The following is a 288358-nucleotide window of genomic DNA, read 5'->3' on the forward strand; positions in this document are numbered from 1 at the left end:
TGTCCATGCCCTATATGTGGGAATACGAAGTCTTACTCTGACCGGAAAATCCTTCACACCCACCTGCTTTACAAGGGTTTCATGACACACTATAATGTTTGGACGAGGCACGGAGAAATAGGGGTTATGATGGAAGACGGCGAAGAAGAAGAGGACGATGACAACTATGTGCCCCCTGAATACGGTGATGCTGCAACGGGGGAAGCTGCTGAAGATCAAGAGGAACCAGACGATGTGCCCAATGATGCTGCAAGGGGGGAAGCTGCTAAAGATCAAGAGGAACCAGTGCCCGATGATGATGATCTCCGCCGGGTCATTGTCGATGCAAGGACGCAATGCGAAAGTCAAAAGGAGAAGCTGAAGTTCGATCGCATGTTAGAGGATCACAAAAAAGGGTTGTACCCCAATTGCGAAGATGGCAACACAAAGCTCGGTACCGTACTGGAATTGCTGCAGTGGAAGGCAGAGAATGCTGTGCCTGACAAAGGATTTGAGAAGCTATTGAAAATATTGAAGAAGAAGCTTCCAAAGGATAACGAATTGCCCGACAGTACATACGCAGCAAAGAAGGTCGTATGCCCTCTAGGATTGGAGGTGCAGAAGATACATGCATGCCCTAATGACTGCATCCTCTACCGCGGTGCGTACAAGGATTTGAACGCATGCCCGGTATGCGGTGCATTGCGGTATAAGATCAGACGAGATGACCCTGGTGATATTGACGACCAGCCCCCAGGAAGAGGGTTCCTGCGAAGGTGATGTGGTATGCTCCTATAATACCATGGTTGAAACGTCTGTTCAGAAACGAAGAGCATGCCAAGTTGATGCTGGCACAGTGAGGACCGTAAGAAGACGGGAAGTTGAGAGCACCCGCTGACGGGTCGCAGTGGAGAAAAATCGAGAGAAAGTACTGGGCTGAGTTTGCAGCTGAGTGAGGACCGTAAGAAAGACGGGAAGTTGAGAGCACCCGCTGACGGGTCGCAGTGGAGAAAAATCGAGAGAAAGTACTGGGCTGAGTTTGCAGCTGACCCAAGAAACGTATGGTTTGGTTTAAGCGCGGATGGCATTAATCCTTTCGGGGAGCAGAGCAGCAATCACAGCACCTGGCCCGTGACTCTATGTATGTATAACCTTCCTCCTTGGATGTGCATGAAGCGGAAGTTCATTATGATGCCAGTTCTCATCCAAGGCCCTAAGCAACCCGGCAACGACATTGATGTGTACCTAAGGCCATTAGTTGAAGAACTTTTACAGCTGTGGAATGGAAACGGTGTACGTACGTGGGATGAGCACAAACAGGAGGAATTTAACCTGTACGCGTTGCTGTTTGTAACCATCAACGATTGGCCCGCTCTCAGTAACCTTTCAGGACAGACAAACAAGGGATACCACGCATGCACGCACTGTTTAGATGACACTGAAAGTATATACCTGGACAAATGCAGGAAGAATGTGTACCTGGGCCATCGTCGATTTCTTCCGACCAACCATCAATGTCGAAAGAAAGGCAAGCATTTCAAAGGCGAGGCAGATCATCGGAAGAAGCCCGCCATGCTTACCGGTGATCACGTACTTGCTATGGTCAATGATTTATACGTAATCTTTGGAAAGGGTCCCGGCGGACTAGCTGTTCCAAATGACGCTGAGGGACACGCACCCATGTGTAAGAAGAAATCTATATTTTAGGACCTACCCTACTGGAAAGAGCTAGAGGTCCGCTCTTCAATCGACGTGATGCACGTGACGAAGAACCTTTGCGTGAACCTGCTAGGCTTCTTGGGCGTGTATGGGAAGACAAAAGATACACCTGAGGCACGGGAGGACCTGCAATGTTTGCACGAAAAAGACGGCATGCCTCCGAAGCAGTATGAAGGTCCTGCCAGCTACGCTCTTACGAAAGAAGAGAAAGAAATCTTCTTTGAATGCCTGCTCAGTATGAAGGTCCCGACTGGCTTCTCGTCGAATATAAAGGGAATAATAAATATGCCAGAGAAAAAGTTCCAGAACTTAAAGTCTCATGACTGCCACGTGATTATGACGCAACTGCTTCCGGTTGCATTGAGGGGGCTTCTACCGGAAAACGTCCGATTAGCCATTGTGAAGCTATGTGCATTCCTCAATGCAATCTCTCAAAAGGTGATCGATCCAGAAATCATACCAAGGCTAAGGAGTGATGTGGCGCAATGTCGTGTCAGTTTCGAGCTGGTGTTCCCACCATCCTTCTTCAATATCATGACGCACGTCCTAGTTCATCTAGTCGACGAGATTGTCATTCTGGGGCCCGTATTTCTACACAATATGTTCCCCTTTGAGAGGTTCATGGGAGTCCTAAAGAAATATGTCTGTAACCGCGCTAGGCCAGAAGGAAGCATCTCCATGGGCCATCAAACAGAGGATGTCATTGGGTTTTGTGTTGACTTCATTCCTGGCCTTAAGAAGATAGGTCTCCCTAAATCGCGGTATGAGGGGAGACTGACTGGAAAAGGCACGCTTGAAGGGGACTCAATAATATGCAGGGACGGATATTCTTGGCCTCAAGCACACTACACAGTTCTACAGAACTCTACCTTGGTGACCCCGTATGTCGATGAACACAACAACAGTCTGCGCTCCAAAAACCCGGAGCGGTGTGACGACTGGATTACATGTCAACACATCAAGACTTTCAGCAGTTGTTTGGAAACACGTCTCAGAGGTGACACCACTGTTTGTGATGAGTTGTACTCGTTGTCCAGGGGACCATCTTCGACTGTATTGACTTACAAAGGATACGAGATAAATGGGAATACATTTTACACGATCGCCCAAGATCAAAAGAGCACCAACCAAAACAGCGGTGTCCGCTTTGATGCAGCAACCGAGAGGGGAAAGGACACATATTATGGTTACATAATGGACATATGGGAACTTGACTACGGACATGATTTTAAGGTCCCTTTGTTTAAGTGCAAATGGGTCAATCTGTCAGGAGACGGGGTACAGGTAGACCCACAGTACGAAATGACAACAGTGGATCTGAACAATCTTGGGTACACTGACGAACCATTTGTCCTAGCCAATGATGTGGCACAGGTTATCTATGTGAAGGACATGTCTACCAGACCGAGAAAAAGAAAAGATAAGGAAGCGAATACATCATACGATGAGCCAAAGCGCCACATAGTTCTTTCAGGAAAAAGGGACATTGTGGGAGTGGAGGGCAAGACAGACATGTCTGAAGATTATGAAAAGTTTCATGAAATTCCTTCCTTCAAAGTCAAGGCTGACCCAAGCATCCTGATAAACGATGAAGATTATCCATGGTTACGGCGCAATAAGCAAATGACACAAGCGAAGAAAAAGTGAAGACTTTCTCCCGCAACTATTATGATGATACCATGCCAACTTTGTAACAGATGAGTATGATACCATTGTCCGTTTTATACACGAAGTGCATCTAGTTTTTGCCGTAACCCTATCAACTTTCTTGCACATGCTATGTGGATAAAATGATGATACCATGCCAACTTTCAACCTTTTCAGAGTTCATTTAAAATGCTTTTCAATTTTAGGGTCTTATAGCTCAAAATAATTAGTAAATGCATGAAAAATAACAGGCCAAAAATTAAAAATTATGCTACCTACTGGGCCACCACGGCCTGAATACGATTAGAACCCATCCATGGGCCAGGATTCAGGCCCGCAGAAGGCCCAGTAGGCCCACAGGCATGTACAGAGAGGTTAGGCCCGTAAGCCTGCTTTAGAGAGGAGCTCGACAGCTCAGGCGCATCTCACCTTATAAACAGGTGCGGCTCTCTCTCAGCTAGCGAGGTGGGACTAAACTCCCACCACCACGCCGCTGTGCAAGGCCATTGGTCCCGGTTGGTGGCACGAACCGGGACCAATTCCACCCTTTGGTCCCGGTTGGTGCCACGAACCGGTACTAATGAGGCTGTGGCCCCACGAGCACCTTTAGTACCGGTTCGTGGCACGAACCAGTACTAGAGTTTCTTACTAAGCAGTTTTTTAGTCCCACCTCGCTAGCTGAGAGGCACTAGGAGCGGTTTATAAGCCCTGAGTGCAGAGACGATGAAGAAGAGGCGCAATGCTCACGTTGCTTAGCTTCAAGCCTTGAGGAATAAGGTAGACTGCATGGAGCTATGTGCAGTGCAGTCTACACTATTCCGAAAGGCTTGAAGCAAATCAACGAGCATTGCGCATCTTTTTTATTTTTAATAACTTATTACAACTCCGGACTTCTTGTGTTACGACAAAATAAAATAAACTTTAATAAAATTTATGAAACTAAAATTAACAAAGTATTTTCTGTTCAAAGCATTATAAGAAACCTCTAGTATTATTGAAACTAAAATCATATAAAATTGATGCAACTAAAATTATCGAAGTATTTTCTGTTCAAAATCATTAAAAGCAAAAAGAATTTTCATAAAGAACTTTTTTTGACAGAAACTTTAATAGCAAAAAGAATTATCATAAAGTAAAATAAATAAGTAATTAGAAACAAAATAAAATAAAATAAAAAAGTTTTTTGTTGTAAGTAGAAACAAAACAAAATAAATAAAGCAAAAAAGAAAACAAAAAAACTAAATACAGCAAAAAGAATTTTCATAAAGAACTTTTTTTGATAGAAACTTTAAAAGCAAAAAGAATTATCATAAAGTAAAATAAATAAGTAATTAGAAACAAAATAAAATAAAATAAATAAGTTTTTTGTTGTAAGTAGAAACAAAACAAAATAAATAAAGAAAAAAAGAAAACAAAAAAACTAAATACAGCAAAAAAATTGTTGGGGCGCTGCCCGCTGGGCCTTCCAACCCTCGGGTTTACAAATATAGGCCCAGAAGGGCTAGAAGGCTCAACGGGCAGCGAGCCAAAGTTAGGCCCAGAAGCCTGCTATAGAGAGGAGTTCGAGACAGCAGCCGCGCCGGGGCTTTTAAACTGGTGCGGGCGCCCCTCGGCTAGCGAGGTGGGACTAAACTTTTGGCCGCGACGCGGGCAGCAAGAGGCCTTTGGTCCCGGTTGGTGCCACCAACCGGGACTAAAGGAGTGCGTTGGTACCGGTTCGTGGCACCAACCGGGACCAATGCCCCCCCTTTAGTCCCGGTTGGTGCCACCAACCAGGACCAAAGGCCGCCGCTTCCCGCCCTTTGGGCTGCTGAAAAGAGGGCTTTGGTCCCGGTTGGTGGCACCAACCGGGACTAATGCCTACCTTTAGTCCCGGTTGGTGCCACGAACCGGGACTAAAGGCTTTGTTATATAAGCAAACACTTAGGAAATTTTTCAGAGTTCATCTCCAGTTTGCCCCGACGACGCTGACGCCGCCAGGCTGCCCCGACGCCGCCCCGACGCCGCCCGCCGCCCCCGCCGTCGCCGTCGCCGTCGCCCGTGCCCGTCGTCGCCGTTGCTCGCGCCCTCGCCGTCAGCCGCGCCCCTGCCCCGACACGCGCCGCCCCGGCCCGTCCCCGTCGTCGCCGTCGCCCCTACCCCGAGCGCGCGCCCACTGCCCCGTCGCCATCCTCGCCGCCGACCCCGCGGTCCTCCTCACCTTGGTCCGGCCGGCGCCCTTTTTTCATATATATGCTTGTTTTTTTCATATATATGCTTGTTTTTTTATATATATGATGATATGTTCATGTATGAGTATATGTATGTATATATGTTCTCTGTGTATATATATGTTCATGTATATATGCAAAAGATAGATTTTTAGAAAAGTTAGGATTTTTTTCTGTTCATAGATTTTTTTGGTGATATTAATTATTGTAGAATATGCAAATGTTTGTATATTCATATGAACAATGCATTAGGCAAAACTTTTACTTTTTTCGAAATTTTCTATTTGAACATTTTTTTATGAATGAGAGGAAAAAGGAAAATAAGAAGAGGAAGAAAGGAGAAGAAGAGGAGAGGAAGAAGAGGAGAAATAAATAAGAAGAGGAAAAAAGAAGAAAAAGAAGAGGAGAAGAAGAAAGCAATAGAAGAGAAGAAGAAAAAATAGAATTTTCTATTTTTTCTTCTTCTCTCCTCTATTCCTTTCTTCTTCTCCTTTTTTTTCTTCGATCTTCTCCTCTATTTCTTTTCTTCTTCTCCTCTTTTTATTTCTTCTTCGTTTTCTTATGTTTTATCGGGTCTGTCGTCGTCGATATACCCCTCTCCCGATAACTTCAACACGAGGGGGGGTCGATATACCCCCTCCCCGATAATATTATTTTCCCATGTACGTATGTCGTCGTTGTCGATACAACCCCCTCCCGATAACTTCAACACGTGGGGGGTCGATATACCCCTCCCCGATAACATTATTTTCCCATGTATGTATGTCGTCGTTGTCGATATATATAACTCCCTCCCAGATAACTTCGACATGATGGACGGTCGATATTTATACCCCTCTCGACCGTGATAACTTATACCACGGGAGCACCCCCGGCCCTCTCGCTCGACCAAAACTCTCGAGGACACCCAAACCCTAGAAAAAACGATGTCGGTCTCCTACCCCCTCTCGTCGCGCCCCTACCCTTGAAGCGTTGCCGAGGCCACCCCAAACCCGGAATAAGCTAGGTCTACGTTTGCACTAACCACCTGCTGTCATGTTTGTAATAGTTGCCATGTTGTAATATTTGCAGAAACAATGGAGCACGGACGAGACGAGCAAGCAGAAGAGGTGTTGGGGGACATAATCTTAGTCGGAGGTGATATCTTGTCGTATCTTAACGACAATGATGGTCTGAAAGAACAGGGTGAAGAAGCAGGCTACGATGATCGAAGAGTGGAGGAGGAAAGACATGATTATGATGGCTCCGGTGACCCAATGCTGGTGCAAGAAGGAGCCCGTGGTGACGGCTCCGGTGACCGAACAGAGTCTGGCCAGGTAAATATATTAGTTAAGCCTGTGCTGACTAGCTAATTGATGCATTCATTATTTTGGTATGTACACATATTAATTAACACTCGTCTTTCTTCTTTTTTCTAACCCTCCGGATCGAGCACAACTGCTGTAAAGAGACGAGGCCCGAAGAGAAAGTTGCGCTCGGATGAAAGGTTTGAGATCACAGCAATCGCGCGCGACGGCCAACCGATTGAACCCATCCGGACAAAGGATGCATTTGTTGCTCAATGCGGGGTTCTAGTTAGGGACAAGATCCCGATCAGCATCCAGCAATGGTATAAGCCTAAGAAGGAAGACCCTGAGGTGTCTTATGTCAATGATATGCAGAAAGATGATCTTTGGACTGAGCCGAAGGCAAATTTCACCCTACCGCCAGAGGAGGATCCGGAGAAGCCAGTTAAAGAGCAATTAATCAAGTCTCATGCTCTTAAGAAGATGGCAGACCTATTCAGGAGGTGGAAGAATGAGCTGAAAACATTTGTCGACAAAGAAGAGACACCAGAATTCATCGGCCGGTATTAGAAGATCAGAGATCACTGGCCCGCATTTGTGGCCCACAAGACATCGGAAAAGAGTAAGAAGATGTCAGCGACAAACAAGAAGAATGCTGCGAAGAAGAAGCTTCACCATCGCACGGGGTCAGGTGGCTACCTCAAAGCCCGGCCTAAGTGGGCCAAGGCTGAGAATGATCTGCTTGAAAAAGGGATCGAACCACAGACAATGAACTGGACAGACCGTTGCCGGACTTGGTTCTTCGGGGCTGGCGGAACCTTGGACCCTGTATCAGGGAGGTGCGTTTGGACGAATGAGCTTTTGAGAATACCAGTCAAGAAGATTCAGCAATATATCGATGCAGCGCAGAAAGGGACGTTCGTTCCAGACAGAGAGAACGACGAGCTCACAATGGCCCTCGGGAATCCTGAGCACCCTGGACGGACACGAGGCACGCCAGGCTCCGTTCCGTGGAAGGCTGGTTTTCCGGACGCAGGCGGTTACAAAAGCCAGGAGAGGAGGAAAAAAATGGAGCAGACCCAAATTCAGAAGCTGCACGAAAGGGTTCAAGCGCTAGAGGAACGAGACAGCAATCGACATGCCAAAACTACCCCCGAAGCTACCCCGCCATCTCAGCGGAGAAGCAGCGTGGCTTCCACCGAGCTGCTTCAGCTGGAGCATGTCTTAACGGCTCCTGCTAGCTACCCCGTGGATGCTATCACGGAGTCTCAACATTGCCACCTTATGGCGCAATGGCAGAACATCAAAGTCAACGCGGCTGTTGGCTCTGTTTTACCTCCTGAACCCGGCGCAACCTACCACTGCCGGTCGATTCCAGAAGGATATGCTAGGGTGATGGTGGATGAAATAACGGAGGGATTTGAGGACCTCCAGCTTGACCACCCTACCGGTGAAGGGGAGACTCGACTGGGTTTAGCTCTGAAGGCTCCGTGCCTATGGCGGAAGGAGCTCATCAACCTTCCGAACTGGACGGCTCCGGCGAGTAAGGGCACTCCGCCTCCTCCTCCGGCGAGTGATCAGGGCACTCAGTCTCTTTCTCCGGCGCGTGGCGGCACTCCGCCTCCTCCTCCGCCTCCTCCTCCGGCGAGTGATCAGGGCACTCAGCCTCCTTCTCCGGCGCGTGGCGGCACTCCGCCTCCTTCTCCGCCTGCGCGCCAGAGCAGCCAACCTCCTCCTTCTCCGCCTCGTCAGCAAGGGCGGAAGAGACCCGCCGCCGCTCCGGCTGCTCCGGCGCGTCGTAGTCCTTCTCCTCCGCCTCGTAAGCAAGAAAAGAAGACAGCCGCAGCCGCTCCGTCTGCTCTGCCGGCGTCTAGCAGTACAGCTGCCAGAGGCGGGAGGCAATACAGATTCGGTCCTTCTCTCAAGACTCCAGAGAAGTTACCATATGAGAGGACCGAGGAGGAAACCAGGAAGATCGTGCGAGCTGAAGTGACAAACTTCTTTGAAGGGGTGAAAGCAAAGAAACATCCACCTCTGGAGGAGAAGGTAGATCCGGTGAAAGCAAAGCGCACTCTGGCTGCCCTGACAAAACCACCAAAGTCTCCGCCGAGAGGCAACTATGAGCGCATTCTTGCAAAGACATATGCCGAAGCGGAGCGGTCGGGAAGTACTGTCAGTGATCAAAGGTTAAAAGAACGACGAGCTGGGAAAAAAATTGCCCAGCTCGGCGAACAAGCGAACCAATCATGCCTCCCGCTCAAGGTGTCAAAAGACATCGTCGCTAATGATCCGAGGATGGTGGCCGGTTATAGCAATCTTGGAGATTACCTGCCCGACGATGTACATTATGAAATCATGGAGGTGAACGAACACAAATACCATTACGGGAAGCCTCTCGTCAAAGATGAAAGATCTCTAACAACGATGATGCGAAGATTACATGATTGGTACATGAAAACCTGCAGAGAGTCTGATGGGATGAGTACTTTGACGCTGAGAGTTAAACCGGAGCATGACCTCGTTGGAATTGAACTGCTGAATGTTACATTTGAGGATTTCTTCCAGTTTTACAATCAAAAGGCCCTCGATAAAACAACGATCACTTGCTACTGTCTGTAAGTAGTACTACTTCTGTCATTAAGTCTCTCTATATAGGTCAGCTCTTTCATTGCATGTATTTATAATTATCCTCACTATATTATGCAGATTGAAGATCGCCGAATTGAAGAAAAGACAAATCGATGATATTGGGTTCATTAACACAAATCTCATAGATGCATATACGGTTGAAAAACATGCCAAAGAAGCCGAGGCCAACTTGCTACGATCGTTGGTATTAAATCAAAACAAAGATATAATACTCTTTCCTTACAACTTCAAGTAAAAGTGTTACTGTCTTGTGCATATTCGGTTTCCCTTATTAGTCTAGGTTATGGTAATGTAATTGATGACTTATGCATGCATGCGCAGCTTCCACTATATTCTCCTAGAGATTAAGCTTGAGCAGGGAGTAGTAACGGTCTTAGACTCGAGACGAAAAGATCCCCAGGACTATGCGAACATGACTCAAATGCTCGAGAAGTAAGTTAAATCGATCATTATCCACCATATCAGCAACTTTGTTCATTTCCTGATATCAAGTAATTGTTTTCTTTGTCTGGCAGGGTTTGGAGAAAATTCACCACAAAAGCTCCGGGACTGCCGAAGAAGCTGCAATTTAAGCACCCGAAAGTAAGTACTATAGTAGCATGTTCCGCGCATCTCCTAGTGATTCAAGCGCTAGTTTCATCAATACCATTTAGCATGCTTGCTTATCAGTTTGATTGACCTCTATTTCTTGTAAAGTGGTTGTGGCAGGAACCCGGGAATAATTACTGTGGATACTACGTTTGCGAGTCCATCCGCTACACGACCTGTGAGCGGGGCTACTCTGACGAACAATATGAAGTGCGTAAGCAATAATATTCATAATTTTATTTTATTACCATCATTTGTGTTGAGTTTCATTTATTCATATATATATATATATATATATATATATATATATATATATATATATATATATATATATATATATATATATATATATATATATGTATTGACCCCCTTCTTCAAATTAGATGTTTCATGATCAAATTAGATGTTGCACGCCCGTGGTGGTTAGTCAGGAGAGGGATGGGCATGAAGAGGTGGTGCGCATGTGTGAGAGTATGTGCAAGTCCTTGGCACCCATTTTGACGAGGCCAGAGTCACGTACTTTGGAGGTGCATGCTCGGAAGCCTCGGAAGAAGAGGAAGCTAGATATCACTCCTAGGAGGAGCGCAAGGATTGCAAGGCATGGAGCATCTAAGCCGCAGCAGGTGCTCATTCGGAGGCTCTGCTTGGCCAATGAGGGGAAAGCAATTTCAGATGATGCACTCAGCATGTACGTGGAGCTGTTTTCTCGCCCACTATCGGATGTGCATATTGCGGCCGTGCTGGCTCTATTTGGATGGGAGTCGCCGGCGGCGCCTGCTCTGGATGTGTCTCATGTGGAGGCCATGGCGGCCTAAGTGGTGGGCTCGGGTGGTTGTGTAGGATGTCGCAATGTGTTCGCTGCCCATGAAAGTGCTCGTGTGGAATGTGAGAGGACTGAATGCCCCCGCACGTAGGAATGTTGTGCATCAAGTAGTTCTTGCGGCGAATCCTGGCATCATATGCCTGCAGGAGACCAAGCTGCAGGAGATGATTATTCCAGTTGTACAACAATGTCTTGGGAATAAATTTTGCAACTTCTACTACGTACCGGCGGTGGGAACGCGGGGTGGAATCCTACTGGCCTGGGATGAGGCGGTAACAAGGGTATCCAATCCACACTACCAAAGTAACTCGCTCACGGCATTAGTGAAGTCGTCGGGTGCTGCGGAGTGGTGGATGACGTGTGTGTATGGTCCTCAAGATAACGGGGCCAAAGTGGAATTTTTACAAGAACTCGCGGACATCAGGGAATTACATGCAGGGCCATGGCTGATAGCGGGTGACTTTAACTTAATTGCGAGGCAGGAGGATAAGAGCAATGACCTCATTAATAGAAGGATGTTGGCAAGATTTCGGTCAAGGCTAAATAGGCTGGAAATGAAGGAGTTGTACCTGAATGGGCGACGGTACACATGGTCAAATGAGAGGCAGAATGCAACCATGGAGAAGATTGATCACGTCTTTGTTTCTAATGAGTGGGATGTCGCGTTTCCGGCTTGTTTCTTATCTGCTCTTGGGACGGCGATCTCGGATCATTGCCCACTGATGTTAGATATGAATGTGGAGATTGGGTTGCATAAACGCTTCAAGTTTGAAGCATTTTGGGTCAAGGCGCCAGGCTTTATGGAGACTGTGCAGAGGGCTTGGGTCTCAACACCGGCGGCGTCTAATGATTATGCCACGCTACACAACAAGCTGAGGGCCACGGCAAAAGCTTTGCAGAGTTGGAGTGACCGTTGGATTGGCAATGTCAAGTTGCAGATCGCCATTGCCATGGAGGTGATCTTGAGGCTGGATGTGGCTATGGATTCTAGGGCTCTCTCGGCCATGGAAAGGGAGCTGAGAAGGACGTTGAAACAGAAACTCTTGGGCCTATGTGCGTTGGAACGGTCAATTGCAAGACAGCGGTCGAGATTGTTGCATCTAAAGGAAGGGGATGGAAACACAAGATTGTTTCATCAGCAGGCCAGTCATAGGCAAAGGAAGAATGTGATGCGCTCGGTTAGTTACAATGGCAGGTTGTATACGGGCCAGGAGGAGGTTGCCTCGGCAGTGGATGCTTTCTATGGGCAGGCTTTTGGAAGTTGTGAACAGCGGGTGCACACGCTTATGCTGGATGAGTTGGATCTTCCTCGCCGGGACTTGTTACACTTAGAGGTGCCTTTCACGACGGAAGAGGTGGAGTGCGTGGTCAAGGCCATGCCCATGGATAAGGCACCAGGTCCAGATGGCTTTACTGGGAGGTTTTATGTCGTGTGCTGGCACATTATCAAGGCGGATTTCATGAAAGCCATGGACTGCATGTATCGTGAAGATGTGAGGGGAATGGCGGCTATCAATAAATCTCTCGTGTCTCTTCTGCCGAAGAAGGAAGGTGCGTTGGAGGTGGGAGATTTCAGGCCGATAAATCTGGTGCATGGAGTTATCAAGATCTTTGAGAAGGTTCTTTCAACTAGGCTTGCGGTGGAGCTCCCAAACCTGGTGGGGATTCATCAAAGCGCGTTCGTGAAGGGGAGGTCTTTGCATGCTCGTGCAATGTATGGCACGGCGGCTGCATGCCTTGCGGAGTTCTGCGGTTTTGCTCAAGTTGGATATCTCTAGGCTTTTGACTCTGTGCAATGGCCTTTTTTGCTAGAAGTAATGCAACATCTAGGTTTTGGCCCGAAGTGGAGAGCGTGGATTTGCGGAATATTAGCCACATCATCTACCAAAGTGATGGTAAATGGAGAACCCGGGGAAATTATTTACAACTGCAAGGGGATGAGACAAGGCGACTCCCTCTCACCTATGTTGTTCATTCTCACCATGGAGCCGCTACAGAGGATGTTTGAGGTAGCTGTGGACCGAGGAGTGATGGAACCTTTGGCGGCGAGAGGTATGAAGCACAGACTGTCGATCTATGCAGATGATGTGGTCTTGTTCGTCAAGCCTAGGCTGGTGGATTTGGAAGCTTGTAGGGCTATTCTTGCCTTGTTCGGGGAGGCCTCCGGGTTACGCATTAACATGACGAAATCTGCGGCCGTGCCGATTAGATGCACGGAGGAGGAGATTGCTTTGGCCACGGATGAGCTGGGATGCCCGATTGGGTCCTTCCCGATCAAGTACCTTGGTTTGCCTCTTGCTCTAAGGAAACAGTCTGCTGCGCAGTTATAGTACCTGGTGGATAGCATGGCGAGCCGCTTGCCTAAGTGGAAGGCCGCACTTATGCCAAAGAGTGGAAGGCTGACACTTGTCTTGTCTGTGTTGTGTGCCATGCCGATACATGCGATGATGGCTCTGGAGCTCCCAATGAAAACGATCGCGGCAATGAACAAAGTGTGCAGAGGATTCTTATGGTGCAACAAGGAGAAGGCCAATGGTGGCAATTGTGCCGTAGCGTGGGAGACAGTGTGTGCGCCCAAGTGGGCGGGTGGGCTTGGCATACCCAACTTGCGTTGGATGAATCTGGCGATGCAGGCGCGTTGGCCTTGGCTAGCTCGTGCAGATGAGAGCAGGCCGTGGAGTGAGTTCAAAATACAGGTGTCGGCCGAGTCCATGCAAGTATGTCAGGCTGCGTTGAGGGTCAGTGCACGGAATGGAGCATCCACCCTGTTCTGGGAGGATAGGTGGCTAGATGGATTGAAGATAAAGGATGTGGTGCCAGACTTGTACAGCAGGATTCCGAAGAGAGTTCGTCAGGATCGCAGAGTGGGACAGGTAGCAGTCAATGGGCAGTGGGCGCTGGACATCGGCCCAGAGTTAGATGCCACAGCGTTGCAACAGTTCCTCCAGCTTTGGCCGAGAGTCGCTGCGTGGGAACCAATGCCTGGAGAGCAAGATGAGTTCACATGGTCCTGGGATGAGAGTGGGAAGTTCTCGGTGCGCTCAGCGTATGCAGCCAGGTTTTGGGGTCGGGAAGTGGTTCCCACGGCGAAGCTGACTTGGAAATGTCGGGCACCATCGCAATGTCGTTTCTTTGCCTGGTTGGCCCTGAAGAACAGGTGTTGGACCTCAGATAGACTGGCGAGGAGAGGGCTGCCGCACCAATCTGCCTGCCCGTTGTGTGATCAGGAGCCAGAAACGTTAAACCACGTGCTGCTCACATGCGTCTTCGCTAGATCAGTATGGGCAGTGGTTGGAGAGGCTCTGGGTCAGCGTGGATGGGGGCCAAATCAAGGGGATGAGTTAGGGGAGTGGCTATGTGCTAAGAGAGGAGACACCGACCTCCGTGCCAAGGACATACACACTCTCCTGTTGCTGGTCCTGTGGGAGCTTTGGAAGCATCGGAATGCAATTGTTTTCGATGGTGCGTACCGTCGGTGGAGAGGCTCATGGACAGGGTAAAATCTGAGTGCGAGGTATGGACATCTGCGGGTCTGTTCAAAGGTAAGCTAGAGGGGTTCCTGGGTGGGTTACACCGATGGATGTGTAGGGAGGAGTAGGCTTGTGGGCGTTTGAGTGGAGTGGGTACGGGTTGTAAGGCCGTACTTGTGTGTGATGTAATCGTGGAGGCATGCTTTGCCCTTCTTTAATATATGATATGCACACTCATGCATATTCGAGAAAAAAAATTAGATGTTTCGGAAGCGAGATGAACTCCTAGCACCAGATCGTATGCGAGCAATTCAAGAGGAATTGGCGGCATTCTTCCTTGACCACGTGATCGCTGAAAACGGAGAATACTATGTGGACCCTGTGTTCTTATAATTTAATTAGGAGATTGTATTGTAAGAGATAATTATTGTATATATGTAGCCGGTAGTGTCGGATAGATATACGAGAACTTGTTGTTCGACCAATCTCTCAGAGAAGGAGAGGTGGTCGATATCACTTCTCTCTGTATGCATATGTTCATGACGATCTTCTGTTTCCTTCATTTGATTACTAGCTAGCGTGTCTAGTCCTCTCCATACGTATATAATACGTAGCGTCGACCAAGCACGGAGATAAGAGAGGACACTTCTCTCTATTAATTAGCTAGCTAACACAATAATATGAAACACCTAAATTAACCCCCCAACCCCCCTTCAAAAAAACAAAAACCACAGTCCCTGAAATGCTGATGCGTGGATGCCTATTGGTCCCAGTTGATGACACCAACCGGGACAAAAGGCCCTGCCTATTGGTCCCGGTTGGTGGCACCAACCGGGACCAAAGGCCCCCCTGCCTGGGCTGGCAGCAGCGGCCACGTGGAGGACCTTCTGTCCCGGTTCGTGTAAGAACCGGGACTAAAGGGTTAGGGCTTTAGTAACGACCCTTTAGTCCCGGTTCGAAAACCGGGACAAAAGGCCCTTACAAACCGGGGTAAAAACCCCTTTTCCTACTAGTGCCTAACTCTGATCTTGGGCTAGCGGTACAACCACTCAAACTATATGCTGGTTCTTGCCATGCCATGTAGAACTAGTGAGCATTCAATAAGTAAAGTCACATTGTTTTAAAGGTGGGAAACAAATCTTATTTAGACCCTAATTAACTACGGTGCATGGTCTAAAAAGCCTCCAATTGCAATTATAGTACAAAAAATAAGCGACTAAATCAACGAGTTCTAAGAAAGAAAGGGAAAAAACACAAGCAACTGCAACATTCTACTCCCTCCGTCCCAAAATAAGTGTCTCAACTTTGTACTAACTCTAGTATAAAATTGTACTAAGCTTCAGACAGTTATTTTGGGACGGAGGAAGTACGTAGCAGGGGTGTTAGCGTGAACTCTATCAAGCTTGATGGAAAATATGCTAGAAGAAAACAGTATATAAGCGGACAATGCATAACAAAGAGAACTAAACAGTACAGAAGTACTCCCTCCGTTCCTAAATATAAGTCTTTTTAGACATTCAAATGGACAACAACATACGGATATATGTAGACATATTTTAGAGTATAGATTCACTTATTTTGCTCCGTATGTAGTCAGTTGTTGACATCTCTAGAAAGACTTATATTTGGGAACGGAGGAAGTACATGAGATAAAGGAGTGGTGTGTCTCCTTGTTTGGGCTCACCAAAGCAGAGAGAATGATTGCAACGAGGAGGAAGCAACCAAGGCATGGGCTCGAATCAGATTCAGGGATTTGAGACCCAAACCTGAAACATCAACTTTTGCCTTCCAAAAAAACAAATAGCGAGAATGCTAACTCAACACTACAGATAATGTATCAATACCACTTAATGAAGCTAGATTCTAATCTGATATAACAAAAAAGAAGCATAATTACCTTCTCAAAGTGCATATACTACGATAAAAGCATGGTCTCCAAGCTGAAGGGCGCACGACAATTTTGGGATAGTAGCACAGGACTGGGATAACACAGGAACAAGTAGATGCACAACATAAATGGGTATGGGCTGAACCTTCGGCTCATTGTGTTATATATGCAGATAAAGCTACGGGATAACCTGCATAACAAAGACTCTTTCAGGTGTAAGCACTAGAAAAGCAAAGAACCCTCTCTAGTTGATCGGTGCAGATTCTGTTTACACTTACATATGCTCCAGTCCGCAGTTCACTCCTCTGCTCAGCCTTGTTTGAAACACAAGATGTCCCCACTGTTCCAGAAAAGGCGGTGGCAGCAGGTTGTGACGTGGAGGACAAGGCTGTACGGCCTAGGCATGGGGCTATCGACGAAGTTTCCGTCAAACACCTGCAACCAGGTACTGTTGCCCAGGTCGTATAGCGGTAGAGTTCCCCTGCCCATAACACCACCACCTATTTCATTGACAATGGCGATGGAATTCCCCTGGACGGATGGCAGGAACTTGGAGTTAACAGCCATGTTGCAGGCGCCGATGAAGAGGGCTTGGTCACCGATGCTTGTCAGCTGGATGGTGGTGACTCCATTTAGAAGATCAGCAACTCGGAAAAGCACAATCTTTGAGTGTTCACTGTCATAGCCAACCAAAAGCAGCTCGGAGTTGCACTCTACCAGCTCAGGACTCCTCAACAGTTCCACTGGACACTGGGTGACCATTTGCGGTGGTATCACTGACCATGAGGAGGGATTGGAATCTTCTGGAGGATCAATGCGCAGGACGCGCGATGGCTCGAGACCCCACCCTCCATCCACCACATAGAGGCTGCCACCTAACGGCAATGCTGAGTACAAGTGCTTCATTTTCCAGCTCGTAGGAGTCCACTGCCGGTCACCTGTGGATGCATAGGCCACACGATCAAGGCGACCCAACCCGAGCATCATGGTGACAGTGCCAGCCAGATTGACGGACACGGATCCGCGGACAAACCGGGTGTACTGAATATTGTCAGAGTCACTGATGAAGCACCCTAACTTGGCCAGCTGAGGGAAGATGGAGGAAAGAGGCGGGAACAAGACAACGTCGCCTGTAAAGGGATGGAGGAGGCGGATGGCAGTGCTCTTGTTGTCCCGCAGGAGAAGGAGGCCGTCAGGGCAGTCAAGCACAGAGTGGTTTCTGAAGCAAGGGAGTCGGACGCGAACGAAGGTGCCGGTAGAGAGGTTGAAGAAGCGTACGTAGCCAAGTAGTGCAGGGTGGCCTGGGTACAGACCGTCACCTTCTGGGAACATCATCCACTGACGTGGGTGGAAGCACGGGTCGACCACACCTCGACCGCGTGGGCAAGGAGTCATGACACGCCATCCTAAGCACACTGCACGGAACCGGACGTAGTCCAGAAGGTCGCTGGCGAGTACCCGACTGGCAATCAGGTCGAGCAGATCTGTGTGCAGTGATGCCCATGTGGATTGGGCAGGATCAGTGAGGCGTCTGGATAGGCGACGGCTGGTGCCGCCTTGCTGCAGAGAAATGTCTTGCTCCATTTCGTGCGTGGCCATTTTAGCTTTCACATTCCTCATTTCCTGCAAAGAAAAGAAGCCTGTGAGTTGAGTGTGTTAGCTAGCATTTTTGATAAAGCAGTGTAGTTTGATACCCAAATAGAAGACTGCAAAATGTTTAGGCAAGCAACAGTATCACCCTGACGGCATATCATGCCGCCTATGCGATTGATTGCATTGTACTTCCTCCGTTTCAAAACAATTGAAGTTCTAGGATTATCCAAGTCAAATTTCATTAAGTTTGATCAAGTATATATAAAGATATATCAACATCTACAAAACCAATTTTACTTTATTAGAGCATCTCCAGCCACGCCCCCAACAGGCCCCCAGGGCGACTTTTTTCACGCCGGCGTCGAAAAAACCCCCAGTCGCGCCCCCAAGACGTCGAAATCCGCCAGCTCGGCCCGTTTTTGGGCCCGGCGATCCCAAGCCGAACCCAGCGCACTGGGGGGCACTTGGGGGCTCCGGCGGAAGGGAAAAGAGCGTCTGTGCCACCATTGTCAGGCGAAAACGCATCTTTACGTCCAGATTCCCCCCCCCCCCCCCCCCCGCACGCCCGCCCTCCCGCCGCCTTGCCGATCCCGGCGCCGACCCCCCCCCACCGCTGCACGTCCAGATTCCCCCCCCCCCCCCCCCGCACGCACGCCCTCCCGCCGCCTTGCCGATCCCGGCGCCGACCCCCCCCCCCCCACCGCTGCACGTCCAGATCCCCCCCCCCACACGCACGCCCTCCCACCGCCTTGCCGATCCCGGCGCCGACCCCCCCCCCCCAACCGCTAGATAGGCCATTCCCCCGCCGGAAAAGAGAGAGGGTTCCGCCGCGGCATCCTCACCTCGTTCCTGGGCGAGTTTTCCGGCGCTCCGGCCGCGCAGGGCGGGATATCGGCGGCTGCCCCCCTACCACGCCCGCCAGGTGTTCGGCGATCTATCTGCTCGGCCATGGACTCAGACGACGAGGAGGCGCTCGCGGCGCTGCTGGAGGAGGAAGCCGATGCCGACGCCCAGGACAAAGAGCATCTCATGGCCGGCGCTGCCCTGGCCAGCCTGCTCGCGAGCAATGCAAAGCCGCGGCGAGGTGGCTCGGCACCGGGCCGGCTGAAGGCGAAGCAGAGGCATCGACTGGAAGGCTATTGCTTGCTCTACTCCGACTACTTCGCCGACGCTCCACTGCACGGCGACAAAGTATTTCGGTGCCATTATCGGATGAGCCGAAAGCTCTTCCTCAGGATTGTGAATTCCATCCGGGAGTTCGACAGCTACTTCAAGTGCAAGAAGGATTGCACCGGCACACTTGGATTCACCTCACTCCAGAAGTGCACGACAGCTATGAGGATGCTTGCATACAGAGCTCCCGGTGATTCATTCGAAGACTATGGGCGCATGGCCGAGTCCACGACCATTGAGTGTTTCTACAAGTTCTGCAGGGCAGTGTTGGCAGTGTTTGGACTGCAATACTTGCGATCACCCAATGCTGAAGACACTACTCGGATCCTAGCACAGAATGTAGCAAGAGTATTTCCTGGGATGCTTGAAAGCATCGACTGCATGCATTGAAAATGGAAAAACTTTCCATTTGCTTGGCAGGGGATGTACAAAGGCGCCAAAGGCGGTTGCAGTGTCGTACTTGAGGCAGTAGCCACACACGACCTCTGGATTTGGCACTCCTTCTTTGGTATGCCAGGAACTCACAATGACATCAACGTATTGCAGTGCTCCCCTGTCTTTGCCAAGCTTGTTGAAGGTCATTCTCCTCCGGTGAACTTCGAGGTCAATGGGCGACACTACAACAAGGGATACTACCTAGCAGATGGCATCTATCCGAGATGGTCCACATTTGTGAAGACTATCTCAAACCCTGTGCCAGGAGGCAAGTACTCCCACTTTGCGAAGGTTCAGGAGGCTTGCAGGAAGGATGTCGAGCGGGCATTTGGTGTGCTCCAATCTCGATTTGTTGTTGTCCAATACCCCGCTCAGACCTGGTCAAAAGATCAAATGTGGGAGATCATGACTTGCTGTGTCATCTTACACAACATGATCATTGAGAGCGAGCAGGAAGAGCCAGTGTTTGACACTGAACCATATTACAGGCAGGTCCTCTTGCCCAAGTTGATCACCACCTACCGGCAACCTAGACGGCCTTCCTCAATATGCGTCAAGAGATCCGAGACCCACTGGTGCATCAACAACTGCAGCAGGATCTGGTGGAGCACCTATGGAGGCTCAAGGGCAACGCCTAGCTCGACGTGTGATGAAATATGAGTTTTTATTTGTTGAACTATATAATTTGTATTGAACTATTTGTTGTTGAACTATTTGATTTCTATTGATTTTCTATGATGAACTATGTGATAAAAAATAGTTTCTGTTGAATTTGCGCCGAAGCACGGCGAATATGGGCCAATAGTGGGCCAAATTTGGGCCTAAAGTGGGCAAATTTGCGCCAAAATTGGGCCGAAATCGGCGCCCGGGGGCGACGGCTGGGAACCCAAACGCCCCGACGCCGATTTTAGGCCGGTTCGCCCCCAGCCGGCGATATTTCAAGCCCCCTGGCAGGGGGAGGGGGGGGGGGCGGCGAACGGCTGGAGATGCTCTTAGTCTCATTATGAAATGTATTTGAGATCCTAGATTTTTATATAGACTCAGTCAAACTTATTTGGAAAATCCTAGAACTTAATTATTTTGGAACTGAGGGACTACTGACTTAGTTAGTACTGTACAACAGAACTTGTAGGGATGCATTTTGGCTTATGTGTTGACCGGCCACACAAATGTCACTTTTTTTTTTTGGGAAACTATCCCTCACAAGATTCACCGCGCCAATACTGACGAAAAAGGATTTCCCACGCCTTAGATTATAAAGCAACCACACCAACATCCGACAACACAACGAGTTCGAGGTTCAAACATAGCCAGATGCCAAAGCAAAGAAAAGAAAAGAGTGCAAATAGGTTCTGCTGGGAGCACAGCACAACAAACCACGCCAATACTAGCTCTCCGTTAACACAGGTTGAACGAAGTTGGACCATTCTGGTTTTTCCTTTACTAATCCCTCAATCCTCTAGATTGGTTGGACAGCAACCAGATTCTGATTTCATGTTGCAGATTCGCTCCCCATTTCCTAAACTGCCGGATGCCTAAATTAGGAGAAAAGAACGCAGCAGAAGATTTCACTCACCAGATCGTTAGTTGCCGGTAGATCTGCGGGGAATAGCCGGCACGCCGCCGGTTGGACAGCAACCCCAGGGCCTATGCGCGGCCTGAGCGCGGGTCGTGGTTGCCGCCGCCGCCGCCTTGGGGCGCCCTCGTTGCGCCCGTGCCTGAAATATGGGCGAGTGAGCTTTTTTTTCGACAGAGGAGAGAGTTGTTTTTCCGTTCCAGGGCCGAGAGAGAGTCAGGTAGCTCGGTCGAGGGCATGAGAATTGGGCTGGGCTTGCCGTTGAGTAGTAAACGTGAAAACACAAAACACCTTTAATTTTTGCCTAAAATAGTTCTTTTTTTACAGGAAATCTTCCAACCTATTCATCCTCAATCGTGACAGTACAACGAACACCAAAAATTAGAAAATATATATCTAGATCGTTAGACCATCTAGTGACGACTACAAACACTGAAGCGAGTCGAAGACGCGCCGCCGTCATCACCACTCCCTCTCCGAAGTCGGGCAAAACTTATTATGGTAGATAGTCGGAAAGTTATCGTGCTAAGGCCCCATAAGACCAGCGCATCAGAACAGCAACCGCCACCGATAAAGAAAAGTATAGATCGGAAGGATGCAAACTGAAGACACACGAATGTAGACAGACGAAGACTGGATCCACGTGGATCCATTGTAGACAAATATCGACCGAATCCCACAAAATCCACCGAAGGCAAACATCCACACACCTTCTGACGATCCTACAAGCACTGCCAGGACGTAGTCCCACGTTTCTGTCGTCAAAATAAATAAATTAGTTCCATGTTTCTTTCTATTTGTTTGGAAAAAAGTTCCACTAAAAAATAGACTATAATATTTCTCTTAAAATTTATAAAATATGGGGTATGGTCTTATTTTTTCACGTATTTTTCTGTTCTTAAATGTCACTAGAAAGAAAGAAAATTATAAAAGCACAAGTATACATTTATTCAAACATATACTCCCTCCGTTGCTAAATATAGGTCTTTTCAGACATTTCAAATGAACTACAACATAGGGATGTATGTAGACGTATTTGAATGTGTAGATTCACTCATTTTGCTCTGTATATAGTCACTTGTTAGAACCTTTAAAAAGAGATATATTTGGGAAGAGGGAGTAGTAGACACGAAGAAACTGTAAGCATGCGTATATATGGAAGATCATTCCTCTCAACCGGCTGATAAGGGCATGTACAATGCATAGCCTCAGGGTGATGCCTCGCATGTCATGTAGGATCGGATATCAGATAAAGTAGGTTCGGATAAGGAAGCGGGATCCTCTTCAGGAGGCGGGTGCTTGGAGAGAAAAAGTGTGGTCCGGTGACAAAAGTTGAAAAGGTTTAAATGAAAAGTAAAGATGCATGTGTACTAGAGTCTTTATTTTTTATTTCTTAATGAGGCCCACTAGTGGTAGCTTGCATTGGGGAGAACATATATATGTAGATGCCTGAAACTACTTTTTATCACGAAGCATCTGTATCTATACTAGTAAGATGATGTGCGTTGCACGGAACAACAAGATGCATGTTAAGATTGAACTATGCACGAATAGGTCTCATGTCTAACCATATTTTAACCATATTGATATCTTTATCTTCTGTGAGATGTGCAATCCTGCTCCCCAACAAAATTACATTTTTTTGGTTGTGTGCAAAATTTGATGAAGAAAAAAAATACTTGTGATGCTTTGTACAAAATTAAACAAAATGAATGCTCCAAGAAGCTTTAAAAATAGTCAATTTTCGTTTGTCCAGACCACCATTTATGTTATTCCTTCACGAAATCTGACGCAAAACCATCACACTCCAGCATATTTGTCGCCAAAAGAAGTAAGATTTTTGAATTTTATTACTATTTTTCTAACTATACTATTCAACGATGAGTATGTAATCTTAGGAAGTCCATGTCACATCTTTCTTCTTCTACTTCTAATTAGAAATGCACACGTCCAACTCAAAAATAAATAAATAAGAAATGCACACCAAAATTGGTTGTGCATCTAAACATACTTTTCTTGGCACACATGACATTTTCATGTATCGACACAAATTCAGACTCAAGCTGTAGTATGAATATAATCTGTAGCCTGAACATAATCTTTGTTTGGCTCCATGGGGCTCCTAACTATTCACCTCTTCACAGACTAATTCATAAAGGTGGAAGGAACACCACAACTACTTCTCCACATATAATTACAAGATTATAAGGCGTATATTATCTCTCTGCTGTTATCGATGTCGACATCGTGTTACCAAAAAACATCCCTGAGATAAGGTCTCGGCACTCTAGAGATATGAACATAGCCTAAAATCCAGTACTGAACACCCAATACTTTATGCAATTTGAGCTCAGTATTTAGTTTTTTGGCTAGAACTTACAACTTTTGAGTCGATAAACTTAGCAACTGGCAACATACCTGAATTTCCTTTTTTTTGGATCTTGTGGATCCTCGAGAGGGTAAGCACCAACCAACATCACAGAAAGGGTTATCCCACATCCACGCATAGGCCGTTCAAAGACATAATATTAGTGCTTGAGCAAAAAACATATAGTATCTAAATGATTACTCCTCAAGACCATTCACCACTCATGGCAACGGAAGGTGAATGGAAGATCCAGAAATCAAGTAAGGCTTTTATGGCCGAGCAAACAGAATTAAGTATGCAGTAGATGGCAGAGTATGCAGCAGACCGTTTAAATCACAAATAGGATGGATCATAGCTTGCGTCATATTCTTTCTTCAGCATAACTTTAGGACCAATATATGCCAGAGTTCCAACAATTGATTTTGGTTCAGAGTGATGAACCAATGATAATAGAATAGAAAACAACATGAGTTCAAATCATTTAAAAATTTAGTATCCATGAATTTATGTGTTGTGTTGTGTGCAATATACAAAAAGTTCGAGGAAGCCCATACATCGAGGAAAAAATATTGAATCCAAGATTCATGTCTCATGCATACATTCTACTACGAACAATCACAATCTCCGTCGAGGCAGCCGCCGCCGCCAGATCCAGCAGCCCACGTGGGGAACTACGCTCAATCCAGCGGCCAACGCCGCGCTCACCGGCGCCGCGCACAAGCCCGAAAAGCGCCCCGCCGCCGCCATCCCGGGAGCCAGCCAAGCTTCGTCGGTCGGCCCCTCCGGTGACGGCAAGACGGGGCAGGGAAACTGGCGGCGCTAGGTTTCACAGGTCGGGTGCTTTTCCTCTAGAATTGTTTATTGTTCCCTATATTAGAAATGAATGGAGGGGCATTAGTGGACCAGAAATTCTGATGTGCCATATATTGACCGGAGAATTAGACCACGAAAACGTTTTCCCACAGCCTTACACCTACAACACTTGAAAATATCCTAATCAAGCATATACGACCATTTCACAGCAGATATAAGTTTTAATGCCCTTAACAGTAGTCTGTGTATTAACATGAACCCCGTCTATCATCACGGCAAAGATTTTTTTTCTTTTGATCATGAGGAGGAAAATCAATTGAATCCCCCTTCTCCCTTATTCTACAATTGAAAATTAATTGAACCCCCCTTTGCAGATCAACAAACAATTCGTTCCTAAACGTTTCACAAATCACATGTTTAGGAGACCACAATTTAAATCATGAACGGATCTGATACACAACTATACTCCAAAAGTTGACGTTTTTTTGATCTGGTAGGAGAAACACATGACTTACGGGGGGTGGTCATAGTGGCTCGAGGTAGTTGACACCAGCGCGGCCGGGAACAAGCAGATAGCCTCGGGAAAACTCCTCCGCATCTGCAATGCCCCGGAAAAATTCAGCAGCAGCAAACACACCAGTGCAGCCCAAGCTTGTCCTGTTCCAGATCGAGCCTCTCAACACTAACTCCTCTTCCCAGCACACCCCTTCTTCAACCACCAGACACAGCAGCAGCACAGTATCTCATCCTGCGGCAGCCTCTGGTCCCGCAGCTACTTCTCCAGCTGCCTCGCCATGCGAGGAGGGGCGGCTACCTCACCTCATGGGCCTCGGGCCCATGTCGGCGAGGGGGCTGCGGGGCAGGCCGGCAGGCTGGCGCATCCCACCATGCATAGGGGGACAGATGCGGCGGTGCTTGCTGTCGGCACATAGGACGCAGGCGGCGGCAATGGACTTGGCAGCGAGGCTGGGCTCTTGGTGGACTGGATCCAGAGCAAGGGAAGTCCGAGAGGCAGCAGAGGAGAGCGGTGACGCGAGATCCAGACGGCGGAGCCCTGTTTACGGGCAGCCATGGCTGCGGGAGCTCCGAGCTCTGTCTACCGGCGGCTATGTTGCGGGAGCTCTGAGCTCGGGTGGGGATGGATCCTCGCCCAATTCAAATCCGACTGTCATTGGGAAAGAGAGGGGAGGGTCGGTGGCGAGGAATTTGGGAGCGGTCTAGAAGACTCGTTATCCTTTTCGAGAGGAGGAGAATGGACTCCAGCCTGTTTTTTTTACCTGAGAAACATCCAGACTGTATGGGTTGTCCCTGCTCTAAAATTTTGTCCAAGCAGAGGGTGTTTTTGTAAAAGTGCAAGTGGCACATGGCTTGTCTCGATCTCAGCCATACATTGCCGATCGGACGGCATAGATGACGTGAAGGCAGACACGCCATCATCACCAACTCGCATTTTTATAGGAGTAGAGATGCCACCATTGTACATGCCCTAACACGACTCGCGTCAACTGCCTGCTGCGCATGCCACTGTTGGGAATCGTAGCATAATTTTAAAATTTTCCTACGCTCACCAAGATGCATCTATGGAGTGTACTAGCAACGAGGGGAAGGGAGTGCATCTACATACCCTTGTAGATCGCGAGCGGAAGCGTTCCAATGAACGTGGATGACGGAGTCGTACTCGCCGTGATCCAAATCACCGATGACCGAGTGCCGAACGGATGGCACCTCCGCGTTCAACACACGTATGGTGCAGCGACGTCTCCTCCTTCTTGATCCAGCAAGGGGGAAGGAGAGGTTGATGGAGATCCAACAGCACGACGGCGTGGTGGTGGATGTAGCGGGTCTCCGGCAGGGCTTCGCCGAGCTTCTGCGAGAGAGAGAGAGAGGTGTTGCAGGGGAGGAGGGAGGCGCCCAAGGCTGTAGGTTGCTGCCCTCCCTCCCCCCCCTTTATATAGGCCCCCTGGGGGGGCGCCGGCCCTAGAGATCCCATCTAGGGTGGGGGGCGGAGGCCAAAGGGGGGGAAGGGGTTGCCTTGCCCCCCAAGGCAAGGGGGAAGCCTCCCCTCCCTAGGGTTTGCAACCCTAGGCGCATGGGGGGAGGCCCATGGGGGGCGCCCAGCCCACTAGGGGCTGGTTCCCTTCCACTTTCAGCCCACGGGGCCCTCCTGGATAGGTGGCCCCACCCGGTGGACCCCCGGGACCCTTCCGGTGGTCCCGGTACAATACCGGTAACCCCTGAAACTTTCCCGGTGGCCGAAACTGGACTTCCTATATATAATTCTTCACCTCCGGACCATTCCGGAACCTCTCGTGACGTCCGGGATCTCATCCGGGACTCCGAACAACTTTCGGGTTTCCGCATACACATATCTCTACAACCCTAGCGTCACCGAACCTTAAGTGTGTAGACCCTACGGGTTCGGGAGACATGCAGACATGACCGAGACGCCTCTCCGGTCAATAACCAACAGCCGGATCTGGATACCCATGTTGGCTCCCACATGTTCCACGATGATCTCATCGGATGAACCACGGTGTCGAGGATTCAATCAATCCCGTATGCAATTCCCTTTGTCAATCGGTATGTTACTTGCCCGAGATTCGATCGTCGGTATCCCAATACCTTGTTCAATCTCGTTACCGGCAAGTCTCTTTACTCGTACCGCAATGCATGATCCCGTGACTAACGCCTTAGTCACATAGAGCTCATTATGATGATGCATTACCGAGTGGGCCCAGAGATACCTCTCCGTCACACGGAGTGACAAATCCCAGTCTCGATCCGTGCCAACCCAACATACACTTTCGGAGATACCCGTAGTGCACCTTTATAGTCACCCAGTTACGTTGTGACGTTTGGCACACCCAAAGCACTCCTACGGTATCCGGGAGTTGCACGATCTCATGGTCTAAGGAAAAGATACTTGACATTGGAAAAGCTCTAGCAAACGAAACTACACGATCTTTTATGCTATGCTTAGGATTGGGTCTTGTCCATCACATCATTCTCCTAATGATGTGATCCCGTTATCAATGACATCCAATGTCCATAGTCAGGAAACCATGACTATCTGTTGATCAACGAGCTAGTCAACTAGAGGCTTACTAGGGACACGTTGTGGTCTATGTATTCACACATGTATTACGATTTCCGGACAATACAATTATAGCATGAATAATAGACGATTATCATGAACAAAGAAATATAATAATAACCATTTATTATTGCCTCTAGGGCATATTTCCAACAGCCACGCGTCATGGTGGGGCCCGCCCACCTGCCTGGCCTTATCTCCTCGTCTCATGTGGTCGCGAGAACCACTCGGTTTTTCAATGAGCTCAATCTCTTTTTTGGTCCGCACCTCGCTCCAGCTCTCTTCGTCATGGCCTTGCCCAAGCTTTGCTCTCCAAGTCAACACGCGGTGCTGCGATGCGGGCTCGCCGGCAGCTGCAAGGCATCCCTCGTTGCTGCACCACTCTATTTTCCATCGAGGTCGATCCCCTTTTCATCCGTCACCTCTCGCTGTGGCTGTTCCCCAAGCTCTCTCCACCATGGTTATTGCCCAAGCTCCCGACATGGCCTGCTTCCCAAGTTCCACAAGATGTTGTTGCGATGCGGCTCGTCAGCGGTTGCCGGCGCCGCAACACAGCCTCATTTTTGGTGACTCGTGTCGCCGCAACACTCATCGGCGGATGTCGGTGCTGAATGCAGCGCTCGACATTGTTTGGCGGCCCTGTGACACGGCGACCGTCGGGGGCTGCCGGTGCTGCAACGCAACGCTGTCAGTGACTCAGTGCTGCGACGCAGTGCTTGTGGGCGCCGGTGCTGCGACACGGAGCTCGTCGGCGTTGTCAGCACTGCTATACATCACTCGTGACGTTGTGCTGCTTTGTGGCCCGTCGATGGCAGCCGGTGTTGCGTATGATGTGATGCAGCACTTACTGGCGATGTAGGTCGGATGAGGCACGACGGTGCTGCAACGGAGTATTCGTTGGCGACTATCGGTGCTGCAATGCAGCGTTGGCGCCGGTGTTGCTGCAATACAAGGTCCGCTTCGACGGAGCAACAAGGGCACCACGGCTTCTTGGGTGTGATGTTGCATTTGCTGGATCTGGAAGAGAAGGAAGCAACATGCATGACCCTCATCTGACGGCTACGCGACGTAGATCGAACAGCTAAACACCCGACTGATTTCTCGTGGAAACCAGTCGGATGACCCCTAGCAGCCGCCTTAATTCCAACATATAGTAGACCCGGAGAAACTATAAGCATGCATATGTGGCTCATTGTAGAATGTCATGTTAGATTAAAGTAACTATTAAGAAAACATCATGCATTTCTAGAGAACAAAAATAATATGAAAGACTCGGCTATTAAAAATATCATGTAAAACTTTTATGCAAGCACAAAAGTAACATTGCTCCGGTTTTTAGAAATAAATATATGTCAAAATTAAAAGTCTCATTGAAGAGTAAGATTTTTTATGTGGTTCTAGGGCAATCTTGATCAAATATAAGTTGGCCAAACATAGGTGGCAGGGATGTACCTTTTGTGGCCGGAAGAAAAATCCTTTGTTTTGATCTAACTCATTTGTGATGCTGCTATGCCGCACAGTACATGTTGTTTTAGTTTACCTCCTCCAAGCATGGTGAATATGTAGGGTAGCTGGTTGGAAATAGTCCACTCCAAACTTAAGGCGCATATGCGTAAATGTTTGTGTGCTTTAGTGTGTGCAATATGGAATTGCTGTAATGACCTTGTCTTTAACATGTCCAACTTTTCAACATTTTGCAGGTCATCTATGGAGCTACTAGTTCAAGGACGTGGATTTTTGGCTCTGGGGAGCATATGCTCCCTAATGAAGAGTAAAGTCAAAATAAATAGTAAATAAATTTTAAAAATTCTGTTTTTTTGTAGATGTTCATATTAATGTGGCAAGTGTGATTGATAATTTACATGCCATATGCGATAGCAGTGCTTCGTCGGTGAAAAAAAACAAAATTAAGGGTAACATTTGGCGTTCGACTTACTTTTTTGCATAGGTCAAAATACTTAAGTTTTTCCACTAAAAATTTGCATGTACCATTTGGATGTGACAATGAACACATCTATTTTTATCCAAAAAAATTACATTTGTAAAATCCATTTTTGGCACATTGGAAACGAAGATGTCGAGCTAGTTCAAAAAAAATATGAACTATGGTCTATGCGGATTGAGCTCAACCTGTTTTTGAAGAATCCTACGTGCAAAAGTATATATTAGCCTCTCTTAAAAGATAACACAATTAAACCTCACCTCGGTTTAAAATTCGATCCATGTCCATATTGTAGGGGAACGCAGCAGAAAACAAAAAAATTCCGACCTACGCACCAGCCCAGGACCACTATGGAGACTGCATACATGATTTGATCTTTTTCGTTACCGACTCGTAGCGCAGTGGGAAGTAGAGTCGATGACGATCGGCGGTGCAGATCCCCGCAGCTAGGATTTACAACCTCCCAACCGCGAGGATGTATACCCTCATCTGCTGCTCAGACAGCCCTCCAGGAGGCGGTCGAACAGCCCCCCGGACGGTGTCGCGGACAGCCCTTCGGGAGGACCTTCGAAACTCGAACGGTCACTCGGACAGCCCTTTAGGAGGACCTTCGAAACTCGGACGGTCACACGGACAGCCCTTCGGGAGGCACTCACGAACTAAGACCGAAACTACGATCTCTCTACAGAGTTGCACACATACGGTGTCATCTATCCGGCAGGGCTTCGCCGTCCAGAACTAGTTCCTGCCGGAACCCAGACAGCCTTACGGCTCTACGAAACTCTTTTCGTGGGAGGGAGAGAAGAAGCCAGATAATGCATGGCATGCGTATGAGAGCAAGGGATGAGTGTGGAGGGCTGCCCCTCCACCTCTATTTATAGGAAATCCCAAGGGGTAGGGTAGTTTCACAAAAAACCCAAAATGCACATGAATGAAGTCCTTCCACAAGGACCTAGGAGTGAAACCAAGGAACAAGAGGGTCCCCAAGGGGGGATACCCCATGTGGCCGGCCACACCCCCATGAGGGGCCCAAAAAATGGCTCCTATCCATCCATGTCATCCCCAAGATCTTTTGGAGCAAAGCCCCAAAAGGTGGCTTTCCATAAAGTAACCATAAAGCTGATTTTCACTATTCACGACGACATTTTTCAGCGTCTGATCGAACTGAAAATATTTATGTGGGCTAAGAACATTTCCAGTACCCACTAAAATGATTTTCAACACGTTCCGAAACAATTCCGGTTTTAGTGATTTTCATCTGCGAAACGCATCTGAAGTGGCTCCGGCAGCTCCGGAACATTTCCGGTTTTTATCTCAGAAAATTCCAAAAAGCTTCCAGAATGATTCTGGCATCCTCCAAGAATTATCAGGCATGTGCCGAAACCAATTTGACTTAATGGTGTATCCCGAAACAACTTTTCGGTATCATCGAAACTTATCCGATGACCTCTCTCTGCGGTACGATTCCGCTGTCCGAAACTTTTCGGTGTCCGAAACTTTTTCGGTGATTTTCTCTCAGACTCCATGTCTAGTATTCAGCAGATAGATGACCCTTAAGCGTGTGACCCTATAGGTTCGGTGAAGTATAGACATGACCCGGAACCCCTTCCGATCAATGATCAACATCGGAGCCGTGGACACCCATATTGACCCCTATACCCACACGAATAAATATTCGAGTGAACCTCCAGTTGCCGTGTGCTATTCCTGTTGCTTCGCGATATGTTACAAATACCCGAGGTGAGACATGTTGGCATTCCCGTGGATCAACAACTTGTCCACTATGCTAGTTACCTCGTTACCGGTATTGTTCTCTTTTCTCGTTATCGTGTTCCGGCATCCCCGTGATCAAATCACAAAGTGTCTGGCCAGACGATGATGGATACCGTAACACCGAGAGGGCCCAGAGATATCTCTCCATCGTCGGAGGAGCAAATCCCAATCTTGAGCTATCAAGTTACTTGACACACTTTTCCATGAACCCGTAAGCCGCCGTAATAGCCACCCATTTACGGATGACGTTTTAACAAACCCCAAAGTTCATGAAGCAAGCATGAAGAAACTCGATACTCTCATGGTCTAAGGAATCATGCAAACGTTAACCATCTCTGTGTTATGTACCAATAAACTTGTGACGAATGAATCTCATAGCATAACATCAATCCGGGTCGATTCAACACAAATGTTCTCTTAACATTGTGCCCTCAAAGTTGCTGGCATAGACATGCCCATGACCAGGAAAACAGAATCATCATGCAACACTTGAGCTAGTCTTAGAGGCCAGACTAGGAATACTTCTTACCGTTTATTATTCCACACGTGCATATGAGTCTTCCTCCGAGCCTCGTGGATATTGCAGACTCGAGAATCATTGCAGTTATAGCATGGAACATAAACATAATTATGAACTCGGAGATAAATAATATCATTTATTATTGCCTCTAGGGCATATCTCCTACAGACTCCCACTTGCACTAGAGTCAATAATCTAGCTTATGCTAATGCACTTCACACCTGTGGCACACCGGTGTAAATATGCTTCGCTTGTGGTATAGCCTGATGTCCAACGGATCTGACGACTTCAGTTCCGTGTGTATCTTTGCATGTCCTCGCGTTTTCACGTTTTCACAAAATTCATATTTTGTGTGGACTTGGCTTTGTATGTATGTGAATCACAGGTCGAACCTGGATTCCTCAGACTGAGTTATGGAGCAACTACCTGCAGTAGTGTCCCATTGTCAAAAGCCATCTTGGAACTATACTAAGTTCATGAATGAACTATATGATTCAACATCTTCTTTGTCGCTTCTAAAGCGTCAACATACTTAGCCCTTGTTATAGAATTCGCCACAGTAACTAGTTCGAACAAATTCCAACTAACTGTGCCACCACATTGTGTGTTACACAAAACCCTTAATTTAAATCGAAAATCGCATGGAGAAAAGATGAAGACTCTATCGATGTAACATTTTACAACGAACTCTTCATGATCTCTGCTTGCGAGAAAACCATGTCATCAGTACTTACTCTAGTACTCTGTGACATCTTTCACTGTTGTCCCATGATCAGTAATTTGATCACTTTGGTATCCATACTCGCAACACCTTGGGAGTATCGGACATATCTGGTTGTTTTACATACCATGGAATACATGATTAATCCAAACACAAAAGTGTGTGGAATCTGCATCATGTATTTTACTCATCAGTGTTTTGGGACACCGAGTCTTGCAAAAACTCTTTCCATGTGACTTTGGCAAGAATCACTCCTTGGCGTTTTAAATGCTAAAAGGTTTTAGCATCTTGTCAATATGTATTCATTTCTTAGCCCCATTAGGTAAATCTATCTCCATAGATCATCATGCCTAATATTGTGGCTATTTAGCCTAAGCACTTCATCGAAAAACTATTTTCAAATGAAGTCCTAATTTGTGTCAAGAAATTTATTTCCAATTACCAATGTGCCAAGCACATAAGGTTTTTAGAAATATTATTACGCTCCCACTTACTTTCTTGAATTACAAGCATCTTCGTTACCCATTGATGAAGTCAAAACCCCTTTGACCATTTCATCAAAACACGAAGATTCCAACTCCATTTTGCTCTCTTCTGTCCATTGCTGGAACTCTGAAGTTTGCATACCTACTAGCATCCTCTGGATCGACAAATTACTTTGGACTGTATCATATACAAGTCCTAGCTTTCATTTCCATCAGATGGAAATCCTTTTATCATCCATGTTTCATATCTCATGATTGAAATATGTATTAATTGCTAGTTCAACCCGAACCGACTTTAAGCATCGCTACGATGAAAACAACCTCATCGTATTATTTCAACAAGTCGAGCTTTATGGATAAAACATTTTATCCATATCAGTTTTAAGTTCCATAAATATTCGTTAGACTCTAAGTCTTCCGAAAGGTGTATCAAGGTTTTAATCTTGAATCACTTATATGGAAACTAACTCGGGTTGTATTGGCATTTAGCCAATTCCGGAGTCAGGGCCCATCAACGCTTCCTTGTGTATCGTAGGTATAATGTTGTCTAACAACAATATCTCATTTGCGCACCTGAGAGGTTTGCACGAGCCTTGCCTACGTGGTTCAGCTGCAAGTTCGACCGAAGTTCATACATTTTATTGTAGAGACTTCTGTATCAGTCGCAGTAGGAAACTCTGGAATTTCTTCCAAGGTCTCTTTCCTTTGATCTGATGAAGATACTGTTTATCTCGTCGAGTTGCACTATTCTCCCACTCACCTTTTAGAAAGAACCATTCTCTTTAAAAGCACACCGTTTCGCGGCAAAACTATTTGCCTCGGTATAGTGAGGGAGGAATACCCAACATTTTGGTATAACCTACAAAGTAGCACTTGTCTGATTTGGAATAGGTTTGTAACCTTTTACACAAGCCCCATATTCCAAATGTTAAGAAAAGATATAACATGGTTGGGCGTACCATACCATGGCTTCATTTCAACAGACCCGATGTAGCTCTTTTCAGTGTAAAAGCCGCAGTCTCTAAAGCATCACTTTAAAAGGGATAATGGCAAATTTATTTATGTCATCTTTGACCTTACCATGTCATAAATGGTTTGATTACATCTCCACGGACTTTCCACTTGCAGTGGTGTTCCGGGAGGTGCAAATTTATGAAACCCCTTTCACAACTCATCAGACATTCGCTAAACATGTAACTCAAATATTCCTTTGTGCAATCAAATTGCAGAAACATAATTTTCTTGTTACAATAACTTCTACTTCATTTTTGAGAACCTTTCGAATGATTTCAAAAGATCCAGACTTACGTCTCATCAATTAAATATCCATATATCTACTTGAGTCATTTCTGAAGATAAATAAATCCACCACTAACAACACTTATCGGACTACACACATCAAATGTATGATCACTAATAAGTTTGTTGTTCGTTCCTTATGGCCTGTGAATGGTATTTTAGTCACTTCACTTTTCGGAGGAAAGTTGCAAGTGTCAGATGATTCAAAATCAAAAAGACTTCAAAATCCATCATAATGGAATTTTCCATGCGGGTTTCTCCAATGTGACCAAATGTAGTGCCACACTTGTGTGGTATTCTTTTAGTCTTGCGACATTTAGCGTCAGTGTTATGGATGTATCATATTACCCTCAATATTCATAACATACGTCCCATCGATGATGGAAGTATGGCCCTTATGTTATTCATAATACTTAACAACAATTGTTGTTTTTATGAACAACTCTTTTGCAACAAACATTGTGCAATGGGCTAGAGTGTATGAAACTCTAAAATGAATTATGAAAGTAAACCCAGAGGTATTGTATTATTATCAATATTCATAACATACATCTCATTCATAATGAAAGTATGGCCCTTGTGTTATTCATAACATCGAACATAAAAAGTTCTCTTATGAACAACCTTCTTGCAAGAGGATAGAGTTTGTAAAACTCTAAATGAATTATGAAAATAAATACAGACGGCAATACACCGATGGAAGGTATAGTAACATTTACTATGTTCCCTGTGTATACCTTAACCTCATTTCTAGCTAGTCTTTCAGGCCATAGTAGTTCTTACGTCGAGTTGCAACAGAATGCAATCGAGCGGGAATTTTTGTGATGAACTCACAATACCCAAGAATTAGTGATTAACATGTTTAACCATAATTCGCAAGAACTATATCTTTGACCAGCCTTCTATACATCAAAAACTTGTATGACATTCTTACATGAGCTGGATATTCCAGTCTTCTTTCCTTTTGCCTTTATACTTCTAACAGTTTAACTTTTAGTATTTCTCCTACTCTCAGAAGAAGCACCCAACTTAAGAGTGGCATTAGCCCCGGACTTCCTAGGCGTGTAAGTCATACTAACACCCTTTGGACACTTCCTTTCTCTTTAAGTTGTTGTTTTATTCACCTTTCATTATATGACAGGCGTTCTTCTGGATCCCTTTCCCAATAGTCAAATGAATAGTAAACACTTTTACTAATACTTGCAAACAAACATTGCTTTGTTTGTATCTGAAAATAATCTTCAGTTCCATGAATATCATATAACTATCCCAACTTTCGAAGTTTGGGTTTCATGGAAGCAAACATATTCCACTTGACCATAACAGAATTCTAGCTTTTGGATCGAAGGATGAGAATCACATGATCCATAGCATTAGCGGGAGGATACGAAAAGCATGCGATAGGACAAAGTCCTTCTCGGCACTTTTGAGGACAATCCTCATATTACGTTACCAATCGTAAAGTTTTAACTAGATATTTAACAGCTATTCAATTTTAATAGGGAAGGTGGAAATGCGAGCCATTATTCTACAACTATTATGCAAGAAACACTTAGACAGTGTTCATAATTAATTGCACTGAGAATTAAACATGTTAATTCAACAGTGCGCTCCCACTCAAATCAATATCTCTCACAATTAATTTTGAGTGATACAAGATCCAGACTTCAATTCATCGCCATAGAATCATCATCTCATAACGGGAATTTTAATCGGTAGGCCAACTTGCCGATCACATCTCTATGTGACTCTTGCTCATCTTTCGATGCGTGTGTTCCGAGCTCAGGACGATCCTGCCATGAACGTCAAGACAACCAAGTGATCTTGCTGCGAGGTCTGACCTCACCCGCCTCACACTTCTCTAATCGTTCGTACCCATGCATCCATGGCGCACCCCGAAAAGATAGGTGCCGTGACGGTGCTACACTTGGGAGAACACTAACTACTTGATATTTTAAGTGAGAGATCACCCTAATAAAAGCGACTACCGCGCAATCAAGAAGGGTGCATCATAAGGGATAAACATCTCAGGCAATTCATAATAGCATGATATGGTATAGCCCTTTCTGACGGAGAAGTATTTCATTTCTTCGTCTTCGGCATTCGCGTCGGTGTTCACCTTCGCGAAGATTGCCCCCACCTTGTCGATGCACCAGATAATATTGCTATCTCTATAGCTAACAAAATAATGCATTACAACAAGGTTGACACGCAGGTCATTAAAGTGCAATCATATGGCTCCAGCCATCATGCCGAATCATGACACGCAGGTCATGTTAATCAAATTACATCATATAGTCATCTCATACATAATCGAATTAGTATGAGCACTGCTATACCACATCACATGCACATCCTGCAAAACCAAGTTAGACGCCTCTAATCGGTTTATGCAAAATTTATTTTATGTGGCTTCTAAGGTTTTGACTTAAACCGCAGCTACCAACATATTATCATCAAGTATGATTATTCAGGTTGCTAGATTAACATCTCGGGGTGTATGAAACACGGGATAATTAAATCTCGAGCCCCATACTAAACTTCGTCATACGCATGACCCCCGTGCAGATAATATCTGCAATGCCCTTTCATCCGCGAATTTCATCTTTCTTTTGACTACGGCAGAACCCAAAGAACTGATAGCACTTCCATGATCAATCAGGATCACAGATTGCCAGAACTTTGTCAAATTCCACCATGCTGTCTCGAGATTGAGCAAACGCAAATTCTAGGGAAGCAACAAGAATGTCGGGTAACAGATTTCATCTGTCACCCGCATAAATAATTTTCAGCAATAGATCTCATCTACTACCTAATTATATTATGCAATACCCATACATCTCCATGTATTCTAGATCGAAACCTGCATCTACGCATAGCACGGCTCTTGATGCCACTGTAGGGGAACGCAGCAGAAAACAAAAAATTTCCGATCTACGCACCAGCCCAGGACCACTATGGAGACTGCATACATGATTTGATCTTTTTCGTTACCGCTCGTAGCGCAGCGGGAAGTAGAGTCGATGACGATCGGCGGTGCAGATCCCCGCAGCTAGGATTTACAACCTCCCAACCGCGAGGATGTATACCCTCATCTGCTGCTCAGACAGCCCTCCAGGAGGCGGTCGAACAGCCCCCCGGACGGTGTCGCGGACAGCCCTTCGGGAGGACCTTCGAAACTCGAACGGTCACTCGGACAGCCCTTTAGGAGGACCTTCGAAACTCGGACGGTCACACGGACAGCCCTTCGGGAGGCACTCACGAACTAAGACCGAAACTACGATCTCTCTACAGAGTTGCACACATACGGTGTCATCTATCCGGCAGGGCTTCGCCGTCCAGAACTAGTTCCTGCCGGAACCCAGACAGCCTTACGGCTCTACGAAACTCTTTTCGTGGGAGGGAGAGAAGAAGCCAGATAATGCATGGCATGCGTATGAGAGCAAGGGATGAGTGTGGAGGGCTGCCCCTCCACCTCTATTTATAGGAAATCCCAAGGGGTAGGGTAGTTTCACAAAAAACCCAAAATGCACATGAATGAAGTCCTTCCACAAGGACCTAGGAGTGAAACCAAGGAACAAGAGGGTCCCCAAGGGGGGATACCCCATGTGGCCGGCCACACCCCCATGAGGGGCCCAAAAAATGGCTCCTATCCATCCATGTCATCCCCAAGATCTTTTGGAGCAAAGCCCCAAAAGGTGGCTTTCCATAAAGTAACCATAAAGCTGATTTTCACTATTCACGACGACATTTTTCAGCGTCTGATCGAACTGAAAATATTTATGTGGGCTAAGAACATTTCCAGTACCCACTAAAATGATTTTCAACACGTTCCGAAACAATTCCGGTTTTAGTGATTTTCATCTGCGAAACGCATCTGAAGTGGCTCCGGCAGCTCCGGAACATTTCCGGTTTTTATCTCAGAAAATTCCAAAAAGCTTCCAGAATGATTCTGGCATCCTCCAAGAATTATCAGGCATGTGCCGAAACCAATTTGACTTAATGGTGTATCCCGAAACAACTTTTCGGTATCATCGAAACTTATCCGATGACCTCTCTCTGCGGTACGATTCCGCTGTCCGAAACTTTTCGGTGTCCGAAACTTTTTCGGTGATTTTCTCTCAGACTCCATGTCTAGTATTCAGCAGATAGATGACCCTTAAGCGTGTGACCCTATAGGTTCGGTGAAGTATAGACATGACCCGGAACCCCTTCCGATCAATGATCAACATCGGAGCCGTGGACACCCATATTGACCCCTATACCCACACGAATAAATATTCGAGTGAACCTCCAGTTGCCGTGTGCTATTCCTGTTGCTTCGCGATATGTTACAAATACCCGAGGTGAGACATGTTGGCATTCCCGTGGATCAACAACTTGTCCACTATGCTAGTTACCTCGTTACCGGTATTGTTCTCTTTTCTCGTTATCGTGTTCCGGCATCCCCGTGATCAAATCACAAAGTGTCTGGCCAGACGATGATGGATACCGTAACACCGAGAGGGCCCAGAGATATCTCTCCATCGTCGGAGGAGCAAATCCCAATCTTGAGCTATCAAGTTACTTGACACACTTTTCCATGAACCCGTAAGCCGCCGTAATAGCCACCCATTTACGGATGACGTTTTAACAAACCCCAAAGTTCATGAAGCAAGCATGAAGAAACTCGATACTCTCATGGTCTAAGGAATCATGCAAACGTTAACCATCTCTGTGTTATGTACCAATAAACTTGTGACGAATGAATCTCATAGCATAACATCAATCCGGGTCGATTCAACACAAATGTTCTCTTAACATTGTGCCCTCAAAGTTGCTGGCATAGACATGCCCATGACCAGGAAAACAGAATCATCATGCAACACTTGAGCTAGTCTTAGAGGCCAGACTAGGAATACTTCTTACCGTTTATTATTCCACACGTGCATATGAGTCTTCCTCCGAGCCTCGTGGATATTGCAGACTCGAGAATCATTGCAGTTATAGCATGGAACATAAACATAATTATGAACTCGGAGATAAATAATATCATTTATTATTGCCTCTAGGGCATATCTCCTACACATATGGCATGTAAAGTGTGAGCTTTGCTAAGTTTTTTTGAAAAAAGGAGTCTAAATTTCCTACATCATCTAGAGCATGTTGTTCGTCCCACACCCTTAAAAATAATATCATCAATTCTTTTTTCCAGGTTATATTTTCTATGTCGGTTGTTTTGGAGCTCGAGCCTATGTGCTCCTGCATGGATGGTAGAAAAATAAAAGTATTCACATTATTCTAAATATTCTTCACAATGAACACGGGCATGTATCCTAACTGTATGCAATTTTCTGTCGAGAAAATACATGTCTGGCGGCCTTTGCCAAAGAACATAAACAAAAATGATTACTCTAAAAAGCTTTTTAGCATTGAATTTTGGTTTTAAAAAAATCAGACCACCACTTGTGTCTTTTCTTCAGGAAAATTTGCAAGTTTTAAAAATGAATACTATTGTTTGATTTCACTGATAGGAGGGAGCATATAAGCCTGATCTCACTATCGAATTTATCTCTCTTTCTTTTACTTTCCATTGCTGAACTCTCTTTCTCGATCATCTACCTTTTTTATTCCTCTAGACTCAGTTCTTCAACTAGAATTTGTTTAAGAAAAATATCCCCTTACCTCTTGGCTTGCATTGTTTGGAATCGATTCTAAAATTGCAAAGTGTCACTTAGCATAGCACCGACTTTACATTGACACTGCACATGCTAAAAGTTGCTTTTAAACAAAGCATCTACATAGTAAGTTGGGGATCCAACCAAGGGGTTTGCCTAAAAATAAGCTCTGTAGAATACATTCAACAAAGGGGTTCACCTCAAAATCGATCGAAGAATGCACATATAGAGCCAGGATTTTATGAAGACTATGGTGAAATATGTGCTACATGAGCCACGAGGAGAGATATAACCCAGGATGGACCAACATTCACTAAAATTCATATAGAAAACCTTTCTCGCCCCAGGCAGGAGCATAAGATATGTCTCTACCGTTGCATACATCGAAGTTGCTAGAGGAACCAATGAAATATATACTACATTTTTTCACACCTAAATAAACACCACATGATTCTTGCTTCCTAGTGGATTAAATTGACACCTGCCAAACTGTTGTTATGTCATATCCACCTACCAACGCATGCATGCCTAAGGAACACACCCATGATTAACGCGTTCATTGGGTGGAGATTTGCATAATTGGTGCATTGCTCTAGCCAACTCCTTAGTAAGCAGCAAAAATCAGGGCTTGGCCTATAAAAACAATATTCTCATGCATCATGGGAAGGCCAAGACCTCTAGCATTGCAGGTAGAGGATAAACTTGACAAAAGTAGATGAGTAAACTGATTTATCACCCTCTCTTCCATGGATCATCACCACACCACCATCCAAAACAGTCGGTCTAAAAACTCCAAGCACATCAAGCCTCTTCATTTAAGACCAAGACAATTTCACACGAATACATCCAACCACCTTCTACACGATCATTCGTAACAAAGTATATCGTGCAAAACGTCGAAGCTCCATGCCAAAGTGCACCACCGCCATTATTGGTGTGTCATTCCACACAAATTCTTTCAAATTAAATTTGGGAAATGGAGGCTCAATGTATTAAAGAAACACAACATATTGGTCAACATTCACGGATGGATGAGGAGTTGAGGAGCCCAACAATCACTTGGGTATGCCTTACACTAGAGACTCTCATGGCATTTATGAAAATTTTCCTTAAACCTACGACAAGTATGATATTCATGAACACCGAGCCTAGTGTGGTTGGTAGATGGGTGTTGAGACCAACAGCCCACTCACCTTCAAGGCTTTGAACCTGCAAGGACTCTAAATAGAAAACTATATGGTGTGCAATTACCGGTAGGGCTAGTACTATCTAGAGCAGATGAAGTTATGAACCACATTCGAAGGGAAACGAGAAAGGAATTGTCATTGATTTTTGTCCAGATCGACAATGTAGTGGTTTTGGCCAGCAGCAGTCATTGCAGATCCACAAATGATCTAGAGAAGCCCAGGGACAGGCAGGGTAAATTCATGTCTGTGATACAGTATGTAAATAAAGTTCACGTGTTTTCTCAATGTTGATCTTGGATATATTATTCTTATGCGTTTAGTTACCATAAGATTATGTATGTCGACACATTTGATTCATGTTTATTTATTGTGTTCCTAAATTCTGAGTTCCATGAAGTCCCACATCTTAATATGCACATTTATAGTACAAAAATGTATGGAGTTGTTTACATTTGCACTGCATTTCAGTCCAAGATGTGATCATAATCGAATATGGTAAAATAAATACTAACCAAGTCAACTCTTAACAAATGTGTACATGAAAAATCCTAATAACAAGATCATCGCGGCTGGATAGCAGTTATCGAGGCATAGTTGATCGACTTCTGAGAAACCAACGGTTTACTCCTTAACATGGCTGATGGCGCTAACAATGGGACGTTTCTCACCGGCCTAGATGGTGCGGGCATGCTTATTTGTTCACTGACGAGCATTAGCAGGACATTTGACATGGTTGGTCGAATGTCGGGGTCGTCTTGCACGCAGAGGAGGCCGACTTGGAAGCAACGCCATGCCTCGTCCCTTGAGTAAGATTGCCCAAGTGCACGGTCAATGAATTCATTTGCCCGATCTTCAATCCAGAACTTCCATGCCTACCAAAAGGAAGTTCAGTTGACGAGATGAAGCATTTTAGCAGATTATTCTACGGACCTAGAATAGAGTTTTAAATGTCCATACATCTTGGATGAGGGATTGTTGGTGCTCCTCAAGGTATGATATGCCATTCCGTTGTCCACTCAAGATCTCTAGTAGGAGGACTCCAAAGCCAAAAACGTCTGATTTCACTGAGAAGACACTATCCATCACAAATTCCGGTGCCATGTACCCACTGCATTAATAATTCAACTTGGGGTAAGTAGCATATACATATCGCATTTCATGGTTGTAACCTACCAATAGTAGCTTGTGATTGCTAATTACTAGGTTCCGACGACGCGTCCCGTGTTGACACCATTGCATTCGTCCTTAAAGATCCTAGCCAAGCCGAAGTCGGAGATCTTGGGGTTCATCTTGTTGTCGAGGAGAACATTACTTGGCTTGAGGTCTCGGTGGATGACCTTGAGCAGTGAGTCCTCATGGAGGTAGAGCAACCCACGGGCAATGCCAATGATGATGTTGTGCCTGCTATTCCAGTCTAGCTCGACGCCTTTGCTGGTGTCTAACAATTTCAATACCACATGGATATCACAAGTGATGAATTAGCTCATCAAGGATACAATTAAAAAAATTAAATTGATACGATTGTAGATTAATATTATTTTAGTGGGAATTTCATATATCCTCTTTTTATGTGTGCATGATTGACAATGAATGTCTAATTTATAATTTGACACGACTATACTTTAGTTAAAGATCGTCAACAAAAGTGTATCCTACTTAGACATCTTCTTCATGCAGGAAGACTGAAAGAGATAGCTCATTCATTATGATAGGCATGCCTCTATCTCTTCTACTTCCTCATTCCATACATCTGCATTCTTCCTTCTAAATCACCTTCCCAAGCCAGCACATCTCTCTCTCTCTCTAGTCTTCACCTACCCATCCTCTCAACAACTTCTTTGGCCCATCCCACTAACCTTTGAGACAAAGGTGATCCTTATCTCCAGTTCTCAAAATGACCTCCTGCAATGTATGTTTTCTACCTAGAAGAATGGCCATCTTTCCTACATCTAGTCGCCACTCACCACTCGATCTTCATACACTATAGGTTGTGCGCATCACAATAATGCAGAAGCTGGGGTTTTTATCCTCCTTTAAAAAAACCCACTATGGACAAGGCACTCCACCCAATTTTGGTGCTTAGGCATGTAGTCGTGTAGTTTGCCCACCCAGGTTCAATTCCTAGAATTGTTCCATTATGCATAGGCCCCCATACCGCCATTATTTTTTCATGAGGACCAGACTTGATGTGTGGTGATGGAACGCGTGCACTATTGCACCCACCAAAATAAAAATCGGGGCACTCATATTTAAAACGTCATGTGCATCTCTGATTGGTGCACACACCAAGAGAAGTGAAATTCTAAAAAATTTAAGGAACTGGCTAGGGTTAATGCAAAATTTAAGGTGCATTTTCAACTGGGAGTGTGTGTGTGTGTGTCATACTATGGGTTATTTGCAATTTCCATGATGATTGGGTTTTTACATAACAACACTTCTAATTTTTTTACAACTTATCTTTCAAGCTATAAGATGAATCCGTACATGGTGCTATGCAACGTGCGGAGGCGCCTATGACTCTGGTTGCAGTTTTTGAAAAAGGTATCATGAAAAACATTCAGCTAGTTTGGACGAGGATCATGTAATAGGTTATCGCCCAGCTGTGGTTGGACCTTCATCTTCTTTGTGTTTTTTATCGGATGACTGCTACTAGTATATTTTAATAAAGAATTATTGTGTGCATCACAAGATGAGGTTATCCCTCTGTTGCAATAAGTAAATAAATAAACAAGACACTCCACAACCCTTGCCCCTCTCCGTGTCCTCTACGTCCTATCGGCTGCAACCCTAGCTTGCTTTGCAGCTTCCACGCAGCAAATGATGTATACTCCCCCTGTTCTATAATATAATAGCATTTCTTATACTAGTGCATTTGTGTAAATCCAAGAAGGAGGCTTGATGGGAAAGCAAGGAATGAGATGAAAGTGCGAGAGATGGATCAGCGTGGAGACGTGGGAAGAGTGAAACATATGCATGGCCACACGCCGGAGATGACGTGGCATCTAGGTGGCCAGTGACGCAACCACATCGCTCCTGACACATGCGTCACGGCTATCAAATTTTTTTCTTTGCAGGATACGGCTATCAAAATATTGACAGCGCCTAAATTGAATTGAAGGTCCGGTGAGATGGAGGTGGAACGCACCAAAGAGGAAGGCGTCGAGGCTGCCGTTGGGCAAGTACTCGTAGACAAGCAGCTTCTCGCCGTGCTCGGCGCACCAGCCCAGCAGCCGCACCAGGTTGCGGTGCTGCAGCTTGGCGATCAGCTCCACCTCGTTCCGGAACTCCGCCGCGCCCTGCAGCGAACGCACCGACAGCCGCTTCACGGCGATCTCCGCGCCGCACGCCATGACGCCCTTCGATCCCGCAGAGGTTCGGATCAGCAGAGGAACGCCGACGAGGAAGGCAAGATGTTCTACATAATATATTGATCAGTAGGAGAGTGCTTGATCTTACTCTGTATACCGGGCCGAAGCCGCCCTCGCCGAGCTTGTTGGCCCTGGCGAAGTTGCCGGTCGCGGCGTCGATGGAGGCCAGGTCCATGAGCGGCAGCTCCGAGATCGACCTTGACAGCGGCCTCATGTTCTCGTTCTGCGTTCTCCTGACGGCTGAAGCGAATTCCTCGGTCGGATCAGCACAAGCTTAGCTTCGCTCTAACTAACAATGGACACGCCCGTTCAGGGAAGTGCTGGGTCGATGACGTACCGTTGCGCTTCCGCCAGCGCCAGCAGTAGACGCAGTAGAGGAGCGTGCAGAAGATGACCACCACCAGAACGGACACCATGATCTTCACCGAGTTCGGGCTTGAGCCATGCGCCGCAGCTGCAACAACCAACAACACGACATCAACACAGCAACAGTTCAGTCTTGGGCTCTTCGCCGTTCGTCAGCTAGTGTTTGTCAACTCACCCATATTCAGCAACAGTTCAGCACGTACCCATATTCAGGTGAAACACGAGCAGAGTGTTTGTCAACTCACCTGCCTCGTCGCCCGCCGGCGGCGCGGACGTTGACGTGCCCAGCAGCCGGCGGTGGCCCACGAGTCGGTGCGGTGGTATCACCATGTGCAACTACTCCGGCGGAATGTCCGAGCTAGCTATAGCTAGCTAGCTTTCCGAATGGATGGAGCAAGTGTCAGCTTGTGATTACTGATGGGCGCAAATGGAAGGGTGGAGGAGGTCAACGACGTTAGTGCGTTATATGGGGAGCGGGGTGGAAGTGATTGGTGGTTCGCCCGCCGGCGCCGGATGTATGCCATTTTTTTGTCCTTTCAGCACGGGCAGCTGATCGATACATTTGACAGCTGAGTTCCTATGCTGATGCTGCTAGATAAGTGCCCCTGCTTTGCGAGCTCTATATCATGCATGCCAGTCCTTTCGTGCCTCGCGTCAAACTCATTTGATTAAGATAATCTTATGAGGTCCTTAAATTGGTTTGTTGTTGAGCTTGATTCTGTTTTAGTATTTCGAACAAAACATAACAGTATGCTGTTTCATATTGAAACCCGTGTTGAGATGAACCTGACGTTCAACACAAAATGCTAATCGGAATGATTGTTTGCAAGATAAATCATTTTGCAAATTTGAACTTATCATTTAATAATACAGATGATGTTAGCCTGAGTTTACAGTTTTTTGTGCGTACGCATGCAAGTATGGATGGGAGAATGCCCACTGGCAGAACGTAGCACAACAAGACAATGGTGCATTGTGTGGCACCATGTACAAATGATTCTTTCAATCCCCCTGCCGCAATATGATATGCAAGACTTCATTGCCTGAAATTATACGAAAAATGATATATTCTTAGTTAGGTCCGCCTACTCTATGAAGTGGGATCATCAGTTTGATAGCAAACTAAAACACTCTAATGGGATGGGGCGAATCACAGTTAACCCTATTTGCAGTAAAATATGGAAACTAGACTGTCCGGCAAAAGTAAAAAAATTCTTATGGCGTACGCTATATGGTACAATCCCGTGCAGGGTTACGCTAGCTAATAGATATATGAAGGTTTCACCCATATGCCCAACTTGTTCTGAGGGCTTAGAAGATACAAAACATCTGTTTTTCCAGTGTAGTAAAGCAAAGGAGGTCTGGAGAAGGCTGGGTCTGGATGATATTATTGAAAAAGCTTGCGAGATTGACCGTGCAGGAGAGACGGTGCTGAAGTACTTACTACTCCTACCGGACCAAGATTTGTGGATTTTGGGTACCACAATATGCGTGAGATGATTGCTATTTCATCTTGGTATCTATGGTGGGAAAAGCGGAAGCTGGTACACAATGAGAAAACTCAAAATGTATCTCAAACTTCAATGGAGATTCTTGCCCTTACCACAAATTTTGTTAACGCAGCATCCCCCAAAGCGTCTGTGAAAAAGGAGAGTTGGTCCTGTCCTCCAAGAGAGTTTGTTAAACTTAACATGGATGCTTCTTTTGATCACGATCTTCTTAGGGGTACTATGGGAGCGTTCCTTAAAGATGACAGAGGCAGGTTTATTGCTGGAGGGAATGAGAAAATTGACTTTCGTGCGGATGTGTTAATGGTGGAGGCTTTAGCACTCAAATTTGGCCTAACACTGGCGCAAAGGGCTGGATGCAATCGTCTTACCATAAACTCGGACAATATAGAGGTGATTGATTCGATGAATGATAGAGGGCAGTCGGCGGGTGGGCGGTAGCAATATTCGAGGATTGTTTTCATTATGCATGTGATTTCGTTACTGCTAGAGCACTGTAATAGGGAAGCAAATAAAGTAGCTCACGAGCTTGCTAGATTAGCTAGGTTTTCTTTGACCTCTAGTTGGTTTGAGGAGCCTTCAAATGAAATTGTAATGATCCTCACAAACGATGTACTACTTGTCACAAATGAATAAAGTGGTTCTTTAAAAAAATAGATTTTCGTTTTATTTTCTCTGAGTAGGAAAATTCGAGGCAACATCTAGTCTGAAAATACATTTGGCTATTTCTGTATTTGGTCATGGTCAGATTTCTAGATGGCGCGCACGACTGGCATACTGCTTCCTCCTCCAATCTCTCAAACGGCCACCATCATCTCTCCAATTTGTCTATTATGCTCCTTCAGCTCTTCCTGCGCTCTACTCCCTCCGTCTCATAAGCTAAGACGTTTTACATTACGGGGCGCTGGGAGTAAGGCCCTGTTTGGTTACAGGGACTAGACTAGAAAAAAATCCTTTTTAGTCTTTATGTAACCAAACAGGAGGGACTTTTTTTCTATAGGGACTAGAAAAAGACTTTACGGGAGAGTATTTTTTTTCTTTAGTCCCTGGGACTAAAAAAAGTCTAGGCCCTTGCAACCAAACACCCCTAAGTTCTAACCACTTCTTTTGCCGCTATCCCTTCCTTTGACTTCAACCTACTTGCCATCTCCGCCAAACCGATTGATCAACTAGGTAGGGCCATCCCACCACCATCATTGCTTTTGAGGGAGGGTGGACTCATCGTTGGCACAAAGATAGTAAAAGAATTGTCGAATACTATCAAGCAAAATATTAATTGTAGGCCTCAAAATTGTACATATTGACATGCCAATTGGCCATTATATTAGGCTTCTAGAGTAATATTGCCTTTCTCCTCCGCCTCTATTTTCTCATACTCTTGCGTACTATTCACGTAAATCGTTGTCTAGTTCAGTCAGATGTGAGTCTTGATCTCGTAATACAAGTTTGGCTTGTTGACATCATTGCCCCACCCCACCCTTACAAGTCAAGTCCAGAGGTGACTATTACTACCTACAAGATAGTTACCTTTTTCTCTATTTTTGCGAAACCTACAAGATAGGTTACTTGAAAAGGGGGCGAGGACTTTTGGAACATGGTTCTAGACCCACGTCCTAAAGTATTTTAAGTCTAAAAAATATAAAAAAAAATTGAACAATTTTGAAACTTTTTTGTGACGAACATGATCGAGTGCTCTATTCACGTATGAAGTTTCGGGAAGAAATGACTCCCATGTTCTTCTTGGCAAAAAAACAACAACTTAAAAAACTCGAATAGTAACTTTTATATAGAACCAATTTTGATTTTTTTTTCGCACAGAAGACCCAGAACTGTTTTCTTCGTAAAACTTTACCCGTGAGTATAACACTAGCCCGTTCATTACAAAAATGTTCCAGAAATGTTTTACTTTCTACATATTTTCTTCAATGTTTATGTGCCTAGACCCAGGTTTCATTGGGTATTTTCACTCCAAAAGTCAATATTCCACAAGACAGTTGAGCTACGACACAATTACTCATGCAATTAATTACCCGAAAACCTTATACTTTTCAACGTTTGTCGGTCCTAGAGACCTCTACCACACGCTAATTCCTTCACTAAGAGCATCTTCAACAGATGATGTAAAACAGTCATGGTGCCCAAAAATCTGTCGTTTGGGGCATTTGGAGGAAAAAAATAACTCTAGCACATCCACATCATGTAATTCAAACCGCAATAGCGAAGTGTCCTTTTTAATTTATAAAGTGATAGCTAAATGTCTGATCTTGTCCGCATGTAGGAGGGATGACTTGAGGTTTCGGGAGACATTGGCAAGGTGCCAGGTGATACCTAGATATTAGTACGACGCGTAATCAGGTGCCTGCATTATTCTAGGCTGCTTTCCGTCCAGGTCGGGATCGTATTTTCTTTGTTTTGGAAAAGTCCAGGTCGTATTTGTATTGCTGGTTTAGCACACCAATAGACATGTCCCCTAAAAAGAAGGGCATCGACAAGTCATTGACCTGAGTGCCAATGCAAGTACGAAACATTTCCATCGTGATAGAGATCATCAGTTATGTCTGCCCCCCTTGATTTGAGGTTGCTTTAATTTACTTGGCCTTTCACTAGTAAATGGGTATGTCATCTCTTTTTTGAGGAATAACGCCCCTTCATTAATTAAGGATAATCAAGAGAGAGTGCCTCTCGAATATAATCCGGGATTACATGAAAGATTGAGTCACTAGAGGACTCAGAAGATCTAGCTAGATACCGTGACATTCGACAAACGATTTACATAACTAAAGCAAATGAACGAGAAGAACGATGTCAACTCCTTGATTCGGCAGTAATGAGCACCACCAGCGAGCGATCCACCGTTGAAGCATTGGTTCTCTGGATAACGGACAAACAATCTGATTGGAAAACAGCCCTGGAAAGCCTTCCTAAAGGGTGAGAGCCACCGCACGCCGTAGCGCCGGTGCTTCAGCTGGTTTTCGAGCGGTAACCTCGGCAACAATTTATGAACAAATTTGAAAGATAAGAACATTTTTTGGAATTCATGAACAAAATTTAAAAATGTTAACATTTTTCGAAATTTTGAACACAATTTGAAATGCTTGGCATTTTTTTATTTTTGATCATTTTTAAAAAAAATAAGCAAACAATTTTTGAATTTAAAAAGTTTTTGAATTGTTAACCAAAATTTTAAAAACCAAACAAATTGTGAAATTTTAAAAATTGAAAATTGTGAACTTTTTTGACAAATAAAAAATAAATTTTAATACAAAGAAAGGAAAAAGGGAAGGTACAAAAATAAAAGTAAAAATAAAATAAAAATGTGTCGTGTAGGGGGTGCCCTTGTGCAAAGTCCCAATGATGTGTGGCAATGAGCGGCCGCGAGACCTATATCTCGCTTCATGCGTCCCGTGAAGCGGCTACAGTAATGAACCGTTGGTTTTCGGGCGGCAACCTCGGCAACAATTTATGAACAAATTGGGAAGATAAGAACAATTTTTGGAATTCATGATTTTTTTAAAAATGCTAACATTTTTTGAAATTTTGAACACAATTTGAAATGCTTGACAATTTTTGATTTTTGATCATTTTTTAAAAAGAAGCAAACAATTTTCGAAATTTTAAAAGTTTTTTAATTGTTGAGCAAAATTTTAAAAATAAAAAAATGTGAAGTTTTAAAAGTTGAAAATCATGAACTTTTTTTGACAAAGAAAAAATAAAGTTTAATACAAAGAAAGGAAAAAAGGAAAGCTACAAAAATTAAAAATAAAAACAAACTATAAAATGAAATAAAAATGGGTCGGCCTTGTAGGGGGTCCCCTTGTGCAAAGTCCCAATGATGTGTGGCAATGAGCGGCCGCGAGACCTATATCTCGCTTCACGCGTCGCGTGAAGCGGCTACAATAATGAACCGTCCCAATAGCGGGCACTTAAAAGAATTAATGAAGAGAAAAGAGAGCACGTGGGGGATTCGAACCCTGGTCTCTTGGTTGATTGCAAGGACTTCTAGCCACTAGGTGGGACTAATTAAGTTGAAATGAGCAGGGTTTTCACAATTTCTTCTTCATTTTTTCAGGTTTTTTTGTTTGTTTTTCTTTTGTTTTTCAGTATTTTTCTCTGTTTTCATTGTTTTTTCCCTTTATTTCATTTTCCACAGTTTTTCTTTGTTTTCATTTCTTTCTCGGTCTTTACTGAGTTTTTTTCTTCAGTTTTGTTTCTTTCTTTCGTGTTTCTCATCACTTTTTTCTCTCCTTTCGTTTCTTTTTATTTGTTTCTTACTTCTACTCTTTTTTTGTTTTTATTTTCATTATTCTTTTTTTGCATGATAATACATGTCTCATTAATAAAATAAAGATCTAGTTATAAGCCACGTACACATCGACATTACAGGACTGAAAGATAGAATAATCCTATTCAAAAAGACCGGCGCATGTCCCTCTCCACCAAGGGAAAGGAGATAGATCACCTCTTCACCCGAGCTCGACGCGGCTCCATCGCTGACCAGCAGCTTTACGGACCTTCAAAGTAGTTTGCTTGAAGCAAAACCATTGCCGTTGAAAGAATCAGACCCGGGCAACATGTCCCCGGACACGCCATCAAACTTCAGAACTGACAACCCCCCACGACTATTACGCCGGAGGAGGAAACCAGAATTGTTAGCCTCCAACCACAAACCCAGCACAAGATGCACCATCTTCCAGTTGTCACTTGCGTAGACAGCCATCTGCACATACTCCTGGACGACAAAACCTCCCTACTCCACCATGATGTCGGAGACAACACCGCAGCTACCGGGATAGAGCAGAAGGAGAGACACACCTGATGGAGTCATCGTCGTCGCCTCGCCGACACTATCCATGAACCCTAACGCCGCCGATCTGAAGGATCGGCAAACACACTATGCTATCAACTCTGAGATGCCGCCATGATGAGCACCGCCAGTGTGGGAGTGGAGTTGAGGCAGATTTATTCGCCCGGGCGCCGCTCCCACCACCCCAACGGCGCACCACGACCTACAAATTCAAACCCTAACTACAGAGTGAAGGAACGGGGTCCCCTCCCTCCTACCATCGGAGTAGTAGCCGGAGGGAGAGGGGGCCAGCGCCCTGGTCGGTGGAGATTGGTGGAAGAAGATCTGCCTCCCTAGTCGCCTGGTTCGTGGCGGCGGCTAGGGTAGGGGAAAACTTTTTTTTCGTTATTCCTTTGTTTCTCTTATGCTTCTTTTGGGTTTCACTCTACATTTTTCGTATACGTCTAGAACATTTTCCTAATACATTTTAAACATTTTTTAGATTTTTTAAATATTTTTTAATACACAGTCAACATTTTTTTCATTCACATTTTCAACATTTTAAATGCTTGAATAACATTTCTCAAATAAAAAATTAATATTTTTTGGAATACATGGTCAACAATTGTTCTATACACACTTTTCTTTAACATCTTTCATTTACAAGATTAAGTTTTTTTAACACATGTTAAACTTTTTTATATACACGTTTAATATTTTTCAAATGCTTGATTAATATTTTTTTAAATACTTCTTCAACACTCTTTCAATAACTTGACTAACACTTTTATATACATGATCAAACAATTTCATCATTTTTTTAGTACATGGTCAACATTTTTTCTATACACAATAATTTTTTAAATGCTTCATTAACAATTTTCAAATACTTTGTCAATATTTTTTAAATGATTTATTAACATTTTTTATAAATGATAAGAAAAATTAGTAATTTTTCAATACATGGTGAATATTTTTTCTATACATATTTAACATTTTTAAATGCTTGACTAACACTTTTCTAGTACTTGTTCAACATTTTTCAAATGCTTGATTAACATTTTTAAATACATGATCTAAATCTTTTATTCTTATGTTATATTTTTATATACATTTTTTGTATACGTGATAAACATTTTAACTATGCACATTTAGCATTTTTCAAATGCTTGGTCAGTATCTTTCAAATGTTTTATGTAGAGCGATTTTTATAATATACTTATTTAAAATATTTGGACTTACAAAAAATAAAGCAAAAAAAGAAACGAAAAATGTGAAGAAAAAAACAAAACAGAAAACGAAGCAGTGGCTCCCGCGCGCCTGGGCCGGCCCAAATCGCGCCTCCATTCAGCGAAGGTTCCCTCTTTCTGGTGTCAAGCGAGACATAGGGGCGCAAATGGGCAGCACATAGCATTTTCCCGTACAGACACCGCTGCACACACCTCGGCCTAGCACTGGAGTGACCAATCCAATTTGCCGCCCGCAGGTGACAAATAGTCGAGCTAATACAAGTCAAATTGTAGGACAACTGGTAGACATATATTTTAACACTTGGTGACAATGAACTAAGTGGATTCATTTAGTTACTAGCTTGTTGTGTCTCAAAAAAAAGTTACTAGGTTGATGTAAATCAATCTAACCAAATACGTTTCAATGGAGGTTGACTATCAATGGTGTCTTCACCGTTAATTTTATGTATGCGAGTCTTACGATTGGGCTTATTTTTCGAAGGAAGCATATATGAAAACAAATGTCCCTTCTAAAATTAATTTTTTTGGGGGTTCTTTTAGATGGAGGTAGTTCTTATCAAAGACAATTCTACAAAACGTAATTGGCAGCGTAGCAGAAGTTTTTTTATAAGAAGGAACAGTTCACCATTTAGTCCTATCATGCCCGTTCGCTACCTTGATTTGTTGCACAATTTACATTACGTATAATTTACCACCACCAACAAGTATATCAAAATTGTTTCGTAACTGGTTGGTTTATATTCTGAAAATACAAAGGTGAACATTGTTTCACACGTACACACACGTGAATAGTAAATTTGAAATAATATACTAATGTTTTTGAAAAATTATGATTTTTTGCTATATCAAACTTAGTTGACCAATCTACTCACACCAGTTTCCTGAAGTACTGACAACCTTGGTATTCTTAGCGAAGAAAATACAATTTTGACCTTACTATTACTCAAACAGTGTATTTTAATGTAGATCTAGTCTTGGCATTTTTTACCAGAATACCATAGATATCATTTCTTCATGAAGTTTCATACAAGAGTACACCAGTCGACTATGTATGTTATATTTTTTCTGATTATTTTATTTTTCTTGTATTTATTTTAAATTTACTATTAGTAAGGGTGGGCGTGGAACCATGTTCTCCATATCTGTGTATTTTTTTTTGAGTCCCGCTTCGGTACAACCCCCCTCCCAAAACGTATAAAGGGCATTATGAACTTTTGACAATTTGTATGTACTTTCATTTGTAAGTATACGCCGGAAAGCTCACTTGGGCCGGCCCATTTGCGGTGGCAAATATCGAAAAAGGATAACACTAGCTGGGAATCGAACCGGCGACCACCTAAAACATGAACGGCTGTCCACAACCACTGAGACAACCAGCCTTTAGTGAACGATTTGTAGCTAGACACATTAAGTTAGGGATGGGCTGTGAATTTTAAAAAGATTTTAGGAATACTTTGTGAACCGTTCCTTTTTTTTTTCCATAGTTTCTTTTTCCTGTTACGTTTCTTCTTTCTTTTTAAAAAAATCGTAGTCCTTTCAAAATGCTGTTCAAAATTTCAAAACGTTTTTTATTTCCAAATTTTGCTCATAAATTAAAAAATATTTGCATTTTCGAAAATGCCAGGTAACTTCAAAAAATATTTGTGTCTTCAAAAAATTGTTCCGAATGTCAAAACGCGAATATTTTTAACAAAATTGTGAAAACAAACATTTTCGGAGAACACAAAAAAATATTTAAATTTCAAAATATTTTTCAGAAGTGCGAACAAAAAATGATAAGAAAAAGGGTGTTCGAAACTTTCCCAAACATTTTTCCAATTTGTGAACAATGTTTTTCGAAAATGGGATCATTTTTAAAATTCCGGTCCAATAGGTGCCCGACAGGAGTGATGGCGTCGCTTAGATGGGCAAGGCCTAAGATTTTATTTTATTTTCTATTTTTAGGTAATTCACTTTGTTCTCCTTTTTAAACTTTATTATTATTTTGAAACTTGTTCAAAAAATTGAAATACCAAATAACAGTTTTCAATAACTATTTAAAACTCTTTTTCTATAAATATTTTTTTAATTATTTTAGAAAAGTATTTGTTGTTTTCAATTCTATCATTTTGTATTATTAGTTATGAAAACTTAAAATGACAGTTTTAAATACCTATATAAATTATGATTTAAAATACCCTTTTCCTTCAAACCTGGCATGGATGTCTACTCGAGCACGCTATGTAGAACTTGATGTTTTTTGAATATTCTTGAAATGACCCTAACTTTTTGCCAGCAGGTGGCATGCCCATGGTAGGCATCGACGCCCCCAATAATTTTTCCATGGCCTTGTATAACCAATTCAAGGCACCAACCCAAGTTGCTTGAGTTTTTGACAAGTTTTGCATTTTCTAAAGTTTTCTCGGTCGATAAATGGATAGACATGTTGCAACTTACATACAGTGTCGAAAGTCGTTCAAACCTGCCATGGATGCCTACCATTAGCATATCCATCTAGTAGCAAAAGTTGGGGTAATTTCAAGGATATCCGCAAAAACATCATGTTCAATGGAGTGTGTTCAGGTTGCCCAGAAGGGTCCGTCTGAGAGCACGTTGTTTTTCGACATCCTTGAAATGGCCCTAATTTTTTTTCATGGCCTCATATGAACAATCCAAGGCACCATGACAAGTTGTTTTGGTTTTCGACAAGTTTTGTATTTTCCTCGAAATAGCCCCATTTCTTCATGGTCTTGTATGACCAATTCAAAGCACCATGTCAAATTGTTTGGGTTTTCGCCCAATTTTGCATTTTCAAAAAATGTTTATAGTTTCAGTAAAATCTTTACAATTTTGGAAAAAATGTTCTTCAAATTTTAAAAATATTCAAAAAATTAATGTATTTTCATAAAAAATGGTTCACAATTTTGAAAATAAATCATGTCCCAAAGAAGTTCAAATTTTGGAAAACATTTCATTTAAAAAAATATTCCAAAAGAGGAGAAAACACATTAGTTCTTTTTAGCTATAAAAAACTCTTTAGCTACAATATCAGTGTCCGGCCAGCTTGTACAGTACCAATTTTGTTATGTTACAGTATTTCCAAAATAAAACTCCTACAGTACGTCCATTCTAGGTCATAGTAAACTCTGCATATGCATCACCAAATCGTCTTTGTTCTGGCGGTATTAGCAAGTTCACCTCTGCTCGGGATCTTGGGTTTGATTCCTAGCAGGCCCATGATTATTTTTGGGACGGTCCAAGGCAGACTCAGAAAGGTATGGACAGATCTGGTTGTACCGAAGTAGAAGTGTTTTTTTCTTAACATAGTACACACGCATACGCTCATACATATGCACACACACTCACCCCTATGAACGCGCACCCCCCAGTACCCCGAAAGACTTGAGCCGCAACATCCTTTTGAGATTGACAAAGTCGTCATAGATGCATTCATAGTCAACGGGAACATACCCTTACATCGAACGCACATCGCCAAAAGGCCCGAAATAAATCCAGAAAAATGCGAGCACCGGTGTCAAGACTAGGACTTGAACCCTCGTGGGATGGGGATATCACTCTCCTCCTAACCTTCGGACCACATGTTTGATGTTATTCACCATAATCTAAGGGTCAATTCTGCATGGGAGTTTGTGCCATTCTTTGGGCAGTTTGAGATTGTCAAAATGAGTGTGTTTTTAACAAATCATCTATTTTAATTTTTTGCGGATTATCTTTAGAGCTACAAAATTATTTCGTATGTGGTCATCGCAACGTGTGGACACTTATGACCTTTGGATGCAGCCATCTGAAAATGATTGCATGGGACTTGTTCAACCAGTTTGGCTAGCATGACAGTAGTAGATTATGTGGAAGTTTCTAATTGTTGTGGCCTTGTTTTGTTTTGTTTTGTTTCTTTTGGTATTTAGAGACTTGGATTTGGTTCACGTTTAATAAAATGGCTGTGTCCATCTTATGATGCAGAGGCGGGATTTTCTCCTTTTTTTAAAAGAAACTAGTGACGATGAAGTGCTGAGCACAATGTTTATATTACATCGTTGATCGAGTGCACGCCATCATTAACCAATTAGTAGAGTTTACTGTGGCTACTACGGTGAGTACATAGCAAAGATGAGAAGATTAGGGAATGGGACAGCAACATAGAAAGAGGATAGAGCAGAGAGTAACTCTGTGAATTCTGGGAGGATGTATATGTGTAGTGCTGATGTATCGGTTCGCTGTTAGCTCCACTGACGAGGCTGCTGCGACGACGAGAGGATGATGGCGTCGAGTGCCGCCTTCACCTGGGAGATCTCCGGCGCCTCGCCGCCCTGCGCAGGCCAGAATGCGTCCGTCTCGAGCACCTGACATCATTTGCTTGTTAGCTACTAGGATCAGACAAGTGCCGGCTAAGAAACGAGGCCGAAGACGCCGGATTCACATTGCTAAACCGATTAATGTATGTACCGTAAGCTGGAGCTGCATGAACTTGACGTAAGTGATGGCCTTGTCGAGCATGGTGACCATGTCCACCTTGTTGCCGTTGGGCACCAGCTCCTGCAGAACTCTCAGACGCTCCCCGATCCGCTCACGACGAGTCTGTAGTCCACAGTAATTCAGTAAACCTTGTCAGTTCACTGAGAATTGAGGTTGAGCTCCCTTAATTGCGATGGTTCGGGACGAAACTCCATGAGCGTACCTTGGCAGCATCGCTTTGAGGGTCTTTGGCTGAAGTGGTGGCCGCGGACGTTTTGATAGGCTTGACTGCTGATTTCCTGTCGCCGCCGCACTGCTTCTTGGGAAGAGTAGTGCTTTCTTGCTCCGTTCCCTGCTGTGCCTGCGCGCGCGCACGAGGCCGCTTGTGCGAAGGGGAGGCCGCCGGGGGACCGTTGCCGCCGCAGCCCTCGAAGCTGAAGCTTCCCGCCGGCGCGGTTGCCGTTGACGGGCTGTAGCTCAGCTGGTCCGCGGCGTCCATCCACGCGGCAGCGGCGCACTTGTCCTCGCCCGGGCTGTCGAAGGTGAGCACCGAAGAGGAGGAGGACATGCGGCCGGCTGGGCTGGTCCAGCCGAGGTCGTGGCTCCCGAACGCGTTGACACTGCCCGGCGCCTCGGCGCCAAGATTGCCGGTCGGCAGCTCCCATGCGTGGGCGTGGCCACCGAGCAAGCATTCCTCCTCGAGGAGATGGGAGTGGTGATCGTACCCGTAGCCGAACCCGAGGACGCCGCCGGCGTCCATGAACGCCGGCACACCGTCACCGACGAAGCCGTCGTAGCAAAACGTGGCTGGCTGACCCACTAGAGCCATGGCGGCGGCAATGAGCAAAGTAAGCGAGCTACTCTACGTAAGTGTTGGTGTATCAAACAGCGACACGTGTGTATGTAATGCCTCTGTATGCTAGCACACGAGAACAGGGGAGGAACTAGGCTTCTGTGATTTGGTAAGGTACTCTTGGGCACAGCCTTATATAGCGCTGCTCTGCGACGACGCCCACATGGCCACTGGGGAAGACGGCGATTAAACAAGCGCATGCCATGGAGGCATTAGCATGGCCGGATTATAGAAATGCAATTGCATTTAATGCCCTCAATTGCTTAGGGTCGCTAGGGAGATACTGGCACTCCCCTCCGTATGATCGATCCAGATTCACGTATAATTGCGCATCCTTGCTCAAGTCTACTCCATCTGCAAAGAACAACAAATGGACGCGCGAGCTGGTTCAGGACTTCGGAGCAAAGATCGGCGGGATGGTGACACACCAAATGGTTTTTGGAAAGAATTGGCTTGCGAATCCTTGTTTTCTTCTTCTTTTTTTAGGCCCTGTTTGAAACAAAGGAATTGCCATCCTATATTCCATTGAAATTCCTATGAAGGTATCTCATAAGAATTTTGGAGGAAATCAAACATGAGGTTTAACCTTATGTTTTCTTCTCATTGTGTCCATGTTTTCAGTGTTTTTTAGCGTGATTTCCAAACGACAGTTATGCAGTTTTTTGTGGCTAGTTCAAATCGGAATTCAGGATACATGACATCTCAATTCATTTGTTTTTCTATCCCAACATTTTGAATTCCTGCACTCCAAACAGGGCCTTATTGAAAAGAAACTGGAAGACTTGAGATCCAAACGATGAAGTTTGGTTTGACGAATTTTCCAGTGCAAGTGATGCGAATTTTCTATACTTATAATTAATTTTGCATACACAGAAAACATCTTCTTCATTTGGGCCGGAGCTTCACGCTAGCTCGGATGCTTAGAGCATCTCCAGCCGTTGGCCCCTCCCCAGGAGGCATAAAAATCGCCGCCTGGGGGCGAGCCGGCGGTATAATCGGCTCTGGGGCAGTTGGGCACCCAACCGTCGCCCCCAGGCGCTGATGTCGGCTCAGTTTTCGGCCCACTTTCGGCAAAAGTGGCCTCATATCGGCGAGAATCGGCTCATATTCAGCGTGGTTCCGCGTGAATTCTCAACATAACTTTTTTTTATCACATAGTTCATCACAGAAATCAATAGAAATCAAATAGTTCAACAAAATAGTGCAACAACAAATAGTTCAATACAAATTATATAGTTCAACAAATAAAAACTCATATTTCATCACACGTCGAGCTAGGCGTCGCCCTTGATCCTCCATAGATGTTGCCTCGGCGAAACCTCTTCTCTTTTTCCGGCTGGGAATGACCTATCTAGCGGTGGTGGGCGGCGGGCGGCGGCGGGATCAGCCGGGTGTCGGCCGAGCGCGCGGGGGGTGGGAGGCGAATCTGGACGATAGGCTTGACTTTTCGTCGGATGGTGTGGGCCAGGCGTGGTTTTCCCTTGCGCCGGAGCCCCCGAGCGCTCTCCAGTGCTCTGGGTTCGGCCTGCGATCGCCGGACCAAAAAACGGACCAAGCCGGTGGATTTCAGCGTCCTGGAGGCGCGACTGGGGCGTTTTTTCGGCGCGGCATGGAAAAAGTCGCCTGATGGGGCCTATTGAGGACGCGGCTGGAGACACTCTTAGGTTTTCTATGATGAAACCAGCCCACTAAGGTTCAAGTCTTAGACTTGGCATCATAGGGATAGGATGTGTGTGCTTGTGTTCATACAGATGCATGTATGTGCATATATGTAATGTAAGCATCTGTGACCGTACTATGTTTAGAAAAAAAAAACTTGACGAAAGGTTCTCGCTCGGGATGCAAATTCTCTGCAGTAACGGTGGCTTTTATGTAGACCCAACCCTACATGCCATCTGCAAAGCTGCACCGTGCAGTTATCCCACCATACGTGAGTCATGGCTCAGTGTAGTTTACCCCTCCATCTTCTGCACTTTGTATAGCTGTAGTGTTTGGTTCTTCACAGCCAAGCCACGAATGTCCAGGGCGGATTAGCACCCTAATGACGTACAAAATTACAGGGATAAGATCATGATGCTCACAGATCCCTTCGACCGGCGTAATTTACAGGTGTTGATCACCTGGCTTTGATACGGGCTAAGATATGTAGGCAGTTGCTTGCACCTTGGCATCTGCGTGTGCATTTTCTGTCTATTCCTCTATCTTTTTTTCTCTCTAGGATGCCCACGCAGATAATTAATGCACATGTCTAGCGGCCATGGCAATCAATGCGGTTCATATTCTAACAAGATTGTCCGCCTGTCAATTTATTCCAACATTCTTTTATATCAGTAAAAAATAAAGTCCAAAGTAACATTCGACTACTTCCAATGGCCATGGAAGTAGTAGAGCGTGCACCGTTCGTCCGTGTTGCCCTCAAACACCCCTTATACGTTTGGACGGTGCTCTCGGTCACTGACTGGTCTTAAAAATTGATTGTGCCTTAAACATCTGGAACGACCAGCATCACTTATATTCAGCCCAAATATAAGACGATTATGGAGTGGCTCCAGCATGATCGGGCACGTCCGTCACGTCGGATCCGGCCCACGCTGGCCCACCTGACCACACATACATTTGTTTCCATCCGCTCCCCGGATCAAACCCTAATCACTTCACTCCACTCCGCCACCCAATATCCCATTCGGTGATCTCCGTCCTCTCCAACATGGCGGACAACGGATCCGAGTCCTACACCTCAAGACCCGTCGATCCCGAACTCATCCCACGCGGCCCCGAGAAGGAGATGACCGTCCGGCTTGCGCTCCGCCGCTCCGGGAAGGCAGTGCTTGGACTCCTTCCGTCGTGAATCCATAGCGTCCGGCTAAATGGCACATGGATCAGTCGTAAGGTGTGTTTCCGCTGCCTCACCGGAGGTGGTGCGGTCCGTCTGGCGACCGAAGGCGGTGGCGGACGCGCAACCCCTCCGTTGGTGCACCGAGGCAGAAATGAACGCATGGGCGTCGTCCGACGCAAACATGGTGCGGCGTGCCTGCCGTGCCAGGTAGCGGGCGTGTGAGACGGCAGCAGCCCTCACGGCTGTGGACGTTGGCGAGGCGGAGTCGCATTCTCCGGCGTCTCGTATAGTGCACCAGTCCGGGCGCCGCAACCGCATCGTGGTGGATGTCGCCGGCTCCTCCAAGGACGGATCCATCATCGATCCACGTCCACCAGCATCGTCAGGGTTCCGGGCTCCGACATGGAAGAGTAGGGCATGGGAGACGACAGTGCCTTGAGTCCCGTGAGCCGGTCCGTGTCCATGTCCTACTCTACCTTGCCGGTGACCAAAAAAGTACTCGGAGGGGCGCAGTCGGCCGCCGGGCACGGGCACGACAAAGTCGGATGAGCTCCGCTTAGATTAGGTTTTACGGTGCATGAAATAGTATGGATTTGAGATTTCTAAATTCAGGTATCTGGTTGTGGAAAAGATTATTTAGGACTGACCGGCCACTGGCCGCGGGCCCGCCCGGACGTGTTCCCAGGAGTTTGAGGGGTCGGATTTGCTGTATCCGGTTGTAGATGCTCTAAGCCACCCTTTATCACACTGAAATCTTCAATATGAAGCTTCAAAGAAATTTTAACAGAGTAGTCATATGGGCCTGGTCATCATAATAATCGCTATTGTGGTGATTTTAGCTAAAAACATACAAGCAGAGATTGTGATTTTAGCCCCCAAAAAAGCAGGTAGAGTTCGGTTGACCCGCAACTCATGCATGATGGTAGGGACTAGGAAGATTAAGAAAAAAAAGATGTTCCATTGATGGGTGGGGCCTATGATATGGTGACAACAAATACGAAGACTCTAAATTCGCGCATTGCCTCTCGAGCCTTTTTTATTTTTTGGAGTGCACTTCATAACAACTATCGATGCTGCCTTTTTCACAACTCTAAGTTGCTCTAATCATTTTCCTCCGCTGTCACCGTTGGCCATCTTCGTTGCAGGAGCAACTTGTCTTTTGGGAAGAAGCTTCCATTAAAATGTACTCCTTCTGTTTCAAACTAACTAAGGTTGTAAATAACTTATAAGTAATATTTATTTAAGTGTGACCAATTTATAGGGATTGGGCAAGAGGATACCCTCCCCCTCTCATCTTTGTGATTGTTGTTGATTTGCTCCGGTCCATTCTTAATGAAGTTATGCACAATCATTTAATCAAAGATCTCTTGGCAATTAACTCATCCACTTATTTTTCACTTGAGGATAATATCATAGGTATCCCTGTTACAGAGAGACTACTACTGCGAAAACAGTTATTAGTAAGTGTGTCTGACGCACTTCACTGTTATCTCACCATTGTTATCTACATTACCAACGTCGCTATTCTGAGTAAATGGGTTTACACATTACTCACTAGGAATGGATGATGTCTACTACACAACTTTATTCTTGTAGACTTGTGTTGGGCCTCCAAGCGCAGAGTTTTGTAGGACAGTATCGATTTTCCCTCAAGTAGATGACCTAAGGTTTATCAATCCGTGGGAGGAATGGATGATGTCTACTACGCAACTTTATTCTTGTAGACTTGTGTTGGGCCTCCAAGCGCAGAGTTTTGTAGGACAGTACCGATTTTCCCTCAAGTAGATGACCTAAGGTTTATCAATCCGTGGGAGGCATAGGATGAAGATGGTCTCTCTCAAACAACCCTGCAACCAAATACAAGAGTCTCTTGTGTCCCCAACACACCAAATACAATGGTAAATTGTATAGGTGCACTAGTTCGGCGAAGGGATTGTGATACAAGTGTAGTAATGATAGTATATATTGATTTTTGTAATAGGAACAGTAAAAAACAGCAAGGTAGCAAGTAACAAAAGTGAGCACAAATGGTATTGCAATATTTGGAAATAAGGCCTAGAGTTCATACTTTCACTAGTGCAATCTCTCAACAGTGCTAACATAATTAGATCATATGGCAATCCCTGAACGTGCAATAAAGAATCGCTCCAAAGTTCTTATCTAGCGGAGAACATGAGATGAAATTGTTTGTAGGGTACGAAACCACCTCAAAGTTATTCTTTCCGATTAATCTATGGAGCTATTCCTATAAGTGTCACAAATAGCCCAAGAGTTCGTACTAAAATAATACCATATGATACACATCAACCAACTCTAATGTCACCTAGATACTCCAATGTCACCACAAGTATCCGTGAGTTGATTATGTGATATGCATCAAACAACTTCAGATTCATAATATTCAATCCAACACAAAGAACCTCAAAGAGTGCCCCAAGATTTCTATCGGAGAAACAAGGACGAAAGTGCGCATCAACCCCTATGCATAGATTACCCCAATGTCACCTCGGGAATCCGTGAACTGAGTGCCAGAACATACATCAAGTGAATCAATATGACACCCCATTGTCACCACGGGTATTCATACGCAAGACATACATCAAGTGTTCTCAAATCCATAACAGTATTCAATCCGATAATAATGAAACCTCAAAGGTAAAAACTCAATTCATCGCAAGAATATAGAGAGGGGAAAACACCATATGATCCAACTATATTAACAAAGCTCATGATACATCAAGATCGTGCCAAATTAAGAACACGAGAGAGAGAGAGAGAGAGAGAGAGAGAGAGAGAGAGAGAGAGAGAGAGAGAGAGATCAAACACATAGCTTCTAATACGAGCCCTCAGCCCCGAGGGTGGACTACTCCCTCCTCATCATGGAGACTGCCGGGATGATGAAGATGGCCTCTGGTGATGATTTCCCCCTCCGGTAGAGTGCCGAAAAAGGGCTCTAGATTGTATCGTGGAGGTACAGTGGCTTGCGGTGGCGAAGTCAAAGTTCTAGGGTTATTTCTGGGGGTTTCTATATTTATAAGAATTTCTGGCGTTGGAATCACGCGAAGATGGGCCACGAGGTGCCCACTACCCACCAGCCCACCACTTTGGCCCCTGGCGCGCCCTGATAGGTAGTGGCCACCTCGTGGCTCTTCTGGCCCTCCCACGAAGCTTCGGAAGTTTCTTTTGTTCAAAAAAAAACGTCAGAAAGTTTTGCTGCATTTGGACTTCATTTGATATGGATTTTCTAGAAAACCAAAAAACAAGCAGAAAACAACTGGCACCGGGCACTAGGTCAATATGTTAGTCCATAAAAATCATATAAAATCCATATAAAAGCGCACTAAAATCATACAAAACTACAATAAACATAGCATGTATACTTCATAAATTATAGATACGTTGGAGACGTATCAATGGAGTGTGGCAGGAAATCATTTGTAACAAATACGTGGGGTCTAAATCCTTTTCTCAAGTTTCATTGGTAACCCGGTGATTCACATTTTAGATATGGTGTCATGAAGGACAAGGAATTATTTTTTTAATTTGGTACTTTCTCAGTTAGGGATGGTTCTCAGGTTCGATTTTGGGAAGATATCTGGCTAGGTGCCACCCCACTTATGGTGCAGTACCCTAGCTTGCACAAGATTGTGAGACATAAATTTGTCACGATCAAACAAGTTTTGGGGCAAGAAAACCCCGATATTCCTTTCCGTAGGGACCTCTTTGGCCCGCGCCTGGTAGCATGGAATGAGTTACTCTCTTGTCTGGAGGACATTCAACTGTCAAGCAAACCAGACAAGTTTCGATGGAAGCTGCATTAGAACGGCAGTTTCTTAGTCAAGTCCTTGTACGATGCAATGGCTCATAGTGATGTTCCTGTTGATAACAAAAGATTGTGGAAGCTAAAAACACCTCTAGAGTGAAGATATTCCTCTGGTATTTAAGTAGCGGAGTCATCTTAACTAGAGATAATCTTGCACGACGTAACTGTCAAGGTAGTAAGGCATGTGTCTTTTGCCAACATAATGAGTCTATTAAACACTTATTTTTCAGTGTAAGTTTGCTTGTGTAGTATGAGTAATAGTTCAAGTAGCTTCAAATCAATATCCCCACGTAGTGCACGTAACATGTTCGACAATTGGTTGCGGGGCACTGATAAACAATTTTTTGCACATATTCTTGTGGAGGTGGTTGCCTTATGCTGGGCATTGTGGCTTAGCAGGAATGATGTGGTTTTTAATAATAAATGCGTTTCTTCTCCCGTGTAGATTATTCATGCATGTACGCGAGGGCTCCATACTTGGTCTATCCTACAGAGGCCGGAGGACATAGAAATTTTTATGATGGCGTCTACACGGCTGGAACGTACAGCCAGGGAGGTTTTCTCCCTTCATGGATGGTGGTGTAATCACCAGATAGGATTTGCCCCACCCTAGGTTGGATTGATTTATTTTTGCTGTAAAACAATGTTTATTTTTGGGTTGTTTGGAGTTGCTGGCTATGTGCATCATGTTATGCAGAGGCCGGACATTCTTTCTATGTGGTTGTATCATCTTGATAAATCAATTCAATGAAATATCCTGTATCACAATGAGACAAGAAGGTGCAAAGAGCAAGAGAATGGATTGTTAATTTAATACTTTTAGCCGAAGTGGCCCACTTATTTTTGTTTGGAGGAGTTGGTTGGGGATGTGCCCCTACATCTGGGTGACATGAGGTGTTCATATGCTCATATAGATAAGTGGTCAACCAATATGTGAATGCGTTATGTATGTGATGTTAGTCTAATTGATTATCAAATCAAATCAAATGTTAAAATGCGTGAGTGTATTTTCATAAATGATTGGATGTAATATTTCTACACTATTGTGATGAAACATGTGGGTTTGTTATATACATTTTTATGAATACTTGTTCACACTTCATATATTCTTTGGTCACTAGTTCGGTCCACTCTTTCATGAATGTATCAATCAAACCTCTCTTTGAGAGACCCAAAAGAATAACTTGCATGTGTTTAAAATTAAATATTTTGGAATCTTTAGGATCTATTTTTGTCATGTTTTTAAGATGAACAAAAGAACCAGTTTCGCAAATGTGTGTGTGTGTGTGTGTGTGTGTGTGTGTGTGTGTCTACCACCTCCACCGCCTCACCATGCATGCCACTTTCGAACCCTTGGAGGAGGGTTCTACCCTGCCACATCCCGCCTCCGACCCCGATGAGGAGGATCCCACTGTGGCTTCCCCTACCATAGGGAGGCATTTGTTATATAATTTCAGTTGTATATACCATTTTTTATTGAGTACTCCCTCTGTAAACTGATATAAGAGCGTTTAGATCACTACTTTAGTGATCTAAATGCTCTTAGAATAGTTTATAGAGGCAGTACTTAATTGGTTTTATCATTTGCGCAAAGAAGAGTAAGCTTGGTGGAGCCACAGAACCGTTCACAAGAGGTTGTTGCGAGATGCAAGGATGCCATAGCCCTATTTTTAGTAGTACAAGTCTTGTCTTAGTGGATTAGTAGAACTATAGTTGTAGTATTAGTGTTATGAAACCTCAAGGGGATGGTGCAAGAGCTGTTGAAGTATGTCTTTGCTCCGCTCTGCTTATCTTCAAAGTTTCACACCTAAGCACATGCACCTATAGGCCACTCGCATTTTTACTCATTTCTTCAATCCTTAATAATGTCCTATGAAATCATAGTAACAATAGAATGGTTTTTTTATTGTAAAATGGAACAGAATGAAATTCTATTACGATGGAATAAGATTTATGATATGATTCTAGAAGGTTTTTCCCAAGACTTAAGTATTGGTTTTGCATGAGATACAACCTAGAATACTTGAGTATCCCACACGATTTGAGCACTAAAACAGAATTAGATTAGAGTTATCCCAGCCAAGGCCGCAACTACCTCTAACATTATGGGTACTAACACCAGTTGGCTAAATACAGAATGTGAATTGGGTAAGGAATATGTTTGGAAACCGCCTCCAAGTCATGTTTCTTTATTAATGATATAGCTTCCTCACAAAGTACAACTCTTCACTGAAAGGTTCATTTTATTCGCCCCCTCTTCTTTCCTTATCCACATGTACATAGCATGATGAAGGGCAGCCAATGTCATGAATTTGCAAATGCCTTAAGAAATGCACATGCACTTATAACGATGGAAAAATAGTGCAAGAGGATAAGCCATTAATACATATGGCCATATAAGAATGTTTGGTAATTTCGTTAAAAAAGATGGTTATGTGCATCGACTGATGCAAATGCGCGTGGGGTGGGTGGGGGTGGTGGTATTCTCTTTTTCAGGAAGAAAAGCATACTGATTAATTAACATACATAACATGGCGTGTGAGGTTCATTAATGAAGTTGATGCACCTATTCTACTAGTTCTCATCTTAACAAACCCATTTGATTGGCACCATGGAACAAGCAATATAATACTAGTACAAGCATTCAATGAGTATTATTCTGGCACAAGATTCATCCACATTTTATAGATATCAGATCTTTCCACTTTCAGCTCTTTAATCCACATTACTTGGATGGCTAGAAAATTAATCGTGAAGAATATGAAGAAAGCTTGATTGCAATCTCACGTCGTGAACTGACATGAGAGTTTCTAATTAGGTAATACAACAGTCCGTGTAAGTACGTGCGTGTCTGACATGTCAAGTTAAACCTTACATGCACTAGTGTCAAGTTGTCGAGTTTTCTGCAAGGGGCTGTACTATGATGTAATTTTGGTTAATAACTTTGAGTCGTTTTAGATCACTACTTTATGTAAAACATCTTATATTAGTTTATTGAGTAGTATTAGTTAGATGAAACGTATTTGGAATATAAACCCAAGAATTATTCCTCAGCTCCCACAAAAAAAAATATTGCTCAGCAAGTGGCTTGTGTTGTGAGCAGGAGATCAGATAAGCATTGGGTGCTGGGTGGCGAGAAAAGGCTCTTCGTTTCAGATTTTTTTTGTGAGCAGGAGTACCATCGGCTTCTGTGATCATTAATTGATGCACGCAACAATTTCTTACTATTTTCCCTAGTTGTTCTTGTCTACACGGTTTTCCTTGTGAACACTGCCCCGCTCCTCGTCGTCTCATCCTATTAGAAAAACACCTGGCTTGATTTTATATATGAACCCCCAACAAACAAGCATCAAAGTCATAGAACATCATCGAACGTACACAATATAAGGTCATTTGTTTGAATTATAGACTCAAAAGCATCTGCACCGGCCCAGGCCATGGAACAAATCTCAGTATAGCTGGATGGCCAGGATAATGGGTTGTGTGTAAGCCCGGGAGCAACCACACCTTTCCGACTATAGAACCACAAGTTGGTTCTCAAATGCCTCTGGTCCAGGAACAATCTCTAACCTTGTTAGAAGGGATAGAGAGAGATGGATAGAATTGATTGTTTATTGGTTGAGCCTCGTAGGCATATATAGAGGAGTACAATGACCAACTTGGAATATAAGACAAGGCAGGAACAAATCCTACTCTATCTCATCTTTCCTAATAATAAATATACTCAACATCCCCCCGCAACCACAAAGGTAGCGACGCAGACGGTGAGACTGGACAAGAATCCGAAGTCAAGCCGACGAACACCCCCCCTCCCCATAGTCGTAATGGTCGATGCATCACGGAAGGTGTGGCTGGAGTGAAAACCGACGAGGTTGCTCAAGCAAGGTGGTAGCCCTTTGTGCCGATGTCGATGTAGCCGAGAGTGCAGGGTGGTGTAGTTGTGGTCGAGGTAGCCCTGCGAAGAATGTCGTGGTCGATGTCGAGTCGGGGTAGCCGGTGTCGAGGAAATCGCCGTGAAGCCCCGGGCGCAAGGAGGTGCCGAGGTAGTCATGGGCGCAGTGGTGTCGAAGTAGTGGTCCGCCGGGAAGAAGACGTTGTTGACGACGCGTCACACCGGGTTTGCCAAACCCAGGGAGACGTTGTAGACGAAGGCACGCGTCGGTGTCGCCAGCACCGTGCATGCGTAGACGGGCGAAGACGAAGTTGATGAAGCACCGCACCAGGCTTGCCAGGCCCGGGGATACGTCATGGACGAAGGCATGCATCGGTGTTGTCAGCATCGGGCATGCGTAGATGAGGGACCTACACTAGCTGTAGCCATGTCGAGGAGTCGAAGGGGCCAACATAGAAGGAGACTCGACGATGGTTGTGGCGCCAATCGGTGTGGGGCCGATGTCACCAACGGTTGTCGGAGTAGACGAAGTGGTCGGGGTAGATGATAGCAACGCTATCAACGGGCTGGTGCTGGACGAAAACGAAGGGGATGGACCGGCGGCAGCGGCTACGGAGGTAGCGGCGGCGGCCTGACGGTGGCGGCGGTAGCTAGGTTAGTAGCGCGGCGACGGTGCTCGAAGTAGGTGTTGGGTTCTACGGTACGGTGCGTCGACTGCAAATTAAAAATTTTCTACGCGCAGAACAACCAAGAACATGCTACGCGGGATGGATCACATATCGTTACCACTAGACGCGCAGTGCCGTGCAGCGGAAGAAGAGTTGGGGCAGTGCGTCCGCGTGGATCGTCTCCTCCTCGTCCGATCTCCCTCGAACAGCCGGTCGTCGGTTCCCACGTACAGGTTCGCTGGAGCGGCGCAAGTGCACCGCCTCTAACGGTATCTGCGCGTGCAGGAGGAACACCGTGCGACGGACTGCTAGGTCCGATCAGACAGTCGACGGCGAGTGGAGGTGGCTATTCGCAGCACATGCAAACCCTAGTGACAGCGTCGAAGCGATCAATCGAATGAGTGTGCCGCATCTCCACTTTATATTGAAGGAAATATGCCCTAGAGGCAATAATAAAGTTGTTATTTTATATTTCCTTATATCATGATAAATGTTTATTATTCATGCTAGAATTGTATTAACCGGAAACTTGATACATGTGTGGATACATAGACAAAACACCGTGTCCCTAGTAAGCTTCTACTAGACTAGCTCGTAAATCAAACATGGTCAAGTTTCCTAACCATAGACATGTGTTGTCATTTGATGAACGGGATCACATCAATAGAGAATGATGTGATGGACAAGACCCATCCGTTAGCTTAGCATAATGATCGTTAAGTTTTATTGCTATTGCTTTCTTCATGACTTATACATATTCCTCTGACTATGAGATTATGCAACTCCCGAATACCGGAGGAACACCTTGTGTGCTATCAAACGTCACAACGTAACTGGGTGATTATAAAGATGCTCTACAGGTGTCTCCGAAGGTGTTTGTTGGGTTGGCATAGATCAAGATTAGGATTTGTCACTCCGAGTATCGGAGAGGTATCTCTGGGCCCTCTCGGTAATACACATCACTATAAGCCTGGCAAGCAATGTGACTAATGAGTTAGTTACAGAATGATGCATTACGGAACGAGTAAAGAGACTTGCCAGTAACGAGATTGAACTAGGTATGATGATATCGAGGATCGAATCTCGGGCAAGTAACATACCGATGACAAAGGGAATAACGTATGTTGTTATTGCGGTTTGACCAATAAAGATCTTCATAGAATATGCAGGAACTAACATGAGCATCCAGGTTCCGCTGTTGGTTATTGACTGGAGATGTGTCTCGGCCATGTCTACATAGTTCTCGAACCCGTAGGGTCTGCACGCTTAACGTTCAATGACGATTTATATTATGAGTTATGTGTTTTGGTGACCGAAGTTTATTCAGAATCCCGGATGAGATCACGGACATGACGAGGAGTCTTGAAATGGTCGAGAGGTAAAGATTGATATATTGGAAGGTAGTATTCGGACACCAGAAGGGTTCTGGAGTGTATCGGGTACATACCGGAGTACTGGAGGGGTTAACGGAACCCCCGGGGAAAGATATGGGCCATATGGGCCATAGGAGGGAGGCTAACCAGCCCACAAGGGGCTGGTGCACCCCCCACAAGGGAGGAGGCCGAATTGGTTTATGGAAGGGGGCGCCACCCCCTTTTCTTCTCCTACTCCCTCTCCTTCCCCCTTTCCACCTCCATGAGAAGGAAAAGAAGGGGGGCCGAATCCTACTAGGACTAGGAGTCCTAGTAGGACTCCCCCTTATGGCGTGCCCCCTTAGCCGTGTCCTACTAGTTCTCTTAGCCGTGTGCGGTGCCCCCTCCACATTTTACTCGTCCGGTCATAGCGTCGTAGTGCTTAGGTGAGGCCCTGCGCAGATCACATCACCATCACTGTCACCACGCTGTCGTGCTGACGGAACTCTCCCTCGACCCTCTTCTAGATCAAAAGTTCGAGGGACGTCATCGAGCTGAACATGTGCTGAACTCGGAGGTGCCGTACATTCGGTACTAGATCAGTTGGATCGTGAAGACGTTCGACTACATCAACCGCGTTAACCTAACGCTTCCGCTTTCGGTCTACGAGGGTACGTGGACACACTCTCCCCCTCTTATTGCTATGCATCTCCTAGATAGATCTTGCGTGAGCGTACACTACTGCAGGATGCTGATAACGCGACACTACGATCAGAGACCCTTTCAAGAAACTGTGTGTGATGCATCAATCACAAATGGGGATGTAAAAAAACCGTCAAAAAAGATGCAAAATGTTTGCAATGGAGGATGCATCAAACACGGTTCAGATTTTAGTTGCGTGTGCGATCCAGGGCGTACGGTTCAGTCCAATGAACTGTTTGTGATGAGGCAGAACAAAAGAAACAGGCAGCCTGATGAAGGCATGTGGGATATAGAGCATACGGTTCACTCGAATGAACTGTTTGTGATTAGGCAACACAAAAGAAACGGGCAGCCAGATGAAGGTGTGTGCGATATACAGCATATGGTTCACTCGGATGAACTGTTTGTGATTAGGCAACACAAAAGAAACAGTCAACCAGATCAAGGTGTGTGTGATTGAGGGCATACGCTTCAGACGGATTAACTGTTTGCGATTAGGCAATAGAACAGAAATGGGTAAGCCAGATCAAAGTGTCTGCGATTGATGGCATACACTTCACATGGATGGACTGTTTGAGATTAGCCACAACAAACTGAAACAGTTAGATAGATCAACGTGTGTGCGCTAGATGGGCACACCCATTCTAATTAAAAGGCGTGTGCTGATATTGCCTATTGCGGTGCACACTATGGTGTAAACGCCACGTACGCGGCCGAGAAGGCATACGTGCCCACGTTACGCATTCCGGGAATAGTGCCACACTTATAACCGTCAGTAAATTTTGAGCATGTGTCCCGTCACATTCCAAATTGCAAACCTGTTCACACAGATCAAAACCTATACGATTTCCCACTTAGGAGCGTATTACTACGCGGTTATAAATACTACTACTCCAAGATGACTGCACATTCCTCCTCAACTCCTCATCCACAAAAAGTCAAAAATAAACAAGTCATTCATACTCGTTCCCTTGCGTCCGCCATGGCTAGCGTGAGTTCTGGGTCGATAGATTGCCACCAGGGAGAGGCGAGCCCGGAAGCGGGAGCACGACAGATGTCCCGCCTCGCCGCGATAGCAGCCAACATGTCTTGCCGCACGGCCGTAGCAGCAGAGAGGTCCCGCCGCGCCGCGAATGCAGCAGAGATGTCCTCCCTTGCTGCGGCGGCCTGGGAAAATGCCTCGCGGGCAGGCGAGGACTCTTACAAGCGCATGCGTGCCCTCGTCCTTAGGCAGATGGATCAGATCTCCAGGTGGGTGAGGTTGCAGGATGACCTGCAAGCCTCGTTTGAACAGTCTACCGACGTCATCCGACAACTAAATGAGAGCAATGCGAAGCTCCGGGCCGAGCGCAACCTGCTGAGGGCGAAGATCGTCGGAAATGCGGAGCGGCAGGAGCAGACCACTGCCTTCTTGAAGAGGACCGGCGTCATCGTCGAGAAACATATGGACGAGAATGTCATGCTGCGCAACGAGCGCAGAAGGTTGGTGGAGGAATCTGTGGATGCTCTCAACCAGCATCTTGAGGACAAGAAAGAGCTCGTCGCCGCTCGCCGCGGAGACTAGTTCCCGCGGCCTGCAGCAACACATCAAGAAAGTAGAGATCAGCGAGCTAGATTGTTGTCTTCCTTCTTCTTTTGCCCTTGTGTATTTTAGGCGTTGCCGCATGTGGCTTTTTTTTAATTATGTTTCTAAATATGTAAGACAATTATTATCCACTGTCATCGTTCTTATATTCATCATGCTTGCTATAAGTCGCAGTCGATGCTATATAGGTCCGTCGGATCTTACATCAAGATCCGTGCAAAACTTTCTTTTTAGATTTTCATTTTCTCTCTTAAATCTCAGTCCAGTGAGACATATAGCCACGCCGTAGAACAGGTGCTCAGGCGCCATTAAGGGAGACGTTGGGAGGGAGGTGCACAGCGGGTAGCGGTCAAAGGGCTCTCCTCCTGATGAGCATGCGTAGGGTCTGATCGCACGCCTCCCGTACTCAAATAGCTACCCCGCACGGCACCTCCTAGCCAATAAAAAAAGGGGACGCGTGGCCGCACGTAATTGTTAAGTCGAACGCCCACGGTATCAATAATACTTGTGTTTCCAATTTGTAACGTGACAACACTTGTTCGAAAATGACTTTGTTGATTGTTAATGTGTGGGCCTTCGCAAATCGGACAGAAAAATTACCACAACATGTTGGTGCCATGTCATGAGACCATGCCAAGTTTCATGATTTTGAGGCATGTTTTGGAATTACAAGAATTAAAAAACCAAGTTTCTCAATCTTTCCGGCCGAGCCACGACGCCCAGATGTTTGAATTTCACTCCCATCTCTTGCATGGGACCTAGAAATTCACCCAAGGACACACATGTGATTTTTCGATCAACTTTGGTGCACTGAAGCATGTGCTTGTAGTTCAAATTTGAATTATGCACATTACATGCCCAGAAACTCAATTAATGTATAAAAAAGGCGAAACGAGCCCGGAATAATTTCAAAATTTAGCACGGTACTTCTATTTGGTCTAATCTGGCTGTGTAAAAAAATTAAGGTGGGAGAAGGCAGTGTACGTATGTCATTTCGCACACGGAGGTGACACATTCCCTCTCGGAACCACGAGCCTTCTTGAGGGAAGCTCCAGTTTGCAAGAAGACTACACCAAAGCTTGTCCCAATTCAGCCAAAACAATTGCCGCAGCATGTTCGTGCCATGTCATGAGACCATGCCAAGTTTCATGATTTTCACGCGTGTTTTGGAATTACATGAATTAAAAAACCAAGTTTCTCAATCTTTCCGGCCGAGCCACGACGCCCAGATGTTTGAATTTCACTCCCATCTCTTGCATGAGACCTAGAAATTCACCCAAGGACACACATGTGATTTTTCAAACAACTTTGGTGCACTGGAGCATGTGCTTGTAGTTCAAATTTGAATTATGCACATTAAATGCCCAGAAACTCAATTAATGTATATAAAAGGCAAAACGATCCCGGAATAAGTCCAAAATTTAGCACGGTACTTCTATTTGGTCTAATCTGGCTGTGTAAAAAAATTAAGGCGGGAGAAGGGAGTGTACGTATGTCGTTTCGCACACGGAGGTGACATGCGTTTCCTCTCGGAACCAGGAGCCTTCTTGAGGGAAGCTCCGGTTTGCAAGAAGCCTACACCAAAGCTTGTCCCAATTCGGCCAAAAAAAATTACCGCAGCATGTTCGTGCCATGTCATGACACCATGCCGAGTTTCATGATTTTCAGGCGTGTTTTGGAATTACAAGAATTAAAAAACCAAGTTTCTCAATCTTTTCGGCGGAGCCACGACGCCTAGATGTTTGAGTTTCACTCCCATCTCTTGCATGGGACCTAGAAATTCACCCAAGGACACACATGTGATTTTCAAACAACTTTGGTGCACTGGAGCACGTGCTTGCAGTTCAAATTTGAATTATGCACATTAAATGCCCAGAAACTCAATTAATGTATAAAAAAAGCCAAAAAAACATGGAATAATTCCAAAATTTAGCACGGTATTTCTATTTCGTCTAATCTGCCTGTGTAAAAAAATTAAGGTGGGAGAAGGGAGTGTACGTATGTCGTTTCGCACACGGAGGTGACACGCGTTCCCTCTCGGAACCAGGAGCCTTCTTGAGGGAAGCTCCAGTTTGCAAGAAGGCTACACCAAAGCTTGTCCCAATTCGGCCAAAAAAATTACCGCAGCATGTTCGTGCCATGTCATGACACCATGCCAAGTTTCATGATTTTCACGCGTGTTTTGGAATTACATGAATTAAAAAACCAAGTTTCTCAATCTTTCCGGCCGAGCCACGGTGCCCAGATGTTTGAATTTCACTCCCATCTCTTGCATGGGACCTAGAAATTCACCCAAGGACACACATGTGATTTTTCAAACAACTTGGTGCACTGGAGCACGTGCTTGCAGTTCAAATTTGAATTATGCACACTAAATGCCCAGAAACTCAATTAATGTATAAAAAAGGTCAAACGAGCACGGAATAATTCCAAAATTTAGCATGAACTTCTATTTGGTGTAATCTGCCTGTGTAAAAAAATTAAGGCGGGAGAACACAGTGTACGTATGTCGTTTCGCACACGGAGGTGACAAGTTCCCTCTCGGAACCAGGAGCCTTCTATTGGGGAACGTAGTAATTTCAAAAAATTTCCTACGCACATGCAAGATCATGGTGATGCATAGCAACGAGAGGGGAGAGTGTTGTCCACGTACCCTCGTAGACCGAAAGCGGAAGCGTTAGCACAACGCGGTTGATGTAGTCGTACGTCTTCACGATCCGACCGATCAAGTACCGAACGTACGACACCTCCGAGTTCAGCACACGTTCAGCCCGATGGTGCCCCTCGAACTCCGATCCAGCCGAGTGTTGAGGGAGAGTTTCGTCAGCACGACGGCGTGGTGACGATGATGATGTTCTACCGACGCAGGGCTTCGCCTAAGCACCGCTACGATATTATCGAGGTGGACTATGGTGGAGGGGGGCACCGCACACGGCTAAAAGATCAATGCTCAATTGTTGTGTCTCTATGGTGCCCCTGCCCCCGTATATAAAGGAGCAAGGGGGGAGAGGCGGTCGGCCAGGAGGGGCGCGCCAGGAGGAGTCCTACTCCCACTGGGAGTAGGACTCCCTCCCTTTTCCTTGTTGGATTAGGAGAGGAGAGGGAAGGACAGAGAGGGGGAAAGGAAAGGGGGGGGGGGCGCCGCCCCCCTCCTTGTCCAATTCGGACATGGGAGGGGGAGAGGTGCGCGGCTGCCCCTTGGCCACCTCTCCTCTTCCACCAATTGGTCCCATGAGGCCCAATAACCTCCGGGAGGGGGGGGGAGGGTTCCGGTAACCCCTGGTACTCCGGTATATATCCGATAACCCCCGGAACCATTCCGGTGTCCGAATATAGTCATCCAATATATCAATCTTCATGTCTCGACCATTTCGAGACCCCTCGTCATGTCCGTGATCACATCCGGGACTCCGAACTACCTTCGGTACATCAAAACATATAAACTCATAATATAACTGTCATCGAAACTTTAGTGTGCGGACCCTATGGGTTCGAGAACTATGTAGACATGACCGAGACACGTCTCCGGCCAATAACCAATAGAGGAACCTGGATGCTCATATTGGCTCCCACATATTCTACGAAGATCTTTATCGGTCAAACCGCATAACAACATACGTTGTTCCCTTTGTCATCGGTATATGTTACTTGCCCGAGATTCGATCGTCGATATCTCAATACCTAGTTCAATCTCGTTACCGGCAAGTCTCTTTACTCGTTCCGTAATACATCATCTCGCAACTAACTCATTAGTTGCAATGCTTGCAAGGCTTAAGTGATGTGCATTACCGAGTGGGCCCAGAGATACCTCTCCGACAATCGGAGTGACAAATCCTAATCTCGAAATACGCCAACCCAACATGTACCTTTGGAGACACCTGTAGAGCACCTTTTATAATCACCCAGTTATGTTGTGACGTTTGGTAGCACACAAAGTGTTCCTCCGGTAAACGGGAGTTGCATAATCTCGTAGTCATAGGAACATGTATAAGTCATGAAGAAAGCAATAGCAGAATACTAAATGATCGTGTGCTAAGCTAACTGAATGGGTCAAGTCAATCACACCATTCTCCTAATGATGTGATCCCGTTAATCAAATGACAACTCATGTCTATGGCTAGGAAACATAACCATCTTTGATCAACGAGCTAGTCAAGTAGAGGCATACTAGTGACACTCTGTTTGTTTATGTATTCACACAAGTATTATGTTTCCGGTTAATACAATTCTAGCATGAATAATAAACATTTATCATGATATAAGGAAATAAATAATAACTTTATTATTGCCTCTAGGGCATATTTCCTTCAGTCCCCCACTTGCACTAGAGTCAATAATCTAGGTTACATAGTAATGATTCTAACACCCATGGAGCCTTGGTGTTGATCATGTTTTACTCGTGGAAGAGGCTTAGTTAACGGGTCTGCAACATTCAGATCCGTATGTATCTTGCAAATTTCTATGTCTCCCACCTGGACTAGGTCCCAGATGGAATTGAAGAGTCTCTTGATGTGCTTGGTTCTCTTGTGAAATCTGGATTCCTTCGCCAAGGCAATTGTACCAGTATTGTCACAAAAGATTTTCATTGGACCCGATGCACTAGGTATGACACCTAGATCGGATATGAACTCCTTCATTTGCTGCTTCCGAAGCAGCTATGTACTCCGCTTCACACGTAGATCCCGCCACAACGCTTTGTTTAGAACTGCACCAACTGACAGCTCCACCGTTCAATGTAAACATGTATCCGGTTTGCGATTTAGAATCGTCCGGATCAGTGTCAATGCTTGCATCGACGTAACCATTTACGACTAGCTCTTTGTCACCTCCATAAACGAGAAACATATCCTTAGTCCTTTTCAGGTATTTCAGGATGTTCTTGACCGCTGTCCAGTGATCCACTCCTGGATTACTTTGGTACCTCCCTGCTAAACTTATAGCAAGGCACACATCAGGTTTGGTACACAACATTGCATACATGATAGAGCCTATGGCTTAAGCATAGGGAACATATTTCATCTTCTCTCTATCTTCTGAAGTGGTCGGGCATTGAGTCTTACTCAACTTCACACCTTGTAACACAGGCAAGAACCCTTTCTTTGCTTGATCCATTTTGAACTTCTTCAAAACTTTGTCAAGGTATGTGCTTTGTGAAAGTCCAATTAAGCGTCTTGATCTATCTCTATAGATCTTGATGCCCAATATATAAGCAGCTTCACCGAGGTCCTTCATTGAAAAACTTTTATTCAAGTATCCCTTTATGCTATCCAGAAATTCTATATCATTTCCAATCAGCAATATGTCATCCACATATAATATCAGAAATGCTACAGAGCTCCCACTCACTTTCTTGTAAATACAGGCTTCTCCGAAAGTCTGTATAAATCCAAATGCTTTGATCACACTATCAAAGCGTTTATTCCAACTCCGAGAGGCTTGCACCAGTCCATAAATGGATCGCTGGAGCTTGCACACTTTGTTAGCTCCTTTTGGATCGACAAAACCTTCTAGTTGCATCATATACAACTCTTCTTCCAGAAATCCATTCAGGAATGCAGTTTTGACATCCATTTGCCAAATTTCATAATCATAAAATGCGGCAATTGCTAACATGATTCGGACAGACTTAAGCATCGCTACGGGTGAGAAAGTCTCATCGTAGTCAATCCCTTGAACTTGTCGAAAACCTTTCGCAACAAGTGGAGCTTTATAGATAGTAACATTACCGTCAGCGTTAGTCTTCTTCTTGAAGATCCATTTCCTCAATGGCTTGCCGATCATCGGGCAAGTCAACCAAAGTCCACACTTTGTTCTCATACATGGATCCCATCTCAGATTTCATGGCCTCAAGCCATTTTGCGGAATCTGGGCTCACCATCGCTTCTTCATAGTTCGTAGGTTCATCATGGTCTAGTAACATGACTTCCAGAACAGGATTACCGTACCACTCTGGTGTGGATCTTACTCTAGTTGATCTACGAGGTTCAGTAACAACTTGATCTGAAGTTTCATGATCATCATCATTAACTTCCTCACTAATTGGTGTAGGTGTCACAGAAACTGGTTTCTGTGATGAACTACTTTCCAATAAGGGAGCAGGTACAGTTACCTCATCAAGTTCTACTTTCCTCCCACTCACTTCTTTCAAGAGAAACTCCTTCTCTAGAAAGATTCCAAATTTAGCAACAAAAGTCTTGCCTTCGGATCTGTGATAGAAGGTGTACCCAACAGTCTCTTTTGGGTATCCTATGAAGACACATTTTTCCGACTTGGGTTCGAGCTTATCAGGTTGAAGCTTTTTCACATAAGCATCGCAGCCCCAAACTTTAAGAAATGACAACTTTGGTTTCTTGCCAAACCACAGTTCATAAGGCATCATCTCACCGGATTTCGATGGTGTCCTATTTAACGTGAATGCAGTCGTCTCTAAAGCATATCCCCAAAACGATAGCGGTAAATCAGTAAGAGACATCATAGATCGCACCATATCTAGTAAAGTACGATTACGACGTTCGGACACACCATTTCACTGTGGTGTTCTGGGTGGCGTGAGTTGCGAAACTATTCCGCATTGTTTCAAATGAAGACCAAACTTGTAACTCAAATATTCTCCTCCACGATCAGATCATAGAAACTTTACTTTCTTGTTACGATGATTTTCAACTTCACTTTGAAATTCTTTGAACTTTTCAAATGTTTCAGACTTATGTTTCATTAAGTAGATATACCCATATCTGCTCAAATCATCTGTGAAGGTGAGAAAATAACGATATCCGCCGCGAGCCTCAATATTCATCGGACCACATACATCTGTATGTATGATTTCCAACAAATCTGTTGCTCGCTCCATAGTTCCGGAGAATGGCGTTTTAGTCATCTTGCCCATGAGGCACGGTTCGCAAGTACCAAGTGATTCATAATCAAGTGGTTACAAAAGTCTATCAGTATGGAGTTTCTTCATGTGCTTTACACCGATATGACCTAAACGGCAGTGCCACAAATAAGTTGCACTATCATTATCAACTCTGCATCTTTTGGCTTCAATATTATGAATATGTGTATCACTACTATCGAGATTCAACAAAAATATACCACTCTTCAAGGGTGCATGACCATAAAAGATATTACTCATATAAATAGAACAACCATTATTCTCTGATTTAAATGAATAACCGCCTCGCATCAAACAAGATCCAGATATAATGTTCATGCTCAACACTGGCACCAAATAACAATTATTTAGGTCTAAAACTAATCCCGAAGGTAGATGTAGAGGTAGCGTGCCGACCGCGATCACATCGACTTTGGAACCATTTCCCACGCGCATCGTCACCTCGTCCTTAGACAATCTTTGCTTAATCCGTAGTCCCTGTTTCGAGTTGCAAATATTAGCAACAGAACCAGTATCAAATACCCAGGTGCTACTGCGAGCATTAGTAAGGTACACATCAATAACATGTATATCACATATACCTTTGTTCACCTTGCCATCCTTCTTATCCGCCAAATACTTGGGGCAGTTCCGCTTCCAGTGACCAGTCTGTTTGCAGTAGAAGCACTCAGTCTTAGGCTTAGGTCCAGATTTGGGTTTCTTCTACTGAGCAACAACTTGTTTGCTGTTCTTCTTGGAGTTCCCTTTCTTCTTCCCTTTGCCCTTTTTCTTGAAACTGGTGGTCTTGTTGACCATCAACACTTGATGCTCCTTCTTGATTTCTACCTCGGCAGCCTTTAGCATTGCGAAGAGCTCGGGAATTGTCTTATCCACCCCTTGCATGTTATAGTTCATCATGAAGCTCTTGTAGCTTGGTGGCAGTGATTGGAGAATTCTGTCAATGACGCTATCATCCGGAAGATTAACTCCCAGTTGAATCAAGTGATTGTTATACCCAGACATTTTGAGTATATGCTCACTGACAGAACTATTCTCCTCCATCTTACAGCTGTAGAACTTATTGGATACTTCATATCTCTCAATCCGGGCATTTGCTTGAAATATTAACTTCAACCCCTGGAACATCTCATATGCTCCATGACGTTCAAAACGTCGTTGAAGACCCGGTTCTAAGTCATAAAGCATGGCACACTGAACTATCGAGTAGTCATCAGCTTTGCTCTGCCAGACGTTCATAACATCTGGTGTTGCTCCTGCAGCAGGTCTGGCACCTAGCGGTGCTTCCAGGACGTAATTCTTTTGTGCAGCAATGAGAATATTCCTCAAATTACGGACCCAGTCCGTGTAATTGCTACCATCATCTTTCAACTTTCTTTCTCAAGGAACGCATTAAAATTCAACGGAACAATAGCACGGGCCATCTATCTACAATCAACATAGACAAGCAAAATACTATCAGGTACTAAGTTCATGATAAATTTAAGTTCAATTAATCATATTACTTAAGAACTCCCACTTAGACAGACATCCCTCTAATCCTCTAAGTGATCACGTGATCCAAATCAACTAAACCATGCCCGATCATCACGTGAGATGGAGTAGTTTCAATGGTGAACACCACTATGTTGATCATATCTACTATATGATTCACGCTCGACCTTTCGGTCTCCGTGTTCCGAGGCCATATCTGTTATATGCTAGGCTCGTCAAGTTTAACCTGAGTATTCCGCGTGTGCAACTGTTTTGCACCCGTTGTATTTGAACGTAGAGCCTATCACACCCGATCATCATGTGGTGTCTCAGCACGAAGAACTGTCACAACGGTGCATACTCAGGGAGAACACTTATACTTTGATAATTTAGTGAGAGATCATCTTAAAATGCTACCGTCAATCAAAGCAAGATAAGATGCATAAAAGATAAACATCACATGCAATCAATATAAGTGATATGATATGGCCATCATCATCTTGTGCTTGTGATCTCCATCTCCGAAGCACCGTCATGATCACCATCGTCACCGGTGCGACACCTTGATCTCCATCGTAGCATCGTTGTCGTCTCGCCAATCTTATGCTTCTACGACTATCGCTACCGCTTAGTGATAAAGTAAAGCATTACAGGGCGATTGCATTGCATACAATAAAGCGACAACCATATGGCTCCTGCCAGTTGCCGATAACTCAGTTACAAAACATGACCATCTCATACAATAAAATTTAGCATCATGCCTTGACCATATCACATCACAACATGCCCTGCAAAAACAAGTTAGACGTCCTCTACTTTGTTGTTGCAAGTTTTACGTGGCTGCTACGGGCTGAGCAAGAACCGTTCTTACCTAAGCATCAAAACCACAACGATAGTTTGTCAAGTTGGTGCTGTTTTAACCTTCGCAAGGACCGGGCGTAGCCACACTCGGTTCAACTAAATTTGGAGAAACTGACACCCGCCAGCCACCTGTGTGCAAAGCACGTTGGTAGAACCAGTCTCGCGTAAGCGTACGCGTAATGTCGGTCCGGGCCGCTTCATCCAACAATACCGCCGAACCAAAGTATGACATGCTGGTAAGCAGTATGACTTATATCGCCCACAACTCACTTGTGTTCTACTCGTGCATATGACATCTACGCATAAAACCAGGCTCGGATGCCACTGTTGGGGAACGTAGTAATTTCAAAAAATTTCCTACGCACACGCAAGATCATGGTGATGCATAGCAACGAGAGGGGAGAGTGTTGTCCACGTACCCTCGTAGACTGAAAGCGAAAGTGTTAGCACAACGCGGTTGATGTAGTCATACGTCTTCATGATCCGACCGATCAAGTACCGAACGTACGGCACCTCCAAGTTCAGCACACGTTCAGCCCGATGACATCCCTCGAACTCCGATCCAGCCGAGTGTTGAGGGAGAGTTTCGTCAGCACGACGGCGTGGTGACGATGATGATGTTCTACCGACGCAGGGCTTCACCTAAGCACCGCTACGATATTATCGAGGTGAACTATGGTGGAGGGGGGCACCGCACACGGCTAAAAGAGCAATGATCAATTGTTGTGTCTCTAGGGTGCCCCTTGCCCCCGTATATAAAGGAGCAAGGGGGGAGAGGCGGCCGGCCAGGAGGGGCGCGCCAGGAGGAGTCCTACTCCCACTAGGAGTAGGACTCCCTCCCTTTTCCTTGTTGGATTAGGAGAGGAGAGGGAAGGAGAGAGAGGGGGAAAGGAAAGGGGGGGGGGGCGCCGCCCCCCTCCTTGTCCAATTCGGACTTGGGGGGGGGAGGGGCGCGCGGCTGCCACTTGGCCGCCTCTCCTCTTCCACCAATTGGGCCCATGAGGCCCAATAACCTCCGGGGGGGGGTTCCGGTAACCCCCCGGTACTCCGGTATATATCCGATTACCCCCGGAACCATTCCGGTGTCCGAATATAGTCGTCCAATATATCAATCTTCATGTCTCGACCATTTCGAGACTCCTTATCATGCCCATGATCACATCCGGGACTCCGAACTACCTTTGGTACATCAAAACATATAAACTCATAATATAACTGTCATCGAAACTTTAAGCGTGCGGACCCTACGGGTTCGATAACTATGTAGACATGACCGAGACACGTCTCCGGCCAATAACCAATAGCGGAACCTAGATGCTCATATTGTCTCCCACATATTCTACGAAGATCTTTATCGGTCAAACCGCATAACAACATATGTTGTTCCCTTTGTCATCGGTATGTTACTTGCCCGAGATTCGATCGTCAGTATCTCATTACCTAGTTCAATCTCGTTACCGGCAAGTCTCTTTACTCGTTCCGTAATACATCATCCCGCAACTAACTCATTAGTTGCAATGCTTGCAAGGCTTAAGTGATGTGCATTAGCGAGTGGGCCCAGAGATACCTCTCCGACAATCGGAGTGACAAATCCTAATCTCGAAATACGCCAACCCAACATGTACCTTTGGAGACACCTGTAGAGCACCTTTTATAATCACCCAGTTATGTTGTGACGTTTGGTAGCACACAAAGTGTTCCTCCGGTAAACGGGAGTTGCATAATCTCATAGTCATAGGAACATGTATAAGTCATGAAGAAAGCAATAGCAGAATACTAAACGATCGTGTGCTAAGCTAGCTGAATGGGTCAAGTCAATCACATCATTCTCCTAATGATGTGATCCCGTTAATCAAATGAGAACTCATGTCTATGGCTAGGAAACATAACCATCTTTGATCAACGAGCTAGTAAAGTAGAGGCATACTAGTGACACTCTGTTTGTTTATGTATTCACACAAGTATTATGTTTCCGGTTAATAAAATTCTAGCATGAATAATAAACATTTATCATGATATAAGGAAATAAATAATAACTTTATTATTGCCTCTAGGGCATATTTCCTTCACCTTCTTGAGGAAAGCTCCGGTTTGCAAGAAGCTTACACCAAAGCTTGTCCCAATTCGGCCAAAAAATTACTGCAGCATGTTGGTGCCATGTCATGACACCATGCCAAGTTTCATGATTTTCAGCCGTGTTTTGGATTTACAGGAATTGAAAAACCAAGTTTCTCAATCATTCCGGCCGAGCCACGACACCCAGATGTTTGAATTTTATTCCCATTTCTTACATGGGACCTATAAATTCACCCAAAGACACACATGCAATTTTTCAGGAAACTTTGGTGCATTGGAGCATGTGCTTGTAGTTCAAATTTGAATTATGCACATTAAATGACCAGAAACTCAATTAATGCATAAAAATGCCAAACGAACCCGGAATAATTCCAAATTTAAACACGACACTCATGTACTAGTTGCATGTTCACTGTACGTAAATGTTCTAGCAATTCAAACACCATCCTTTCCCTTCGTAACACCATTTTGCCTTTCAAAACATAATGAAAAAATCAGGTATACCACAAATAGTTTACTAGAAAGAATCGTGTGGGATGCGATATAAAATATCTTGGCGCACCGTCTTGTCTGACTTATGCAGGAAGCTTCATCGTCTACAGTCCACCGCCCCCGCTTGAACCACTCTTGCGCGCCAGTTTCTCGCGACACCGAGCGAAATTTTTTGGCCACCGTGGAAATATCTATCTCCCCGCCCCTCCCTCCTACCAAAAGCCACATTTCCACTATTCCTCCTTGCTTTCCAAGTTCAAACCTTCACTGCTGCTTACTGGCAGCTCAGCCTCCTCGCCGGTGACCCTTCTTCTTGCAGCGCCGCCTCCTCGCCGGCTACCCTTCTTCTTGCAGTGCCGCCTCCTCACCGGCGACCCTTCTTCTTGCAGCGCCGCCTCCTCGCCGACGACCCTTCTCTTTGCTGCGCGGCCTCCTCGCCGCCGACCCTTCTTCTTGCTGCGCGGCCTCGTCGATATGGTCAGGTAATCCACACCCACCCACACCATCCTCCTCCTTTCCCGTCCCACATGCCCCGACTGACGGAGCGACACCTTCCACCGAAATCACTGCCCCCTCCTCCAATTAAGCGCCGCCCACAGCCATTTTACACGCAGCATAACGTGGAGCTGAGTAGCATGTGGCCGCATGGGCGAACGAGGTCGCTATGGCTGACATGCGTGTCGACCGCCAGATCTTGGAGGAGCACCTCGTCTTCAGGCCACCATCGACACCGCCGCGCGGTTGTCTACTTTAAAATACAGTTCGTGATGTTTTCTCAAGGCCACCGCCAGTGCCTTCTAGTGATTTGTCATCTGTAATGTTAATATGCAATCTGATGTTTAGTTAACAGTTTGGTCCTCTGAAATGTAATGTTCAGTTAACACTTTGGTCCAACAATTGCTACATTTCATAGTACTGTTCTCAAGCATTCTTTGTTTTGTTAACTGTCTTATCTTCTAGTACATGTTTCTGTTCTGCAATGTTGTGCTCAGTTAACTATTTTGGTTCATTTGGTCTGCTGTTCATTTAACTGTTTGGTTCAGTTCTGCAATTTGATTTTCATTTGCTGTGGGTACAATTTTGTATTGTTATGCATGTGACACCAATCGAATTTGGCTGTACTCAATACATATTGTACTGATAGTATGACAACTATCAGTTAACCTGATCAAGATCTTCCTTATGTGTGTTGCAGGGAAACAATGGGAGACACTGCGGTTTACCATCGAGGTTTGTTCAAGCAGGGTCATTTGGCTAATAGCACATTATTGTGCAGTTGCAGAAATCATTCTAATATTTAGGTTTCTTACAATTTGGTCTTGCACATGTAGGTCCTGCTGTTAGAGGCTTAGACTCACCGTTCGATCCATTTTGCATATGGGGAAATGAGATGTCCATGAATATCAGTCAAGTCAAGAAACCCAGAAAGATTGTTAGGATGAAGAAACTTGCGACGAATAATAGCAAGATCTTTGTTTGCACAATGAAGAAGACATCAGTCAACTATAGGATGGTACCAACTCTTTTACCTTGTTTTTACCCCTTGCGCCATTTCAAAATTTTCAACAGCGATTTATGCATAGCTTTGTTTTCAGTACTTTTCAAAGCATTTCACCGATGATTACCTCTCAAACCACCTGCATGGTCAAGAGGCGAGGAAGGTATTCATTCAACACCCATGGTACAATATTGAAGTCTTGCTGAAGAGGACGAAGGTTGGGCGGGCAATTACCCATAGCCACTGGCCTAAAGTTGCAAGGACATTCAACATCACTGAAGGCTCAATATTTGCCTTCCGCTTCTGCAGTTTCCCAAATGAGATTCATCTGTCTATTTACCGTGTATGATGCTACTTTCCAAAGGTTTTTTATGCTGCATATGAAACTTGGTGCTGTTGTATAATGGCGTAACTGAGTGCCGAAGCTATCTGATGTAATTCGATTAAGAAATCCTAGTTGCTTTTATACGGATATGAAATATCTGGCGTGTTTTATAAGAAATATCAGTTTGATTAGTACATGGATTATCAATAATAGGCTAATTACCCTGCTTATTGGGGGTTTCTGTTGCAAACGGTTACTCAGACAACACCATGGGCGATGAACTCAAACAACTCGCACGGTTTCTAGAAAGTAGGCGTGTTCGATCAACTAACAATCACACACGGCTTCCGGCAGCGAACTGTTTGCGTTAGGCCACCTTGCACAAACGTTTCCACACAAAGAACTGTGTGGGATGTACATACCTACGGAAATGATTTTCTGGGATTCACCGTGTGGGATGTACATACCTACGGAAATGATTTCTGGGATTCACCGTGTGGGATGTACATACCTACGGAAATGATTTCTGGGATTCACCGTGTGGGATGTACATACCTACGGAAATGATTTCTGGGATTCACCGTGTGGGATGTACATACCTACGGAAATGATTTCTGGGATTCACCGTGTGGGATGTACATACCTACGGAAATGATTTCTGGGATTCACCGTGTGGGATGTACATACCTACGGAAATGATTTCTGGGATTCACCGTGTGGGATGTACATACCTACGGAAATGATTTCTGGGATTCACCGTGTGGGATGTACATACCTACGGAAATGATTTCTGGGATTCACCGTGTGGGATGTACATACCTACGGAAATGACTGGGTTTCGATGCCTCGCCCGATCGCACACGGCCCCAGCCTGGGTCCCAAGAGGGCCTATCCACGACGATTTCTGGGTCATGTGGGAAGGTCACCCTATCGCACACACTCACTTGGCGACGGTTCCAAATGCCGTCGCGGAAAGGGGTTTTAAACCGTTTGTTTAGGACGTCGCTGTACCCGTGGTAGGATTTTTTTTTGAAATTGCATGCTACGTTCCCCAACAGTGGCATCCAAGCCAGGTCTATGCGTAGATGATATGCACGTGTAGAACACAAAGAGTTGTGGGCGATAATAGTCATACTGCTTACCACCAACGTCTTATTTTGACTCGGCGGCATTGTTGGATGAAGCGGCCCGGACCAACCTTACATGACCACGTTCATGAGACCGGTTCCACCGATGGACATGCAACTTGTTTTGCATAAAGGTGGCTAGTGGGTGTCTGTTTCTCCAACTTTAGTTGAATCGAATTTGACTATGGCCGGTCCTTGTTGAAGGTTAAAACAACATACTTGATGAAAAATCATTGTGGTTTTGATGCGTAGGTAAGAACGGTTCTTGCTAGAAGCCCGTAGCAGCCACGTAAAACTTGCAACAACAAAGTAGAGGACGTCTAACTTGTTTTTGCAGGGCATGTTGTGATGTGATATGGTCAAGACATGATGTGATATAAGTTATTGTATGAGATGATCATGTTTTGTAAAAGTTATCGGCAACTGGCAGGAGCCTTATGGTTGTCGCTTTATTGTATGAAATGCAAACGCCATGTAATTGCTTTACTTTATCACTATGCGGTAGCGATAGTTGTAGAAGCAATAGTTGGCGATACGACAAACACGCTACAATGGAGATCAAGGTGTCAAGGCGGTGACGATGGAGATCATGATGGTGCTTTGGAGATGGAGATCAAAGGCACAAGATGATGATGGCCATATCATGTCACATATTTTGATTGAATGTGATGTTTATCTTTTATGCATCTTATTTTGCTTAGTACGGCGGTAGCATTATAAGATGATCCCTCACTAAATTTCAAGGTATAAGTGTTCTCCCTGAGTATGCACTATTGCGACAGTTCATCGTGCCGAGACACCACATGATGATCGGGTGTGATAAGCTCTACGTTCACATACAATGGGTGCAAGAAAGTTTTGCACGTGCGGAATACTCGGGTTAAACTTAACGAGCCTAGCATGTACAGACATGGCCTCGGAACACTGGAGACCGAAAGGTCGAATGTGAATCATAGAGTAGATATGATCAACATAGAGATGTTCACCATTGAAAACTACTCCATCTCACGTGATGATCAAACATGGTTTAGTTGATATGGATCACATGATCATTTAGATGACTCGAGGGATGTCTATCTAAGTGGGAGTTCTTAAGTAATATGATTAATTGAACTTAATTTATCATGAACTTAGTCCTGATAATATTTGCATATCTATGTTGTAGATCAATAGCTCGCGTATAGCTCCTCTGTTTTATTTTTGATATGTTTCTAGAGAAAACTAAGTTGAAATATGATAGTAGCAATGATGCAGACTGGGTCCGTGATCTGAGGATTATCCTCATTGCTGCACAAAAGAATTATGTCCTTGATGCATCGCTAGGTGACAAACATATTGCAGGAGCAGATGCAGACATTATGAATGTTTGACAAGCTCGGTATGATGACTACTTGATAGTTTAGTGCACCATGCTTTACGGCTTAGAACCAGGACTTCAAAAATGTTTTGAACGCCATGGAGCATATGAGATGTTCCAAGAGCTGAAAATGATATTTCAGACTCATGCCCGTGTTAAGAGGTATGAGACCTCTGACAAGTACTTTGCCTACAAGATGGAGGAGAATAGCTCAGCTAGTGAGCATGTGCTCAGAATGTCTGGGTACTACAATCGCTTGAATCAAGTGGGAGTTAATCTTCTAGATAAGATAGTGATTGACAGAGTTCTCTAGTCACTATCACCAAGTTACTAGAACTTCGTGATGAACTATAATATGCAAGGGATGATGAAAACGATTCCCAAGCTCTTCGTGATGCTGAAATCAGCGAAGGTAGAAATAAGGAAATGGCATCAGGTGTTGATGGTTAACAAGACAACTAGTTTCGAGAAAAAGGGCAAGGGAAAGAAAGGGAACTTCAAGAATGACAAGCAAGTTGTCACTCCCGTGAAGAAGCCCAAACCTAGACCCAAGCCTGAAACTGAGTGCTTCTACTACAAAGGAAATGGTCACTGGAAGCGGAACAACCCCAAATACTTGGTGGATAAGAAGGATGGCAAAGTGAACAAAGGTATATTTGATATACATGTTATTGATGTGTACTTTACTAGTGTTCACAGTAGCCCCTCGCTATTTGATATCGGTTCAGTTGTAAAGATTTGTAACTCGAAAGAGCAGTTGCAAAATGAACAGATACTAGTTGAGGGCGAGGTGACGATGTGTGTTGGAAGTGATTCCAAGGTTGATAAGATCACCATCGCACACTCCCTTTACCTTCGGTATAAGTATTGAACCTAAAATAAATGTTATTTGGTGTTTGCGTTGACCATGAATATGATTGGATCATGTTTATTGCAATACGGTTATTCATTTAAGTCAGAGAATAATTGTTATTCTGTTTACATGAATAAAACCTTCTGTGGTCATACACCCAAGGTGAATGGTTTATTGAATCTCGATCGTAGTGATACACATATTCATAATATTGATGCCAAAAGATGCAAAGTTGATAATGATAGTGCAACATACTAGTGGCACTGCCATTTAGGTCATATTGGTGTAAAGCGCATAAAGAAAATCCTTGCGGATGGACTTTTGGAATCACGTGATTATGAATCATTTGATGCTTGCGAACCATGCCTGATGGGCAAGATGACTAAGACTCCGTTCTCCGGAACAATGGAACGAGCCACTGACTTATTGGAAATAATACATACCGATGTATGTGGTCCGATGAGTGTTGAGGCTCGCGAAGGGTATCGTTATTTTCTGACCTTCACAGATGATTTGAGCAGATATGGGTATATCTACTTAATGAAACACAAGTCTGAAACATTTGAAAAGTTCAAAGAATTTCAGAGTGAAGTTGAGAATCATCGTAACAAGAAAATAAAGTTTCTATGATCAGATCATGGAGGCGAATATTTGAGTTACGAGTTTGGCCTTCATTTAAAACAATGTGGAATAGTTTCACAACTCACGCCACCTGGAACACCACAGCGTAATGGTGTGTCCGAACATCGTAACCGTACTTTATTAGATATGGTGCGATCTATGATGTCTCTTACCGATTTACCACTATCGTTTTGGGGTTATGCATTAGAGACATCTGCATTCACATTAAATAGGGAACCATCTAAATCCGTTGAGACGACACCGTATGAACTGTGGTTTGTCAAGAAACCTAAGGTGTCGTTTCTTAAAGTTTGGGGTTGCGATGCTTATGTGAAAAAGATTCAGCCCGATAAGCTCGAACCCAAATCTGAGAAGTGCATCTTCATAGGATACCCAAAAGAAACTGTTGGGTACACCTTCTATCACAGATCCGAAGGCAAGATCTTTGTTGCTAATTAAGAATGGATCCTATCTAGAGAAGGAGTTTCTCTCGAAAGAAGTGAGTGGGAGTAAAGTAGAACCTGATGAGGTAATTGTGCCTTCTCTCGAATTGGAAAGTAGCTCATCACAAAAAACTGTTCCTGTGGTGCCTACACCAACTCGAGAGGAAGCTAATGATAATGATCATGAAACTTCAGACCAAGTTGCTACCGAACATCGTAGGTCAACTAGAGCACGTTCCGCACCTGAGTGGTACGGTAATGCTGTTCTAGAAGTCATGTTACTTGACCATGATGAACCTACGAACTATGAGGAAGCGACGATGAGCCCAGATTCCACAAAATTGCTTGGGGCCATGAAATCTGAGATAGGATCCATGTATGAGAACAAAGTGTGGACTTTGGTGGACTTGCCCGATGATCGGCAAGCCATTGATAATAAATGGATCTTCAAGAGGAAGGCGGACGCTGATGGTAGTGTTACTATCTACAAAGCTCGACTTGTCGCAAAAGGTTTTCGACAAGTTCAAGTGTTGACTACGATGAGATTTTCTCACTCGTAGCGATGCTTAAGTCTGTCCGAATCATGTTAGCAATTGCCACATTTTATGAAATCTGGCAAATGGATGTCCAAATTGCATTCCTTAATGGATTTCTTGTATATGATACAACCAGAAGGTTTTGTCAATCCTAAAGGTACTAACAAAAATATGCAAGCTCCAGCGATTCATCTATGGAATGGTGCAAGTATCTCATAGTTGGAATATATGCTTTGATGAGTTGATCAAAGCATATAGTTTTATACAGACTTGCGTCGAAGCCTGTATTTACAAAAAGTGAGTGGGAGCACTACAACCTTTCTGATAAGTATATGTGAATGACATATTGTTGATCGAAAATGATGTAGAATTTTCTGGAAAGCATAAAGGAGTGTTTGAAAGGAGTTTTTTCAAAGAAAGACCTTGGTGAAGCTGCTTACATATTGAGCATCAAGATCTATAGAGATAGATCAAGACGCTTGATAAGATTTTTCAATGAGTATATAACTTGACAAGATTTTGAAGTAGTTCAAAATGGAACAATCAAAGAAGGAGTTCTTGCCTGTGTTGCAAGGTGTGAAGTTGAGTAAGACTCAAAACCCGATCACGGCAGAAAATAGAAAGGGAATGAAAGTCATTCCCTATGCCTCAGTCATAGGTTCTATGAAGTATGCTATACTGTGTACCAGACCTATTGTGTACCTTGCCATGAGTTTGGCAAGGGGGTACGATAGTAATCCAGGAGTGGATCACTGGACAGCGGTCAAAGTTATCCTTAGTTACCTACGAGGACTAAGGAAATATTTCTTGGTTATGGAGGTGATAAAGAGTTCATTGTAAAGAGTTACGTTGATGCAAGATTTTACATCAATCCAGGTGACTCTAAGTCTCAATCTAGATACATATTGAAAGTGGGAGCAATTAGCTAGAGTAGCTCCATGCAGAGCATTGTAGACATAGAAAATTTAGAAAATACATACGGATCTGAATGTGGCAGACCCGTTGACTAAACCTCTCTCACAAGCAAAACATGATCACACCTTAGTACTCTTTGGGTGTTAATCACATGGCAATGAGAAATAGATTACTGACTCTAGTAAACCCTTTGAGTGTTGGTCACATGGCGATGTGAACTATGGGTGTTAATCACATGGTGATGTGAACTATTGGTGTTAAATCACATGGCGATATGAACTAGATTATTGACTCTAGTACAATTGGAGACTGAAGGAAATATGCTCTAGAGGCAATAAAAAAGTTGTTATTTTATATTTCCTTATATCATGATAAATGTTTATTATTCATGCTAGAATTGTATTAACCGGAAACTTGATACATGTGTGGATACATAGACAAAACACCGTGTCCCTAGTAAGCCTCTACTAGACTAGCTCATTAATCAAAGATGGTTAAGTTTCCTAACCCATAGACATGTGTTGTTATTTGATGAACGCGGTCACATAATTAGAGAATGATGTGATGGACAAGACCCATCCGTTAGCTTAGCATAACGATCGTGAAGTTTTATTGCTATTGCTTTCTTCATGACTTATACATATTCCTGTGACTATGAGATTATGCAACTCCCGAATACCGGAGGAACAACTTGTGTGCTATCAAACATCACAACGTAACTGGGTGATTATAAATATGCTCTACAGGTGTCTCTGAAGGTGTTTGTTGGGTTGGCATAGATAAAGATTATGATTTGTCACTCTGAGTATCGGAGAGGTATCTCTGGGCCCTCTCGGTAATGCACATCACTATAAGCCTTGCAAGCAATGTGACTAATGAGTTAGTTACAGGATGATGCATTACGGAACGAGTAAAGACACTTGCCGGTAACGAGATTGAACTAGGTATGATGTTACCGATGATCAAATCTCGAGCAAGTAACATACCGATGACAAAGGGAATAACATATGTTGTTATTGCGGTTTGACCGATAAAGATCTTCATAGAATATGTAGGAACCCATATGAGCATCCATGTTCCGTTGTTAGTTATTGACCGGAGATGTGTCTCGGTCATGTCTACATAGTTCTCGAACCCGTAGGGTCCGCACGCTTAACGTTCGATGACGATTTGTATTATGAGTTATGTGTTTTGGTGACCGAAGTTTGTTCGAGTCCCGGATGAGATCACGGACATGACGAGGAGTCTCGAAATGGTCGAGAGGTAAAGATTGATATATTGGAAGGTAGCATTCGGACACCGGAAGGGTTCCGGAGTGTATCGGGTACATACCGGAGTACCGGAGGGGTTACCGGAACCCCCCAGGGAAAGATATGGGCCATATGGGCCATAGGAGGGAGGCTAACCAGCCCACAAGGGGCTGGTGCACCCCCCACAAGGGAGAATGTCGAATTGGTTTAGGGAAGGGGGCACCACCCCCTTTCCTTCTCCTACTCCCTCTCCTTCCCCCTTTCCACCTCCATGAGAAGGAAAAGAAGGGGGGCCGAATCCTACTAGGACTAGGAGTCCTAGTAGGACTCCCCCTTATGGCGTGCCCCCTTGGGCGACCTCCTCCCTCTCCCTCCTTTATATACGGGGGCAGGGGGCACCCCATAGCACATCAATTGTTATCTTAGCCGTGTGCAGTGCCCCCTCCACAGTTTACTCCTCCGGTCATAGCGTCGTAGTGCTTAGGCGAAACCCTGCGCGGATCACATCACCATCACCGTCACCACACCGTCGTGCTGACGGAACTCTCCCTCGACCCTCTGTTGGATCAAGAGTTCGAGGGACGTCATCGACCTGAACGTGTGCTGAACTCGGAGGTGCCGTACGTTCGGTACTAGATCGGTTGGATCATGAAGACGTTCGACTACATCAACCACGTTAACCTAACGCTTCCGCTTTCGGTCTATGAGGGTACGTGGAACACTCTCCCCTCTCATTGCTATGCATCTCCTAGATAGATCTTGCATGAGCGTAGGAATGTTTTTTGAAATTGCATGCTACGTTCCCCAACATATATAGGCATCTGTCGCGGGCTCAACACTTGAGCCTTGCACGGACCCTAAAGCCCAAAATCTGTGCGGCCGGGATCCGAGTCCGAGCAGGATCACATCTGACTCGTGGAGTCTGATCCGGCCTCACAGGCTCCTTCCCTTAAGCGCGCGACCCCTTAGGTTCAAGTTGGCTTGGTCGCAGGTCGGATCACCTCCGACCTGCTCGGCTGGTAGCAGCCTCTAGCAAGGCGTGCCGACCACCAAGCAGACAATGAAGCCGGTTGGCGAACCTGTACATCACACTTCCATTCCTTTTGCCACACGATATATGTTGTCGGCCTCAAGGCGAGTCTGTCATCCTTGTGCTAGCCCGACCTCTTTCTCGTTCCAGTGATGCCGACCACAAACTGGATTATCTCATAATCCTTGTCACATGGCTATGCTTATCCTGGTCGGATCACACGAGGGGCCCAGAGTATATCTCTCCTGATCGGAGGGGCAAATCACATCTTGCCCGACCATGTCTCGCAGCATGGGTCTGGACAAGTCTGAAACCTACCTTTGTAACTACCCAGTCACGGAATAGCGTTTGGTCGGCCCAAAGCAGGTCTGTCACCATCCCGAGTACATGTGCTAGCTCAGGTCTTAGGACATAGAACGTATGTTGTACTAGAGACTCACATATGACATATCGCTGCGTCTCATAGTTGGGTCTGTCCGACTCAGACCTTATCTCGACTCGGATCCGACTACGTCGAATCCAACCAGATCCTTCCGAGTCCATATTATCCGGTTGGCATCCAATGCTTCATGGCTAGTGAGACCAAGCCATCGACCGTGTTATATGCTAGTCTAGTCGGCTGCGCGTCCACACAACCCTTTCGACTAGGGACCTTTTAGGACAGTCATCATACGACACATAGTCCCACAAACAAGTCACATACTTGCTGATACACATCATTGATAATGTCCAAGGACTATCTTTATTCATAAACACATAGACAATATCATCATACATGATTGCCTCTAGGGCATATCTCCAACAGTAGGCGAGGAACCCGACAGCATGACGAAGACCGGCGGGGACGATGGCGTTCCCGCGCCAAGGGAGGCGGCGCAACGCATACCACAGAAGGGCAACGCACGAGGACGGCGGAGTGGACCCCAGGACGCGTCGCTATGACCAGAAGGGGCCCAGCGACATCGGGCGTGTCGGGGCGACGACGGTAAGACCTCGGGACGGCGGCGGTGACTGCGGCCTGCGGCGCTATGGCCTGAAGGGGTGGCGCAGCGGTGGAGCGCGGGTTGGTGCTGTCGCGGGGACGGCCTCAGGCGGCGGCGGGGATCACGTGCCACGCTCGCTACGGCCCAAATGGCTGCAACGGCAACAGGTGGGTCGATGCAGCCGCGGGGAGAACCACGGGGCGGCGGCGCTGCGGCCCGACAGGGCAACACAACGGCATGCGTTGTACTCGGGACAATCTTCATGGGACCTACGGAGGAGCGCGCAACTGACGACCCCGATCGGTCGCACGGCGTGGGTGGGGCGGATCGTGGTGCGGATAGGTGATCAATTCGATCGCGCACGGGATCATGGACGCCGCTCGGTGGAGGCGGGGTGGTGGTGGACACTACTAGAAAAATAGCTATAGCCAATATGGACACTAATGGCGCACTATACATGTGGTGCGTCATTACTAAATAGTAATGGCGCACCATGTGTAGGTGCGCCATTAATAACCAAAACAGTAATGGCGCACCAGGTGAAAAGTGCGCCATTACTAAGTTTGACCTAGGTTTGACCCAGTCATACACATACTAATGGCACACTTTGTATAGGTGCACCATTACTAAGTTGACATAGTAATGGCGCACCTTTACAAAGTGCGCCATAACTATGTGTATGACTGGGTCAAACCTTGGTCAAACTTTGTAATGGCGCACTTTGCATAGGTGCGCCATTACTAATGGCGCACCTATACAAAGTGCGCCATTACTAACTTTGACCAAGATTTGACCAAGTCATACACATAGTAATGACGCACTTTGTGAAGGTGCGCCATTACTAACTTTCTAGGTGGCCGAAAATTTCATCAAATGCACCCCCGTGGACCGCATTTTTAGTTTTAAAAAAAATAAAAGAAAATGATGGAAATGTCAAAAAAATAAAAGAAAATAAGTTTCCCATGTGATATGTGGTCTAGTTGTTGGGAACCCCGTTGAAGATTTTTAGAATCCCCAAAAACCTAACAGAATAAAAGATACGGGGCTTTTAAGATCTGGAGGGGGAAAATGGAAAAAATTTCAAACTTAGTAATGGCTCACCATTTGCTAGGTGCGCCACTAGTAACAGAAAAAAATATTTTTGAATTTTTTTTGTGGAAAAAATGTTCAAAATATGATACGTAATATGACCGGGAAGTTTGAAATATTTTTTCAAAATTTCATCATACTCATGAACATGAACAAAGTCCTAGACATCAACAAGGTTTAATAGGATTGATATGATAGATGTATCAATAAGTGCCTGTTAAGTGAGCTGGTGCTGGGGTTGGATAGAACTGAGAAGTTAAGCGTGCTGGGGCTGGAGTAGTGTGAGGATGGGTGACCTTCCGGGAAGTTTGACCACGAAGTGTGATTTGACTTGAGATTAAGCATATTGACCCGAGATTAAGAAAAAAACGAAAATAAAATTGAATTTTTTTTTCTGAAAAAAAATTTGAAAAAAAATTTGTTAGTAATGGTGCACTTCTATGTGGTGCGCCATTACTAAGTCAGATAGTAATGACGCACTTCTAGGCATAGTAATGGCGCACTGCGCCATTACTATCTGTGAATTTGGTGCGCCATTACTAACAGTTACTAATGGCGTGCTAGTAATGGCGCACCTATAGTGGGAGGCCGAGCTGAAACCGGCAAGGACGGCCGGCGTGTGATGACGGACGGATGAGCGCGTCGGTGCCTGAGCGGCCAGCACCGGGCGGCGAACGCAACGCGGTGTGGAGACGGCCGTACATACGTAGCGGAGGCGGAGGCGGGATGGTGATGCAGGAGTCCCGGTCGGAGTAGGGCGGTGACGACTGACGCATGACGATGGACGTGCAGAGGCGCAGACGACGGCCGTGACAGGCCTCCTGTCGCGCGAAGGCTCCGGGTCGGAGAACTGGCCAGCCGGTGTCGGAGTAGAGGCGCGGGGTCGATGGCGGCGGCGGCCAACGCAAACCGATCGTAGATCGGAAAACCAAAAAGAAAACACCGATCAAAACGACCGCGAGAGACAAAAATCCGGATCAAAGAATCGGGGAAAAGACTCTCTAAGGCAGCCGGTCAACATGACCGGCGGATGAACCCTAGGTACGGGCGGCACAGACCCCGTCGGCGGTCATGAAGGCCGATCGCCCGGGGGCGATGCGCGAGGCGGATGCGGCGAGCGATGGTTAGGGTTGAATCGGTTAGACTGATACCATGTTAGAAGAGATAGAAAGAGATTGGTGAAATTGATTGTTTATTGCTTGAGTCTTGTGAGCGACCAACTTAAAATACAAAACAGGGCAGGATCAGACTCTAGTCCATCTCATATTTCCTAATAATCAATATATTTAACAAATCTGTATATGGGCGGCTCTTGCTCATTATTTATCCCGATAGACATTTTAGTTGGGAAACTATCTGCTAGAAATTTTATGTGATGTATATGAAGTTGTCAGCTGTGTATCGACACACATGTATATAGTTGCCTTTTCCCTTGCATAGCATGCCAACTTGCAACCAAATTCAGCGCCATTTGGTTATTGATTTGGTGTACCTGATGCTCCCGTGGGGTCAACTGATATTATACATTTTTATGCAGCAAAGTCAAATGCATAGTCCCCACAAAAAGAAAAGAAAGGTCAAACGCACGCATAGAGTTGAGAGAGTGTGTGTGAGATGGGAATTGTACTCGGTAACGGTGACTGTTCATTAGGCTAGTCATCGTCGGAGTAATTTAGACTAGTGTCATGCATGTGATAGTTTATATTACTATCTTTATAGTGCAAAATAGTATTGTAGATGGTTGCATTTATTAGCTTGCAGGTCTATTTTTTTTCTTAAAAAGTGCTACGTGATGGTAACATATTATGTTACTATAAACACCTCTCTCATTATTAACTATATGTCATATAAGCAACTTTGCCTTGGGGTGCGTTATGTTAGAGCACCTCTAACATTGACCCGCAAATTGGCTCCCGCATCCGTCCATGGAGAGAGGGGGTTAGTCCGCGGACACAGATGCGGGAGCCGGCCATCTAACGCTACCCGCATACATTTCAACCCGCATTTCAACTAACGGGACGAAACATCACAGTTTCGATAGAAAATAGCACAAATCATCCAAACATAGCATGCAAATAAGTCTAGTACAACAATAGTTTAAATTCAATGAGAAATAGTTCAAATTCAACGAGATTAATCGGATTTCAACAAGTTTTTCATGAACGAATCGTGTCATCCCACACATACTGCCCCTTCAGTTTCATCCAACAATGCATTTGTGTAAATGACTGCCCGTCTATCCTGTCGTACGGGCTACACAATGTGTAGAGTAACATTGAGTGAATGAATGATTCAATCAACAAGTTGAACAAGAAGAAGCAATACTTATGATCTCCACGGCTGCCTCCAGCCGATCAACCATGCCACAGAACTTGGTGATGGTGGTCTGGATGGTATACCATCGATACGATAACGACTTCATATTGCATTCATGGATGATGTGCATGTCATAGGGCGCAATGTGCTTTGGAGCATGAAACGAATCAATCACACGCTACCGGAAGAGCCCCCCTCTGCTCCTGCCTACTAAATCCGTGGATATAGCCAAGCACGCATCTCACACTGACTCATCCTCCATGCTCGAGTACCCTGCCATCCTTTGTACTGTAAAAAAAGGCATGAACTTCAAAAATAATCTCAATGGCATTTGGTCGAACATCTACCGGGCGTGGTGACCCCATGGACGTCGTCGTGAAGGGGGCGAAGGTACCTGTCTATGGACAGATCCTGGGTGGACGGCGCCGTAGTGCAAGGTTAGCGGGCACGTGGGTGGTGGTTGCGGACGTCTGGCAATGCCTGGGTGGCGGCCGGAGAGGGATAACGGTGGAGTCGGAGGAGGAGGGCGCGGATGCAAAGCAAGGGGGGTAGTGGCGGAGTGGAAGAGAATGAGACCGGGAGAGGGATTTGGGTGGGCCCGGGGTGTCGAAGTCTTACGTGGCTGTTGTTTGGACTCCTGCAACCCCCCTCCCCCCAACTTTGCTTCCAATTTACGGGGAAAAGTGCGTCCGGACCACTCTGTGTGCGGATACATGCACATATTGGATGGCAAAACACGTCCAAAGCGCGCGGTCCAGACGAATGCGAGCGGTTTAAAGGCCCGCTTTGAAGATGCCCTTACTAGGTACCCCACTATAACCAGCCTTATGTTTAGCTGTATTGTTTGGGCTTTCACTGCCTTGCCAGGGATTATGCACAGCAGATTAGCAACCTCTCGACGATGGTCCATTATGTTTAGCTGTAGTGTCTGGGTTTTCACTGCCTCTTGCCAGGGAATGCTTTGGATCCATCTTACTTATGCTCTGCTTGTCGCCGAGATAAGAAACCATCTCCATTCTTTAATCTCTTTGTACGTGTTTGATACACGCCCTGCTCATTAATGCAACCATCTCCATTCTTTAATCTCTTTGTACGTGTTTGATACACGCCCTGCTCATTAATGCACTTAATCTGGTGGCCGATTGTGATGACCAGGCATGTGAAGTCCATTAAATGGAGTTGATACGGGGAGTAGCATATTTAGATCCTCTGACTTGGCAATCATATATAGCGTGACAGAGTGAATCACAGCCGTTGGCTCGAGAAAGCGTGCGTGCATCTGATGCTACAGTCGTTGCACTGCTCAGGCTTATTTGCTGTAGAAATCCACTCTCATTATAAATACATGAACATTATTAGCTCTTTACATTATAGCAAGTGTCTAGAGAAGCCGTCACCAAGATATCTGCCTAATAATTGCACTTCGGTGCCATGTTTAGTATGGAATATTCTGTTTGTGTAGATGGGTTTCTAGCTGTCAGAGGCATTGAGAGAATTTTCTTAATATAACGTATTTTACGTGCTTGTTCAGTTCACGATGGCTCATATTCATTTCTGTATAGTTTCCATGCATCTGTGATGTGAGACAGCTGGACCTTTTTTTTTTTTGAGGGAAGGCCTAGCATTATTAACTAACAAAAAGTTTACATCATCAGCTAGTTTACCAAGGAGGGAACTAGGAGGATCACCATCTTAAGTACAAGAGTTTTTATTATGAAAACTGAATTGAGCTAGCTCATGAGCCAGACTATTAGCCTCTCTAAAACAATGCTTAAAATTGACCTTCCCAATAGCTGTAGCCAAGTCCAAGCACTCTGCCTAAATTGTGTAGCGACATCCCACCATCTATTATGACCCGTGCAAAAGTTAATTACTTCCAAAGAATCGATTGCATGAAATTCCAGGGAGCTAGCAAATGCTAGTCCATCCCTCATGGCAAGAACCTCAGTAGTAACAACATCAACAACATAAGGATAATATGCACATGCACAAGCAGTTTTGAAGGCTCCGACTAGGCAACAGAGACTTATAGCAGTTTTGGTGGCTCTGATAGGAATTGGGTTGGTGGCTCTAAATGAAAGTTAGGCATAACGGATATTTCTCCATAATGGAGTCAGAGGCTGCGAATGGATGTGAGTTTGTGGCTTCGGACACTGTAAAATGTGAGAGATGGTATGGAAACGTTTGAGGTGTTTGAGTGATTTTGGAGTTTGATCTTAAGCACTTTGCAAGAAAACTATCACCTCACAAATTTGACCACCCTTCGATCACCAAAATATAAAACCTATGAAATGGTCCTTAGTCTTGCCACAACTTGTACGTGAAGAATTGGGGGGAGGGGTCTTTTCGAACTTGGACTAAAAATCACTTAGTGTGAACATTAGTCCCTTTAATCAAGATTTCATATATCATCAAAACTCAATAGGGCACAATGGATACATTTTCATGGCTTCAAAGGAACCTCACTTGTTCATGAAGATGGTGTAAGGGTCTGCGGATTTACGCAAGCATAGATCGGATGGTGGTGGATCAACACCTCAGCCAAAAAGGACGAAGAAGAAACTGACAAAAGAGAGCCTCATGGGTTGATTCCTTCGTCATGGTGCTTCAAGGGACTGATGTCAACATCATCGAATGGTGGTAAGGCTTGAGGTAGCCGTAGACCACAACAGTGTTTGGGACACCCGTGGGATGTCGTCAATGTTCACGACACACATAGGGTTCCATGTTGGACCCGCCAAGCCCATCCACATATGTGGTGGTGCCTCCTTCCGCTCACCCCATCTCCCCTACTGTCGGCGGCGCCTCCCTCCTCTCATCCCACCTCTGCTTAGCCTCCAAGCGCCAACGCCTCCCATGGTTAATATTTCTTGCAAAAACCAAAGCTCATGCACTTTCGTCGCCCATAGTTTCGAAGTCATCCTCCTTGCCCTCTACGTGACAACTTGATGTGGGTTGTAGTTGATGGCAGTGGTCAAACGGGAGGGCCTACAACGCGGTGGCGGTGGCAGTGGCAGGCTCGGTTGAGAGGTGGCACATCATGTTGCGAGGTTGATGTGGAGGGAATGCAGATCCAATTACGATTGTAGGAGATGTGCGGCCAATGGTTAGGTCAGCATGACCGTAGGGGCATGGCATGGTGGCAGTGACACTATCTCCTGTTTGTTCCTCTCAAGACTCATAGCACACGAGAGCGCGGAGTGAAGGCCAACAGAATGAGTGGTGCTTGGCTACGCTTGATGGACGGGGCCAAAATAACAAATCGACTCATTTCTTTTTCATGAATCAACCAGACATGGTTACTTCCAGCCTCATTCTCTCCACCTCTCCCCTTCCCGTCTCCCTCGAGCATCATCTCCTCCTCAGACCTCTCTCTCCACCAGATTCGGCGGCCTCGCCGGCCTGTGAGGTGCGAGGGGGAAGTCCCCTCTCCCATTGTGCAGTAGTAATAGATATTTTTGCGACCTTAATGGCTAGGTTGGGGTGTTCCTCAATGGTATGGAGCCACCGTCGAGCTCCTCTTGGGGCTGTCCTTGGCATGGTCTTCCTCGTCGATGGATTCTTCTAGATTCGTCCCGATGGTGCCCTCATAAATAACCTCCCTTTTTATCCAGTTCTCTTAGATATTTTCTCCCCTTCGGATTCTTAGCACGGAGGTGGTGCGAAGCTATCGAGGAAGGGTTGCATCTGGGATTCCACTTGATTGAATCCCCTTTCCTATCCTTTGATCTCTTGATAGATTATCCCCACTGGATCTATGGGGATTCAAAAAAAATCACTTAATCCATAGATATTGTTATGTTGTGATCCAAATTCATATATAAGTACAAAAGGCTAACTTCTGACGAGCGGAGTGGAGGCCCGTTGACGGGAGGCTTGGGCCGGAGCGGATCAGTATTGACCTAGGTAACCGTTGTTATATATACCTCTTATAAGCCGCCACATGAGATAAGTTGATCAGTTGTAAATCCCTTGCATTTGTAACCTTTCCCAACATAGTGAAGATTTGTTGGGTGGCGCCCTTGGTTCTTTCCTCTTCATGTTGGAGGGGTTTTACACATTAAACTCTTCTGTCCCCTCTATGTTGATTTTGGTCTTCGTCGTTTCAATTGCGTGTTGTATCTCTAACAGATCTTGTGCTTCACTTAAGGTTTTCTGAAAGCCGAAGCACCCTTTGGAAACAGTGCATGTTACATCTCCCATGGATTGGTGCTCGTTTCATTCACTCAAGTTGGGGATTTTAGCCAAAGTCATGTGTTCTTTGAGGCAGCCATCCATCTCAACCTCCTTCACTGGAGGCCCGCATTGTGATCTTTGGATGCAGTTTCTCGGCATTCTGGTCTTTGGCACTCCTTCATCTTCCACAGTGAGGCCACCACTTATTGAAGGGGCTTCGGGTCCTCTGGAGAGCTCTTCCTCTGTGTTTAGAGGTTGCTATACGAAGTTGTCTTGGTCCTCTCTCAGGTCACCGGCCATCAACCTGTCACCGGCGTTTCGCCATAGATCCTCCTCGATGGTGATCATCGGCCACAACTCCGAGTGTTCGCTAGATGTGTGGACATCCATGTGCCCTTTCCCTGCATGTTTGAGAGCGGCACATATAATCTGGGGCATTATTGCCCCCTCCTGGGGTTTGTATTAACTTCTTTTAATCAACGGCATGCTTATTATTTCACCCAAAAAACAGACATCGTCCAAAGTGCAAAACTGCATTACTACAATTTAAAAGCAGTAAAATGAAAATAACACGGAAGCAAATCGGGATTTTAAGTGAACTATCACGGTGTGACCTCAAAACTTACAATTCCAGATTGTATAATAAACATGTTCATATCCAGAAGGTGATCATGCAAATTCTTAAATTAGCACCACAAGCTACAAGATGAGGCAAGTTAAATAGCACGCGATAAAATCGGAGCACCCGGTTTCTAAGTTTGACAACTGTACAAGGCACTTGTAAACTCCATAGCAATTCTGCTGATATAACTAGTCCCACCGCCACAATAGGACTGCGCTCAATCACCCACTGGAGAAGTCTGGTTCATACCTCCATATGGCGAAAAATGGGCATCAAGACCATCAGGAAAGTGGACAAATTTCTATAACCACGGTGACCCCATCTGCGGCCAACCCAATGATTCTTAATTTACCAAATCAGCTGCAAGATAATTGAGTGCTTTGTCAGTCAGTCTGGAAGATAATGACCACCATGTTTGCCGCCTCCAATAGCCAAAACACCGTTTACAATATTGATACAGCCTCCCCCATCATCACTTGTATTACAAGTGTTGTAAGCAAATCCTCCTTTTGTTGTATCAAGACTGATGGTTTGGGTAAGAGTAGCCACATCCTCTCCCTGTATATCCATACCCTCTTCCATAGTAGCCACCACGACCACGAGGACCTCCACCACGGGGGGCGCCCCTTCCTCCATCCCGCATGCCCATAGGTCGATGCCTTGCGGAGTCACCAAATGTCTAGAGACACTTTCTTATCATTAGTGTTGAATGTCAAGCAATGTGGTAAGATTATTGATGCAATGACAATACCTCTGTGTCTATTTTTCCCTGCTTAGAGAATTTGATTCTTCCATTTCTAGCTCCATTATCAATTGTGTTGTTTGAGAGTGAATCAAAAAAGTCATCTTTGACATACACATGCTTCACAAAAGAGGCTAATTAGCATCAGCAAGACATTGATGATTCAAAAATAGCAACCCATGAAAAATGCATACCGTAATCTCCGGTTTTCCAGGAGACACCACATCGTCTTCTACAATGTTGTCATCATATTCATTTGGATTGTCAGCAAACTATCCATTGCTTTTACCGAGATGGTCCCATACTTCATCTTTGTTGAATTTCTCATTCATAGCCATGGAAACAAAGTCCTCTGCAAACTTGGCTACGTGACGTGGTTGCTGGAGAGGGAAATCAAGACTGTATGAGACATGATTGCTGAGGGTGGGAAATTAGTAAGACTACATTCCACTATTTTAAAGAAGACTAAATCGATCATAATAATATATAATAATGATTTAATTCAAGCTATTAGATGCATGTGTAGTTGACAGTTAAGTTAGCTGATCATAAGACATACCCCACTTGGTCAATATTGTGGACTAGTAAAACCTAATTTGTATTCACTCTTTTAAAGAATCTAAAATATGTTGCGGCAATGACACCCAGGTAGTTGCATTATTCTGCAGAACACTGAAAAAAATATGCTTCGACTAACCAAAGTCATCCCCATTACATAGCTTTGGCACTACTCGAATACTAAAGAGAACAGAGCAGATACATCTCTCTAGTATCTACTCTGTTGTGCTACATTATTTAGCAGGCATTCCATGTCAAAATTGCCATAGTTCTAGCAAACAGCAATATTTATTTGCTTGTTGCTACAATCCACCAAGTAATGAACACTGAGGCTGTTGTCTATTGGTTATTCCACGGGCATGTTGGTGAAATTAACAGATGTATAAGCATTTAATACCAATAATGTATATCATTTTTCCGGAATTAACTGTCACTGAAATGAGTGTATCTAGATGCGTTTCACTATGTAGATACTACATAAACTCATTTCGGCGACAGTTAATTCCAGACAGAGGGAGTAGTAACAAAAGATGTACTATTGCACAAATACTATCTCGGAAATATTGAATACCACCAGGTCATCCTTGATGTTTACAAAGTTCAACAAAAGGAAAGAATGATAGTTAAATGTTCCAAATGTTGTTCCAGAAAAAATGTTACAAACCCGGTTAGTACTATATATAAAGCAATAACTTAAAAAGAATTAATGATTCCACATTTGAAAAGCTTCAAGACAGCAAAAGCTTGTATTATGAAAAACGTATACTAGATTTGCTCTTCGCCGACCTCTACCATGGCCCCGGCCTCTATTATTGTACTGAACATATGAGGAAGCTTCAATAGGCTGAAATAAAAGTTTTAAATACAAAGGGACTGATCACAATGTACAAGAAACAGATTACTTGCTTAGTGAAATAACTAGTAGCCTTCAGTTCAACTATCAGTAATCAAACATTCAATATTACCTTCTGGAGAATGGGCTTTGGTGCTGGCAATAGAGGCTCCTTATTTTTAGATGGAGACCCCACATGTTTAGCCTTTAGTTTAGTCTGCATGTCTTTCTTTTCATTATTAGGCTCTAGCCGGTGCGATGATATAACAGTAGAAGAAGCAACATGCGAGCATGAACCTGCAGAAGAATTGGCATGTGAGGATGGAGCTGTAGAGGCAGTCTGAGAGGATGAAACCACAGAGGAGACTTATAAGATGGAGCAGATGGAGCCGTAGAGGCAGCCTGAGAGGATGAAAGCACAGATGGAGACTTATAAGATGGAGCCACAACAGTAGTTTGCATGGTCTGTGATGAAGTCAAGGAATTAGTTGGCAGAAGCTGTCTAGGAGTGACCACGCAATTGATTCTGCAACAGCGATTGCACTAGATGCAATGTTAGCAGTTGGTGGCTGAGAAGGTTGATAAGTCGACATAGAATAAGGTATGTTGTTAGGCTTGTCATTGCTAAGAGAAGCCACACTAGTGTCAGGTAGAATAATTGGCTTATTCTTCACTATAGAAGGCATGCCTTGGGATATGGGGTGCTAGTTTCAATTGTGTATGTGGAAAGGTTGATAGGTGGGGGTGTTAAACCCACAGAGAATGCAGAAGCAGAAACAACTGACAGCTTATTTGGCAGCTGGCTCACTTGGGTTTCAGCTACAGATGCACTTGATGTAGCACTTGATGAGGCGAGAACTGACAACAATGTAGATGCAGATGCACCTAAAGTTTGGCTTTGATTGTTACTAGGTTGCAGTAAAGAAGGAAAGTTGGGCATGCTTGGAAAGCCAGCTGGCAAAGATGCATTGAGTCCAGGATATTGTACAGACTGCTGAAGGGCCTGTCGAACTGTCAAACCGTGTGGGGGCGAAGAAAGGGTGGTTGCTGCAAATAAGCAAACCCAGTTGGAGCTGTAGAGGCAGTCTGAGAGGATGAAACCACAGAGGAGACTTATAAGATGGAGCAGATGTAGGTAAGATGGGTAGAGGTTGAAATGGATTCCCTTGAAATGGTGGTGGCATCTGAATTCCGGACTGAACAATTTGTGAGGTAGGAGGCAAATTGCCTTGCAATGGAGGTGGCAACTGAATCCCTGATTGAACATTTTGGGAGGTAGGGGCGAATTCCCTTGATATGGTGGTGGCATCTGAATTCCTAATTGCACATTTTGTGGGTAGGAGGCAAATTCCCTTGAAATGGTGGTGGCATCTGAATGCCTGGCTGCACATTTTGTGAGGTAGGAGGCAAATTCCCTTGAAATGGGGGTGGCATCTGAATTCCTGACTGGACATTTTGTGGGGTAGGATGCAAATTCCCTTGACATGGTTGAGGGACTCCTGGATAATAGGGTCCTCGGGTGTCTGGGCTGTGTAGCATGGGCCGAACTGATGGGTCATGAAGATACAAGATAGAAGGCCTTCCCCCGTGTCAAGATGGGACTCTCCTTTGTGTGGATGGCAAGCTTGATGTCCAGATGTGTAGTTTCCTTTCTTTGTAAACCGACTCTGTAGAACCCTAGGCCCTTCCGGTGTCTATATAAACCAGAGGGTTTAGTCTGTAGAGGCTATCAGATTTCATATAGGCTAGACATATAGGGTTTAGCCATTACGATATCGAGGTAGATCAACTCTTGTAACCCCTATACTCATCAAAGTCAATCAAGTAGGAAGTAGGGTATTACCTCCATTAAGAGGGCCCGAACCTGGGTAAACATCGTGTCCCCTTGTCTCCTGTTACCTTCGATCTTCATACACATAGTTTGGACCCCCTACCCAAGATCGGTCGGTTTTGACACCGACATTGATGCTTTCATTGAGAGTTCCACTGTGTCGTCGACGGCGGGATCGATGGCTCGCCTTGTCATTAAGGACAACATTACCTCTGAAGGGGCCCTAGCTCTGGGACCGGTCCTCCAGCTCGGTGGTTTTGCCATGGGCGCCCTCGCGGCCGTTAAGCCAAAGGCAGCCCTCGATATCGCTAAACATCATCTTCACATCGGCCTTGAACACCCTGAAAAGATGGATCCAGTAGATGTCTCATCCTTAAACGAGCTACTAGATCGCATCGCCGCCCTGGAAGTTGCAACAGACTACGATCGGATTGGCTTAAACCCGATCAGAGGGAAATCAGGTCCCCGCTGATCACCCATCTGGTAGCGGTCGTGGAGGAACAAGCCGAGAATACTTCTCCCGCTAAGTTAAGAACAAGCTATGTTTGGATTTCCGAGTCCTGCAAGCCGGATACCCATCTTCGGGAAGAGACCTCATGTCCTCCGAACATAGAACCGGGCGTTGAGCCCAAAGGCTGCCAGGACACTCCGGATCCTGGGTCGGTGACCTCGCAAATTCCTCAAACTCTGGATGCAATAGTGGGTCAGGGTTCGGATTTTAACCCGCTCACCCACCACAAGCAATATTCTCCAAGCAATTCAGGTCCTCCAGATGTATGCGACCTAATGTATGTACGGCAGCAACCTGAGGAAACGGTCCATCACTTTTGGGCCATGTTCCTCCTTGTTAAAAACAATATCAAAGATTGCTGCGACGACGACGCGGTTTCAGTATTTTTTCGCAACTGTATGGACGAGGGAATCCTTAACGCCCTCAAACGCCACCGCATACTACATTTTGCAGATTTGGCACACATCGTATATAAGTACTGCGCAATGGAAAGCTCCTGGAAGGCCCAGACAGCTCGGTGGGAACCTCCTGCCTTCAAGCAGCCCACCGGACGGACAAAAAGGATGCACCCTTACGGGGCACCTGATCATCATCTCATGGACAAAAAAGTCAAGCCCTTCATGGGCACAAAACTGTCCTTGACGACCTGCTCGACAAACCCTGTCACATACATACGACGCCGAATACCGAGCCAACACATAGCGTTCGGGCATGTTGGGTACTCCGGCAGGTGGCTAAGAGCGGGGAGGCCATCCTCACCAACATTACTCCAGAGAGGCACTCTTCGAAGGACACCGATCTCAATGTCTTTACGGTCTTCGAGACCTTTTCTTCAAACAATCGGCGCAAAAGGGCATTATGCGACCTTGGCGAAGTCAACCAGGTAGCCACAATAAATCCTTGGAACGACATGACGATAACTTTCACCGCCGATGACGAGCCAAGGGCTAGATCAGTCCGAGCACTAGCCACCTTGGTCTGAATCCCAATAGTGGATGGCTTTCGGCTCACCAAAGTGCTCATGGACGGCGACAGCAGACTGAACCTCATCTACGAAGATACACTCCAAAAAATGCAGATGGACAGAAGTCGCATTGAGCAAAGTGGCACCACTTTCCGAGGCATCATCCCCAGTCGAGAAGCATGAAGCTCGGGGAAGATCAAACTCGACGTCGTATTCGGCACACCGGAGAATTACAGGTCCGAAGAGTTGCTCTTCCACGTGGCACCTTTCAACAGCGGATATCACACCCTGTTAGGGCGAGACGCATTCACATGCTTTCAAGCCATACCCCATTACGGTTACATGAAGCTCGAAATGCCAGGGCCCAACGGAGTTATCACTATCACTAGTGATCCAGATATAGCACTCCGCGCCGAAAACAAAACTGTATCCCTGGCTCTCGAGGTGCTATCCGAGGCCCCCGCGGCCGAGGAACTAACCACTCTGCACTCTATAGTGGACAAGGACGATGTAATCCTCGACAAGAAGCCCAAATCCACTTCCTTCAAGCCAGCAGACGAAATAGTAAAATTTCAAGTACACCCAACGGATCCTAATAAAACAGCAGGCATTGGAGCATAGCTGGATCCAACGATCGACGCCGCTCTAAGAGCGTTCCTGCGTGAGAATTGGGACATCTTTGCCTGGCATCCTTCGGATATGCCAGGAATCCCACGTAGACTAGTCGAACATAGCCTCAATATAATAAAGGGGTTCAAACCAGTCAAGCAAATGCTGCGGCAATTTTCCAAACCCAAGCGACAAGCTATGGGGGAGGAGCGAGCTAAACTACTCGAAGCCGGGTTCATCAGAGAGATCAAACAACCGGACTGGCTAGGAAACCTGGTCATGGTGCCAAAGAAGGACAAATCTTGGTGCCTTTGTGTCGATTTCAAAGACCTCAACAAGGCCTGCCCTAAGGACCCCTTCCCGCTGCCCCGCATTGTCCAAATCATTGACACAACTGCAGGACACGATTCATTGTGCTTCCTTGATGCATACTCCGGATACCATCAAATTAAGATGAAGGAATCCGATCAGGCTGCAACGGCATTCATTACTCCGTACGGGCCCTTCTGCTTCAACACTATGCCTTTCGGACTCAATAACGCCGGCGCCACTTACCAACGCATGATTCAAACATGCCTGGAAAAACAAATTTGCAAGACGGTGGAGGCATATGTAGATGATGTAGTCATCAAAACTAAACATGTCGAATCATTGGTGGACGACTTGCGCCTTACATTCGACAACCTCCGAACATATGACATACGGCTCAATCCGGAAAAATGCGTTTTTGTCATTCCGGCCGGAAAGCTTCTCGGGTTCATTGTTTCCAATAGAAGAATCGAAGCAAATCGAGCCAAAATCCGGGCCCTGTCACAATTGGCAATGCCAACAGACCTAAAGCAGGTCCGAAAACTAGCTGGGTGCGTGGCAGCCTTGAGCCGCTTTATCTCCAGATATGGAGAAAAGGCACTGCCGCTTTATCGCCTGCTCTGACGTACCGACCACTCTGAATGGACGGAGGCGGCAACAGCCGGGTTGGAAGAAATAAAAACTTTTTTAGCAAACAACCCAATCCTTGACACGCCAAACATCGGTGAACCTATGCTGTTGTATATATCTTCAACTCACCAGGTGGTGAGCGTTGTGTTCGTCGTCGAACGAGAGGAAGAGGGACACAAATTCCCACTCCAAAAACTAGTATACTATGTATCGGCGGTCCTTACACCATGCAAATCCCGATACCCGCACTATCAAAAGATAGCGTACGCGGTCTTCATGGCATCTCGAAAGCTGCGACACTACTTTCAAGATTGCTCGATCACGGTGGCTTCCGAAGTACCACTCAACGACATCATAAACAATCGAGGCGCCACCGGCCGCATTGCCAAATGGGCTATCGAGCTCTTACCATTTTAAATACCTTACAAGCCACGCCGAGCTATTAAATTTCAGGTGTTGGCCGACTTTGTCGCCGAATGAACAGAAGCCGAACTCCCTAAAGAGTACAGCACATACTCCAACTGGGTGATGTACTTCGACGACTCCAAAATTTTAGTCAGATTGGGGGCTGGTGTGATCCTAACATCCCCTACAGGGGACACAGTCCGTTATGTATTACAAATCATGTATATAGACTCCAATAACGCGGCCGAATATGAGGCAGTACTGCATGGTCTCCGGATGTCCGTTTCTATGGGCATACAATGCCTCGAGGTGCACGGGGATTCGAACCTCGCGATATCACAAATATATGGAGAATTCGATGCAAAAGATCCAAAGATGACGGCCTACCGCAACGCCGTACTCAAAATATCAGCTCGGTTTGAGGGGCTCGAGTTTCATCATGTGGCTCGAGACAGTAATCAAGCAGCGGACATCCTTGCTCGAATGGGCACTAAACGTGACCCCGTCCCGCCTAACACCTTTGTGGAAAGGCTTTTCAAGCCATCCGTGGTATGGCAGGACAAGAGCGGAAATACCAGTCCGGCATCGATCACACCCCCGGTGCCCAACACGATTCGGATATCATCGGGGGCTCGGGCACCGAACCAACGCCTTCCGCCCTTGTAATCATGGCGGTAATCACTCCACCAAACCCTTCTTAGCCTACATTAACAGGCAGGAGCTCCCTGATGACTAGAACGAGGCCCGTCGCATAGTTTGACATTCTGAAGCCTACAAAGTTCACGAAGGAGAACTCTACAAGAAAAGCACCACTGGAGTTCCTCAAAGATACCTCTTGGCCGAGATACATGATGGCCTCGGCGGCCATCACGCTGCAGCTCGGGCCCTCGTAAGTAAGGCCTTCCGTACAGGTTTCTTCTGCCCACGGCCCGAGCAAATGCACAGGCCCTTGTACAGCGCTGTGTCGGATGCCAGCTCTTTGCCAATCAAAGCCATATGCCGCCCACTGCCCTAAGGACAATCCCCATTACCTGGCCTTTCACCGTCCGGGGGCTAGACATGGTCGGACCCCTTAAAGGGGGAAGCCATAAGAAGAAATATTTACTGGTTGTGGTGGATAAATTCACTAAGTGGATAGAGGCCAAACCAGTAAAAACGGTTCAGGCCGGACCGGTGATAGATTTTATATCCGGTGTCGTACACCGTTATGGTGTCCCACACAGCATTATTACTGACAACGGCTCTAACTTCACAGCCGATGAGGTAAAAAATTGGTGTGCTAACCTGGGTTTCAAGCTCTTACGCCTCCGTATATCACCCTCAAACAAACGGTCAGGTCGAACGGGCTAATGGCCCGAATGAGCAGCATCAAACCCAGACTAGTGCGATCCCTAAAGGAGTCAGATAAACACTGGGTCGAGGAACTCGATTTCGTACTCTGGGGGCTGCGGACCACGCGCAATCGCACGATTGGATACACACCGTTCTTCATGGTGTACAGCACAGAGGCTATCTTACCCTGCGACATTATTCATGACTCACCTCGAGTGCGCATGTATGAAGAGAGAGAGGCTGAGCTCGATCGGCAGGATGACTTAGATGGCCTGGAGGAGGAGCGCGATGTCGCAAAAGCCCGTTCCACATTCTATCAACAACAAGCTCGGAGATATCAAAGCAGAGAAGTGCGGGCAAAGACTTATAACGTCGGTGAGCTCGTTTTACGCCTCCTAGAGAAGAAAAAGGACGAACTCAAACCAAAATGGGAAGGTCCCTTCATTATAGATGAAGTTCTCATTGGAGGAGCCTACCGCCTTCGCAATGCATCGGATAATCGCTTAGAGCCAAACCCATGGAACGCTGCCCGTCTCCAAAGATTCTACGCATAAGTCTGGCCATCACTGGTACGCGTCGGTTCTAAACAAATGGTTTTTAACCCCTTTCTGCGACGGCATTCGGAACCGTCACCAAGTGAGTGTGGGCGATAGGGGGGTCCTTCCCACACGACCCAGAAACCATTGGGGATATGCCCTCCTGGCACACACACTCGGCAAAATGAGGTCGTGTGCGACTGGCGAGCACTCAAATACAGAAGTACGTACAGTAGTGCAAAAAAATACAATTATACAGGCGAAATCATTTCCGGTCGTAAGTACATCCCACACAGTCAGTCACCGCTAAACGTTTCCGTTCATATATACATCCCACACAGTGACTCCAAGGAAAACGTTTGCGCAAGGTGGCGTAACGCAAACAATTTTCAGGAGAATGTCGTGTGTGATTGTTCATTGATCCAACACGGTTTATTCCTAGAAACTGTGTGCGTTGCCTGAGGTCATCGCCCACGGTGTTTTCACATTAACCGTTTGCAATAGGAAAACCCAATTAGCAAGCTAATTGGCCAATTAGCGGGCTAATTGCCCTATTATTAATAATCCATTTACTAATCTAATTGACATTCACATTCCATTTCCATATTAAGGAAGCAGGATTTCATAATTGAAATACATCGGAGTACAACATGATATAGCTTCAGCACTTAGCTACCTCATTACACAAGTGCACCAGCAGCAAGTTTCACATGCAACATCTAGAACCTTTCAAAATTAGCATCATAGACGGTACATAGAGAGATGCATCTCATCTGGAAAACTGCTGAAGCGAAAGGCGAATATTGAGCCTTCATTCATGTTGAAGGTCTTTGCAACTTTAGGCCAGTGCCTGTGGATGATCGGTCGTCCATCCTTCGGCCTCTTCAGGAACACTTCAATTTTGAACCATGGGTGTTGTATGAAAACTTTCCTCGCCTCCTGACCACAGAGGTGGTTTGAGAGGTAATCATTAGTGAAGCCTGAAAACAAGGATGTGCATAAATATCTTCTCTATATTGGAAATGGGGCAAATGAATAAAAAAGGCAAGGTATAATAGTTAGTACCATCTTGTAAACCTTAGTGCTTCCCATTGTTTCCCTGCAACACATATAAGGTAGTTAGTCATCAGGTTAAGTAAGGGTTCGCATGCTATCAGTGAAATATGTTGATGAAAAATAAGCACATTGCATATTCATCAGATTAATTCAAGCCACATGGAAAACCCATTTATCCAAACCAAGCATGATTAAGAACTAGGAAATATATCACTTGTATATGTTTCTCATGTTTTAAGTGCAGCCAAATTCGATTTATTCCTCACATGGTATACAATAAGAGAATGCAGCCACAACAATTGAACATTGCATCGCAGAATTGAACCAAGCAGTTAACTAAACACCACAACAAATGAACCAAATGTTAACTGAGCACCACATTGCACAATATAACATACTCCTAATAGAAGATCAGACAGTGAACCAAACAAAGCATGCTCAACAACTTGGAAATATAGCAATTGTATTTGTTTCTCATGTATTTAGTACAACCAAATTCGATTTATTCCTCACATGGTATAGAATAACAGAATGCAGCCACAACAATTGAACATCCCATTCCATAATTGAACCAAGCAGTTAACTAAACACCACAACAAATGAACCAAATGTTAACTGGGCACCGCATTGCACAATATAACATACTCCTAATAGAAGATCAGACAGTTAACCAAACCAAGCATGCTTAACAACTTGGAAATATTGCACCCTGAAGAATTGAACATCACATTTGTAGAATTGAACCAAGCAGTTAATTGAACACCACATTGCACGACATATAGAACATATACACTATAGCATAAGATTGCATGGTAAAAGTAGATAGCACAATTCACTAGAATTTGTTAAGGAAACGCAGTAGCTAGCAAACTGAACATGGGTCCTTATAGTGAGCTAATAAGACAAGCTACTCCCCACTGTCGGAGATATCGATGATGATTGGCTCCTTGGACATGGAAGAGGGTGAGGCCTCCGCATCGTGGGTGCCCTCGTTGTAGTGGTGAGCTGCCTGAGCCGCTCCGGGCACCAACCTGCTGTCTCTCGAGATGAGGTAAGCACGTACACGCTGAGAAAACACCTCGTAGTCTTTGTCGAAGGCACCGACGGTGGCCTCGATAAAATGCCACGAACTGTCGTTTAAAGCAGCCAACCGCGTCGCGGCGTTTGCGCGCGAGGCGTCAACGGTGGCCTCGACGGCTAGGTGCTCCTCCAAGATCTGGGGGTCGGCACGAATGGTAGCCATCGCACCTCATCCACGCGTGCTGCCGTGATTTGATTCTCCGCTGCCAAATGCTCCTTGAGATCTGTAGCGACCCGACCTCAGACGGTCAAGTCGCTATGCATAAGTGTCATCCCTGGATCGGTAATGCTGACACACACAGTACTCGAGGGATTTATAACAGAGTAGCAATCACACACTTATTACATCGATAGTCTCAATAGAGAACTTATTACAATAAATATGGCTTAAGGCCATCTAAATAAGATAACAACGGAAAGCTTGGAAGGTAATGTGAGCCATCAACTCCAACGGCATAGCCGAGTGCACGACAATGACCTAGCGCACCTTACTCTTCGTCTGAAAAGTCTGCAACATGATACGTTGCAGCCCGAAAACGGGCCAGCACATGGAATATGCTGGCAATATAACACAGTAGAGCAATGAACAGAATAAATGCTATCACTACATGCATATATGGCTGGTGGAGGCTCTACGGTTATAATGTTTTTGCGAAAAGCCAATTTTTCCCTACATCAAAGGAATATATTTTATTTAACTATCATGGTAGTTGAACAACATTGAGAAGGTTCCTCCAACTCAATCCCAATCAAACAGTAGTTAACAGCCCAAGAAATTAATTTAGAGTGATGAGATCCATATGATAATCCACGAACCAAATACTCAAGATGTCCATAACCGGGGACACGGCTAACCATGATAAGTTTGTACACTCTGCAGAGGTTTGCGCACTTTTCCCCACAAGACTCGATCTCCTCCGTTGGATTTCTCGCACTACATGGTGTTTGAGAAACGGATGACCAAGACACAGTCTTTCAGAAACAGTAACTCTAACCCTGGGTAGACAGTACCAACCTACATCCCCTACATCTGCTAGCCTACCACTGGAAGAGGTCATGCATCCTACTCAACTATGCTAGATCCCATAATAGCTTGTGGCTGCACATGGAACTTTCTAGCATGAATAATCTTATGATCCCTTTGAGCCTGAGTGGCGGACCATAGGATGATCACACGAGTACTCTGGGATATCCTAGGACAACACTGGATTCTCCAGGTGCCCAAAACCAACAATCCACTCAGATGTGTATTAAAGTTGCCACCTTAAGTTTACCATTAATTAACAATCTCACATCTGTCATGGATTCACTCATCCAAACCACGTCTACGAGCATAGCATAGTAATATAAGCATAACGTAGAAGTAACTCCCACAGTTTGATAATAAACAGGGAATAGGTTCTACCTCATCATCTACTTCCCAATACCCACTTCTTAATCACATCCTAATCATGAAGTGTTTGAGGATTGAAACTAATGCATAAAAACTGGGTATGAAAAGAGTATGATCAATGTGTTACTTGCCTTGCTGACGATCCGCAAAACCTAGTGACTCGTAGTAGCACGCTTCGCACTCCGGGAATTCTATCGCAAACAAACAATAACATACATAAGCACTCAAGCAAAGATGCACTGGTAAACCTCAAATAAGAAGATCAAATCTGAAAACTCAACTGAAGAGATTCGATGTGCAAAAAGAATCAATCGAATCGGAGCTACGAAACTGAAACTACGGTCAAAAGAACTTCGAAATCAAATCTGCTTGAAACCAAATTTTAAATTGTCAAAACCTTTTCCAAGTTGTTTAAACATAAAGAGGGTTTCAAGACGAAGATTTTTGCGTTGGTTTCACTGGATTTAGACAAACGGTTAAGAAACGGCGAGGGTTTGAAGATCAGGGGCTATTCTATGATAAAAGTAATCGTGGATAGGTCCCTGGACGAAAATAAAATAAAAAGAAAAGACTAACGAACGAACGTTTGCTGTCTGAACCTAACCGGCGAATAGCGTTCGTAAAAACGAACAAACGGATGAACGCCCGCTAAATAACTAAACCGAGAAAACCGAACCGATAAAATAAAAAAACACATCTAGGGTTTCTGAAAAAAACGATCGGTTTTTACCTAAACCGAAAAAAACGGCGGATCCGGATCGGATCAGGAATGGCGGCGGCTCCGGTGAGGCGAGGCGTTGCGGGGCGGTAGGGCGGGGCGTGGGCGACGGCGGCGGGCGCGTGCTGCTGCTGCTGCTTCACGAGGCAGGGCGAGGTGGGGGTCGAGGCGGTGGCGACACATAAAGGGGGAGGGGGGCTCGGCTTGGGCAGGGGGCAATTGAGGCGGCGGCGGTGTCCCGGACTCCGGCGGAGTCCGGCTCGGGCACGACGTGCGGGCGCGGGGAAGGCGGCGGCGGTGCCGGGCCGGCTGGGCTTCGGCCCAGTTCGGTCCGCGAAGAGTTAAAAAAAAACAGATTTCGCCGAAAAATCCTAAATAAATAAAAATAAAAATCTAAAAATGCCAAAACAAATTTTCACCGTCTAAATAAAATATTTAGAACAAAGTGAACATTTTCTTGGCCTAATAATGAAATTAAGAAAATGCATATTTTTCGAATTCAAATAAAATAGCTATAAAATCCAAATAAAATTATTTATTTGATTTTAATATTTTTCCTCCAATATTTCATTTATTTTGGAGAAGTCATATTATCTCCTCTCATATAGTTTAATTTGAAATATTTTCGGAGAGAAAAATAACTAAAACCAAAATGATCCTTGTTTTGATATTTGAGAAAATTCAAATATGAAAACGGTGAAATCCCCAACTCTCTCCGTGGGTCCTTGAGTTGCTTAGAATTTCGAGGATCGCAAAACAAAATGCAATAAAATATGATATGCATGAATGACCTATGTATAACATTCCAAATTGGAAATTTGGGATGTTACAAACCTACCCCCCTTAAGATGAATCTCGCCCTCGAGATTCGGGATGGCTAGAAAATTGGTGTGGGTGGTCTTTCTGTAGGTCTTCCTCTCGTTCCCAGGTGGCTCCACTGAACTTTGCAAAACTTGATAACCTTGCTGCGCGTGACTCGGCTGGGAAACTCGAGAATCTTGACTGGTTTCTCCTCGTAAGTCAGATCACTGTCCAACTGAATCGCTTCCAGGGGCACTGTATCTCTCAGAGGTATATCGGCCATCTCTGCATGGCACTTCTTCAACTGGGAAACGTGAAACACATCATGAACTCCTGACAATCCTTTGGGTAACTCCAACTTGTAGGCTACTTCTCCCATACGTTCCAAAACTCGGTACGGTCCTACAAATCTCGGGGCTAGCTTTCCCTTGACTCCAAATCGTTTAACTCCTCGGAGCGGCGATACACGAAGATATGCCCTATCTTCGATTTCATAGACTACCTCCTTGCGTTTTGAGTCTGCATAACTCTTCTGCCTGGACTGAGCTACCATCAGTCTGTCGCGAATCAACTTAACCTTCTCTTCATACTCCTTGATCAAATCCGGTCCAAACAACTGACAGTCTCCAACTTCATCCCACATCAACGGTGTTCGGCATCCTCTTCCATACAGGGCTTCGAACGGTGCCATCTTCAAACTGGCCTGGTAGCTATTGTTGTATGAGAACTTCGCGTAAGGCAAATTGTCATCCCAACTAGACCCATAATCTAGCGCACAAGCTCTCAACATGTCCTCTAGAATTTGATTGACTCTCTCGGTCTGTCCATCTGTCTGCGGATGAAAGGCTGTGCTAAACTCAAGCCTTGTACCCAAAGTCTGGTGCAGCTGATGCCAAAACTTTGAAGTGAGCTGTGTTCCTCTATCTGATACGATGGTCCTCGAAACTCCATGTAGACATACGATCCTGGTCATATATATCTTGGCCAACTTCGCACTTGTATAAGTAGTTTTCACTGGGATAAAATGAGCCACTTTGGTCAAGCGATCAACTACTACCCAAATAGAATCATATCCCGATCGGATTCTGGGTAATCCGGTGATAAAATTCATGCCAAGCTTATCCCATTTCCATTCGGGTATCGGCATAGGATGCAGTAATCCTGCTGGCTTCTGATGTTCTGCCTTCACTCTCTGACATACATCACATACGGCTACATACTCGGCAATATCCTTCTTCATACCAGTCCACCAGAAATGCTCCTTCAAATCCAAATACATCTTGGTGTTTCCGGGGTGTATCAAGTATGGTGAGTCATGTGCTTCCTGTAGTATCAACTTCCCGATCTCTGCATTATTGGGCACATAAACATGGTCCTGAAACCACAAGGTGTCATGCTCGTCCTCACGAAAACCCTTGGCTTTTCCTTTGCTCATTCTCTCCTTTATCTCGGCAATTTCCTTGTCATCCTTCTGAGCTTCTCGAATCTTTTCCAATAATGTCGACTGAACCTCCAATGCTGCAACAAAATCTCTAGGAACTATCTCCAAGCGAAGCTCCCTGAGATCCTCGGCTAACTCCTTTGTCAATCCTTCGCTTACGAGGGTATTAACATAACTCTTCCGGCTCAAAGCGTCTGCTACGACATTGGCCTTTCCTGGGTGGTAATGCAGCTTCATATCATAATCCTTTATAAGCTCCAACCATCTCCTCTGCCTGAGGTTCAGCTCCTTCTATGTGAAAATGTACTTCAAACTCTTGTGATCCGTGTACACATCACAACGGTTTCCGATAAGAAAATGTCTCCAGGTCTTGAGTGCATGCACTACGGCTGCTAACTCCAAATCACGTGTGGCATAATTCAACTCATGCGGTCGAAGTTGACGTGAGGCATATGAAACAACTCTTCCGTCTTGCATAAGTACACCTCCAAGTCCTAAGCGAGAAGCGTCGCAATACACTTGGAAATCGTTGCGTATATCTGGCAGAATCAGCACTGGGGCTGTAGTCAAACGTTTCTTCAACTCCTGAAAACTGGCCTCACATTCCTCCGTCCATTTGAACTTAGTGTCCTTCTTCAACAACTCCGTCATGGGCTTCGCAATCTTAGAGAAATTCTTGATAAATCTCCGATAATATCCCGCGAGTCCAAGAAGACTGCGGATCTCTCCAACTGAGGTGGGTGCCAACCACTCAGTGACTGACTTAACCTTGATGGGGTCTACTGCTATACCTTCTCCTGATATAACATGTCCAAGGAATCCAACTTCCTTCAACCAAAACTCACACTTGCTGAACTTGGCATACAACTGATGTTCCCTGAGCTTCTCGAGAACTAAACGCAAGTGTTCCTTGTGCTCCTCTTCATTCTTTGAGTATACCAAAATATCGTCAATGAACACCACAACAAACTTATCCAAGAACTCCATGAACACCTTATTCATCATACTCATGAAATACGCAGGGGCGTTAGTCAGTCCAAACGACATAACCGTGTACTCATATAGCCCGTACCTTGTGGTGAAGGCTGTCTTAGGTATATCATTTTCTCGAATCTTCAGCTGGTGGTATCTTGATCACAGATCGATCTTCGAAAACACTTTAGCTCCTTGCAGCTGGTCAAACAAATCATTGATCATCGGCAGTGAGTACTTGTTCTTGACCATCACTTCATTCAATGCACGATAATCAACAACCATCCTCAATGATCCATCCTTCTTCTCAACCAAGAGCACTGGGGCTCCCCACGGTGATGAACTTCGTCAGATGTAACCTTTCTCCAATAACTCCTTAATCTACTTTTTGATCTCCTCCAGATCATTCGCAGGCATCCGGTATGGTCTCTTCGATATTGGTCGGGTGCCTGGCAACAATTCTATCAAAAACTCAATATCTTGATCTGGCGGCATGCCTGGTAATTCCTCTGGAAATACATTTGGGTAATCCTTCACTACAGGCACTTCCTCCTGAACAACTCCTGAGAGGGGATTTACTTGTGTCCTCCTTGGCGTATGCTAGGATACATACTTGATCCTTTTTCCCTCCGGGGTGGTGAGCAGAATTGACTTGCTAGTGCAGTCAATGTTTCCTCCATACTTCGATAGCCAATCCATTCCTAGTATCACATCCAATCCTTGTGACTCCAGAATTATTAAGTCTGAGGGGAAAACATGTCTGCCAATGGTTAAGGGTAACCGGTCGCACCATCGGCTGGCCATATACTCTGCACCGGGTGAGCTCACTAGCAAGGGTGTCCTAAGGGCTAGGGTTGGCAACTTATACTTGTCCACAAATCCCCTTGATATGTATGAATGCGATGCACCAGTATCAAAAAGAACGAGAGCAGTAAATGACTTAACCAAAAACATACCGATAACTGTGTCTGGCTGCTGTTCAACCTCCTCCACGTTAACGTGGTTCACTTGTCCCCTGTTGAAAAGGGTTGGGCTTCTTCCCAGAGCTTCCATTGCCATTTCCATTCTTTGCTTCAGGACAATCAGTGGCATAGTATCCAGTCTTCCCGCACTTGAAACAAGTAATGTGACTTAGGTCCTTCTTGGCGGTTCTGATTACTACCTGCTCCATTCCCATTTCCATTCTTGGGGCCACTGTGGTTATGCGAAACTCCTCCATTGTGGGTATGGCCTCCATGGTTATGGGTACATCCTCCCGAGTTCGGGGTAAAACGAGGCTTCTGCTGAGCTCCTGAATTGTATTTCCCTTGTCCATACTTCCTTTTGCGACTCTCAATCTGCTGCTGCTTCCCTTCAATCATAAGAGCATTATCTACCAACTCCTGGTATTTGTTAAATGTTGCCACCATTGACTGCATAGTTGTCGGAGTAAATGGCCACGGGTAGCCTAACCGACTCCCCCCGGCTCTTCAAAAAATTACCAGGCCATTCAAGCCTTCAAGCATACAAAGCATAGGGCCGCCTTCCCCCGGCCGGCTATCCCCAGGGCCAACTCCCAGAAGGCGACCCGGCCCCAGAAACCTCCTCCAAGAAAGATATGAGATGGCCGACTCCAGGAAGCCGGCCCCAAGAGGACCGACTCCCAGAAGCCGGCCATGAAGAAAGCCGACTCCCGGAAGCCGGCCATGAAGAAAGTCGGCTCCCAGAAGCCGGCCAAGACTGCACCCACTAAAGACCGTGCCCACATAGCGGCGATAGGATGGGGCGTGGCCGCAATACAGCCCACTACCCCAAATCCCGGAACAGGCATGGCCACAGGGTGCCGTACGGGCCAGCCACCCCCCATCCGGCGCGGCACTGTAGCCGTGTTGACCTCGACGTCACCCATGTTAGGCGCCAGTACGGCCCGTAGGCGGCGGGCCCCTTTTGCCAGAGAGACACCTGAAGGCAGCCTGCCCTCCTCTAGTCTACCAGGGGTGTGGCCGGCTCCCAATAGCCGGCTACCTCCCTCCCTCGAAACATGCGCCTCATTAAGGAGACAAGACGAGGTAAGGCTACAGTGAGAGCCCGCAAGGCGGCAACACTGTAGCCACACTTACCTCAACAAAGCTCTCGGCATCAGAGGCGAGGCAACAGTAACCAGCCGCCGACAAAGCCCCCAAGCGGTGGGGCCGGCCTGTCGGCCAAGAAGCCGGCAGCCGACGGGACCCACCAGTCGGCGGGCCCCAATGACCGGCGGAGAAGCCGACGTGCATAGACGCTCACGGCTGGGACCCACGCCCAGCCAGATTACCATTGTACCCCTGGGGGGTAGGCCTATATAAACCCCCCGGGACACCCATGCAAAGGGTTGATCTCAGAGAGTTTCACACACCACATAGAGAGAAAATGAGAGCTAGCCTTGCCCTTCTTCTTCCTCTAGCCAGACAGCTCAAGGAGCACTTGTAGCTACTTGTATTGATCTAGTGATCATGCGGAGACCCCGCAGAGCAAGACTAGGGGTGTTATCTCCATGGAGAGCCCCGAACCTGGGTAAGATTCGCCGGCGTGCATGTCTTCGCCTCATCCCGTTTCCAGGCACCGGCGATGTCTTACTGGCTCCCACAATGATAAGCCAGCCGTTGGCATATGTCGCACCTACCACCCGACATTTGGCGCCCACCGCGGGGCCAGGTGCACCGTCGTCCGGAGACCTGTTCTGGACGGGAACCCTTTTCCTCCCCCGCGAGCGCAGCCAGCCTGCTGCACCCGATGGCGCTTGCCCCGACGCGCTGCAAGGCGTTGACGACGCCAGCGCAGCGAGCTGCCTCGCTGATCTTCTTGGCGAGACTCGAACCTCCGATGAGCCCGCGTCCGACGCGAGCACGGACTACCCCGAGAGTCGCCTCGTCAGCCTCCTCGACCAACTTCACGTCTCCAGCGAGCTTGCTGTAGACTTGGAGTCGGTCGGCTCCACCGACCCGATGCTTGTCGACTCCGACACGGCATCGCTCGACGCCTACCCCTCCGACGTGGTAGTCTTCAACGACCCTCTCCCTCGAGCTGACAGCGGCAGCAGCGCTGTCACCGAGGTGCTGGTCATCAGCCACATCGCCGACTCGGGCGAGGACGCTCACGACGCCCTGCAAGTGGCGATGCATGACTTGTCCGTCCCCATCCCGGCCGACGCCGACGCCGAGACCCTGGAGGCACGCCGCCTTGCCCTCATCGCGGAGGGCCAGAAGATAGCCTCCATGAGACGCCTCACCGAGGCCCACCAGCGCGAAGTCGACCGTGCCGCCTTCGGTACGCCGCCTCATGGCGGGCCGAGCCGAGCCGGCCTCGTCAAGAAGCGCGGCGCGGCCATCGCCAGCATGCTGGGGGCAGACCGCCCCGTCTACGCCACACCGCTCGAGAATCTGCAAGCCGCTCAGGCGGCCACTGAAGAGCTAAATGGGCTGGGGGCTGATGAGCTCCCCTACATGACAAGGTGCATCCAGCAGCTGATCGACGCGGCCGCAGAACGACATGAAGCCGGCGCCTGCGCTGAGAGTCCTCCCCCATGCCGAGAGCACGCCGCGACATCCCGGTCGCCGACTGCGAGCGGCGCCCGCGCAAGGAAAGACAAGGAGCCGGCTGCTAGCCGCAGCCGGACTCGGATAAACATCGAGCGCGACACGGAAGGCCGCCCTCGAGCAGTGGAACGCCAAGGCAATCCGCCTCCTCCCCCGCCTCGAGGGGAGAGATATCCCACCCCACCGCCTGTCACGCATTCGACTCTTGGTGACTGACTAGACCACCGCGAGGGAGTCGGCGAGAACGAAGCCCGCCACCGGATCGAACGCCTAGCTCGATCCCTGGCGCTAGAAGAAGAAGACGATGTCGGCCCGCCATGCTTTGGCCCCGCATCCGCGACGAGCCCTTCCCCAAAGGGTTCCCGCTCCCCAGAGACACGCCCAAGTACAACGGCTCTGTGAAGCCGGAAGATTGGCTCATCGACTACTCTACCGCTGTCAGCATAGCGAACGGCAACATGCGCGTAGCCGTGAAGTACGTCCCTCTCATGCTGCAAGGCACGGCACACACCTGGCTCAACAACCTCGAGCCCTATGGCGTCAATAGTTGGCTAGACTTCACGGAAGTCTTCGTCCGCAACTTCACCAGCACGTACAAGCGGCCTCCCAAGCCCCGCCAGCTCTCCCTATGCGTCCAAGGGCCCAACGAGTTGACCCGCGACTACCTCACGCGGTGGGCCGAGCTCCGTAACTCCTGCGAGGGGGTGCACGAGGTGCAGGCCATCGAATATTTCACCGCCGGGTGCCGAGAGGGCAGCCTCCTCAAGCACCGACTCCTCTGCGACGAGCCGGCTACCCTCGACGAGCTGCTGGTCATTGCAGACAAGTACGCCACAGCTGATTCCTCGATGAAGACCGAGCTCCGAGTGGACGCCTCTGGGAAGGTGCTCGCTCCGGCTCCTAAGACACCGGCTGGCGACTCCAATCGGCGCCCCTACCAAACGACCACAAGCGCAAGGCCCCAATGCCGCCTTCCACCAGTCGGTAGGTGGTCACAGTCGAAGACGAGCAGCCCGAAGAGCGGCCCGCTCCCAAGAAGAAGGGCGGCAGGCCGGCTTGGCACCCGGCCTTCTCCTACGAGCAGACTCTCGGTGCCCCTTGCAAGTTCCACAGCGGCGCGAAGCCGTCCAACCACACGACTCAAAAGTGCCACTTGCTCACACGGATCTCCAAGGGCGAGGGGCTGGTGTCGCCTCCGCCTCCCGGCCCGCCGCCTCTAGCCCCCAGCAGCCGGCTGCTCGACCAGCAGTCGGAGCCATTCAAGATTAGTTCCCCGATGAGCACGCCGCCTACGTTGTCTTCACGAGCCAGGTTGAAGACAAGCGCAGCCGGCGCCGACAGCACCAAGAGGTCAACGCAGTCGCCTCCGGCAACCCCGAGTTCATGCATTGGTCCGAAAGGCCTATCAACTGGAGCCGGGCCGATCACCCAGAGGTGATGCCGTCCCCTGGCTCCTACGCATTGGTGTTGTATGTCACCCTCGCAACGGAGAGGCGAGCTGCCCGATTCTCCCGCGTTCTAATTGATGGCGGAAGCAGTATCAACATACTGTACCGCGATACCATGAAGTTGAACCTCAAGGCGAAGCAGCTCATGCCAAGCCGGACCATGTTCCATGGCATCGTACCCGGCCTGTCCTGTTCCCCGATCGGCAAGATCAAGATGGATGTTCTCTTCGGAGACAAGGATCACTTTCGCCGAGAAGCAATCTGGTTCGAGGTAGTGGATCTGGAAAGCCCTTACCACGCCTTGCTTGGCCGACCTGCTCTGGCCAAGTTCATGGCTGTGCCCCACTACGCCTACCTGAAGATGAAGATGCCGAGCTCGAAGGGGATCATCACTGTAGCCAGCGACTACAAGAAGTCCATCGAGTGCGCGGCAGCTAGCAGCCGGCTGGCCGAGTCCCTCGTAGTGGCAGAAGAGAAGAAGATGCTGGAGCAATTTGTGGCCATGGCCGGCAAGCAGCCGTCCTTGTCCCCCAACCCCAAGGATTATGATGCACAGGGTTCCTTCCAGCCGGCCAAGGAGACGAAGAAGATACCTCTGGACCCGGAGAACCCGGAGAGGTTTGCAGTCATTGGTGCAAACCTAGACAGTAAATAGGAAGGCGAGCTCGTCGACTTCCCCCGTGAGAATCGAGACATCTTTGCATGGTCCCCAAAGGACATGCCGGGTGTTCCGAAGGATTTCGCCGAGCACAAGTTACACGTTCGAGCCGACGCGAAGCCGGTCAAGCAGCCTCTCCGCCGACTATCAGAAGAGAAGAGAAGAATCGTAGGAGAAGAGATAGCCTGGCTCCTTGCCGCCGGCTTTATTATGGAACTGTTTTTCCCCGAGTGGCTTGCCAACCCAGTCTTGGTGTTGAAGAAGAACAACAAATGGCGTATGTGTATAGACTACACCAGCCTCAACAAGGCCTGCCCCAAAGATCCGTTTGCTTTGCCACGGATTGATCAAGTGATAGACTCCACAGCCGGATGCGAGCTGTTGAGTTTCTTGGATGCCTACTCAGGATACCACCAGATTAAGTTGGACCCAGCAGACCGCCTGAAGATCGCCTTCATCACACCATTCGGAGCTTTCTGTTACCTGACTATGACATTCGGCTTGAGGAATGCCGGTGCCACTTTTCAGCGTTGCATGCAGAAATGCCTCCTCAAGCAACTCGGCAGAAATGCACACGTCTACGTAGACGATATTGTGGTGAAGACAAAGAAGCGCGGCACCCTGCTGGAGGACCTCAAAGAAACATTTGCCAACTTCCGCCGATTCCAGATCAAGCTCAACCCCGAGAAATGCGTGTTCGGAGTACCAGCCGGCCAGCTTCTAGGCTGTCTGGTCTCCGAACGCGGCATTGAGTGCAACCCTGTGAAGATCAAGGCCATTGAGAGAATGGAGATTCCCACCAAGTTGCGAGATGTTCAGAAGTTGACTGGGTGCCTGGCCTCCCTAAACCGCTTTATCAGCCGGCTAGGAGAGAAGGCTCTCCCCCTGTACCGACTCATGAAGAAATCCACTCATTTCGAGTGGAATGACTAAGCAGACCAAGCCTTCCATGAGTTGAAGAAGATGCTGACCACTCCACCTGTCCTGGCGGCGCCGACTGAGAAGGAGCCCATGCTCCTCTACATTGCCGCAACTAGCCGAGTGGTCAGTACAGTCATCGTGGTTCAGCGCCCAGAAGAAGGCCGAGCCCAGCTAGTCCAGAGGCTGGTATATTATCTAAGCGAAGTACTATCCAGCTCAAAGCAAAACTACCCACACTACCAGAAGATGTGCTATGGAGTATACTTCGCCGCCAAGAAACTGAAGCCCTATTTTCAAGAGCATCCCATCACGGTCGTGTGCACCGCCCCGCTTGCCGAGATCATAGGTAGCCGGGATGCATCCGGCCGGGTGGCTAAATGGGCCATTGCGCTTGCACCTTACACAATGTTCTATCAGCCCCGCACCGCTATCAAGTCCCAAGCGTTGGCCGACTTCCTCGTCGACTGGGCCGAGACCCAGTACCTACCGCCGGCTCCCGACTCTACTCATTGGCGGATGCACTTTGACGGGTCCAAGATGCGCACCGGCTTGGGAGCCGGCATCGTCCTCACCTCTCCCAAAGGCGACAAGCTCAGATACACGCTGCAAATCCACTTCGCCGCCTCCAACAACGTGGCCGAATACGAGGCGCTCATACACGGGCTCCGGCTAGCCAAAGAGCTCGGCAACGCCAGATCCTGTGTTATGGCGACTCGGACTTGGTGGTCCAACAGTCATCTGGCGACTGGGACGCCAAGGATGCAAACATGGCGAGCTATCGATTCCTCATCCAGCAGATCAGTGGGTACTTCGAAGGGTGCGAGTTCCTTCACGTACCACGGGCCGACAACAACCAAGCAGATGCCCTGGCACGGATCGGCTCCACCCGACAGGCTATACCAACCGGTGTCTCTCTCCAGCGCCTCCTCAAACCATCCATCAAGCCGTCTCCAGAGTCGGACTCTATCTTCGTACTGCCTGCCCCCGATGTAGCCGGATCCGACTGGAGGAACCCAGCAGGCGGCTCGAGGACTTCGACAAGCGACCCGGGGACTGCCGTAGTCGCACCCGGCTCGGGGACTTCAGAACCCGGCCCGGGGACTGCAGCAGTCGGCCCGGGGACTGCAGCGACACAAGAAGCGGTGGCCGACTCCAGTTCCCCACCACCCAACCCACCCACCCGAGTCACAGTGGCCATACTGACAGTAGACGAAGTCACAGCTCCATCATGGGCCCAGCCCATCCTCAACTTCCTAGTCAACAGAGAGCTGCCGACTGATGAGATCTCGGCAAGACTAGTGCAACGCCGAGCCGGAGCATATGCAATAATAAACAGAGAACTTGTCAAGCGCAGCGTCACTGGAGTCTTCCAGCGCTGCGTCGAGCCAGAGAAAGGTGTGGCAATCCTCAAGGATATCCACCAAGGCGAATGCGGTCACCACGCAACCTCAAGATCACTTGTGGCCAAAGCCTTTCGCCATGGTTTCTTTTGGCCGACTACTTTGGAAGATGCCAAAGAGATAGTCGAAAACTGCAAAGGATGCCAAGTCTTCAGTTCCAAGCAACACCTGCCGGCTTCTGCACTCAAGACCATCCCCCTCACCTGGCCCTTTGCCGTCCGGGGGCTGGACATGGTGGGCCCATTCAAGACAGCCCGCGGCGGCTTGACACATCTGCTTGTCGCCGTGGACAAATTTACCAAGTGGATCGAAGCGAAGCCGATCAAGAAGCTGAACGGGCCGACTGCCGTGATATTCATTGCCGACATCACTACTCGGTATGGCGTGCTGCACAACATCATCACCGACAACGGCACAAACTTTGCCAAAGGAGCACTGACACGTTTCTGCGTGACACAGGGCATCCGACTGGACTTAGCGTCCGTTGCCCACCCGCAGTCAAACGGCCAAGTCGAGCGAGCAAACGGACTCATCCTCTCCGGCATCAAGCCCTGACTGGTCGTACCACTGGAGCGATCGGCCGGCTGCTGGCTCGATGAGCTGCCGGCTGTCCTCTGGAGTCTGCGTACTACCCCAAACAAGTCAACCGGCTTCACTCCGTTCTTCCTTGTATATGGTGCCGAGGCTGTCATCCCAACTGACATCGAGTTCGACTCGCCTCGGGTCACCATGTACACGGAGGCGGAGGCCAAGGAAGCGCGAGAGGACGGCGTCGACCTGCTGGAAGAAGGCCGGCTGTTAGCACTCAGCCGGTCCGCCATCTACCAGCAGGGTTTGCGCCGTTACCACAACCGAAAGGTCAAGCCAAGATCTTTCCAAGAGGGCGACCTTGTGCTTCGGCTGATCCAGCGAACAGCCGGCCAGCACAAGCTCTCGGCCCCTTGGGAAGGCCCTTTCATCATCAGCAAGGCACTAGGCAACGATTCCTACTACTTGATCGACGCACAAAAACCAAGAGCACGCAAGAGGGATGATTCCGGCAAGGAGTCGGAGCGACCATGGAACGCGAACCTCCTGAGAAGATTTTACAGTTGAAAGCAGTATGTACCATGCTACCATTTTTATTAAATATAAGACAAACGGCCCCCCCGAGGAACACTCGGGGACTGCCCTCCTTTATCTAAGAATGACGAGCGTCATACTCATGAATGTATTATTACATTTTATTTTCTGTCTGGCACCGGGTTCGACTAGTCGGCCCGGGGACTGGCCGCCTTAAGTTATATTAAAAGTTTTACCTGAAGTCAGACAAGTAGTGTGCCGGCACCCGAGCCCTCTCTTGTTGAAAGTCGCAGCTCGAAGAACCGACTGTCCGACTGGCAAGAGCCAAAGGCAGAAAGGATGCCCACACGAAAAACGGCTAAGGACTAACGAACTTATATAACGCAAAGACGGCCTCCAACCACGCCTGCCGGCTGTCAAAACAGCCGGCTGGCCGGCCTCCCAATCACTTCGCTATAATCCAACAAAGCTAGAGTACTTGCCCTCCCAAGCACCTCCCTAGCCACAGATTGCAGAGCAGCTGTCCGGCTGGGAAGGCGGCAACCATGGGAGGGCGGCAAAGGAAACATCAGAAGGACGAAAAGCAAAGAACAAGGGAAAGCCAAACGCATGCATAATTATATTTACACATAAGGCCCCAAACAGGCCGGCAGTCAATATAGTTTGAATACACCCCCAGCGGGTGGAATTGTGCAAACTTAACAAAACACTGTTCCGAGAATGGTGAAACGGGAAAGTAGAGGCAGCAGACTAGACTAAGGGGCGCAACAGGGGAGCCGGGCTGGTTGAAGGAGACGGCGCCGCCGGCTGGAGGAGTGGCCGGCTGGCGGGTCTCGGCTTGATCATCGCCGGCTGCAGGCGGCGCTGGAGGCATGGTCAAGCTGAGGCTGACCGGCCGCTCCACCATCTGGCGCGGCGTCTCCACCCTCCTCCTCCTCCTCCTCCTCGCCCTCGTCGCTGGAGTCGATCTCCTCAGCCGAGTCCTCGCCGTCTACCGGGTTCAGCCCGAACCACTCCTCCGGCCGGGCAACGCCGTTGTCGTCCACCTCAGGAGCGAAGGCGCTGGTGTTGGTGTAGTCGGCAATCGCCGAAGCCCGCTGGATGATAGCCGGCCTCGCCGGCTCCAGCTCTGTGTCGACCTCCTGCCGCCAGGTGGCCAGCTGGTCTAGACTTAGCTCGGGGTACCAGGCCTTGGCGAACTCCAGCGCCCGCCTGCCGCCGGACCGAGCCGCAGAAGCCTTCCAGGCCTCGAAGCGGCCGACCGCCACCTCCAGCCAGTCGGCAGTCCGACTAGGGGTGCAGGGAATCACCTCACCAGGCCAGAGAGCGGCCAACACCTGCGCCTCAACGCGCTGAAGCCGGCGGAGCATGCGATGAGCCGGCTGGAGGCGGGCCTGAATCGCTAAGAGCTGCTCCTCCAGCGACCGGTGAGCGTTTGGCGCGATCTCGGCGCCAGCCTGCCTTCATGCCTCGCGGTGGGCCCCGACGACCTGGTTGGCGGCGGTAGAGTAGCCAGGGAAGTACTTTGCGCAAGGAAGAAAGAGAAAGAAGAGAAAAACACCAAGTCAGAAAGTGAGCTAAACGGCAAGCGGCAAGCAAGGACGAAGAGGAAGGCGGCCTACCGTCAACCAAGTCTTCAATCTAGCCATAGCCGTTGATCAGCGTCTGCTTCGCTTCGGCCCAGCTGGCTGCCTCTGTCTCATACTCGACTTGGAGGGCGGCCTTGCTGTCCTGCACCGCCTTCAGGGCCGCCTTGTGGCTCTTCTCCTGGTCGGCCAACCTCTTGGCCAGGCGGTCACGCTCCTGTGCCAAGGCGTCAAACTCAGCCTCCTTAGCGCGGAGGGCGGCCTGAGCCCCGCCCAGCTGTTCCCTCAGACTGGCGTTGGCCGCTGCAGGGATGGTAGAAAAGAAAGAAGCAATAAGGAAGAAGTCATCAAGGAAGATCCGACCCGACTGCTCAGCAGTCGGCCTGAATCTCGGGGACTACACCCAGTGGGTGCGCTGACGCGCCCCCACGTGAGATAAAAGACGAAGCACTTACCCCGGCTCTCAGATAGGTGAGCGGTCTTCTGGGTCAGCTCTCGAGCCTGGGAGTTGAAGGCAGCCGCGCGGAGGTTGTGGTAGTCCTGCAAGTCAGGCGGAGGAGCGAATGAGAACAAGATAGCAAAACAAAGCCCGCTAAGAAGTTCAAGCCGCCTGCTCAGCAGCCGACTTGGAACTCGGGGACTACACCCAGTGGGTGCGCTGACGCGCCCCCACGGAAGAAACCAAGATCAAAAGAGCAAAAATAAGAGTACTAACCCGAATGGCCGCCCGCGTCGCAAGAAACTCGTCATTATATTTCCTCAGCGCCGCAGCCTGGGACTGAAGTCGGTTCCGGACGTCCTGCGCTGCCACGTTCACCACAGCCGTCCCTCCACCCGGCGTCCACCCCGAGCTGGCGCTGGCCGCCACCATGTCCTGGGCCGACGAGCTGGAGCCCGCGGCCTTCTGCGGCTCCGATGCATCCTTCCCCGTGCGCTGGCGCGAGGGCGACTGGACCACCAGATCCGTCCTTGCCGCCGGCTCGCCCCCGGCCGATTGCGCAGGCAGCAAGTTAGGCTGGCCGCCTTGGGTCGCCCCAGTCGGCGGGGCCGGTGCCGCCTCCCTCTCCAGGACGACAACGTCGTCCTCCCTCTCCAATCCCGGCTGATCGCCGCCGGCTTCCTCTGGCGGGGGCTCTGGGGCCTCAGGCGCCGCGACGCGCAGAGGGGTGACGAGAAAGGCCCCCTCCGCCATCGCCGCGGCCGTAGCCTCCGCTTGGGCCTTGGCCGCTGCGTCGGCGTGCGCCTTCGCCGCCTCCTCCTCCTGTGCCGCCTTGGCGGCAGCCGCCCTCAACTCCTCCGCCTCCCGCTCCTCCTGCGCCTCCCGCGCGTTTTGCTCCATCGCCGCCTGAAGCTCGGCGCGGGGGTCCATGCGGCGGGTGCTCCCGGATCCTCCCGGTGATCCAACGACAGAGGCGGCAGCAACCCGCTCGAGCGACAGCGGAGCCCTGATTTTTTGAGAAAAGACAAGGATTCAGAGACTACCAAAGAAAAGAAGAAAGAATGTACAAAGGAGTATACTCTTACACCGACACCGTCTGCGGCTGCTTGACCACCTTGCGGAAGCGGGCCGCCTTCGCGGCCGCCTCATCCCGCCTGGTCGCCGCCGCCCCGCCCTTGGGCTTCTTCGGCCGGCTGCCGAACAAGCCCAACGCAGCATGGCGCTTCTGCCCGCCGCCCCGAGCAGGCGGCGCGGTGAAGGAACCCGCGCCATGGCCGGATGCCGGCTGGCGGCGTGGGACGATTTCCGCCTCGTCGTCGTTTGGCCAGTCGTCGAAGCTGGCTCCAAGCCCGGAGCCGCCTGCCTCGTCGCCGGCTTCGCTGCCACCCGCCTCGGTGTTGTCGTCCATGGCGGCCACCCCAAGTCGTGGTCCTCCAGGTCATGCTCCGCCCGGTCGGGGAGGAATCGGCGCTCCTTCTCCGACCCGGCTGCAGATCGAAGGAGAGAGCTCTACCAAGGCGTGCCGACTGGCAGAGACGGCCAGAAGGAATTCGGCAACAAAACTAAGAAAAGAGAAGGGAAAAGAAAACATACCGTGGGCGGAGGATGCACACGGGAATATGGCTCTTTGCCAAACCGCCACTCTGCGGAGAGCTTGCAGTTCGCAAGGTAATTTACCATGTGGGCCACCTCGTCATGTGGCATGTCCTTGGTGCACATCCGACTCGGATCGAGCTGGCCGCTCATCTGACAGATCAGGTGAGGGCGGCTCTGAAGCGGAAGTACTCGGCGCACGATGAAGGTAGCCAGCAAGTCAGGCCCAGTCAGGCCCTCCGACTGGATCATCACCCGCAGTCGGGCGACGGCCGCGGCTCCAATCGGCGTCAGCGACGCGGCCCGATAGGACCAATGGGGCCGCCTCCCAGCCGGCGGGCCAGCTACGTATGCCGGCAAGTTGACGTAGTCGCCTTGCGGGGCGACGTTCTTCACATAGAAATAGGACTTCTGTCAGCGCTTCACCGACTGGATTAACGTGATGACGGGGAAGGGGTTGTCAGCCGCCGGCCTCCGCATCGGGATGAAGGCGCCGCTCTGGGCCGACACGCCCTGCATGCGGGTGCCCAGCTTAGATTCGAAGAACTCCCCCCAGAGCTCGAGGGTGGGGAGAATGCCAAGGAAGCCTTCGCACAAGGTGACGAAGGCGGACAGCAGCACCACCGTGTTTGGAGTGAGGTGGTGCGGCTGGAGTTGATAGAAGTCGAGGAAGGAGCGGAAGAAAGCGCTCGCCGGCAAGCCGATGCCGCGCAGGAAATGCGAGCGGAAGACTACCCGCTCGCCTTCCTCTGGCTCTGGCGTGATCTTCCTCCCGGTCGCGAGACGGACCCGCACCTGGTCCGCGCCGGGCAACCGCCGCGTCTTGCGGAGGAGCTCGATGTGGTCCATGTGGACGTTGGAGCCGTCCCAGTCCCCGCCGTACTGCATGGTGGCGAGAAGCTAGCGAGGAAGTGTGCGGCGGCAGAGAAAGCACGGCCCTGCGGCGGCAGAGCTGCGGGGCGGAGTGAAGAATGGTGGGACGGCGCGGCGGCGAGGCGCTGCTGCGAGGGAAAGCAGGAGGAAGAAGATGGCGGAGAGGAGAGGAGCGTGCGAGCGTCTGCCGCTTCCCCTCCCCCCTACTTATAGCCTCGTGCGGCGCAACCGAGGAGGCGAGGCGTGGGGAGGAACATGGGATTAACTGCGCCCACTCCCCCACGTCCCGCGATTATTGCGCCCTAACAGCGTGCGGAAACCGTCGCCGGAAGACGTGCGGACGGCTTTGGGCCGCAAAGAATCCGCGCCTGGGCCTAGGCGTAGGTGTGGTGGGCCCTTGGCCTGCGGCGACGTCTTGTCGCGCGCGTGGGTTGGCAGGCTCTCTTCAGCCAGGGGACGCCACGTGGTTCGCAGGTGGCGAGCGGCCGGCCCGCAGCCCGGCGCATGCGCCAACCGACTCCGGCCTTCCGACTTTAACAATTTCGTCAAGACGGCGCGCCCAACCGAAGCCGGCTCCCAGCTGCTGGCTCGTCAAGATAAGAAGCTGACCGAGCTTCTCGAACTCCATTCAGCCTCGAAGCCCAACCAGCTTCGGGGGCTACTGTCGGAGGAAATGGCCACGGGTAGCCTAACCGACTCCCCCCGGCTCTTCGAAAAATTACCAGGCCATTCAAGCCTTCAAGCATACAAAGCATAGGGCCGCCTTCCCCCGGCCGGCTATCCCCAGGGCCGACTCCCAGAAGGCGACCCGGCCCCAGAAACCTCCTCCAAGAAAGATACGAGATGGCCGACTCCAGGAAGCCGGCCCCAAGAGGACCGACTCCCAGAAGCCGGCCATGAAGAAAGCCGACTCCCGGAAGCCGGGCATGAAGAAAGTCGGCTCCCATAAGCCGGCCAAGACTGCACCCACTAAAGACTGTGCCCACATAACGGCGATAGGATGGGGCGTGGCCGCAGTACAGCCCGCTACCCCCTAATCCCGAAACAGGCAAGGCCACAGGGCGCCGTACGGGCCAGCCATCCCCCATCCGGCGCGGCACTGTAGCTGTGTTGATCTTGACGTTACCCACGATAGGCGCCAGTACGGCCCGTAGGCGGCGGGCCCCTTTTGCCAGAGAGACACCTGAAGGCGGCCTGGCCTCCTCTAGTCTGCCAGGGGTGTGGCCGGCTCCCAATAGCCGGCTACCTCCCTCCCTCGAAACACGCGCCTCATTAAGGAGACAAGACGAGGTAAGGCTACAGTGAGAGCCCGCAAGGCGGCGACACTGTAGCCACGCTTACCTCAACAAAGCTCTCGTCATCAGAGGCGAGGCAACAGTAACCAGCCGCCGACAAAGCCCCCAAGCGGTGGGGCCGGCCTGTCGGCCAAGAAGCCGGCAGCCGGCGGGACCCACCAGTCGGCGGGCCCCAATGACCGGCGGAGAAGCTGGCGTGCATAGACGCTCACGGCTGGGACCCGCGCCCAGCCGAATTACCATTGTACCCCTGGGGGTAGGCCCATATAAACCCCCCAGGACTCCCATGCAAAGGGTCGATCTCAGAGAGTTTCACACACCACATAGAGAGAAAAGGAGAGCTAGCCTTGCCCTTCTTCTTCCTCTAGCCAGACAGCTCAAGGAGCACTTGTAGCTACTTGTATTGATCTAGTGATCATGCGGAGACCCCGCAGAGCAGGACTAGGATTGTTATCTCCACGGAGAGCCCCGAACCTGGGTAAGATTCGCCGGCGTGCATGTCTTCGCCTCATCCCGTTTCCAGGCACCAGCGATGTCTTACTGGCTCCCACAATGATAAGCCACCCGTTGGCATATGTCGCACCTACCACCCGACAATAGTCATCTCATCATTAAGTCCTTCCACATCTGTGGCCACATCATCTGGGGCATAGCGTGATAACTTACTAAACTCATCTACGTACTGGGCCACAGTACGGTTCCCCTGGCGTAAGTTGCGAAACTCACGCTTCTTCATGCTCATAGCTCCAGTTGAGACATGAGCAGTGCGGAACGCTTGCTGAAACTGCTCCCAAGTGACATTGGTTATAGGGAAAGTGGTCGTGTAATTCTCCCACCATGCGGCTGCGGGTCCATTAAATTGGTGTGCGGCAAAACACACCTTCTCCGCATCTGTGCAACCTGCGGTGGTCGACTCCCTCCCTATCATGCGTAGCCAGTCATCAGCAACTATTGGCTCGGTGCTACTGGAAAACACTGGCGGCTGCAACCTTAGAAAACGGGCTAAGTTGCCCACTGGAGGTGGTGGCGGTGGGTTGTTGTTGTTGTTGTTGTTGCCTTGGTTCTGGACTAGTAGCTACATCAATGCATTCTGCTGTTGGATCAACTGAGTGAGCTCCGGTGGGAAGTCAAATCCGGGGTCATGTCTCAGAGGCATCTGATGGGTTTAGAGGGGAGAGATTAGAATAGAATGAGGTCTAAGGGGAAGATCACTATGCATATGCTCATGAGACAAACAAATCAATTCATATCATATCACTCAATCAATCAAGCAAGGCATACAATCGATCTAACTATCGTTATAGTGCTCGGACTATACTATTTACATGGGGAAATACTACTTATCATATGGTGGTCTACCAGAAATTTTGATCGGTGGAAGACTCCATGATATCTGCTCCAGCTTCGTCTTCATAATCATCATCACTACTATCGGGGTCGGAGTCGGTGTCGTCGATGATGATGTAGTCTTCAGAACGAATGTCATCAGAATGATCGTCATCTCTTCCTGGCGCGGGGTCTCCCATGAATACTCCTAGCTTCCTTGTCAGGTCGTCATTCTTCTCCACTAGTATTGCAATTTCCTCCTTGTATCCGTCGCGTGTAGACTTGAGTTCCTCTTCTAGCTCCATGTTCCTGGTCATCAGCTTCTTTAGATCTATCATGCTAGCGCACATCTGGTTCTCCTAGCGTCGAATGTGCTGGTTTAACTCCTGGATGAAAGCTGCAATGTACCTGTCCCTACTGGTGCTGATCATCTCCCATTGCTCGTCTCGGCGCCCACATATCTGGTAGATAGTGTCCTTCAGCTCCTGTTTGTAGACTTCTCCGATATGTCCCATAGCAATGTGGGCTGCCATGCTCTTGCCTAGACTCCAGGTTGGTGCATCAAAGGAAAACTCTATGGGCTCAGTGACTGGTGTGAATGTCCTTCCTGGAACTTGAACTCGAATCATCCAACGCTCCTCTTCTGGTAAAGTGGCGGTGTAGGTCCCGGTGAAGCTTGGTATTCCGATGTTCAGGTACCTAGTGACTTCCTTCAAATGTCGTCCAAAGGGTGTGTCTTCATCCGGTTGTGCAAACTTGTTCCTTGAGTCCGCCATCCTATAGAATAGAAAATGGAGAGGAGTCAGAAATGAGTAGAGAAGAGTGACCTAAGGCTCATCTTAGTGGTCGTGTCCTACATTCAGCGTGTGCTTTGATACCATCTTGTAGCGACCCGACCTCAGACGGTCAAGTCTCTGTGCATAAGTGTCATCCTTGGATCGATAATGCTGACACACATAGTACTCGAAGGATTTATAACATAGTAGCAATCACACACTTATTACATCGATAGTATCAATAGAGAACTTATTACAGTAAATATGGCTTAAGGCCGTCTAAATAAGATAACAGTGGAAGGCTTGGAAGGTAAAGTGAGTCAATCAACTCCAACAGCATAGCTGAGTGCACGACAACGACCTAGCGCACCTTACTCTTCGTCTGAAAAGTCTGCAACATGATACGTTGCAGCCCGAAAACGGGTCAGCACATGGAATATGCTGGCAATATAACACAGTAGAGCAATGAACAGAATAAATGCTATCACTACATGCATATATGGCTGGTGGAGGCTCTACGGTTATAATGTTTTTGCGAGAAGCCAATTTTTTCCTACATCAAAGGATTCTATTTTATTTAACTATCATGGTAGTTGAACAACATTGAGAAGGTTCGTCCAATTCAATCCCAATTAAACAGTAGTTAACAACCCAACAAATTAATTTAGAGTGATGAGATCCATATGATAATCCACGAACCAGATACTCAAGATGTCCATAACCGGGGACACGGCTAACCATGATTAGGTTGTACACTCTGCAGAGGTTTGCGCACTTTTCCCCACAAAATTCGATCTCCTCCGTTGGATTTCTCGCACTACATGGTGTTTGAGAAACGGATGACCGAGACACAGTCTTTCAGAAACATTAACTCTAACCCTGGGTAGACAGTACCAACCTACATCCCCTACATCTGCTAGCCTACCACTGGAAGAGGTCATGCAACCTACTCAACTATGATAGAGCCCATAATAGCTTGTGGTTGCACACGGAAGTTTCTAGCATGAATAATCTTACGATCCCTTTGAGTCTGGGTGGCGGACCATAGGATGATCACACAGGTACTCCGGGATATCCTAGGACAACACTGGATTCTCCAGGTGTCCAAAACCAACAATCCACCCAGATATGTATTAAAGTAGCCACCTTAAGTTAACCATTAATTAACAATCTCCCATCTGTCATGGATTCACTCACCCAAACCACGTCTACGAGCATAGCATAGCAATATAAGCATAACGTAGAAGTAACTCCCAGGGTTTGATAATAAATGGGGCAATAGGTTCTACCTCATCATCTACTTCTCAATACCCACATGTTAATCACATCCTAAGCGTGCAGTGTTTGAGGATTGAAACTAACGCATATAAACTGGGTATGAAAAGAGTATGATCAATGTGTTACTTGCCTTGCTGACGATCCGCAAAATCTAGTGACTCATAGTAGCACGCTTCGCTCTCCGAGAATTCTATCGCAAACAAACAATAGCATACATAAGAACTCAAGCAAAGATGCATGGGTAAAACTCAAATAAGAAGATCAAATCTGAAAACTCAACTGAAGAGATTCGATGTGCAAAAAGAATAAATGAAATAGGAGCTACGGAACTGAAACTACGGTCAAAAGAACTTCGAAATCAAATCTGCTTGGAACCAAATTTTAAATTGTCAAAACCTTGTTCAAGTTGTTTAAACAAAAAGAGGGTTTTGAGACGAAGATTTTGGCGTTGGTTTCACTGGATTTAGACAAACGGTTAAGAAACGGCGAGGGTTTGAAGATCAGGGGCTATTCTGCGATAAAAGTAATCGCGGATAGGTCCCAGGACGAAAATAAAATAAAAAGAAAAGACTAACGAACAAACGTTCGCTGTCTGAACCTAACCGGCGAAAAACGTTCGTAATAACGAACGAACGGACGAACGTCCGCTAAATAACTAAACCGAGAAAACCGAACCGATAAAATAAAATCGCATCTAGGGTTTCTAAAAAACCGATCGATTTTACATAAACCAAAAAAAACGGCGGATCCGGATCGGATCGGGAACGGCGGCGGCTCCGGCGGCGAGGCGGCGGCTCCAGCGGGGCGAGGCGCTGCGGGGCGGCGGCCGTGTGCGGCGCGGGCGGCGGCGGGCGCGTGCTGCTGCTGCTGCTTCGGGAGGCGGGGCGAGGTGGGGGTCGAGGCGGCGGCGGCGGCAGCATATAAAGGGGGAGGGGGGATCGGCTTGGGCAGGGGGCAACCGAGGCGGCGGCGATGTTCCGGTCTCCGACGGAGACCGGCTCAGGCATGGCGTGCGGGCGCGGGGAAGGCGGTGACGGTGCCGGGCCGGCTGGGCTTCGGCCCAGTTCGGTCCGCGAAGAGTTTTTTTTAAACAGATTCCGCCAAAAATCCTAAATAAATAAAAATAAAAATCTAAAAACGCGAAAACAAATTTTCACCGTCTAAATAAAATATTTAGAACAAAGTGAACATTTGCTTGGCCTAATAATGAAATTTTAAAAAATGCATATTTTTCTAATTCAAGTAAAATAGCAATAAAATCCAAATAAAATTATTTATTTGATTTTAATATTTTTCCTCCAATATTTCATTTATTTTGGAGAAGTCATATTATCTCCTCTCATATTGTTTAATTTGAAATATTTTCGAAGAGAAAAATAACTAAAACCAAAATGATCCTTGTTTCGATATTTGAGAAAATTCAAATATGAAAACGGTGAAATCCCCAACTCTCTCCGTGGGTCCTTGAGTTGCTTAGAATTTCGAGGATCGCAAAACAAAATGCAATAAAATATGATATGAATGAATGACCTATGTATAACATTCCAAATTGGAAATTTGGGATGTTACAAGATCGTGGCTATACTGCGTGCACCATGGCTTAGGCCGAAGCTTATTTGGTGGAGGGGTCGGTGATTGGGTGGAAGGTGTCGCATTCACGTTGGCGGTCGGGGGATGTGGGGTGTGGAAGGAGGAGGAGGATGGGGGTCGGGTGTGGATTACCTGCCTGGATAGGCAAGGCCGAGCAGCGTGAAGGAGGGTCGCCGGCGAGGAGGCAGCGCTGCAAGTAAGGAGTGAAGGTTTCAACTTGGAAAGGAAGGCCGAAAAAGGGGATATGTAGCTTTTGGTAAGTGGAAGGGGCCGGGGAGGTAGATATTTCTGCGGAAGCAAAAAATTTGGAATCGCTTCAGCGAAAAAACTGGTGCGCAAAGTGTCATCAGACACGGTCCCTTATTCAGAGCGGGCTGTGGACTGTAGCTGTCGCACCTTCTCGCGTAAGCCGTATGCGTACTATACTTCGATGGTGCTCCAAGATATTTTGTGCTGCATCTCACAAGGTTGGTTATAATTAAATATGTCGGATCTACTTGATTTTTTGTCTTGATTTAAATTACATAATGGGGTCACAGCGGCCATGGACAGTGTTTGAATTGCTAGACCTTTTATCTGCAGTGAGAATTGGAATTATTCAGGGTTTGTTTGGACATTTTTATGCATTAACTGAGTTTTCAATGCATTTATGTGCATAATTCAAATTTAAACTACATGCACATGCTCCAGTGCGTATAAATTGGTTGAAAAATCAAATCTTTGTCCTTGGGTGCATGCTTAGGTCCCATGCAAGAAATGGGAATGAATGTCAAACACCCTGTCACTGTCACTCGTCCGCAAACATTGAGATACCTGGTTTTTAAATTCTAGTAAATCCAAAATTCGTCTGAAATTCATGAAACTTGGCATGCTATCATGGAGCGGCATCAACATGTCGTAGTAAAATTTTTGTCCCATTTGGGGCAGGTTTGGGTATATGCTTCTCACAAACCAGAGCTTCTCACAACAAGCATGATGATTTCGGTAGGGAACGCCCCACCTTTGGGGATGAAACGATATCCATTGCCTCTTATTGCTTTCAAAAAAATTCTCGTGTCAACGTAGAACAACAGGAGTGTTGTGTTGTTTTTTGTGATTTTTTGGGGTTCGTTTGGACATTTTTATGCATTAACTGAGTTTTCAATGCATTTATGTGCATAATTCAAATTTGAACTACATGCACATGCTCCAGTGCATATAAATTGGTTGAAAAATCAAATATGTGTCCTTGGGTGCATGCTTAGGTCCCATGCAAGAAATGGGAATGAATTTCAAACACCAAGGCTCCGTTGATTGCCGACAAAACATTGAGATTCCTGGTTTTTAAATTCTAGTAAATCCAAAACTCGTCTGAAATTCAGGAAACTTGGCATGCTATCATGGAGCGGCATCAACATGCCGTGGTAATTTTTTTGTCCCATTTGGGGAAGGTTTGGGTATATGCTTCTCACAAACCAGAGCTTCTCACAACAAGCATGATGGTTTCCAGGGAATGCCCCACCTTTGGGGACGAAACGATATCCATTGCCTCTTATTGCTTTCAAATTTTTTCTGGTGTCAACATAGAACAACAGGAGTGTTGTGTCATTTTTTGTGATTTTTTGGGGTTCGTTTGGACATTTTTATGCATTAACTGAGTTTTCAATGCATTTATGTGCATAATTCAAATTTGAACTACATGCACATGCTCCAGTGCGTATAAATTGGTTGAAAAATCAAATTTGTCTCCTCGGGTGCATGCAAGAAATGTGAATGAATTTCAAACAACAGGGCACCGTTGATTGCCGGCAAAACGTTGAGATACTTTGTTTTTAAATTCTAGTAAATCTAAAACTCGTCTGAATATCATGAAACTTGGCATGCTATCATGGAAGGGCACCCGACATGCCGTGGTATTTTTTGTGTCCATTTTGAGAGAAGGTGCACTCGAATAATGACAGCCAACAAAGGCATTTTGAAAAAATAGCTGCCACTTTAATATCTCAAATGTTGGTATAATTCAAACCGTGTGCGTTCTGTTAACCATTCACGTGACGCCACGTGTCTTGGTTTTAATGGCTATAGGAGGTGCTGTGTAGACAGCTGCTTGACTGAACGGGAGGCGTGCGAGCACAGTCCGGTGCGCAGGCTCACTTGGAAGCGTACAAGCTATTCAATGCAGGATCTGTGCATCTCTTCAAGGCAAACAGTTCAGATTACGGTATGCAAATTAAAGCCAAACTTCAGCGCTAAGCCAAGAGACAATGCGATTTGTCAAAATATGCAGCTAAAAATCAATAGCACTATCTACTTTTTGCAACAAAAAATCAGTAATTAAGCATACATTTCATTCATACTAGAGATTAAGCAGTCGTTCTCACCGGGAAGCGAGACAGCCTTGAACTGCCGCCCGCCTCGCTCCCACTGGTCTATATTAATGGCGCCGCTGAGCGGACGCACCCTCCCCATCCTCGCCACACACACAATTCCTCTCTCTCCGCCCGCATCCTCGACGCCGCTCTGAGTCCTCAAAGCCGTCAATCTACGAGGATGCCGTCGAAGCGCCCCATCGGAGGGAGTGGCAACGCCGGGGCTGCTGAAGCACCGGAGCACAGCGTGAATATGGAGACAGAGGTTTCCGTCACCGCCGACGAGGTGGAGAACGAGGCTGCCAACAAGCGGAGGCAAGTCGAGAAAGAACCGCAAGCGACTCCAGCAGGCCTAGACTTCATCAACAACCTCCCCGATGATATGTTGATAGTCATCATATCCCTCCTCCCAATCAAATATCGGGCGAGGACAGTCGCCCTTTCCCGGCGGTGGCGCCCCCTATGGCTCCGCACCCCTGTCGACCTCCTCGACGCCCACATGCTCTGCCATGGCTATCGCCAAAGCTTGGATGCGTTCTCCCAGATCCTCGGCAGTCATGATGGCCCAATCAAAGGTCTTATCACGGGCAAGTTCTGTTCCGATGGCAAGGACCGAGCCAAGCTTGATGAGTGGTTCCGATCCCCCGCCATAGATTAGCTCGAGAAGCTAAGTTATAATGATGGGCATATGCGCTTGCTGCCAACGTCCGCGCTCCGCTTCGCGCCCACGCCGCGCCTCGCCAAGTTCATGAACTGCCATCCCCCCTTAATGACGCGCCTGCTCTTTTTCTACCATGACTGAAGCACCTCGAGCTCGTCGCCGTCCGCATCCCAAATGATGACATGGAGCGCCTGCTCCGTGGTTGTACCGCACTCGAGTTCCTTCGTCTTCAGGCGATGAATTGGTCGAGTACCTTGCACATCACCTCCAGGACTCTCCGGACTATTTATGTGTGTTGCTGGTGCTACAACGAGAGATCACAAAAGGTGGACCACAATATGGTCATCCAGGACACACCTTCACTTGAGAGATTACTTGTAGTTGATCAACAAGGTCCAACAAGAATCAATGTCTTTTCTGCGCCGAAATTGGAAGTGGTGGGCTACTTGTCTGTCAAATACTACAGTCGCCTTATATACCTCTCCTTCTTGATATGAATGTTATTTCTAGTTTTGAAGATGTATGTTCGTGTGTCATCTAGCGAAGCTTCACCCAGACTCTGGGCACAGTGAAGGTCTTGGCACTAGAATCTGTCGGCCCCAACCTGGACCAAGTTGTCAGTTGCCTGAGATGCTTTCCGTGCCTGAAGAAGCTGTATATCGAGGTGATGTTCCTTTCCTGTTAAATGTTAACCATAAGGGAGTTCAATTTTTTGCACCTTTTCCCAAGTTTACAATGACAATGTACTATGATTTCTGAAGGACTTTTGGCGGATTTTAGGACATACACCCCCACCCCATATTGGTTGCTTCATTCATATGGTTACAATCGTCCATAAGCATTTCTCCTTTGGATTCATCTGTACTAGTTTTCTTAGGGATTTTTTCATCCAATTCAACCTCATGTGAAGAAGGCTACATGTTTCTAGATTTAATCAAATGCCCATGTTAATCATGCCAGATCGAAGATGGCACGTTGGTGCATTTTACAAATCCTGCAAACCAAATGGGAGTGTAGCAGTGTTCAAAACTGCATGTAGGCACTAACACGTTCTCTTCTTTTGCAGATAATAATAGGCCCGGAGGTGGATAATGTTTATAACGACAATCACATCGAATGCCTGGATCTGCATCTCTCAAATATTACTTTGAACTCCTACCGAGGGACCTTACCGGAGATTACACTCGCCAGGTTCTTTCTTGCCAGAGCAAAGGTGCTGAGGATAGTGAGGTTGAACACGCATTTAATTAGGAAAGATCAATGGTATGATTATCAGAGCCGGCAGGTACTGCGGAATGGAAGTGCCTCCAAAAATGCCAAACTTCGTATTGGAAGAGCATATGGCAAAGCAATTGGAAGTCATTGTGTCAAACCCATACATGACTTGTCAGCGGCTGATCCCTTTTCAGAAATGACGCGGTTTGCAATGTTTGAATTTGGGCGTTGTAATCTTTGAATTTGAACCTTGCAATATTTATGGTATTTGTTATATTGAACCATTTCTGTTCTGTTGTCTCAACGCAAACAGTTCATCCGGGTGAACCGCATGTCGCACACACCTTGATCTGGCTGACCGTTTCTTTTGTGTTGCCTAATTATAAACAGTTCATCCGAGTGAACTGTATGTTGTACATCGCACACACCTTGATATGGCAGACCGTTTCTTTTGTGTTGCCTAATCACAAACAGTTCATCCGAGTGAACCGTATGCTGTACATCACACACACCTTCATCTGGCTGCCCGTTTCTTTTGTTCCTCCTTATCGAAAATGGTTAATTGAACTGAACCGTATGCCCTGAATCGCACAGGCAACTAAAATCAGAACCGTGTTTGATGCATCCGTCATCGCAAATGTTTTGCACCTTTTTTGACAGTTTTTTTACACCATCGATTGTGATTATTGCATCGCACACAGTTTCGTCAAAGGGTCTCTGATCGTAGTGTCACGTAAGCAGCATCCTGTAGTAGTGCATGCTTCTTATTCGTTCTTTTGTCTCCTTCTCAAGTTTTTCCTTTTTTTCGTTGTTATACGTTTCCCATGGTGTGTTCGGATAAGCTGAACACTTGAGGGGTACACATCCTTAAATGTGCACACACCACCATGACTGGGGGCTTATGTAAGTAGAAGCTCATTATTATACCAAGCCTAGAGCTCACAATATATGTGTCGTTTGCGGACATACATCCTTTTTGCCATTATATGCACCTCTATGACTTAAGTTTTTGCCAAGCTGGGTTGCCTTACTCCTGTGCTTATGCTGTACGTTCCCGATTGTTCTGCTAGGGCATAAAGGGAGCACCTCTGCGATTGTTACAACCGGGTTATCCGGACATGTACCTCAGACGGGTGAAGCCAAAAGCTAGCGTTCTTAAGGGAATAACTGGTCGGCACTAAAACGACAGATTGTTGCCGTATTGCAACTACTTCAACCACTGTGAGACAGTTTTTTCGTATTACGGACCACACACCCTGGCACGTGTAATCATAATATGCCGACCCAAGGAAAGGAACCCTTAACGGAACTATTTTCCTTGGAAGATGTTTCTTACATACTTAATATATCATACATCCTGATTTTTTGTCTGTTCGAGCACAATGACTGGGTTGCCTGCATTCCCGATGAATACTTCCTTTTGTCTTAAGTATCGAGAAACACTCCACCATTTTGGTCCAGAGGTTAAAGCCGAAAGCCTGCGATGACAAAATCATTTCACATGTTTGGATCAAACCAAAGGTTGATCATAAATGTACATTGATACATTAAGTCAAAAACCTATTCCCTCTCTATTCCGTCTATAAGGATGTCTAATCTACAGTCTTCCTGCGAATATTTCACAGTGATCATTACTTGATCATAGACCAAATTTAAAGGGATTTCCTTCCCATCTGGTCCCTGTGGTCCTACTCGGGCCATATGATTCGGGTCCAGTTTAGTGAAGCATGTCTTCAGCATGGCCCAGGCTTCTCGTGCGCCTTCACGGCAGGCAGATGTCTTCCATAGCTCGAACCGGCGCCGGGCACCTTTGAATAGGTTTGCCAGGCCCTCCATACTTTCTGGAGGGGTATCAGATGGCCATAACGCCTTCACCATACTCCTCATGGCTTTCCGGGCCCGAGCATGCACGGCGGACAACTCCTTTAGCACGTCGCCTTGAAATACGGATACTTCCTCTTCCGACCGACCAGTTAACAGACCTGTAGCAACAAAGTCAGCATATTCTGCATTATCGAGTAAACATGAGCACCTATGGTGGTTCTAAATAAGAGTGGAAGACATACCGAACATGCCGCCCTTCAGTTTTTCATTTTCCTTCTGAACGGCTGATAGGTGAGCCTTCAAGCTCTCTATCTCTTTGGACTATTTGTCCGTTTCCGTCTCAAGTTTTTCTCCCTAGATGCGCCTGTCGCGGTCTCTTTCAATTCCGCTAGTTCGGCAGTGACCGCATTCAGTTGCGTCTGGTTTGTGTTCAGCTCCTGGGCTAGCATAGTGTTCTCTTCTTTCAACCTGCAAAAATTATCGATCCTACAATCGATTTGCTTCACTGTTTCAAGTCTCGGGGGCTACTGGCATATGACCATACAAATTGCATCAAATTTTACCTGTATATACTTCGAGAACAGCTGAATGACTCCGGAAATTCCGTCTCGAGCGGCTCGGATATATGCATCTACCGAACTTAGTGCGGCAAACTCTTGTTCGGGAAAGGACGGAGCACGCATAGCATCTTTTAATCGAGGGTGATTCATCACGCTCTCCACTTCGGAATTGGTGACTGATACATCATCCGAATCCTCTTGAGGAGGCGGAACAGGCATTGTGCCGGCTCACGTCCTAGTTGACGAGTCCAACACCGGATCAGCGGACATTTGGCTAATCGGGCATTTTTCCACTGTTTGCCGCGTACTCCTCCTGATGTCAAGGATAAAAAGGGAGACTTTTAACAACCCAGACTCATGCCTAGGCATATATTAAAGCACACATACCTCTTGGAAGATTGTGAGGTCTCCGCAGTACTCCCGGCCCCTTTTCGTTTTGAACGACGGCCTTGTGTACAAGCCGCCCTTGAGGAGATACGGTCCCTAGAGCGCCGATCCTGTTAAAATACCAGATCAGTACAACGGGTAAGGATGCAGATAAGGATCTCCTTTTAAGAAGCCTCCGGATAGTCACGATGCAGAAGGGATAAATGAGAGGGTAGTCGGCGGTGATAGCCACTTCCGAACTGTCAAGGCTCGCTTGATAGAATACCCCATCATCGAATTCTATATATATGTCCGAATCCTCGCAAAAGCCAGGATCTTTATCATGATTATGATCCTCTCGCTAGGGAGGAGGACAGTGGACGTCCTCGGTCATCCTCCTCCATGACTGTTGGTGGAAACAAAGAGTAAATTCCATTAGTGTCTGCAACACAATGAAATGAGCACAGATGATTGAGATCTTATCCATTCAATAGGGGTGTACATAGAATAAGCCTCCCGGCAGTTTAGCCGGAGAAAATCTTCTTTTTCGCCCTTATACAGATCAGCCAAAATTGAGGCCAGTTCGGCTGGGGTATCCAGACCCTTTCGTGTGTAGCGGGACGCGTTGTCTTCTCCGGATTGAAGAGGCTGGACACACCTCTTTATTGCAATGGCCATGACTTCAACTATCGAGAGCTCGGTGTGGGCTAGCAACTTGACCTTTTTGACCAACCTCTTTATCTCTACACTGTCCTCTTCCGTGGGACTGCGGGGACGCCAGTTGAGGCGCTTCCTTAAAGGAGCCTTGGGAAATTCAGGGAGACCATGCCGAACTGGGTCCGGCAGCGGGACATCATCCATATAAAACCATTTCGAGGTGTTCCTACAAGGTATCCGGATCCGACTATACGCCATTCTTTGGCACCACCTACTTCAAATATTGAACCTCCTTGGTGGCGGGGAACGAGGCAAAAGAATTTCCTCCGTAATCCAAAATGGGCATCGATACCTAAGAATAGCTCGCAGAGGGCAACAAAACCTGAGATGCCCAGAATCGAACCTGGGGTGAGGTTGTGTAGTTGGATGCCATAAAATTCCAATAACCCCCGGAGGAAAGGATGGATTTGAAATCCCAGGCCCCGCAACAGAAATGGGATGAAGCACACCCTCTCCTCATTGGGGTTGGGGAAGTTCTCAGCCATCGCATCATTGCCGATTGAATACAAGCCCGATCGAACGTAGACTAGATCCGCGAGGGGGAGGTAACCCTGCTTCTGGAGTCGGCTCAGCTGAAGATGAGGCGCCGAGCAACTCTACCAATCACCCTCTTGAGGGCCATGGGGGCGCGAAGAGGAGCCTGTGGCACTGGCCATGATGGAAGGCTTTGCTCGTGGCTGAACTTGGTGGTTTTCCTTCTGCGCGATGTGAGTTGACATTTGGAGATCTACATCTCCTTATATAGGTGCCATCCAAGCTTAATGAGGAGCTTATTTGCAAAAAAGGCATAGACCGTTCATATTCGCCCGACGCATGAAAATCGAAGCATCAACAGGGGGGAATCGTAAAAGACATCGAGGTTATCACCGGATTGTCATTTGTCCGGATTATAATGAAGAATCCGCCGTGCAAAGCCGAAGACATGATCTGAATACTACGTCGTCATTTAAGGCATGTTCGGGTGCTACTGAGGGAGTCCTGGATAATAGGGTCCTCGGGTGTCCGGGCTGTGTAGCATGGGCCGGACTGATGGGCCATGAAGATACAAGATAGAAGGCCTTCCCCCGTGTCTGGATGGGACTCTCCTTTGCGTGGATGGCAAGCTTGACGTCTGGTGTGTAGTTCCCTTTCTCTATAAACCGACTTTGTACAACCCTAGGACACTCCGGTGTCTATATAAACCGGAGGGTTTAGTCCATAGTGGCTATCAAATTTCATATAGGCTAGACATCTAGGGTTTAGCCATTACGATCTCGAGGTAGATCAACTCTTGTAAGCCCTGTACTCATCAAAGTCAATCAAGCAGGTAGTAGGGTATTACCTCCATTAAGAGGGCCCGAACCTGGGTAAACATCTATGTCCCCTTGTCTCCTGCTACCTTCGATCTTCAGACGCATAGTTCGGGACCCCCTACCCGAGATCGTCCGGTTTTGACACCGACAATGGTGGTGGCATCTGAATCATTGACTGAACATTTTGTGAGGTAGGTTCAGCCATTATTGTGCTTGCAGCAGGAGGCAAGCTTGTTGACGACGAGGAAGGACGAGGATAATGTGACTACACAAACAGAAAATAATAGTGAGCACAAAACAGAGCCTTGGATATCTAAGTAATCTAAAACAAGACTTCAAACAAAAATAATAATAAAAGGTTTCTACTTTTTAAACAACCAGGAAACAATATTTACTTGAATAATAGCTAGATCATTGTGTAAAGAAGCAGGCTGAGCTGGTGGAGATGATTTGACTTGTAAATCCTGAAGTAAAGCAACTAAAGGTAAGACAATAGCTATGAAGATATTTAAAACAGGACTAACAAACTATACTGGGTACAGTAGTGATGAAGGCATTATATCAACCAAGGACATTTATCATGTCTCTGTCCTTCTCTAGATCCAACCCAGTATCATATGTGTTCAAAACGCTTATGGACAGGATTGTTCAGATCCTGACTCGAGAAATCTTTACGAACCTATGATTGATGACCCACGAGTATAGGGGATCAATTGTAGCTCTTTTCGACAAGTAAGAGTGCCGAACCCAACGAGGAACAGAAGGAAATGACAGTAGTTTTCAGTAAGGTAATGTCTGCAAGTGTTGAAATTGTAAGTAGCGGAGTAGTTTGATAGCTAGATAATTTGTAACGAGCAAGTAATGATAATAGTAACAAAAGTGAAGCAAGGTAGCCCAATCCTTTTGAGGCAAAGGACAGGCCAAAACGGTCTCTTATGATAAGCAAAGCGTTCTTGAGGGTACACGGGAATTTCATCTAGTTACTTTCATCATGTTGGTTTGATTTATCCCGTGACCTCAAGAATGAAAGTAACTACTCACAAATAATAAACATGCTCATGATCAGAGGGGTATTAATATTCATAATGGATCTGAACATATAATCTTCCATCAAATAAACCATATAGTAATCAACTACAAGATGTAATCAACACTACTAGTCACCTCCTAGCAACAATCTATAGTTCCGGTAACAAGATTGAATACAAGAGATGAACTAGGGTTTGATATGAGATGGTGCTGGTGAAGATGTTGATGGAGATTGCCCTCCCCAAGATGGGAGAGTTGTAGGTGATGATTATGACGACGATTTCCCCCTCCGGGAGGGAAGTTCCCCCGGCAGAATCGCTCTGCCGGAGGGCAAAAGTGCTCCTGCCCAAGTTCCGCCTTGAGACGGCGGCGCTTTGTCCCGAAAGCCACCTCCTTATTTTTTCTAGGTCAAAATGACTTATATACCAAAAGATGGGCACCAGAGGTGGGCCGAGGAGGCCACAACCCACCAGGGCGCGCCTGGGGGGCCTGGCGCACCCATGTGGGTTGTGCCCACCCGGTGGCCCCCCTCGGTGTTTACATAATTCATAAAATTCTCCGTAAAGTTTCAGCTCATTTGGAGTTGTGCAGAATAGGTGGCCTGACATAGCTTTTCCAGGTCCAGATTTCCAGCTACCAGAATTCTCCCTCTTGATGTGTTCCTTGTAAATTATGAGAGAAAAGGCATTAGAATTACTCCAAAAAGCATCATTATGGATAAAAATATTATAAATAACAACAAGGAAACATGATGCAAAATGGACGTATCAACCCCCCCAAGCTTAGACCTTGCTTGTCCCCAAGCGAAAACCAAAATCGAAAAACATGTCCACATGCTTTGAGAGAGAGGTGTCGATAAAAACAAAATACTGACATAGAAGCATCATGTTGATTATTATAACAACAACAAAATTTATCATAGGACTTTTATCAAAGAACTTTTATCGTACACTTCCCATGAATAAGTAACAGTTCATCACATAATCGAAGTATAAAGCAAAAACTATATTAGAAACCAACAAACTATGTTCTCAGTCAACTTTGCAACTACAATTCATCATCTTTTCAGGAAGAGTCATGTGTCAGAGCCTTTTAAACAAGTCCACATACTCAACCATCATATAGTCTTCTATGATTGCTAACACTCACCTCGTACCCACGAGCAAAACGTTTCAACTGGACACATAGAAAGATAGGGGCTTATAGTTTTGCCTCCCAACATATTCACCTCAAGGGTGATGTCAACAATAATAACTCATGCTATCTATATGCAACTGTACATATGTGCCTAGATCTTTCCTCACCACATGATGCTTGCCAAAAGAGAAAATAAAAAGGAATAGAGGGAAAACTTTGACTCTTTGCATAAAAGTAAATACATAAAAGTGAAAGATAGTCCCTTCGTAGAGGGAAGCAGAGGTTGCCATGCGCTTATTTGTTTGCATGCTCAATCCCTTAGTGCAAGAGAACGTCACGTTGTATTGCCCCTTAAGATGACAACCTTTATTATGCATTCTGTCGCTTTTATTCTTTGTCATCCAAGTTCGTACAACGCTCAATTTTCTCTTACACTAAATGATCTCACATATTTAGAAGCAATTTTTATTGCCTTTTTGCACCGATGACAACTTACTTGAGGGATCTTGTTCAATCCCTAGGTAGGTATGGTGGACACTTGAAAAAGATTTGGGTTTAAGGGTTTTTGGATGCACAATTAGTATCTCTACTTAGTGCGGAATTTTTGTCTAGCAAGGATAGGGGCAAGCACCACATGTTGAAGGATCTATGACAATATGCCTTCTATGCGAATATAAACAAACATAAACCATTAAGTTGTCTTCCTTGTCCCACGTCAACAATTTTGGCATATAATATTTTGATGAGGGTTCACAATCACAAAAGATTTCTAGGATAGTATATTTATATGTGAATCTTCTCTTCCCTTATTAATTCTTTCATGAGTTGCATCATTGACTAATGCTATGTTTGTAAATCCCTAATAAAGTTTTCTACTTATACTTTTCCTAATGTGGTGCCATCACCTACCATAGGATTAGTATATAATCTTATTGATTTATTTCCTTCTTTTTATTTATTTTCTTTCTCTATTTCTTTTCTTTATTTGCAACATGAAAGTAAGAAGGTGAAAACTCGAACTAACTTTATTATAAAACTCGCACACGATAACAATGATAGATCACTGAGCAAACTCTCAAAGAAGGAAATGGTTGAACAAAACTTTATTTCTTCCTGGCAAAATATTGAACTAAGATAAGTAAAAGCAAAAGATAGTGGGGTGATACGATACCGGGGCACCTCCCCCAAGCTTTGCGGACGCCAAGGGGAATGCCCATACCCGATACTCAGTTTTCCTTGGGTGGTGTCCGTAGGCTCCTCCCGCTTCGTCTCGATCTTCATCAGCCAGACATCTTCTTCCATGTGGTTGGCGGAGCAGGAAGACATGATGCTTAGCTTGATAAATCTGACCGGAAACAACAAGAAAAGAGAACAGAGGATTTTTTCCGCGATACGGTGGTTAACACGTTTAGGAAGTATATATAGAATTTTTATATTGCAGGACAAGCATACGGAAGAAAAACGGAGTACGAGAGGGGTCCCAGGTGGGCACAACCCACCTGGGCGCGCTAGGCCCTGGTGTGTTGTGCCCACCAGGGAACACTTCCTGGCAGGTTCTTTATTCCTAATATTCTAATTTATTCCAAAACTGTCAAAAAATATTTTTGCAGATTTTTTGGGGTCTGTTTACTTAACATACCACGTACCTCTTTATTTTGACGATTCTGGAGAGTTCCGGAAGGACTCTTTTATGTGTTCTTCCAGTGTCTAAGTTTGGATAATATTACTTTCAACATTAATAGGCGTACCTGAGATATAATGCTTTATTCGTTGCTCGTTGACAACCTTCGGGTTAGTGCCTTCGAAATTATTTATTTTGATGGCTCTAGACCGGTAAACCTCCTCGATGACATAGGGGCCTTCCCATTTTGAGAGGAGTTTGCCTGCAAAGAATCTAAAACAAGAGTTGTACAAAAGAACATATTCCCCGACTTTAAACTCACGTTTTTGGATTCTTTTGTCATGCCATCTTTTAACTTTTTCTTTAAATAACTTTGCGTTTTCATATGCTTGGGTTCTCCATTCATCTAATGAGCTTATATCAAATAACCTCTTTTCACCAGCAAGTTTGAAGTCATAGTTGAGTTCTTTAACTGCCCAATATGCTTTATGTTCTAAATCAAGAGGCAAATGACAAGCTTTTCCATAAACCATTTTATAAGGGGACATACCCATAGGATTTTTACATGATGTTCTATAAGCCCAAAGTGCATCATCTAATTTCTTAGACCAATTCTTCCTGGACCTATTGACAGTCTTTTGCAAAATTAATTTTATTTCTCCATCGCTAAGCTCAATTTGACCACTATACTGAGGATGATAAGGTGATGCAATTCTATGGTTAACATCATACATGGCAAGCATTTTGCGGAAAGCACCATGAATAAAGTGTGAACCACCATCAGTCATTAAATATCTAGTCCAAACCTTGGGAAAATAACGTCCTTAAGCATTTTAATAGAAGTGTTGTGATCAGCACTTCTGCTTGGAATAGCTTCTACCCATTTAGTAACATAATCAACAACAACCAAAATATGTGTATACCCATTAGAAGAAGGAAAAGGTCCCATGTAATCAAATCCCCAAAAATCAAATGGTTCAACAGCAAGAGAATAGTTCATAGGCATTTCTTGACGCTTACCAGTATTACCTATTCTTTGACATTCATCACAAGATGAGACATACTTACGAGCATCCTTGAAGAGAGTAGGCCAATAAAATCCAGATTGCAATACCTTATGAGCAGTTCCATCTCCAACATGATGCCCTCCATAAGGCTCGGAGTGACATTTCCATAGGATTTGTCCCTGTTCGTGCTCTGGTACACAACATCTTATAATACCATCTACTCCTTCTTTATAAAGATGTGGGTCATCCCAAAAGTATTGTCTTAAATCATAGAAGAATTTTTTTCTTTTGTTGGTATGTAAAGCTAGGTGGTAAATATTTAGCAACAATGTAATTAGCATAGTCAGCTTACCAAGGAGTACTATTAGAAACATTTATTGCAGCTAACTGCTCATCAGGAAAACTATCATCAATAGTTAGTGGGTCATCAAGCACATTTTCAAGCCCAGACCAGTTATCAGCTACGGGGTTCTCAGCTCCTTTTCTATCAATGATATGTAAATCAAATTCTTGTAACAAGAGAACCCAACGAATAAGTCTAGGTTTAGCATCTTTCTTTTCCATAAGATATTTAATAGCAGCATGATCTGTGTGAATAGTTACTTTGGAATCAACGATATAAGGTCTAAACTTATCACAAGAAAACACCACTGCTAAGAATTCTTTTTTCAGTAGTAGCATAACTTCTTTGAGCACTGTCTAGAATTTTACTAGCATAATGAATAACATTCAATTTCTTATCATCTCTTTGCCCTAGAACAACACAAGCAGCATAATCACTATCATCACACATAATTTCAAAAGGCAAATTCCAATCAGGTGGTTGAACAATATGTGAAAAATTAAGGCTTTCTTGAGTGTTTCAAAGGCTTCTAAACAATCATCATAAAAAAATGAACATCCTTTTGCAAAATACTAGTGAGAGGCTTGGAAATTTTAGAGAAATCTTTAATAAACGTCCTATAGAAACTAGCATGACCTAGGAAACTACGAATACCTTTGATGTCCTTAGGACATGGCATTTTCTCAATTGCATCAACCTTAGCTTGGTCCACTTCAATACTGTCAGGACCCCGATTCTAAGTCACACCGATCTAGCCTGTAACACCTCATATCACTTTGCGGCCTCACGCACGGTATTCCCACGGGTGTCGCCTAACCATGGCCTGGGACCGTTTGCGCCTTTTGGCTCACGTATATGATAGTGTCGTTAGCATCCATATGACAGAGAACCCGGGCCGACATGACTAGTCGTGAACCCAAAGTGGCACTAACTTACGGGGACAGGCATACATGAATCAACATCGAGCATGTCGATCAGCAGCGTGCGAATCCGGGCTGCAGCACTGGGCTAACAGGACTCCGGGAACCCGGGCTGTAGCAGGCAAGGCAGGACTCCGGATGTCACCGCGTGACATTTCCCCGAAGGGACAGACACAGGAACGAAGAGAATCACATGCCGGCCAGTCAAGTGTTCCCGAGCAGTAGTGCTGGGCTAGCAGGACTCCGGTGAACTGAGCTGTAGCGGACTACTATGGCTCATGGAAGCACAAGGCTACATTTCCCCATAAGAGAGGCTACCAAGGATAAACAACTAGGTTGTCGGATCCCACACATACCAAGCATTTCAATCATACACACAATATGCTCGATATGTGTAAATACAACATGGCATCACAACATAACTCTACGACTCAAGTATTTATTCATTAGGCTCCGAGGAGCCAAGTATTACAAACATGGGTCTCATGACCCCAACATACAGAGCATACAAACAACAAGCACATGCGGAAGCTTAACTTGTCTGAGTACAGACAACTACAAATGAAGAAGTGTAACACCCCGTATGTAACTTGCCATATTTGTAACTCCAACTCTTGCCATTTCCGGCTATGTGATATGATTTTTCCCTCCGTTGTCGGGTTTTGTATTTCATTTTGTATTTTGTCATGTCATGCATTTTCATATCATTTCATCATGTGCATTGCATTCGCATACGTGTTCGTCTCATGCATCCGAGCATTTTCCCCGTTGTCCGTTTTGCAATCCGACGCTCCTATCTCCTCCGGTGCACCCCTCTTGTTTTCTTTCGTGTGCGTGTGTCAAACTTTCTCGGAATGGACCGAGGCTTGTCAAGTGGCCTTATTATACCACCCAGAGTCTACCGGTCAAGTTTCGTTCCATTCGGAGGTCGTTTGGTACTCCAACGGTTAACCGGGCATCCGCAAAGTTCATTTGAGTGTCCAGCAAAAACCCCCTCTAAAACCAGCCCAAAACCCACCAAACTCTCTTCCATGCTCTAGGTCGTTCGATCACGATCGTGTGGGCGAAAACCGCACCTCATTTGGAGCCTCCTAGCTCCCTCTACCTATAAATATGTGGGCATCCCGAAATACATTCTCAGTCCAACCCTAGAAAAAATCCCTCCGCGCCGCCGGACGCGTCCGTACCCCGCCGGACACGTCCGCCGCCGCGCCCCGACGAATCGCAGCGCGCCACGTCGCCTCCTTCCTCTCCCCATGCCGCCGGCCCGCCGGGCCTGAGGCCGGCCCGCCCGCGCCCCGACCGGGCCCCGCGCCGCGCTGCCGTCTCCGCCGCCGGATCCCACGCGCCGCCGCGCCGGAGTGCCCCGCCGCCGCCGCCCGCCGGCGCCGCCGCCGCCGGTGCCGCCGCCTTCTCCTCCCTCCGGCCCCCTCGCCGCAGCCTCCTTCTTCCTCCCGCCGGCGAGCACCATCGACCGGAGCTGGAGCCCGAGCCCTCACGGCCAGATCCGATCGGTAACCGTACGCGTTGACTTTTTCTCGCCCCCTCTTTTCTCTAAGTCCTCAAATTTCCTCAACATCTTGCCATGTTCGTAGCTCCATAACTCCGTGCATTTAGCTCGGATTCGCGCGTGTAATATGTCAAATTGTTCGCCTCGTGATGCTCTTCATTTTGTTCAATTGCACCATGTTCATTACAGGTCATCTTGATGCCCAAATCTCTGTTGGAAGAGGGCTAGTTGCTGTTATTCTCTGGTTCTTAGCAGAACTTATAGATTTGTCATTTTTGTATCATTAAATCTGTGCATCTTTTGAGCATGAGCTCTACATGTGTTTTGAAGTATGCCATGCCATCTTTCCAAGGGTGTATGCCATGTATTTTTGTGATCTCTGTGGTGACTAGCACAAGTATGCAAATTAGGCCCCATAATATTTCTGATTTCAGGGACTTAGTGATTTCTCTAAGTCCTTGTCTGCTGTAATTTTGTTGCCATGTAAACTTGATGCTACAGAGAGATCCATGCATATTTTGGAGATGTTCATTAAGGATATTTTGAAGCTATAGTTATAATTGATCCATTCCTGCAATTTTTTGCAATTATGGAGTGCCATAGAATGACTCAATCTTGCTCTACTTGTGCTATAAAATATTTCTGGCAGATTCTTAACATGATATGCAATTTTGCCAAGCTTATTGTAGTTAATCCATACATTCTATGCAATTGTTCGTGTCATGGATAGCTTCATAAACATGCCATGTTGCTGTAGGTATGCTTGGTTTGTCAAGAATTACTCTGTAGTGAGTGCATCAAGCTCACAAAGAGGCCTACATATTAATATTTCTGCCATGCTCTGTTTTCTGCTAAGTCTGAAACCTGATAACGAAACTTGCTATGTTTACATGCTTGCCATCATTTCTTCTGTTCCTTTTTGGCTTATGGTCAGTAAGGAACTTTTGTCATGTGCATCTAGTAGAACACTGCCATGCCTTGTTTTGCTATGTTAAGTTCCTGTAGCATGTTGATTTCATGCTCCGAACATTGCTACCTGATGCTGATTTCTGCCATGTCCAGTTTTTCACTAAGTCTGTGAACCTGTTATCTTTTGCACTTTTGCCATGCTTGTTTGAGCTTGATATGTTGTGAACTAGCCGTAGCTCAGTGTTCATCTTTTGTCAAGCATCTCCTGTAGATTACTGCCATGTGCTTTGTTGCTATGTTGGGGTGCTGTAGCATTGTTGCTTGTTGCATTTTGAGTGCTACTTGCTGTTTATCGCAGATTCGTGTCATTCTTGTTTTGCTTGCCATTTGCAAACCGTGCACCCGTTTCCGGTGATCTTTATATCGATTTCGATCGAAATCATCTCATCTTTCCAGTGGCATGCTTGGTTTGCCAAGTTACTGCCATGTTCATCATTTTCCTTCCGGAGCACGTTTATGCATCGCAAATCATATCTTGCATATCATACATGTTTTGCATCATGTTGCTTGTGCATTTCTCGTTGTTGATTGTGGTTCCGTTTGTTTGTGTTCTTGTCTTGGGTAGAGCCGGGAGACGAGTTCGTGAACGAGGAACCTGTCGAGTACGCTTACGAGGATCAAGCTTTCGACAACTCTGAGAACCTTGCAGGCAAGATGACCACCCCTCGAAATCACTTCTATCTGTGCTTTGCTAGTTGTTCGCTCTATTGCCATGCTCCACTACCTATCACTTGCTATATCATGTCTCCCATTTTGCCATGTCAGCCTCTAACCATCCTTTCCTAGCAAACCATTGTTTGGCTAAGTTACCGCTTTTGCTCAGCCCTTCTTATAGCGTTGCTAGTTGCAGGTGAAGTTGAAGTTGCTCCATGTCGGAACATGGATATGTTGGGATATCACAATATCTCTTATTTAATTAATGCATCTATATATTTGGTAAAGGGTGGAAGGCTCGGCCTTATGCCTGGTGTTTTGTTCCACTCTTGCCGCCATAGTTACTGTTATACCGGGATTATGTTCCTTGAGTTTGCGTTCCTTACGCGGTCGGGTGATTTATGGGACCCCCTTGACAGTTCGCCTTGAATAAAACTCCTCCAGCAAGGCCCAACCTTGGTTTTACCATTTGCTACCTAAGCCTTTTCCCCCGGGTTTTCGCGAGCCCGAGGGTCATCTTATTTTAACCCCTCGGGGCCAGTGCTCCTTCGAGTGTTGGTTTGAACTGAGCAGACTGCGGGGCCCCCTCCTGGAAACTCGAGGTCTGGTTTTACTCGTAGGATGTCTCATCCGGTGTGCCCTGAGAACGAGATATGTGCAGCTCCTATCGGGATTTGTCGGCACATTCGGGTGGCTTTGCTGGTCTTGTTTTACCATTGTCGAGATGTCTTGTAAACCGGGATTCCGAGACTGATCGGGTCTTTCCGGGACAAGGTTTATCCTTCGTTGACCATGAGAGCTTATGATGGGCTAAGTTGGGACACCCCTGCAGGGTATTATCTTTCGAAAGCCGTGCCCGCGGTTATGAGGCAGATGGGAATTTGTTAATGTCCGGTTGTAGAGAACTTGTCACTTGACCCAATTAAAAATACATCAATTGAGTGTGTAGCCGTGATGGTCTCTTCTCGGCGGAGTCCGGGAAGTGAACACGGTCTGAGTTATGTATGACGTAAGTAGGAGTTCAGGATCACTTCTTGGTCATTACTAGATGACGTCTGTTCCGTTGCTTCTCTTCTCGCACTCATTTGCGCAAGTTAGCCACCATATATGCTTTTGCCGCTGCAGCTCCACCTCTTTACACCTCCCTTTCCTATAAGCTTAAATAGTCTTGATCTCGCGGGTGTGAGATTGCTGAGTCCCCGTGACTCACAGATTCTACCAAAACAGTTGTAGGTGCCGACGATGCCAGTGCAGATGATGGCGTCGATCTCAAGTGGGAGTTCGGCGAGGAACGTGGTCGTTACTATGTGTCTTTTCCTGATGATCAGTAGTGGAGCCCAGTTGGGACGATCGGGGATCTAGCATTTGGGGTTGTCTTATTTTCATCTGGATTTTGACGTAGTCGGTCTTTATGTTTGTATTTTGGATGATGTATGAATGATATTTATGTATTGTGTGAAGTGGCGACTGTAAGCCAACTCTTTATCCCATTCTTGTTCATTACATGGGATTGTGTGAAGATGACCCTTCTTGCGACAAAACCACTATGCGATTATGCCTCTAAGTCGTGCCTCGACACGTGGGAGATATAGCTGCATCGTGGGCGTTACAAGAAGGCTGAGAAACCTGACTATCTACAAGACCCTACCGAGGGCACAAGATCGTAGCTGAGGTAACAGGCTAAACGTCGAAGTCCACGCGCAACTACTAGCGAGACTGGCGTCTCTCTGCAAAACATAAAATAGGCAAACGTGAGTACAAATGTACCCATCAAGACTTACATCAGAACTAGCTACATATGCATAGGTTTCAATAAAGGGGTGGTGGAGTTTGACTGCAGCAAACCAGCTTTGCTCGGTGGCTATCCTGAACTACGACTAAAAATAACTCTTTTGAGGTGGCGCACACGAGTCCACATATTCACCATATCAATACAGCACTATGGATCCGCTCCCGTCTACCTACGAGAACGCCATCCATAGCACTCACTCTTATCTTGCGCATTTTAGAGTATCCACTTTCACTTGTCGATGAATTGTTATATGCAACCCAGAAGTCCTTTACCGTGGACACGGCTATTCGAATAGATCATTTATAACCCTGCAGGGGTGTACTTCTTCACACATGTTTCCACCACTTAGCGTCTGCACACGACATTTGCTCGGCAAACTTCAAGCGGAAGCCGGTGTGGGTGTAGACCACGACCTGACTAACCACACAAGTCTCTAGTCCAGGTTCATAGCCCCAAACGATGTGTGCAGGGTTCCCGAGACACCAAACGAGCGCTCGGTACACCGTGCCACATGCCTACCGCATCACAGCCCACCCCTCGGGTCATCGTTGCGCTTGGCCTCCAGCATACTACAAACACCAGAAACTACTTGCAACTCTTGGACAGAGGACAAGGGGGGTTAATAAGTCGAGCGGGGTCATATTTCAGGGCCCAACGTGTGTTAGTAGCTGTTCATGGATTACAAACACAGAACTCAGTTCCTGAGGACGGCTGCATTGGGACAACCCACCATGTACTCCTACATGGCCTCTCACCGCTACCTGTACCAAATCGTGTTCGCACACTTAGCTGACACACAGTAGGACATGTTCATTACCATTCCAATTCATCCCCGATGAATCAGACCTGACTCAACTCTAAGCAGTAGCAGGCATGACAAACAAGCATGAATGAGTAGGCACATCAGGGCTCAAACAACTCCTACTCATGCTAGTGGGTTTCATCTATTTACTATGGCAATGACAGGTCATGCAGAGGAAAAGGGGTTCAGCTACCGCAGCATGTAATAGTTGAATCGATGTTGTCCTAATGCAGTAAAAGAGAGCAGGAGCGAGAGAGTGGGTTTGTATCGGAATGAACAAGGGGGTTTTGCTTGCCTGACAGAGTGGTAGTAGGATACTGCCCTTCAGTCAGATATTCGTGGGTATCCTCGGAGGCAGAACCTACCACGAAAGACACATCGGAACACGATCATCAGATGGCAATATGCAACAATATGATGCATGCTATGACATGGCAATATGGGTGTGTTTTGGCTAATGCATTCTAAAACAGGTTGGTTTGAGTCCATTTGAATCAAAGATTCTAATGAAAGCCCATGATATGAAGTCATATTAATGCATTAGCTTGTTTCACTTAAACAGTAAGGTTAAAGTGTTCTGACATGCATGTAAATGGTACAGATGGATAGATTGGATTTTTCTGATAATTTTTCATATATAAATTATTTCAATCTGAGCTACGGTTGAATTTATATGAATTTTTGAAGTTTGTAGCATTTTTTGGAATTTCCTGTATAAGAATAATCCAGTAAATAAGTTATTGCGTCAGCGTTGCGTCACGGTGACGTCAGCAGTCAACGGAGAGGGTTCAGGTCAACCCTGACCTGTGGGTCCCGTCTGTCAGTGGTTAATTAAACTAACTAAATTTAGTTAGCGTTAAACTAACACTAATCCAGTTTAGTTAGTGGTCTGGGGCCCACACGTCAGTGACCCAGGGAAAGTCAAACAGGGTCAAACCCCGGGTCAGTGGGGTCAAACCCACCGGCGACGTGACGCCGGCGAGGCCAGACGTGGCGGAGGGCTGCAGGATTCCTCCTCCGGCGATCAAATGGCCGGCGGTGGGCATCTGCGGGACGCGGGCACTCGTCCGCGTCGAGTGGTGGTAGCGGTTGGGCCTGGGATGGCCGGAGTCATAACCGGCGTCGACCTTGGCGGTCGCCGGAGCTTGGGTAAGCTCGGGGTCGACGCTACGATGGGCAGGGTGGCTCGTGCGGGGCACCTACGTGCTCTACGCGGCGCGGAGAGGGAGCTGAGCACGACGGCCGGACCGTTAGGTGGCTGGAGATACGTCGGCGGCGAACACAAGCGGCGACGCGTGCGGGCGAGCAAGGTCCGGTGGCTACGGTGCACGAGCGCGAGAACGGTGAGGGGGAGAGGATCAGTGGCTCACGACGTGTGCGGGGGAGCGAACGGCGAGCTCGGGGGAGAACCGGTGCAGTCGGGGTGGCGGAGGCGATATCGTCATCGGGAGGTTGGAGACGAGCTCGGTGAGGATGTTCGGGGGCTTCCGGCGGGGCGTGGCTCGGTGAGGGGGTGGAGGACGAACTGGCGGAGCTTCTGGGCGCGCCGGCGAGGCGTGGGGTGGCCAGTGGCCTTGGCTACGGCGAGCGGCGGCTACGGCTGCGCTCGGGTGGGTGCACGCGAGAGGGACAGGGGAGGGGATGAGCACGGGGGGAGGAATGATAGGGCCTGGGGGGGTGCATGGTGTCTCCAGCCAGCTCCAGGCGGTCGGCGGCAAGCAGGAGGAGGAATGGCAAGCTCGACAGTGTCGCGGTGTCCCTCCTCTGCCTACTGGCAGAGGTAGGCGATGACTGGCACCAGGCAAGTGGGCTGGGCCGTGCTGGGCCAGGCCAGGTAAGCGCCAGGTAAGGTCCCTCTTTCTCACTCTCTCTGTTTCCTATTTTTGTTCTGTTTTGTTTATTACTTTGCCACTGTTTTAAATCTAAGCAAGATTCAAAACCAGTGCCAAACTTCACTGAAATATTTATGTTGCCAAAATGGACCCATCCAAATGCACATAAATTATTTCAGGGTATTTTGAAATATATTCTACATATTATGAATATAATTCCAAATGCAAATACAATAATGATTTAAATTCAATGCCCAAAATATTCCACAAAAGTGTTCACTATTTTTGGTTTGGACCCAAAGCCTTGCCAAAATTACCAAACATTGATGAAAGCATTTTGGGTTCATTGAATGCATTTTTTTTAAACTAGACCTATTTGGATTTCAAAATGCTAGGGTTTGATCACCTCCATTTCAAATTTCAAATAAATTTAGACATGAACCAACAACCAAGCTAGTCCAAGTGCATAACAAGGTTAGGGATGTTACAACTCACCCCCACTAAACAAGAATCTCGTCCCGAGATTCAAGTCGTGAGGTATGAAGACAGAGGGACACAAGCTAACACAATCTTCACGATCCAACTGCCCTTATCAAAGATATTGATTCATTGCTTCATCTTGAACTTGACAACCTTGCTTTTGAGATCTTCACCCAACACGAGGACAGAAAAGCGAGATAACTCTACAGGGATGGATCATCTTAATGATCACAGGATCAACTCACGGAACGAGACATAGAAACATCTCTTGAGCTGAGGGACAAAACACATATGAGCAGCGACGGAAAGAGGCAGGTGACGAAGGTTCAGATTTGTAGGCAACAATTCCATGCTTAGAAGATGGTGGATGGTTTCAAAATAGCGAGGAGATAATCGCCATGATTCCATAACAGGACACCTTGGGGGGTGACTCGTAGAAATATTCCCTTGAGTGGCCAAAAGAATTAATTTTGATATAGAAATCATTGAAACTCTCTAGATCAGCCCAAGGAAAATCACAAACGACCGTGTGAAGAGCTTGAAGAAATGGCATACTCATACTAGAATGGATGATGTGGACTACCTTGTTGAAGACAACGCAATGGATGATTTTTTTATCATCCGAAATGGATGGGACCCATGGTAGGACCACTTTTGGAGATGATCCTGAACAGCAATTACTGAGAGAGCAGCCCATGGGAAATTGGCACAACGGCGGTGCAAGCTGGGAACAAAATGCAAATGTTGGGAATGTTCCAACCATCATATTTGCCTGAGATTCAGATCTGGTTAGAAACAGGATACTTCAGACTCACATGTCTGAAAGGAAGAGTTGCAACACAAATCAACGAGATAATGTTGCGAGACTCTCGGGAGATGAACTACGATAACAAGCTCCAAAACATGAGCGGGTTTTGCTACAACATGTGAACACGCTGTCCCAGACAAGCATGACCACATAGTAGTCTTATAATAAAAATACTACCGAGTTTTGGTTGGGAACCATCATCGAGGATAACGGAATCTTGTGCATGATCTAGAATTAGCACAACACGCTCCTTTTCCTTGAACAAATCAATCAGTGGCTTGGTGTGCTAGGAACACATATGGAGTGGAGGCGGCCAACCTATCAAACCATAGAGCACTTCACACGTGCATGACTGACTTGGGATGATTCCAAAGGAAGCAAAAACAAGCTCCCTCGAATTCACGGCGGCAACTTGCATCGATTGCACATGAACTAGAGGAAGTCACTTCTTTCATCCAAACATATGCTTCATGAGCTAGCATGAAGAAATGCTTTCAAAAGTTTCCAACACTAGCTTAATGTTCAACATGAATCATGGAGGAGATAAAGACGTTGTCGATGGGCTCAACAACAATTTATCAAGACTTCCATAAGATGGGGTTACATGGTTATGTGAACAAGATGATAACATTTATCAGACCAACCTGTACAAAATCGTGTTCACACACTTAGCTCACACACAGTAGGACATGTTCATCACCATTCCAATTCATCCCCGATGAATCAGACCTGACTCAACTCTAAGCATTAGTAGGCATGACAAACAAGTATGAATGAGTAGGCACATCAGGGCTCAAACAACTCCTACTCATGCTAGTGGGTTTCATCTATTTACTATGGCAATGACAGGTCATGCAGAGGAAAAGGGGTTCAGCTACCGCAGCATGTAACAGTTGAATCGATGTTGTCCTAATGCAGTAAAGGAGAGCAGGAGCGAGAGAGTGGGTTTGTATTGGAATGAGGAAGGGGGTTTTGCTTGCCTGACTGAGTGGTAGTAGGATACTGCCCTTCAGTCGGATATTCGTGGGTATCCTCGGAGGCAGAACCTACCATGAAAGAGACATCGGAACACAATCATCACATGGCAATATGCAACAATATGATGCATGCTATGACATGGCAATATGGGTGTGTTTTGGCTAATGCATTCTAAAACAGGTTGGTTTGAGTCCATTTGAATCAAAGATTCAAATGAAAGCCCATGATATGAAGTCATATTAATGCATTAGCTTGTTTCACTTAAACAGCAAGGTTAAAGTGTTCTGACATGCATGAAAATGGTACAGATGGATAGATTGGATTTTTCTGATAATTTTTCATATATAAATTATTTCAATCTGAGCTATGGTTGAATTTATATGAATTTTTGAAGTTTGTAGCATTTTTTGGAATTTCCTGTATAAGAATAATCCAGTAAATAAGTTATTGCGTCAGCATTGCGTCAGGGTGACGTCAGCAGTCAACGGAGACGGTTCAGGTCAACCGTGACCTGTGGGTCCCGTCTCTCAGTGGTTAATTAAACTAACTAAATTTAGTTAGCGCTAAACTAACACTAATCCAGTTTAGTTAGTGGTCTGGGGCCCACACGTCAGTGACCCAGGGAAAGTCAAACAGGGTCAAACCCCGGGTCAGTGGGGTCAAACCCACCGGCAACATGACGCCGACGAGGCCAGACGCCGCGGAGGGCTGCGGGATTCCTCCTCCGGCGACCAAATGGCCGGCGGAGGGCATCTGCGGGACGCGGGCACTCGTCCGCGTCGAGTGGTGGCAGCGGTTGGGCCTGGGATGGCCGGAGTCATCACCGGCGTCGACCTTGGCGGTCGCTGGAGCTCGGGTGAGCTTAGGGTCGACGCTACGGTGGGCAGGGTGGCTCGTGCGGGGCACCTACGTGCTCTACGCGGCGTAGAGAGGAAGCTGAGCACAACGGCCGGACCGTTAGGTGGCCGGAGATACGTCGGCGGCAAGCACAAGCGGCGGCGCTTGCGGGCGAGCATGGTGCAGTGGCTACGGTGCACGAGCGCAAGAACGGTGAGGGGGGAGAGGATCGGTGGCTGACGGCGAGTGCAGGGGAGCGAACGGCGAGCTCGGGGGAGAACCGGAGCGGTCGGGGCGGCGGAGGCGATCTCGAAGTCGGGAGGTTGGAGACGAGCACGGTGAGGATGTTCGGGGGCTTCCGGCGGAGCGTTGCTCGGTGAGGGGGTGGAGGACGAAGTGGCGGAGCTTCTGGGCGCGTCGGCGAGGCGTGGGGTGGCCGGTGACCATGGCTACGGCGAGCGGCGGCGGCTGCGGCTGCGCTTGGGTGGGTGCGCGCGAGAGGGACAGGGGAGGGGATGAGCACGGGGGGAGGAGTGAGAGGGCCTGGGGGTGTGTGGCGTCTCCAGCCAGCTCCAGGCGGTCGGCGGCAAGCAGGAGGAGGCGTGGCGAGCTCGGCGGTGTCGCGGTATCCCTCCTCTGCCTACTGGCAGAGGTAGGCGATGACTGGCACCAGCCAAGTGGGCTGGGCCGTGCTGGGCCAGGCCAGGTAAGCGCCAGGTAAGGTCCCTCTCTCTCACTCTCTCTGTTTTCTATTTTTGTTGTGTTTTGTTTATTACTTTGCCACTGTTTTAAATCTAAGCAAGACTCAAAACCAGTGCCAAACTTCACTGAAATATTTATGTTGCCAAAATGGACCCGTCCAAATGCACATAAATTATTTCAGGGTATTTTGAAATATATTCTACATATTATGAATATAATTCCAAATGCAAATACAATAATGATTTAAATTCAATGCCCAAAATATTCCACAAAAATGTTCACTATTTTTGGTTTGGACCCAAAGCCTTGCCAAAATTACCAAACATTGATGAAAGCATTTTGGGTTCATTGAATGCATTTTTTAAAACTTGACCTATTTGGATTTCAAAATGCTAGGGTTTGATCACCCCCATTTGAAATTTCAAATAAATTTAGACATGAACCAACAACCAAGCTAGTCCAAGTGCATAACAAGGTTAGGGATGTTACAAATACCCTTTTCAGAAATTTTATGACCCAAGACAGTGCCTTCATTCACCATAAAGTGGCATTCTCCCAATTTAATACAAGATTTGTTTGTTCACATCTCTGCAATACTCGATCAAGATTTCTTAAACAATCATCAAAAGACTTCCCATAAACAGAAAAATCATCCATGAAAACCTCAAGAATCTTTTCACAAAAGTCAGAGAATATAGCCATCATACATCTTTGAAAGGTAGCAGTTGCATTACATAAACCAAAAGGCATACGTCTATAAGCATAGGTTCCAAAAGGACATGTAAAAGTGGTCTTTTCTTGATCAGGTTGAGAAATAGGTATTTGTGAAAACCAAGAATATCCATCAAGGAAGCAAAAGTGTGTGTGCTTAGATAATCTTTCAAGCATTTGATCAATAAAAGGCAAAGGGTAATCATCTTTTCTATTAGCTTTATTTAATTTTCTGAAATCTATTACCATTCTATAGCCTGTAACAATACTTTGTGGAATAAGTTCATTCTTATCATTAGGAACAACAGTAATACCTCCTTTCTTAGGGACACAATGAACATGACTTACTCATCTACTATCAGCTATAGGATAAATTATACCTGCTTCCAGAAGTTTTAATATTTCCGTTCTTACCACCTCTTTCATCTTCGGATTTAGTCGACGTTGATGATCAACAACTGGTTTAGCATCAGGTTCCATATTAATTTTGTGCTGACATAGAGTGGGACTAATGCCCTTTAAATCATCAAGAGTATATCCAATAGCAGCTCGGTGCTTCCTTAGAACTTTCAATAATCTTTCTTCTTCATGTTCTGCAAGGTTAGCAATGATAATAACAGGATGTATTTTCTTTTCATCAAGATAAGCATATTTCAAAGTGTCTGGCTATTGTTTTAACTCAAACACAGGATCACCCTTAGGTGGAGGAGGACCTCCTAGAGTTTCAATAGGCAAATTGTGTTTAAGTAGAGGACATTGTTCAAAGAAAATATTATCTATTTCATTTCTTTCATGCATATGTAAATCATTTTCATGGTCTAGCAACTATTGCTCTAAAGGATCAGTAGGTGGCATGATACATCTCCATCGTATCTACTTTTCCAAACACTTTTGCCCTTGTTTTGGACTCTAACTTGCATGATTTGAATGGAACTAACCCGGACTGACTCTGTTTTCAGCAGAATTGCCATGGTGTTATTTTTGTGCAGAAATAAAAGTTCTCGGAATGACCTGAAACTTCACGGAGAATATTTTTGGAATAAATAAAAAATACTGGCGAAAGAATCAAGACCAGGGGGCCCACACCCTATCCACGAGGATGGGGGCGCGCCTACCCCCTGGGCGCGCCCCCTGCCTCATGGGACCCTGGAGCTCCACCGACCTCAACTCCAACTCTATATATTCACGTTCGGGGAGAAAAAAAATCAGAGAGAAGGATTCATTGCGTTTTACGATACAGAGCCACTGCCAAGCCCTAATCTCTCTCGGGAGGGCTGATCTGGAGTCCGTTCCGTGCTCCGGAGAGGGGAATCCGTCGCCGTCGTCATCATCAACCTTCCGCCATCACCAATTTCATGATTCTCACCGCCGTGCATGAGTAATTCTATCATAGGCTTGCTGGACGGTGATGGGTTGGATGAGATTTACCATGTAATCGAGTTAGTTTTGTTAGGGTTTGATCCCTAGTATCCATTATGTTCTGAGATTGATGTTGCTATGACTTTTCTATGCTTAATGCTTGTCACTAGGGCCCGAGTGCCATGATTTCAGATCTGAACCTATTATGTTTTCATGAATATATGTGAGTTCTTGATCCTATCTTACAAGTCAATAGTCACCTACTATGTGTTAATGCTTGTTTAAGGAGTTTGAGGGTAACCTCGAAGTGACAATAATCGGAACCACTCCCGGTGATGACCGTAGTTTGAGGAGTTCATGTATTCACTAAGTCTTAATGCTTTGGTCCGGTACTCAATTAAAAGGAGACCTTAATATCTCTTAGTTTCCAATAGGACCCCGCTGCCATGGGAGGGTAGGACAAAAGATGTCATACAAGTTCTTTTCCATAAGCACGTATGACTATATTCGGAATACATGCCTACATTACAATAATGAAATGGAGCTAGTTCTGTGTCACCCTATGTTATAACTGTTGCATGAGGAATCACATCCGACATAATTCTCCATCACCGATCCAATGCCTACGAGCTTTTCACATATTGATCTTTGCTTAGTTACTTTACCGTTGCTACTGTTACAATTACTACAAAACTGCTACTGTTACTTTTGCCACCGTTACCGTTACTTGCATACTACTTTGCTACTAAATACTTTGCTGCAGATATTACGTTTTCCAGGTGTGGTTGAATTGACAACTCAACTGCTAATACTTGAGAATATTCTTTGGCTCCCCTTGTGTCGAATCAATCATTTGGGTTGAATACTCTACCCTCGAAAACTGTTGCGATCCCCTATACTTGTGGGTTATCAAGACTATTTTCTGGAGTCGTTGCCGGGGAGCATAGCTCTATTCTTTGAGTCACTTGGGATTTATATCTGCTGATCACTATGAGGAACCTGAAAGACGAGAAAACCAAAATTTATCCCTCAACTACAAGGGGAGGTAAGGAACTGCCATCTAGCTCCGCACTTGATTCACCTTCTGTTTTGACTAAGCTTGCGACATCTAAACCTGCTTCTGCTATTAATTCTGATATGTCGCATGTTATTGATGATGCCACTTCAGCTATGCATGATACTTATGATGAAACTACTTCTATGCTTGATAATACTGTGCCACTAGGTGAATTTCATGATGAAGAACTTGCTAGGGCTAGAGAGAATGGAATTATTGAAACTGCTAATATTGATGAAAGTGATGATGAAGATTCTCCCCCTAGATATGAATTGCCTGTTGTGCCTGAGGGTTATGTTATGGATGAAGAAACTGCTAGAGATTTTCTTGCTTGCAATGATAGATATGATCTTAAGAAATTATTAGCTAAGCTGAAAGAAAAATCTTTGAATGCTAGAATGAAATATGACCCTGCTTTTGCTACTTCACCTATGTGTATTTCCGATAAGGATTATGATTTCTCTGTAGACCCTGAGAAAATTACTTTGGTTGAATCTGATCCTTTTTATGGCTATGAATCTAAAACTGTTGTGGCACATCTTACTAAATGAAATGATATAGCCACCCTATTCACTAATGATGAGAAGACTCGTTACTACTATATCCTTAAATTATTTTCGTTCTCATTAAAGGGCGATGCTAAAACATGGTTTAATTCTCTTGATCCTGGTTGTGTGCGTAGTCCCCAGGATATGATTTATTACTTCTCTGCTAAATATTTTCCCACTCATAAGAAACAAGCTGCCTTAAGGGAAATATATAATTTTGTGCAAATTGAAGAAGAGAGTCTCCCACAAGCTTGGGGGAGGCTTCTCCAATTACTTAATGCTTTGCCTGATCATCCTCTCAAGAAAAAATGAAATACTTGATATCTTTTATAATGGACTAACCGATGCTTCCAGAGACCACCTGGATTGTTGTGCCGGTTGTGTTTTCATGGAAAGAACAGTTGATCAAGCTGAATTGCTATTGAATAATATGTTGACTAATGAAAATAATTGGAGACTTCCTGAACCAACCCCTAAGCCAACTCTGAAGAAAAGGGGTATTCTATTTCTCAGTCCTGAAGATATGCAAGAGGCAAAGAAATCTATGAAAGAAAAGGGTATTAAAGCTGAAGATGTTAAGAATTTACCACCTATTGAAGAAATACATGGTCTTGATAACCCGACACAGGTAGTGAAGGTAAATTCTCTCTATAGATTCGATGAAGGTGATATTCCTCGTTATAAGTCTGCTAGCCAATGCTTAGATGAGTTTGATAATTGTTAAAGAAGAAAACTTCAATGCTTATGTTGGTAGACAACTGAAATGTAATGCTTATATGATTGAACACTTGAGTGATTATATGTCTAGAGTTAAAGGTGAACTTAAACTCATTAGTAAACATGCTTCTATGGTTACCACTCAAGTAGAACAAGTGCTTAAAGCTCAGAATGATTTTCTCAATGAATTAAACAATAACAAAAATGATAATGTTGTTAGAGTTATGACTGGAGGGGGTAAAATGACTCAGGAACCTTTGTATCCTGAGGGCCACCCTAAGAGAGTTGAGCAAGATTCTCAGAGAATTAATGTTGATACACCTAGTCCTTCTAAAAGGAAGAAAAAGAAAAATGATAGGACTTTGCATGCTTCTAGTGAACCTATTGTTGACACACCTGAGAATCCCAATGATATTTCTATCTCTGATGCGGAAACACAATCTGGTAATGAACATGAACCTAGTGATAATGTTAATGATGATGTTCATGTTGATGCTCAACCTAGCAATAACAATGATGTAGAAATTGAACCTGATGTTGATCTTGATAACCCATAATCAGAGAATCAACGTTATGATAAGAGAGACTTCGTTGCTAGGAAGCACGGTAAAGAAAGAGAGCCATGGGTTCAGAAACCCATGCCTTTTCCTCCTAAACCATCTAAGAAAAAGGATGATGAGGATTTTCAGCGCTTTGCTGAAATGATTAGACCTATCTTTTTGCATATGTTTGACTGATATGCTTAAAATGAATCCTTATGCTAAGTAGATGAAAGATATTGTTACAAATAAAAGAAAGATACTGGAAGATGAAATTTCCACCATGCTTGCTAATTATACTTTTAAGGGTGGAATACCTAAGAAACTAGGAGATCCAGGAGTACCAACTATACCATGCTCCATTAAAAGAAACTATGTTAAAACTGCCTTATGTGATCTTGGAGCCGGTGTTAGTGTTATGCCTCTCTCTTTTTATCGTAGACTTGATTTGAATAAGTTTACACCTACAGAAATATATTTGCAAATGGCTGATAAATCAACTGCTATACCTGTCGGTATTTGTGAGGATGTGCGTGTTGTGGTTGCAAACGTTACTATTTTAACGGACTTTGTTATTCTTGATATTCCCGAGGACGATAGTATGTCGATAATCCTTGGTACACCCTTTTTGAATACTACAGGGGCTATTATTGATTGCAACAAAGGCAATGTCACTTTTCATGTTAATGGTAATGAGCATATGGTACACTTTACGAGGAAACAACCTCAAGTCCACAGTATCAATTCTATTGGACAAATTCCAATGATTACTATTGGAGGTTTTGAATTTCCTCTTCCTACTGTCAAGAAGAAATATGATATTCTTATGGGATAATTAGATTTATGCCCCTAGTTGTGTCCCACTCGTCTGTTTTACCCCTAATTCCAAAAAGTCACCGGTTCTGTCCAAGTCACTTTGCTCCTCTTATGCTTTTGCCCTTTGACCGTTTGACCGTCAGTTTGAAAACTTCATAACTAATTCATACTAAATCATAAAAATACAAATAAGATACCAAAATGTTCGGAAAAACATCACCTAATTGTGAGTGTCATTTGCATTCATGGAAAAACTGTTGGAAAGTGCACATCCGAGTTTTAGCTCTTATGCTACCACCATGAATAGTAAAATCTAAAAAAGTTCAAAAAATTAAAAAAATTGGTGGCAAAGAATGACAAATGTTTTAAGTGCCTGCCAAGTTTCATCAGGAAATAACATTCGTGGGTGCCGCGGCAAAAAAAAACAATCAGCACTCCGAAATAGATTATTTTTTTGCCACGACTTCCACGAATGTCGTTCCCTGATGAAATTTGGCAAGCACTTAGAACATTTGTCGTTCTTCGTCACCATATTTTTTTGAATTTTTTTAGATTTTACTATTCATGGTGGTATCAAAAGAGCTTAAACTCGGATGTGCACTTTCCAACACTATTTTCATGAATGCAAATGGCACTGACATATAGGTGATGTTTTTTTGAACATTTTGGTATCTTATTTGCATTTTTCTGATTTAGTATGAATTAGTTATGAAGTTTTCAAACTGACGGTCAAACGGTCAAAGGGCAAAAGCATAAGAGGAGCAAAGTGACTCGGACAGAACCGGTGACTTTTGGGAATTAGGGGTAAAACAGACGAGTGGGACATAACTAGGGGCATAAATCTAATTATCCCCTATTCTTATTGTTGGGGACGTGCATATCCCCGTTGAGGCAACCTAGTGCTATTTGAAAATTCTCCGGTTTCATGCGATTCGGAATGAGTTTGTTAACAAGACTTGATCAACCTTGTTAGTGGATTCCTTTTGATGAGCATGAGATGGATGAAGTTAGAAAGCACAACCTTCTGTACCCTCCTTTTACTTTCTGTTATTTAGATTAAATAAAGCAAAAAAATATTTTCTGTTTGTTTTCTGAATTATCCTTGCAATAAAAAATTACCCCGAGAATAAAAGTTCTCCAAATGCCCAAAAAATGGAGTATGATTTTTTGTAGAATATTTAAGAATATCTGGCACTAAGGACACATCAAGGGGAGCCAGCACCTGGCCACGAGGGTCCAGGGCGCGCCCACCCCTGGGCGTGCCCCCTGCCTCGTGGGCCCCATGTGGCCCCTCTCCACTTATTCCAGCACCCAGACACTTCGTCTTCCTCCATAAAAAGACCACACAGCTCAAACTCGTGTTCTAGCTTGTTTTGCTTCGATTTTCGATCTCCTTGCTCAAAGCTCCATTCACAAAACTGCTTTGGGGGATTGTTCTTCAGTATGTGACTCCTCCAATGGTCCAATTAGTTTTTGTTCTAGTGCTTTATTCATTGCAAATTTCTGCTGCTTAGGTGACCCGGTTCTTGAGCTTACATGTCAAATTTATTTGGTCCCAAGTAGTTCTAATGCATGGTATAGTTTCTAGGCACTTGTGGGAGTAGTTGCTATCAATATTGTTGAGTTTGGTTCACTTTTATTTTAAGTCACTAAAAATTTCAGAAATTTTTAGAAGAAGAAAATGATGAAGAGATTGTTGAGAGGCTCTTCGAGCCGAAGCTCGAAAGATAAGCAAAGTGAGGAGGATAAGAAGCCCAAATATAATCTTCCTCGCACCGCGGAAGTTCGTCCGTGTGAATGGCCTTGTAATGATTTCTTGAGAGTAGCCGGGATTCATGATGATTTTTATTATTTGGCTGAGAATGCAGGCCTCACTGACTTCCTCCACGACCAGCGCGAACAGTATCGCCTACTCACTAATATTTTTGTGCAAAATTTTCATTTCCATGCTAGGAGATCACCGCCTTCAGTGGAGTTTCATTTATATGATGAATTTAAGGAGATGACCCTATATGATTTTTGTCGGGTATGCAAGATACCCTTTCAGGGCAGTTTAGAGGAACCACACTGTAATGATGTGGAGGGATTTATTAATGAAATTGTTGTAGGGGAAACGAGGAAAGTTTCCGGTGCAATAATTACTAGCATACATTTTCCTATTCTACGTTACTTTGCAATATTTGCTAGTAGATGCTTGATTGGTCGAGGGAACCGTGGAAATCTTAGTTCTCCTGATATTGTTATTTTGCGCCATGCTTTGTTTCGTGATACAACTTTCAGTCTAGGCGCTATTATTGCTAAATGATTAAGCTTGAACCGTACAAAGGGCCTCATCCTCAATGGCATCTTTGCCTCGCGCCTTGCTGCACACTTTAATATACCCATTAGGCATTATGAGAAAGAAGAAAAGTTGCTGCCTCCTGTCTTTCTAGATTATAAGAGTATGGTAGCACATGACTTTATTGTTAAAGATAAGAAGAAGATGCTTAAGTACAAATTGATATTTGATAAAAATTATTGTGAGATTATTACCTTGCCTGCACCCTCTTTGTCTAACATATTTTCAGGCATGTACCTCATCATGCCGGAGGCCATTTATGCGTACTGGAGCCTGACACCAGTTCCAGAGCCTGAGCCGGAGCCACCCCTGGACCCTTATCGACAGTCTGTTTATCCGTGGGATCCGGAGTAGCTCGCTAACCAGTGGCACCCCGAGGATCCTCCTCAGTACACTAGAGAGGACCACTTTGATCCATGGGCATAGACCAACTTAGGCCAAAAGCCAAAGCTTGGGGGAGTACGTATTTCTCACGGACATTACATTCATGTTCACACACTCATTCTAGTTGTCGGTGCTCATACTTTTTTATTATACTATCCATGCTAGTTTATTTTCTTTTCTAAGCTTCTTCTTGTGTGTTTGAAAAACCTTAAGAAAAATAAAAAAATTAGTTGTAGCTTTTAGCTAGTTTACTTTCCATGCCTATAGTAGTAATAATTAAAAGAAAACCCAAAAAGATTTCTTGTTCTTCTTTTGTTTGTTGGGAGCTTTCCCGTGTAAATAGTTTTATTTCTTTTCTTTTCATTGGGGGTCGAGATGAGAAGTCCATAATTAAAATGTTGAAGTGGCTCTTATATGCATTATTGTTGATTTAACAAATAGCCCATATTACCTTGTCTTCTCCTGTGTATTAAAATGCCTGCAGATTCCAGCTTAGTCCAATTGCACATGCACTATTATTATTGTCCACACCGTTCGGTCGTGCAAGTGAAAGGCAATAATGACAATATATGATGGACTGATTGAGATGAGAGAAGTTGGTATGAACTCGACCTCTCTTGTTTTTGTAAATATGATTAGTTCATCATTCCTGATTCAGCCTATTATGAATGAAACATGTTTGCAATGACAATTAGAGATTATAGTTGCTTATGCCATGCTTAATTAGCTAGGAGTTTATAATGGTTTACCTTGCGTGCTAACATGCTATTGAAATGGTTTTATGTGGTATGATAGGGTGGTATCCTCCTTTGAATGATTCAAGTGGCTTGACATGGCACATGTTCACACATGTAGTTGAAACAAAATCAACATAGCCTCCACGATATTTCTATTCATGGTGGATTATATCTACTCATGCCTGCACTCAATGTTTATTAATTTTAATGCATGTTCATGACTGTTCTCACTCTCTAGTTGGTCCCTTCCCAGTATTTTTCTAGCCTTCACTTGTACTAAGCGGGAATACTGCTTGTGCATCCACTTCCATAAACCCCAAAGTTATTCCATATGAGTCCACCATACCTTCCTATATGCGGTATCTACCTGCCGTTCCAAGTAAATTTGTATGTGCCAAACTCTAAACCTTCAAATGAAATTCTGTATTGTATGCTCGAATAGCTCATGTATCAACTAGGGTTGTCTGTATCTTCCATGCTAGGCGGGTTATTCTCAAGAGGAGTGGACTCCGCACCTCACTCACGAGGAAATGGATGGTCACCGGGATGCCCAGTCCCATGCTCAAACCAAATCAAAATAATTGCAAACAAAACTCCCCCAGGACTGTTGTTAGTTGGATGCACCCGTTGTTTAGGGCCAGCCATGGATTGATGCTTGTTGGTGGTGGGGGAGTATAAACTTTACCATTCTGTTTGGGAACCGCCTATAATGTGTGTAGCATGGAAGATATCGAGATATCTCGGTTGTTATGTTGAAAATGAAAGTATGCCGCTCAAAATATTATTTGTCTCTATTTCAAAATCGAGCTCTGGCACCTCTACAAATCCCTGCTTCCCTTTGCGAAGAGCCTATCTATTTACTTTTATGCTGAGTCATCACCCTCTTATTAAAAAGCACCAGCTGGAGAGCACCACTGTCATTTGCATGCATTATTATTAGTTTATATTGAGTATGACTATGGCTGGATCTCTTTTACCATGAATTACAATGTTTAGTCAATCCTTGATCTTCAAATGGTGCTCTGCATTTATATTTTGCGGTCTCAGAAATGGCTAGCGAGATACCATCTTGTTATATCATATTATGATTGTTTTGAGAAAGTGTTGTCATCCGAGATTTATTATTATTGCTCGCTAGTTGATTATGCCATTGATATGAGTAAATATCAGACCTACGTGTCATTGTGAATATGGTTAGTTCATAATCTTTGCTGAAAACTTGAATGCTGGCTTTACATATTTACAACAACAAGAGCAAACAGAGTTTGTAAAAGTTTTTCTTTATCACTTTCAGTTTATCAACTGAAGTGCTTGAGGACAAGCAAAGGTTTAAGCTTGGGGGAGTTGATACGTCTCCATGGTATCTACTTTTCCAAACACTTTTGCCCTTGTTTTGGACTCTAACTTGCATGATTTGAATGGAACTAACCCGGACTGACGCTGTTTTGAACAGAATTGCCATGGTGTTATTTTTGGGCAGAAATAAAAGTTCTCGGAATGACTTGAAACTTCACAGAGAATATTTTTGGAATAAATAAAAAATACTGGCGAAAGAATCAAGACCAAGGGGCCCACATCCTGTCCACGAGGGTGGGGCGTGCCTACTCCCCTGGGCGCGCCCCTGCCTAGTGGGCCCCCTGGAGCTCCACCGACCTCAACTCCAACTCTATATATTCACGTTCAGGGAGAAAAAAATCAGAGAGAAGGAGTCATCGCATTTTACGATACGGAGCCACCGCCAAGCCCTAATCTCTCTCGAGAGGGCTGATCTAGAGTCCGTTCGGGGCGCCGGAGAGGGGAATCCGTCACCGTCGTCATCATCAACCTTCCTCCATCACCAATTTCGTGATGCTCACCGCCGTGCGTGAGTAATTCCATCGTAGGCTTGCTGGACGGTGATGGGTTGGATGAGATTTACCATGTAATCGAGTTAGTTTTGTTAGGGTTTGATCCCTAGTATCCATTATGTTCTGAGATTGATGTTGCTATGAATTTTCTATGTTGCCCGAGTGCTATGATTTCAGATCTGAACCTATTATGTTTTCATGAATATATGTGAGTTCTCGATCCTATCTTGCAAGTCAATAGTCACCTACTATGTGTTATGATCCGGTAACCCCGAAGTGAAAATAATCGGAACCACTCCCGGTGTTGACCATAGTTTGAGGAGTTCATGTATTCACTAAATGTTAATGCTTTGGTCCGGTACTCTATTAAAAGGAGGCCTTAATATCCCTTAGTTTCCAATAGGACCCCGCTGCCATGGGAGGGTAGGACAAAAGATGGCATGCAAGTTCTTTTCCATAAGCACGTATGACTATATTTCGGAATACATGCCTACATTACATTAATGAACTGGAGCTAGTTCTCTGTCACCCTATATTATAACTGTTGCATGAGGAATCGCATTCAACATAATTCTCCATCATGGCACAACAATAGAAGCAAGACCAATTAATTCATCCTTACTAGGCAATTCTTTTTTGTGATGGTTTCTACTAAACTTGGAAAAATTAAACTCATGAGACTCATCACCAAAGATAACACCCACAATTTGTTTCTGGCAATCTATCTTAGCATTAACTATGTTCAAGAAAGGTCTACCAAAGATAATGGGACAAAAGTCATCTTGTGGGGAACCAAGAACAAGAAAATCAGTAGGGTATTTTATTTTCCAGCACAAGACTTGAACATCTCTAATAATCCCACAAGGTGATATGGTGTCTCTATTTGCAAGTTTAATAGTAACATCTATGTCTTCTAACTCTGTAGGTGCTATGTCTTCCCTAATTTCTTGATATAACTTGTAAGGAATAGCACTCACACTAGCACCCATGTCACATAAAACATGATAACAGTGGTCTCCTATTTTAACTAAAATGACAGGCAGACCAACAACTGGTCTATCTTTATCCCTTTTTTTGGGTTTGGCAATTCTAGCAGCTTCTGCACAGAAGTAGATAACATGCCCATCCACATCTTCTTCTAAGAGATATTTAACCATAGAAATATTAGGTTCAACTCTAATTTGTTCATCTGGTTTAGGTGTTCTAACAAATCTTTTGTTAACCATATTTGAAACTTTAGCATGTTCCTTTATCCTAACAGGAAAAGGAGGTTTCTCAATATAAGCAGTAGGAACAACTGGATCAACATTATAAAGTATAGTTTCTCCCTTAACTGGTGTTGATTTTTTAGTTTCTTCTTTAATAGGTGGGTGATATTTAAACCACTTTTTAGGGAGTTCAACATGAGTAGCAGATGATTCACAAAAGGAGGCTACTATCTCGGAGTCAAGTCCATATTTAGTGCTAAACTTTTGAAAAGCATCGGTATCCATAAAAGATTTAACACAATCATACTTAAGCTTAATACCTGAATCATTACCTTCGCCGAGTTCCCAATCTTTAGAGTTGCATTTAATTGTTTCCAAAAGATCCCACCGGAATTCAATAGTCTTCTTCATAAAGGAACTAGCACAAGAAGTATCCAGCATGGTTTGATCATTGCGAGAAAGCCGAGCATAAAAGTTCTGAATAATAATTTCTCTTGAGAGCTCATGATTGGGGCACGAATACAACATTGACTTAATCCTTCCCCAAGCTAGAGCGATACTTTCTCCTTCATGAGGCCAAAAATTATATATATAATTCCGATCACGATGAACTAGATGCATAGGATAATTTTTTTGGTGGAACTCCAATTTCAAATGATTCCAATTCCATGATCCAATATCATCGCATAGCCTATACCATGCCAATGCTTTTCCCAGCAAAGATACAGGGAAAACCTTTCTCATCACCTCATCTCCGGGTAAACCTGCAAGCTTAAACAATCCACAAATTTATTCCACAAATATCAGGTGCATATCAGGATGTTCGGTCCATCCCCTACATAAGGATTAGCTAGTAGTTGTTCTCTCATACCCGAAGGAATTTCATATTCAATATTTTCAGTAGGTGCAGTAGGTCGAGGGGTAGCAAATTGTGGTTCCAGACAAGGTGAAGATACCCCGAACAAACCCCTCAAAAGATTGTTTTCCATAGTAACAAGTGACAATAAATTTCAGCACACTATATAAATGTTTCCTTACCGAATTCCACTTACCAAAGGCCCTTCACTCCCCGGCAACGGCGCCAAAAAATAGCCTTGATGACCCACAAGTATAGGGGATCAATTGTAGCTCTTTTCAATAAGTAAGAGCGTCGAGCCCAACGAGGAGCAGAAGGAAATGACATGTAGTTTTCAGTAAGGTAATGTCTGCAGGTGCTGAAATTGTAAGTAGCAGACCAGTTTGGTAGCAAGATAATTTGTAACGAGCAAGTAACGATAATAGTAACAAAATTGCAGAAAGGTAGCCCAATCATTTTGAGGCAAAGGACAAGCCAAAACGGTCTCTTATGATAAGCAAAGCGTTCTTGAGGGTACACGGGAATTTCATCTAGTCACTTTCATCATGTTGGTTTGATTTATCCCGTGACCTCAAGAACGAAAGTAACTACTCACAAATAATAAACATGCTCATGATTAGAGGGGTATTAATATGCATAATGGATCTGAATATATAATCTTCCACCAAATAAACCATATAGTAATCAACTACAAGATGTAATCAACACTACTAGTCACCCCCTAGCAACAATCTATAGTTCCGGTAACAAGATTGAATACAAGAGATGAACTAGGGTTTGAGATGAGATGGTGTTGGTGAAGATGTTGATGGAGATTGCCCTTCCCAAGATGGGAGAGTTGTTGGTGATGATGATGACTATGATTTCGCCCTCCGGGAGGGAAGTTCTCCCGACAGTATCGCTCCGCCGGAGGGTAAAAGTGCTCCTGCCCAAGTTCCACCTCGATACGGCGACGGTTCGTCCCGAAAGCCTCCTCCTTATTTTTTCTAGGTCAAAATGACTTATATACCAAAAGATGGGCACCGGAGGTGGGCCGAGGAGGCCACAACCCACCAGGGCATGCCCGGGTGGGTTGTGCCCACCTGGTGGCGCCCTCTGGTGTTTATTGGCTCCAATATTACTCAAATAATTTATAAAAATTCTCCGTAAAGTTTCAGCTCATTTGGAGTTGTGCAGAATAGGTGGCATGGCGTAGCTTTTCCAAGTCCAGATTTCCAGCTGCCAGAATTCTCCCTCTTAATGTGTTCCTTGTAAATTATGAGGGAAAAGGCATTATAATTACTCCAAAAAGCATTATTATGGATAAAAACATTATAAATAACACCAAGGAAACATGATGCAAAATGGGCGTATCAATGATCTTGTCTTGAGTATTCTAAAACTGGTCCCGTGTAGGATGTAAATAAAGTAAAAACATATAGAATAATGGTCTAAATTTGACAATCTCTAGAATGACAGTTTTCAAGGTACCCTAACAATGATCCTACGGACCCAAATCAGCCAGCATGAAAATGAACCAGCTAGGATCCCAATCTTGGCAAGCTTGCTAATGAGCGTCTATCATCCCGCAATTTTCCGTCAATGCTCAAATTTAATAAAATACTCCCTCCGTCTGGAAATAGTTGACGCTCAAGCAGATGTATCTAGATGTATTTCAGTGCTGGATACATATGTTGGAGCATCAACTAATTCCAGACAGAGGATAGGTACATAAGAGGAGCTAAAGCAGATGTATCTACACGTATTTTGGTTCTAGATACATCTGTTTGAGCGTCAACTAATTCCGGACAGAGCAAGTACCACACAGCTAAGGTTCATAAACCTCTAACTAATCAACTTCCCATTTTGGTTGTGCCAAACTTGGGCTTGCAAAATAATTAAGTTGCTTTCCAACATTTCGCGGAAACCTTTTTGAACGTGGTCTGAGGAAAGCATGTGGTGAAATTTCCAAATTTTACCATGTCAAGCCATAAAATATTAGATGTGCAATGTCAAAAACAACTTACGGATATAGCTACAAACTATACAAGTATTGTACATATTTTGATTACCACTTCAATTCTAACGGCAAACATGGCAAGAAATTGTAATACTGTATCTGATTTCCATCAATCATCATTACCTTTATATCACTTCCTTGAAAGAATATGTATTCATATATCTTATCACTAGCATTAATCTGTTGGCCATCCTTCTTACGACCTTCACTTCCAAACGAATGAACTGCAATGTAGTACAACATAGAATAGTCCAGTAGAAAATGTGAATGTGCCACATGAGAAGAATTACTTAAACTTGGTGACTTCCAGATTCCAATCTCTTATTGATGTATGCACAAAATATTGTTCAGACATCAAAATTTCTTGCAGCATCCATTTCCTAATGGATCCCACTTCTGCGTAGATCAAATATAGTTAGCTCCTATTATGTACCTAACCTAGTGTCGTGGTGAGACACGATCACCTATGGGGCCACGGGCCCCTTTGTGGTTTGGCAAGGGGAATGATCACGTTGTACAAAGAGCGGAGGCCATGAAATAACACGACGGTGGTGACACTGGTGGTTTTTACCCAGGTTCGGTCCGCCATGAGGCGTAAAACCCTACTCCAGCTTTGGTGGATTTGATGGAAGAATCCTTTGCTATGTTGCCATGGACCTCATTTTATATCTTAAGGAGTGACCACAGTGGCAAAACAGTTTTTATCTAGTGATTAGATAGCTAACAGTGCTATGATACCTAACTCTGGCAGTTAGGACAAAGTGCATTAAATGCACTACTAGGTGTCATGCTGAGGGTGAAGCCCGACAAGCCTGTGGTGCTGCTTAACCATCTTCTGCTTATCTGCTTGACATGCCTCTGGACGGGTGTCATATGAAGGTAATCTGTCTTCCAAATGGCTGCCACGTGCTTAGTGACATCCACTTAATCACTTGGAGGCTCGACACCGCACTGATAACTGATTTGTGTGGTGGTACGGTGGAGCGGTGGTGCCTTGGCGGGGAGAATTTCCTTTGGCGGACCCAGCAAGCCTGCCGGGAGTCGGAGGTTGGGTGTGACATATGCCAATGGATGGCTTATCATGGTGGGAGCGAGTAGAACGTCGCCGGTGCCTGGAAGCGGGATAAGGTGTAGACACGAACGCCGGCGCACTTTACCCAGGTTCGGGGCTCTCCTAGGAGACAACACCCCTAGTCCTGCTCTGCGGGGTCTCCGCATGATCACTAAGGCACAAGTGGTACAATCGTGCTCCTCGAGCTGTTTGCTAGAGGTAGGAGAAGGCAAGGCTAGCTCTCTCCTTTTTCTATGGGTTGGTCTAGTTCTAACAGGTTGGGAACCCTTTGCATGGGTTCCCTGGGGGGTTTATATAGGCCTACCCCCCAGGGGTACAATGGTAATCCAGCCGGGTGTAGGACCCGGCTGTCAGTCTTTCTGGCTGCCGGCTTCTCCGCCATCTGCTGGGGCCCGCCACCTGGTGGCCCCCGCCGACTGGTCTGGTACGGGGCCGACAGGCCGCCCCCGCCGCTCACGGGTCTTGTCGGCTGCTGATCGCTGTTGCTGTGATGCTGATGATGCAGGCACGGTCAGGGGAGCATGGCTACAGCTCCGCCGCCTGGCGGGCGATTACTGTAGCCACTCTGCGTCTCGTCTGGTTAATGGCGCGTGGGGCCCGAGGAAGGGGCGGGCCGACTGCTGGAGGCCGACCTCCCTCGGGTCCGACTGGTGGGGCTCTAGCCGTCTTCCGGGCTCTCGCTGATCTGCGGGGCCCGTCGACGTTGGGCCGTACCGACAGGCCATCATGGGAGCAGGGCTCCACCTGCTTGTGGTGACGTCAGGGGTGGGGTGGCAACAGTGCCACGCCGGGCGGAGATCTCCGCCGGTACGGTGCACTGTGGCCACGCCCATCCCGGGATTTGGGAGGGACGGGATATACTGTAGCCACTCCCTGTCTTGTCTTCCTTGATGGGGGCGCAGGCGTTGTTGACGCCTCGGGCCGACTGCTAGGGGCCGGCTTCTCTGGAAGCCGACCACTAGGAGTCGGCTTGTCTTGATGCCGGCTTCTGGAACTCGCCGTTTATGGGCAGCCGGCTATTCCTTCAGCCGGCCACCAGAAGGCGGCACTTCGTCTTGGTGCCTTGAGGGGCGCAGCCTGCCCCGATGTCCTAAAAGGTTCTGGGTCTCGGGTTAGCCTACCCATGGCCCATTACTCCGACAGTAGTCCCCGAAGCTAGTGAGGTGCCGCGGCTGAGCAGCCGAGGAGCCTCAGCAGTTTCCTTCTCCGAGTGCTTAAGGTGGAGCTTCGTCCGACTTCTGTCGGGCCGACTGGTGGGAGTCGGCCTTGTCCAGTCTGACTTATCCAAACTTCGAATGCGTCGGCGGGAACCAAGTGGCGTGCTAGCTATGCCTCCAGGCCGCCGCCCGTTGTGGGCATGTCATGTGGCGTCGAGCGGCCGGGCCAGTCTGCCAACCCACGCCGCAATGGGACGCGCCTGCTCGCGGGGCCCGCCACTACCATGCCTCGGCACGTGAGCGGATCCGCTGCGGCCGAGGTGGGCGGTTGAGTTTCCCGCGGAGTTACTGCGCGCAGTAACTCGCGCGATAAACGTGGGGGCGTGGGGTCGTGGGTGCAGTAAATCCCACGATCGCCCCCCTCGGCTTCGCAGCCCGTAGGCCTATAAGTAGGGGGAGGAGGGGGAGCGGCGGAGCGCGCGCGTCCCTCCTTCCCATTCCTTCCTCCTCTTGCCGTAGCACCCCCAAGCCATGCTGAGCGCTGCGGTGGTCGTCTCCGATGAGCTCATCCTCCAATCCCACGCCCCCCATGGCGCGTTTCGGAGCATGGGACGGCTCCAAAGTTCACGACGACCACATCGATTTCCTCCGCCAGACACGGCGGTTGCCCGACAAAGATTACGTGAAGGTCCGCCTCGCGCCGAAGAGGGAGATCTCGCCGGCGCCGGAGGAGGGCGAGCGGGTCGTCTTCTGCTCGCATTGCCTGTGCGGCCTCGGCCTGCCGGCGAGCAGCTTCTTCAAGTCCTTCCTCGAGTTCTACGGTCTCCAGCCGCACCACCTCACTCCGAACACGGGTGTGCTGCTGTCCGCCTTCGTCACCTTGTGCAAAGCCCTCCTCGACGTCCTCCCCACCATCGAGCTCTGGGGGGAGTTCTTCCACATCAAGCTCGGCACCCTTGTTGCGGGCGTGCCGGCTCAATGCGGCGTGTTCATCACGGTGCGGAGGCCGGCGGCCGAAAATCCGTTCCCCCCCATCCCGCTGATTAAGTCGGTGAAGATGTGGCAGCTGTCGTACTTCTACGTGAAGAGCGTCTTCGCGGAGGGCGACTGGGTCAACTTGCCGGCTTACGAAGCCGGCCCGCCGGCTGGGAGGCAGCCCAACTGGTCGTACTGGGCCAGGACGCTGTCGCCCTCTCGAGCCGCCGCCATCGCGTGGCTCCGAGTGCTGACACAGTCAGATGGCCTGACCGGGCCCGACTTGCTATCCGCCTTCGTGGCGCGCCGAGTGCTCCCGCTCCAGAGCCGCCCTCACATGATCTGCCAGATGAGCGGACATCGGAACCCGAGTCGGCTGTGCACCAAGGAGATGCCTCACACAGAGGTAGCTCTCATGGTGAACTATCTTGCGAACTGTGAGCTCACGGAGGAGTGGCGGTTTGGCAAGGAGCGTATTCACGCGCCAACTCCCCACCTATGGTAAGTCATCTGTCTTTTTTCTCTGTCTCTTTCTTGCCGAGTTCCTCCTGTCCAGCCTGACCAATCGGCTTTTGAACAGAGCCCCTTCCTCCAGCCAGCAGCCGGCGCCGCGGGGCCGGAGCGTCAATTCCTCCCCGACCGAGCAGAGAGCAACGTCGACGACCCCGACTTGGGGGCGGCGGCCTTGGAGGACGACGCCGAGGGAGGAGGCGACGAAGCAGGCGTCTCGAGGCTCGGAGCCAGCCTCGAGGACTGGCCTGATGACGACGCGGGGGAAGTCGCCCCGCACCACCAGACAGGAGCCGGTCAGCCGGGCGCAAGCTCGTCTGCCGCGCCAGATGCCCAAGGCAGCGCGAAGAAGCGCAGGGCCGCGCCGAGCTTGTTCGGCAGTCGGCCGAAGAAGCCCAAGGGCTCTGCCACAGCGACCAAGGGGGACGAGGCGGACGCAAAGGCCATCCGCTTCCGCAAGGAGGTGAAGAAGCCACAGCTGGTTTCCGCGTAAGTACCGCATTTATCTCGTACCTTCATTTTTTCCTTGTTGATCTTGTCTGAGTTTCTTTGTTTTGTTTCCTTTGATCTAGGGCTCCGCTCTCTCTCTCAAGAAATCGGCTGGCGCCTCCATCGTGGGGTCGGCGGAAACCTCCACCACCACTCGGCGGATCGATCCGGCCGCCGACCTCCAGGAGGCGAGGGAGCGGAACGCGCAGGAAGCGCGCGAGGAACAGGAAGCCGCCCGCCTGGAGAAGGCGGAGGCTGAGAAGGCGGAGGCCGCCGCCCTAGAGAAACTGGCGGAGGCCGAGGCCGCCGACGCGGCGAAGAAGCAGGCTGAAGAAGCCCCGCACCGCCAGTCGGCGATTTTCATCACTCCCTTGAACTCCGCGCCGCCACCTCCGGAGTTCGTGGCGCAGACTGGGGAGGCCGGAGACGAGCACCCAATCATGGAGAGGGACGGCGGCGACGTTGCTATGCTGGACGTGATTGTGCCTCCACCGCCGCCGTCCGGGAGCGCGCAAGGCGAGCAGCCGGCGGACCCGCCGGTGCCGCCAACTGAAAACGAGGTGGCGACGGGCCTGATTCTTGAGGTCAGCACACCGACGCGTCGCCGACTTGCAAAGGCGGCTTCGGCGCCACACCCGCTGGAGACTGGCGCCACGAGCTCCTCGATCCCGGACACCGAGGCGACCAGCGCCGCGCCCACTGGGTGGGTGCGGGTTGGCGGGACGGGCCCTCTAAACAAGGCGATGCTGGATGTTCAAACCAAACTCCGCGCTGAAGCCGACGCCATCAAGAACTACAACAAGGCGTATCTGGCATCGCGAGAGGCCATCCGGGTATGCTTCTTGCTTCTTCGTTTTTAACTCTTGTACTGCTTCGTGGGGGCGCGTCAGCGCACCCACTGGGTGTAGTCCCCGAGTTCTGGGCCGGCTGCTGAGCAGGCGGCTCGGAACTTTAATTAGCAGGCTCTAAGTGTTGATATCCTTGCTGCAGGATTATCATAACCTTCTTGCTGCCGCCTTCAACTCCAAGGTCCAGGAGCTGGATCAACGCACTCCTGACTTGTCGGAGAGCCGAAGTGAGTCTTCTTCCTTTTCCTACAGGGGCGCGCTGGCGCACCCGCGGGCTGTAGTCCTCGAGATTCAGGCCGACTGCTGAGCAGTCGGGCCGGATCTCCCCGGCGACTGTTCTTCTTTCTGTTGATTTTGATGACTCCTTTCTCCGCGGGGGCGCGCTGGCGCACCCGCGGGCTGTAGTCCCCGAGATTCGGGCCGACTGCTGAGCAGTCCGGCCGGATCTCCCCGGCGACTATGCCTCTTTTCTGTCGGCAGCTGATGCTTTCCCTTCTTCTTTTCTTCCGTAGAGGCCAACGCCACCTTGCAGCAGCAGCTGGGCGAAGCCAACACTGCGCTGCTCGCTAAGGAGGAGGAGCGCAGCAAGCTGGCACTACAAAAAAATACACTTCCGTGATGATACGTGTTTGTCACAGTAGGTCGCGTTTTCTGTCATGCATGTACATCCATGACAAATTTATGACAGAATCAAGATAGTCATACCTGTGCTGTCGTAGAAGTGTTCCATGACATTGCCAAAATTATCATCACGGAAGTGTCCACTTCCATGACGATAAATCGCGCGTCACAGAAGTGCTTTCGTCAAGGGTGATCGACACGTGGCATCCACCGTAACGGAACGCCGTTAAGCTATCGGGTCGGGTTTTGGATCCGATAACCCTTTAACAGCCCCGACCAATGGGGATTTTCCATGTGTAAAATCATCATTGGCTGGAGGAAACACGTGTCGGGACATCGTTGGGACAGATGTCATCCACTCATTGGACGGAAGGCGCCTATGATACGTCGACACGGGGCACGGCCCAACAGAGGCCCATTCCTGTGAAAAGGCCGGCCCGTTTGACTTGGTCATAAGGTGGCGGGCCGGCCCATGGAAAGTCTGTTAACGGCCTGTTCGCATATAGCCCATTTACAGCCCGCTAACCCAAGGCCCGTTACGCCCTATCCGAATTAGGCCCAGTAGCGTCATCTGGACCATCCAATATGATTCCAGCCCATTTTCACTTCTGGCCCATGTATGGCCCATGACGTCTTTCGGCCCATATGAGGCCCTATGTAACTTTTGGCCTATTAACGGCCCGTGGTGAAACTGGCCCGTAATGAACATTGTATCACTTTACACCCATTAACGGCCCGTGGTGAAACTGGCCCGTAATGAACAGTGTATCACTTTATACCCATTAACGGCCCATTATTCCGTTGGGCCGTTTCCAGCCCATGTTATCTTTCGGCCTTCTCAGAGCCCATTTATTCTTGGGCTCATTTCCAGCATTCGTTTACTTACGGCCCATTACTGTCATTTTCTGCTTGTGGGCCAAATTCAGCCCGTGGTTACAGTCGGCCCGGTTGTGGTCCGTTAATACGTTGGGCCATTTTCATAGCGTCATCAAATACGGCCTATTAATGATGGCCCATTATGGTCGGCCCATGAACGGACGATTCCAACTCTAGCCCGTTTCGGCCATAATGCGGCCTGTTATTGGCCCATGTTTGGCCAATCGATCATACGGCCCGTATAAGGCCCATTGATGATATGGCCCGTAGAAGGCCTACTGTTTCTGTGGCCCGTAGAAGGCCCACTGTTTCTACGGCCCGTAGGAGGCCCAGTGTCACTACAGTAAATATTAGCCCATGGTTATTGTGGCCTAGTTTTAAAAAATAGGTTATTGCAGCCACTAGCAAACCGCGGAAAAAGAACTGCACTGACTACAAGCAAACAAATAAACAAGACAACAAGGAAATAAATAAGCAAGCAACTTATGCTAGGCTATCACGGCTATTACACATATTACATCCACTGGGCATCAAAGTTCGCCACCAGTGCAAATATAGGGAACAAAGCAGCATATAAACGCCGCAGCAAAACAATTCCAAAACTGAAACCACTTCAGAAGAGTTCAAGAAACAATATCCTGGGTACCCATAATGCTGGCAAGATGCTTAGCAAGCTTATTAACTTTCTCTTGTTTGGCGCTTAAATCCTCCAGCGCTTGCTGTTGCACAAGAAAGTACGCATCTGAATTCTGCAGGGACTTCCTCAGTCCTTCGGCTTCTTGCCGCAGCACAGCTGACTGATGCCTTTCAGCTTGTAGCTGAGACTGAAGAAGCCGAAGTGATTCAGGCAGCGAGTTCGAAGAGCTTGTGCCAGCGGTACAGGCCAGTAACTCGAACACTACATCAACGCAGGACCGTGGGGTTTTCTCACTGTCTACAAGATCGTTTTTATCACCTTTCTTGGAGACCAACAGGGTTGTCTCACTATCTTGAACCTTATTTGCATTACTTTCTCTACCATTGAATAGTGGGGTGCTCTTCTCCAATATTCTGTTTGCATACTACAAGAGAAACAAGCAGACACATCACAGGTTTAGCTTGTAGTATACGAAACTTATTTTGGTAAACCGGTTCAGTAGTAAGGTGGACAGGATAACAGCATGAAACAAACATATATCTATGTACTATGGTCACTGTATTGTCCATATCATTCTAGTTTATGTTCCCTAATCAAGATAGAGACACAGTTCAACTCATATATTTTTAAGACACAGCAGCATAGACAGAATATAAGTGTGAGAAACTACACAGCATTGGTAGCACTTGTAATGTGAATCACATGAGAACATAACTGTTTATACAACTTAAACTGAAATCAACATAGAGCAAGAAGTTAGAACAGCAATCCAGTTAAAGAAATAGGTTTAAAACATACCTGTTGCGCCATTGGAGTTTCAATTGGATCCTTCAAATTCGAAAGTAGTTGGTATGAGTAAATACAGTGATGCAACAGCAAAGGAGTATGGACCATAGCTACGGAATCTGACCTGAGAACAGTTGCTCTTCTGCTTTAAACGTGGAGTTTGGGTTAGCTGTGGTGGTCTTCGTGCTTTGGGCACTGCAGTAGCTTTACAAACTGCTCGTGTGGGGGTACTCTGTGGTGGACATGGTGCTTTGTCAACTATAAGTGGGTTACTATCCGCTGGGGTTGCGGTTAATGGGTTGTAGCTGGTTCTCTGCCCAACGGTGTAAGTGTGCAATCTGGAAGAGCCTCGATTATGTGTGGTGGGGCTAGTTTGTGGGTCAGTACAACCATGGTTCTATCTGCATCGACGGGTAGCACTGTCTTTTGTGAAGAACAGGTTTTTGCTCCCTTAGATACTGCCATCACCCCCTCCAATTCAAATGGCTGATAAACAAGAAAAGAAATTGAACGTACAGACATTGTATGATAGACAGATGTGGTAATTCACATATATGTTGTCTAACCAAACAGGACAGCATGACACAATTTCACATATATGATGCCTAACTAAACAGGATAGCATGACACAGTTTCAGATATATGATGGATAACTTAAATGGATATAATGGCATAATTCAACATATGATGAGTACCTAAACAGGATGACATGACAAAACTATATGATGTCTTTCTAAAATAGGTTGGGATGAAATAATTCACATACATGTTGTCTAAGTATACAGGATGGCAAGATATAATTGACATAATTGATTCATATACTAAGCAGCTGGCACTCGCATGTATGATCTCGAAACTCAGCAGATAGAATTCAATATTGTGCATATGATGTCTAAACTAAGCAATGCAAGCCACCATATGCATCATATGAGAAATATAAACATTGCAACTTAGAGCATACACCTCAGGTGGGATATAGGACTGGTCATCTGTCTCTGAATCCTCCTCTGAGGAGCTCCCTGTAACCATCGAGATATATGCATCAACAGGTACCATTGCCTGCTCTAAAGACCTTGTTTTCACTCCAGATTTTTCCATAACCGGCTCAAATGGCTGATACAGATGAAGAGTTGTTCAATATACACAGATTGTTGACAAATGGAATACGTAATGAAAAAAAAGATGGCATGAGATAATTCACATATATGATTCCTGGCTCCATGGCGGTGCATAATTCACATATATGATAACTGGCTGAAAAACATGGCATTGCATAATTCACATATCTGATATAGAAAGCAAATAGGAGGCATTCACACAAAGCATGTCTAATCTAAGCAGATGGCATGGCAATGCAAGACACCATATGCATGATATGAGCAATATAACCCAGCCAAGTTAGAGCATGCACCTCGCGGGGGGGGGGGGGATACGACTGGTCATTTCTCTCTGAATCCTCCTCTGAGGAGCTATCTGTAACCAGCAAGAAATCTGCATCGACAGGTAGCACCGACTGCTCAGAAGACCTTGTTTTCACTCCAGATTTTCCCATGACCGACTCAAATGGCTGATGCATAGGAAGAGTAGATGAATGTATAAACATTGTTGACAAATGGAATACATTATGGAAAAAAATATGGCACAATACAATTCACATATACGATGACTGGCTAAATAGGATGGCATTGCATGATTCACGTATATGATGCCTGGCTAAAGAAGATGGCATTGCATAATTCCCATATACTCCCTCCGTTCCTAAATATTTGTCTTTTTAGAGATTTCAAATGGACTACCACATACGGATGTATATAGACATATTTTAGAGTGTAGATTCACTCATTTTGTTCCGTATGTAGTCACTTGTTGAAATCTCTAAAAAGACAAATATTTAGGAATGGTGGGAGTATGATATAGAAACCAAACAGGTGGCATTCACACAAAGCAAATCTAAACTAAGCTGATGACATATAAGATGTATAATGTAAGCAATGCAAGGCGCCATATGCATGATATGACCAACATCAGCATGCCAGGTTAGAGCAAACACCTCAGGTGGTAAACAGGCATGGTCGGCTCCTTCTGAATCTCCATCTGAACAGTTATCTTCCTCTGGAATACAATCTGGAAATGCAGGAGGGGGGCCCACTTCGCCCACCATGGAGCGGCGTCTGCATGACATTATATTCGCACGCAATGGTCTTCTCTTTTTCTCTACATGTTCAGTACGATTGTGTACAATATCTAACATGCATAATAAAAAAATAGTTAGATTTTGTAAGGCCTAAGGGGTGCATGGAAAAATCAAGACTGATGGTAGCAAACGAGTGGATGGATCCAAAACTAATGATAGCAGGTAGATTATAGCTTCAGTTTAAAAAGATAGACAATGGATCATCTATTGTTTGTTGCCCACCCAACATGAACCACATAGAAGACCCCAGATGAACCAGATAGTAGACAGATACTATTCATTGCTGGCTCGATATGAGACCCATGGGCAATTCAAAACTCAAGATTGAACGATAAAGTAGCAGGTAATAATAACTGATGTACAACGTAAGCAAACACGAAAGACTGCGACCTCTCTTACGGAACTGTGTAGTCCTCAGGTTCATCTTCTCAGTCGATGATGGTAATGCAGTTGGCGTGGCTGCCGGCAATGGGGAAGATGATCTGAGGCGGCGAAAGGAAGTCTGCAGGGGGATCTCTGCTGCAGTGAACGCTTCTGTCGATGGTGCAGCTCAGGTGGGGTGGATGACGACACAGCAGGAGCAGGACATAACACACAGAGTTTTCTTTGACGCCTATCTGAAAATGAAGTAAGTCTGTAAGGGCTCCTTAGAATTGGAGGATTCTATAAACGCAGGGACAGGAAAAACACAGGAATAGGATAGGAATGCACGTGCAAAACAGAGCATTTGGAAACATAGGATTTCAGTCAACCTGGGTGTTTGGCTCACATGAATTGGAAGAACAGAGGAATGGAGAAATAAACTGATGCGACGAGTGTACAACCTCTTTGGCATAGCCTTGTGGACCTCAGCATCATTGGGTTGGATGTGGAGGATGGTGATGATGCTGGTGTGACTGTCAGAGGCGGGGAAGAAGATCCGAGGCCTTTGGAAACAGCGCCGAGGGTACTGCTCCGCTGTGATGGACGGTTCCGTCGTTGGAGCAGCTCCGCTAAGGTGTACGGCGACGAGGCTGAAGCCTGACAAGACAGACAACGTTAATCTGAAGTGGGACCCTAATATCATCTACAATAGATGATGTAAAATACATCACCAAAAAGCGCTAGATGTAAAACGCATCAGCCGCGCCATGGCCGCTCCGACAGATGCTATAAGTACTATTCACTCTGAACTTAACTGAAGAAAATGAACTTCACAGTCGAAACTGAATTTTACTGTTGAAACTGATTGAACTAGTAACAGAGCATTGCAATAGATGTTTAAGGCATTCGAGCACTAGCAGAGAAGCAGTGATCTAAATCAGCAGACGCTCGAGCAGGGAACGCACTAGGAGAGAGCAAGTCGTGCAGTAGCACCGCGACCGAGTGCTAAAGCAGCAACTCCTGTAGCTGCCGGAGGTCGTGCAGCAGCAGCAGCAGCGCAAGCGAGAGCAAGAGCAGAGCAGCAGCATGAACGAAAGCAGGAGCAGTGCAGCAGCGCGACCGACAGCAAGAACAGAGCCGCAGCGCGAGCGAGAGCCGGAGCAGCTGCAGCTAGTGTCGTTGTGGAAGTCGCCGCCGAGGAAGCAACGACATGGGGGAGAGATGCCGTGGATGATGTGGCCGGCAACGGCGCCGTCGATGGAGACACGCCATGTCTGCTCGGTATCGAGCATCGGCAACCCCGTGAGAACGAACAAAAGATAAAATGCGGCGGTGAGTGCAGAACCTCCTTGGTGGAGCCGAGTTGGCCTCGGCTTCATCGGAGGAATTGGTGAGGGTGCTGCGGTTCCGGTGGGGCAGGTCAAGACGGCGCTGTGGGGATTGAGGTGGCGCGATAGACGAGGCAAACGTCGGGGAAGCTCCTTGGAGGTGGAGGACGGGGCAGCTGATCCGGCGGGACGACGAGATCGACAACGGATCCTCATCCGGTGCGGTGGATGAGGGACGGCGAGCTGTTGCGGTGGATGACGTAGTCGGGGAAGAGTCTCCGGCTGGGCGGCGGTCGGGAGGCCGACGGAGGAGCATGGGGTTTCGCGGGTTTTGGCGGCCTCGGTGTACGAATGGGGGGGCGAAGGGGGAGGGGGGAGCCAAGCTTAGGGACGCGCTTGTCTGAAATGTAGGGTAAGTTACCAGCGTACCCCCACCAGTTTTGACACCGCGACGTGGAGCTTCATTTCCGGCTGAGGGGTAGAAGGGGGATTTCGCGTGTCTGGGCTGCGGGAGCGATTTTGGATGAGGAGGGAGTTCTCGCGCGCGTCCAAATTTTGGGATAACAAGGCGCGGCGCGGGTTGAAGAAGCGGGAGTTTCAAAGCAGGTGAGACAAAAGATACTCGAGCATGAAAATTTCGGGATAACAAGGTGCGGATTCCTTGTTCGGCAGAACAAACTTAACGTGTAAAAAAAATTCATACAAGACACAAGAGAGTCATGTCCCCTTTTACTATATTGTTATAGATGCCATTGAAAAAACTACAAGAAAAATGTAAAAAAAATCGGGAGAACAAGATTACCCTGCACAGTACCAAATCGATTCGCACTTCCCTCAACAACAACAAAAAACAAATCAATTCCCACCAAAGAAAGAGTAATGTCCCTTTTTATATGATTACAGATGCCATGATCTCGAATTTCAATTTTGAATCCACGTTATGTTGAATTCGAATATATCATTAGGTGACCTTGCGGTTTATAATTGATGTAGTCGTACATTTTGATCTTCCATCATATATGAACATTTTACTCCACCATGTGAACATATATATTGTCGTCTACCATATGGACTAAATTTGAATCAATTTTCCTTATTTGAATACGATTGTTGTCAAGTTATACAATAATTTAAATATTATCTTGATAACAAAAAACATACATATAGCAGTAATCATATTTCACTATGAACTACATGTACCATACGCTCTCCAATTCAAATATTTGTATCTATTTTATGTTGAATTCAAATCATAGTACATTATTGGTCTAGGTAGCGAGATGTTTGGGATAATCAAAACCCTGTTTTCATACGTATAATTTTTGGCTGAATTGGGACAAGTTTTGGAATAAGCCTCTTGCAAAACCGGAGATTCTCTCAACAAGCCTCGTGGTTCCGAGAGGGAACGTGTCACCTTTATGTGCGAAACGATATACGCTGCCTCCCCCCTGATTTTATTTACAGAGGCAACATAGAACTATATGAGTGCCCTGTTAAATTTTGGAATTATTTCGGGTTCATTTGGCTTTTTTATACATTAATTGAGTTTCTGGACTTTTAATGTGCATAATATAAATATGAATTGCATGCACATGCTCCGGTGCACCAAAGTGGGTTGAAAAATCACATGTGTGTCCTTGGTTAAATTTCTAGGTCCCATGGAAGAAATGAGAATGAAATTCAAACATCTGGGCGTCATGACCCGGCCGAGAACATCGAGAAACTTTGATTTTAAATTCATGTAAATCCAAAACTCGCCTGGAAAACATGAAACTTGGCATGGTGGCATGTCATGGCACTAACATGTTGTGGTAAAAAATGGGCCGATTTGGAAGCTCGTGGTTCTAAGAGGGAACGTGCCACCTTTGAGTGTGAAACGATATACGCTGCCCCCCCCCTTGAGTTTCTTAACAAAGGCAACATAGAACTACATTAGTGCCCTGTTAAATGTTGGAATTATTCTGGGTTCGTTTGTCGTTTTTTATACATTAATTGAGTTTATGGTCATTTAATGTGCATAAGTCAAATTTGAACTACAAGCACATGCTCTCGTGCACCAAAGTTGGTTGAAAAATCACATTTGTGTCCTCGGGTGAATTTCTAGGTCCCATGCAAGAAATGAGAATAAAGTTAAAACATCTGGGCATCGTGGCTCGGCCGAGAACATTGAGAAACTTGGTTTTAAAATTCTTGTAAATCCAAAACACGTCTGAAAATCATGAAACTTGGCATGGATGTCATGTCATACTACTACCATGTTGTGGTAAAAAAAATTGGCCGAATAGGAACAGATTTTGGTATAAGCTTCTTGCAAACCGAAGCTTCTCTCAAGAAGGCTTGTGGTTCTGAGATGGAACGTGCCACCTTTGAGTGCGAAACAATATACGTTGTCCCCCTTGAGTTATTTACAAAGGCAACATAGAACTACACGAGTGCCCTGTTAAATTTTGGAATTATCCCGGCTTCGTTTGGCCTTATTTACACATTAATTGTGTTTTTGGTCATTTAATGTGCATAATTCAAATTTTAACTACAAGCACATGCTCCCGTGCACCAAAGTTGGTTGAAAAATCACATTTGTGTCCTCGGGTGAATTTCTACTCCCTCCTTCCATCTATATAGGTCCTAATGCGTTTTTCGGGGCTAACTTTGACCAAATGTTAGAGCAATAATATATGACATGCAACTTACACAAAGCATACCTTAAAATTTGTATGTCAAAGGAGCTTCCAATAATATAATTTTCATAGTATACATCTCATGTGCTATTAATCTTGTCAATAGTCAAAGGTTGTCTTGAAAAACACATTAGGCCCTATATAGATGGAAGGAGGGAGTAGGTCCCATGCAAAAAATGAGAATAAAATTCAAACATCTGGGCATCGTGGCTCGGTCGAGAACATTGAGAAACTTGGTTTTAAAATCATGAAACTTGGCATGGTGTCATGTCATGGTAGTACCATGCCGTGGTAAAAAAAATTGTCCGAATAGGAACAAATTTTGGTATAAGCTTCTTGCAAATCGGAGCTTCTCTCAAGAAGGCTCGTGGTTCTGGGAGGGAACGTGTCACCTTTGTGTGCATAATTCAAATTTGAAATACAAGCACATGTTCCAGTGCACCAAAGTTGGTTGAAAAATCACATCTGTGTCCTCGGATAAATTTCTAGGTTCCATGCAAGAAATGGGAATGAAATTCAAAATTCTGGGCGTCGTGGCTGGGTTGGAAACATTGAGAAACTTAGTTTTTTAATTCCTGTAAATCCAAAACACACATGAAAATAATGAAACTTGGCTTGGTGCCATGACATGGCACCAACATGCTGTGGTAAATTTGCAGTCCGATTTGCGAAGGCGCACACATTAATAATCAACAGTCATTTTGGAACAAGTGTTGTCACGTTACAATCGGAAACACAAGTATTATTGAAACTGTGGGCGTTCTACTTACTAGTACCATTTACGTGTCGCCACGCGTCCCCATTTTTTATTAGCTAGGAGGCGTCGTGCAGGGTAGCTATTTGAGTACGAGAGGCGTGCGATCAGACCCCTGCGCATGCTTATCGGGAGGAGAACCCTTTGACCTCCATCTGCCGTCCACCTCTCTCCCAAGGTCTCCATTAATGGCGCCCAAGCCTATGTTTAATGGTGTGGCTATGTCTCACTCGACTGAGATTTAAGAGAGAAAAAAGAAAATCTGAAAGCACGGATCTTGATGTAAGATCCGATGGACCTATATACCATCTACTGCGACTTATAGCAAGACTGATGAATATATAAGGATGATTAAAAAAAAATTGATCAAAGAAGGGCTTGCCCCTTACGATTTTCATTACTGAAAACCACCAAAATTCACAAGAAGTTCAGCACAACTCCAGCCTAACACGAAGGACTAAAAGCTACCAGATTGAAAGTGTGGTACTAATACGCTCCTAAGTGGGAAACCGTTTAGGCTGTGATCGGTGTGAATATGTTTGCAATTGAATATAGCGTGGAGTAATTTGGAATGTGACGAGACGCAAGCTCAAAATTTATTGATGATTCTAGTTTCGAAGTGTGGCACTATTCCCGGATGGAGTACTTCTTTTTCTACTCCCTCCTTTTCGGTTTTATAGAGCTTATCTCAAAATTTTAGTTTTTCCATTTTATAAGGCTCAATTTGGTTGTTCCCCAACACATGTTCAGATTCCAAGGTGCATTAAATCATTGCATGCAAGTATTAAGAGAAAATTGACCAATGCATGTACTTTATGCATGCATGCATTGCAATTAATGCATTGATAAACATAATTTTTTGAGAAAAACAAGAGCATTAATTAGGTGCTTTTGCAAACTACAAAAAATATTCCACCACTCACCACGTTGGTTGGTGATATTTTTTAATTAAGCCCTATAAACCGGAAAGGAGGGAGTGCTGCTGTGTACGTGCAATAACTGGCACCATCGTATACATATCTTACGGTTAATGGGGCGTTCGACAGGAATAGCCGCGTGGCGAGCTCTCACACACGCGTCTGTTTTTTCTCGAAAAGGAGGATGATGACCCCTGGCCTCTGCATCTGGGAGTCACACACGCATGTGTAGCTACGAATTGTAGTGTTCTCAACCATCTGATTGGCTCTATCATGGATGTACCTATATACTAAAACATGTCTAGATACATCTATATTTTGACAAATGGAAGGCATGTATTGTGGAACGGAGGGAGTGCTTTTCATCAAAATGGATAAAAAGGGACGTATCTAGAACTAAAATACGTCTACATACATCTCCTTTTATCCATTTTGATGACAAGTAGTACTTCTTACCCAACGGAACTTTATATCCAACAGACACAAAATATCCGTTCAACTGTTGGAAATTATTGATCTGATGTCGAAGTAATTGCTGCATCGCCACCAAAACCCACCATTTCTTAAGCTAAAGTAGACCAAGGTAATCCCTATATTAGCATATTACCAAGATAAACAGAAGGCACTGTAGAAACATTTAGGACGTGAGCTTGTCAATCTGAATGTGGAGGGACACAAGCTTAGCCCCGGCCAGCAGCTTGGGAAGAACTGTCAAGAAGGTCAGCTCCTGCACGTCGACGTCGCCGGGATCCTTGCTGCTTGTCACCTCCATTTCCACCTTGACGGCGTCGGTCGTGCCTTTGGGGTCCCCGGCGGGCTGTTCGCCCACAGCTTGGCCACGTAGTGCGGCAGTGGGGACACCCCCGCTCTAATGCAGACGACCGACACGGCGATAGGCGCGCCGATGTCGAGCATGCCGCCGACCAAGAAAAACGTGCGGCGGTCCTCCTCCGCGAACAGCAAGAGCCGTGGCTCCGACAGTGGCACTTGCAGCTGGAGCACCTTGCCGTACTGGATCCTGTGCACGGGCATGGGATGTGCGGTGCTGATGTGGTGGTAGAGCGCTAGCGTCGGGCCTTCGTGGCCGCAGACGGGCACGGGGCATTTGCAGGGCGCGAGTGGACACACGCTCTGGTGATCGGCGAGCTTGTGGTAAGTGACGTAGAGCCCACAGCCATCGTGCGGGCACTCCACCCTCACCGACGAAAGGATGGGGTCCACCGCCGTGTTCCGCACGTCGAAGCCACCGCCGCGCTCGCACTTCTGGCACTGCCGCTAGTTCCCGGGGCGCTCGACGCGGCAGCCCGCGCAGGCCAGGTGCCCTCCCTTGCACTGCAGAACTCAATCGAACAACACATCAATCAAGAAACCTGCACCTGGCTCAATCAGCCGAACGGACGAGGTGTATTCGAACCTCATACACTGGATGCGTCAAGGGGCGGAGGCACAAGGGGCAGTGGAGCACGGTGAGGTCCATCGAGACCTTAGAGAGCTCCATCGTCGGGTCCTGTTCGGTCTGCATGATCTCGCCCTCCTCGTGCACAACCATCTCTCGACTTGGGCCAGGGTATTACAAAGCTTTACCGTCACATATTTTATACTACTTCAAGGTGCATTAAATCAACACATGCAAGTATCAAAAGGAGAGTCACGGCATGCATGCATGTGTTGTAATTAATGCATCGGTAAACGCAAATTATTGAAATATATCGAGTGCAGTGCTTTGATGTGTCGCGTCAACTCGTACATCAACGAGAAGTTTGATTATCCTCTCCCTCGCGGACTTAACTGCACCTGCCTTTGGCTGTATGACAGGTTGGCCACACACCTATCGGGCCCACCTGTCATACACGCAAAGGCAGGAGCGTCCCTCCCTCGCCCATGAGCGTGGTGGCTGGCAAGACTAGGAGAAGCTTTCGCTACACACTCTCCCTCCCGCATGCGGTGGACATGCAGCAGTTCAATCGGTGTCAGATGGCCAGAAGCGTACTGTAGTACTCCTCCAGTGTAGTAGTACTCCATCATTGTTCGACTTCCCGAAGAGGCGAAGAGCCAAATGCAGCCCGGACGCTCGTGTGGCAGTTTCATGTGTAGAGTAGTCTAGGATAGCGTGTACCGTGCCTGTAAGCTTAAAATCGTTGGGGTCGGCTCCATGCTATGTGGCCGTCTCGAAGTTTTAAAAAATAGTCTTCTGGCCCTACCTGACACCCTGGTGATTGTAGTTTGCACGCTCATCTGGTCAAGACAGGAATATATATTTTAATTTGTTTTTTCGAAAAGGGGGGACTCCCCGGCCTCTGCATCAGAACGATTCATACGGCCACATATATTTTAATTTGTGGTGGGTAAATGTTAGAGGTTGTAGCAAATATATTGTACACTGCGGGTCTTTTAGCCAAGTTTAGAGGCAAGCATGTGGGGCCAGTGCTATGATGTGTCGCGTCAACTCGTACAACGAGGAGAAGCTTGATTTTACTACACGCCTTCTCCCTCACCCATGCGCGCGGTTGCTCGCAAACGAGGACAGGATTTTGCTTAGTAGTACTTCTACAACAAGCTATCCGTCCCGCTCGCGGTGGACGGACATGCAGCAGTGGATTCGACACTGTACAAGCAGTAGTAGTAACATCATTGTTCGTCTTCTCGAAGAGGCCAAGAGCCAAGCGCAAACCGAACATTGCAGTTGCGAACATTGGAGCACGCATATAGCCACGCTCTTGCATGAGGCAAAATTGCTATGTGAGCCCACTATTGTACTAGTACGTACAACTACTTGCTAGTATAGCCCTGTAAACCAGAAAGGAGTATTTGCCCTTCTAGAGATTTCAACAAGTGACTAGACTACACCGAGACGAAGTACATATGGAGCAAAATGAGTGAATCTGCACCGTAAATAAATACGTACTAGTTCTATCGTTTTCCTCTCCGAGGTGCACAATATTGAGTATACTGACTAGTCTCTTTTTGACACGCATTTATGTTTTTTACACAGTACAAACGCAAGCGCTCATATACACGTGCATACACTCACCCCTATTAACGCACGCACGCATGGCACTATCATCTTGAAATTTACGAAGTCACCATAGGCACCTCGTCGTCGACGGGTCCATAGGTGCTTGAATGCCAAGGAGGGAGAGGGTAGCGGTTCCCGAGACGTTGAACGGTCAATGATGCATCCTCAATTACATGCAGAGGGAATTAATTGGAGAAGCAGAATATAGCCAGCACGATGTGAATGCAACACAGTTTGGACTCTCATATAATAAAGGTGCCCCACCACTCCAATCCATCTACTCCCAAGTCTCTGCGCAACACTGCTCACTCCAATCCAAGACCAAGTGACCAGAAGCCACAAGCACCTATGGAGGCGATGGACGCGAGCGGCAGTCGGCTGTGCCAAACCATCCAAGGCGCCGGCCTGCGGCCCCGCACCGTGCAGCGTCTCCAGACGGTGCTGGCGACCGCAGGCATCGTAGCCCTTGCCGACGCCGGCTTCGCCTCTCGCATGGACGACATGATGGTCAACTCCATTCGCAAGTTCACCGCCGTCAAGAAGCGCGCGGACGACCTTGTCGTACTGCTCCAGCCCGCGCGCCCAGGCTCCTCATTGCATGCCACCCTCATCGGCCTCCATGGTGACAAACACTTTCAAGCCCTGGTGGCCCTGCAGGTGCCGGAGGTCGCGACAAAGAATGTGCACCTCGAGGCCGCGCTCGCCGCGCAGCGCCTCGCCATGCAAGAAATCGTCGACCTGCACATCCACTTCTATGAGGAAATCGTGTACATAGGCCACTACAAGGCAAGCGAGGACAGAAAGACGTTGGCCTTCTTCCAGCGGCTGGAATCTTTGGACGCCATTGTTCAGAAGCACGTCGACCTGGCCACGAAAGCCGCTGCTACTTAGGCGCCGTTCGGTGGGCCGGCGCCCTGAGTCGAGGAGGTGGACGTCGTCGATGGATGCATCTCTTCTTGCCTCCTGTAACCAGCACTGCATTGCCTCGTGGCCTTAATGTTTTATTAGTATAGTACTCCCTCCGTTCCCAAATATAAGTCTTTCTAAAGATTCCAGCAAGTGACTACTATATACAGAGCAAAATGAGTGAATCTACACTCTAAACTATGTCTACATACATCTGTATGCTGTATTCCATTTGAAATAGTATCTAAAAAGGCTTATATTTATGAACGGATGGAGTATATGGCATTTTTATTCCAGTCGTAATGTTTTCATTGTGAGGTGGGGCCGCAGTTGAGCAAACCCACCCCGCCCACCGGGCGTCGGCCGAGTTTAGAATTAGAAGAGAGAAATGAGGGAGGAGAGCTAGCTGTAGCACGGACGCTGTTGTCAAATGGGACTCGTGTTTATAGAATAGGAGTACTAAGCACTCGTGCCTCTTTTTTTTTAGGGAAAAATTAGTCGTATGTCTAGTACCACTAGTTGGGTGCGTGCGACCTATAGCTGTCATCACTTCAGGTCTCCTTTTCGAACCGCGGCTACGCTTCACAGTACATATTATTTCACGCATTTATCCTCCTATATGTACTCCTAGGCTATTTCCACGTGCTCCCATTCGCTGACATGTGGGACATAGAGCATCTGGGTCGTAGTGCATGCACGACTCGGAGCATATGTCGGGGTACTTTACATTTCAGACCTCACGAATTACATGCAAACCCCCCGCAGAAGAATAAATGAATGAATGAATTACTACATGAAACCGGATTATTTTCGTGGAAACCGGAGCACGTTCAGTAAATTTTGGACATAACACGTTTATAAAAAATGACCGGACCGAAACCAGTCTAAGGGCCTCTTTGATTTTTCCCGCAAAAAAAAGGGCCTCTTTGATTCGCAGGATACTGAAAACACAGGAATGGGGAAAGTATGATGGCGATGAACCGAGACGAGGAGAACTCTAACTCAGTTAGAGGTTAGAGTTAGATTCTAACCCTGAACTAACTCTAAACCAAAGAGGTGTATGGATGGCAGGGTTAGATTGACAATAAATGCTCTATCTCAATCATTTGACTACTTTGGACCCTATTTCCTGCCGGATTTGGAGGGTGCTTGGATACATTTTAGTTCCATGACTAAAAGTAGTGGGACTAAAACTTGCTAGCCTCACCCATGCTTGGATCCAAATACTAAAGAGACTAAAATCAAGTTAATGAGCATTTATTATCCTCCAAACCCTCTAATCCAGAACTCACCTGTGTTAAAGGAGAGGAGTTAAATGAGCAGAGAGAGGACTAGTCCACATTTTAGTAGGGGTACCCCTGACTAAAAATTTTTAGTCTCAAGACTAGTTTTAGCCCCTCTTTATTCAGGGGTGCTTGGAACTTTAGCCTCTTAAAGAGACTATTTTTAGTCAGACTAAAATAAGTCCCTTGGATCCAAGCACCCTCTTGGTGTGGCCGGCTCTTCTGTGGCCTCCTCCCGCTCACAATTGACATAAACGAACCATCTATACAAATCAAGCATGTAAAACATGATAATTTTTACTTTGTCCATACAAATGAGATATCCCACTTAAAGATACAAGTCGTCAATCAAGCTTCAGAAAATAAAAAAACACTTCATGAAACAAAGAATGAGCTAACTCATCACGGAAGTCATTCACGATATGGAGGGAGCCCGGAGCCCCTCACGCACCGAGGGAGGAGCTCGCCATCGTCGCTCTGGAGGAAGGCTCTGTAGAGCCCAAGCCCCGGGAACCCCTCCAACGCCGGCCCTTGCGAGTTGAGGTCGACACCGGCACGGGTAGCAGGGCCGCTTGCCGCCGACTGGGAACTTAATCTTTGGGCCTCTAGAAATAATGCAAGCCTGTAACTAAAATACCTAGAAAGGTGAACTGAATCTTTGGGCCTCTAGAAATAATGCAAGCCTGAAACTGAAATACCTAGAAAGGTGAACTGAATCTTTGGGCCTCTAGAAATAATGCAAGCCTGAAAGTGAAATACCTAGAAAGGTGAACTGAATCTTTGGGCCTCTAGAAATAGTGCAAGCCTGAAACTGAAATACCTAGAAAGGCGAACTGAATCTTTGGGCCTCTAGAAATAATGCAAGCCTGAAATTGAAATACCTAGAAAGGTGAACTGAATCTTTGGGCCTCTAGAAATAATGCAAGCCTGAAATTGAAATAGCTAGAAAGGTGACCTGAATCTTTGGGCCTCTAGAAAGATTTATTACCTCCTCAAGGAGCATCAAACAATTCCATGCGTGCACCACACATCTATACCAAGTTTGATCAGTATCTACTTTTCCAAATCAGAATTAGTGCTAGAGCAAGCAAGATCAATGATATGGCCGTGAGACAGAGAAGGAACAAACAAACTCACCCCTCTCGCGACCTCCCTGGTAGATGCGCCGCCGCCGCGCATGACAGAGGGAGAAAAACGACTGGTGAAGGGGGAGCGGGGCGACCTTCGAAGGCCGGAGGGAGAGGGCGGCCGGAAGGAGAGGGCGGCCGGAGGAGAGAGAGGGCGAGCGGCCCTATGGGGAACAGAGATGAGTCGTGCGAGAGGGGGGAGCGATCTGGTGCGGGCAGGGGAGATTTTTTTAGTTCTCTTTTAGTGGGCCCGAGGATAACTAACCCAATTAGAACCTCTCCACCGGGCTAGTTTTTTTAGCTGGGTTAGAGAAAACTAGCTCAAACTAACCCCTCTTGTTTCGATAATTTGAGGCTATTTCAACCCAACCTAGCTCTAACTCAGGGATCCAAACAAAGAGGAGTGTTACTGTACATGCTACAGTGTGGACCGTAGCACATTGTTTTTTATGGCCATATCACCACATTGTTTTCTACTGCTGGTTCACTGGGCTACCGTGGTTCGCACTGCAGGTTCACTGGGCTACCGTGGTTCGCACTCCTCCGACCTGAGTAGTACTCTAGTATAGTACTAGTATATACCGCATCATTCTTTGCTCCTTCTTACTAATCCGACATGTGGGAGAGCCAGCATCCGGGTCGACGTGTCATGCACCAGATTAGAGCGCGGAACGGAAGGGGGGCATCACCCCAGTCGGAGCGCCAGTAATTCATGACTATAGTGAGTGGTCATATCACAAGTCTTTCCAGCAGTAACGCGCCGTCAAATCGCACAGCCCCACTCGCTCACCCTCCTCGCCTCTCTGTCAAACCGCCTACCCGAAAACTGCCGCGCGTACTGCCCGAGAAAAGCCCCGCCCTCAACTTTTAACTACGCGAAAATAGTTCGAGCTTGTTCGTTCTATATAAATACAGTACTTACTGTATGTTTATTTACCCGTGGGGTTGTTCAATGAATGGAGGGGCGGGGAGCACAAGTGAACAATACTGTAGTACTACTAGTAGTAAGTAGGAGTCGTACAGTAGTCACATTAAATAGAGAGTTTCTTTTCTTTAATGCCATGTACACAAATTGAAACGCTTGTTGTGGAGAGAAAAAAGATAATCACTCCACTATATATGGACGCAGGGGCCTGAGCACTTGCTTTACTAGGGTTGCTCTCTTCATTCACTCATCCTCTCCAGATATAAACAAGACAGCGGTAGCGACATTTTCTCTCTGCTCACCGCTGGTCACAGATCCAGCGGGATCCCTTTGGCCAGTGTGTGTAGAGGACTAAAAGGTGCAACATTCACGCGGTCATCGCCGCCGAGGGAGGAAACCCACAGCTGTCGGAGGGGCCAGATCCTCTGCCCGTGCCGTTCTCTCCGACACAGCGCTGGCTCGGGAGGTCCTCCGACCCTTCTTCCTCCCTGCCGTTTTGTCCGCAGATCCGACCTGCCGCCGCCGACATCCCGGCGACCCTCAGGTATAAGTTCTTCGAAAGCGGCCTTGCTCTACTACCCCAGCTCCCCACGTGTCTGCATGTGCATCTTTTTCTACTCCCATCAGCTCTTCCAAAGCCACCTAAATTTTTAGTATTATTAGAGGTAAAGCTACTTCATGCATTCGAATCTAGGGCTTTGTTAAAACAACGAAGAAAGGGGGGAAAGTTGTAGCATGAATCTAGGACTTGATTCAAAGAGGAAATAATATGGTGAAAGTAGTAGAGACCGGATACCCAACCGGTCTCTTGGTTGAAAAGGGAAATAATGGGAAAACGCAGTACAAACTAGATAAGGAACAGATCTATTATTGGTTGAAAAAGGATAGAAAGTGGCGGCTGGTGGACAAGTCAACAGAGTATGTCCAGGATTAGATTTGCTGCCATCACATAGTAAAAGGTCTCCAGGATTAGATTTGCTGCCCTCACATAGTAAAAGGTCTCAGGATTAGATTTGCTGCCCTCACATAGTAAAAGGTCTCAGGATTAGATTTGCTGCCCTCACATAGTAAAAGGTCTCCAGGATTAGATTTGCTGCCCTCACATAGCAAAAGGTCTCCAGGATTAGATTTGCGCCCTCACATAGTAAAAGGGCTCCAGGATTATATTTTCTGCCCTCACATAGTACAAGGTCTCCAGGATTAGGTTTGCTGCCCTCACATAGCATGGACAAACTCGGCATCACCACTTTATGCCTCCTTGTAGGTACATTGTGCTGATGCGTCCACTGTCGCATGTCCTTATACCAACCTTTTGTTGTTGTTAATGTAAGGCCGCATGTAAAATGAACGATCACACTGTTACCTTAGGGACATGTCTAACCAGTGTTATTGTTAATCTAATGCCTCCAGTGATAAGATGCAATTAAGCTATGTTACAAATGGCACTCCTGCTGTTATCCCTAGTATGATAAGTAAGTTGCTCCTTTACGCTGCTGAGTGTCCTGGTGTCCCCACGGTCCCATGCCCTTAAACCAACTCTTTAGCTGCTGTTGATTTACTGTGTCTGGTAAACAAGCAATGCCACCATTAAAGTAATCCCATATTTGAGGAATCTCATTGTTGATCGTAATGCTTCTGGTAACATGAAGCATTGCTGACGTTTTAAAATTTCTACTGTCCTTGCGTGATTGCCATGAACATAATTAAGATGCTTCTTTTCATTTTGTATATGTTTCGTATATTCTTATTGACCAGCAACTGTTTACTTTCTATCTTTTTGTGCGGATAGGGATATCCATTTCACCTTGTTGCTATTGTGACCTTTTGGTGAACTGCACAAAACACTTTTTTGGAATGAGTGTCTTGTGCAGTTCAACTAAGATGTTACATGGGCAACATCTCTCAGTTTTGGTGGAACTGCACAAAATGGTGATTGGAGTTTCCAAAATCTCCGTCAAATTCTGCTGGTAATCTTGTGCAACATTTTATTAGCCTTTGCAAGATGAGCCGTAGCTGAATGATGCAATCTTTGCTTCATTTCAGGCGAACTGCAGAAAAAGTGTCATGAATTGAATCATCGGGTGGAGCTGCAGGTTGACTTCCACTAGTGCCACTATTATAGTAATCATGCTCTTTATTATCTACGCTGTGCAAACAGGAATACTCAACTACAGATGTTGTGACGGTCAAGAGCATTCGCCAAGTTCTTCGGTTGTATGACATGGCTAGCCAAGATGGATTTAATCCCGATATTCACTTTATCAAAAGGCTCTAATGGGTTGGTTCTGAATCTTCCAAGCTGGGAATCAGTGAGATGTGTAGGCATCTTTGTTGTACTTATTATTTGAATCTTATTTGTTGGTTCTGAATCTTGCAAGCTGGGAATCAATGAGATGTGTAGGCATCTTTGTTGTACTTATTATTTGGATCTTATTTGTTGGTTCTGAATCTTGCAAGCTGGGAATCAATGAGATGTGTAGGCATCTTTGTTGTACTTATTATTTGGATCTTATTCGTTGGTTCTGAATCTTGCAAGCTGGGAAACATGGCATGATGATGCAGAGGACAACAACCATAACAAACAGTTCAAACTTGGTAGTATTATCTTTGTGAAAGTGCGACAAATGTGCTGATCATGAGCGTCCTGAGAATAAAATTCTAATTGTTGTGCATGTTGATCCTGTGGCACTGATAGAACGAGCGAATGCATTGCTTGTTTTAAGTATAAATTTTTATTAAAGCTAATTAAATTTAAGTAAAGTGACCACTAACTCCTGTTATTACAGTACCAATACAGACCCGCTCGTGAACCGACGTGTGGCCGAGGGTGCATCTTCTGCCGGGCGTGCAACGAACGAGGGAGGGGTAGTAACTGTTGTTGCCTGTACACACTCAGCTTACTGTTGAATCCAGTTCCCCAAGAGCTGAAAAACAAACTACTGCCGCCGCCTACACACTCGTTCACTCGAAGAGACTCCAATGGCGATCCGAGGGGTGAGCCTGCTGGATATGGACTTCAGCAAGGAGTTCCCCTTTGAGTTCGCCGTTCAGTCCTATGGCTGCACCAAGTTGAATGTGATGTACACCAACGATACGGACTCGGTGAAGCTCTGCCTCGCCTCAGTCCTATGGCTGCACCAGGTTCTAGAGCATTCGCCCGTTTCATCGGCAGCGCCGACTGCACCTTCGCTACGGTGGAGAGAAGGAAGAACGCGACGATTTGGCCATCTGGTGCAACAAGCTTGTCGACATCCAGAAGCAATACAAGATCATCAGCAACGGGCAGGAGAAGGACTCCATGGTTGACCTCGCTGAGACCATCATCGAGCCCTGATACGCCAACATGAAAGAAGACGACCTGAACACGTGGGAGTTACCTCTGAATCTAGCCTACATAACCTACGCGGCCAAGGACGCATACGCATGCTACGACATGTACAGGTAGATCTTGGACATGAGGGCGTGTCTGCTTCCCGTAACCGACGAGTACACGGACAGCCGCAGCGTCATGATCAAGCGTGCCAGGAAGGTCTAGATGTTGTACTTTATCTGTTTATAAGCACCTTTATCATCTGAGTGTTTCATGCATTAGCCTATGTGTCGTAATTATCTGTTTTGTTCGAAATATTTCTTTAAGAACCCATTAACCTGATTGCTTTTTTAGTGGCTATTTGCTTATGTATGTAAACTAGTTCACTTGTCGATAAAAAAACTAGTTCACTTGGCTGCCGTGCTTTGAATCTCCTTCCTCCCAACATATTCCCCTCCTCAGGTGGACCCAGCAGGTCTCTGAATTTTCTCCCACTTTCTTTTTCGATGTAAACTGAGTTTTCTCCCAGTACTTTCCCCTAGAACCAACTCAACTGTCCCACGTCTAGCCTATAAAATAATAATACCCCACGTACTATGAACTCATCAAATTAAAATGATATTTTATTTCGTAAGTTGAAAGTTCTTACAAAATAATAATAATAATTGTTTATATATAACTTGGCAAGTTAACTCCTAGTGATTGCGTACATAAGCTTGCAAAGATTTTACTGACGTGCAATCATGTGTTTATGTTTTTATAACATTTCTCCGTCTAGCCCAACATGATATTTTCACCCAGCCCAGCAAGTCCGCGGATTTCAAGAAAAATGCAAATGGGATTTAAACGGGCTGCATAGATGCTACATCATTGTTTCACCCAGCCCACCAAATGGACTAAAAACAAATGGACTGGCTGACATGTGGGCCAGTAGGTCGAAGCCTAAGAAGGCGTTGGATTTACATCCAACGGCCGGCATTCTTCTCCAATCTCTCGTCTTCTTCCCCCAACGCTACCGGAACTGCCTGCTCCAGCCTTTGGCATCCAGCGGCGTAGTTTTGCGCTCCTCAGCGAAACGCTACCCCGCTGATGGCCAGACCATCCCTGCACTGCGCACCTCCTGTTATTCTCTGCCGACTGTAGGCCCACCCCGCACCCGAACCAGTCAAGTTTCCCACTCCTCTCCGTCTGCGACTCCACTGCCGCGTCTTCCCCATCTCCGGGTCATTCCAGCCTGGGGCCTCGCCGTCGTCCACCGCCTCGGTGCGCTCGGCGCGGCGTGGTCAACATACGAGAGTCATCGGAAGAGGACTGTACGTGGAGAGCCTGACGGCTGGGACCCACGAGGTCCATGGTCGCACGCAAGGAAAGTTCCTCCTTATTACGCACAGTACGTGGGAAGGGCTTCTGTATTTCACGAAAAAAACGTTGCCCCCGCTGATAGGTCGGACCCACCAGCTATATCTTCGCACGCAAGGAAGTGCCTCCTTATTACGCACCAAAAAATGAATACCCACTGCTAGCTGGGACCCACCATAGTGGGCCTACTAAGTTGATGAGGACGGAGGGCCTTTTTAACTTAGTCAATATGAACGATTCTAGCTCCAGTGACCGTACGATGTCCATCCAATGGCCATGGTGCTTCTTCAACCTCTGGTCTTCTTGCTCCAGCCGCCCAAAGCAGCGCCGGTCGTGCCGCGTGCTCCTACCTCTCGTGGCTGGTTGTGATGCCGCGGAGGCCTCACCGCCCCCTACAACTCCCACCGCTGGCCCAGGGTATCCCTCTACTCACCCACACCCCCTGTTATTCTACGGCGACGGCAGCCTCACGCCGCAGCTGGACCAGTGAACCCTCGTACTCCTCTCTGCGTGGGCATCCACTGCCGTGTCTTCCCCGGCTCAGCGTCGTCCCCTTCCTAGGCCTCGCCATCGTCCACCGCCTTGGTGCTCTCGGCGCGGCGTGGTCAATGTGGTCAACAACCGACTTCCATCGGAAGAGTACTGTACGTGGAGAGGCTGACAGCTGGGTCCACGGCCACATCCCAGTTTTTTTGTGATTTGCCAAGTAAGTCGCTTTGTCAGGCCTGTTGGGCTGCAAATCCTTCAAGACGAGGAGAGCTTCATTCGGCTGGCCGAGAAAATGGCCTATCAGTAATGAGAAATGGGCTGTACATTTTTAAAACACATCAAACCGACAATTAGTTTCAAATATCTTTTTTTCATTTCGAGATTTTAAATTACATTAATTTTTATGCGTGGAGAATTTGTTGGATTTTATATTGATATACATTATTTTTAAAATCAGTTTGAATGTGAGTCGAAATTTCGGGATTAAAAACAGTTCGGACCACACCAAAATATGCAAAATTTCGCATAATTTTTTAACCGTGGCCACAATATGGGCTGTAATGCTAACAAAAAGAATATGGGCTCCAAAAAAAACCTTAAGAATTAGAAAATGGGCTGTAAATTATTAGAAATAATGGCAGATGGGTCGTATGCTGTTTTCCACAGATTTGAGGCTTTCCTAAAAAAAGGTTGACGCACAAGCAGTGACTGTTGGATGTCCATCGAACGGCCGTCGTGCTTCTTCAATCTCTGCTCTTCCTGCTCCAGCTGCTCAAACAAGCGCCGGTGGGACTGCATGCTCCCTCCTCCCCGCGGCCGGTTGTGCTGCCGCGCAGGCCTCACCGCCCCACCGTACTCCCATAGCTGGCCTAGCCATCCCTCTACTCACCCACACCTGCTGTTATTCTCCGGCGACGGCAGACGAACCAGTAAACCCTCGTACAGTCGTACTCCCCTCCGCGTGGGAAACAACTGCCGAGTCTTCCCTGCCTCCGTGTCGTTCCCTTCCGAGGCCTCGCCGTCGTCCACCGCCCTGGTGCTCTCGGCGCGGCCTGGTCAACGTGGTCAACGACCGACATGCATCTGAAGTGGACTGTACGTGGAGAGGCCGACAGCTGGGTCCACGGCCGCACGCAAGGAAATGCCTCCTTATTACGCGCAAAATAATGATTCCTCCACCTAACATCAGGGACCCACCGAAAGGGCCTCTGTATTTCGCGAAAAAAACGTTACCGCCGCTGACACCTTGGACCCACCAGCTATATCTTCGCACGCAAGGAAGTGCCTCCTTATTATGCACAAAACGTAGTGCTTCTTCAACCTCTGGTCTTCTTGCTCCAGCCGCCCAAACCAGCGCCGGTCGTGCCTCGTGCTCCAGCCTCCCGTGGCCGGCTGCGATGCGGCGGAGGCCTCACCGCCCCCTACTACTCCCACCACTGGCCAGGCCATCCCTCTACTCACCCACACCCCCTGTTATTCTGCGGCGACGGCAGCCTCACACCGCAGCGAAGCAGTGAACACTCGTACTCCTCTACGCGTGGGCGTCCACTACCGCGTCTTCCTCGGCTCCGCGTCGTCCCCTTCCTAGGCCTCGCCATCGTCCACTGCCCTCGTGCTCTCGGCGCGGCGTGGTCAACGTGGTCAAGGAACGGCTTCCATCGGACATGGACTGTACGTGGAGAGGCTGACAACTGGGTCCACGGCCGCAGCACGGAAGTGCCTCCTTATTACGTGCAAAATAATTGTTATTCCACCTGACAGCTGGGACCCACCGGACGGGCCACCGTATTTCGCAAAAAAAACGTTTGCCCCTGACTGCTGGGACCCACCAGCTACATCTTCGCACGCAAGGAAGTGCGTCCGGGCAAAAAAAATGATTCACCCCCCTGACTGCTGGGACCCACCAGCTACATCTTCACAGGCAAGGAAGTGCCTGACAGTCGGGACCCACCTGGTCGAAGGGTACGTGGCGTTGTCATTCTGGTCGCGAACGTGTACGTACATATATACTGGTGGATGTAGAGGCGCGCACGTGTCGTAGTAGAGGCGCGTATGTGTCGTAGTAGAGGCGCGCACGTAGCATGTACACGTACGTACAGCGGCCAGGGTGCAAGAAAGAAAATACGGCCACGTATGTGTACATACGGGCGGGGTCTCGAACGCCTACTCGCGCATACGTACGGCCAGGGCTCGTGTACATGGTTGTGTCGGAACGGAGACCAGCGTCGTCGTCGTGTTCATGGGGAGGCAACGGAATGCGTCGTGTTCATGGGGAGGCAACGGAATGCGTCGTGTTCATTGGGAGGCAACGGAACGCGTGGGAGCCAACCGGCTAGGTCGAAACGGAATGCGTCGTCGTGTTCATCGGGAGGGCTTGGACGGAACAGCCGATGGAAACGAGGCCTGGCGTACCGCAGAACGGAGGAAACGGCCCTATGTTCGACCGGCCACGTTTGAAACGGGATCCTGTTCATCGGGAGGGGTCTGGCGTACCGCAACACGGAGGAAACGGACCTCCTACGGTCGAAACGGGGGTCCTGTTGATCGGGAGGGGTGTGGCATACCGCAAAACGGAGGAAACGGACTTGTGTTGGAGCGCTACGGTCGAAACGGGGGTTCTGTTCACCGGGAGGGGTGTGGCGTACCGCAAAACGGGACTCCATGGGACACTGTTCATCTCCACCGTCAACCCCCTCCAGCCTCCACGGGCTACTGTTCATCCACCGTCGACCTCCTCCAGGCTCCACCTGCGACTGTTCATCCACGGGCTCCTGTTCATCTAGCCTCCACCACGCGCTACTCCACCGGCTACTGTTCAACCAGCCCTCTCCACGGGCTCCTGTTCAACCACCCCTCCACGGGCTACTGTTCATCCAGCCCTCCACCGTCTACTGTTCATTCTGCCCTCCACGGGGTGGTCCTGTTCATCCTGCCCTCCACGGGGTCCTGTTCATCCAGCCCCAACTGGCTCGATCGATCGGGGTCCTGTTCATCCAGAGGCAACACCACGGGGTCCTGTTCATCCACCCCCACCGGGAACTGTTCATCCAAACCCACCCAGCAACGCTCACTGTTCATCCAGAGGCAGCATCGATCGGCTTCAGTTAGCAGCAGTAGCGAAGGAATCGCTCGATCGGGTTCAGTTAACAGCCATCGATCAATCGCCCGGGTTCAGTAACGCATAGCCTGCAGTGCAATCGCTCGGGTTCAGTTAGAGCCCAACGCCTCGCTCGGGTTCAGTTAGAGCCAACGCCTCGCACACACGCGTGTACGTGCACGAGAGAAACGCGCATCGCTCGGCCCCCGACCTCCCACCATAACCGGGAACTCCCCGAAATTTTCCTCGCCCTCGCTTCTACCACGGTTTTTTCCGTCATGGACGGCCCAAAGAATGTCATGCAGCTGCGTCTCCGGCCCGCCCAGGACGAAAAGCCCATTTTCTGTCATGATTTTTTGTCATAGAAGTAGGAGCCCACCACATCTATGATGATACCGGGTTTTGTCACAATTATCATCACAGAAGTGTCATATGTATGACAGAAAAAAAATTCGTTCGGCCCAAAATGTCATGGATGTGTCTTTTTTTGTAGTGTGGCTGAAGAGCGCGACCGGCTTGTCGCGCAACTGGAGGAACATGCGGTGCTTCTCAAGAAGGCCCAGAAGGAGGCGGAGGACAAGGAGACCGGCCTCCTTGCTGAGTTCACGACCGAACGCTCCGCCTGGACCGACAAGGAGGCGATGCTGGCTTCCGGCTTTCACGAGATCGAGGACATAGTCGATGGTGAGCTTCCCTCTTTTTCCTTCTTCGAGCTGCCGGCTGTTGGTCGAGCCGGCTTCTCGTCTCTAACTTTGGCTCTTTGCTTTCTGTCTTGGCAGACTTCTTCCCTGGTCACTCGGACGCCGCCAATCAGGCCATTGAAGCCGATCATGAAGGACGGAGGGTGGACACCGCACAGATCGCCGCCGACGCCCCCCGAACCCTTAGCGAGCAAATCCTGAGCATCGAGGCCCGTCTTCGGCCGGCTCACCGGATGCTGCGCCGTCTTCAGCGTGCCGGTGCCCAGACAATCGCTGCCCTCTGGCCGGACATGCCGGCACTGCGGACTCCTAGTCGAACTGCCGACTAGCTGGTGGTGGCGGTCGGCCGTCTTGAAGCCTAGAAGGGCTCCTCGGCCCGGGCTGGAGCACGCCGGGTCCTGGAATTCATCAAGGCGTGGTACCCTGGGCTAAGTCTAGCCCAGCTAGCCACGTTCCGGCTGGAGGCTCAGGAGGAGTTGGCGGTCATGGAAGATGACCTCGTCAAGCGTGCAGCGTCAATCGCCGAGTACACCGACACCAGCATCTTCGTCCCGGAGCGGGTTGAGAATGGCGCCGAGGCGCCACCAGAAAGGTTCGAGCTGAACCCGGAAGACGGCGAGGACTCGGCGGAGGTGATCGACTCCAGCGGCGAGGAAGAAGGCGAGGCGGAGGAGGAAGGCGAAGAGGAGGCGCCAGAGGTCGGAGCGGACGGCCAGCCTCAGCTCGACCACGCCTCCAGCAACGAGCCACGCCCAACCGAGCCGGCTACCACTGGAGGCGACCAAGCGGAGACTGTCCAGCCGGCCGCTCCACCAACCGGCACCACCGACTCCTCCGATCCACCGAACCCATCTGCCGCTCCCTAGGCCGCTGGTTTATCTTTGCTTCACCTGTCTATCAGTCTCAACGAACTTGTTAATTTTGCACAATTCCACCCGCGGGGTGTATCTCAAACTTCTGTTGAATATCGGCCAAGGGCCTTTGCTATGTAAATATTTTTCCGAGTTCTATCTTTTCTTACTTGCTGCTCTTTGGCTTTTTCCTTTGTCGCCTTCCCTTGGTTGCCGTCTTGCCAGCCGAACAGCCGCTCTGCGGACTGCGGCTGGGTCAAGCACTTAGCTACTTCCGGGGAGGCAAGTACTTCGTCGTTTTTAGAACATCTTAGCAAGTTAAGTAGAAGCCGGCCGGCCGGCTGCTCAACAGCCGGTCGTAGAAGGCGAGAAGCCGGCTTAAACTATGCACATGCTTTGTGTCCTTAGCCATTTTTCATGTGGGCACCCTTTCTACCTTGCTCCTGCCTACCAGACAGTCGCTCTGTGAGCTGCGGCTTCTGGCAGGAGACGGCTTAAGTGCCAACACATTACTTGTCCGGCTGCAGGAAGCATTTCATAGTACAAGGCGGCAAGTCCCCGGGCCGACTAGTCGGACCCGGTACCAAGCGGCATAAAGAAAATGACACGTTCATAGGCATAATTCTTATCATATAGATAAAAGAGGGCAGTCCCCGAGCTCTTCTCGGGGGACCCGGAGTCTTCGTACTTTAATACAAAAGGTAGCGTGGTACATACTGCGTTAACTGTAAAATCTTCGGAGGAGATTTGCATTCCATGGCCGCTCTGTCTCCTTGCCAAAGTCGTCCCTTTTGCGCGCTCGAGGCTTCTGGGCATCGATCAGGTAGTAGGAGTCGTTGCCCAACACTTTGCTGATGATGAAGGGGCCTTCCCAAGGCGCTGAGAGCTTGTGCTGGCCGACTGTTCGCCGGATTAGCCGGAGCACAAGGTCTCCCTCTTGGAAAGATCTCCGCAGGCTCTACTGGTAGATGCTGGACCGGCTGAGTGCCAACAGCCGGCAATCCTCCAGCAGATCGACGCCGTCTTGACGTGCTACTTCTGCCTCCTCTTCGGTGTACATGGTGACTCGAGAGGAGTCGAATTCTATGTCCGTTGGGATGACGGCTTCGGCACCGTAGACGAGGAAGAAAGGCGTGAAGTCGGTTGACTGGTTCGGAGTTGTGCGCAGGCACCAGAGGACGGCTGGCAGCTCGTCGAGCCAGCAGCCGGCCGAACGCTCCAGAGGCTCGACCAGTCGGTGCTTGATGCCGGACAAGATGAGGCCGTTTGCTCGCTCTACTTGGCCGTTTGACTGCGGATGGGCAACGGACGCTAGGTCCAGTCGGATGTCCTGCGTCGCGCAGAAACGGGCCAAGGCGCCTTTGGCAAAGTTTGTGCCATTGTCGGTGATGATGCTGTGTGGTATGCCATACCGGATGGTGATGTCGGAAACGAAAGTCACAGCAGTCGGACCGTTCAGCTTCTTGATTGGTTTTGCTTTTATCCACTTGGTGAACTTGTCTACTGCGACAAGCAGATGAGTCATGCCACCTCGTGCAGTCTTGAATGGTCCTACCATGTCCAGGCCCCACACAGCAAAGGGCCAGGCAATGGGGATAGTCTTGAGTGCAGAAGCCGGCTGATGTGGCTTGGAACGGAACTTCTGGCACCCTTTGCATTTCTGGACCAAGTCTTTGGCGTCTTCTAGAGCAGTCGGCCAGAAAAAACCATGGCGGAAAGCTTTGGTGACAAGTGCTCTTGAAGCCGCATGGTGGCCACATTCGCCTTGATGGATGTCTTTGAGGATTGCTTGGCCTTGCTCCGGCTCCAAGCAGCGCTAGTAGACACCAGTGACACTGCGCCTCACAAGCTCTCTGTTGACTATGGTGTATGCTGCTGCCCGGCGTTGCACTTGCCGGGCCGAGATCTCATTAGTCGGCAGCTCTTTGTGCACCAGGAAGTTGAGGATGGGCTGGGCCCATGAAGGTGCTGCGATTTCTTCGACTGCTAGGACTGCTACTTGCACAAGGGCGGTTGGGCCGGGAGGTGGCGGGTTGGAGTCAGTTGCCGCTGCCGCTTGCTGAGTTGATGAAGTCCCTGGGCCGATTGGTGCAGTCCCCGGGCCGGGCTCTGAAGTACCCGGGCTGACCGCTGCAGTCCCCGGGCCGGGTTCTGAAGTCCCGGGGCCAGGTGCGACTGACGCGGCCCCCGGGCCACCTGCCGGAATTACCGTGCCGGCTGCTGGAGCTCTCAAGTCGGATCCGACTGCTTCAGGAGGAGCCGACACGAAGATAGAATCCGACTCTGGCGATGGCTTGACAGACAGCTTGAGGAGGCGTTGTAGGGCGACGCCGATCGGTATTGCTTGACGGGTGGAGCCGATTCGTGCCAAGGCATCTGCTTGCTCATTGTCATTTCTTGGCACATGGAGAAACTCGCACCCTTAAAAATATCCACTGAGTTGCTGTACGAGGAAGCGTTAGCTCGCCATGTTTGCATCTTTGGCGTCCCAGTCGCCTGACGACAGCTGGACCACCAAGTCAGAGTCACCGTAGCACAGGATCCGGCGAATGTCGAGCTCTTTGGCAAGCCGGAGCCCGTGAATGAGTGCCTCATATTCAGCAACGTTGTTGGAGGCGGCAAAATGGATTTGCATCACATATCTGAGCTTGTCGCCTTTGGGAGAGGTGAGGACGATGCCGGCTTCCAAACCGGTGCGCATCTTGAAACCATCAAAATGCATCCGCCAATGGGTAGGGTCGGGCGCTGGCGGCAGGTACTGGGTCTCGGCCCAGTCGATGAGGAAGTCGGCCAGCGCTTGTGACTTGATGGCGGTGCGAGGCTGGTAGTAGATGGTGTAGGGGGCCAAATCGATGGCCCATTTGGCCACTCGGCCTGAAGCATCCCGGCTTCCAATGATCTCGGCTAGTGGAGCTGTGCAGACCACAGTGATTGGGTGCTCTTGAAAATACGGCTTCAATTTCTTGGTGGCAAAGTGCACGCCGTAGCACATCTTCTGGTAGTGGGGGTAGTTTTGCTTGGAAGCTGACAGCACTTCACTCAGGTAATACACCGGTTTCTGGACTGGTAGTGCCTTGCCTTCCTCCTTGCACTCTACCACTATGACTGTCCTGACCACTCGGCTGGTGGCGGTGATGTAGAGGAGCATGGGCTCCTTAGGAGTCGGAGCCGCCAGGACAGGTGGAGTAGTCAACATCTTTTTGAGCTGGAGAAAAGCTTCATCCGCCTTGTCGTTCCACTCGAAAAAAGTGGTCTTCTTCATGAGCTGGTACAGGGGAAGAGCCTTCTCTCCCAGCCGACTGATGAAACGGCTGATGGACGCCAAATAGCCGGTGAACTTCTGCACATCCAGCAGTCGGGTGGGCACTTCCATCCTCTCGATGGCCTTGATCTTCACAGGGTTGCACTCTATGCCGCGCTCTGAGACCAGGAATCCAAGAAGCTGGCCGGCTGGTACTCCGAAGACGCATTTCTCCGGGTTGAGCTTGATTTGAAATCGGCGCAAGTTCTCAAAGGTCTCCTTGAGGTCTTCTAGCAGCGTTCCACGCTTCTCCGTCTTCACCACAACATCGTCCACATAAACATGGGCGTTTCTGCTGAGCTGTTTGAGGAGGCACTTCTGCATGCAACGTTGAAACGTAGCGCCGGCATTCCTCAAGCCGAACGTCATGGTCAAGTAGCAGAAGGCTCCAAATGGTGTGATGAAGGCAGTCTTCAGTCTGTCGGCCGGGTTCAGCTTGATCTGGTGATACCCTGAGTATGCATCCAAGAAACTCAACAGCTCGCACCCGGCTATGGAGTCTATCACTTGGTCAATTCTCGGCAAAGCAAACGGGTCTTTGGGGCAGGCTTTGTTGAGGCTGGTGTAATCAATACACATGCGCCACTACTTGTTTTTCTTCAGCACAAGGACTGGGTTGGCCAGCCACTCTGGAAAGAACACTTCCATGATGAAGCCGGCTGCCAGCAGCCGAGCTATCTCTTCTCCAACGACTCTTCTCTTCTCTTCTGATAGGCGGCGCAAGGGCTGCCTGACTGGCTTGGCATCAGACCGGACATGTAACTTGTGCTTGGCGAAATCCGTCGGAACACCCGGCATGTCCTTAGGTGACCATGCAAAGATGTCCCGATTCTCACGGAGGAAATCAACGAGCTCGCCTTCCTATTTGTTGTCGAGGTTTGCACCTATGACGGCGTACCTCTCCGGGTGCTCTGGGTCCAAGGGTATCTTCTTTGTCTCTTTGGCCGGCTTGAACGAGCCCTCGGCTTCCGACTCCTTGGGGTTGGGTGACATCACCGGCTGCTTGCCTGCCATCGCCACAACTCGGTCAAGGAGCCGCTTTTCAGCCGCGATCACAAGGGACTAGGCCAGCCAGCTGCTATCTGCTACGCAAGCGGACGACTTCTTGTAATCCCCTGCTATGGTCAGAATTCCCTTGGAACTCGGCATCTTCATCTTGAGGTAAGCATAGTGGGGGACCGCCATGAACTTGGCCAGAGCAGGCCGGCCAAGTAGTGCATGGTATGGGCTTTCAAGGTCCACCACCTCAAACCAGGCTGGCTCTCCGCGGAAATGATCCTTGTCTCCGAAGAGGATGTCTATCTGGATCTTGCCGATTGGTGAGCAGGAAAGGCCAGGAACTATGCCATGAAATACGGTCCGGCTGGACTGAAGCTGCCTTTGTTTGATTCCTAACTTCTCCATGGTATCCTTATACAGGATGTTGATGTTGTTGCCGCCATCTATCAGAACTCGAGAAAAACGAGCAGCTCGCCTATCTGTGGCAAAAGTGGCATCCAGAACCAGGGCATAGGAGCCGGGATTGGGCATTACTTCCGGGTGGTCGGCTCTGCTCCAGCTGATGGGCTTCTCAGACCAGTGCATGAACTCGGGGGGTCTCTGATGCCACCGCATTCACTTCTTGCCGTCGTTGCCGTCTGTTGTGCTTGTCGTTGGCCACGCTGGTGAACACGACATAAGCTCCGTGCTCTTCGGGATACTCGTCTTGTATGGCTTCGACTGGTCGAACCGCCAGCTGCTGGGGGGAGGAGGAGGCGGCTGCCCAGCAGGCGGAGGAGGCAGAAGGCCATCTCCCTTGTCGATCCTGGTGAGCCAATGGCATTTCCGAGTGGTGTGGTTGGACGGCTTTGCACCACTGTGGAACTTGCAGGGTGCGTCAAGAGTCTGCTCATACGAGAAAGCAGGCAGCCAATTGGGCTTGCTGCCCTTCTGGCGCTTGGATGGAGGCGGCCCTTCTGGCTGCTAGTCTTCGACTGTCGCCACCTGCCGGATTGTGGAAGCCAGCTGCATGCCTTGCGCTTGTTGTCGCTTGGTTGCTGGCGCCGACAGGTGTCGCCAGCCGGGGTCCGAGGAGCATGAGGGGCCACTTTGCCAGATGCATCAACTTGGATTTCTGCCTTCATGGCGGAGTCGGCCGTGGCATATTTATCTGCTATGATCAGTAGCTCGTCGAGGGTCGCCGGCTCGTCACAAAGAAGTCGGTGCTTGAGGAGGGTGCCCTCTCGGTACCCAGCGGTGAAGTACTCGATGGCCTGCACCTTGTGCACGCCTTCGCAAGAGTTGCGGAGCTTGGCCCAGCGCGTGAGGTAGTCGTGAGTCGACTCGCTAGGGCCTTGTATGCACAAGGAGAGCTGGCGAGGTTTGGGCGGCCGCTTGTACATGCTGGTGAAGTTGCGGATGAAGGCTTCGGTGAAGTCGACCCAGCTGTTGATGTTGCAAGGCTTCAGGCTGTTCAGCCATGTCCGGGCCATGCCCTAGAGCATGAGCGGAACGTACTTCACAGTAGCGCGCTTGTTGCCGTTCACGATGCTGACGGCTGTGGAGTAGTCGACCAGCCAGTCCTCCGTCTTCACGGAGCCGGTGTACTTGGGCGTATCTCTTGGGAGCGTGAACCCTTTGGGGAAGGGCTCATCTCGAATGCGGGGGCCAAAACAAGGCGGACCCAGCTCATCTTCTTCTTCTAGCGCCAGGGATCGGTGGAGACGGTCGATCCGGTGGCGGGCATCGTTCTGTCCGACTCCCTCTCGACGGCCAAGGCGGTCGCCGAGTGTCGGGTGTTCAACAGGTGGCGGGGAGACGCGCCTTTCCCTGCGAGGGGGAGGAGGCGGACAGTCATCCCGTCGTTCCACTACTCTCGGGCGGCCGTCTTGGTCGCGCTCAATGGTGATGCAAGTCCGGCTGCGGCTGGCAGCCGGCTCCTTATCTCTTCTTCCGCGGACACCACCAGTCGGCGTCCGAGATGTCGTGCCTTGATCTCGGCGGGGAGGCAGATCGTCATTTTGCCGGTGAGGCGCCTCAGTGCGGCAACCGGCCTTGTGCTGCTCAGGAGCCGCGTCGAAGAGTCGCTGGACGCGCTCCGCCATCTGGCGACGCTCTTCGCCCTCGAACTTGTCCGGCTCTTCTGCTGCCGCCTGGGCAGCTCGGATATTTTCCGCAGGCGTGGCATAGACGGGGCGATCTGCCCCGAACAGGTTGGCGATGGCCACGCCGCGCTGCCGGACCGCGCCAAGGCGGCTGGGCCCACCGGGAGTCGGCGTGCCGCCCACAGCGCGGTCCATCTCACGCTGGTAGTCCTCCGATAGGCGTCTCATGCTGGCCAGCTTCTTGGAGCCCTCGACGAGCTGGATGCGGCGTGCTTCCAGCATCTCGACGTCGGCTTCTTCTGGGATGGGCGCCGTCAGGTCTTGAAGTGCCGCATCGAGCGGGTCATGAGCACCTCCGCCGGAGTGCTCGTTGTGGCTGATGACTAGCACCTCCGTGACGGCGCTTTCGCCGCTCTCCGCGCGAGGAAGCGGCTCGTCATAGACCACCACGTTGGTGGGGAACGCGTCAAGCGACACAGTGTCGGAATCGACAAGCATCGGGTCGGTGGAGCCAACAGACTCCAAGTCTACAGCAGGCTCGTTGGCGACGTGGAGCTGATCGAGGAGGCTGACGAGGCGGCTCTCAGGGCCATCATTGCCCGCATCGGACGCCGGCTCGTCGGAGAGGCAAACCTCACCAATAAGGTCGGGAGGCAGCTCGCCGCGCAGGCGACCTCCGCGCCGTGCAGCGCGTCGGCGCAAACTCCATCTGGTGTGTCGGGCTGGCTGCGCTCGCCAGGGAGGAAAAGGGTTCCCGTCCAGAACAAGTCTCCGGATGACGGTGCACCTCCCCACGGTGGGCGCCAAATGTCGGGGGTTGGGTGCGACATATGCCAATGGATGGCTTATCATGGTGGGAGCGAGTAGAACGTCGCTGGTGCCTGGAAGCGGGATAAGGCATAAACACGAACGCCGGCGCACTTTACCCAGGTTCGGGGCTCTCCTAGGAGATAACACCCCTAGTCCTACTCTGCGGGGTCTCCGCATGATCACTAAGGCACAAGTGGTACAATCGTGCTCCTCGAGCTGTTTGCTAGAGGTAGGAGAAGGCAAGGCTAGCTCTCTCCTTTTTCTATGGGTTGGTCTAGTTCTAACAGGTTGGGAACCCTTTGCATGGGTGCCCTGGGGGGTTTATATAGGCCTACCCCCAGGGATACAATGGTAATCCAGCCGGGTGTAGGACCCGGCTGTCAGTCTCTCTGGCTGCCGGCTTCTCCGCCGTCTGCTGGGGCCCGCCGCCTGGTGGCCCCCGCCGACTGGTCTGGTACGGGGCCGACAGGCCGCCCCCGCCGCTCACGGGTCTTGTCGGCTGCTGATCACTGTTGTCGTGATGCTGATGACGCAGGCACGGTCAGGGGAGCATGGCTACAGCTGCGCCGCCTGGCGGGCGATTACTGTAGCCACTCTGCGTCTCGTCTGGTTAATGGCGCGTGGGGCCCGAGGAAGGGGCGGGCAGACTGCGAGGCCGACCTCCCTCGGGTCCGACTGGTGGGGCTCTAGCCGTCTTCCGAGCTCTCACTGATCTGCGGGGCCCGTCGACGTTGGGCCGTACTGACAGGCCGTCGTGGGAGCAGGGCTCCGCCTGCTTGTGGTGACGTCAGGGGTGGGGTGGCAACAGTGCCGCGCCGGGCGGAGATCTCCGCCGGTACGGTGTACTGTGGCCACGCCCATCCCGGGATTTGGGAGGGACGGGTTGTACTGTAGCCACTCCCTGTCTTGTCTTCCTTGATGGGGGCGCAGGCGTCGTTGACGCCTCGGGCCGACTGCTAGGGGCGGCTTCTCTGGAAGCCGCCCACTAGGAGTCGGCTTGTCTTGATGCCGGCTTCTGGAACTCGCCGTTTACGGGCAGCCGGCTATTCCTTCAGCCGGCCACCAGAAGGCGGCACTTCGTCTTGGTGCCTTGAGGGGCGCATCCTACCCCGATGTCTTGAAAGGCTCTGGGTCTCGGGTTAGCCTACCCGTGGCCCATTACTCCGACACTGGGGAACTCTTGGACTTGGCCTTGGGGCGGCCTCGACCCGGCCAGGCTCTCCTGCCCGGCAAGGGAGGCCTTCCCAAAGTAATATCTTGTTGTCTTGGTTTGTCTCGGTCTTCTTGATCCGCCCTTTGATCTCACAAAGAGATGCTTCTCTGGCTTGGTCATGCTTTGGATGTTGGTGTAGTTATGCGATGCCAACATGCATGTGTAGTCTGGGCAACAAGGCGACTGCTACGAATAAGTCAGATGATTTCCTCGGGAAATCATCCGCCTAGCCAACCGTCCGATCTGACGGGGGTTGTCGTTGGATCGTAGCACAGCCTCGTCTTCCTTCCCTGTAGGCAGCGCAGCAGTTGGATCGCAGCACAAACCTCGTCTTCCTTCCCTGTACCAAGCGCAGCAGCTTCCATGGCAGCACCGGTGGCGCCGCCGACGCTCCATTGCAACCTCCGGCGTGCTTCACTGCAGCTCCGGCAACGCTCCATTGCAACCCCGACAACCTTCCGGCGTGCTTCACTGCAGCTCCGGCGACGCTCCATTGCAACCCCGACGACCCTCCGGCCTGCTTCACTGCAGCTCCTGGCGACGCTCCATTGCAACCCCGACGACCCTCCGGCGTGCTTCACTGCAGCTCCGGCGACGCTATATTGCAACCCCGACCCTCCGGCGACGCTTCACTGTAGCCGCGGTGGAGCTCCAATGGCCCAAGAGCTCTCCAATGCAGCTCCGCCCTCGGCGACTTGCAGCATCAGCAGGTTGTATCGCAGTGTTGTGGCCATGGATGTGTTGCTCTGCATCGGAGCACTGATGGTCGTCTACGAGCGCGGCGCATCGCCGGCGGTACCGGCGAGCGACCGCCTCCCCCGTGCGCGCTGCGTCGCACCCTCGAGGATGCAACACCGCGGCGGTGGCGCGCGGACTTCACCGTCTCTTCATTTGTGGTGGGATGCAGCAGCGTCGTGGCGCCGTCGCTCCCTTTTTCGCAGCACCGTGGCCGAAGTCCGCCATGGGGGCTCTCCTCTTCTCGCGAGCAGAGATGGGAAAGAGAAAAAAGGGAGCGGGGATGAAAACGTGTGGAGGAGAGACGGGGTGAAGAGATAAGACCGGCTGAGCAAAGCGGTGGAGGGCGAGAGGACACGTGTCGATCAGCGGGAGCGGCTTACGTTTCGTTCTTTTCATCGGACTTAAAACAAACGTTTTCCAGGCAACAAAGGCAAATGTTTGTTGTACCAACACCTAGTATGGGAGAAATATCAGGAAGGTCGAACCTATGTCTGGAAAAGAAACTTTTGCTTCTTCAGCGCTACTAAACAGATGTGTAGCCTTTACTGTTTGCCAACCAGTCCCAAAAAGGAAAAATCTAGGGAGTGGAATATGTTGCCAAAAATGAAAGCCTTTGCTTTCCTGTCCATAATTAGTACTTAAACAGATGCGCGCCAATTTGCTGTTGGGCAAAGTAACAGACATACTGGGGCCCATGAACATGCATTAATCCACACTTCCAAACATGGCAAAGTTTCCAAGCCCCTTTCAGCTGTACAACATCATCCCCAATATAAACTCTCGCACGATTTGGCTCGAAGACATTAATGTTAATGTGTTGCTACTTGCAATTTGATTACTGTAAATGGACAGAAAATAGAAGGCCTTCCAGTGGTAATGTGCTTGACTATTGGATCGCTGTGAAAAATCCCCCACCTCACATTTAGGTCAGACGCGCTGTTGAACTAAAGTAATTGTGTTAGGCTACGCCAAAGATGACGAACTTTTACTAAGCACGAGGAAACAAAGAGATAAGTAACAAATCTTCAACTAATCACCAACTTCGTGAATTTGAATTAGCATCGCCCAACATCACCTAATAATTCACTAAAATATGATTCAGAGAGCGCTTTTGTGTGGGAATTGAAAAGCTACAAGGATAAAACTTAAATCCCAACTCCGACATAAATCCTGCAAAAGGGAGGGCTCGAATTCTGCACCATCGGCAACACGAAGTTGAACAAAGGAAAAGAAAAGAAAGTAAAATCTACAATTTAGCCACATCGCGGGGCACTCCGTACTTCCCTCCACAAATCAACGACCGACCAGGAAGCGAATGAGGCTAACGACGGAGGGGATGCGGGAAACCCACCGTTCCTGAGCCCGATGTTGGACTCCTCGGTGTTGATGGTGTACATGACGTCCCCATACCGGATCCCGCTCTTCGACGTGAGGCTTGTCACGCTTCCGATGTATGTCTCCGGCTCTGCTGCCATCGCCGCCGGCCTCACCTAGGGTTTTGATCCCCCACTCCGTGTTTGCTATATTTTTCCATGTTATTTTTTCTGGTTATTCCCCCCTCTTCTTTTTTAGAGCCTTACTCTCCCCTCGTCTCTTTCATGACATATTATGCTACCTGTTGGCTGTTACAGGTAGGGCCTACTGATGATTACGATTCTTGGGCCCATCTGGCAGTGACAGGTGTTTAGCACGGACGGTCCATGTATGGTAGATCCAATGGATAGGTAGTGGCAGCGTAATGGCAGGTTCATGTGGCGTGAGGAGCGTGGACTCGCCGACTATGACACCACGGCCCGCAAACTAGTGGAGTCCTGTAGCAGGCAGAATGTCGAATGCTCCCAATCATGAGAACTTTGAATTTTAGGAATTTTGTAGGAATTATATATGATACGATTCTTGCAAGATTTTTTTTATTTAAGGTCTTCTTTTATTCATAGGTTAGGAAATATCATGGCAATAAAAAAGCTGTAGGAACTGAAGCGGCACGTATCTTAGTTTCTCATACGATAGGATTTTTTCATTAATATATTGGATCTCAGCTAAAATTTTCTTAAAATGTGAAGGAGCGAAACCAATCCTACATGAAAATAAGAATCAATTTCTATAAATCAAATGGCTCTAAAATAATTTTTTCTATAGGAATTTTATCTTATATAATTCCTAAAGGACCCCTGGGCCTTTAGGTTTTTGGATTCCTATCTTTCGCATTTCACAGGAAGGGAAAAAAGCCAAGGTATAATGGAAACTTTTCTTATACTATGAACGAAATGACATCGTTTTCCCTATAGGAATCAAGATACATATCGTTTTATTTTCTATAATTTAATTATTCCATTCCTATCCTATGAATAAAAGGAGGCCCAGGTACTCTCATACTCATGTATAAACAAATTTTATTTTTCGAAAAATTCAAAGAAAGTGTATTCGTTCATGAGACATGTCTTTACACCCCTATTTTTTGTAATCCAATAAAAATACACGTTGATAAATTAAAAAGAAATAGGACAATTAGTGTCACCAAAAGACAAGCAAAAATACCACATTTAGATGTCTCTTTTTTGTTTCTCTATATGTTTCGAGGGTAGATTTAAAAAAATAGGGATTGTAGGCACATGTCTTGTGAACATTCTTAAAAGTCTTAGAACTTTTTGAAATATTGACATTTGTAAACATGGGAGCATGGGAGCTTCCAGGGTTGGGAGCACTAGATATTTCTTGTCATGTAGCAATAAGTTTCATCTGTTATTGGACATGTGTACGCTTTAATAGTAAGTCCAGCTAGACATGCTAAAATCTGGATGACCAAATTATCACCGACTACTTGCTTACTAAATTCTAGCCATCAAATTCTTAGCGTACTTCTACCCATTCGATCAAAATCCACTCACCTACAGGCCCACTGCCTCTCCACAATCTTGCACATAGCACATCCCGCACAGGTCCGTCCGCACGTGATAGTGTGGTGCCGCTTCTGGCGGGACTGCACAGTGTTCCTATGAGGCAAGCATGCCAATGGGAGAGCCCAAATCCACAATATTGTGCCCGCTTCTTCAATATAAAAGTCGTGCTGCATAATCCCCCGATGCTCTCATTGATTCAACCCCCTTCAATCTATGCAGGAGAACCTGGTTGTTGAGCAGGGGGGCTTATGGTGGAAAGTTCATGTGAGCATTTAGCCTAATCATGACATGTTGAGGGTATTGTTTAGCGTCTCGGCCAGCTGGGGATTAGAGATTAATCAAAAAATGGACGATTAATAGATTTTATGATCACCTGACTATTAATCGACCATTTATTTTTACAAATCCCAGGTTTTCAGCACTAAAATATGCTATATCCAACACAAAATAATATTAGACAGAAGAGTTACCTTGATTTTTTGCCTTTGAATCCTTGTCCAATGACAAACAAAATAGGACTGCTGTACATATTACATAACAAGGTCCATAAAACACAAATAAACATATTTCTTACACACATAGTGCTAGAAATAGGCCTGATGTATCGGTAGATTCCCGATAAATCGCTTATTAGAGTGATAAATAGGCTCAAACGATAAATGGTGATGATATGACATAATCTTATCGGCCACCCATCGAGTACCGATAAATTGGACGATAAATCGCTGAATCGGACGATTTTTTGAATAGTATTCATGAGAGAACCAAAGCCAGAAGCCTTTTGTCTGTGCTAAAGAATGTGCTAGTAAAACATTTGTTGTTCCTAGATTGGATGAAGGAAAAGACGGGGAGCATTGGGGAGAAGCCACACAAGGTTGACATTCTAACAGTTGTGGTTGCAATGGGTGGGCGAAGAGCTCCTATTTTGAAGAAGGTGGAAGGAAAGCCAAAGAATTTGCGACAGACAGAAACTAAGATAAAAAAAATAAAAATTGGGACTAACCAAGCATGTTCTTCGAAGGTGAGCAAGCTTTAAGCAGTGCATAGGATCCTCTCAAATGCACACGAGAATGTTGAATATGAAAGAAACCACTAGGAAATATATAGAGTCGATTATCCATAAATGGATGCAAGGATATGGGTAGAAATTGATTCATGTTTTATTTTCATGACAAGGCATCAAAGAATAAAGCACTCGAAGATGGATTCTAGAATTTCTATAAATATCTGATAGCGAATGAGGATTTTGCACCAAAGAAGAGTATAGATTAATGCAAATTTTCAGTTTAAAACAATGTTGATTTGATTAAGAGCCTATAGAATCAGGGGATTTGGTAGGAGACTATATCGGGATGTCCTCTATATGGATCTAGAAGACAACAAGGATGCAGTTTGGGTATTTATAGGATTAATGTATGTGGATATTACTATTATAATGAGATTTGGTCCTATGACCATTGATGATGATGAAGAAGACCAGGAGATGACTAATGAGGATGGGCAGCGAAGAGAATGAAACATGAAAGAAGAAAAAAGGAGAAGAGGAGAAGATTATTTCCTTCCAATATAAATATTTATTTGGCTATACTATAACTATGGTAGCATTCGATATAGAGAAAAGGCTTTCCAGACTAGAACAAGGAGAGAAGGAGCTAGTCTCGTTGGCCATTTGCTAAAAGTTATTATCTACAAGGGTAGCTCAAGTGAAGAATGGAGTGTAAGCATTGCTGACCGGGAGACTTTTGGAGATGTAAAATTTTAGCACCTCTGGGCAGAAACTATGCAGATCTTATTGGGGAACGTAGCATGCAATTTTAAAAAAATTCTTACGATCGTGCAAGATCTATCTAGGAGATGCATAGCAACGAGAAGGGGAGAGTGTGTCCACGTACCCTCGTAGACCGAAAGCGGAAGCGTTTACTTAACGCGGTTGATGTAGTTGAACGTCTTCTCGATTCAACCGATCAAGTACCGAACGTACGGCACCTTCGAGTTCTGCACACGTTCACCTCGATGACGTCCCTCGAACTCTTGATCCAGCAAAGTGTCAAGGGAGAGTTTCGTCAGCACGAAAGCGTGGTGACGGTGATGGTGAAGTGATCCGTGCAGGACTTCGCTTAAGCACTACGACAATATGACCGGAGGAGCAAACTGTGGAGGTTGGCGCCGCACACGACTAGGAACAATTGATGTGTGTTAGAGGCCCCCCTGCCCCCGTATATAAAGGAGGAGAGGGGAGGAGGCCGGCCTAGGGGCGCCCCAAGTGGAAGGAGTCCCACTCGGGCTCCTAGTCCAATTTGCCTCCCCCCTTTCCATTTACCGGAAGGGGAAAGGGGGAAGGAGAGGAAGGAGGAGAAGGAAAGGGGGGCGCCGCCCCCTCCCCTAGTCCAATTCGGACTCCTCCCTTGGGGGGTGGGGCATGATACGTCTCCAACGTATCTATAATTTTTTATTGTTCCATGCTATTATATTATCTCTTTTGGATGTTCAGTGGGCCTTATTATACACTTTTATATTATTTTTGGGACTAACCTATTAACCGGAGGGCCAGCCCAAATTACTGTTTTTTTTGCCTATTTTAGTGTTCGAAGGGAAGGAATATCAAACGGAGTCCAAACGGAATGAAACCTTCGGGAACGTGATTTTCGGAACAAACGTGGTCCAGAGGACTTGGAGTGGATGTCAAGTAATCAACGAGGAGGCCACGAGGCAGGGAGACACGCCTGCCCCCCTGGGCGCGCCCCCACCCTCGTGGGCCCCTCGTAGCTCTCCTGACCGACCTCTTTCGCCTATATATACTCATATACCCTAGAAACATCAGAACAGGAGCAAAAACCCTCTTTCCACCGCCGCAACTCTCTGTACCCGTGAGATCCCATCTTGGGGCCTTTTCTGGCGCTCCGCCGGAGGGGGCATTGATCACGGAGGGCTTCTACATCAACACCACAGCCTCTCCGATGATGTGTGAGTAGTTTACCTCAGACCTTCGGGTCCATAGTTATTAGCTAGATGGCTTCTTCTCTTTCTTTGGATCTCAATACAAAGTTCTCCTCGATTCTCTTAGAGATCTATTCGATGTAATCTTCTTTTTGCGGTGTGTTTGTCGAGATCCGATGAATTGTGGGTTTATGATCAAGATTATTTATGAACAATATTTGAATCTCCTCTGAATTCTTTTATGTATGATTGGTTATCTTTGCAAGTCTCTTCGAATTATCAGTTTGGTTTGGCCTACTAGATTGATCTTTCTTGCAATGGGAGAAGTGCTTAGCTTTGGGTTCAATATTACGGTGCTCGATCCCAGTGACAGTAGGGGAAACGACACGTATTGTATTGTTGCCATCGAGGATAAAAAGATGGGTTTTATATCATATTGCTTGAGTTTATCCCTCTACATCATGTCATCTTGCTTAAAGCGTTACTCCGTTCTTATGAACTTAATACTCTAGATGCATGCTGGATAGCGGTCGATGTCTGGAGTAATAGTAGTAGATGCAGGCAGGAGTCGGTCTACTTGTCACGGACGTGATGCCTATATACATGATCATACCTAGATATTCTCATAACTATGCTCAATTCTATCAATTGCTCGACAGTAATTTGTTCACTCACCGTAATACTTATGCTATCTTGAGAGAAGCCACTAGTGAAACCTATGGCCCCCGGGTCTATTTTCCATCATATTAATCTCCTGTCAACAAGCTATTTCTATCTCTGTTTATTTTGCTTTCTTTACTTTTAATCTTTATGATAAAAATACCAAAAATATTATCTTATCATCTCTATCAGATCTCACATTTGCAAGTGGCCATGAAGGGATTGACAACCCCTTTATCGCATTGGTTGCAAGGTTCTTATTTGTTTGTGTAGGTACAAGGGACTTGAGCATGGCCTCCTACTGGATTGATACCTTGGTTTTGAAAAACTGAGGGAAATACTTACGCTACTTTGCTGCATCACCCTTTCCTCTTCAAGGGAAAACCAACGCAGTGCTCAAGAGGTAGCAAGAAGGATTTCTGGCGCCATTGCCGGGGAGTCTACGCACAAGTCAAGACATACCAAGTACCCATCACAAACTCTTATCCCTCGCATTACATTATTTACCATTTGCCTCTCATTCCCCCTCCCCACTTCACCCTTGCCGTTTTATTCGCCCTCTTTTCTGTTCGCCTCTTTTTCGCTTGCTTCTTGTTTGCTCGTGTGTTGGATTGCTTGCTTGTCACGATGGCTCAAGACAATACTAAATTGTGTGACTTTACCAATACCAACAACAATGATTTTCTTAGCACTCCGATTGCTCCTCTTACTAAAGCTAAATCTTGTGAAATTAATGCTGCTTTGTTGAATCTTGTCATGAAAGATCAATTCGCCGGCCTTCCTAGTGAAGATGCCGCTACCCATCTAAATAGCTTTATTGATTTGTGTGATATGCAAAAGAAGAAAGATGTGGATAATGATATTTTTAAATTGAAGCTATTTCCATTTTCTCTTAGAGATCGTGCTAAAACTTGGTTTTCGTGTTTGCCTAAAACTAGTATTGATTCTTGGAATAAGTGTGAAGATGCTTTTATCTCTAAGTATTTTCCTCCCGCTAAGATCATCTCTCTTAGAAACGATATTATGAATTTTAAGCAACTTGATCATGAACATGTTGCACAAGCTTGGGAGAGGATGAAATTAATGATACGTAATTGCCCTACTCATGGTTTGAATTTGTGGATGATTATACAAAAAAATTATGCCGGATTGAATTTTGCTTCTACAAATCTTTTAGATTCGGCCGCGGGAGGCACTTTTATGGAAATCACTTTAGGAGAAGCTACTAAACTCCTAGATAATATTATGGTTAATTATTCTCAATGGCACACTGAAAGATCTACTAGTAAAAAGGTTCATGTGATTGAAGAAATTAATGTTTTGAGTGGAAAGATGGATGAACTTATGAAATTGTTTGCTACTAAGAGTGTTTCTTCTGATCCTAATGATATGCCTTTGTCTACTTTGATTGAGAATAATAATGAATCTATGGATGTGAATTTTGTTGGTAGGAATAATTTTGGTAACAACGCGTATAGAGGAAACTTTAATCCTAGGCCGTTCCCTTGTAATTCGTCTAATAATTATGGTAATTCCTACAACAATTCTTATGGAAATTTTAATAAGATGCCCTCTGAATTTGAAACTAGTGTTAAAGACTTTATGAATTCACAAAAGAATTTCAACGCCTTGCTTGAGGAAAAATTGCTTAAAGTTGATGAATTGGCTAGGAACGTGGATAGAATTTCTCTTGATGTTGATTCTTTGAAACTTAGATCAATTCCAGCTAAGCATGATATCAATGAGTCTCTCAAAGCCATGAGAATTTCCATTGATGAGTGCAAAGAAAGAACCGCTAGGATGCGTGCTAACAAAGATTGCATTGTGAAGGCGTGTTCTTCTAGTTTTTATGAGAATAAAGATGAAGATCTAAAAGTTATTGATGTGTCCCCTATTAAATCCTTGTTTTGCAATATGAATCTTGATAATGATGGGACTGGAGATGAGTCAACTTTAGTTAGAAGGCGGCCCAAAAATTCGGAGTTTTTAGATCTTGATGCAAAAATTGGTAAAAGTGGGATTGAAGAGGTTAAAACTTTAGATAGCAATGAACCCACTATTTTGGATTTCAAGGAATTTAATTATGATAATTGCTCTTTGATAGATTGTATTCCTTGTTGCAATCCGTGCTAAATTCTCCTCATGCTTATAGTCAAAATAAAGCCTTTACTAAACATATCGTTGATGCTTTGATGCAATCTTATGAAGAAAAACTTGAGTTGGAAGTTTCTATCCCTAGAAAACTTTATGATGAGTGGGAACCTACAATTAAAATTAAAATTAAAGTTCATGAATGCTATGCTTTGTGTGATTTGGGTGCTAGTGTTTCCACGATCCCAAAAACTTTGTGTGATTTGCTAGGTTTCCGTGAATTTGATGATTGTTCTTTAAACTTGCATCTTGCGGATTCTACTATCAAGAAACCCATGGGAAGAATTAATCATGTTCTTATTGTTGCAAATAGGAACTATGTGCCCGTAGATTTCATTGTTCTTGATATAGATTGCAATTCGTCATGTCCTATTATTCTTGGTAGACCTTTCCTTAGAACGATTGGTGCAATCATTGATATGAAGGAAGGGAATATTAGCTTCCAATTTCCGTTAAGGAAAGGCATGGAACACTTCCCTAGAAATAAAATTAAATTACCATATGAATCTATTATGAGATCCACTTATGGATTGCCTACCAAAGATGGCAATACCTAGATCTGTCCTCGCTTTTATGCCTAGCTAGGGGCGTTAAACGATAGCGCTTGTTGGGAGGCAACCCTATTTTATTTTATTTTTTTGATTTTGGGTTATGTTTAGGAATAAATAATCCATCTAGCTTCTGTTTAGATGTGGTTTTGTGTTTTAATTAGTGTTTGTGCCAAGTAGAACCTTTGGGAAGACTTGGGGAAAGTCTTTGCGATCTTGCTGTAAAAAACAGAAACTTTAGCACTTACGAGATTAGCTACAACTTTTTACTGGAGATTGATATTTAGTTGATTCTTTTTGAAGATGATTAATAGATAAATTATTCACGTCCAGCAATTTATTTTAGAAGTTTTGGAGTTCCATAAGTTTGCGTTAGTTACAGATTACTACAGACTGTTCTGTTTTTGACAGATTCTGTTTTTTGCGTGTTGTTTGCTTATTTTGATGAATCTATGGCTAGTAATGGAGTTTATGAACCATACAAAAGTTGGAATACAGTAGTTTTAACACCAATATAAATAAAGAATGAGTTCATTACAGTACCTTGAAGTGGTGTTTTGTTTTCTTTCGCTAATGGAGCTCACGAGATTTTCTGTTAAGTTTTGTGTTGTGAAGTTTTCAAGTTTTGGGTAAAGATTTGATGGATTATGGAACAAGGATTGGCAAGAGCCTAAGCTTGAGGATGCCCAAGGCAACCCAAGGTAAAATTCAAGTACAACCAGAAGCCTAAGCTTGGGGATGCCCCGGAAGGCATCCCCTCTTTCGTCTTCGTCTATCGGTAACTTCACTTGGGCTATATTTTTATTCACCACATGATATGTGTTTTGCTTGGAGCGTCTTGTATGATTTGAGTCTTTGCTTTTTAGTTTATCACAATCATCCTCACTGATTACACCTTTTGAGAGACACACACATGATTCGGAATTTGTTAGAATACTCTATGTGCTTCACTTATATCTTTTGAGCTATATAGTTTTTGCTTTAGTGCTTCACTTATATCTTTTAGAGCACGGTGGTGGTTTTATTTTATAGAAATTATTGATCTCTCATGCTTCACTAATATTATTTTGAGAGTCTTAAACAGCATGATAATTTGCTTTAATTGTGAAATTAATCCGAATGTGATAGGCATCCAAGATGAGCATAATAAAAACTTCCATATTGGGTTCATTGAATATCATGAGAAGTTTGATACTTGATAAGTGTTTTGAGATATAAAGGTGGTAATATTAGAGTGTACTAGTTGAGTAATTGTGAAATTGAGAAATACTTGTGCTAAGGTTGGCAAGTCCCGTAGCATGCACGTATGGTAAAAGTTGTGTGACAATTTTGACACATCAGGTGTTCTTTTTTTGCTTTCCTTATGAGTGGCGGTCGGGGACGAGCGATGGTCTTTTCCTACCAATCTATCCCTCTAGGGGCATGCATAGTAGTACTTTGCTTCGAGGGCTTTCAATAAGTATATGAGTTCTTTATGACTAATGTGAGTCCATGGATTATACGCACTCTCAACCTTCCAAAATTTTCTAGCCTCTACGGTACCGTGCATTGCCCTTTCTCGCCTTGAGAGTTGGTGCAAACTTCGCTGGTGCATCCAAACCCCGTGATATGATACGCTCTATCACACATAAACCTCCTTATATCTTCCTCAAAACAGCCACCATACCTACCTATCATGGCATTTCCATAGCCATTCTGAGATATATTGCCATGCAACTTTCCACCGTTCCGTTTATTATGACACGCTCCATCATTGCCATATTGCTTTGCATGATCATGTAGTCGACATTGTATTTGTGGCAAAGCCACCATTCATAATTTTTCATACATGTCACTCTTGATTCAATGCATATCCCGGTACACCGCCGGAGGCATTCACATAGAGTCATATTTTGTTCTAAGTATTGAGTTGTAATTCTTGAGTTGTAAGTAATAAAAGTGTGATGATCATCATTATTAGAGCATTGTCCCATGTGAGGAAAGGATGATGGAGACTATGATTCCCCCACAAGTCGGGATGAGATTCCGAACTAAATAAGAAAAAAGAGGCCAAAATAAAAAAAGATAAGGCCCAAGAAAAAAATAAGAGAAAGAAGAAAAAAATGAGAGAAAAAGAGAGAAGGGACAATGTTACTATCCTTTTTCCACACTTGTGCTTCAAAGTAGCACCGTGATCTTCATGATAGAGAGTCTCCTATGTTGTCACTTTCATATACTAGTGAGAATTTTTCATTATAGAAGTTGGCATGTATATTCCAATGATGGGCTTCCTCAAAATGCCCTAGGTCTTCGTGAGCAAGCAGTTGGATGCACACCCACTTAGTTTCTTTTGTTGAGCTTTGATATATTTATAGCTCTAGTGCATCCGTTGCATGGCAATCCCTACTCCTCTCATTGACATCAATTGATGGGCATCTCCATAGCCCATTGATTAGCCGCGTCAATGTGAGACTTTCTACCTTTTTGTCTTCTCACATAACCCCCATCATTATACTTTATTCCACCCATAGTGATATATCCATGGCTTGCGCTCATGTATTGCGTAAGGGTTGAAAAGGCTGAAGCGCGTCAAAAAGTATGAACCAATTGCTCGGCTTGTCATCGGGGTTATGCATGATGAGAACGTTTTGTGTGACGAAATTGAAGCATGGCCTAACTATATGATTTTGTAGGGATAAGCTTTCTTTGGCTATGTTATTTTGATAAGACATAATTGCTTGGTTAGCATGTTTGAAGGATTATTGTTTTTATGTCAACATTAAAATTTTATCTTGAATCTTTCGGATCTAAGTATTCATGCCACAATAAAAAGAATTACATTGAAAATTATGCTAAGAAGCATTCCACATCAAAAAAAATCTGTTTTTATCATTTACCTACTCGAGGACGAGCAGGAATTAAGCTTGGGGATGCTTTATACGTCTCCAACGTATCTATAATTTGTTGATTGTTCCATGCTATTATATTATCTGTTTTGGATGTTCAATGAGCTTTATTATACACTTTTATATTATTTTTGGGACTAACCTATTAACCGGAGGCCCAGCCCAAATTGCTGTTTTTTGCCTATTTCAGTGTTTCGAAGGAAAGGAATATCAAACGGAGTCCAAACGGAATGAAACCTTCGGGAACGTGATTTTCGGAACAAACGTGATCCAGAGGACTTGGAGTGGACGTCAAGCAATCAACGAGGAGGCCACGAGGCAGGGAGGCGCGCCTGCCCCCTGGGCGCGCCACCCACCCTGGGCGCGCCACCCACCCTCGTGGGCCCCTTGTAGCTCTCCTGACCAACCTTTTTCGCCTATATATAATCATATACCCTGGAAACATCAGAACAGGAGCAAAAACCCTATTTCCACCGCCGCAACTCTCTGTACCCGTGAGATCCCATCTTGGGGCCTTTTTCGGCGCTCCGCCGGAGGGGGCATTGATCACGGAGGGCTTCTACATCAACACCATAGCCTCTCCGATGATGTGTGAGTAGTTTACCTCAGACCTTCAGATCCATAGTTATTAGCTAGATGGCTTCTTCTCTCTCTTTGGATCTCAATACAAAGTTCTCCTTGATTCTCTTGGAGATCTATTCGATGTAATCTTCTTTTTGCGGTGTGTTTTTCGAGATCCGATGAATTGTGGGTTTATGATCAAGATTATCTATGAACAATATTTGTATCTCCTCTGAATTCTTTTATGTATGATTGGTTATCTTTGCAAGTCTCTTCGAATTATCAGTTTGGTTTGGCCTACTAGATTGATCTTTCTTGCAATGGGAGAAGTGCTTAGCTTTGGGTTCAATCTTGCGGTGCTCGATCCCAATGACAGTAGGGGAAACGACACGTATTGTATTGTTGCCATCGAGGATAAAAAGATGGGGTTTATATCATATTGCTTGAGTTTATCCCTCTACATCATGTCATCTTGCTTAAAGCATTACTCCGTTCTTATGAACTTAATACTCTAGATGCATGCTGGATAGCGGGCGATGTGTGGAGTAATAGTAGTAAATGCAGGCAGGAGTCGGTCTACTTGTCACGGACGTGATGCCTATATACATGATCATACCTAGATATTCTCATAACTATGCTCAATTCTATCAATTGCTCGACAGTAATTTGTTCACCCACCGTAATACTTATGCTATCTTGAGAGAAGCCACTAGTGAAACCTATGGACCCCGGGTCTATTTTCCATCATATTAATCTCCCGTCAACAAGCTATTTCTATCGCTGTTTATTTTGCTTTCTTTACTTTTAATCTTAAACATAAAAATACCAAAAATATTATCTTATCATCTCTATCAGATCTCACTTTTGCAAGTGGCCGTGAAGGGATTGACAACCCCTTTATCGCGTTGGTTGCAAGGTTCTTATTTGTTTGTGTAGGTACAAGGGACTTGAGCGTGGCCTCCTACTGGATTGATACCTTGGTTCTCAAAAACTGAGGGAAATACTTACGCTACTTTTTTGCATCACCCTTTCGTCTTCAAGGGAAAACCAACACCGTGCTCAAGAGGTAGCAGGCCACCCCTTGTGGGCTGCCTTGCCTCCCTACCACGGCCCATATGGCCCATATCTTCCCCTGGGGTTTCTGGTACCCCCCCCCCCGGTACCCCGATATGTACCCGATACATTCCGAAACACTTCCGGTGTCCAAATACTATCGTACAATATATCAATCTTTACCTCTCGACCATTTCAAGACTCCTCGTCATGTCCGTGATCTCATCCGGGACTCCAAACAATCTTCGGTCACCAAAACACATAACTCATAATACAAATCGTCATCGAACATTAAGCGTGCGGACCCTACGGGTTCGAGAACTATGTAGACATGACCGAGACACATCCCCGGTCAATAACCAATAGCGGAATCTGGATGTTCATATTGGTTCCTACATATTCTACGAATATCTTTATCGATCAAAACCGTAATGACAGCATACAACATTTCCTTTGTCATCGGTATGTTACGTGCCCGAGATTCGATAATCGGTATCTTCATACCTAGTTCAATCTCGTTACCGGCAAGTCTATTTACTCGTTCCGTAATACATCATCCCGCAACTAACTCATTAGTCATATTGCTTGCAAGGCTTATCACGATGTGCATTGGCCCAGAGATACCTCTCCGATAGTCGGAGTGACAAATCCTAATCTCGATCTATGTCAACCCAACAAACACCTTCGGAGATACCCGTAGAGCATCTTTACAATCACCCAATTACTTTGTGACGTTTGATAGCCCACAAGGCATTCCTCCGGTATCCGGGAGTTGCATAATCTCATAGTCAAAGGAATATGTATATGACATGAAGAAAGCTATAGCAATAAAACTGAATGACCATTATGCTAAGCTAACGGATGGGTCTTGTCCATCACATCATTCTCCTAATGATATGATCCCGTTCATCAAATGACAACACATGCCCATAGTTAGGAAACTTAACCATCTTTGATTAACGAGCTAGTCTAGTAGAGGCTTACTAGGGACACGGTGTTTTGTCTATGTATCCACACATGTATCAAGTTTCTGGTTAATACAATTCTAGCAGGAATAATAACCATTTATCATGATATAAGGAAATATAAATTAACAACTTTATTATTGACTCTTGAGCATATTTCCTTCAGTCTCCCACTTGCACTAGAGTCAATAATCTAGTTCACATCGCTATGTGATTTAACACCAATAATTCACATCACCATGTGATTAACACCCATAGTTCACATCGCCATGTGACCAACACCCAAAGGGTTTACTAGAGTCAATAATCTAGTTCACATTGCCATGTGATTAACACCCAAAGAGTACTAAGCTGTGATCATGTTTTGCTTGTGAGAGAAGTTTAGTCAACGGGTATGCCACATTCAGATCCGTATGTATCTTGCAAATTTCTATGTCTACAATGCTCTGCACGGAGCTACTATAGCTAATTGCTCCTACTTTCAATATGTATCTAGATTAAGACTTAGAGTCATCTAGATTAGTGTCAAAGCTTGCATCAACATAACTCTTTACGACGAACTCTTTATCGCATCCATAACCGAGAAACATTTCCTTAGTCATTTTAGGTAACTAAGGATAATTTGATCGATGTCCAGTGATCTACTACTGGATCACTATTGTGCCCCCTTGCCAAATTAATGGCAAGGTACATGATATGTCTGGTTCACAGCATGGCATACTTTATAGAACCTATGGCTGAGGCATAGGGAATGACTTTCATTCTCTCTCTATCTTCTGCCGTGGTCGGGCTTTGAGTCTTACTCAACTTCACACCTTGCAACACAGGCAAGAACCCTTTCTTTGACTAATCCATTTTGAACTTCTTCAAAATCTTGTCATGGTATGTGCTTTGTGAAAGTCCTATTAAGCGTCTCGATCTATCCCTATAGATCTTGATGCCCAATATATAAGTAGCTTCACCGAGGTCTATCATTGAAAAAAAATTCTTATTCAAGTATCCTTTTATGCTCTCCAGAAATTCTATATCATTTCCAATCAACGATGTGTCATCTACATATAATATCAGAAATGCTACAGAGCTCCCACTCACTTTCTTGTAAATACAGGCTTCACCATAAGCCTGTATAAAACCATATGCTTTGGTCACCTTATCAAAGCGTATATTCCAACTCCGAGATGCTTGCACCAGTCCATAGATGGATCGCTAGAGTTTGCACACTTTGTTAGCACCTTTAGGATCGAGAAAACCTTCTGGTTGCATCATATACAACTCTTCTTTAAGAAATCCATGAAGGAATGCAGTTTTGACATCCATTTGCCAGATTTCATAAAATGTGGCAATTGCTAACATGATTCAGACATACTTAAGCATCGCTACGAGTGAGAAAATCTAATCGTAGTCAACACCTTGAACTTGTCGAAAACCTTTTTGCGACAACTTGAGCTTTGTAGATAGTAGCACTACCATCAGCGTCCGTCTTCCTCTTGAAGATCCATTTATTCTCAATGGCGTGCCGATCATCGGGCAAGTCCACCAAACTCCACACTTTGTTCTCATACATGGATCATATCTCAGATTTCATGGCCTCAAGCCATTTACCGGAAAATGGGCTCTTCATCGCTTCCTCATAGTTCGTAGGTTCGTCAAGGTCTAGTAACATGACTTCCATAATAGGATTACCGTACCACTCTGGTGCGGATCATGCTATGTTTGACCTACGAGGTTTGGTAGTAACTTGATCTGAAGTTTCATGATCATTATCATTAGCTTCCTCTCTAGTTGGTGTAGGCATCATGGGAACGGTTTTCTACGATGAGCTACTTTCCAATTCTAGAGAAGGTACAGTTACCTCATCAAGTTCTACTTTCCTCCCACTCACTTCTTCCGAGAGAAACTCCTTCTCTAGAACGGATTTCTTAGCAACAAAAATCTTGCCTTCGGATCTGTGATAGAAGGTGTACCCAATAGTTTCTTTTGGGTATCCTATGAAGATGCACTTCTCCGATTTGGGTTCGAGCTTATCAGGCTGAAGCTTTTTCACATAAGCATCGCAACCCCAAACTTTAAGAAACGATAGCTTAGGTTGTTTGCTAAACCACAGTTCATACGGTGTCATTGAGGGAGTCCTGGACTAAGGGGTCCTCGGGCATCCGGCCTATTGGACATGGGCAGGACTAATGGGTTGTGAAGATACAAGACCGAAGACTCTCTCCCTTGTCCGGATAGGACTCTCCTTGGCGTGGAAGGCAAGCTTGGCGAGCAAATATGAAGATTCCTTTCTCTGTAACCAACTTTGTACAACCCTAGTCCCCTCCGGTGTCTATATAAACCGGAGGGCTTAGTCCGGAAAGGCACATAGTCATACAGGCTAGACTTCTAGGGTTTTAGCCATTACAATCTCGTTGTAGATCAACTCTTGTAATATTCATATTCATCAAGATCAATCAAGTAGGAAGTAGGGTATTACCTCCATAGAGAGGGCCCGAACCTGGGTAAACATTGTGTCCCCCGTCTCCTATTACCATCGACCTTAGACGCATAGTTCGGGACCTCCTACCCGAGATCCGCCGGTTTTGACACCGACATTGGTGCTTTCATTAAGAGTTCCACTATGCCGTCCACAAAAATTTCGATAGCTCCTTCAATCGTCAACAACGATGCTATCCAAGGGGAAACCTTCCAACCTGGACAAATCTTCGTGTTCGGCGGCTTCGCACTGTGGGCCAACTCGCTTGGCCATCTGGAGCAGATCGATAGCTACGCCCCTGGCCATCAGGTCAGATTTGGGAGCTTGAACTATGTCACAGATATCCGTGGAGACTTGATCTTCGACGGCTTTGAGACCACGGTAGCGCTCCCTGTCCGTACGATGAACATGACTTAAATATGTCCTCGGTCCGTACTCAAGAAATTGCACCTGTAACTACTCCGGCCTTAGATCCGGAGCAGATCGCGACATCCGAGGACGGGAAGCTCAACCCCGCCACGGAAGCCGCAGACTCCGCGACGTTGGAGCCGCATACAGACCTAACCCCGGGTGATATCTATGTCTCTGGAACCTCGGACTTGTTTCCAGCCATAAGTTCCGAACCATGTGTGACCGCGCATGTCGAGCTGGATCAGTCATCGATCGTTGAATTCAGCACCACGGACATCTTCCGGCACTCGCCTTTAGGTGACATATTAAACTCATTAAAAAAGCTGTCCTTAGCGGGGGACTCACAGCCGAACTATATTCGGTTCAAACTGGAAGCTGATGACAGGGAATTTCGCTTCCCACCCGCCACCCACTACATAGCCACCGTCGAGGATTTAACCGACATGCTCGATTACGCCTCCGAAGACATCGACGGCATGGACGACGACGCCGATGGGGAGCAAGGCCAAAACCCGCCGTTCACCAAAAGCTGGACGGCCACTTCTTCGTACGACGTATACATGGTGGATACACCTAAAGAAACTAACAACAATGACAAAGAGGATCCAGTTAAGGACAAACCTCCTAAGACACAACCCAGACGCCGGCCCCAGTGGCACCGCTCTAGGTCATGTCGTACAAAAGACATCAACACAGGCACCAGAGAAAACAATACTCCGGACGAGGCCGAAGACAACGAAGACCCTGTTGGGGCAAACTCCTAACAGGATGGACGCGAAGACGGGCACGTTAGCCCTGATGAACAGGCCATAAACGAAGACCCGTAGGACAGTAATTATCTTCCGCTCTCCGAGGATGAGGAGAGCCTCGGCAACGAGGATTTCATCGTGCCTGAGGAACCTCTCGAACAGGAGCGCTTTAAAAGCCGGCTAATAGCCACTGCAAGGAGCCTGAAAAAGAAGCAGCAGCAGCTTCAAGCTGACCAAGATCTGCTCAATGATAGATGGACCGAAGTCCTAGCCGCCGAGGAATACGGCCTTAGTGGCCCAGCCAAAAAATTTCCGAAGCGCAAATTGCTACCTCAGTTTGGTGATGAGGCGCCGGAGCCCATACCATCATCACACAATGTGGCTAATCGACCACAACGTGGTCACGACAGAGCAGCAACTCAAGCCGAACACCAGCCCGCCCCACCTCACCGTAAAGGCAGATGTAAAACAGCTCAGGGTTATACATATGACCTCCGGCAGGGCCTGGACAGCAGAGCAAGACATACTAGATCGATCGACGGATCACGAGGACGTGCCCCGACGCGCGGCGACGACTATCTACTCGGACACGACAAGCCTACTCACGCCCGGGCCGAAAACCGCAGACAGACTCCATCGGAGCTACGTCAGAGTGTGGCCCAATATAGAGGCGTCGCACATCCTCTTTGCTTCACAGATGAAGTAATGGAGCACGAATTCCCAGATGGGTTTAAACCCATGAATATCGAATCATACGACGGAACAACTGATCCCGCGGTATGGATCGAGGATTTCCTCCTCCATATCTACATGGCCCGTAGAGATGACCTTCATGCCATCAAATACCTGCCATTAAAACTCAAAGGACCAGCTCGGTACTGGTTAAATAGTTTGCCGGAAAACTCTATTGGCAGCTGGGAGGACTTGGAAGACGCCTTCCACGACAACTTCCAAGGTACATATGTCTGGCCACCAGATGCCGATGACTTAAGTCACATTGTCCAGCAGCCCAGAGAGTCAGCCAGGAAGCTCTGGACTAGGTTCTTAGTTAAAAGAAACAAATCGTCGACTGTCCGGACGCGGAAGCCCTAGCGGCCTTCAAACACAGCGTCCGAAATGAGTGGCTCGCCCGCCACCTCGGTCAACAAAAACCAAAATCCATGTCAGCTCTTACCGCTCTGATGACCCACTTTTGCGCGGGAGAAGACAACTGGCTCTCTCATAGAAGCAACAGCGCTAGCGATCCGGGCACTTCCGAAGTCCGAGACGGCAACGGCAAGCCACGGCGCAGCAAGCACAAACGTCGCAATGATAACGATAGAATGCGCGACACATCGGTCAACGACGGATTCAGCGGTCCCAAACCCGGTCAACGAAAAAAGCCATTCAAGGCAAACAGAGACGGACCATCCAATTTAGACAAGATATTGGACCGGCCCTGCCAGATTCATGGCCACCCCGATAAGCCAGCTAATCATACCAACAGAAGCTGTTCGGTCTTCAAGCGGGCCGACAAGCACAACGCCGAACACAAGGGGAGGAGGCCGCCCGGTGATAGCAACGACGAAGAGACTCACCAACCAAATACCGGGGTTCAGAAGCAATTTCCCCCCGAAGTAAAAACAGTGAACATGGTATACGTGCACATAATGCTACAAGGGAGCAGGAGAAGCACTCCCTCCGGACTGAAGATCATACTACGCCGACCTCAGCCGAAGTATAAAGCGGTCTTATTAAACTGCATACCTTGTCGGCCCTTAAGCCACCAGTCTCCAGTCAACAGGATCGACCAATTCCGGAGCGGAACTAGCAGTTCGGCTTCCGCCGCCCACCTCTTATACCTGCGAAATCTGTACCGCGCATACATAACTATGCACTTAAAATACCCTGGGCATCAGCGGAAGCACAATACGGACGAGCCTGCAAGCACTCCCATAACCTTTGTTTCTTTTCTAGTTACTCTTTCCTTTTCATTATCCTTTACCACAGGTGACGCAAAGGCTAATCATCTCATGGACTCTATCGGAGTTCGGATTCATACACTCACCTAAGGGCTATTTCCGTCAAGGAGTTCCCACACCAAGGACAGGCGGCGCAGACGTGCGACAGGAGGTCCAAAATAACTTTTTGTAGACCGCACTCTTTATTTCGAGCCTGTAATGTGCCTTTTTCCTCCGCCTTCGACCCCGGGCATGTCAAATAGACGGGGTTGCGGCTTTGTTATCTATAAAATAAATATTGGCATATCACTGAGGTCCCAGTAAACATAATCCGCATCCAGCATTCACTTTTTTCAAAAAAACTGAATTCGGCTCCTGTGGTTGTTTCACACATATACCTCGGCATAACTTGCCCGGGGCTCGATATGGGAACAAATGAGTTGCCTACAAGTCCAAACAGCTTTATAGCGTACTTCGGCGTCGCGAGTTTGGCCTTATATGCATCAGCTCCGAATCATGTCTTGGGTCAATAGTTGGGTTGCGCGGCTCCTGTGCTTGCTACCTTACGTTCCGCTCTATCGGCTAGGGTAGTAAAGGGAGAACTACTGCGATTGTGCTTCCAGTTCATCTGGTCAAGCACCTCAATAGAGAAAGCCGAAAAGTTACTGTCATGATGCGGCAAGAGCTGATCAACCACTCGATGACTTATCAGAATCTTTCGCGATTCCCTTCGTATTATACGAAGGACCTTTTTCTTCAGGTCATATATGTAACGCACCATATCGGAATAAGCCGTATACATACCAGAGGCTATATCGTAGTCCCCCCATGAAACTCCTATGGCTAAGTGAAAGTGTCAACGCCCTATAGTCTGATTGCCTAGTTCACCGCATTGACTCCTCCTTAATGGACCAAGACATTGGGTTAAGAGTGATCAAATGCTTTTCCGAACACCCCCGTACTTTATACGAGGGGGCTGAAGCCGACGACTGGAAAACTTTCAGAATAATACAAAAACGGCCGCACGGGAGGAACAAAAGTTTTAGGCGAAACTACAAAAAATAGCCTTATTATAAATATTGTCTTTTACAAAATTTCCATACATTTCACTTGAATATCATGTTTTTCGAGCATTGACCCTCTATCAAGCGGGCACCCTCCAGGACATCCTCGAAATAATGCTCTGGTGTGTGATGGTCCTTGCCCTTGGGTGGACCCTTCGCGACAACATCTGTGGCCTTCATCTTCGCCCAGTATGTCTTGACACGGGCAAAAGCCATCCGTGCACCTTCAATGCACGCCGACCGCTTAACGACATTGATACGCGACACCGCATCAGCAAGTCACCGCACCAAACCAAAATAACTATCCGGAATTGGATCGTTCGGCCACAGCCCGGTCACGGCGTCCTTTATGGCAGAACCGGATAGTCTATGGAGCTCAGCCCATTGGGTCATCTGTTCGTTCAGCAACAGTGGGCGTTTTGACGCACCAAACTGCGACCAGAAAAGCTTCTCCGTTGCATACCCTTCTTGCGCTTGTAAAACTGTGCCGCATCGGAAGCACTCTTTGGCAAGTCCAATAACGCGTCTGTAGAACTCCACACTTTATTAAGTGGAGCATAATTCGGATCGTCGAACTTAGTTTGCAATAAAAAGGGCTTACCAGCCGCGATCTCCCCAGCTTGTCGGATCTCCTCCCGGGCCGCTCTAGATTTGGACCGCACTTCTTTCGCCTCTTGTAAGGCCTTGTCAAGACCAGCCATTTTGGCTTTATTATCCTTCTCAAGGATTTCACAGCGGCTAGCGGCGTCCTTTAGCTCACGCGTCATCGTGGATATTCTCTCCTCGCATTGGCGCCGAGCAGCCTGTTCGGCCTTTAACTCGGTAGATGCCTTCTCGGCAGCCGCATTATTAATCCTGGCCTGCTCTTTGGCATGGGCCAGCTCAGCCCGAAGAATCTCGACCGCGGCGGCACCATCTGCAGTCATGCATAACACAATTCTTAGCGTCATGATCAAATACAGGCACATGCATGTAATGACAACCCCCGAGACATACCTTGCACCTCGTCAAGCCGCCTGTTGATAAGCGTAATGTCATCATCCGCCACATCAAGCTTCCGCTGCAGCTCTGCAACCTTTGCAGTCCGGGCAGTCGCCAGGGGGGTAACAGCCTGTGTTCCAATTAATCATCATTTCCTAGGCATATCTTTTTGATCCTCTGATCGCCCCATTGGGAAGCCAATCAGAGTCTCACGGGCTACTACCTCTACACAGGCACAGTTCGTGAATAAAACACACTCAAAGATTTTTTCAGTACAAACCTCGAAGCCTCTTAACAGGCTCGCACAGGCTTCATTCAGTCCGCTTTTCGCGGATAGAACCTTTTCAACCACCATACCCATCAAGGTACGATGTTCCTCCGAGACGGACGCCTGTTGCAGCATGCTCGTCAATATATCCGGCGCTTCTGGACCTCCGGAAGCTGCTGTAGGAGTACGGCCTCCCTTCGAAGGGATCCGTGTATCTGTCCCCAGAGTCATCTCCGGCTGTAAACCGGACAGTCTGGGGCCTTTATTGTTGGCCCCCGGATCCTGGGCCACCGAAGTATCACCTTCAGGTAGTGTCTTCATCACCCCTCGCACCACTTGATTAGGAGAGACCCTCCGGGACGACATCTCAAAGTCGTCCGCCTTATTGGGCGAGGAGACCGGAGGAGGTGTCTCGCTTTCCATCATCTCCGGAAGAAGATCTCCCGAGGAAGAGGATTGGTGAAGAAGACTATCTGCCGAGCTGCAAAAACATATATTCTAGATGTTACCTTGGTAACAGGAAAGGAACGTGATATGTTTAAAAACACCCTCGTTCACTCACGATTCGACTAGAGGCTTGTCCTCATCATGGGACTGTGCGAAGACGCCATCCTTCAAGCCCGAGCCGCCCGACTGGGGCACCTTGCCTCGCTTAGGAGCCTTTCCTTCCCAGTCTTTGGAGGCAGCCCTTTTCTTACCAGGGGGCGGAGAGACGTTGACTCCTCCTTCACTTTTGTCCTCAGACGATGGAATTTTGATTCCCCCGGACACAATGTTTGATATACCTTCGGGATGGAGGCCGCCTTTGGTCTTCCCGCTTTCCGCCTTGTCCTCCTCCATAGGCATCTGGTATGGTGCCGGGGCCAACATCCTTGTTAGTACGGGATCCGCTGGGTCTTCGAGGAGGGGGGCCGAGCACCTAATTCACTCCGCTTTCTTTACCCAGCCCTGGAAAAAATAGTTTGCTCAGTAACGTATTACGGCATGCTTAACTACAAAGTGTCCGGGAGTTGAGCGCTTACCGAGGTATCCGGATGGTTGCAGTCGAGGCCGATGTCCTCGGTGGTGTCCGGCCACTGTTTTGGTTTCCCGAAAAACAACTTCCACATCCCTTTGTGCGTAGTGCCGAAGAAGTGTTGGAGGGTTCGTGGTCCTTCTGGATTGAACTCCCACATGCGAAGAGGCCTACGCTGGCATGGCAGGGCTCGGCGGACTAGCGTTACTTGAATCACGTTGATAAGATCGATGTCCCTCTCAAGGAGGGTTCAAATGCGGCTCTGTAGAGTCTGCACTTCATCAACTGATCCCCAGTCCAGCCCCTTATTAATCCATGATGCAAGCTGTAATGGAGGGCCCGAACGGAATGCAGGTATAGCTGCCCACTTGGTACCGCAGGGTTCTGTGACATAAAACACTCCCGCTGCCATTGGTTGGAAGTTTCGGTGAAAGAACCTTTTGGCCAAAGAGCATTGGTAAGCTTGCTCACTACAGCGCCACCGCACTCCGCCTGTTTCCCGTCGACCACCTTTGGCCTCACACTAAAGGTCTTGATCCATAAGCCGAAGTGTGGGGGAATTCGGAGGAAGGCCTCACACGTGATGATGAATGCCGAGACGTGAAGGAAAGAATCTGGGGCTAGATCGTGAAAATCTAGTCCGTAGTAAAACATGAGCCCCCGGACGAAGGGGTGAAAAGCGAACCCTAACCCTCGGAGGAAGTGAGAGATGAATATGACCCTCTTGCCGGACCTGGGAGTCGGAATAACCTGTCCTTGAGCAGGAAGCCTGTGGGGGATCTCCGCGGTCAGGTATCTGGCTGCCCGAAGCTTCGCAATGTCCTCCTCTGTAACAGAGGAACCCACCCATCGGCCCTGCGGGCTGGGTCCGGACATGACTAGGAAGCTTGAAGCAATGGAGTCGAACCTTGGGTGCTAGAACTCGAGTTTGGGGAGGCTGAGGAGAAGTTTGGCGTAAAGAAAGACGGCCCTTGGCTCCTTTATAAAGGCAATGGGTATCGAACGCCTCCTCCTAAGCCTGAAAACCTGCCTATTCCTAAGGAATTTTTCCAATGGAACGGTTGGGTTACCCACGCTCGTATTAATGAGAATCCCGCAATACGGGGTCATGATCTTTGCTTCGACAAGACGTGCCAATAAAAACCTCGCCTCAAAACATGGAACGGCAGGACAGGAAACGGTTCGAAATAATGACCGGGCAAGCGTGATGTCACGTTACGAAAAGTTGTCTGCAGATTGGACTCGTGAAATATTATATTCTCTACGGTTGTGGTACTTGTGTTGCAGATCCGGACACGTTCGTCCGAAGACTATCTTGGAGTATTTGGAAAGGGGAACCCGCCTTGCAATGCCGAAGACAATCTGTGCGCAGACACCTCATCATTGAAGCCTGGTTCAGGGGCTACTGAGGGAGTCCTGGACTAAGGGGTCCTCGGGCATCCAACCTGTTGGACATGGGCCGGACTAATGGGCTGTGAAGATACAAGACCGAAGACTCTCTCCCGTGTCCGGATAGGACTCTCCTTGGCGTGGAAGGCAAGCTTGGCGGCCAAATATGAAGATTCCTTTCTCTGTAACTGACTTTGTACAACCCTAGTCCCCTCCGGTGTCTATATAAACTGGAGGGCTTAGTCTGGAAAGGCACATAGTCATACAGGCTAGACTTCTAGGGTTTTAGCCATTACAATCTCGTGGTAGATCAACTCCTGATATTCATATTGATCAAGATCAATCAAGCAGGAAGTAGGGTATTACCTCCATAGAGAGGGCCCAAACCTGGGTAAACATTGTGTCCCCCATCTCCTGTTACCATCGACCTTAGACGCACAGTTCGGGACCCCCTACCCGAGATCCGCCGGTTTTGACACCGACAATCGTCTCAACGGATTTAGACGGTGCCCTAATTAACGTCAATGCAGCTGTCTCTAATGCATAACCCCAAAACGATAGTGCTAAATCGGTAAGAGACATCACAGATCGCACCATATCTAATATAGTACGGTTACGATGTTCGTACACATCATTATGTTGTGGTGTTCCAGGTGGCGTGTGTTGTGAAACTATTCCACATTGTTTTAAATGAAGGCCAAACTTGTAACTCAAATATTCGCCTCCGCGATCAGATCGTAGAGACTTTATTTTTTTGTTACGATGATTCTCCACTTCACTCTGAAATTCTTTGAACTTTTCAAATGTTTCAGACTTGTGTTTCATCAAGTAGATATACCCATATCTGCTCAAATCACCTGTGAAGGTCAAAAAATAACGATACCCGCCGCGAGCCTCAACACTCATCGGACCGCATACATCGGTATGTATTATTTCCAATAAGTCAGTGACTCGCTCCATTGTTCCGGAGAACGGAGTTCTAGTCATCTTGCCCATGAGGCATGGTTCGCAAGTATCAAATGATTCATAATCAAGTGATTCCAAAAATCCATCCGTATAGAGTTTCTTCATGCGCTTTACACCAATACGACCTAAACAGTAGTGCCACAAATATGTTGCACTATCATTATCAACTTTGCATCTTTTGGCATCAATATTATGAATATGTGTATCACTACGATCGAGATTCAATAAACCATTTACATTGGGTGTATGACCATAGAAGGTTTTATTCATGTAAACAGAAAAACAATTATTCTCTGACTTAAATGAATAACCGTATTGCAATAAACATGATCTAATCATATTCATGCTCAACGCAAACAGCAAATAACATTTATTTTAGGTTCAACAGTAATCCCGAAGGTAGAGGGAGTGTGCGATGGTGATCGTATCAACCTTGGAATCACTTCCAACAGTCGTCTCTGTTCATTCTGCAACTCATGTATCGAGTTACTAATCTCAGCAACTGAACCGGTACCAAATACCCAGGGGTTTCTATGAACACTAGTAAATTACACATCAATAACATGTATATCATATATACCTTTGTTCAATTTTCCATCCTTCTTATCTGCCAAGTATTTGGGGCAGTTCCGCTTCCAGTGACCATTTCCTTTGCAGTAGAAGCACTCGGTTTCAGGCTTGGGTCTAGCTTTGCGCTTCTTCATGGGAGTGGCAACTTGCTTGCCATTCCTTTTTGAAGTTCCCTTCCTTGCCCTTTTACTTGAAACTAGTGGTCTTGTCAACCATCAACACTTGATGCTCTTTCTTGATTTCTACCTTCGTCGATTTCAGCATCGCGAAGAGCTTGGGAATTGTTTTATCTGTCCCTTGCATATTATAGTTCATCACACGAAGCCTTTGTAGCTTGGTGGTAGTGATTGAAGAACTCTGTCAATTACACTATCATCCGGAAGATTAACTCCCAGCTGAGTCAAGTGGTTATGGTACCCAGACATTCTGAGTATGTGTTCACTAACAGAACTGTTCTCCTCCATCTTGCAAGTATAGAACTTGTTGGATACTTCATATCTCTCAACTCAGGCATTTGCTTGAAATATTAACTTCAACTCCTGGAACATCTCATATGGTCCATGACATTCAAAACGTCTTTGAAGTCCCGATTCTAAGCCGTAAAGCATGGCACACTGAACTATCGAGTAGTCATCAGATCGAGCTTGCCAGACATTCATAACATCAGCATTTCCTCCTGCAGCAGGCCTTTCATGTAGCGGTGCATCAAGGACATAATTCTTCTATGCAGCAATGAGGATAATCCTCAAGTTATGGACCCAGTCAGTGTAGTTACTGCCATCATCTTTCAACTTAGCTTTCTCTAGGAATGCATTAAAATTCAAGGGAACGGTAGCATGGGCCATTGATCTACAACATAGATATGCAAAAACTATCAGGACTAAGTTCATGATAAATTAAGTTAATTAATCATATTACTTAAGAACTCCCACTTAGATAGACATCCCTCGAGTCATCTAAATGATCACATGATCCATATCAACTAAACCATGTCCGATCATCACGTGAGATGGAGTAGTTTTCAATGGTGAACATCTCTATGTTGATCATATCTACTATATGATTCACGTTCGACCTTTCGGTCTCAGTGTTCCGAGGCCATGTCTGTACATGCTAGGCTCGTCAAGTTTAAACCGAGTATTACACACGTGCAAAACTGTCTTGCACCCGTTGTATGTGAACGAAGAGCTTATCACACCCGATCATCACGTGGTGTCTCGGCACGACGAACTGTCGCAACGGGGCATACTCAGGGAGAACACTTATACCTTGAAATTTTAGTGAGGGATCATCTTATAATGCTACCGTCGTACTAAGCAAAATAAGATGCATAAAAGATAAACATCACATGCAATCAAAATATGTGACATGATATGGCCATCATCATCCTGTGCTTTTGATCTCCATCTCCAAAGCACCGTCATGATCTCCATCATCACCGGCTTGACACCTTGATCTCCATCATAGCGTCATTGTCGTCTCGCCAACTATTGCTTCTACAACTATCACTAACGCATAGTGATAAAGTAAAACAATTACATGGCGATAGCATTTCATACAATAAAGCGACAACCATAAGGCTCCTGCCAGCTGTCGATAACTTTTACAAAACATGATCATATCATACATCAACGTATATCACATCATGTCTTGACCATATCACATCACAACATGCCTTGCAAAAACAAGTTAGACGGCCTCTACTTTGTTGTTGCAAGTTTTACGTGGCTGCTACAGGCTTCTAGTAAGAAACGTTCTTACCTACGCATCAAAACCACAACGATGTTTCGTCAAGTTTGCTGCTTTAACCTTCAACAAGGACCGGACGTAGTCAAATTCGATTCAACTAAAGTTGGAGAAACAGACACCCGCCAGCCACCTTTATGCAAAACAAGTTGCATGTCTGTCGGTGGAACCGGTCTCATGAACATGGTCAAGTAAGGTTGGTCCGGGCCGCTTCATTCAACAATACCGCTGAATCAAAATAAGATGTTGGTGGTAAGCAGTATGACTATGATCGCCCACAACTCTTTGTGTTCTACTCGTGCATATCATCTACGCACAGACCTGGCTCGGATGCCAATGTTGGGGAACGTAGCATGCAATTTAAAAAAAAATCCTACGATCACGCAAGATCTATCTACGAGATGCATAGCAACGAGAGGGGGAGAGTGCGTCCACATACCCTCGTGGACCGAAAGCGTAAGCGTTTACTTAACGCGGTTGATGTAGTCGAACATCTTCTCGATTCAACTGATCAAGTACCGAACGTACGACACCTCCGAGTTCTGCACACGTTCAGCTCGATGAGGTCCCTCGAACTCTTGATCCGCGCACGGCTTCGCTTAAGCACTACGACAATATGACCGGAGGAGCAAACTGTGGAGGGGGGCGCCGCACACAACTAGGAACAATTGATGTGTGTTAGAGGCGCCGCCCCCGTATATAAAGGAGGGAGAGGGGAGGAGGCCGGCCTAGGAGCGCCCCAAGTGGGATTAGTCCCACTTGGGCTCCTACTCCAATTCGCCCCCCCCCCCTTTCCTTTTACGGAAAGGGGAAAGGGGGAAGGAGGAGGAGGAGGAGAAGGAAAGGGGGCGCCGCCGCCTCCCCTAGTCCAATTCGGGCTCCTCCCTTGGGGGACACCACCCCTTGTGGGCTGCCTTGCCTCCCTACTATGGCCCATATGGCCCATATCTTCCCCCGGGAGGTTCCGATAACCCCTCGGTACTCCGATATGTACCCGATACATTCCGAAACACTTCCGGTGTCCGAATAGTATCGTCCAATATACAAATCTTTACCTCTCGACCATTTCGAGACTCCTCGTCATGTCCGTGATCTCATCCGGGACTCCGAACAATCTTCGGTCACCAAAACACATAACTCATAATACAAATCGTCATCGAACGTTAAGCGTGCGGACCCTACGGGTTCGAGAACTATGTAGACATGACCAAGACACATCTCCGGTCAATAACCAACAGCGGAACCTGGATGCTCATATTGGTTCCTACATATTCTACGAAGATCTTTATCGGTCAAACCGTAATGACAACATACGTCATTTCGTTTGTCATCGGTATGTTACTTGCCCAAGATTCGATCGTCGGTATCTTCATACCTAGTTCAATCTCGTTACCGGCAAGTCTCTTTACTCGTCCCGTAATACACCATCCCGCAACTAAATCATTAGTCATATTGCTTGCAAGGCTTATCACGATGTGCATTACCGAGAGGGCCCAGAGATACCTCTCCGATACTCGGAGTGACAAATCCTAATCTCGATCTATGCCAACCCAACAAACACCTTCGGAGATACCTGTAGAGCATCTTTATAATCACCCTGTTACGTTGTGCTGTTTGATAGCACACAAGGCATTCATCTGGTATCCAGGAGTTGCATAATCTCATAGTCAAAGGAATATGTATATGACATGAAGAAAGTTATAGCAATAAAACTGAACGATCATTATGCTAAGCTAACGGATGGGTCTTGTACATCACATCATTCTCCTAATGATGTGATCCTGTTCATCAAATGACAACACATGTCTATTGTTAGGAAACTTAACCATCTTTGATTAACGAGTTAGTCTAGTAGAGGCTTACTAGGGACACGGTGTTTTGTCTATGTATCTATACATGTATCAAGTTTCCGGTTAATACAATTCTAGCATGAATAATAAACATTTATCATGATATAAGGAAATATAAAATAACAACTTCATTATTGCCTCTAGGGCATATTTCCTTCAGATCTGGCTACCTCCGCTAGCCTCTACAGAATATCGATCCTAAGGCGCCACCTTGACACAACGTATACGTGAAACGTGCACACCATGTGGTGGAACAGTCGGCATCGCAGTACAGATAATGAAATAAATGCAACAAGAAATAATATACACAAATTATGAGGAGTCAAATTTAATGGGTGAATAAAACAAAGGTTTTTCAAGTAGGATACAACTCATACAACGGAAGCAAATATACCTTAGTCAGGTAAATAATATAGATTGCCTTAATAAGGCTTTTAAGAAAAGGCAAACGGCGTTCATATCCTTGCCCAGACCACTATATATGGGATAACCAGCTAACTTGTACATCAATGAACCTGCTTCTTGAATTGATGTCGGTTGGATTGTGGTAATCCATGGAAAAGAGTAAATTAAGTAACTACTCAGCTGTACACGCAAGACTTACATCAGACCTAATCTATTTTATGCAACATGTTTCAAGGGAAGAGTATGTGGTTTAGCAATGCAAACAATAAGCATTCTACATATACACACTACAACTTACGTCTAAATGAGATAAGAATAGGGAGCGCATAAAAGTAAATGGGCGTGGAACATGTACTCTATCCACCTACCTACAGCCAACATTACACTACCTTGTCTTCTCCCTCTCATCTCCTGCCAGGAAGAACCCACAAACGCACTCACATGGTTGGCAAGTTTTTTATATTATTAAGGTTAAAGTTGTTTCTATGATAAAGTCAATAAGATGCAAGTCATTCAAAACCGCAAACACGGCTACTCAAATAGATTTATCCCTGCATGGGTGCACTACTATACCCAAACACGTTCGGTTGCCCCTTATAGGCCAGAAAAACACATCATATGCCCAAACTGGTGGGTTTGGATCGACTACGACACTCCCCTAGCCACGTGCAAGTCCAGGAAGCCACTCGATTGGGTCGACACCCGAATAAAAAATCCGATCCTAATTTTTTCCTCGAATTTGGAATTTTAAAATTTAGTCAGGGTCAATTAAAGAATTCAAAAATTATTGTGATTGTTTGATCTTAGCTAGATCAAAATGGCAGTCAATAGTCATGTTAGTTGACTTGCTTCGTTTTGTCATCATTTGCATTGCTAGCTTTGTTTGTTGCATTATCATGAGTGATGCGTGTGATTGGCTGTTTGCTAGATGGGGTTGGCGGTCACTTTGTACCAACAAAGCCAGGAGAAGCCATTCACTTTGTGTCATCATTGATTGAAATTGAATGGAAAACCAAAGTGGCAAACTTGTCGATGACCTCAAGAACGACAACAAGAAGTTGAGAAAAACCATGACACAAGCTCCCAACAACCCATTGGACTGGATGACAAAGATGAGGAAGGTGGGACAAGCCACTATGCCAAAGAGGAACATTCAAGTGACGGAAAACAAGTGAGAGAAGGGCAGGGCCGTGCGTGATGCCGCGGTGAGCAAAATGTCCGCCACATGGACGACATTTTTTTCACCAAGGAGGATAAAGAAGGAGGAGAGGTACAAACTCTTCTTGGATGCGCAAAAAGAGAGGACGGATTGAGAGCAGGAGAGGGTGAACAAGAAATTGCAACTTCAGAAGGAGAAGATAGACTTGGAGAAGCATGAGGCGTATGTCAAATGTGGGATCGAGAAGGCAATTTTGGATCAATTGAGCTCGAGAAATCGAGGTTGTGGCTCACTCAGGACGCGGAGGATTCGAGGATCATGTTGGCCGACGCTACCCTCTTGGATCCGGAAGGCAAGAAGTGGCTTGAGGCGAAGAAAAAGGAGATCAACGCCCGCAAAGCAAGTGCCGAATGGTCTATTCTTGTATCACCTATTTATGAATTGTCGTATTTTCTCTTGGCATGTGTTTTATTTTGCATTGTTGAATTATTGAATTGGTGGTGAATTTGTGCTACATGATCGATGGATGTGCAAGGATTTTCATGGATTTGAGGGTTTAGATATGAGGGGTGTGGCTGTCCGGCACTGATCAGGGACGCGTTCGCGGATGTTCAGGGGGGGTGGATTTGCCCAGTCCAAGTGTAGATGCTCTTATAGGTCTTTCTACACCATTTGTCAAGTGAATTGATTTGAAACCAAAAAAATGTGTTGGCTCAAATCAGATGCCGATATATGTTCTCGTCCGTCGATTTGTTTTGTGAGGATTGGATCATATCAGTATGATGTTATGTGGCTTTGAGAGTCTATCTCAACATAAGCAAGAAATAGCAGGTGGCCCTCTCGCGAGGCAAGGGCCTGAGTTAGAATCCCCGCGGCTGCACCATTTCGTGTTTCTATTTCTTTCTCTTCCCCACTGACAGGTGGGACCAACACATAAAGAGAGCGTTAACTTGTGCCTCGTAGGCATAACTAACAGAGAGTTAACGGCGAGTGAGGAAAGTGTACTCAAATGTACATTAAACATAAGTTGTAGGGCTAATTTGTTCATTTTTCCAACTTTGTGTATGAATCTGTACCCGTCATATAAATTCATGCATCGAGATGCAGTAAACTCTTATAAGTTCTACAAATCTTTTTAGGTGATTTTTTAATTAAAGAAGGGGGCTTGAATAGCAAAAGGTGGCATGGTTTACATAACTAGGGCAGCACACATGGACTATTTCAGCTCAAGGATATCATCAAGCGGATGAACACCATCTTGATATGCCTTTGAAAAAAGAGGAAACATATTGATGTGCCTATCGAACTAGCTTTGCTATCACATTTTAGTGCTACCTGCAGCATAAAGAGTAGGGAATAATGATTAGCTTTAATTAAGAGTGAGTCGGACTAGGAGTAGTATACTAAAAGACGAGCTAAGCAACAAAAAAAAGTCCAGAGTTCCCCATCTCCCCTTTGGATTTTATTTCTCCTTTGTACTACTTTTAAAAGATTTTCAATACTTTCAAAATTATAACAAAATGGCATATCTCACGCTAACAAGTTTCTTTGTTTTACTAACATAGGTTCCCTACTCTATGCGGACAACTACCTCACATGACTACCACATTTTGGGTGCTAGTATACCCCCAAGCAGCGACAACACAAGCACACAACCTTGGAAATGAAATAATTTTGTCAGGTTGCAGGTAATATGCACGGCCATGTAAAATTATATGACCTCAGCTTTTGAACAGCCAAAATGTCTTGCACCGAATTGGATTTACATACGAAAAAACCAGAAGGATAGATCTAATAGCGAGTACTACAAAATTCAGGTTCTCCTGTGGTTAGATATATTTTTCGTTGCTTATTGTGTGTATCGAACCTGATAGCAGAAAATTGTTAGATTGTAGAAACTTTTGTTAGTAGTTTTTTTTTTGAAAAATAAATATATGTGGCTGTTCAATTCGTTTTCGTGATTTGGAAGCGTTGTCGCACAACATGTGTGCTCTCATGACAATAGCAAGGGTGGTTATGTTGCGCCCAAGCTTGTCGGACGCAAGACCATGCCTTGTGTGAAATATCACAAACTGCATGAAAAGGGCACAATGAATACTTTGTCTTTTGGTTTGTCCACTCTTTGAGAAGTGCTCATATAGTCATGAAGCCGTAGTGGAACTCACTAAAATCCATGAGACCACCAAGAATAAAAGAGTGGTCAGAAAGTTTTCCATATATATTTCAACCGAGTTTTAAATATACAAGCTTAGAAAAAAAATGCATGGTTGATATTGATCTTGTTTAAAGGATCTTGTTAACGTCAATATGATGGTTAAAACAAACCTCAAGATGGATGGGTAGATTGAACATGGGGACTAGGAACAGTAGCATAATTCGCAATGAACACAAATATGCACACAACCTTTTTTTTAAGTATGGGAGATGGGGCGGGTGATGCATGCAACTCTGCCGAAAACTATCATGCATGGACCTAGTGCAGTAATTAAGGACTATTCATATTAACGAGCTCACAAATCTTGAAGCAAATGCTTAGCCGCATGCATGCGTGCCCCTGCCCCTGCATTCACCGTGATTTTCCCTAAATTATTGTACTATATACTCTCTCTGTCAGGGAATACTTATCGCTCAAATAGATATATCTAGCGCTGAAATATGTTTAGATACATCAATTTAAGCCACAAGTATTTCTATACAGAGGGACTCCGTTCCTAAATATAAGTCTTATTAGAGATTTCAATGCAGACTACATACAAACATATATAGACGTATTTTAAATTATAGATTCACTTATTTTGCTCTGTATGTAGTTCACTATTCTGTAGTGAAATCTCTAAAAAGACTTATATTTAGGAACGAAAGGAGTACTAGTTAATTATATAACCTAACCCATATTGCAATTGCTCAAATGCGTTGGTGTTTACTATACAAGCTGAACACAAGTCTAGAAGGGGAACATAGAAAGGTTGCATTTAGCTTACCATACCAGTGCACAATAACTTAAAGATGATACTTCTTCCGTCCCATAATATGAGAGCGTTTTTGACACTATCCTCTGTCTCATAATATAAATGCGTTTTTAACACTTGAGGGAGTACTAAGCAAGCATAAACCAAAATAAGCGAGTGAGAACATTGTCAGTGCATCAACAGACCGCCAGTTTCACATAACCAAGAATCAAACATACACGGTTAACTTATTACCGAAAAAAAAGCATAACTTTTTTAGGGTTAACCCATGGAATGAAAAACATATATTGTCAGACTCTGAGGAGGTAGATGCTGAGCTCGGGCCCACCGTTGCCGTCGGGGTTTATCATGTAGAACGCTTCGGAGTCCCTGGATCCCACCACCCTCTCGAACCTGGCCCTCATGTACATCAGGTCCCCCTCGCCGGCGCCGCCGTCCGGGACGACGCCAGCGCCGACGGAGACGGGCTCGACGGCTCGGAGCAGCCGCCACTCCTCCGCGCCGCACTCCCTCCGCACGGCGTACCCGCACTTGCGCCCGTTGCAGTACGCTCGCCACGTCGGCTCCTCCACCAGCGCCGTCCGCCTCCTCTCGCCGCCTGCATGCATGTACACGTACGACATCCATCGATCACAACGGCATGTATACAAGGCGTACGTAGCAAGCATGGTACGTATAGTATTACCTGTGTTGTGTGCAGGCGTCTTCTCGCACTCGAGGGCGATGCGGACGAGGCCGGAGGACATCTCCCTGACGAGCGCACCGGTGGAGTACGCGGACAGCTCCACCATGAGCGCCGGCGGCGCGCGCGGGTCCGTCTGCAGCGCCAGGTGCACGCGGCCCCGGCGCCGGCCGAAGATGGTGCCGGTGACGCTCGACCCCATCGGCCTGCGCCCGCGCCGGCGCCGCGCGCGCGCCACCACGGCCAGGACCGCGGACCGGAGCCGCGCGAGCGCCTCCCGGCGCTTCCCTGACGGCTCAGGGGTTCCTCCTCCCGCCCCAACAGCGTCCGCGACGGACGGAGTAGAGACGACGAAGGTGGCTCCCTCGTCCTCCAGTTCCACCTCATCGTGGACGTCAGGTTCTTGCCCGCCGAGGGTCGGGCCGTGGCGCACCTTGCCGGCGCGCTTCCTGAGCAGCCACGGGATGCCGCCACTGGCGGTGGCGCCCCTGGACGGCGGGAGCGGCGACGGCGGCGGCTGCGAGGCGGCCACTGCCGCACGTAAGGTTCCCGCCATGACGACGGCTCACTTCACTCCTCAGCCCTGTCTCAGACGCGGCCTGTGCGTGCGTATCTCTAGTCGATCTGTACTATGTTTTGCGATGGCAAACGGCAGTATATCAAGCAGCAAAGCGCGCCTCGAGAGAGACAGACAGCCGCAGAGAGTGACAGCTTTAGCCGCAGAAGGATTTCGTCGGCTTTAGACGTGCGGGCTGCGCTTTTGGCATGCAGCGGGCGGCCACCAGCTGCGATATCTGCGTGGATACTCGGCGCTTTGGCGGGGGCACGGCAGCGCATGCACGCCGGAGCGAAAGACTGGGGAGAGAGGGCGGTGGGCAGAGCAGGCAGACCTACACGTACCGAACTGGTAGCGATTAAGGAAGAAGGGGGCAGCGATGATGGCGACGCCCGTGGATTTTAGCTGCTTCCCCCTCCGTCGCTTTCGCAGGAGGAGGAGGAGGCGGGGGAGACAGGGCATTGGGAGGCGGAACGTGTGACGCGCATATGACACTGACATAGTGTTTTCTGAAAGACAAAAAAGGTGACGTGATCGATGCCTTTGCAGAACGCTCCTCAGCCTTGGCGGTTAATTAGCGGAACCCGGAAATTTGTGGGAATCGGCACAGAATGGCGGGATGCCGTTTCTTTTGTGTGTGCCTCTGGATCCCATCACACTGGGATGAGATGTGGCTAGATTAATCATGCAGAAATGAATTATAGAGCAGCTAGCTCAAGGTGTGTGTATCAGCCATACCGCACTGAATTGATAGAAAATTGTAGATTGATCGAGTGCGCTAACCCTTCCAATCATGATTAGTCTCTCAGAGGATTATCTAACAGGCCACCAGGCGATCGTGTACCTGCATGTGGATCATTATTTATTGGTGCGTCGTATACAGTATGATTGCCATATCAACATGCACATATTTCCCGTTTTTTAAGAAGAACCCTTTCCGACTCAGGTTGCCTGAAAAACCGGGCGTGTGCAACTTTGTGACTTGCCTGCACCAAATGATGTCTTGGTTTGGTTTGCTCGCATTTTTATCGATGCACGCGTACCAAACTAATACTTTATTCTCGCGGGACAGGCCGAGTTAGTTTTTATATATGAAAAAATGAATTAAAATACCCTACTCCCTCAGCTCCAAATTAATTGATGCAACTCATACACATTGTAAACTGGATATTGTATATGGTTGCATCAATTAATTTGGATTGAAGGTAGTACAATAATATCTCAAGCATGTAAAAGGTATCAACTACTACTATATGAAGTCGGTGATAATTAATATGAATCTAAGGGAGTATTAAAAATATTGAGGGTTTTGCTACGAAAAGTTGTGGGGGTGTAGGCATGGGACAAGGGGTACGAAATAATGCTCTTTGCAGGGGCTATCGGGGTTCAAATTTTCGACAAAAACACAATGAAATCTCCGAAATTTTTGCCGGTACACAAAGTGGGTTTAGCTTCAATTTTGGGCTATATTCGAACAAAACGAAAAAACATGATTAAAAATCAATATTTTTTTCAAAATGAATACGAAATAGTTTTTTAAATGTTCAAAAGTCCATATTCTGAGGTAGCCCATTTGAGATAATTTAAATCTTGGCGGCTATCGAGAAGTTTTTGACTATAGATAGTTAAGTGCTTAATATTATTGAAGAATCATTTGTTCGTGAAATGAAGGGAGCACCATGAACCCAAAGGTACTTGGTTTCAATGCAAGAGCGCTGCTACACACACGATATACTTTGGACGATTTGCGCACGATGGTACACATCAAGCCGTTCATGCGCAGGGCAAAAGGGGTCTGCACCGTTCAATCCTGCATCGTGCATCATTCGGCTGGCCACTATCGTCCGCCCAGTGGTTTCGTCAATGCAAAGACTTGGCCAACAAAAATCTAATTAAAAGCAATCATTTTTAAATATTCCCTCCGTACTATAGTATATTGCGCATTGGTTTTCGTAAAAATCAATACAAACTTTGATCAAATTTATAGAGAAAAATATCTATGTTTGTAATATCAAATGTAAACCACATGAAATTATTTCATGATGAATCTAATGTCATTGATTTAGTATTCTCGATGTTGATATTTTTTTCCAAAAACTTAGTTAATGTTTGCATTATTTAGCTTTAGAAAGAACCAATGCACATTGTATTTTGCTCGTTTGATTGCTAGGATATAATCCTATATTTTTTTCCCAAAATTTTAATTGGAAATGTCAATCCACTCAGGGCCCTTGAAAAGACTCATTTGTTTTTTCAGTGGCCTATCTTTTCAAATAATTATTTTGCATCATGTTTCATCGGAAATTTCCATTCATTAAGATCTCTTGACAAGGTTCTTTTTTTCTTTGTGTGGCTCAATCATCAAACTCTGGTGCAAACACAACTCCATGCACTTTGGGTGAACATGACATTACAAACTGAGTTGCTTCTATTTATGCTATCCTACAAATCAAAGAGTCCCTTAGTAGGACACATGAAATATTTGCTTAGCTTATTCAAATGGCAGCATCAATCCGTTCAAGCATCTTTCAGACTATGCTGCAGAAAAGCACAACAAGGTGGTCCTACTCTTTATTTTAGAGATATAAAGGTGACATTAGCTGTGTCGTGCTACAAGAATAGTTGATCAAAGTGCTACCGTCTCGCATTCTAGCGTTAAGCCGGCGGTTCAGCAAGCCGTCGGTATCTTTATTTAAGACGGATAGGATAGCTCTCAACAGGATTTGGACCACTACTCGAAAACAGCAACATCAAGAATCAAGATCTTCTTCCTCTCAATGTGCCGACCCTAGGATTTTTACAGTATCGACACCATCATACCTACTCTGCAAAAGAAGCAAAACAAAGGGAAAAGCAGAGCAAAGGGTAAAAAGAAGCCTAGCTTGTCAGTGTAGGTGCTAGTAGTAGCACCAGATAGGCAGGGCATAACATCGCCAGATCCAAGGAAAGCATACATCAACAAAGGCAAACTCTTGGCAGGTTTTGGCTCCACAGGATTGCCATGTCGCCCGCAGTTTGGTGCATTTTTCACGGAGCCTAGGGAAAGCTCAAGAGCTATCATCTCCTCTGTCTCTTTAACCTCTGGCCACTGTCGGTGTTCGTGGACGACCAAAAGTCTCGGATTATATATTTTATTAAAATGCCCCAAGCTGTTATCTTACACTTGTAAAGATGCATAATCCAAGCAAGAAATCTCCTTTACATTCTCTTGTACGCAAAGTTTCACAGTTTGCATCTGCAGTTTTCGGGATTTTTTTAACACTTTTATTTACGAAATCTCGAAACTATCATTCCGATATTAGAATTTTCAAAAGTATCACCCGTCACTCCCATAACGAACAAAGAGCGACTCTTTTTTTTTTAGACACAAAGAGCGACTCTTTGTTCACCGCATGGCCGAAGAGGCCCTTTTCGTTCACTAATGGGCCGAAGACAGACTCCTCCTTTGTAGCCCGCCCAAAGAGTCACTCTTCCTTCTAAACAGCATTGAAACCCGTGAGAGAGCAACTAACTAACGTGTTTTCTTGTTTTTTATCTTTTGAGAGAGGCACGGATTTGCTTCCGCGAGAGGCATGGTTTTGCTTCCGCGAGAAGCACGGCCGTGCCTCTCGAAAACAAAAACAAAAATTCTTCCACGATAGGCACAGATTTGCATCTGCGAGAGACACGGTTTTGCTTCCCCGAGAGGCACGGTCGTGCCTCTCAAAAACGAAAAAAACATGTTTTTTTTTCTTTCGCGAGAGATAAGGATTTGCTTCGGAAAAAGGAAACTCGCAGGTTGCACATGCAATATGTTGGGGAACGTAGCATGTAATTTCAAAAAAATTCCTACAATCACGCTAGATCTATCTAGGAGATGCATAGCCACGAGGGGGGGGGGGAGTGTGTCCATGTACCTTCGTAGACCGAAAGCGGAACCGTTATGTTAACGCGGTTGATGTAGTCGAACGTCTTCACGATCCAACCGATCTAGTACCGAACGTACGGCACCTTCGAGTTCAGCACACGTTCAGCTTGATGACGTCCCTAAAACTCTTCATCCAGCAGAGGGTCGAGGGAGAGTTTCGTCAGCACGACGACGTGGTGACGGTGATGGTGATGTGATCTGCGCAGGGCTTCGCCTAAGCACTACGACACTATGACCGGAGGAGTAAGCTGTGGAGGGGGGCACCGCACACGGCTAAGAGAATAACGGATGTGTCTCCAAGGGGTGCCCTGCCCACGTATATAAAGGAGGGAGAGGGAGGAGGCCGGCCCTAGGGGGTGTGCCAAGAGGGAGGAGTCCTACTAGGACTCGCAATCCTAGTAGGATTCGCCCCCCCCCCCTTTATTCCTTCTCATGGAGGGGAAAAGAGGGAAGGGAGAGGGAAGAGGAGAAGGAAAGGGGGGCGCGCCCCGTCCCCTAGTCCAATTCGGACTCCCTATGGGAGGGGGGCCCGTCCACCCCTTGTGGGCTGCCTCCCCTCTCCCCTATGGCCCATGTAGGCCCATTACTTTCCCCGGGGGGTTCCGGTAACCCCTCGGTACTCCGATAAATATCCGAAACGTCCCGAAACCATTCCGGTGTCCAGATACTATCGTCCAATATATCAATCTTTACCTCTCGACTATTTCGAGACTCCTTGTCATGTCCGTGATCTCATCCGGGACTCCGAACAATCTTCGGTCACCAAAACACATAACTCATAATATAAAACGTCATCGAATGTTAACCGTGCGGACCCTACAGGTTTGAGAACTATGTAGACATGACCGAGACACATCTCCGATCAATAACCAACAGCGGAACCTGGATGCTCATATTGGTTCCTACATATTCTACGAAGATCTTTATCGGTCAAACCGCAATTACAACATACGTCATTCCCTTTGTCATCGGTATGTTACTTGCCCGAGATTCGATCGTCGGTATCCTCATACCTAGTTCAATCTCGTTACCGGCAAGTCTCTTTACTCGTTCCGTAATGCATCATCCCGCAACTAACTCATTAGTCACATTCCTTGCCAGGCTTATTATGATGTGCATTACCGAGAGGGCCCAGAGATACCTCTCCGAAACTCGGAGTGACAAATCCTAATCTCGATCTATGCCAACCCAACAAACACCTTTGGAGATACCTGTAGAGCATCTTTATAATCACCTAGTTACGTTGTGACGTTTGATAGAACAGAAGGTATTCCTTCGGTATCCGGGAGTTGCATAATCTCATAGTCAAAGGAATATGTATATGACATGAAGAAAGCCATAGCAATAAAACTGAACGATCAACATGCTAAGCTAACGGATGGGTATTTTCCATCACATCATTCTCCTAATGATGTGACCCCGTTCATCAAATGACAACACATGTCTATGGTTAGGAAACTTAACCATCTTTGATTAACGAGCTAGTCTAGTAGAGGCTTACTAGGGATACGGTGTTTTGTCTATGTATCCACACATGTATCAAATTTCCGATTAATACAATTCTAGCATGAATAATAAACATTTATCATGATATAAGAAAATACAAAATAACAACTTTATTATTGCCTCTAGGGCATATTTCGTTCAGTCTCTCACTTGCACTAGAGTCAATAATCTAGTTCACATTGCCATGTGAATTAACACCAACAGTTCACATCTTTATGTGATTAACACCCGTAGTTCACATCTCCATGTTATCAACACTCAAAGGTTTACTAGAGTCAATAATCTAGTTCACATCGCTATGTGATTAACACCCAAAGAGTACTAAGGTGTGATCATGTTTTGCTTGTGAGAGAAGTTTTAGTCAACGGGTCTGCCACATTCAGATCCTTATGTGTTTTGCAAATTTCTATGTTTAATGCTCTGCATTGAGCTACTCTAGCTTATTGCTCCCACTTTCAATATGTATCCAGATCGAGACTTAGAGTCATCTAGATCGGTGTCAACGCTTGCATCGACGTAACTCTTCACGACGAACTCTTTATCACCTCCATAACCGAGAAATATTTCCTTAGTCCTCTAAGGATAATTTTGACCGCTGTCCAGTGATCTACTCGTGGATCACTATTGTACCCCTTTGCCAAACTCATGGCAAGGTACACAATAGGTTTGGTATACAACATGGCATACTTTATAGAACTTATGGCTGAGGCATAGGGAATGACTTTCATTCTCTCTCCATCTTCTGCCGTGGTCGGGTGTCTTACTCAACTTCATACCTTAAAACTCAGGCAAGAACTCCTTCTTTGACTGATCCATTTTCAACTCCTTCAAAATCTTATCAAGGTATGTACTCATTGAAAGTCTTATCAAGCGTCTTGATCTATGTTTATAGATCTTGATGCCCAATATGTAAGTAGCTTCACTGAGGTCTTTCTTTGAAAAAAACCTTTAAAACACTCATTTATGCTTTCTAGAAAATTCTACATCATTTCCGATCAACAATAAGTCATTCACATATACTTATCAGAAAGGCTGTAGTGCTCCCACTCACTTTCTTGTAAATACAGCCTTCACCGCAAGTTTGTATAAAACTATATGCTTTGATCAACTCATCAAAGCGTATATTCCAACTCCGAGATGCTTGCATCAGTCCATAGATGGATCGCTGGAGCTTGCACACTTTGTTAGCACCTTTAGGATTGAGAAAACCTTTTGGTTGCATCATATACAACTCTTTTTCAATAAATCCATTAAGGAATGCAGTTTTGACATCCATTTGCCAGATTTCATAAAATGCGACAATTGCTAACATAATTCGGATAGACTTTAAGCATCGATACGAGTGAGAAAATCTCATCGTAGTCAACACCTTGAACTTGTCGAAAACCTTTTGCGACAATTCGAGCTTTGTAGATAGTAACACTACTATCAGCATCTGTCTTCCTCTTGAAGATCCATTTATTCTCAATGGCTCGCCAATCATCAGGAAAGTTAATTGAAGTCCATACTTTGTTCTCATACATGGATCCTATCTCAGACTTCATGGCCTCAAGCCATTTATCGGAATCTGGGCTCATCATCGCTTCCTCATAGTTCATAGGTTCGTCATGGTCTAGTAACATGACTTCCAGAACAGGATTACCGTACCACTCTAGTGCGGAACATGCTCTGGTTGACCTACGAGGTTCGGTAGTAACTTGATCCGAAGTTTCATGATCATTATCATTAGCTTCCTCACTAGTTGGTGCAGGCATCACGTGAACAGTTTTCTGTGATGAGCTACTTTCCAATTCAGGAGAAGGTACAATTACCTCATCAAGTTCTAATTTCCTCCCACTCACTTCTTTCGAGAGAAACTCCTTCTCTAGAAAGGATCCATTCTTAGCAACAAAGATCTTGCCTTCGGATCTGTGATAGAAGGTGTACCCAACAGTTTCTTTTGGGTATCCTATGAAGACACACGCCTCCGATTTGGGTTCGAGCTTATCAGGCTGAAGCTTTTTCACATAAGCATCGCAACCCCAAACTTTAAGAAACGACAGCTTAGGTTTCTTGCTAAACCACAGTTCATACGGTGTCATCTCAACGGATTTATACGGTGCCCTATTTAACGTGAATGCAGTTGTCTCTAATGCATAACCCGAAAACAATAGTGGTAAATCGGCAAGAGACATCATAGATCGCACCATATCTAATAAAGTACGGTTACGACCATTATCCTGTGGTGTTCCAGGTGGCGTGAGTTGTGAAACCATTCCACATTGTTTTAAATGAAGGCCAAACTCGTAACTCAAATATTCGCCTCCGCGATCAGATCGTAGAAACTTTATTTTCTTGTTACGATGATTATCCACTTCACTCTGAAATTCTTTGAACTTTTCAAATGTTTTAGACTTGTGTTTGATCAAGTAGATATACCCATATCTGCTCAAATCATCTATGAAGGTCAGAAAATAATGATACCCGCCGCGAGCCTCAACACTCATCGGACCGCATACATCGGTATGTATTATTTTAAATAAGTCAGTGACTCGCTCCATTGTTTAGGAGAACGGAGTTTTAGTCATCTTGCCCATGAGGCAAGGTTCGCAAGTATCAAATGATTTGTAATCAAGTGATTCCAAAAATCCATCCGTATGGAGTTTCTTAATGCACTTTACACCAATGTGACCTAAACGGCAGTGCCACAAATATGTTGCACTATCATTATCAACTTTGCATCTTTTGGCATCAATATTATAAATATGTGTATCACTACGATCGAGATTCAATAAACCATTTACATTGGGTGTATGACCATAGAAGGTTTTGTTCATGTAAACAGAACAGCAATTATTCTATGTCTTAAATGAATAACCATATCGCAATAAACATGATCCAATCATATTCATGCTCAACGCAAACACCAAATAACATTTATTTTGGTCCAACACCAATCTCGAAGGTACAGGGAGTGTACGATGGTGATCTTATCAACCTTGGAATCACTTCCAACACACATTGTCACCTCACCCTTAACTAGTCTTTGTTCATTTTGCAATTCCTGTTTCGAGTTACTAATCTTAGCAACTAAACCGGTATGAAATACCCTGGGGTTCTATGAATACTAGTAAAGTACACATCAATAACATGTATATCAAATATACCTTTGTTCACTTTGCCATCCTTCTTATCCGCCAAGTATTTGGGGTAGTTCCGTTTCCAGTGATCATTCCCTTTGTAGTAGAAGCACTCAGTTTCAGGCTTAGGTCTAGCTTTGGGTTTCTTTACTGGAGTGGCAACTTGCTTGCCATTCTTTCTTAATGTTCCCTTTCTTTTCCTTTGCCCCTTTTCTTGAAACTAGTGGTCTTGTTAACCATCAACACTTGACGCTCTTTCTTGATTTCTACCTTCACCGATTTTAGCATCACGAAGAGCTCGGGAATCGTTTTCGTCATCCCTTGCATATTATAGTTCATCACGAAGTTCTAGTAACTTGGTGATAGTGACTAGAGAACTCTGCCAATCACTATCTTATCTGGAAGATTAACTCCCACTTGATTCAAGCGATTGTAGTACCCATACATTCTGAGCACACGCTCACTAGCTGAGCTATTCTCCTCCATCTTGTAAGCAAAGTACTTGCCAGAGGTCTCATACCTCTCGACACGAGCATGAGTCTGAAATACCAATTTCAGTTCTTGGAACATCTCATATGCTCCATGGCGTTCAAAACATTTTTGAAGTCGCAGTTCTAAGCCGTAAAGCATGGTGCACTAAACTATCAAGTAGTCATCATACCGAGCTTGCAAAACGTTCATAACGTCTGCATCTGCTCCTGCAACAGGTTCGTCACCTAGTGGTGCATCAAGTACATAATTCTTCTGTGCAGCAATGAGGATAATCCTCAGATCACGGACCCAGTCCGCATCATTGCTACTATCATCTTTCAACTTAGTTTTCTCTAGGAACATATCGAAAATAAAACAGGGGAGCTATACGCGAGCTATTGATCTATAACATAGATATGCAAATACTATCAGGACTAAGTTAATGATAAATTAAGTTCAATTAATCATATTACTTAAGAACTCCCACTTAGATAGACATCCCTCGAGCCATCTAAATGATCACGTGATCCATATCAACTAAACCATGTCCGATCATCACGTGAGATGGAGTAGTCTTCAATGGTGAACATCTCTATGTTGATCATATCTACTATATGATTCACGTTCGGCCTTTCGGTCTCCAGTGTTCCGAGGCCATGTCTGTACATGCTAGGCTCGTCAAGTTTAACCCGAGTATTCCGCACGTGCAAAACTGTCTTGCACCCGTTGTATGTGAACATAGAGCTTATCACACCCGATCATCACGTGGTGTCTCGGCACGACGAACTGTCGCAACGGTGCATACTCAGGGAGAACACTTATACCTTAAAATTTTAGTGAGGGATCATCTTATAATGCTACTGCCGTACTAAGCAAAATAAGATGCATAAAAGATAAACATCACATGCAATCAAAATATGTGACATGATATGGCCATCACCATCTTGTGCCTTTGATCTCCATCTCCAAAGCACCGCCATGATCTCCATCGTCACCGGCTTGACACCTTGATCTCCATCGTAGCGTCGTTGTCGTCTCGCCAACCATTGCTTCTATAACTATCGCTAACGCATAGTGATAAAGTAAAGCAATTACATGGAGATTGCATTTCATACAGTAAAGCGACAACCATAAGGCTCCTGCCAGTTGCCGATAACTTATACAAAACATGATCATCTCATACAATAACTTATATCTCATCATGTCTTGACCATATCACATCACAACATGCCCAGCAAAAACAAGTTAGACGTCCTCTACTTTGTTGTTGCAAGTTTTACGTGGCTGCTACGGGCTTCTAGTAAGAACCGTTCTTACCTACGCATCAAACCACAACGATGTTTCGTCAAGTTTGTTGTTTTAACCTTCAACAAGGACAGGCCGTAGTCAAATTCGATTCAACTAAAGTTTTAACCTTCAACCATTCTTACCTACACCCACCAGCCACCATTATGCAAAACAAGTTGCATGTCTGTCGGTGGAACCGGTCTCATGAGCGTGGTCATCTAAGGTTGGTCCGGGCCGCTTCATCCAACAATACCGCAGAATCAAAATAAGACGTTGGTGGTATGCAGTATGACTATGATCGCCCACAACTCTTTGTGTTCTACTCGTGCATATCATCTACGCATAGACCTGGCTCGAATGCCACTGTTGGAGAACATAGCATGTAATTTCAAAAAAAATCCTACGATCACGCAGGATCTATCTAGGAGATGCATAGCCACGAGAGGGGGAGAGTGTGTCCACGTACCTTCGTAGACCGAAAGCGGAAGCATTAGGTTAACGCGGTTGATGTAGTCGAACGTCATCACGATCCAAACGATCTAGTACCGAACGTACGGCACCTCCAAGTTCAGCACACGTTCAGCTCGATGACGTCCCTCGAACTCTTCATCCAGAAGAGGGTCGAGGGAGAGTTTCGTCAGCACAACAGCGTGGTGACGGTGATGGTGATGTGATCCGCGCAGGGCTTCGCCTAAGCACTACGACGCTATGACCGAAGGAGTAAACTGTGGAGGGGGCACCGCACACGGCTAAGAGAATAACTGTTGTGTCTCCAAGGGGTGCCCTATCCACGTATATAAAGGAGGGAGAGGGAGGAGGCCGGCCCCAGGGGGCGCGCCAAGAGGGAGGACTCCTACTAGGACTCCCAATCCTAGTAGGATTCGCTCCCCCCTTTATTCCTTCTCATGGAGGGGGAAAGAGGAAAGGGAGAGGGAAGAGGAGAAGGAAAGGGGGGCACGCCCCCTCCCCTAGTCCAATTCGGACTCCCTATGGGAGGGGGGCGCGACCACCCCTTGTTGGCTGCCTCCCCTCTCCCCTATGGCCCATGTAGGCCCATTACTTTCCCCGGGGGGTTCTAGTAACCCCTCGATACTCCGATAAATATCCGGAACGTCTCGAAACCATTCCGATGTCCAAATACTATCGTCCAATATATCAATCTTTACCTCTCGACTATTTCGAGACTCCTTGTCATGTCCGTGATCTCATCCGGGACTCCGAACAATCTTCGGTCACCAAAACACATAACTCATAATACAAATCGTCATCGAACGTTAAGTGTGCGGACCCTACGGGTTCGAGAACTATGTAGACATGACCGAGACACATCTCCGATCAATAATCAACAGCGGAATCTGGATGCTCATATTGGTTCCTACATATTCTACGAAGATCTTTATCGGTCAAACCGCAATGACAACATACGTCATTCCCTTTGTCAGCGGTTTGTTACTTGCCCGAGATTCGATCGTCGGTATCCTCATACCTAGTTCAATCTCGTTACCGGCAAGTCTCTTTACTTGTTCCGTAATGCATTATCCCGCAACTAACTCATTAGTCACATTGCTTGCAAGGCTTATTATGATGTGAATTACCGAGAGGGCCCAGAGATACCTCTCTGAAACTCGGAGTGACAAATCCTAATCTCGATCTATGCCAACCCAACAAACACCTTCGGAGATACCTGTAGAGCATCTTTATAATCACCCAGTTACGTTGTGACATTTGATAGCACACAAGGTATTCCTGCGGTATCCGGGAGTTGCATAATCTCATAGTCAAAGGAATATGTATATGACATGAAGAAAGCTATAGCAATAAAACTGAACGATCAACATGCTAAGCTAACGGATGGGTCTTGTCCATCACATCATTCTCCTAATGATGTGACCCCGTTCATCAAATGACAACACATGTCTATGGTTAGGAAACTTAACCATCTTTGATTAACAAGCTAGTCTAGTAGAGGGTTACTAGGGACACGGTGTTTTGTCTATGTATCCACACATGTATCAAGTTTCCGATTAATACAATTCTAGCATGAATAATAAACATTTATCATGTTATAAGGAAATATAAAATAACACCTTTATTATTGCCTCTAGGGCATATTTCCTTCACAATATCCCACTTGTCGCAGCCTAGAGAGATGTGAGTGACCTTTGTGAAAAATGCTCTTTAATTAGTGATTTCTATATATCTTGCATTATGCGAGACAGAAGGAACTGTCACATGAAGAATCCATAGAACGGCCCGGACCATTAGCGTGCCCTTTAAAGGAAAAATAGAAGTGAAAAAGGTGAGATCCGATCGTTCAAACCTGGGTCTCCTCAATGGTATGTAGCGAAGCTAGCCACGAGTAAGAGGTGCATTCATGTTGAATACCACGGCGAGACTACTTATAGAGAAAAGGGGCGATTTTCATTTGTTTGTTTTTTCGGGGTTTTTCTTTTTCATCGGTTATTCTTTGTTTGTTTCTCCATTTTTACGGGGTTTTTTCTTTTCTTTCTCCATTTCTTCTACTTTATTCTATTTTCTTCGGTTTCTTTTTCTTTTGTTTCTTTTCTTTTTCCTCTCTCATTTTTCCATTAATTTTGCATTTGTTTCTTCAGTTGTATTGTTCTACTATATTTTTTAGTTTACTTTTTCTTTCATTATATTAATTTTTTTGGTTTTCTTTGTTTTTTCTTTTCATTCTACAATTTTTATATATGTCAGCAACTTTTTTGAATATATGTCTAACATTTTTTAATAAAAACTAAGATTTTCTATTAAAAAGTTAATATTTTTAAATACATAGTAGACATTTTTATACATATTTTCAAAAATATCAAATGCTTGATTAAAAAAATTTAAATACTTCATTAGCATTTGTCAAATATAAATTAATAATTTTTAATGTATGGTCAATATTTTTCTCATACACACTTTAAACTTTTTAAAATACTTGATTAACATATTTCTAATACATGCTATTTACATTTCGAATTGATCAAATGCTTGATTAACATTTTTTCATGCCATATTAACAGTTTTTGAACGCATGGTCAACATTTTAGGTAAACGCATTTAACATTTTTGTAATGTTTGATTAAGATTTTTCAAATACTTGTTCAATATTTTTTGAAATGCTTGATTAACATTTTTATATACATGATAAAAACTATCATCATTTTGCAACATTTTTCTATACACATTTAACATTTTTCTATACTTGTTTAACCTTTTTTTAATGCTTTATTAACATTTTTATATACATGATCAACTTGATTCATTATTTTTTAATGCATGGTCAACAATTTTTCTATACACATTTAACATTTTCCAAATGCTTTAGTAACATTTTTCAAACACTGGTTCAACATTTTCTCAAACACTTGATTAATTTTTCTGTAAAACATGATCAATTTGTTCCATACATATTTTATTTTTTGTATACATTTTTCATATACGTGATATACATTTTCTCTATACATATTTAACATTTTTCAAATGTTTTTATGTAGAGTGATTTTTCTAATATAATTACTTTGCATATTTGGAAGTATAAACAAAAGTAAAAAACAAAAACAAAAAATGTAAGATAAAACAGAAAACGAGGTTGTTGTTTTCTGCACACCTGGGCCAGCACAACTCGTGGTACCCCTTCAGCAAGGGTTCCCTCTGTCTCGCTGAATGCTGAGACATAGGGGCGCCCGCATTGAAAAGACTACAACTAAATTAAGCTGCTCGCGAAAAAAAACTAAATTAAGCCGTAGCAAGCCGGTATCCTTGCCGCTGCAGAGCTCCTTTGGTCGAACGCTCACGCCGTCAGGACCGTATCTACGACGAGAATTCGTTCAGACAAACAATAGATTCAATCCCGTATAGGGTCATCCAGGTGGGTTGAGAGCGCGGGCGCTCTGAGCTGCCGCCACGTGTCGCGCTCTGGATACTCGCTCCGGATTTTGTTTTATTTTTTATTTTTTCCACACGTGTTTTGGGCTTTGTAGATGGGGTTTTTCGGGTTTTTTCGTCTTTTCGGTTTTTCACCAGTCTTTCTTAGCTTTTGAAAAAAATAGTTTTTTTTGCAGAAAAACGCGTTTTTTTTTGCTTCTGCGAGAGGCACGGATTTGTTTCCGCGAGAGGTAGTCGTGCCTCTCGGAGACGAAAGAAAACCCATTTTCTTTTTTTTTACCTTCTGCGAGAGGCACGGATATGCTTCCGTCAGAGACACGGCCGTGCCTCTCGGAAACAAATAAACGTGTTTTTTTCTTCCACAAGAGTCATGGGTTTACTTCTCGTGGAGGCACGGATTTGCTTTCGCGAGAGGCTCAGTCATGCCTCTTTCGGAAAAGGAAAGAAAAATGTGCTCCTAGTTTGTTCCTTTTTTTGGTTTTTTTGATTTTTTTTGTCAAAACCTATCAACATGAGATCTAGTTTTGAAGATCTTGACGCGAAGAATCCAATGGTGAAAACGATTCAAGATTTGGATGCACGGTTTAAGAGATAAAACGTTTTGAATAAACTGGTCTAGGAAAAAAAAGGGAAAACTCTCATGTTGTGACAAGTGATGCACATGCAGTGCGCCACTTATCGCAACCTGAGGAGGTGGGAGTGACCTTTGCAAAGAATGCTCCTTAATAAATGACTTCGCGGTTCGTGGTTAGAACCAAGAGCGACTCTTTAGCTGGGCTGCACAAGAAGAGTCTCTCTTTGGCCCATAGATGGACGAAAAGGGCCTCTTCGGCCTATGCTTGGTCGGAAAGGGCCTCTTCGACCGCACGACAAACGTAAAGTTACTCATTGTTTGCTATGGGGACAACGGGGGTGATACTTTTGAAAATTCTAAAATCAGCACTATTGTTTTGAGATTTTGTAAAAAATTTATTCAACCAAACGCTTCAACATTTTTACCATGGAAAACAAGCCGAAAGTGAAGGAAATATGCCCTAGAGGCAACAATAAAGTTGTTATGTTATATTTCCTTATTCATTTAAAAGGTTTATTATTCATACTAGAATTGTATTAATCGAAAACTTAAATACATGTGGGAATACATAAACAAATATCGTGCCCCTAGTAAGCCTCTACTAGACTAGCTCGTTGATCAAAGATGGTTAAGGTTTCCTAACCATAGACATGTGTTGTCATTTGATAATGGGATCACATCATTAGGAGAATGATGTGATGGACAAGACCCATCCATTAGCTTAGCATATTGATCGTTCAGTTTATTGCTATTGTTTTCTTCATGTCAAATACATATTACTTCGACTATGAGATTATGCAACTCCCGGATACCGGAGAAATACCTTATGTGCTATCAAACGTCACAATGTAACTGAGTGATCATAAAGATGCTTTACAGGTATCTCCGAAGGTGTTTGTTGAGTTGGCATATATCAAGATTAGGATTTGTCTGCCTCCATGGCGATGTCGGGGTCCTGGCCGAACAGGAGCAGGATCTGGCCGGTGTAGAACCACATGAAGGCGACGGAGATGCTTATGACAGTGAGTAGTAACATGGCGCGTTGCTTGTAGATGCCAAGGAGGTGATATTGCCCGGCGCCAAATGCTTGGCCGCACAGAGTGTCGAGGGCATTGGACATGCCAACATGATCAAGGAAACCAAAAACAAAGAATATCATTTACGAAACCGGAACTTGGAGTTCTACAAATTTGAACTCGACTTTGTACAAAACTGGATCTGAAGTAGCAGAAAATCGAAAGATGCAAATTTACTACAAACATAACAGAAAACTGAAAGAAGGATACCATGTTTGGGCGTAAGAGGATTTGGAAGGGTTGGCACGTGTGCACGAGGGAAAATACTCCGGTAACAGGGGTGCAAGGACACCTAGGCGGCAACCAACGGATCATGGCAACACGACGAAGGATACCTTGGATGGAAGGTTTTTTGTAGGACTGTTATAGGATTTTAGTCATAAGGAATTTCTTTGCGGAAGTCCTTCGTATCATGGGGTTGAAGTTACAAAAGTCCTATGTAATCCATTCGTATGCGTGCACCCCTAATTCATAGAAATCTCAACACAAGTTCAAACCATACTTTTTTACTTTGGGAAGTCAAATGCGGAAATGCCTAATAGAGCTGGAGCTCCATGGAGGCCTTTATTTGAAAACTTCAAAAATTACATTCTTAAGCTTCAAAAAATTCTAAAACAAGTACACATAGTTATATGGATGTATACTACTTGTCTACGAAGTTTGAAGACGAAATACTTCTTCATGCGAGCTACACAAAAATGACAAAATCACGTATTTCTAGCACATGTACTATTTCACTATAAAATTACATGATTATGTAAAAAACAATTGTACAGGCCATGTAAAAACCTATTTTGTGATGAAATTTCAGACACATCTAGTACACATCTAGTACTTTTGTATTTTTCAGACTTTTTAAAAACTTAAAAGGTTGATTTTGAATGTTTGAAAATTTCACGCTCCATGGAGCCTGAGAGCAAAAAATCCACTCTCAGCCAAACCCACTTTCACTCTATCTCTCTGTACACTCTCATAAATCTTCTAAAATTCATGTGCTTCTTTCCCGGGCACCGTTCAAATTCACTTGCATAATTTTCGTGTTTTGAAATCCTGTAGGATTCCACTTCATATGACATCTCAATGATGTGTTTTTGCCTGTTCATATGTTCTCAAATTCCTGCAATCCAAAGAGTCCGCCACCCCCCCTCCCCCGGCACATCGGCATTGGAGTAAAATTGTAAAACAAAATGCACAAAACATTGCATTCATAAATACAAAATTAGTACTGTAATGTTATCTGGCGAGGGTCAGCTAAGAGGGGTTGGCAAGCGAACGCTTTTTCCTGTCAGTTTTGTTGCTTCGCGAGATAAAATAGCGGTATTTTAAACGAAACATGCCTTCTTCTGAAGAAACTGACATGTTGTTCTGAAGAAGTTGTCATCCTGTCACAACTAAAGCTGCCAGCGAAATCGTTCGAAATGCCACCCCCTCCTAGCGACGCCCGCCAGCTAAGAGGGTCCAATTAGAAAAATAAAAACAAGTACAAACCTACGAAAGTGATTACTTCACAAAAGTAAAATGACATCTGAAATGGCATCACTAAGGTTTTCCCAAAAAAAATGACATCACTGAGTTTTATTAGAAAAGAAAATGGCATCACTAAGTTTAGAATTGCAGCTTCGGAAGTGCGCAATTCAGCGAAGTGCTAGTGCAACTTTTACTCCACAAGTAATATATGGACTGATGTGTGGCTGGATGTGCAGATCCAGAGGTTTAAAACATGACAGAAAACAAGTCCAGGAAACTTAGGAGTAGACTTCTACCTCTTTTTTTTTGAAACAAGGCAAAAGACTTGCCATTTCATTGATTAAGGAAGAAATTTTTAGACAGAAACCGCAAAGCGGCGAATAAAAGGACTACTCTCGCGGCATTACAACACCCAAATGTTTCCCTCCAGCCAAAGCCCAAAGCGATACCTCCTGCTCTTTTTTTCTTTTTGAAACAGCATGTCATGTTTGTATATGACACTCATTCCTGCCATTCTCGTACAAATTCCAATTAATTTCCCTTATATATCACAGTAAGACATGATCATTCGCGTGAAAGTGAACACAACACAACAGTCCAGAAGCTAGCTGCTGGATATCAATTCAACTACTACACATATGTGCGCCGTTTCCATTGGTCACTAGCAAATTGTCGACATCTCTAAAGCACAAAACTATTCCCTTGCCAAACATAAAGCCCTGACGAACACGGCACACCAATAGCCAGTCCAACTGTTCAAGTAGCAAAATCACCATCTTTTTGTACCCCTTTTTACCGGAAAACTCAGCTTTTTTACTGCTAGTAATGGGAGAGCATGAACAAACCAATGGGGGCAACAACCAAACAAACTCGCGTGCTTCCATCCCAGAACACCACCAAACGAGATATGGAAAAGATGAAGCATGACCAAGAACGGCGAAGCGAAATGTTGCTTACCAACAAGTTGAATCCGGTGACGGTGGCGAAGGAGGTGGCCATGGACGCGCCGGCGAGGGGCAGCTCGCCGAGGTGTCTGAATCAGGTTCTGCAGCAAGCTGGCGGCGATGAGCGGACCGGCCAGCCACAGTTGCCGCTTCACCTCGTCACCCACCGCTAAGCTCTCCCCAACTAGCTCCTTGCAATCCTGGCTCCTGTGGAGGAGAGTTTCCTCGACACTTGCCTTCTCCATGTTGCCTCCTCTTGCCAGGTCTATTGCTCGTTCCTCCTGTATCTTGACACGTCGGACCCAACAGCCCGACTCACCATAAATTGCAGCAAATCCACCAAACCCTTCCTCCTCCTCCTCCTCCTCCTGCCGCCCTCCAACCTTTCCCGCGCCCGAGCCCTTGCCGTCCGCCACCCTTGCTCCCCATCCTCACCACCGACCCCGATCCGCCGCCGTAGATGTCGTCCAGCCCGTCCCCGACCGCCGCGACAGAGACGCATTCCGCCTCGTCCGTCAGCGTCCCTTCCTCGGCTCCATCTTGCAAGGAGGAGAACATCGTCCGGAAGATACAGCGACGCCGACAGCGAGAGAGGGAGGCGGCAGAGGTGTCGCAAGGAGGTGCGGACATGGTCGAGCAGTTGTCTCCCCCGGCGCGCCCGGAACCCCGCGCCCCTTCCATCAGAGCGCCGATGCGGATTATGCCATCCGACCCCGTTGGGACAGAGGAGGATTCGACGGTCGGCTGGGCCATTCCAGAGAGTTTTCCGCCCACGCAGATGTCGACGCTCGACGTATGTGACTCGCCGCACCTCGTCTGGGCACAAATGAGCGCGGGCACGGTCACCGGTCGGGCTGCCCTGGACATGTTCATGGAATGATAGGACAAGAGTTGGTACGTTTTGTTTGCTCCTGTCCGAACAAAGTTGCATACGACACGTTCAATGTTTTGCATAGACCACTAGTTCATTTCGCACATGATGAATGCTTGCAAACCATGATCATGTAGGAGGCATTCTTGTCGAACATGATAAATGACAATGAAGATCCGAGCGAGATGGAGTATGAATTAGAGGGCACCACATTTGAAGTTGGGACAACATCTTATCCCAATCCGAGCAAGAAGAAGAAGAAGAGCAAGACGACGAAGTCAAGAGGTCCAGCATTCTCAAGATTTGAGGACATCTTGTTGGTCAAAGCTTGGTTGGCTACAACAATGGATCCAATATGCGACACCAAGAAAAATGGGAACAAGTATTTGGAGAAGATTTGGAAGGAGTATCACGAACAAAAGGAGTATGTGGAGCCGCATCCTATCGTGACCACCCGCAATGTGGTATCTCTCCAACATCGATGGGGGGTCATTCATGGGGAAGTGAACAAGTACGTCGGCTACTACTCACAAGTGACCAAACGCCCTCAAAGTGGGATGGGAGTGGTAACTCACCTAAGCTCAATTGCTTCATCTTGTCGTCATTTGCATATGCTTCTTGAGTTTGCATTCTCGTGCTCATACATATGTTGTTTGCTAGACGGCGGTGGCGGTCACTTTGTACCACGAGGTGGAGAAGAAGCCATTTGCTTTTAGCCATTGTTGGATCATATTGAATGGCAAGCCAAAGTGAACACAACTTGTGGCCGATCTCAAGACCGGCAAGAAGAGGAATGATGGCTCAAGCTCCCACCAATCAATTGGGTTGGGCGATGAAGAGGACAATGTTGTCGTCACGAATGGAAGAGCCATCGTGCCAAAGGATAACTGACAAGTCATGGGAAACAAGTGGGAGAAGGCAAGGGCCTCCCGTGACGCCACGGCTAAAAAGATGTCGTCTACATGGACGGGCATTTTTTGGCAAGGGAGGACAAAAAGAGGAGGGTACAAGCTCATGTTGGATTGATACGTCTCCAACGTATCTATAATTTATGAAGTATTCATGCTATTATATTATCCATCTTGGATGTTTAATGGGCTTTACTATGCACTTTTATATTATTTTTGGGACTAACCTATTAACCCAGAGCCCAGTGCCAGTTTCTGTTTTTCTCCTTGTTTCAGTGTTTCGCAGAAAAGGAATATCAAACGGAGTCCAAACAGAATGAAACCTTCGGGAGAGTTATTTTTGGAATGGAAGCAATCCAGAACACTTGGAGTATACGTAAGGGAAGCAACGAGGAAGGCACGAGGCAGGGGGCGCGCCCACCCCCTGGGCGCGCCCTCCACCCTCGTGTGCCCCGCGTGGCTCCCCTGACCGACTTCTTTCGCCTATATATATCCATATACCCTAAAACCATCGGGGAACAGAATAGATCGGGAGTTCCGCCACCGCAAGCCTCTGTAGCCGCCAAAAACCATCGGGACCCTGTTCCGGCACCCTGCCGCAGGGGGAACCCTCACCGGTGGCCATCTTCATCATCCCGGCGCTCTCCATGACGAGGAGGGAGTAGTTCACCCTCGGGGCTGAGGGTATGTACCAGTAGCTATGTGTTTGATCTCTCTCTCTCTCTCTCTCTCTCTCTCTCGTGTTCTTGAGGTGATATGATCTTGATGTATCGCGAGCTTTGCTATTATAGTTGGATCTTATGATGTTTCTCCCCCTCTACTCTCTTGTAATGGATTGAGTTTTCCCTTTGAAGTCATCTTATCGGATTGAGTCTTTAAGGATTTGAGAACACTTGATGTATGTCTTGCCGTGCTTATCTGTGGTGACAATGGGATATCACGTGATCCACTTGATGTATGTTTTGGTGATCAACTTGCGGGTTCCGCCCATGAACCTATGCATAGGGGTTGGCACACGTTTTCGTCTTGACTCTCCGGTAGAAACTTTGGGGCACTCTTTGAAGTTCTTTGTGTTGGTTGAATAGATGAATCTGAGATTGTGTGATGCATATCGTATAATCATACCCACGGATACTTGAGGTGACATTGGACTATCTAGGTGACATTAGGGTTTTGGTTGATTTGTGTCTTAAGGTGTTATTCTAGTACGAACTCTATGATAGATCGAACGGAAAGAATAGCTTCATGATATTTTACTACGGACTCTTGAATAGATCGATCAGAAAGGATAACTTTGAGGTGGTTTCGTACCCTACCATAATCTCTTCGTTTGTTCTCCGCTATTAGTGACTTTGGAGTGACTCTTTGTTGCATGTTGAGGGATAGTTATATGATCCAATTATGTTATTATTGTTGAGAGAACTTGCACTAGTGAAAGTATGAACCCTAGGCCTTGTTTCCTAGCATTGCAATACCGTTTGTGCTCACTTTTATCATTAGTTACCTTGTTGTTTTTATATTTTCAGATTACAAAAACCTATATCTACCATCCACATTGCACTTGTATCGCCATCTCTTCGCCGAACTAGTGCACCTATACATTTTACCTTCTATTGGGTGTGCTGGGGACACAAGAGACTCTTTGTTATTTGGTTGCAGGGTTGTTTGAGAGATACCATCTTCATCCTACACCTCCCACGGATTGATAAATCTTAGGTCATCCACTTGAGGGAAATTTGCTACTGTCCTACAAACCTCTGCACTTGGAGGCCCAACAACGTCTACAAGAAGAAGGTTGCATAGTAGACATCAAGCTCTTTTCTGACACCGTTGCCGGGGAGGTGAGTGCTTGAAGGTATATCTTTAGATCTTGCAATCGAATCTTTTTGTTTCTTGTTTTATCACTAGTTAGTCAATAAAACAAAACTACAAAAAAATGGAATTGAGTTTGCCTCATACGCTTCATCCTTTTAATATCTTTCGTGAGTATGATGGAAAGGAAAATTGTGCCAAAGTGTTAGAAGAAGAATGCATTAGAATGTTTGGCACTAAATCTTTGAATGATGAGCATGATTGCAATGTTGTTAGTATGAACTCCTTTAATATCCATAGTACTAATGATGATTGCACTAGTCATGATGAAAATATCTCTTATAAGCATGTCGACTTTTGTGGAGTGCATAGAGTTTGCAAATACATACCAAAAAGGGAAGATAGATTTTGTAAGAGGCACAAGTACTTAGAAACTAAATGGTTGCAAGAAAGGCTAGATGTTTGTGCTGAAAATTTAAATTTTCTTAGAGGTACTTGTGAACTTTGCAATGAACATGCTCATTTAACTATCCATGTAAATTGTTTCATGATCTAATCGTTTCCAAAAATTGTGATGACTTGATTTTCCTTGCACATCATAATGAACTTATTTTGCTTATGGGTTATGAAGAAACGAAACGTATAACTAACTATCTTCCAGTATTTGCCAGTGATAAACTTCTTGATTTTGATCTAGAGGAAATTTATATGTATTGTGCAGTGAATTGCATTGAAAATCCTTATATTGCCAATTACATAAAGAAAAGAAAGCAAATAGAAGATGAAGAGAACACTAATGAAAGGGAAGAGACCTCCCAATATCCTCCTATTATTTCTTATGATGAATCAGGTAACGAGGAGGAGCTTTCTATTCAACCAATGTCAACAATAAGGAGCTCAAAAAAGAGGGATAAACCCGCACATGATGTGAAGAAGAAAAAGAAAAGAAGGAGAAGTAAAGGTAGAAAGGTATCTCTCCCAAATGATGTTGCTCCTATTACTCACTGTGATGATGATAAGTGCTATACTATTGGTGCTATCCATACTATTAATGATGAGAGTGATTATGCTTATGATATGAAAAGGCCCAAGCTTGGGGATGCTATGTTTGATGAAGATGATGTTTTTGAGAATATATTTGCTGCAATTAATGTTTGTCCCAAGCTTGGGGATGCTACGTTTAATGGAGATGATATTTTTAGTCCCCCAAGTTTTGATGAGCAAATCTATTATGATGATAGCATGCATCCTATTTATGATGATTATTGTGATGAAACATATGCTATAAAAAGTAGTGATGATTATATTTATAAAACTTGCCATGGTTATGATTACCCTTTTTCTGAACATTACTCTTTTAATGTGGAAACAATTTATAGTATTCGAGTCTCTTATGACACTCCCACTATTCCTCATGAGAAGAAATTTGCTTATGTGGAGAGTAATAAAAATTCTATTCTTGTAGATCATGAAAAGAATGCTTTAGATGCTGGTTATATTGTTGAATTCATTCATGATGCTACTGAAAATTATTATGAGGGAGGAACATATGCTTGTAGGAATTGCAATAATATCAAGTTTCCTCTCTGTGTGCTTAAAGTTTTGAAGTTACGCTTGTTTTGCCTTCCTATGCTAGTTGATTATTGTTCTCATAAGTTGTTTGCTCACAAAATCCCTATGCATAGGAAGTGGGTTAGAATTAAATGTGCTAGTCATATTCTTCATGATGCTCTCTTTATGTTTCAATTCTTATCTTTTAGGTGAGCATCATTGAAATCATCATGCCTAGTTAGGGGCGTTAAACGTTCGCGCTTGTTGGGAGGCAACCCAATTTTATTTTAGTTTTTTGCTTTTTACTTCTGTTTAGGAATAAATATTTGATCTAGCCTCTGGTTAGATTTGTTTTTATGTTTTAATTAGTGTTTGTGCCAAGTGAAACCTATAGGATCTTCTTGGATGATAGTTATTTGATCTTGCTGAAAATTCCAGAAACTTTCTGTTCACGAAAACAATTGTTTAAAATCACCAGAACGTGATAAAATACTGATTCCAATTGCAGCAGATCAATAATCAAATTATCTATGTCTTCCTATTTTGGTAGAATTGTTTGACTTCCAGAAGTATGCGTTAGTTACAGATTACTACAGACTGTTCTGTTTTTGATAGATTCTGTTTTTCGTGTGTTGTTTGCTTATTTTGATGAATCTATGGCTAGTAAAATAGTTTATAAACCATAGCGAAGTTGGAATACAGTAGATTTAACACCAATACAAATAAATAATGAGTTCATTACAGTACCTTGAAGTGGTGTTTTGTTTTCTTTCGCTAACATAGCTCACGATTTTTCTGTTGAGTTTTGTGTTGTGAAGTTTTCAAGTTTTGGGTAAAGATTCGATGGACTATGGAATAAGGAGTGGCAAGAGCCTAAGCTTGGTGATGCCCAAGGCACTCCAAGGTAATATTCAAGGACAATCAAGATCCTAAGCTTGGGGACGCCCCGGATGGCATCCCCTCTTTCGTCTTCGTTCATCGGTAACTTTATTTGGAGCTATATTTTTATTCACCACATGATATGTGTTTTGCTTGGAGCGTCGTTTTATTTTCTTTAGCTTTGCTTGCTGTTTGAATAAAATACTAAGATATACAATTATTAAATGGGAGAGTCTTCACATAGCTACATAATTATTTAACTACTCATTGATCTTCACTTATATCTTTTCGGAGTAGTTTGTCATTTACTCGCGTGCTTCACTTATATCCTATTGGTAAATGGTTGAATGATTTGAATGTCATAAATCTGAAATTATATATGTTTCATATGCCTTTCCCATGGGGAGTAATGCCTTCACATATAAGAAGTAGAGGTGGTAAATTTTTTGAAGGTTAGCAAACATTGTATTGGTCACTTGAACAATTCATGAAAGAATATTGAAGGAAGAGAGATTTCACATATAAATATACTATCTTGGACATCTTCTATGATTGTGAGCCCCACTAATTATTTTCAAACCTGAGCAAATTAGTTGAAGTTGGACAAGGAAGACAACATAATGAGTTATGCTTGGGTATATTTGTATAGAAGTTATATTGTTATGGATCCTCTAATATGTGGTGCTTGCTTTTTAGAATCCTGTGCTAGCCAAAATATCTGTACCAAGCGGGAATACTGCTTGTGCATCCAAATTCCTTGAACCAAGTTTCTTCCATGAGTGTCCATCATATCTACCTATATGCGGTATTTACCTGCCGTTCCAAGTAAATTTGCATGTGCCAAACTCTAAACCATGAAATAATAATCTGTTTTGTATGCCCGAATCGCTCATGTAGCGACTAGGGGCTGTCAGTATCTTTCATGCTAGGTGGGTTATTCTCACGATGAGTGGACTCCGCTCATCATTCACGAGAAAATGGCTGGTAACTGGGATGCCCAGTCCTATGATCAAAAGATCAAAAACAAGATCAAAAATAATTTAAACAAAACTCCCCCAGGAATGTTGATAGTTGGACGGCACCCGCTGTTTCGGACAAGCCGTGGAGTGTGAATGTTGGTGGAGGGGGAGTAAAAACTTTACCTTTCTGCATGGGAACCGCCTATAATGTATGTAGTATGGAAGATATTGGGAACTCTTGGTCGTTATGTTGGCAATGAAAGCATACCTCTCAAAATTATTTTCATCTCTGTTTTTGCTTCGAGCTCTGGCACCTCTACAAATCCCTGCTTCCCTCTGCGAAGGGCCTATCTTTTACTTTTATGCAAGAGTCAGTAGTAATCCTTCTCATTCCAACCTACTCTTTAGTTGGCAAGCATCATGTGATGGAAAGATCTAAGCATATATGGCCATTCAAATATATTTGATCATGAATTATTATTGTTGACAATTATCTATATGATAAATAAGTTGGGAGGCGAAACATTAAGCCCCTATCTTTCTCTGTGTTCGATGGATGCTATTTGTTCTAAAAATATGCTTTGAGTGGTAGCAATCATGGAAGACTATATGATAGTTGAGTATGTGGGATTTGCTAAATCAAAGCTCTGACATAGACTCTTCCTGAAAATAAGATGAATTGTAATTGTTTGATGACTAATAACACGGTTTGTTAGTTTTCAAGAAAGTTTATGATCTATACTTTAACATGTGAATAGCTTGTTACTTGATCATGAGAAGCTTTATGATATGAGCTACTGTTATGACATATAATGATGCTAGAAAAGGTGATTCAAATTATCATTGATCAAACTTGTGCACCTGCTAGCATTCACACTTCATAAATTATTTCTTTTATCATTTACCTATTCGAGGACGAGCAGGAATTAAGCTTGGGGATGCTGATACGTCTCCAACGTATCTATAATTTATGAAGCATTCATGCTATTATATTATCCATCTTGGATGTTTAATGGGCTTTACTATGCACTTTTATATTATTTTTGGGACTAACCTATTAACCCAGAGCCCAGTGCCAGTTTCTGTTTTTCTCCTTGTTTCAGTGTTTCGCAGAAAAGGAATATCAAACGGAGTCCAAACGGATGAAACCTTCGGGAGAGTTATTTTTGGAACGGAAGCCATCCAGAAGACTTGGAGTATACGTAAGGGAAGCAACGAGGAAGGCACGAGGCAGGGGGGGCGCCCACCCCCTGGGCGCGCCCTCAACCCTCGTGGGCGCCTCGTAGCTCCCCTGAACGACTTCTTTCGCCTATATATATCCATATACCCTAAAACCATCGGGGAACAAAATAGATTGGGAGTTCCACCGCCGCAAGCCTCTATAGCCACCAAAAACCAATCGGGACCCTGTTTCGGCACCCTGCCGGAGGGGGGAACCCTCACTGGTGGCCATCTTCATTATCCCGGCGCTCTCCATGACGAGGAGGGAGTAGTTCACCCTCGGGGCTGAGGGTATGTACCAGTAGCTATGTGTTTGATCTCTCTCTCTCTCTCTCTCTCTCGTGTTCTTGAGGTGATATGATCTTGATGTATCGCGAGCTTTTCTATTATAGTTGGATTTTATGATGTTTCTCCCCCTCTACTCTCTTGTAATGGATTGAGTTTTCCCTTTGAAGTTATCTTATTGGATTGAGTCTCTAAGGATTTGAGAACACTTGATGTATGTCTTGCCGTGCTTATCTGTGGTGACAATGGGATATCACGTGATCCACTTGATGTATGTTTTGGTGATCAACTTGCGGGTTCCGCCCATGAACCTATGCATAGGAGTTGGCACACGTTTTCGTCTTGACTCTCCGGTAGAAACTTTGGGGCACTCTTTGAAGTTCTTTGTGTTGGTTGAATAGATGAATCTGAGATTGTGTGATGCATATCGTATAATCATACCCACAGATACTTGAGGTGACATTGGAGTATCTAGGTGACATTAGGGTTTTTGTTGATTTGTGTCTTAAGGTGTTATTCTAGTACAAACTCCATGATAGATCGAACGAAAAGAATAGCTTCATGATATTTTACTACGGACTCTTGAATAGATCAATCAGAAAGGATAACTTTGAGGTGGTTTCGTACCCTACCATAATCTCTTCGTTTGTTCTCCGCTATTAGTGACTTTGGAGTGACTCTTTGTTGCATGTTGAGGGATAGTTATATGATCCAATTATGTTATTATTGTTGAGAGAACTTGCACTAGTGAAAGTATGAACCCTAGGCCTTGTTTCCTAGCATTGCAATACCATTTGTGCTCACTTTTATCATTAGCTACCTTGCTGTTTTTATATTTTCAGATTACAAAAACCTATATCTACCATCCATATTGCACTTGTATCACCATCTCTTCGCCGAACTAGTGCACCTATACAATTTACCATTGTATTGGGTGTGTTGGGGACACAAGAGACTCTTTGTTATTTGGTTGCAGGGTTGTTTGAGAGAGACCATCTTCATCCTACACGTCCCACGGATTGATAAAGCTTAGGTCGTCCACTTGAGGGAAATTTGTTACTGTCCTACAAACCTCTGCACTTGGAGGCCCAACAACGTCTACAAGAAGAAGGTTGCGTAGTAGACATCATGGATGCGCAAAAGGAGAGGATCGAGTGGGGCTGGAATAGGGCAGAGAAGAAGCTGGAAATTGAAAGGGAGAAGATCGAGTTGCAGAACAAGAGGCGGCGATCAAATAGAAACTCGAGTAGGACAAGATATTCGGAGAGATGGAGCTTGAGAAGGAGAGGTTGCAACTCGCATGGGACACGGAGAATGCGAAGATCATGTTGGCGGATGAAACCCTCTTGGATGAGCATGCACAGAAATGGCTTGCAAATAAGAAGAAAGATATCAACGGCCGTAGGGAGTACGAAGCGATGAGGGCACCCACGGCAGTGGCAGTGGATCATGCGGCCAGGATGTAGGCGAAGCAGGCTGCCCGGATGCAGGCGGGGCAGGATGAGCAGGACGCAGCCCGCCTGGACTCAGAGCAGGCGGGATGGATGGCGTCGGGCCAGTGATCTGACAAGGGAGTCATCCGTCACGCTCGGACATTGATTTTACTTTGGCATGTCCGGTTTGTTGAACTATGATTTGCTTTGCTTTCTTTTGAACTGTTGAATTTGGACAATTTGAATCGTATGATCTATGTGTATGGATTGCATGGAATTGAGGATCGACATTTGAGGTATATGGATGTGGCGCGCAACATATGAGGGGCCGGCGGGTGTGGTCAGCGGACGCGCCCGCGGGCGTATAAGAGGCCGGATTTCCCGCGGGCATATAGGAGGCCGGATTTGCCAAGTTCGGGTGTAGATGCTCTAAGGTCATCTCCAATGCCGGGTCCTGAATCAGACTCATTGTCCATCCCTGGATGTGTCCGGATGCATTCATAAGCGGATACGGGAGCCGACCATCCAACCATGTGCATCAAACGTCCGCACACATTATGAATAAAAAATGAAGAAATTGTACGAAACCGAAGCAGACATGAAATTTTTCATCCACATTCGGA

General features: G+C 46.2%; 4 protein-coding genes and 1 pseudogene across 12 annotated transcripts; all 5 read right to left on the bottom strand.

Moving 5' to 3' along the window:
• Positions 1 to 9563: 9563 nt before the first annotated feature.
• On the bottom strand, positions 9564 to 25472 carry LOC109744059 (uncharacterized). Of its 8 annotated transcripts, none has more exons than XR_012190273.1 (5): positions 24733 to 25472; positions 23455 to 24272; positions 16538 to 17882; positions 16269 to 16449; positions 9564 to 10051 (listed from the first exon to the last, which is right to left on the bottom strand). XR_012190273.1 is itself a non-coding variant. In XM_040394661.3 (5 exons), exon 4 carries the CDS (start codon positions 17877 to 17879, stop codon positions 16569 to 16571), a length of 1311 nt encoding a protein of 436 aa, XP_040250595.1. In that variant the 5' UTR covers positions 17880 to 17882; positions 21037 to 21791; positions 23455 to 24272; positions 24733 to 25470; the 3' UTR covers positions 16105 to 16449; positions 16538 to 16568. The 8 variants fall into 8 exon arrangements, 5 of the variants coding, with proteins under 5 accessions (XP_040250595.1, XP_020158741.1, XP_073361997.1 ...); XR_012190274.1 differs by lacking the exon at positions 9564 to 10051 and adding an exon at positions 16105 to 16156; XM_040394661.3 differs by lacking the exon at positions 9564 to 10051 and adding an exon at positions 21037 to 21791 and having other exon boundaries at positions 16105 to 16449; positions 24733 to 25470.
• Positions 25473 to 41282: 15810 nt separating this feature from the next.
• Positions 41283 to 45115, bottom strand: LOC109744057 (cysteine-rich receptor-like protein kinase 10). Of its 2 annotated transcripts, none has more exons than XM_020303150.4 (7): positions 44875 to 45115; positions 44601 to 44717; positions 44352 to 44503; positions 44041 to 44251; positions 42096 to 42333; positions 41853 to 42003; positions 41283 to 41767 (listed from the first exon to the last, which is right to left on the bottom strand). In XM_020303150.4, the coding sequence occupies exons 1-7, from the start codon at positions 44957 to 44959 to the stop codon at positions 41456 to 41458; spliced, it is 1266 nt and encodes a 421-aa protein (XP_020158739.1). In that variant the 5' UTR covers positions 44960 to 45115; the 3' UTR covers positions 41283 to 41455. The 2 variants fall into 2 exon arrangements, with proteins under 2 accessions (XP_020158739.1, XP_040250597.1); XM_040394663.3 differs by having other exon boundaries at positions 44805 to 45066.
• Positions 45116 to 55461: 10346 nt separating this feature from the next.
• On the bottom strand, positions 55462 to 57566 carry LOC109744058 (uncharacterized). The gene is made up of 3 exons (XM_020303151.4): positions 56846 to 57566; positions 56614 to 56745; positions 55462 to 56510 (listed from the first exon to the last, which is right to left on the bottom strand). The coding sequence occupies exons 1-3, from the start codon at positions 57449 to 57451 to the stop codon at positions 56388 to 56390; spliced, it is 861 nt and encodes a 286-aa protein (XP_020158740.1). The 5' UTR covers positions 57452 to 57566; the 3' UTR covers positions 55462 to 56387.
• Positions 57567 to 103782: 46216 nt separating this feature from the next.
• Positions 103783 to 225385, bottom strand: LOC109744051 (protein decapping 5-like; annotated as a pseudogene).
• A 32965-nt stretch (positions 225386 to 258350) lies between these two features.
• LOC109744056 (protein MIZU-KUSSEI 1) lies at positions 258351 to 260071 on the bottom strand. Its single transcript, XM_020303149.4, has 2 exons — positions 259016 to 260071; positions 258351 to 258928 (listed from the first exon to the last, which is right to left on the bottom strand). The coding sequence occupies exons 1-2, from the start codon at positions 259566 to 259568 to the stop codon at positions 258621 to 258623; spliced, it is 861 nt and encodes a 286-aa protein (XP_020158738.1). The 5' UTR covers positions 259569 to 260071; the 3' UTR covers positions 258351 to 258620.
• Between the last annotated feature and the right edge of the window lie 28287 nt (positions 260072 to 288358).

The sequence above is a fragment of the Aegilops tauschii genome, chromosome 7, assembly GCF_002575655.3.
Source record: "Aegilops tauschii subsp. strangulata cultivar AL8/78 chromosome 7, Aet v6.0, whole genome shotgun sequence".
Taxonomy (NCBI): Eukaryota; Viridiplantae; Streptophyta; class Magnoliopsida; order Poales; family Poaceae; genus Aegilops; species Aegilops tauschii.

What these genes read in the sequence shown, in the direction of transcription:
- LOC109744059 (XM_020303152.4), bottom strand. Translation starts at nt 23,535, where the DNA reads ATGTGGGATAACCCTTTCTGTGATGTTGGTTGGTGCTTACCCTCTCGA. An exon ending in CCAAAAAAAAGGAAATTCAG is followed by an intron (nt 17,883 to 23,454) that starts GTATGTTGCCAG and finishes TTTTCTTTGCAG; the next exon opens with GAAATGAGGAATGTGAAAGC.
- LOC109744057 (XM_020303150.4), bottom strand. Translation starts at nt 44,959, where the DNA reads ATGGTGATACCACCGCACCGACTCGTGGGCCACCGCCGGCTGCTGGGC. An exon ending in GCGCTGGCGGAAGCGCAACG is followed by an intron (nt 44,504 to 44,600) that starts GTACGTCATCGA and finishes AATTCGCTTCAG; the next exon opens with CCGTCAGGAGAACGCAGAAC. An exon ending in GCTTCGGCCCGGTATACAGA is followed by an intron (nt 44,252 to 44,351) that starts GTAAGATCAAGC and finishes GCGGGATCGAAG; the next exon opens with GGCGTCATGGCGTGCGGCGC.
- LOC109744058 (XM_020303151.4), bottom strand. Translation starts at nt 57,451, where the DNA reads ATGGCTCTAGTGGGTCAGCCAGCCACGTTTTGCTACGACGGCTTCGTC. An exon ending in CTCAAAGCGATGCTGCCAAG is followed by an intron (nt 56,746 to 56,845) that starts GTACGCTCATGG and finishes TGTGGACTACAG; the next exon opens with ACTCGTCGTGAGCGGATCGG. An exon ending in TCATGCAGCTCCAGCTTACG is followed by an intron (nt 56,511 to 56,613) that starts GTACATACATTA and finishes AAATGATGTCAG; the next exon opens with GTGCTCGAGACGGACGCATT.
- LOC109744056 (XM_020303149.4), bottom strand. Translation starts at nt 259,568, where the DNA reads ATGGCGGGAACCTTACGTGCGGCAGTGGCCGCCTCGCAGCCGCCGCCG. An exon ending in GACGCCTGCACACAACACAG is followed by an intron (nt 258,929 to 259,015) that starts GTAATACTATAC and finishes ACATGCATGCAG; the next exon opens with GCGGCGAGAGGAGGCGGACG.